The sequence below is a fragment of the Cynocephalus volans genome, chromosome 2 (assembly GCF_027409185.1).
Source record: "Cynocephalus volans isolate mCynVol1 chromosome 2, mCynVol1.pri, whole genome shotgun sequence".
Lineage (NCBI taxonomy): Eukaryota > Metazoa > Chordata > Mammalia > Dermoptera > Cynocephalidae > Cynocephalus > Cynocephalus volans.
The window spans coordinates 123,727,269-123,979,615 of NC_084461.1; the positions used below are offsets into that span (position 1 = coordinate 123,727,269).

A 252,347-nucleotide genomic window follows, 5' to 3' on the forward strand; every position below is an offset into this window, starting at 1 on the left:
TCTGAGGTAGAAATAAGCTCGGAGCACTCAAGGAAAAGCAAGAAGTCCAGAAAAGGAGGGATATGAGATGACAGCGGAACATTAAAAGGCCAGATATAGATAACCCTAAGTAGACACTGTTTTATTCACCATCTTAGTGAGAATCAAATGAGATGTCAATGGGAAAGCACAGTTATGCAGGATGTGTCCATATCCTCCCCTCCTGCCCAGGTCTCCTCCACCTGCTCTCTGGCTGTCAAAATGCCAGGGACATAAATCTAAAGAAGCAGAGTTCAAATGAGCAAGTCTACTTCCTTGACTGTCTACTGACCATGAGCAAACTGAGGCTTGGAGACTGACTGGCCTTAAGCCACCAGTGGGTCAGAAGGAGGCAAATTCAGAGCACACTCTGGTATCCTGCTTCCCAGCTTATGCTGGGTTACCAAGCTTCTGGAAAGGCAGGCTCCATGGGACCCTGTGTGCCACTGACTCACTTCTAGGCCACATGGTCCTTGCTTTGGGGAGAGCACTAGCAAGCCAGTGGGGAGGGCCTGGGAGAAAGGGGTGCTGGTGGTGACAAGAAAGGAACTTGGAGAGGATCCAGAGTTCCTTCCCTGCTGTGGCTGAGACATCTATCCTAGTAGATTGGTTTCCGCAAACCTAGCTGTGCATCAGAATTACCTGGGAATTTACTTAAGATAAAATGCCCAGGCTGTACCCCAGTCCTCCTAAATAAAAATCTCCTGGGGTGGAGCCTGATTATGTGTGTTTTAGGCAGGTAATTCTGACATCAGCCAGGTTCAGAAGTACTAGCCTACATAATTAATCAGGATAACATGTCAAACATCCAAACAAAATCTGAACCTCTTAGGCAGAGGCAGAGGAGCTTTAAGTAATGAAAGCTCTTATGTGCCCAGCAGTTCACCTGCATTATCTTGCTTGATCTTCACAACATTCCTAAGACTGGACATTGTTATTATTGTCAACCCCATTTTAAAAGACTGAAGCTAAAATAGGTAAGTATCAGCCCAAGGTCAGCCAGCTAGTAGTATGTCAGCTTCAACTTGAATCCCTCACTTTTACCTGGACTTGTGTTCTTAAGTGCAACACTACCCTGAGCAAATGGATGAGACAATACCCACCCTCTTTACTTCTGTGGACGGTAACATCATCAGCTTTACTGAGATTCAGTCCTTCATCTATCCTGGGGGGTGATGGTAAGTATGTCTGCCTCACTAGGCTGGAGGGAGGATTAGGTGAGGTTAGCAGGCAGCTAGTGAAATGGGTAGTCAGACAGTTGGGGGTTCAAATTTTGGTTCTGCTATTTTTTTAGCTTTCTAACTTGGAACATGCTGTTTAATTTCTCTTACCTACAGTTTGCTCATCTGAAAAATGGAATAATAATAGTAGTTATTTTAAGTCTCTTGTGATGATTAAATCAGGTCATGTGTATAAAGCAGAATAATGTGAGGCACATAGTAGGTGCTCACTCAATGACAGCTGTTATTATGAACAAATGTTTTCCTTCTTTCTTCCTTTCAAGTTGGAACTTGAGTAAAATGCTGCTTTATCATAGGCTAGCTGACCTCAGAGATGAAGTGGTCCCTGCTGGGAGATGGCCAGGCATTATTGAGATGGTAGATCTGCAAGGCCAGAGTTTTGGAAACCTCAGCCCAAGAAAGCAACCCTGGATCAGAACTAAAAGAGAAGCCTGTGGTCCCGGGGGAGAGGATTCAGCTGCCTTCTCCTTCCTCTCTGACCAGGGGAAGTGAGTCCTAAGCAGCCCCAGAGCTCTGCTGGGTTGGGGAGAAATTTAAAGGAGGGAGCCTCCACTGAGGGTACTTCTAGCATCAGAATCAAGAGTCACCCAAACTTGGAAGGTCAGGATGAGGAGTCATTGCTCCTTACCCCAAGCTAGCTTCTCTCACCTGATTCAAGCCAGTTGATCAGGCAGTTTGGGGGCTGAGGCTGGATTAGAACTAGGGCCTGTCATTTGACGTCCCTTACACCTCATGCTGGCCGGGGGCACCTGGAGGTGGTGTGCTTCATGCACACACCCAACAGGCTCTGATGTCTGATTGTCTGGGGCCAGAGTCCATTTGAATAGGATGAAAAATAGGAATGGATAGAAATGGGAAAAGGATCTTTTTTTGCTGGGGGTGCTGGGGGAGAGGGTGGGTCAGGAACTCCTGTCATCCCCAGAGGATATCAAGGAAGGGATATTTATAATGTGCTGAATTCCAAGCCATTCGTCTCCATTTCTGGGCCCATTTCTGTAACTTTGAGTGATTAACATCTCCAGACCCAGGATTTGGCCCTTCAGTTATCCCCTAACAAGATGGCTGTCTGCCGGCAAGGAGAGGGCAAGTGATTCCTCCCTCCTCACGCAACTCATCTCCCTCTTCAGGCCTCAGATTCCTCATGTGAAAAATGAGGGGTTGAAACAATTGTCCTATATTCAAGGACTGGCCAGAGATGTCCATCATGAATTGTTTGCTGTTATGCTGCTGTCAAAAGGCTTGCTGAAACAATTCTATGACAATCGACAGTGCCTGATCTACAGGGCATGATAACTTTGCTCTCTACACTTCAGCTTCTTCATCTATAAGTGAGGAGAATAACAATCTACTTAGAAGGTTCTTGTGACAATTGAAGGAGATAGCATCTCTGAAGTGCTTGGCAAAATTAAACACTCTATATAAATAGATCAGTACCCTTGTTAACTTTTCTAGTGCTTAACCTTGGAATGAGGTCACTTCACAGTCTGTACCAGGAATGCATAAGTTTGGTTCTTCTTTGAAATGCGGTCACAGAGCTGCAATTGAACAATTTAACATTATCCATTTGCTCTTTTTTATAACGCAGGATTGGTCTAAGACAATGGTTTGCAAAGGGAGTGATACTGCCCCCTAGGGGATATTCTAGGAATTTTTGGAAGAGTTTTTGGTCGTCACTGGGGACTCTCCAGGCATTTGGGAAAAAAAGGAGCCAGGCCCACAAAATTATGAGTGTCCTCTAGGTACAGGGATCAAATTCTGGATCTTGATGTTATCAGCACCATGTTCTAACCAGCTGAGCTAACCGGCCAGCCCAATTATAATTACTTGGGCCTAGAACCATTTCTAATTTACACAAAAATATAAAAAGTTTTTGCACTGACTTTTCCAGGAAGGAAATTAGTGTGAATTGTTCATTTAGTTAGTATTTATGGCTGTCACATTCAAGGTAAATCTGTGTAAATGTAAGCAATGGGCTACTTCATTGAGATTTCTAGAGTAGTTGTGACTAAGCATTTGCATATTGAAATAATATTATTTTTTAAATCATTTTCTCTTTTATATTAATCAGGGTATTGAATTTTTAAATAGTAAATGTGCAAATAGGATATTATCTTGAACTTCATTTCAGGATAGTAAAGGGATGTTAACTACATATTTGTTACAGAAAAGAAATATTGATTCTGAAAAGGTTGAGAACAACTGACGTAAGAGATATATGAAAAGCCTTTCTGAATCCTTTGTGAAAGTGCTGCTCTAGATACTATTACATATAAGGTCCCACGTAACAAATTCCTCCTGTAGTGTGGTGTTGGCTGTCATTACTATCTCATATAGGTACTTCCTTTTATTAAATAATAACAGATGTGGAACTCATATGTTCCCTTTTCATCTCTATTGCCAGGAAGCTCACAGTTAAATTTTGGTGCTCAGTTGCAGTGGTTATCCCTAGCCCAGCATTTTGATAATTTCTTTCTTCTCCAATTTGATTTCATTATGATGCTCTTTAATCATTCTTTAGATACTTATTTGTGTCTATGTCTTTTGCTGTAAACCACCTTTAAATCTGTTACGGTTTAAGGGACAAGCCCATGGCTCACTTGGGAGAGTGTGATGCTGATAACACCAAGGTCATGGGTTTGGATCCCTATAAAGGGATGGCTGGTTAGCTCACTTAGGAGAGCGTGGTGCTGACAACACCAAGTCAAGGGTTAAGATCCCCTTACTGGTCATATTTTTTAAAAAAATAATAATAAAATAAATAAATAAATCTGTTACGGTTTGAATGTATCTCCCAAAAATCATGTGTTGGAAACTTAATCCCCGATGCAACAGTGTTGGGAAGTGGGGCTTAATGGGAGGTGTTTAGGACATTAGGACTCCACCCTCACGAATGGATTAATACTGATTATAAAAGGGCTTATGGCTGTGAGTTTGATATCTTACTCTTGCTTGCTCTTGTCCTCTCTTGCCCTTCCACCTTCCACCATGGGATGACACAGTAAGAAGGCCCTCAACAGATGCAAGCACCATGATATTGGACAGTCTCCAAAACTGGAGAAATAAATTTCTTTTCTTTATAAATTACCCAGTCTTTGGTATTCTGTTATAGCAACACAGACTAAGACATAATCTTTTCCAAAGGCAGAGGGAGCCTAAATAATGAATGTGAAACACATATCATGTACCTGCAATTTTCTTTCCAACATCTTTTGAATCTTGAAGTCTAGGTCACAGGGGCCTGGAAAGCCTGAGTTAGAGAAGTTTATGGTGGGCTCAGATGGTCTTGTTCTGCAGACTCTATCTCTCTGATACCCCGTCTTCTTTCCATTCAAAGGCCTTCGCCTTTGTGAAGGGGTGTGGGCATTGTGAGGAGCGGAAGCAAGTTCCAGCTATCAGAGTCCACTCTAAGTCTTGGCAGGATCTTGGTGGTCTAGGGTCAAGATGGGAAGGCATCCCAGCTCTGGGGTCAGGGAGTCCAAAGCTCAAAGTGGAAAGACTCTCCCTCCACACACACCTCCCTACCATGTTGTCTGCATCGCTCAGAGCAGAAGCTCTGAAGCTCAGGCTGAGGCATCAGACTGACCCCTTTTTGAATCCTGGGTCTACCAACTCCTAGCTCTGTTTTGGGCAAGATACCTTTCTGAGCTTCAATTTCTTCATTCAGAAGTGAGAATGATGCCTACCTAAAAGCGCTCAGTACCTGGCAGTTGCTGGTCATCCCAGTCTACCCTGGATTGGTATTACTCATGCACCTGTCTGCCTCCCCCAGTGTGAGCTCCTGCAGGCAAGAGTGTGCATTAAACTTCAGCTCCTTGCTCATAAGCTCAGTGGCTATGGCAAATTGTTTAACATTTCTGAGCCTCAATGTTCTTACTAGTAAAGTGAGGATATTGAAATCTATTTCAATTTTTTGGTGTGAGTAAAATTATTAACAGGTGGTTATTTTGGGGTAAGAGCATGAGTACATGGAAATAAACTGTTTTTGCTCTTTTCTCACACCTCAACAATCAACACAGAAGACTTCTGTAGCCAAAAGTGTGGTGGTTTTTCCCCACGCATCAAGCAAGAAATCAATTCTGCAGCAGACACGTAACTCAATTCAATTCTGACACTATCTACCTGGAGATAGCTTCAGATCCCACAGTTTGAGGGTTTGGTCAGACATCCCCCCACTTCCAAGGCCAATTAGAAGCCCCCAGATTGTTTTACCTGCACTTCTGAAGAAATGGTTATAAATTGGGGTTCCCATGATCCCCTTAATGGGTTCAATTAAATTGCTAGAGCAGCTCACAGAACTCAGGGAAACGCTTACTTACATTTACCTATTTATTATAAAGTATATTACAAAGAATGCAGATGAAGAGATGCATAGGGTTAGGTATGGAGGAAGTGCAAGGTGCTTCCATGTCCTACACAGGAGTGCTACCCTTCAGGAACCTCCATGTGTTCAGCTATCTGCTATCTGGAAACTTTCCGAACTCTGTCCTTTTGGGTTTTTATGGAAGCAGCATTTCATAGCCATGATTGATTAAATCACTGCCTATTGGTGAACAACCTAACCTTTAGTCCCTCTTCCCTCCTTGGAGGGTGGGGGTTAGGGCTGAAAGTCCCAACCCTCTAGTGCTTCCTTAGTCTTTCCAGTGACCAGCTGCCATGCAGAAGCTACCTGGGGCTGCCAGCCACCAGTCAACTCATTAGCATACAAAAAGACACATCACTTTGAAGATTACAAGGATTTCAGGAGGTAGATGCCAGGTAAAAGGGATAAAAACCAAATATATATTTCCCAATATCACAGGGCATTATTAAAATTTTTATTTTATTTTTACTCTCATGAGCATTTTCTGTTTTTCTCCCCTGTAACAAGCATGCTTTATTTATGTATTTTAAGTAACTTTTCAAAACATGCTTTTTTAAAAAAAAACACCTTAAATTTATTGAGCACTCACTACATTTTATGCATTGCTCTAAGCACTTTACATATAATATCTCTAATTCTCACAACAGTCCTCTGAGGAAAGTAGTATTATCACACCCATTTATAGATGAGAAAGCTCAGGTTTAAAGAGATTGAACTATTTGCCCAGCTTGTTGTAAGTAAATCTATACATGTGATAAATTTCATAAAACTATACACACACACACACACACACACACACACGCACACGCACACGCACACACACATGCATGTAGAAACTGGTGAAATCTGAGTAAGGTCTATAGTCCAATTAACAGTATTTTACCTATCTCATTTTTCTGGTTTTAATATTGTACTATTGGAATGAAAGATATTACCATTGGGGGAAGCTGGATGAAAGTTACCATCTGGAGACCTCACTGTATGTTTTCACAATTTCTTGTGAATCTATAATTAGACTCTCAAAATAGTTATATTAAAAAAAGTTAAATAAAAAGTTTTTTAAAATCTATGTTAAAAAAAAGTGTTGAAAGGATTACATGAGATAATGTGTCTAGCACAGTGATTAGATACAATTAGCATTTCAGTATCTGGTAGGTTCTCTCCTCCCCTCTCTGGGAGTGACTGTTTTCATAGTTATATAATAATAATAGCCTCCCTTTTTTGTGCTTACTAAGTACCAACCCTATTTTACATGCATTGTTTCATTTAATAAAGCCTATGAAGTAGGTACTTCTATTATTTCCCTTTTGCTCATAAGAAAACTCAGGTTCAGCAGAGATAAATCTCTTCTCCACTTGCTAGAAAGTGACCAAGCCAGGATTTATACCAGGCAGCCAGTTCCCGAGGCCACTCCTGCCCACTTAGGGTCTAGCTCACTGCACTGCATAAAGGTATGCTTTGAACCTTGGAAATCATCTACCCTAACTGTTTACACGTGAGAAAACTGAGTCTCAGAGAAGGGAAGGTCCTTGCTCCAGGTTACTCATTAAGTCTGTGACTGAGCCAGGAGGAAAACCCAGTCTTTGAACTCCCGGGCCAGGGATTTTTCCAGTACCCACACCCACGTAGCACACCTTCATTGGGCCCTGTTTGGGGAGATCACTGGGGTCCACAGGCAGACCTGAAGTTCCTACTCATCCCTCACCAGCCTGCCCAGCTCAGGGAAGCCAGGCCCAGAGGTGGAAGTGGGCCTGGGGAGGGTGGAGCCATGTTGGCCCACCACAGCAAGCAGCACTGGGAGCCAGGGTAACTGTGGCCACTGAAGGAGTAAAGGACAGAACTTCTGAACTTTGGCAGGAAGTTGAGGTGGGACATGAGGGTGTGTGTATGTGTGTGTGTGTGTGTAGGGGGGGTTATTCATGCCAAGTCCATGCTCCCATCCCCCTCAGGCTCCCTTGAGTCACTTGCCCCCAAGGTAGGGTCACATTCTTGAAGGAAGTGGTCACAGGGGTTCCCGGGCCCTTTCAGGCCCTAGGCCAGTTTCTATTACTCCTGGGACTGAAACCAACTCTCCCCTCAGAGTCAGCACTCTTCCCCATCTGGTAATATAGTGACTCTCTCCTCTAATTCATGGCCTGGGACCTCATTGGACCATACCTGAGGTTGGTGGGGAGGGCTGACCTGGGTCCCATTTCTCAGGGGATGGGTCCCCCGGTATCCAGTGTGGAAATCTGACCCACATTCAGATGAGCCTGACTGGCTCTCTCTTCCCCATCCTGTTGCTCTCCCCCAACACCCCATCCCTCCAGGCCAATCCGCGGTGGACCAGGACAAGGTTGAGGATCAGCACCGCCCCGCCGTTTCTCCATCTCGGAGGTCCGCTGGGGAAACAAACACAGCCACTTAGAGCTGTAAGGGCCCTATTAGGGAGCGGCCCTAGCGGTCAGGTTTGTGGAGAGCAGCGTCCTCGTGTGGCCCCCAGGAGAAGCGCGGCTTCTTCCTCAGCCCCTTTCTTTCTGTGCGCTCATTGAACAAGTATTTATTGAGAGCCACTACGTGCCAGGAGCTGCTCTAGTCGGTACGTTTCAGAGAGAGAGAAAGAGAGAGGGGGTGGGGGTGGGGGCTGGAGGGTGGTAGGGGCAGGCAATAAACGATAAACAGGTAAACAAACAAGGCAGTTGCTAGTAGTGATAACTGCCAGGAAGAAAATAAAAGAGAAATGTGATGGAGAGTGACCAAAGAGAGAAACTTAGGACAGGATGGAAAAGGAAGGTTTGCTTAATTTAAGTAGGTAACTTCTGAGATTGAGACCTGGATGACAGGGATCCAGTCATATGAGGATCTCGGGGAAAAGCTTTTTTTGTAGAGAAAACAGCTACTGCAAAGACCCACAGGCAAGAACAAGCATTGCATAACAGACTTAAAGCCAGTGTAGCCAGAAAGGAATGAGCAAAGGGGAAATAGTATGAGATATGGTCAGAGAGGTGTGCTGGAGCCAGACTATGGATCCTACAGGCCATGAAAGAAGTGCGATTTTTCTTCCATGAGTAATGGGAATGTATTGGGTGAGTACTGAGCAGAAGAGTAATGTGGCTCAATTACCTTTTTAAAAAACCTCTATGGGGCCGGCCCGTGGCTCACTTGGGAGAGTGTGGTGCTGATAACACCAAGGCCATGGGTTAGGATCCCATATAGGGATGGCTGGTTAGCTCACTGGGTGAGCGTGGTGCTGACAACACGAAGTCAAGAGTTAAGATCTCCTTGCCAGTCATCTTTAAAAATTAAAAATAAAAACCTCTATGGCTGCTGTGTGAAGGATGAACTTTGGGCAAGGAAAGAAGAGTAGAAGCAGGGGGATTATTGCAAGGGACTAGAAGGCTATTGAAGTAATTCAGGTGAGAAATGATGGTGGATCAGGATAGTAATGCTGGAGGTGGGGAGATGTGTTTGGATTCGGGGTATATTTTGAAGGTAGAATCAACAGAACTTGCTAAAGGATTATATTCTCCTTTGCCCATTTAGCTCCTTCACACACACACCTTAGTTGGCCATCCTCATTGTGGGCTGAGTTAGACTCCAGGGACACAGCTAAATTGAGAAGTTTCCAGGTGTTGTTAGGCAAAAGAATTTAAGACTCGGGTTTTGTGTTCTTCATGAACTGCCTCCGCTTTCCATCATTAGCCCATTTAACAGGCAGGGCCCCTACTTGCTGTCTCCCTTACCTGTCTAGCTTCCATCCACCCAGTTATTTATTAGGTCCCTGTTTGTCCAAATGGCTGTCTGTGGCTCCAGGGTGTGTTGGTGACACCTAAAACAGTCCTAGGTGTTTGGTGTTTGTATTTGATACATGCTAGGGGGCAGCATAATCTGGGGGTGTCAGCCCTCAGACCTAGGCCAGCCATTTATTCCTGCTCATTTACACAAAACACAGTGGGATCAGACTTGATCCCATAGCAAATACACACATACACTTTAGCTCCAGGTTGGGCATTTCTGAAGAAACCTTACAAACATTCTCAGGAAAGTGGGGGGTGGGAGAAGCAAGTAGAGGGGGAGGTGACCTAGTAGGCTCCAGAGTCAGCAGGCCTTGCTCTGTTTGTGTTGTGCTTGGGGTAGGGGTGGGGGGGTGGAGGGGGCACGTCTGGTGTACATTATAAATGCAGCCAGCCAGAGGCCCCTGGCTTCAGAACTTAGGGCTGCACTGGTCTTGAGATTCTGTGCAAGCCTAATAAGATGAAGCCACCAGGCCAGGAGGAGTTCGAAGCCTCCAGTGCTCATGAAAATGTTCCTGAAGGGGAGCTGGACAATGGCCCTGGCCCTGGCCCCAGCCCTGATGACCCCTCAGACATAGACTGCAGGGAACTGGGGGTACCTAAGGACCCTCTGCTCTTCATTCAGCTCAATGAGCTGCTGGGCTGGCCCCAGGCACTGGAGTGGAGAGAGACAGGCAGGTGAGTGGACCCAGGCCAGTTCTATGGTGCTCTTCCCTTTCCCCAGCTGGGGCCTCCTCCATGTCCCCAGCTCCTCCTGTGGGGCACCTTTCCACCCCAAATCAGGATTTTCCTTTCTGAGTTCTCTTATTTCAGGGCCTTACCCTACATTCTGCTCAATCTCCTCTGCAGTCTGGTTTTGAGTTCCCTAAGACTTATGAGGGGTGGCTGCCTGGGGAGGGGCATACTCTGCACCACAGGGCCCAGAACACCACCATTGCCCTACCTTCCCTGTGTCCCTGCTTCTGGATGTGGAAGAGATGCCCCCCATAACATTGTCTACTCCCCTCCACCACAGGTGGGTGCTGTTTGAGGAGAAGCTGGAGGTGGGTGCAGGCCGGTGGAGTGCCCCCCATGTGCCCACGCTGGCACTGCCTAGCCTCAAGAAGCTCCGCAGCCTGCTGGCCGAGGGCCTTGTATTGCTGGACTGTCCAGCTCAGAGCCTCCTGGAGCTTGTGGGTAGGCTGGCAGCCTTTACAGGGAGAGCCTGGGTAGCCATGCCATTTCCTCAGGATTCCCCCCAAAGACTTGGATTATTCCAGAGCTCACCCCACCCCACCCTAGAGATTGTCTATCCCTGTCACAGGGTGAAGATGTAAAAACAGAGTGGAGGAGCAAGTTCATTAGCCCCTACCTTCCCTGAGACTCCCAGAAGGGAAAGGGGCCTAAGCCGAGGGAGAAGGGGAAGAGTATGGGAGCAGGGGCTCTCAGGGAGGGGTTTAAGCCCCACATCTGTTGTCCAGAGCAGGTGACCAGAGTGGAGTCTCTGAGCCCCGAGCTGAGAGGGCAGCTGCAGGCCTTGCTCCTGCAGAGACCCCAGCACCACATCCAGACCACAGGCAACAGGCCCTGTTGGGGTAAGAGGCCTCTCTCTGGGACCAGGACCAAGACCCTGGGGCGGGAGGGTCCCAGATCTTCTCTGTACCTTCCTGGGCCAGAAGTCACCTGGACTCGACTCAGACCTCAACCCAGGACTCATGGGCAAGAGGAAGCTGGTGGAAATGGTGGGGACAGAAGGTGGGCTGGTCCTAGAATCATAATAGTTAGAGGTCCGTGAAGGGATGTACTTGGTAGGCACTGTGCCAGTGCCAAGAGCTTTACACGCAGTATCTCATTTAATCTTCACAATCACCAAGTAAGTAGTACCACAATTATCCCCACTTTAGTGCTGAGGCTCAGAAGGGGGTGTTCCAGTTCCCACAGCTTGTCAGTGGTAAAGCTGCTCAAGGAGTCCTGGTGGATCCCCCCACAAAGCCTGTGCCTTTAATCACTGCATAATCCTGTTTTGTAGGATCTCCCCATTCAAGAAAGGCTTCTCATAGTGAGGAAGCCCTCCTGAAGGAACAGGTTTGTGGCCCTTCCTTGGGCAGGGCTGGCAGAGGCCTCAGGAATCAACATGGGCCCACCCTCCACTGGACCACCCATCAGTTGAGATCCTGCCCTCCCCAAATAACTTCTTATACTCTGTGTCTCTTTGAATCTCCACCCAGCATCAAAACCCCCTGAGACAGAAGCTGCCCCCAGGGGCCGAGGCAGGGGTTGTACTGGTGGGAGAGCTGGGCTTCCTGGCACAGCCACTGGGGGCCTTTGTGCAACTGCAGGATCCAGTGGTGCTGGGGCCCCTTACTGAGGTGCCCCTCCCCAGCAGGTGAATCAGGGGTGCTGGAGCCCAGAAGAAGGGCCTTTACTGGGGAGCGTATTGGGGGGTCTCTGGGTCCAGTTCTCTGAGGGTGTTGTGGGATGGTACTCAGAGGTCTGGGGAGGGAGTAGTGGTCAGGACTGCAGACTAGATGTGCACATGAGTATGTGTATGGGGGCTGATAGGGAGGTCAGAGCTGAGTGTCAGAGGCCACGGCTGCCCTATGGGAAAGCAGCCTCTGACCCTCTCAGAGGCCTGGTTCCTTCCTTAGGTTTTTCTGCCTCCTCCTGGGCCCCCCTACGCTGGGAAGGGGCTACCATGAGATGGGCCGGGCAGCAGCTGTCCTCCTCAGTGACCCGGTGAGCTGGGCACATGTGTGTCTGTGTGGACTCTGTGTGTAACTAAGTATAGCAGTGAGGCAGAGTGTAGCTTTGTGTCCATAACCCTGGGGACTGAAGTTTCTTTGTCTTCCAGCGTAGCCCCATTATTGGTCCAGTGCTGGCACATAGTAGGCACTCAATAGATGTGCACTGAATAAATGAATGAATGAATGAATACATGCATGCATGAGTGAATGCGTGAATGACTTGTCTGCCTGTGTGACTTGAGTGTGTCTAGTTTGGAAACTGTGAAAATGCATGTAAGAGTCCAGATTTACATTTACTGCCCATTCTGTGCCGCATTCCCAGCGATTCCAGTGGTCAGTCCGTCGGGCCAGCAACCTTCATGACCTTCTGGCAGCCCTGGATGCCTTCCTAGAGGAGGCAACAGTGCTCCCCCCAGGCAGGTGGGACCCAACAACCCGGATTCCCCCGCCCAAATGTATATCTTCTCAGCACAAAAGGTACTTGGGGGCTATCATCTCATATACATCCTTTCCCACAGGCCGTGGGGCGGGGCTTCAGGAAAAAGATAGGGACCTATGTTGGGTTTGGAGTCAGGCAGACTTAACTCTTAGTTCTGCTCCACCACTCTCTCGCTATGAGACCTGAACAAGTACCTTCTTCTGCCCGAGTCTGGCTTTCACAGGTCGCGATACGACCTGGATCTTCTTGATGCCCATCTCTCCGCGGTCAGAGCCGGGCCCCTAGCCGGCACAGACGTGAGCATTCGCCAGGGGGCAGATCACCACGCGCACCAAGCCAAGTCGCGGACTGGTTGGAGATCCTCAGCCAACCTGAGTTCCCCTTCTCCTTAGACTCTCCTCGCAACTGCGGGAGGCCAAGGGTCTCTCTGCCCCGCACCCGGCCCCAGCTGAGGACAGGCACCGCCATGGGCCGCGCGTGTCCAGCCCGGAGCTGCAGCGGACCGGCAGGTGAGGCGACCTGGGCGGGAGCAAAAGTTGAAAACCGGGTGGAGGGAGGAGTGACGGGCACAGAGGTGTGTGCTCACTGTGGAAGGGGCTCACCCGGTCACAGGGAAAGTAGCGGGGATGCGGGCGTGGAGGTGGGAACCTGGATCACTGACGACCCACGGGCGGGAGGCTGTTTGGGGGCTTTGTCCAGGACGTGCGTCGGAAGGCTTCGTGGTATCCTAGCGATTTCTCGGACGCCATGCACCCCCAGTGCTTCTCAGCCGTGCTCTACATTTATCTGGCCACCGTCACGAACGCCATCACTTTCGGGGGTCTGCTGGGAGACGCCACCGACGGTGCCCAGGTGGGTGGGGCTGTGTGAGACGGTCAGGCACAAGCTTTGCTGTCCCGCCAGTGGTGCCCTTCCCCTGGTACTATGGGTGGGCTGAGGAGATTCCCCGGAAGCTTGAGCTGTGGTGCTATGGACTCCAGGGTCCTGTGCTGAGCCCCTATCTGCTTTCAGGGAGTGCTGGAAAGTTTCCTGGGCACTGCGGTGGCTGGAGCTGCCTTCTGCCTGATGGCAGGTCAGCCCCTCACCATCCTTAGCAGCACCGGGCCTGTGCTGGTCTTTGAACGCCTGCTCTTCTCTTTCAGCAGGTAGGAGAACTCCCCTACATCCTCAGCCTGCTACTGGCTGGGTCAGTAGGAAGGGGTGGAACCTGTCTGTTTGGCTGGAGGTGCACCTGACCTGGGTTAGATGGGGAGCAGACAGACCTGTCAAGCTCTGCCTGTCTCTCACTCCTACAGAGACCACAGGCTGGATTACCTACCCTTCCGTCTATGGGTAGGCATCTGGGTGGCCACCTTCTGCCTGGTGCTGGTGGCCACAGAGGCCAGTGTGCTGGTGCGCTACTTCACCCGCTTCACTGAGGAAGGCTTCTGTGCTCTCATCAGCCTCATCTTCATCTACGATGCTGTGGGCAAAATGCTGAATGTGACCCGTGCCTATCCCATCCAGAGGCCTGGGTCACCTGCCTATGGCTGCCTCTGCCAATACCCAGGTCCAGGAGGTGGGTGAGAGAAATAGGGACCTTGGCCAGATGAGGAATGATGCAGGATGGGGAAGAGTTGTACCCTTACTGGCCCCCCTAGTTAAGTTCAGCAAAATGCTGAGTATTTACTCACCCAATAACCAGCAGTACTCTTCCCCACTCTGGTTCTAAATCAACTGAGAAATCAGACAACAGACGTCCTAATATCATCTTTTTTGCTGACAACACTGACTGAAGAACATGGGTTATATCTATATGTGAATGGACTTCCTAACAATGAAGCCAAAATTAGACTAACCCACCCAGTCATGGCAGCACTGGACAGGGACTATCTCGCCCCAGAGGAGCAGAGCTAAATACAGGCACCAAGCAGGCAGCTTACTCCCAAGAGAAGGGAGAGGAAGGAGCAGGGCCAGGCATGCCCAGCTTCATCTCCCAAACTCACCAATCAAATAAACCACTGCTCTTTCCTTGGGTGAGAGTGATCATCTGGGTAGAGAGAGGCTTGGAGTATTACACTTGCATATATCCCTCCACGTGGAAGACAGCACCAGGGTTGGGGAAGAAGTGTCCCCTCTAACGTGTGCCATACTCTGTGCTGGCCCTGGTGGAAACACACAGATTTATGTGCTCATCCATTTAGCCAGCGTTTGCTGAGCATCTGCCATGGCCAGGCCCTGTGCTCAGCATCAGGGTACAGATGGGTAGAGAATTTGAAGGGATGACGGCATGAAGCCATGTCCTGAGGAGTACATGCTTGGTAGCTATGGAGTCAGCAGACACATGAGTCAGAACTAAGGACTCTCTGGTTCAGCTGGACCCATTAAATTAGAATCCTGTGGGGCTGGAGATACACCAAAATTCTTCTCTGCTTCCTAGGAAATGAATCTCAATGGACAAGGACAAGACCAAAAGACAGAGATGACATCTTAAGCATGGTGAGGGCCTGCTCCTAGGAGGACCTGGGACAAAAAGGGTGGAGGCCAAAGTAGTCAGTGGTTCTAGCTCTTCCCAACCCATAAGCTAGGGAAACACTCATAGATCACTGAGGCTCGGCCATTTCCTACAGCTAGAGACCTCCCATCCTGTGCCCTTGGTGTCTCTTTGGGTCTCTGTTCCCTTGAGGTGGGTCTAGGAAAGCAGGATGTTTACTCTGATGCCCATAACCCCATCTCTGACCATCTGTCCATACAGGACCTAGGCCTAGTCAATGTATCCTTGCTGCCTCCACCTGAGTGTGCCCAGCGGGGAGGTCACCCTCGTGGCCCTGGCTGTCATACAGTCCCAGATATCGCCTTCTTCTCCCTCCTCCTTTTCCTTACTTCCTTCCTCTTTGCCATGGCCCTAAAGCATGTAAAGACCAGCCACTTCTTTCCCTCTGTGGTGAGTGTCAGTTTTCTTTCTTTGAGAGAGGTCTGGTTCTTGGCCTTGGGTTCTACCTGCAAATGGGAAAGGGTGTGGAAGGAGGGGGATGGCAAGCCCCAACCTTACTGATTGTCCACTGTGTGGCCAGGTGCGCAAAGTGCTCAGCGACTTCTCCTCAGTCCTGGCCATCCTGCTGGGCTGTGGCCTCGATGCCTTCCTGGGTCTAGCCACACCAAAGCTCATGGTGCCCAGAGAGTTCAAGGTGAGAGCTGGAGGATTGCAGGGGTGGGGCAGAGGGCAGAGGGGAAAGCAGGGCCAGTAGACCCTGGAGGAGGAAGACACCACACTTCTACTCCTCTAAGCGTCTATCCTCACTCATAAAATAGAAATAGTAATAATAATAGCCTCACAGAGTTGCCATGAGGATTAATAGTTGCCTCACAGAGTTGCCATGGGGTATTGGAGCAGACACATCAGTGAGTGCAGAATACATGGTAGCTATTATTATAGGGTAGGGGTTAAGAGGATGGGTCTGGTCAGCCAGCCCTAGGTTTGATTTCCAGTTTTACCACTTCCCTGCTGTGTATTAGGCAAGTTAATGCACATTTCTGAGTCTCAATTTCTTCATCTATAAAATAGAAATAATGAATAACAATAGTTCCTACCCTGTACATTGTTTTGATGTTTACAGAAGATCATAGTGTAAAGCACTTAAAACAAGTGCCTGTCACATACTAAGTTCTCAATAAATGTTAGCCATTGTTGTCATGGGTTCTCTCTACCCTTGCCATGGTGCTGCCCACTCCATTACCTCCCACTCTCTTCTTTGCACCCCTTATTGCCTGCTCTGATTCCATAAAGCTGGAACTCCCTCCCCAGGGCATGACAGTATGCAGGACAAGGCTTAGCACTGACTCCTAAACTTTTCCTGTGCATTTGGAGACCTCCCCTCCAGCTTCCCCCAGAACAGAAGAGCGGAGGGGGCTCCAACTGGGGCAACCTTAGGGGCTTAGAACCCAAGGCTGAAACTGGGGCCCCCTCCCCTACACAGATGCTTATAATCAGAGCAGACACAGACACACCCAGCCCTGCCCCTGCCTCAAATCAAGGCAGATCTGAGTCTGAGTTGCCCCACCCTGGATGTGAGGAGGGGGGTGCCTAGGAAGGAGGGCTCTGTATACCAAGAGGTGTGGGTAGTCCTCATCCACCACCTCCTCCTCTTCCAGGGAGGCAGGGACCCTGAGAACCAAAGTCCAGAATGCCTGGCTCCAGCCCAACCCCAGGCTGGTCCCCCTCCTGCCCCCTTTTAAGGCACTGGGATGCTTTAAACCAGCTGTGTGCACACACACACACAGACACACACATACAGAGCTCCCTAGCATCCAGTGTCTTGGGAGAGGTGAGTTGTGGAAGAATGCCAAAGCTGGGATGTGCAAGTGAGATACCCTTGAGAGACCCTCTCCAACCTGTCCATGAATGTCCTCCTAGCCTACACTCCCTGGGCGTGGCTGGCTGGTGTCACCTTTTGGAGCCAACCCCTGGTGGTTGAGTGTAGCAGCTGCCCTGCCTGCTCTGTTGCTGTCTATCCTCATCTTCATGGACCAGCAGATCACAGCAGTCATCCTCAACCGTGCAGAATATAGACTGCGGGTAAGGCCTACTGGATAAGGCCCTGAGCCAAAAAACAGAAGCTCCAGGGTGGGGTCCATGTTCTCCCTCTCCCACCTGAGAATACAGAGGGCCCAGGCCTGGGCTACCTTTAACCTCATTGCCCCTACCACTACCTGCAGAAGGGAGCTGGCTTCCACCTGGACCTCTTCTGTGTGGCTGTGCTGATGCTGCTCACATCAGTGCTTGGGCTGCCCTGGTATGTCTCAGCCACTGTTATCTCCCTGGCCCATATGGACAGTCTTCGTAGAGAGAGCAGAGCCTGTGCCCCTGGGCAGCCACCCAGCTTCCTAGGCATCAGGTGAGGCCAGTATTCAGGAGGCTGGAGTGAGAGGTGGGCAGCAATGTGGGATAGTGGGATGCACAGCAGAGTTATTTGGGGAGCTTAAATTCTATGAGCACTGAAGTGGGATGAATGGGTGAGTTCTGGGCTCTGAGACAGTTGAGTCGGATCTTTCCCTCTCCTCCTTCAGCTCTGGGACTGGGAGGGGCCTCAAGAGGAGCATTATCAATGCAAGGATGGAGGTGGCCTGGGCTGAAGTGGAAGGTGATGTGCCACCTAATAATCCCCACTCGGTGTAGAAGCACATCACTGATGTCACAGAAGAATCTATTACAAAAACAATTGTGTAACAGTTGGAGACACAATCTAACTGTCTAAAGTATATGAAATCAACCTGGTAAATTGTGAAATGTAAGTCTTTATGGCAGGGTAAAAATTGCTAATTTTTCATCAAAATAAAAAATAAAAACAAAGAGCAACTATAAACTTGAACCGACGAAGAGGTCTGGGACTCTCATGTTGAAGTGCTCTGCCCCTTCCTCTTCACCGATTTTTCAAACTAAGCTAAGGGACCCTCCCTCCAGGTAACCTGTGGGTTGGGGGATTTCTCTAGTTTCCTCCTGCTACTAGGGTATGTAATGGTATCTGGCCAGGGTCTTCAGCCTGGGCACCCCTGGGGCTCTCCCAGACCCGAGCTAACTTCTCCCACAGGGAGCAGAGGCTGACGGGCCTGGTGGTGTTCATCCTTACAGGAGTCTCCGTCTTCCTGGCACCTGTGCTGAAGGTACCTTCATTAGATGGACCAAGGTCAGGGTCAGTGCAGAAATAATAATGAGTATACCAAGAACTGGCACTGGTTGAAAACTTACTTTGTGCCAGGTGCTGTGTTAGTTTTCTCAATACATGGTCTCATTTAATCCTCACATTAACCCTGAGAGACATATGCATTTTACAAATAAGGAAACTGAAGGTTAAAGAGATGAAGTAATTTGCAAGAGCCCCACAAGACAGCCAATTTCTCAGATCTGTCTGAGAACCCAAACTCTTATCCAGTGGGCTTTCTACCCCGTGGAGTAGGGTGTGGGCATACCACCACCATCCCCTAGCATCCGTCCTCTACCCTTGTTCCAGCTTTCCAACAAGTCTGAGAGTAAGAGTATGATCATCACAGCCCAGAAAAACTTGGAGGCAAGAAACCATCACTTCTCCCTCACCAGAGGTTTATAGAACATGTGCTGTGTGCAAAACTCTGCTAGGCACCCAGGAGAAGTGCAGGAAAGGGAGTATTGAAAAAGAAGATGGAATAAAGCCCCTACCAGCAACACACACATGAACAAAATTTAAGTAAAAAGTAATAGCAGAAAGGTTCAACGAGCTGAGAAAGCAAAGCAGTCAAGGGGGGTGTGGAGAATGTCAGAGGAGAGTCACTGGCAAGATGACAAGAGATTAGGAGAGGGCAAGGTCATGGAGACTAGGTGAGAGTTGTAGAAAGAGCCAGATAGACCGGATCAGCCACTGACTGACTAGGCGACTCTCATTCAGCAGATATTTACAGAGCATTGACTATATGCCAAACATTGTTCCAGTACTGGGGATATAGTGGTGCCAAAAAAGATCATGTCTCTGTCCTTGCAGTCTGGTGAGAGAAGACAGATTTTTAAAAATTTAAACAAGAAAATATGATCGTTTCAGATAGTGAAAATAAGTTTTCTGTGAAAAACAAAAAAAGGTAAGGTGACTAGGAGTGGTGGGGGCTACTTTAGATTGAGTGGCCTTTCTGGGGTGTCATGAGATGAGGCATGAGTAGTGAGAAGAAACTGGCTATGTGAAAGTCTGGGGAAAGAGCATTTTGGGTGAAGGTAATAGGAAAGCAAAAGGCCTTGAAGTGGGCCAGGAACAAACTTAGGTATATTGAGGGAAGGAAAGGAGGCCAGTATACTAGGAGCATAAGAGAACAGGCAGAAATGTGTTAGATAAGATTGGAGAGGCAGGCCAGGTAATGGGCAAGGTACACAGTCTCTCTGAAGTTCAATTTCCCCATCTGTAAAATGGAGATGATAATAAATTTACCTCATCTGACTGATGTGATGATTCTATGAGATCAAGCATCTAAAATGTGAAAGGAAAGGACATGCCTAGGTAGGGTTGGATGCTAGACACTAGAAGCTGGGGTTAGAGCACAAAGGGGGGCATCTGGGCAGCTGGCAGAGGTAAACTCCTTTGCCAGATCTTCACTTCTTTCTACCAGTTCATCCCAATGCCTGTGCTCTACGGCATCTTCCTGTACATGGGGGTGGCCGCACTTAGCAGCATCCAGGTGAGACCATTAAAATCACTTAGCAAACCCACTCCTCTTTTTTTTTTTTTTCTGCTGGCACCTCTTTCTTACACTTGCCAATTCCCCTCCAATCCTATTTTTCTGCTTCTTCTGGGCACAGGGACTGTGCTGCCATGCTCTGGATAGGGAGGGGGCCAAGGGAGCTTTCTGCTGCTCCCCCATGCTGGCTAGGTGACACTCTCCAGGATACCTGAGTGCCCTGCTTTCCCTTCCTTTTGTTCCCTCAGTTCATGAACAGAGTGCAGCTATTGTTGATGCCCCCCAAATACCAGCCAGATCTGCTGCTCTTGAGGCATGTACCTCTGAGCAGGGTCCACCTCTTCACAGCCATCCAGCTTGTCTGCCTGGGTCTGCTTTGGATAATCAAGTCTACCCCTGCAGCCATCATCTTCCCCCTCATGGTGACTTGGGGCAGGGTTGGGCAGTGTCCGGGGGGGGGTCCTGTGAGACTTTGAGCCTGGGAGGGTTGCCAAGGTCCCCACAAGAGGAAGAATCTCTCCTCTCTCACTTGCCCTGACTCTGCTTGGCTGGGAATCCTATGACAAAGAAAGAATTCCAGAGGGATATCTACAGATGGGCTAGTCCTGGGATACCTGATTCATCTCCTTTCCCAACCTCTGTGGGCTGATCAACCACAGGTAGGAACATAAAACCCAGAAGAAAACTGAGGTCCTGGGAGAAGTAATGCTGACACTTTTGTTACTCAGTGAGTTGATAACACAGGTGGCTTCTAGCCTTGTTCTTACTCACTGAGGAATTTAAGAGCCATGGGCTTTGCAATAGGACCAATCTGGTTACATCTCAGTTGTGTGACCTCTGAAAAGTAATCTCTCACAGCCTCAGTTTTCTTCTCTGTACAATGGGAATAATTATCTTATCTATCTCATAAGAATGTGTTGCCATTCGGTGAAATGATCCACAATGCCTAGCACATAGGAAGTGCTCAATACGTGTTACTATTGTTAATGTTCCTGCTGCTGTTGCTGACAGCTCTGGGCTGTTTCTATTCCTGCAGTTGCTGGGCCTGGTGGGGGTCCGAAAGGCACTGGAGTGGGTCTTCTCACCACAAGAACTCCTCTGGCTGGATGAACAGATGCCAGAGAAGGAGAGGAGCATCCCTGAGAAGGGGCTGGAGCCAGAGTACTCATTCACTGGAAGTGACAGGGAAGATGTGAGTTCCAGGCTGAGTCCTCTCAGGGGAATGGGGCAAGGGTTGGGAGAGTGCTCTTGTCCAGGAGTTGTCCCTAAAGCCTCATATCTCTGTTAAGCCTGAAGATCTGATTAACAATCACTCCCCTTAACCCTGTATTTACATAGGCATACTGAAGGGGTTAAGAAAATCTTTCTTCACAGGATGGGGGCCCTGGCTTATGAGCCTGGGAGGGGGTAGGGGAGGTGGTGGAAAGTACTGGAGATACAGCTCCAGTAAGCTGTATTTCTCAACCTTGATCTTTGTTTTGTCTCACAGTGAGTTTATATCCTGTCACTGGGTCCCTTCTTCTATGCTTGTCTGTCTCTTTCTTGATTCCCACTCATCTTGGAATCTCTCTTCCACAGTCAGAGCCGATGTATCAGCCAAAGGCTCCGGAAATCAACATCTCTGTGAATTAGCTGGGAGTAGAGACCCCAAGAAACTGAGCATGAGGTGAGGGTGTGAGGGAAGTGCTCCTGGTACTGAGCATGGGGAGGTGTGGGCTCAGATCTTGGAAACCTCCAGTGTGCTGACCAACCCTGTTTTCGATTCATACTTTGGTCCCTCATGAACCCTAGAGTAGGGGAGAGGGTAAAAGTTCCCTCCATGGGAAAGAATGAACCTGGCAAGTGCATCTGGATTTGGATCCCTGCGGTTCTAAAGCCTGGTCAGTAGAGGGAGCTCAAGCTCACATCAAACAGGATGTGGAGATGGGTGTGAGAGGGTAGGGAAGAGGGAGAGGTGAGATGACAAAAGAATGGGAAGGAGGAACAAGGAGAGTAAGGGATGATAAATCCTTGTGCTCCTTTCCCTTGCTGGGGAAGTCCTTCACCTAGGTTGCTGAGAACCATACTCAGACAAACAGAGGGAGTCTCTATTACTTGCCCTTTCTGTCATTTCTTCATTTTATTCATCCATATATCAACATTTTCTGAGTACCTGTCACAGAGTGTCTAGGTACTAGAGATACATTAGTAAGACAATCATAGTCCCTGACCTCAGGAAGCTTAAATCCCAGTGGGAGTCAGACAGAAAAATAGGCAACTGTTAGAGTGGGATAGTGCTGGAAAAGGGAAGCATAGGCTGTGGTAGCAGAGGCCTCTGACACCTTCTTGGAGGGTAGTGAAGGTGGAATAGTGGGAGTTGGATGGTGGGAGTTCCACTTCTAAGTGGAAGTGGTCCATAATTTGAAATCTGAAGAATGAATAGGGGCTAGCCAGGACAAGATGGAGGGGAAACATTCAAGGCAGAGGACACTGCATGGGCAGAAGCCTGGAACTGTTTGCCCTTGGTAAGCTGCATTCTCTTTTGGGCCACAAAACACCCTACTCTACATACTTCCCCAAGCCCAAGAGCCTAAGAGCCTCCACCGCTTCTAACAGACAATTTGAGGGGCTAGAGGAAGAAAGGGCAATTTACTGCCTTGCCCAGAACAAGATTTCCTAGGTTTTCCTTATCCCCTATCACTCCTTTTGCTCTGTTCTTTGCCCTAGCATGTCCCTGAGCACTTGTTCTGGACTCACCATGTCTTCTTTCAGTTCACAGGTGTTTACTCAGGAAATCAGGACATTATGGGCCTTTGGCTTAACTGCCAGATGCTCAGTCAGCTGGGGACCTGGAACACTGGGCAGGACTGAAGGGCAGCTGGCCAACACCTTGGTTACCTCCTGAGCTGGGGGTGGAGAGTGGCAGGGAGCAAGTAGGTTTGCTGTGTGCTTAGGAAAGGCTGGTGAGCCAGGGGGACTGACCAACCCTCATTCACTCTCTATCCATTAAAGTGACTTGAACCCAGAAGCCCTTTCCATTTTGAACTTTCTATCCTCACAAATTCTCTTTTACAGAATCTGGGGTCATCAGGGAACTCTTTTCTGCATGCAAAAGGAAGAAGTAACTCTTTCCAGAATAAGTGTTCCTCTATTTGAATCCATTTTTTACATAGATAAAAATAATCTTTATTATTATGATTTTTTAACCACAAAAATAAATGAGGCTACTGAAAAATATTGAAACACTACAGAAATGTATAATTTTGAAATGGAAACCATCCCAGAAATAATGAGTGTTCACATTTTACTGTATATTGTTCAGATTTCAATGGACACATTAGTATTTTTATTAAAATGGGATTATACTGTAGAATTCTACAATATACTTGTCACTTAATATGCATTGGATATTTTCCCTATGTCAGTACACATGTATATACCTCATTCCTTTTGTCATCCGCATAGAAGGAATAATCTTATCAACTGAAAAAGATATCATACACAAGAGTATATAAAATATCTTCTGTAAGTGCAAGAATTTCTCCAGAGTATACACTTAGGAGTGGAATTAAAGAAAAACAATAAAAAGATCACCTATGTATCCAACACTCAAGTTTAGAAGTAGGATATTTCTAGCCCCTCTCTATGTCCTTCCCAGATTGTATTCCTTTCCTAGGTAAATACTATCCTAAATTTTATGGTAATTATTCTCTTGCTTTTCTTTATTGTTTTATGTATCCTTATGCATTTATTATTTTGCTTATTTTTGAATGTTATATAAATGGAATCATAGTGTATGAATTCTTCTGTGACTGCTTCTTTCACTCAACATTATTTTGAAAATTAGTCACATTGATGCGCGCAGTTGTAGCTCATTTGTTTTCATTGCTGTGTAGTGTTCCATTATATGACAACCACAATTCAATTATCCCTTTTTCTAGTGACTCAATTCACTGGTGAAGACATCAGGACCTGGAGCTAGCTTTGTGGAAAGTTTAAGTTGATTCAAATTCTTTAATTTTCACACTCTTTATTTCTTCTTCAGCTAGTTTTGGTGAATTGTATTTTTCTAGGAATCTACAAATTTTATCTAAGTTTTTATATTTATCCACATAAAGTTATTATAACCTTTATCTGTTTAATCTCTGTAGTATATTTAGCTATAGTTCCCTTATTAGTTCTAATATTATCTGTGCATTCTTTTTGTTCTTGGTTACTCTTGCCAGAAGTTAGTCTATTTTATCAGTCTTTTCAATTAACTAACTTTTGACTTTGTTATTCTCTATCGAATGTTTTCTACTTTATTAATTTCTGCTTTTTTATTTCTTTCCTTCCTTCTATTTTCTTTAGGCTTATTCTGTTGTTTTTCTAACTTCTTAGCTCTTTATTTTGAGCCTTAGTTATTTCTTAATGTAAGCACTACTGCTATTAATTTCTTCCTAAGTACCACTTTAGTTGCATCTCACAGGTTTTGATACATAATATTCTCATTACACTTTATTTCTAAATATTTTCTAATTTCTACTGTGATTTCTTCTTTGGCCCATAAGTTGTTGAAAAGTGCATTTAAAAAAAATTCCAAAGATATGTTTTTTCCCTTATCTTTTTGAAACTGATTTCTAACTTAATTGCATTTAGACATCTGTGAGGCTAACTTTATGGCCTGGCATGTGGTCAATTTTTGTAAATGTTCCATGTGTGTTTGGAAAGAATGTTTATTCTCTACTTGTTGGGAGTAATTTTCTATCTATTTCTATTAGGCCAACCTATTAATTGTGCTCTCCAAAATGTTCTATATATTTCATGACTTTTTTTGGGTCTGTTTGAACTACCAAATACCAGAGGAGTTATGTCAATATATCTACTATGATAATGAATTTGTCACTATCTCTCTGAAGATTTGTCAATGTTTGCTTTTATATATTTTTAAAAGCTGTGTTATTGAATGCTTTTTAGTTTAGAGTTGCGATATCTTCCTGGTTAATTCATCCCTTTACTATTTTGTAATGATCTTATTTTGTAGTGACCAGTAATTCTTTCTGCTTAAAAGTTATTTTGTCTGCTAGAAATATAGTTAAATCAGCTTTCTTGTGGTTAGAATTTAACTATATATTTACATGCTTTGAATTTTAGTCCTTATGTGTTCCTATATTGTATAGGTGTATCTTTTGTAACCAGCAGATAGCCAGATTTAATTTTAATTTAGTTTTGTTTTTAAATCAAGTTTGACAATCTATCTTTTAGCTAGAGAATTTAGTACATTTACATTTAGAGTAATTACTAATATATTTTATTTTATTTTGTTTGGTTTCTACTGTCCTGTGTTTCTTTGCTTCTTTTCTCTTTTCTCACCTTATTTTAGATTGATTGAGCTATTTTTATCTTGTCTTTTTCTTTTCCATTTTCCTCCCCCTACTCATTTGGGATATGAGCAAATGAGAAGTCACAGATGACTCCAGTGTTTTTGGCCTAAGCAACAGGATGAATGGAATTGCCATTGACTGAGTTCATATTTTGGGCATTTTAAATATGATACCTTTTAGACAATCAAGTAGATCTGTCAAATAGGCAGCTGGACATGCAAATTTGAAGTTTGAGGATGGGGGAAGATCTGAGTCAGAGATAAAAATGTGTAAGTTTATTAGAGTATAAGTAATATTTAAAACACGGACTAGATAAGATTGCCAAGGGAGTAGATGCAGTTAGAGAAAAGATCCAAGGATTGAGTCTTGGAACACTCACATGTTAAGAGGTAGGAGGTTGAGGAGTAACCAGAAAAGGAGGAGACTGAGGAGTGTACAGTGACATGGAAGCAAAACCAGGAGAACATGGTGTCATTCTTGAAGTAAAGAAAATATTTTAAGGAGAAGTGTTTCTGGACAGTTTGTTCTGGGATCATTCCAACTCCTTACTTTTGTGCCATCTCATTAGGAATTTTAAAGTTAAAAAAATTATATATAACTTAGGATTTCAGTTGTTTTATTTGGGAAGATTGCTCAGAGACTCTAATCCATACAATTCCAGAAGTGGGAATTCTGTTGGCCATTTTTTTTCAGTGTTGTAAAGAAAAACCCTAACATGATAGTCTAAATATCTATTGATTGAGAGAAATACATATCAAAAGTGTCATTTAGGGCCAGCCTGTGGCTCGCGTGGGAGAGTGTGGTGCTGATAGCACCGGGGCTGTGGGTTCAGATCCCTATATAGGGAATGGCTGGTTCACTCACTTGGCAGAGCATGGTGCTGACAACACCAGGTCAGGGGTTAAGATCCCCTTGCCGGTCATCTTTAAAAAAAAAAAGAAGTGTCATTTAAATTTAGACTTTAAAAATAAATGTATATTTTATTCACTGAACAGCATCTGCATATGAGTATCATTGAAAACATCTTTAGACTTATTTATTTAAACATTCAATAAATATTTATTGAGCATCAACAGTGTACTGTCAGATAAGGTTTCTGACTTCATGTAGTTTATATTATAGTGAAGGAGAGACAAACAAAAAATAAGATAATCTCAGATCATGGCAAGTTCTTGGAAGAAAATAAAACAGAAATATTATAGGGACTAGGAGAAGACATTACTTAAGATGGGTGTTCAGAGAAGGCCTCTCTGAGGAGGTGACCTTTAAGCCAAGACCCGAGAGACAAGAAACCAGCCAAATTATCATCTTCCTACAGTTAAGGTGTGGTAAACATAGACATAAATTTAAGTGCTCTACAGTTACCACATTAAGAACTACTGTCATAGGGGGAAAGATTTTGAGGTCATTGTTGCTTCAAACTTAGCCTTTAGCTTGTTCAGTCCAGGCCATATAGCCTGAGATATTCCTTTCCTGGCTCTAACCCATAGCCTTCAGTTTTCTATTAGTAAAATGGGGCCAAGAACCTGAGTTTCAGTTTAGGGTGGTAAAAGGTTAATCAATGTCTGTAACATTCTTTAAGATTTTTAGATAAAAGACCCGGGGTTGTATATAGGGTTATTAGAGCCTCCTAAGCCCTAGTGAAAATCCTTCCATATCAGTAACCTAGGCCTCTCCTTTCTGTAGCTGTGGGACAATGGCTCTCAAACATTTGAAGGCATTAGAATCAAAGGTTGTTATCATGTGAATTCTTGTGCTCTCCCTGAGGTCTTGAGTTCTTATCTTCTTAGTTATGTTTTTCTGTAGCCTTGTCCGGTGCCTCATTCTTCCCAACACTCTAGATTTTGTCTTTGCAAGTGGACCTGTGTGCTTGTCCATATATACTATGGTCAGGGACATCTTTGGTCCTTTGTTTCCTGAGAGCAATCCAGAGCAGAGATTGGGAAAGGCAGGAGTATATCTGTATATACTTCTGAAATGTAGGTAGACATTAGGAGGAGAGTTCAGGGTAAACCTCTGAATGAAAGGAGGGAGAAATTGCTGACTGGTGCAAAATGAGAGAAAAAAGTGAATACAAGGAAAGCAATCCCATCTGAAGGCCAGTTTACTGTCTCTTACCTCTTCCTACTAAAGGGCTGTCCAGGGATTGATCATTCATTCATTCATTCATTCAACAAATACGTATAAATACCTATTATATGCCGGGCAGTGTTCTATGTGTAGGAATTCAGTGTTAAGTAAGACATGATCTCTGCTCTCCTAGATTTTCCATTCCAGTAGGGGAGACAGAAAGTAAATAAACTTAACAACGCATATGTACACAAGATAATTTCAGACAGTGATAAGTGCAATAATACAGGCTAACGTGATAAAGAGGGAGGGTTTGGTGGCTGACTACTTTAGATTGGGGGTTAGTGAAGGCCTCTCTGAGAAGTTAACATCTGAGCAGAGACCTGAATGATAAAAAGAAGTTAGCCTTGGTAATAGGAGGGAGGGAGTGGAGGGGAAGCATTCTTGGCAAAGGCAATATGAGTTCAAAGGCACTCAGGCAGGAAAGACTTTGGAATGTTTGAGAAACTGAAAGAAGGCCCATGTAACTAGAGTGGAGGAGTGAGGGAGAGAATATTGCAAGATGAGGTTGGAAAGGGTAAGGATTAGGGTTGTAGGCTTCCATAATGAATATCTTAGAAAACGCAGTGTGGGTGAAGTCTTGTCACTTTGGGTAAGAATAGTAGGGGCCAATCCAGAATAGTCAAAACAATCGTGAAAATGAAGAGCCAATTGGAGAACTCATACTTTCTGATTTGAAAACTTACTACAAAGCAATAATAATCAAGACAGTGTGTGGTAACAGCATAGGATAGACATACAGATTAATAAAATTGACAGTCCAGAAACAAACCCTCATATTTATGGTTGGTTAATTTTTGACTAGATTGCCAAGATAATCCAATGGTGAGAGAATAGTCTTTTCAAGACATGGTGTTGGGAAAACTGGATATCCACATGCAGAAGAATGAAATTGAACTCCTACTTAACACCATATGCAAAAATTCACTCCAAATGGATCAATGACCTAAATGTGAGAGCTAAAACACTTCTTAGAGGAAAACACAGGTGTAAATTTTTATGACTTTGGATTTGGCAATGGTTTCTTAGATATGATACCAAAAGCACAATCAACAAAAGAAAAGAGATAAATTGGACATCATCAAAATTAAAAACTTCTGTGTTCCAAATGACACTATCTAGAAAGTGAAAAGACAACCCACAGAATGGGATAAATAATTTGCAAACATATATCTGATGAAGGATTCTTGTACCTAGAATAAAGAACTCTTACAACTCAATAATAAAAGGACAAATAACCCAATTAAAAAATAGGCAAGGGGCCCAAATAGACATTTATTTAAAGAAGATATATAAATGACCAATAAGCAAATGCAAAGATGCTCAACATCATTAGCCATCTGGGAAACAAAAATGAAAACCGCAGTGAGGTACCATTCACACCCACTAGGATAGTTATAATAAAAAAGACAGATAATAACAGGTATTGGCAAGGATGTAGAGAAATTAGAACCCTTCATACACTGCTGCTGGAAATGTAAAATGTTGCAGCTGCTTTGGAAAATAGTCTGGCAGTTCCTTAAAAGGCTAGACAAGGAGTTACCATATCATTCAGCAATTCTACTCTTAGGTATATACCCAAGAGAATTGAAAACTTATGTCTACACAAAACCTTGTACACAAATGTTCATAGCAGCATTATTTGCAATAGCCAAAAAATTAAAATGACCCAAATGACTCAACAACCCAAAATGATGAATGGATAAATAAGTTATATACATGAAGCAGAATATTATTCAGCCATAAAACAGAATGAAGCACTGATACAGGCTACAACAAGGATGGACCTTGAAAACACTGTAAGTGAATTAAGCCAGTCACAAAGGACCACATATTGTATGATTCTACTTATATGAAATATCCAAAATAGGCAAATCTATAAAGACAGAAGTTAGACTAGTGATTGCCTAGGGCTGGAGGACTGAGGATAGTGGCAAAGGGGAGGAGGATTTCTTCTGAGGGATGAAAATGTTCTAAAATAGATGTGATGGTTGCACAACTCTGAATATAATAACAGCCATTGAATTGTACACTTTGAGTGAATTGTGTGATATATGAATTATATTTTAATAAAGATGTTAAAAATTAAAAAGAATGGTAGGGGCCTCAACCTATTAGCAGCATCAGAACAGGGAGGCTGAAAACCTCTAGGACCTCCAAGACCAAAGGAATTACCACTGCTGGGCAAGAACTGGGGAATTCTCCAATTCCAACTCCAGGGACCTACTAGCTAAGTGAACCCAAGGGAAGAACCATGGCCTTGGGAGGTTTCTCCAGGTTGTTTTCAGAAACTTCATGTTTGTCCATCTCCCAGGAATATATCCATGTCCAAAGGGGATAATGTGCAGTGATGCAAATTAGAGCTGTGCTCCTTCTCAAGATCCTTTGCTCTTTTCAATAATACATTAATTTCAGAGTCCTTAGCTCCAACCTGGACATATCTCCTGTTTATTGATAATCTTAGGGTCACAAAGCCAGAAGGTAATCTCATTTTAAAGATGCAGAAACTGAGGGTCCAGATAAGGAGGGTTACTTTCTCAAGATCATACAGCCAGTAAATGGCATAGAGAGGACTTAAATCATGGTGAAACACCTTACTCCTAAATTCTTCATCCAAGTGACAACACCCCTAATGAACTGTAAGAGCCTATGAAAAGACAGGGTTCAGGCCAGGGAGAGAGGATGGATGACAGGAAGGAAAGGGAGAGGGGTAAGTGGATGTGGAAGTATAGGGGAGGTATGTGGTAAAGCATTAGTTGTTGTTTTACATTATTTTTCTCTTTAAGCTTGATTTCTTTCCATGTTGCCCTATTCTAATTAACCATGTTGCACTGTGGCCTAGAAGATTTGTTGGTTTTTAAGGGTCATTGAAAGGTTTAGGTCATTTTAATAAATGGGCCAGAGCAAAAGGAAGGGAAGAAATTAGCAGGTTTAGGGACTAAATCTGGTCCTCCCAGTTCCTGATACTGAGCTGGAGTGGGCCAGCTGTGGCCTCTGATAGCTTGTCCTGTCTAACTTCAGGGTTTCTGAATAAACTCCTTAATGGTTGGGAAGGCCCCTCATTCCCACCTGCCCTTTCCTAGTTTTTCTTTCTTCACTCAGTACATATTTGTACTTCACACAAGTACAAGTCTTGCCTAGAGACTTAGAGAAGGAAGGAGGAAGGAAAGGAATGCATTTTCTCTTTCATAGATTCACACCAGAAACACTCAGAGCACAGTTCATAGCTCTTGCTTCCGCACTTTGCTAGGCTAAAAGATGGGAGTTGGCTTAGTGGAAAAAGATCGAAAACCCAACTGAGTCTCCATAGGTCATCTCCATTCTTCTGCCTCCAATGGAACTGCTATATAGTACTGCAGCAGTTCTGAAACTTTTTGGTCTCATACCCCTCTACACTTGTAAAAATTATTAAAGACCCAAACAGCTCTCGTTTGTGTATGTGGGTATTTATCAATATTTATTTACTGTATCAGAAATTAAAACTGGGAATTTAAAAAATATTAATTCATTTAATAAATGTGAATATAGGTAACATATTTTTATGAAAAATATATTTTTTAAAACAAATTTAATGAGAAGAGTGGCATCTTTAATGTCTGGCTTAATAAAAGACGGTGGATTCTCATATTTGCTTCTGTATTCAGTCAATTGCAATAGTGTTTTGATTGAAGAATATGAAGAAAATCTGGACTCAACTCACACAGCTGCATATTTGGAAAAGGAAGGAATATTTTAATAGATTTTTTTTTCAGATAATTGTGGATATTCCCTTCAATAGCACACCAAATTTTAATAACTGTTATTTTCTTAAAGGATGAAACCATAACTATAAAATTTTCAAACTCTGTTACATTAAAATCCATTGGTCTATCTTGTGCTTTGAATGGATCTTTCACTCAAATATGATTTTGTGACATCATGCATTGGTCATTTGGAAAATATTGGTTCACTGAGATGCAGATCTTCCAACTATTAACACATTTTAATTATATAATATAAAACACACGTTTGTTAATATCACTACCTAGTTCCTCAAAAAAGTCTTTAAGTTTTGGGAAACTGTCAACCAATGATAGTGAATACAATTTTCCAAAATCCTCATTTTTTCTCAAAAGCTTGAATTTTATAATTGGAAACAAATATTGTCAGCTGTTCTCCTTCAAGTGGCAGGCTCCAGAAAATGTCTGCCAAAATCCACATGTGAATTACCAAAAGTTGTCTGTCGGTCATACTTTTACTTAAAAATGGTGTTCCATAAAAAACGTGGGTAGTTCAAACTGGCAAACAAAATAGTTATGCAAGTGCTTTTCCTTGAGACAACCAATGTACTTTGATATACAGCAGAAGTGCTCTGTGTATACTTCTCATTTTCTGACATAGAATGTTGAAAAGACATATACTCTGGGCTGGCCAGTTAGCTCAGTTGGTTAGAGTGTGTTGATGATAACACCAAGGTCAAGGGTTCGGATCCCTGTGCTGGCCAGCCGCCCCCCCCCCCCAAAAGACATGTACTCAAAGACTGAAATGTTAATAAAATTAATTTTTACTGATTCATCAAGGATATTCTTGACTTTTTTGGGGGGGCACGGCTGGCAGGCACAGGGATCTGAACCCTTGACCTTGGTGTTATCAGCAACACACTCTAACCAACTGAGCTAACCAGCAAGCACCCAAGGATGTTCTTAATAAAACCGGCCTTTTTTCCTCCCTTTGAGAGCTTGGTGGGGAAGAATACATTAATTGCTAATACAGTGTGATACCATTGCCTTAAATTGGGCTAATGTGCTAGCAATATTTATCCCCCATTGCTTTCGTGCTCAGTGCAAAAGTCAATATAGTGAAAAGTAATAACAGTTTTGACTTCATAGACTCCTTAAAAACATCTTGAAGCCTCCAGGCTGTGAGAATTGTGGCAATATACTTGTGTGTGTATGTTGAAGTATATATAAAATATGTCTCCCTTAAGTTCACATTTCCCTGAGTTAAACATAATTCCCTAGATTTGACCTAAAAAAATGCATTCTAAATTTTAATTGATTTTCTTTTTCCTCCCAATTTTAATTTATTGGATAAGCAACATTAATAACAACAATAAAGATTTTTTCAAATAAAAAAAATTACCTACCAACTCTCTAAAGTTTGGTTTTAAAATAGTGACTTGAGTGCTTTTGGAAAGAATTCTTTATCACAAATGTTATATACTCATTGTAAATAAATTCAAACAATACAAATACAAATAAAATTATATATCTTTACCCCAAAATGGAAATAATTGCATTATTTTTCCACTCAGCAGGGCACATTCTACAGATTTCCTTCATTCTTTTTAACAAGTGCGTAGTAGGTAATTTTAAGTTGTACCACAACTTATTTAACCACCTCCCCATTGATGTACAAGGTTTTTTTTTTTAAAAAAAAAAAAAGATGACCAGTAAGGGGATCTTAACCCTAGACTTGGTGTTGTAAGCACCACTCTCTTCCAAGTGAGCTAACTGGCCATCCCTATATAGGATCTGAACCCGCGGCCTCGGTGTTATTAGCATCACACTCTCCCAAGTGAGCCATGGGCTGGCCCTGATGGAAAAGGTTTTAATGACTATCCTTGTACACATATTTTTGAGTTCATGTGTTAGCGTTCTGTGCCAGTTTCCCCCCAGAATTGGAAATGGATTTGCTAGATCAAAGGGTATGTGCATTCAAAGAATTTGAAGCCACCTCCAAACTGATTTCCCTGAAGATTATATCAATTTACACTACTGCTAAAGGTATATGAGAGTGCAACAGGGAACTTGTGAGAGTAATTTTTGGGCATGAGATTACCAAACTCTGAATAATGGTCTAACCAGTGTTCTAGAGGGTTTTTATTTTTTGTTTTGGCTGGCTGGTACAGGGATCTAACCCTGGATATTGATGCACCATGCTCTAACCAACTGAACTAACCAGCAAGCCCTTCTAGAGTATTTTTAAATACTTCTGAGTCTTTTGGTCACTCCAGGAATCCTGATATTCATCTGAAATCTCTGGTACCTAGAATGGTATTGCTGTTTTCTTTGGACTCTCTACTATGGCTCAATCTTGGTAAAAAGAACCTTGCCAATTTATGTGCCGAGGCACTGGGACTGTCTACGGCTTTAACCAAACTCCAGAGGTCAGAAAGGCCTGCTCACTTTTCAGAAGTGTGTCCTTCATAACTTTGTAGTGGTGAAGCAATTCTCTTCAACTGACAAACCTTTTATGTCAACTAAATCTCTGCTGGAGAAGTCCAACCCTCGCTGTTTTTTGTTTCTGTTTTATCCTTGCCACCAACGGTGCCAATCCCAGGATCTAAAAAAGACTTCTAGGTGAAAAGTTTCAGGTTAGAATCCTGACTGTAATTTTTCTTATAGCTTCTACGAGCTAGTACTAGATTCATGTCTTAACTAGACTTTCTGTAGGTGTCCTTTTGGGGCCATAATAGACACCATGCCACTTCCTTGGTGGAAAACACGAGGTAGGTGGCACTGTTACCTGCCCTGCAGGTGAATGCCATGCTGCGTCCCCTGATTTATGGGTTTGCCTTGATGAGCAAGGGGTGTGGCAAACTGAATTGAGTTCAAACACTCCACAAGAGTCTCCAAGATCAGTCTTCAGAGTGACTCAGTCCTCACTTATAAGCCTGAGTTGCTTCCTGAATTGGAGTCCTGGGCCTGCTCCCTTCTCGCTTTGGTAAGCAATGATGTACTTCTGATTCTCACAGGAAACATCAGAGGGTGTTGGATGGGGTCTTGTAGGTCACCTCAGAGATTTACTCCTCTGTTAAAAAGGGTAGTATGAAAACTAGAGGACTCCTTAAGGGTCCTTCTTGACTCAAAAGTGCTGATTCACTAAATGCCACTCCACCATAACCTATAAAATAAGCTGATTCTTGCTTTTGGGGTTGCTATCTAACTGTTTTCTTATCAGGAAAGTGCTCAGACCAAGAGATTCCAAACTTTCACCAGTCCTGGGAGCTTCTAAACTCTGTGGCAGAAGGACATGAGGTACCAGCCAAGGAGAGTTTCAAGAGAAGGTGGGTGTGGCTGACTAAGTTACAGTGTGTAAGAGGACACATAAAAGAGGATGCTTGGAAATATTTGGAGTGGTTAGTCTCGGGGTTTTCAGGTGTATGATAGTGATGCATATGGTATGGTTCTGGATTTCTCCAAGGGATCTATTGATTGCAGGCTCTGAGGACCCTATTCTTGTGAAAGAGCTTGTATAACTGTGGACTGGGGCATCTGGGCTGAACTATACACTTGCTGGTACGTATCCCTCAGTGTGATTCTTGGCCTTCCCTTTCAATTAGTACTGAGGAAGCAAAAGCTCATAAAATTGCTCCTAGCACCCATATTTTCATTAGGCATCTGCCAGTGGAGACAATACACAAAATATATTCACCAAGGACTCACCTGGGGGAAAAGTGCCTTAATCTTCATTGCCAGCCAATATGATCTTTCTGCAGAGAGATGTTTACCTTTTGAAGAAAGCAAGACTACAACTTGACATCTTTTAAAAACTTGTTTCCATATGTGTGTTTGTGTGTGTGTGTGTATATATATATATATATATTTTGCAGCTAGCCTGCACAGGGATCTGAACCCTTGACCTTGTTGTTATAACACCATACTCTAACCAACTCCAACTGAGCTAACCAGCCAGCCTGTTACAGTAAAGATATTTATCTGTGTTTCTGTTCAGTATATTTCTCTTGAGGGTTTCTGGCTGACTTAGCAAGTGATGTTCTACATAGGCTAAGTTCTTCCCATTGCTGTCTGAAACTAAACACATAGATGAAGATGGTGAACCCATCATTGTCTTCTTCACCTGAAAAGGAATTGCTCCTGCTCAATTTTCCTAACACTGCCGATAAATATTCCATTTGATCAGCTCCCTGATTTTATACCTATAGTGATTTTTTTCTTACAACTTTCACTGAATTTTTTTCTGATCATCAGAGTAATATAAGTATATTACTTATAGAAAAGTTGAAAACACAAATAAATAAATAAATAATCACCTATCATCCCACCATCCATAGATAATCTGTGTCTGGTGTATGTAACTTTGATGTATGGTAATATTCTATTCATTTTAGTGTACTGGGAATATTGTATACCTTTTTAAAAATTTTTTTACTTAAAAAAATTTTTTCTTAAAGATGACCGGTAAGGGGATCTTAACCCTTGACTTAGTGTTTTCAGCACCATGCTCAGCCAGTGAGCTAACCAGCCATCCCCATATGGGATCCGAACCTGTGGCCTTAGTGTTATCAGCACCGCACTCTCCCGAGTGAGCCATGGGCCAGCCCTACCTTTTGTTTTACAATTTGATTCTTTATTTAATATAAGGTGAACTTCATTTTTAATGACTCTATAGAATCAAATTGTATACCACAACTGAGTTAACCATTTCCTCTTAGATATTTAGGTAGTATTGATTTTTTCTATACAATGTTACAAACAGCTTTTAGATATTTTTGTCTAGTAACTTTTACAGATAAATTCCTAGAAGTCTAAAGGAATAAACAATTTTAAAAAATAAACTTTTAATTTCAGAATAGTTTTAGATTTAAAGAAAAGTTGCAAAGATAGTCCAGAGTTCTCATATACCCCATTCTCAGTTTCTTCTATTAATATCTTACATTAGTATGGTACATTTGTTGCAATTAATGAATCAACACTGACACATTATTATTAGCTAATTGAAACATTATTAACTAAAATCCATACTTTATTCAAATTTCCTTAGTATTTACTTCATGTCCTTTTTTTGTTCCAGGATCTCATCCAGGATACATTACATTTAGTCATCATGACTCCTCAGGCTCCTCGTGGCTGTGACAGTTCCTCAGACTTTCCTTCTTTCTGATAACCTTTACGATTTTGAGAAGTACTGGTCAGGTATTGTACAATGTCTTTCAACTGGGTTTTGTCTAATGTTTTCTCATGATTAGGCTGGGTTATGGGTTTTGGGGAAGAAGGCCGCAGAAGTAAAATGCCATTCTTATCACATAATGTCAAGGGTACATACTATTAATGTGACTTATCACTGCTGCTGTTAATACTGATCACCTGGCTGAGGTAGTTAATCTTGATCACCTGTCAGTTTTCTCCGCTATAAAGTAACTCTTTCCTTTCACCACCTTTCCATAGTGTACTCTTTGGAAGGATGTCATTACGCACAGCCCACACTTAAAGGAGAGAGGGGTTAGTGCTCTACCTCCTTGAGGGCAAAATATCTTCACAAATTATTTGGAATTCTTTTGCATGGAAGATTTATCTATTCTCCCTATTTATTCAATCATTTATATCTACATGGACTCGTGGATATTTATTTTACACTTTGCAATACTGTTTATTTTGTTGCTCACATTGTTCCACCTTCAGCCACTGGGACCTCTTTCAGTTAGTTCCTGTGTCTTTCTCTTTGACATGCCCACGTATGTGCGTGTGCACATGTTATGCTTAGTACATTCTTAAATTCCGGGACTAAAAGATGCTACAGGCTCATCTTGTATATAACCTGCCCTAGTCCTAGAATCAGCCATTTCTCCAAGAATCCCTTAGTTCCTTTTATTGGAGAATGATATTAAAAACCAAGATCTGGGTGCTAGGTGTGTGTGTGTTGCTACTGGGGTGTCATTGTTTCCTGGCCCTCACAGATGACAGAGCAAGGAAATATATGCGTGCATACTAACTTTTGTATATACACATATCTATACATATTTCTACATGTATGCACTTGTATCTACATTAAGCTAAACACAAGTTCATACTAATGTCTCCATCTCTAATCCATTATCACATGGATCAGTCTAGCCTCCTCCCCTTGCTTATCTGTGATCTCCCCCTCCAAAAGTGAGAAACTAGGCTTCCACCATCTGCCATCCATTTATACAACTGTTCAGTTCCAGTATGCATATATTGTGGCTTCAGAATTATTGCATATCCCCATGGGAAAAAATTTTATCAACTAGAGTACAGTGCCTATATGCTGTTCCTTTAGCCTTTAGCCTTATAGCCATTACTCATTTCCAAAGTTACATAGGTCAGTGGCCTGTTTCCCCCACCCCGCTTAGTGAGGTGGTTTCACACACTTGTGACACAATTAGATTCTTTTGTCAGAGTCTGCATTCCATTTTGGAATCCCCTGACCTACTAAATGATTTTTTAAAGTTTTCATACCTTAAGTCCACCCTTTGTACCGTAAAGTTCTATAGGTTTTGACAAATGCATAAATGTCATGTATCCACCATTACAGTATCATACAGAGTCGTTTTACCACCCTAAAAATCCCCTGTGCTTCACCTACTTAACCCTTCTCCCACTCCAAACTCCTGACAATAATTGATCTGTTTACCATCCCTATAGTTTTGCCTTTCCCAGAATGTCATATAAATAGAATCATACAGTATGCAGCCTTTTAAGACTGGCTTCTTTCACTTAGCAACATGTATTTAAGATTCGTCTATGTCTTTGTATAGCTTGATAGCTCATTCCTTTTTATTGCTTAATAACTATTTTGTTTATCCACTGACCTGCTGAAGGACATCTTGGTTGCTTCCAGTTTTTGGTGATTATGAATAAAGCTGCTACAAACATTTGCATGTAGGATTTGATATGGACATAAGTTTTCAAATCAGTGGGTAACTATCTAGGAGTGCAATTGCTGGATTGTATGGTAAGACTATGTTGTGCTGTGTAAGAAACGTCCAAACAGGCTATGCCATTTTGCACTCTCATTGAATGAGCATGCCTACTGTTTTGCATCCTTGCCAGCAATTGGTATTATAAATTATTTGGATTTTAGCCATTCTAATAAGTGGAAATAAAATTTTAAAGAAAGGATCTTGATACATAATGCCACATTTCTTTTCAGAAAGTTTGTATTGATTTATCTGGAGTAACTTTTGTTCCTGCATTCCTGTTTCCCATGTCTAATCAGTCACCAACTCATGTTGATTCTTCATGCTTACTGAAAGTTTCTTTTTCTCCATTCTGATAGCCATTCCCTTAAACCTGGACTAATCAAGCACAACTGTTTTATTCCTAGACTCCAATATCTCCTTGTTTCAACCCAGTTGATACAATGCAGCTAAAATTTTGTAAAATTCCTTCAACAATTTTTCTCTTGTTAATTTTGCTTTTCAAGAACTATGGTGGGTAGTGAATTGAACCAAATTTATTTATTTATTTATTTATTTTTTTAAAAGATGACCGGTAAGGGGATCTTAACCCTTGACTTGGTGTTGTGAGCACCACGCTCAGCCAGTGAGCGAACCGGCCATCCGTATATGGGATCCGAACCCGGGGCCTTGGTGTTCTCAGCACCACACTCTCCCGAGTGAGCCACGGGCCGGCCCTTTTCTTTTTTTTTTTTTTTTTTTTAAAAGATGACCGGTAAGGGGATCTTAACCCTTGACTTGGTGTTGTGAGCACCACGCTCAGCCAGTGAGCGAACCGGCCATCCGTATATGGGATCCGAACCCGGGGCCTTGGTGTTCTCAGCACCACACTCTCCCGAGTGAGCCACGGGCCGGCCCTTTTTTTTTTTTTTTTTTTTTTTTTTTTAAAAGATGACCGGTAAGGGGATCTTAACCCTTGACTTGGTGTTGTGAGCACCACGCTCAGCCAGTGAGCGAACCGGCCATCCGTATATGGGATCCGAACCCGGGGCCTTGGTGTTCTCAGCACCACACTCTCCCGAGTGAGCCACGGGCCGGCCCTGAATTGAACCAAATTTAAAGTGTTAATTCCAGTATCCAACATTTCTTTAATTTCTCTTTAATCCCCTTTCTGATTTCTCTGTACTGACCAAGTCAAGTCTTTTTACCATCCCGACATACTACTTGAAGACTTTAAATTCTTTGTCATTATTCCTGTTATTCCTTTCCATTTGGAATGCTTTACATCTTCTCTTTTCCTCAGTGTCCTAGCTCAAAATGCTCATAATCCAAATTTCTTACTAAATAAATTCACTTCCCTTTGATTTCTCTTTTACTTCATATCTATTCAATACTTCTGTAAAATGTTGTCCTGCCTTGAATTTGTCTCTCAGTTGTTAAAGACTGTTCTCTATTATTCCATGTACATTTTGTCTACCTAATTAGCAATTAGTATGTGCATCAGGGTAATTGGAAGGAAATGCATTAAGTATTTTACTTCTTTTATGTTTTCTCTAAAGCACTTGGTGTAGTGCCATGCACTTAGCAGGCACTGGATAAATGTTGGTTGAATAAACAGATGAAAAAATGGCGACACAGTAGAAATGATATTTTATTCAATTTCTTTTATTATACAAAAAGTATATGACCAGATCTCCATACTGGCCAGCCACCAAAAAAAAAATAAATAAATAAATAGATAGATAGATAGATAGATAAATATGTTCGTTGTAGGAAAACTAAAAAAGAAAAGCTCAGAAAATACAAATATTCAAAAAGGGAAAAAGAATTTTAAAATGTCTGCATAATTCCATTACCCAGAGATAATTACTATTAACATCTTGGTTTTACATGTGACCAACTATAATTTTTATATGCATGTATGGTATTTAATTTGAAGTGACGACTATGTTTTGCGAAATTATATGCCTTTAAAGTGTACCTTTAAAGGTCAAATGGACACACAAACTTCCTAGTTCTAAGAGCACAGTGTCACACATATAGAGGGACACCAGTCATCTACAGTAGAGTTGATATTTCTCATTCTCAAATCAGAGACCTTTCCACCAAATCCTCCTTCCTCTCAGTAACCCTAATGCATATTGTCCTTGATATGCTATTCTTTATCCAACAATTCAAGGATTAAGAAATCCTGACAGAGCCCCAAGGAAGAAGGTATATATTAGTTGTTCCCTCCTGTCTCCTTTGTTGAGAATCTGAGTAATTCCACAAGAGGTATTTATGTACTCAGTTTCAGAAGTTTGAAAAAAAAAAACAACCACCACCCTATTCCTGGCACTAAAGGTGTATAATCAAAAGGAGCAACATTATTTGCTTGCCTCATTCTTGTTGGGCAGACAGCAAGGATAGAACTTCTAGTGTGCAAGCAGGCATTTTGTGTGTATATGATATTTTGCCCTTTTTTTAGGAGGGTGGGTTCAGTAGCAGACTAAACTCTAGGTAACTTTCTGAATAATTTGGCAGAAGTTTCTTAGGCTGCATGGTGGGGATAGTCCAGATGCAGACAAAGCTTTATGTTTTCTTGTATGCCCACTTCCTACATGTTGCTAGACATCTTGCAGGTGTATTCGACTATAGTCCAAAAAAGTGGCAGCCCTAGTCTAGTTGTAATTTTATAGCTTTTCAATTAACTAACATGTCCCCTTCACTTCCTAGAGGATAGACACTGGGTTAGAAAGTTAGACATTGTAGCACTGTTTGTTAATACTAAAAATAAAAAAAAGTTCAACATTATAGAACTGGATAAATAAAATAAATTATGGTACATTTGATCAATAGAATATTATGAAGTAGTAAACAAGAAATGACAAAGCTTTTTATATATGACATGAAACATCTCCAGATTAAGTGAAAAAAGCAAGGTGCAAAATTGTGTATGGTATGCTGGTATTTGTGTTCAAAAGGAAAAAATAAATCAACATGTATGAAATTGTTCATATATGTATAATAATCTCTAGCAAGATATTTAAAAACCTAATAACATGATTTACTTATGAGAGGGGATCTGGGTATTTAGTGGGCAAAGTAAAAGAACTCTTTTCCTCATACTTTTCTTTAATTCTTTTTGAAATTTGAACAATGTGAATGTATTAACTATTAGATTTTTTAGTGTGAAATTACATGACCTAAAAAACTAACAACATAGTTGGAGAAACCAGGAGGCAAGTTTTAAATTAAATGTTTTCAACTGTTATAAAAGAGGAAGATATGTTTGGTAGTAATCAGGGATAACTCCAACTAGAGTGCTAATTAGCAGGTTTATGAGAAGGATATAATAGCTGGAATACATTTACCTGATCAATAAAGTTCCTCTGCATTTGCGGGTACCATGGCATCAGTGTGATATAGTGGGAAGAGCATGGGTTTTGTCATCGGGCAGAAATAAATTCAAATCCCTTTCCATATAATGGCCTTATAACCCTGGGCAAGTTATTTAACCTTTTTGAAGGTGGGTGAAATCTGAATAGAATTATTATAAACGTTAAATGACAAAACACACAAGTGCAATAAATTGTTGGTTTACTTTCCTTATATATCAGGCTGAACTGAGAAGGACTGGCACATAGAAATTAAATGTCTTGGGGCTGGCCTGTGGCTCACTCGGGAGAGTGTGGTGCTGATAACACCAAGGCTACGGTTCAGATCCCATATAGGGATGGCTGGTTAGCTCACTGGTTGACCCTTTACCGGTCATCTTTTTAGGAAAAAAAAAAAAAAGAAATTAAATGTCTTAAGGAAATGCACATTGCATGTGAAAGAACTACATGTAGCTAAAGTCCCTGTATCTATGACTTAGTTTGTCAGTCTCATATTATGAGGAATGAAGCCTTTTACTACCTCAGAAGTTTTAACAATCCTTGGACTATACAGTTTCCCTTTTTTTTCCTATACAGTTTTCCTTCCCTGTCTGAAAGATGTTCAAAAGGAAGAGAGTGCTATTAAACACTTTACAAATACACCCTAATAACTATTCCAACAGGTTTTCTGTGGGAATACATTTTACCCTAATATTCACTTTAAAAATATATATTTTTATGAAAGATTTTGCTGTAGTCAGTAACTCAGCCTTTGGAAAATTAGCGTATTACTTTTTGTTTAGTAGCAAGTACCATCTTAAGATATAATATAACAAAACCAAGGTTACTCATTAAATCACATGAATAACTTATTGATATTTTGAATGACTGAGTGTTTTTATATATTCACCAAATATATTACTTGATATGGTGATGACTTCTCAATTAGTTATGACCTTTGTAAAACCATAGGATTGTTGTATATATACATGGAAATATTAAGTCACATTTAATACAGACTCTATATAGCAGTCACCCAAATCTAGGAGACTGGGAGTTCCTCTTTCCACATTGACTGTCAAACTACTGACAACTGTCTTAGGTAAAGGTTCAGGTGAAACAAAGATTATTGCTCAATCATATTTCTCTGGCTATACTCAGGGTTGGCTGCTAAGGCACTGGGTAGAGAGTGCATTTTCCACGCTGAAATATACTGGGAAAAGTGTATATACCCAGATTTCCTTTCCCTCTCGTCCTTGAGATTCATTACATTTTTTAAAAGAATTTAATGAGTTTGTTCAGGGAGTTGCGTCAGAAATTATTTTTGTATTAGTGGTAGGAATGACAAGTAGTTCCTTTGTAATGTTGCACTAGTCAATACCTGTTTTTGCCTAAGGATGTATCCATACCAATTCTGGATAATCCAGCTTTGAAGTGGGTTGGGTAGCGCTAGGTTTCTTTTGTTGGTGCTATTAGTTTGGGTTGCGACCTAGTCACACATGCCTTGAAAATTTAAACAGCACTCAGGATATAGGCTAATTAAGTTCCACAAATGGTAACTAAAGCCTGTGTGCATGGCATTTACATCAAAATAGTTCTGTAGAATAGGTATAAGACTTTGTCCCATTTTCTACAACTTATTATTTAGAAAGAACGTTTACCTAACATGTTCTGCTCATAGAAAACGCTGTCCTTTGCATGTGAAATGTCAAAGTGGCAAATTACCAAGCCAAAGAAATGTTCACAATCTTAAACTGTTCTTTAAATAAATGTTTGGCAGAATCAACTTTTAGTGTCATTTAAAAAAAGTCATGATATTCTTTATAGAATTCTCAGATCCAAGTTTAAGGGAGACGAAATATTAAATATTGCACAATCAAGACACATAAAGACCTTTGTTAAAGTTATGAGAGAGGAGAATAACAAGTCTTTTGTTTTTAACCAACCTCTGTTATCATATGGACATTCTCTGGGTCAAAGGACATTTACCATACAAACCACCAAACTCTTTTCTTGTGATCTTTGATCACTGACTGGATTAGTTGGAACCTGAACATTTTTAACCCTTCTTATTGACAAAGGAGATAAAGATAGATAGATAGGTAGATTAGAGATAGACAGAGATAGAGATAGAGATGAGGGTGGGGGGGAGAGAGAGAGGGGAGAGAGAGAGAAGAGAAGAGAGAGATCCTTAGAGGATGGAACCTTGTTTTGCATCACAGATCTGAGTAGAATTAGTTTGGCTGGCAGGAACCAAGGGCGGGTGGAGAACTGAAGCAGTAACTAACAAGAATGAGTCTCCTATGAGTTTGGCCCTTTGCTAAGCGTTGTATGTTGTCATGTAATTTATTAACAACCACCACCCAATGAGGAAGGTACTAATATTACTCCCATTTTTCAGAAGAGTGAACTGAAAGTCACAGAGGTGAAACAAACGCGCTGAGGTCAGCCAGCAAATAAGTGTTGGCTCCAGAACTCGAGATGGCCCCAGAGCACGCACTCTTCTTCCTGTGCTCAGCCCTGTGGTAGAATTCCGCGCGCTGCTCGCAGCCATCCCACCTTTCTTCGTGGGACAGTTCCCGGTACTGAGGGATGGCGCTGTCCAGCCCTCAGGCCCGCCGCCTTTCACAAGCAAGAGAACGCGGCCCCGCGGGGCGCTCCCGCCCGAAGGCTGTGGCACCGCCGCGCCCAGCCACGTCCCGGCACGCGGGCGGGCCGAGTCGCCTCAGAGTGGCCATCCCAAGCAGCTCCCCCGATCCCCTCAGTTCCGCGCGCAGGGCTCAACTCGCAAAGGCGGGAGGCGCGAAGCAGGATCGGCCCGACTCCTCGCCGCTCCCTGCCCCCTACTCCCGCCCCAATCGCCAGAAGCAGAGATGTCACAGTCTCACCTGTCCCAGAGGTTGCGAGCGCTCCAGTGACTGACGCTACGCTCCTCCAACCAGGCAGTGGCAGGAAGGAGGGGCCTCGCTGAGACTGATTGCTTCTTTCCTCCAATCCCCGTGCAGCTACCCTCCGGCCATAGTCTGGGCGCTCGGCGGAGAGCGACAGGTGGGATCCACGTTACCTCAGAGCCGAAGTATCTTTGATGTATATGCTTCACCAAACGCAGGGTGAAGTCTGTTCCAAAATTTACCAATTCTTTCGGGTCATCACTTCAGCCGTCATTTTACTCAGAAGTGGAAATTCCCCAGCCCTTTCCCGTCACCTCAGATGAGGGCGGGATGAATGGTACCTTCACCGGCCAATTGTACCACGCGACGTTCTGTGACAACGTGACCGACACTTTATATTGCCAATGAAGTCTCCCATTGTCAGGGGTCACTATGATTGAAAACAAGGCCAACTAATCCATTTTAAGATCGTAACGCGATAGTCAGAGAAGTTGGCCAATAGACATAGAAAAGGACCGGAAGTCGATTCATGGGGCGTAGGAGGCGGGTGTTCGCAACCGCCTAGGCCTGCACGGGTCAACGCAGCTTGGGGGCCGCGAGCCAGAGAGAGGCGCGTGACGAAGAGCTTGAGCGACAGGTCACCTTGGCCAATGATCTGCAGCCTTCGGGGAACTGCAGCCAGTGGCGAGTCGAGGGGGCGGGAGACAGCAGGTTAGGCAGTGAGAAGTTAGTGGCGCTGCTGGGACGGGGGGGAAGGAGACGCTTCTTCCTTCTGCTGCTCCTCTCCTTCCCAGGATCAGCGGCGGCGGTGGCCGCGAGTGACTCGGCAGCGTCTCCGGCTCCGCGTGCGAACCATGCTGACCGACGGCGGAGGCGGCGGCACCTCCTTTGAGGAGGACCTGGACTCTGTGGCTCCGCGATCCGTCCCAGCCGGGGCCTCGGAGCCGCCTCCACCGGGAGGGGTCGGTCTGGGGATCCGCACTGTGAGGCTCTTTGGGGAGGCCGGCCCAGCGCCGGTAGTCGGTGGCGGAGGCAACGGTGCGGGCGGAGGGGACGCGGCGCTGGATTTCAAGTTGGCGGCTGCCGTGCTGAGGACCGGGGGTGGAGGTGGTGTCTCCGGCAGCGATGAGGACGAGGTGTCTGAGGTAAGGCTCCAGGACCCCCGCCTCCCACACAGCGTGAGGCGTGAATTCTCTGGGCCGGCACGGAGCCGGGGCCACCCTCCCGCTTCCCGGGCGGAGTCCTTCTCTGACAGCGGCCGGCTCCATGGCGGCCGTGGCGGCAGTGCGGGCCTACTGAGCCTTCGGCTTACTCTTCAGCCCGCGGCTGAAGCGGGACGGGTTCCCGTCACCATCCGTAGACCCACAATAGGGAGTTCTTTGGTCTCTGAGCTTCGCGCGGGAACAAGGACTCCTCAGGCTACCTCCCGCCCACCCCGCTTTGGAGATGGGGGGGCGGGGTCTTGCCAGAGTCCCTGCCCTTGGTACTGAGAGAGAGAGAGACAGAGACAGAGAGATAGAGACAGAGTTAGCTAACTCAAAGATCGTTTCTCTAACAGTATATGCTTATCCCTAAAGTTGAGGAGTACATTTATTTGCTTTATGCCTTGCTTGTGTATTTAAGGAGGGTTCTTATTTTTCCTCTTCAGTTTGAAACAGGTGAGTATTAAGGGCCTCTCAGCTTTTATCCTGAGAAATCACGTGACTGCTGCTCCCGGGAGCTTTTGTGAAGTTAGGAAAAGGAAGTTCCAATGCATCTCTGAGCTTCGGAATGGCTATATAGCTGAACTCTGAGGTTTTTAGGCTTGGCGATGGGGCGCCCTATAGGCACCTTGTCTTTTGCAGTGAGGGAAATTAGTTATCAGGTCTTTCTTTTCTTTTAACTCTTATGCATTCAGTCTTATGTGTACACATTGTCAGGTCTGAGCAACCTAGGGCAGTAGGCAGCATCATCTTTTGGGCTTAGGGAAAAAAGGGATATTTTATATGTACTTTCCCCCCTTGACTATGGCTTGGTTATACGAGGGTATTTAAAAAGTTCTTGGAAAAATAGAATTAAAAGATAATACGAATCTTTTCATGAACTTTTTGAAGAACCCTTGTAGTACAGTCCCGTGATGATTATTGTTTTAAGTGCTTAGAGTATTTCTTCTATTTTGGTTCTAAGGTGCCTGGTTCATCCCCCGTGACCAATTATTTTAACCTCTGGTCTAGGTGTTAAAGTACAGGAATTTCTTTGTATGTGCAAACGATTCTGGCTCTTGTATTTGAGAGGAAAAAGGAGAGATTAGTTGTGGGTGGTAGACTACAGTTACTTCAGTGTCTTATTCTAGGTCTGAATAGTGTTTCTTTAGATTTAAAATCTTAGTATATTCCGACCCCAGCATTTTGCTCTGGAAAAACTGTGTGTTGGTTATAAGGTGAGATAGTCTCCAGAATGTTTGTGTCTTTGAATCTCACTATAAGGGAAATAACTTCTAAGAATGGGACAAGAATTTTATTTGAGGAGGCAGTTATGGGGAGAGTCTGTGGAGCACCCCCACTCTTTGTCTTGTGGAAGGCTTTCTTTTATACTTTCAGTGAAACTTGATGAGAGATGAACCTAGATCACATGTCCTTTTTAGCTGTGAAACAAAGTGGGGGGATATCTTTAGACTCTAAGGGTCAGAGTTTATTTTTCTTTGACATTTTTAACAGAGAATCTGAAAAGGTTTGCTTTGATCAAAATGTGATGGAAAGAGGGTGTCCTTGATTTTCTTGGCCATTTTTACATAATTGTCATGGGTGAGATGAGAGATCACTCATTTGTTTTTATACAAATAGTATTCTTAAATTTCTGCAAAGATAGAGTGCTAGTGAGTATCCAAAGTCATAAATCAATCTCTCTCTCTCCGTGCACACACACACGTGTACACACACACACCCACAAGGGTACTTCAAAAAGTTCAGGGGAAAATAGAATTAAAAGATAATACAAATCTTTTCATGAACTTTTTGAAGTACACTCGTGTATAGTATCGTTTGGAATCTCCAGACTATGTGGTTAAAGCTATGAGCAGAATTCATACCTTTTGTGTTTTTTGACATTTATTGTAGAAATCATGTACTGTATTCATGATTCCTATACCCATTTAATAGCAGCTAATGGTAGAAGAACCCCTTGTTCTCCTGTTTACTTGTTTTTTCTGTGCCTAAAAAGGATTTAGGTATTAGGTGTATATGTAGACCTCATTTTTGGAATGGAGGTTTCTAGAATACCCACAGACTTTAGCCTAATCTTAATGATGCTAAATGTGCATATAGATTTTTTTCTTAACCTGTGGAGAAAGGAAATTTTGTTTTCGTGTCCCTTTTTCCTACGTCACATAGAGAAGAAATTCCTGGAGTATCTAGTCTTTGCTATGTAGTATGTGGGGTAGGGCACAGTCTATGCCTTTGTGAATGAAATGACCTATTTTGCCCAAGCAAATTCCTTGACTCTTCTGTTTTCTCTCTGATAAGATAAGCTGTATTCTCCCATATTATTGCCTTTGAATTTCCAGTGTGAAGAGATCATAATGTTCTTTAAAAAATTCTCACTTAACTGGCATATGATGAGTAATACAAAAATCCTCATTTTAATTTTCCCTAAATATTTTAGAACCAAATACCTAGACATACGGAAAGATGATGAGTTGATGTGTAGTTTGGGAGTGAAGTTTGTCTTGTTACCCAAATGGGACAGGACTAGGTGAGAAATGAGTAAGAAATGTGGAGACCTAGTGTATTTGCTCATTAGTTGAAGTCCTATACATTTTGTGTACAGGGGAGTAGATACTCTAAGGAATTCTTTTCTATTTATTATCAGAGCCAAGAGCTGAGAAAAAACAAGCTACTTTCCCTTGCTGGCCAGGTCAAAAGACGTTTTAGTTTGAGGAAGGGGCTTAGGTCTTTCAGTACATTTTTTATATTAGAATTGCGCTGAGGGGATGCTACTACTTGGGATCTATGGTTCTTCTTTTAGGTATTTTAAAAATACCTGTCTTATATTTCTTCAGGCATACTGAACATGTTCATCTTAGCTGTCTAAGGCCTTGAATAGAAGAGTCAGAATTGCATTGAATCCTATTGCAATGTACCCATTGTTCAGAATAGAGGTCAGGTTAAAATTTTTTTTAAAAGTTTTAAAATTTTTATTTTTATTTTTATTGAAGCATAAATTGATTGTACATATCTATGGAGTACCACATTGAATATCAATACCTTTATGCAATATGTGATGCTCAAATCAGGATAATTAGAATATTCAACATTGTACAATGTAATCATTTTTTGTGGCCCTTTACCAATTTCTTGCTACCCGTCCACCCTTACTCTGGTGGCCTTAGTTCTGTTCTCGTTTTGAAAGGTGAACGAATTATTGTGATTGTTGTATCTTTCTTTATTTTTTATTTGTTTATTTATGTTTTTTAGCTCCCACTTATGAGTGAGAACATGAAGTATTTCTCTTTCTGTGTCTGACTTATTTCATTTAACGTAATTTTCTCTAAGTTCATCCATGTTGCTGCGAATGGCAGAATTTCATTCTTTTTTTATGGCAGAGTGGTTATTCCATGGTGTATATATACCACATTTTCCTTATCCACTTGTCCATTGATGGACATTTAGGTTGGTTCCAACTCTTGGCTATTTTAAAGAGAGCTGCAATAAAAACCAATTTTTAAATGCTAATTTTAGAATTGTAGTCTTTTTTTTTTTTTTTTTTTAAGCAAGTTGAAAGAAAAACAAAATTCCTAAAGGAAGGTCTTTAGTGAGATTTATGATTTTTAATTTTTCTGTCATAGAATGTATGCATATATGGTATGTATATATGTGTGACATCCTACTTTTAAAATTATTACAGAAGTAATACAGTCTCATGGTGAAAAATTCAACAGTATAGATAGTAGATATAAGGTGAAAAGAAGTCCTTTTTCCCACCCACACTGACCCTTCAAATCCCACCCTTCAAGGTAACCAATATTAAAATTTTTCTTCAGTAAGTTTTCTAGGCCTGTATGTCTATGTATGTATGTATGTGTGTGTACATGTTCAAAGACAGATATCAAATTAGAAATCATAGCTTTATATCATATTGAGGTTTTTTCTTGAGGCAGGTGCCATATTTACAATTATGTGAAAGTGCACAGAAATTGTATGCAGCTCTGAAATTATAGCAAAAGGTTTGTAGGGCCTTTTTTTCCCCCCTGAAGATTAGTTTTAAAGTCAAAAAGTACAGGCCATATAGAAATCCTATCCTGATTTTCTCCAGTAAGAAAGGAGCTGGGTCATTTTCTTTAGGGTTACTGGTGATCTATAATCTAGAACAGGGTTTCTCAACAGCAACATATTGACATTTTGGGCCAGATAATTCTTTGTTGTGAAGAGCTTTCCTGTGCATTAGCAGCATCCCTGGCCTCTACCCATTAGATGTCAGTAGAACCCACCCAATTGTGACAGCCAGAAATTCTTCAGACATTGCTAAAAGTCTCTTCTGGGAGCAGAATCACTCCTGGTTGAGAACCACTGGTCTAGAGGCCACTCTTGTCATCAGGGATAACAATTTGTCATGAATACTCTGTATTCAAACTTCAGGTAAACAAGGTGAGTCACTGCTTTTAATAGCATCTCAGGGCTTACACATAACCTGAACAAGGGAGAAAAAGAAGGTGCTGAAAGGTATAATGTAAAACTAGCAAGTACTGCTGTAAATTTTCTGTGTTAAATTTATCATTTTGGGGAACTTTCACTTTAAATATTATTTTAACTTAAATGTTATTTTCCTTAAAATATTATAGTATTGTCAAAACTTCATTTGTCCATGAAAATGAATTCTTAAAAAACCTTTATGGAGACTTTCAGTTCAATGGAGAAAGAACTTTATTCCATAAATTATCGTAAGTAGAGATAAAATAGGAAATATAACTTTGTACTCTAGTGGGCAAATTTTGGAGGCATTGGATATGTTTATTGAAAAAGTTACATGTTATTACTGTAACAATTTGTTGTATACTGCATTAATATCAACCTTCCACAAGCTTCATTCTGTAAAGCCTTAAGATTTTACATATAAAATGATGTGTTGATGAGTATAATTATATGAATGGTGGATCAATACAGAGTTGGTTAGTATGGGTGGAGAAAACTTTACTGTGAAACTTGACGTATGAGAGGGTTTTTATTATTATTATTATTTAGTACATTTTCAATAAGTGATTACATTCATACAGTTCATAAGTCAAACTAATATAAGGGCAGATACAGTGCTCCCATGTATCCTGCCCTTCATACTTTTAATGTTGTATATCCTTTCAGAATTTCTTTATGAAAGTACAAATATGTATTTTTATTTTTCCCTGTTATGCAAGAGGTAATATAGTATTTATGTGAGATTTTTAAATGGGTGAATTTGAGAGGGATTTAGACTTTTAAAAAAATTCAAGTGATAAATCATGTTATTAATGAAGCATGGAGAACAGTTTAAGCACATTTCTTTCTGAGCCTGTCTGATAGAGTGATGATGGACTAGATGATCTTGAGAATCAATTTTGGCCTTCTGATTTGATGATAGATAAATAAAATATGTTGCTTTAAAGAAAAGCAAAAGAGTTTTAAAAAGCATTAGTCTTGAGTTGGCAAGTAAAAAGAAAAGAAATGACAGGTCTACTAATTGTGGTTTTTTAAAAAATTCATCTTTGTTTTTCATTTTTTTTTTTTTTTTGGCGGCTGGTTGGTTTGGGTATCTGAACCTGTGACGTTGGTATTACAAGGCTGTGCTCTAACCAACTGAGCTAACTGGCCTGCCTGTGTATTTATCTTCTTTTGGAACCAAAGTTGTGAGAAACAAAATCAATTCTTTTTTTTTTCTTTACCCACTATAAAGCAACTGTTTTAATAGATCTGTCTTATCGGACCTTTGTTGATCACATTTCCCTCTCCTGTTGCTTGTCTGTGGAGTCACAGAATCTTGGTGATAATCCTATCTTATCTCATTTTAGGTAACTGCTACGATTTATTGAATGCTTATTATGTGCCAGTATCGTACTAGATACTTTTGTTGCTTTATTTACTTGTTTCAACACCCCTTTGAGATAGGTATTATCCCCATTTTTATAGATGAATAAATATAGGCTCAGAGAAATGAAGTAATAAATCCAAAAAAAACCCAAAAAATAAAAAAATTGTTAAAATGTTATACAATTAGTAAGCGGTAATGCTAGGATTTGAATCCGCTATTGAATCCAGAGCCCATGCTACTATTTTGCTTCTTCAGATTAAGAAATAGGCAGATTTTGGTTACCAAATGCTGTTTCTCCAATAAATCGTTGCTTAGTCCCTGTTGAAGTTTTCATAGATCTAAAGTGAAATGAGGAAAATAAAGGCAATGCAGTGAATTTCTCATATAGCCTTTCCCCCCCCACTTTTTTCTATTTTGAGATAATGCCTTTCCTACTTTTACAAAATGAATTTTACAAATATCTGTACTTGACAGAATGTCAAATTGGAAACTTTACGTCAGGAAAACGGGTAAAGCCTCAAAAGTCTGGGAACTATCGGGCTAAGTGACCTGCCCAGGATTACACAGCTAATGTGTAGCAGTCAGGGCTAGAAAATAGGTCATCTAATTCCCACTCTAGTTATCTTACCTGCTAGATTGTCTTGCTGTCTCTCTTCTGATGCATTGTCCCAGTGAATTTAATTAGTTGCTTAAGAAATGCCTATATCAAACTAGCATATCATACATAGTTGGCCTTGTTGAAAAAGTTTTATATCATTTAATGAAATTGGTGACAGCCATGTAGATCAGCATATTAAGGTGTACCACTGAGTACCATTAAGTATAGAAGGAGCAATATTGTAAGGTCATTTAGAAATGAACTTAATTGAAAAGTTCAGTCCTTTCATTATTCATTTTAAAGGGATTAAGAAATAATTACAACCACTGATATAGAAAGGCATATGCCCAACTTTGTACCTTTGTCAATGTGGGAAACACTGGTTTTGCAATATTAATACTGTAATTATTTTGTAAAAATTAAAATCTATGTGCTGTGCTATTGATAGTGCATGGTTCCTATGAATGAAGATCAGATGCCTGATGATGACTGACTAGTTTACCTTTCTTCCTGCCAAATTTACCTAAACCAGGAAGTGAAGTTGTATATAAGGCTCTTTAAAATTTTTTTTTATTTGAAATTTAGCAACTATTTGTCAAAGAGCACATTTTGCTCTCTCCCAGTACACATACTGTTCTCAAAGAAAGGGTATTTTTTTAAAATGTAGATATCCCATTGTATCCTATGATTTGATTCATCTGCATTAGTATGCAATTTGGAAAGGAGAAAGGCAAGTATACTCATCGGGGTTAGCCTTAAAAACCAAAGAATTGAACAAGAGAACTGTTCATAAAGTTGCCAAGTAAGTTTGATGTGTTTAATAGTTTGTAATGAGGACAGTTAGACTAAGAATTAGTTTTTTTTTTTTTTTAATTGTGGTAAAATATCCACGATGTAAAATTTAGCATTTCAACCATTTTTTTGTTTTTGTTTTTAAATTGTGGCAGAATATATATAACATAAAATATACCATTTTAACCACATTTAAGTGTACAGTTCAGTGGCATTAAGTACATTCACATTATTATACAACTGTCAGAACAGCCATCTCCAGAACTTTTTCATGTTCTGTACCCATTAAACAGTAACTCCCTATTCCCTCCTCCCCCCAGTCCCCTGGCAACCACCATTCTACTTTCTGTCTCTATGAATTTTACTACTCTGTGTACCTCATTTAATTGGAATCATGCAGTATTTATCCTGTGACTGGCTTTATTCACTTAGCATAATGCCTTCAAGGTTTATCCAGTTGTAGCATGTGTCAGAATTTCATTCCTTTTTAAGATTAAATAATATTCCATTGTGTATAATGTGCCATATTTTGTTTATCTGTTAATCTGTTGATGGACACTTGGATTGCTTTCACCTTTTGACTATTGTGAGTAATGCTATGTTCATAATTAATAATAATAATTATTATTATAATATAATTACTACTAATAATAGTTATGAACATAGGTGTACAGGTATCTCTTTGAGACACTCTGTTCAATTCTTTTGGGTGTATACCCAGAATTGGAATTGCTGGATCATATGGTAATTCTATTTTTAATTTTCAAGGAACTTCCATATTGTTTTCTGTGGCAGCTATATCATTTTATGTTCCTAGCAGCAATGTACAAGGGTTCCAGTTTCTCCACATTTTAGCCAACACTTATATTCTATTTTTTGTTTGTTTTTTGATAATAGCCATTTTAATGGGTATGAAGTGATTTCTCATTGTGGTTTTGATTTGCATTTCCCTAATGATTAGTGGTCTTGAGCATCTTTTCATATGCTTATTGACCATTTGTGTATCTTCTTTGGAGAAATGTCTATTTAAATCCTTTGCATGTTTTTAAATTGGATTGTTTGTTTTTTCTTGTTTAGTTGTAGGAGTTCATTATATATTCTGGATATTAATTCCCTATCAGATATATAATTTGCAAATATTTGCTCTCATTCTGTGGGTTCACTCTGTTGCTAGTACCCTATTATCTGCAAGTTTTTGATTTTGATGAAATCTAATTTATCTTTTTTTACTGTTCTTGTTGTCTGTGATTTTGATGTCATATCCAGGAAGTTGTTCCCAAATCCATCATCATGAAGATTTTCTCCAATGTTTTCTTCTAAGAGTTTTATAGTTTTAGCTGGTAAATTTATGCCTTTGATCCATTTTGAGTTAATTTGTGCATATGGCATAAGGTAGCAGTCTAATTTCCTGTTTTTGCATGTGGATGTCAAGTTTTTCTAGCACCATTTGTTGAAAGCTGTCATTTCCCCATTGAATGGTTTTGGCACCCTTGTCGAAAATCAATTGGACATATATAGGAGGGTTTATTTCTGGACTCTCTGTTCTATTCCATTTGTTTATATGTATGTCCTTGTGCCAGTACCACACTGTTTTGTTAACTGCAGTTTTGTAGTAAGTTTTGAAATTACTTGACATTGAAGGAAGTGTTAGTCCTTCAACTTTGTTACTCTTTTTCAAGATTGTTTTGGCTATTCAGGGTCTCTTAAGATTCTGTATGAATTTTAGCATAGGTTTAACTACTTAACAGGTCTATTTTTGCAAAAAAAATGCCATTGGAGTTTGATAGGGATTGCATTGAATCTGTAGATTGCTTTGGGTAAAAATAAATTTTAATATAAATCCTATATAATCATTACATCACATTAGATATTAGCAAATCAAAGGGCTTGAGCTTGACAACATATTAAAAAGCATCTATAGGTCATGGGTTTGGATCCCCTTACTGGCCAGCTGCCAAAGAACCCCACAAAAATTAAAAAAAAGCATCTATCAAGGAGAGACTGCCTGAGCACTCACTGATGTTCTCCCATGTTAACTTTGAGTAGATGTTTTTGGAATATAATCTTCATTTTTTCCTGATTTGTTCTTATATTGGCTAATTTGTGATTGGTCAGAATGCTTCATCTATTGATTAAATACTAGGAAGAATACTTTTTATCCTTTATATGATTAGAGATTAATTCAGTTTTGGAAAAACTATTTCAATATGGTATTAAATCTAGATAAATGAACTTGTAGTATGTAGTGATGCAGAATTGAGAAAGTTTTGACATAGGTATTTTACAAAATCGCATGTCAATGTTATACTCTGAAAGGACTTTCAGCTCTTATCAGCCTCTAATTGTGTTTTTTCCCCTAAGTGTTTTCTTATTCTGCTAAATCTATTTTTATTTTTGCCTTTTAAAATTGTACAATTGCTATATTCGGTAACATATGTGAAACAAACTATCATTATCAAAGAGCAAATCCCAAAAGAGACAGAAGTTCAATTATATTGGATACATTCTCTTTTTTGTTACTTTTTATTTTGATATAATTTCACATTTACTAGAAGTTTGCAAGAATAGCACAAGAAACTTCTCCCATATATTCTTTACTCAGATTCACCAATTGTATTCATTTTGTCCCATTCTCTCTTTCTGTTTTCATAAACAAATAATTTTCTGAACCATTTGAAAGTATGTTGCAGACATCACACCTTTACTCCTAAATACTTTAGTATACATCCCCTAAGAACAAAGATATTCTTTTACATAAACATAGTGCATTTATCAAATGTGAAATTTAACAAATAATCTGAAGTATTTTTCAAATTCTCAGTTTTAAAAATTGAAATATAATTCACATATCATAGAATTCACTCTTTAAAACGTGCAATATATTGGTCTTTTAAATATATTCAAAAAGTTGTGTGATCATCACCACTGTCTATTCTAAAACATTTTCATCAGCCCCAAATGAAACCCTGTACCATTAGCTGTCACGTCTCATTCTCCCCTTCCCCTATCCCCTGGTATTCACTAATCTACTTTCTGTCTGTATGGGTTTGTCAAGTCTGGGCATCTCACATAAATAGAATCATACAATATGTGGTCTTTTGTGTTTGGTTTCTTTCACTTAGTGTAATGTTTTCAAGGCTTCTGCATATTGTAGCATGAGTCAGTACTTCAGTGGAATAATTCACTTTGTGGGTATGCCACATTTTTTTCATATGCTGATGATATTTGGGTTAATTCCACATTTGGCTATTATGAATAATAACACTATGAACCTTTGTGTACTAGCTTTTGTGTGAGCATATCTTTTCAGTTCCCTTGGGTATATATCTAGAAGTGGAATTGCTATGTCATGTGGTAATTCTGTGTTTAACTTCCTAAGGAATTGCCGAGCTGTTTTCTACAGCAGCTGCACCATTTTACATTCCCACCAGCAATGCACAAGAGTTCCAATTTTTCTACATCCTAACATTTTTTATTTTTTGTTTTTTTTATTATAGCCATCTTAGTGGGTGTGAAGTGGTATTTCACTGTGATTTTGATTTGTATTTCCCTAGTGATTAATGATGTTGAGCATCTTTTCATGTGCCTCTTGGCCATTTCCATATCTTTGGAGAAGGATCTATTCAAATATTTTTTTCTGTCTAATTGAGTTATTTGTCTTTTTATTGTTGAGGTTTTTTTTTTTTTTAAATAAAAAAATGCTAGTCCCTTAGTAGATACATGATTTGCAAATATTTTCTCCCATTCTATGAGTTGTCTTCACTTTCTTGATTGTGTCATTTAAAGTTTTAAAATTTTTTGGTGAAGCTCAATTTTTACCTTTTTTTTTTTTTTGCTTCTGCTTTTGGTGTCTTGTTTAAGAAACCATCGTGTAATCCAAGGTCATGAAGATTTATGCCTCTTCTAATAGTTTTATAGTTTTAGCTCCCTACATTTAGGTCCTTGATTCATTTTGAGTTAATTTTATATAAGGTGTGAGACAGAGGTCCAACTTCATTCTTTTGAATGTAGGTATCTGTCTAATCATTCCAGTACCTTTTGTTGAATAGACTTTTTCTTTCCCCATTGAATAGTCTTGGCACCCTTGTCAAATCAATTGATTGTTGGGCCGACCCCGTGGCTCACTCGGGAGAGTGCAGGGCTGGGAGCACAGTGGCGCTGAGAGCGCAGTGGCACTGGGAGTGCCGAGGCCGCAGGTTCGGATCCTATATAGGGATGGCCGGTGCGCTCACTGGCTGAGTGCGGTGCAGACGACACCAAGCCAAGGGTTGCGATCCCCTTACCAGTCACAAAACCAAAAAATAAAAAATAAAAAAAATAAAAATCAATTGATTGTAAATGTAAGGGTTTATTTCTGAATTGTCCGTTCTAGTCCATTGATCTATATGTCTCCTTATGCCAGTTCCATAATGTCTTGTTTACTGTAACATTTTATAGTAAGTTTTGAAACTGTGAAGTATAAATCCTCTTTGTACTTTTTCAAGATTGTTTTGGCTATTATGGGTTATTGGATATGTTTTTGTTCTCTTGATATGGTCTTCAAGAAATGTGTAATGGGGGTATTTAATACGATGCAGAATTTTGTGTTCATATACAAAAATCCCACCCCTCCCCCCATAACATTCTAGCTCTTGAAATTTCTGCCCTGCCGTATATGCTGAAGGTGAATGGGGGAAATTCATGTGATTTAAACTTGTGGTTTGCCAGACTGCCAGGACAGCAAGTTGTCATAGTATGAGTGGTTTTTTTCTGTGCATCCCCTCACTGGCAAAGTCTGGATATACACGGGTACTTCAAAAAGATTGTGGAAAAATAGAACTAAAAGATAATACAAGTCTTTCCATAAACTTTTTGAAGACCCTTGTATGTTTGAGAGGAAATACAACCAAAGAGGGAGGAGATTCTTGGTTTGGGTAGCTGTAGCCTGAGTGGATCATAGCCTCCAAGAAGCATATGGACAGAATTACTTTTTCCAGGATAATAAAAAATGGATAAATGGAATAAAATATAAAACATAGTAATTAGAGTTTTTGCATCTGGTATCTTCTAATTTTAGAAGATTTTTGATTTTAGTTAATCTGGTAACTGCTTTAAGAGGTGTAAATTCAATATTTAAGTAACAAACAATTTGCTTAACCCAAGCTAGTGTTAATTGGGTTAAACAATTTGCTTAATCCAAGGCAGTGTTAATTGGGTTAATTTGCTTAACCCAAGCCAGTGTTAAAATAGTTAATTTAATCACTTGTGTGATTAAATTACAAAAATAAATCTTGGATGTCACTGCTTAAATGGTTTCAATTATGTTAGATTATTAGTTATTTTGCTTCTATGAACAATGAGAGTCTGTACTATATTTTAGTATGTGTTTTACTTGGTACTTAACTGACAGGTTAACAAAGAAAAGTTTACTTTCTTTTAGTTCGAAGAGACCATTATTTAAAACTATATTTAAATCAGTTGCATGGATTTGATCTATTAACCCTCCACCCAACAGAATTTAGAATAGTGTGATAACACAGTATCATAGGTACTTACTATTGTGTATTATCTACTTGGTGCTGATCTGTTGAAATCAGTCACTCATTCTGTACAGAAGAAAATCAGTTGAGTTTTGAGTAGGACCTTTTCATGAAGTTACATCTTGCATAACAGAATTATGTCTTTCAGAGGTTAGAGTTTTTGGTAGTCTGTTTAAGAATTTTGATTGGTATTTTAGAGTGAATTTATTTATTCACAATTATTTATTTAGAGCTTGCTATCTGTTAAGCATTGCTGTAGATTTTGGAATTACAAAGATTGAAAAAATGTCTTTTTGGGAATATGAACATTTCAGGGAATGAGAAAACAAGGTAAATTATTTATTCAAATCATGTTTGCCCTTCTAAATTCCTTTCAAATATTAATAAATTATATTTGAGTGTTCTAGGCATTGTGTACTTTAATTGCATCATCTCATTTAATTTTCTTATGGTTTTATGACAGTCCAAAATATCAAATTCAATGTATGGATCATTGCCCTGTGTTGGATGATCACTGTAAAGGTTGATGTTTGATTGTCTTAAGGAGATTGAAGGACTTTAAGCAGCAGGTTTAAAGGGGCAATGATTTAAAATGAAAGGATACATAGTCCATTAGCATAAGATTGGCATGTGCTCATATTTGAGCAAAAACTACAACTGCTCCTCTGTTATGTTCTGTAAGCTCTCCAAGCAAGTCATGCATCAGGGCCTTTGGCATTTGCAGTTCCCTCTGCCAAGAGCATTCATTCTCTTCTAAGATGTCTGAGGCTTCCCTCTTACTTTTTACTGTTTGTTAAGAGGGCTTCCAACTACCTACTGTATGTATATTCCGTAAATATCTCAGGCTCACCCATTCTAAAACTGAACTCATCATTTCTCCCTCCACTCTTGCTATGATATGAATATGTCTCCCAAAGTTCATGTGTTGGAAATTTGGTCCCCAGTACAACAGTGTTGGGAGGTGGGGCCCAATTAGAAGTGATTAGGTCACGAGGGTTCTGTTCTCATGAATGGATTAATGTTATCACGGGAATGGGTTAGTTATCGAGAGAGTGACTGTATAAAAGTGAGTTTTGCCCCTTCTTGGGTCTGCACTCTCATGTGCTCTCTTGTCCTTCTTGCCTTCCACCATGGGATGATGCAGTGCAAAGCCCCTCACCAGGTGTGGGTCTTTTGATCTTGGACTTCCCAGCCTGTAGAACTGTAAGAAATAAATCTCTGTTCTTTATAAATTCTCCAGTCTCATGTATTCTGTAATAGCAGCACAAAATGAGTTGACAGCCCCTATCCTTTTTTTCCTTACTTTAAATGGTATTGTCCTACAGCTTGTCACTCTAGTCAGAAACCTTGGAGCTTGAGCTCACATCTACTGCTGCTTCTCACTATATACATCTAAGCAGTCCCTTTCTCTGTGTTCTTACTGCTTCTGTTATAAATCAAACCATCATTTTTCACCTGCACTATTTTTTCTTTCTTTTTTTCTTTTTTAAATTTTCTTTTTTTTTTTTTCAGGATAACTGGTATATTCAATATTACACAATGTAATCATTTTTTTGGCCCTTTACCAATTTCTCACTAACATCCATTCCCTTCCCCCTCCGCCTTTCCCACCTCTAGTAGCCTTAGTTCTGGTCTCTCCTTTTGAAAGTTCAATGAATATTTGTGATTGTTGTATCTTTCTTTTTTCTTCATTTATTTATTTTTTTAGCTCCCCTTATGAGTGAGGTCACATGGAATTTCTCTTTCTGTGCCTGGCTTATTTCATTTTCACCTGCACTGTTGCAATAATCCTTGGTGCTCTCTCTGTGTACCTCCAAGATTATACCTTTCTAATTCTTCCTCTACGCTACTATCAGAATATTTTTTTAATGCCAGTTCAGTTATGTCACTCCTTTAGCCAAAGTCCTTCCCATTTCTTAGGTAAAGGATCCAAATTTCTTGCTGTGGTATACAAGGTTATATAGGATTTTGCTTTTGTCTGGCTTTCCAACCATATCCTCATTGTGCCCTCCTTTATTTGCCTTTTAAAGTCCAGCCATACCAGATTGCTGTAGTTCCCTGAGCATTTCAAGCTGTTATATGCCCTGGTATATATACTTCCACTGCTTTGATTTCTAGAATCGTAATCATAGCTACTATATGTTGAGTCTTTATTGTCCACTGGGCTAAATGCTTACCTATATTCTCAAATAAACCTTACTACTACCATGTGAGAAAGGTGATGTTACTCCCAATTTACAGATGAGGAAACAGAAGCTTAGAGACATTATATAACATACACAAAGTTGTACATCTACTAATGGCAGAGCCAGGATTTGAATCCAATTTTCCTGGACCCTGAAGCCCATGTTTATAACCACTACTCTACATTGCTGCTTTCACTCTTGTCCCTCTTCCCCATCCTATATGATACCTTCATGTTCTGAGTCATCATCTCTGATTTCCTTTGTTACTGCTCCAATTGGAATTGACCATTCCCTCCTCTGTGTTCTCCTGTTGTTTATAGATTACTATCTTTTGTAGCATCTGTAATACTTTATTGCATTTATTTGGTTATCTTTCTTCTCTTAGTGAGCAGAAATCATGTCTTATTTATTTTTGCGTTCCCAGTACATAGTAGAGTGGTACATAGTTTGCCTTAATAAGTGTTGAATAAATGTATGTGTTGTGCTTAATATGCTCAGGTTAACTGTTAGCCTAAGACAATTGTAATAGGTTGTGTATTGTTTTTGGGGAGTGGAGAGTAAAAGAAGACGAGCTCCTTAGGCAAACTAATCTTAATAATAGTAGTTGTGGTAATATTAATAGTGATAGTAACTAATATTTGTTGAGCAATTAGGCCTGTTGTATAATTTTAGATGTATTATCTTGCTCAGTCATAAATAACCCTGTGAGGTAGCTACTGCTAGCTTTGTTTTACAGCTGAGGAAAATGAGGCTAGGAGAAGTAAAACAAGTTAACTAAGATCACACTGTGAGTGGTGGGCTCGTATTCTAATAGTCCTTGCTCTTAGTCATTACGCTTTCTTCCCCTTATTGGTATTTATTGGAAAATGTGGGGTGTTTGAGGCTCTTTTTAACTTATTGAAATTGAGTATTTCTTTGTTCAGTGCTCATTTTCTATTTAGGATAATGGGCAGAAATCAGGACTTCTTTCTAATCTCTACCTTACTCATTTGTTGTGATAGGCAAAATAACGTTTCTTCTTTCAACATTAAGATTTCCTTGGCCTTAATTGCTAGTTACTTCATTCCTTGTGACCTTTCTAATGAGTTTTTGAGCAATCTTCTTTTTTTAATACCTATTGTGGCGCAAGTGTTTTTGTTTTTGTTGTGTGTGCTGGTTAGAAATAATGTAGATGAAGCTGCCAGAAATGACTAAATGAAAGTATGATTTGTCTGTCCCTTTAAGACCCCTGGCAGATTGGAGTTAGTTGGCTTGATAATCCATTACATTTAATTTAGATTGAAAAGTTTTTTTCTGATATTGCTTTTGTTGCTAAACTGTGACCTTAGGATAGCTGTAGATTGTCTGCTTAATTCACTCGTTAGTATTTGTTATAGTTATACTCCATTGTTTAGAAGATTCTCTTGGTTTGGTGTGGTGGAAAGGGTATAAGCTTTGGAGTCTGAAACACCTGGCATCAGATTCCTGCATGGTTAACGTGATCTTGGTCAAGCCACTTAACTTTCTGAGTTTCAGTTACTTAAAGTGAAAATCAGTTAATATTAATATACCTCATGGAGTAGTTAAGATGATTGAATGGAATAATATATGGAAAATGTTGATACATATGAGGCATTTTATTAATGGTAGCCTATTTTTTTAAAAGAGTACTTAATTAATGGTAGCTATTATTTTAAAAAACTCATCTTTAATTAGAGACTTAAAAAGATAATAGATTGTGTATTCAACTATAGTTTAGAACTAGTTTTTGTGGTTGAACAAAGTGGAGCTAATTTTCTTCACTTCTAACTTAGCATAAGAAACCATCATGTTTTTCCTAATTCTATGTGAAGCTAACCAATTTCAGAAATCCCAAGGTACCATTTATGCATTTTGAGAAGAGAAGATTGTGTTTCTGAAATTGGGAGTACAGTTTTCCTTGTAGAAATAAGCTTGAAAAGCTTTTATGTTAGTGAATGTGGCCTTTTCATTCCAGTATTTCAAGATGTTGTTGCTGATTATATTAGGCCTTTTTGTATCAGCAAAACTCATTCCTAAATTTGTCATTATTTGGTTCTGAATTGCAACTGTATTACTTTCTTCCTTTGAGTGGATCTTGGGGCATGTCTGTGGTGGATGATACTGTTGAAACTTTGGAGTGTTGTGTTTTTGTGGAAAGGAATTGCTGTGTCCTTCAGTAATTACCTCTTGGAGTACTGGCCCATCCCTTTTTGCTGTTCTGAATTGAGATCAATAGTAAGCTACCAGCATTCTAAAATTGGTATAAATGCTGATTCTGACTTAAAGTAGACGGCTCATTTTGGGTGGGGGGTAAGACATGTTGGCCTATCCAAATATAAACTACATAAAAAAGGAAAAGAGAACTAGCAAGTACATTTTTAAAAGTGTGGATTTTGGATGTTCGAAATGTTTTATTTACCTTTCCATTTTTAATGATTATATCTGAATTTCTTAAGGGTGCTTCATATTTGAGGGTTTGTGAGGAGAGATAGCATGAAATAAAGATTTTGTCTTTCTTTGAACTTTCTTATAGTTCCAGTTGGAATTAATGGGAGTGATGATTATTTTTAAAAGCTACCAGAAATGAAATTTGTGGCTACTAATAATTGAATTCCTAATTCAAAATACAAATTTATTTAATATGTTAAAAATAAAAAATTCATAATTCATTTGTCTGTTAAGAAGGACTCTATGGAAAACAATGTATTTTTGACATATTTGAGAGCTTGGATGGTTTCTGTTTTTGCTCCCTGCTTGGTATGAAAACATGACTAGAGAATATTTAAACAAAAATATATAATGTATCTATTTTATGATAGAGTTCTTTTTTACTAACTTATTTTCTCTATTAGGTAACCATTGCTGTTTCTAGAAATATAGCCTGAGAGAAGGTAACAACTGGTTAATGATCAGTGTAATGTGAGATTTTATTATTTTACTATTACAGTATAAGACTTAAAGCATATTAGTATTTTTTTAAAAGTTTTAATTATAGCACTGCTTTTTTGATAGAAATTGTTTTCAAGTGGAAGCGAGTTTTGGTTAAATTAGAGTTGGATTAATAAATGATTTTTTAAACTAGACTTTGGCCAGAGTAATTGACTTATTAGTTCTTTTTGGTGATAATAGCTGTCTGTGGTTATTCTCCATTGGTAACTGTTGCCATCCAGTGGTTCATTTCTGAAATATAAAAATGAGATAAAATGCTTGTCCCCCTTCTCTCTCCCTCCCCTTTGTTAATTTTAGTTGAAGCTAAAAACCCCATTCATTTTTTTAAAAGGAAGGAAGGGAGAAAAAAGACTTTCTAGGAAGAAGACATAAAGGTTTTTGCCTTTAGCATTTCAGGAGAGGTTACCTATAAGGGAAAAACTTGTCATTTTTGGTGGGCTATTTTCCCACCCACTCTTTTGTTTTTTCCTTTTTCTACCTGGTAGGGCTCCTAGAGATCCTGCCTACTCTTCTTCCTCCACCTTTTATTCTTATACCTGATTAGAGGTAGAAAAAAGGATTCTATAATGTTTAGAACTTGAAGTAAACTTTCTTGCCATTGGCAAAAATAGTACTGCTATAGGTAGATGTGTTTATTTGCTGCTGAATGTAGCTGCTGTATAGAGATGAGCTATGTAACGGTACCATTTAGCCATAAGGAAATTGCTGTGATGGTAAGAAACTATGAAGCTTTTATATTCATTTACATGGTGAAGACTAATTTCATTAGACATGCAGTTATTTTGGGCTTATATGCATTATATATGGACATGTTTTTTGAACTGTATCACCAAGCCTTTTTATATTAAATATGCAGAATTGGTCACATTAAATATCTCCATGTGGCTATAAATGGTTTCTATCTTGGCTGGCCAGATATATTTTGAGGTAATGCTATTGTAATCTGAATTGCAAGAGTATGTTTCAGCAGATTTATATCTGGTAAGATATATGAACTGCCAAAAGCAATTCTCAAAATAATAGGCTTAATTGGATATTTTGTCCTTTTATTGATTCCACATTGACACAGGCTTACTTTAAGAATTTTAGAAAGGGTAGGACCAAAGAAATAGAATTGTTTGCTTTTTGGGACATCTAATTGACACAAATGTACCCAAGTCATTTATGTATATAGTTATACATAATAATTATAACTTGTTCTGGGGTTTTTCCCGTAAGTGTTTTGGATATTTAAAATTTGGTCTTGTGGGTCAGATCTTAAATATAAAATGACTAAAACCATACTTGAAAATTCAAGTGAGTATTGATAAAAATATGTCATGCTAGATTCTCAGTGAGCATGATTCTTCCAGTTTGAGAAAGTATAGAAAATAGACACTGTGGTGAGGGAAAGGACAAGAGTTGTAATTACACAGAATCATATTCTAAACATTATATTTGTATAGTATTTTATTATTTTTAAAATACTTTTACCTCATTTCATCATTTCAGTAGCACTGGCATGGGGGGAAGGGGTTGTCTTTATTGAGGAAGAAATTGAATGTCAGAAAGGTCAAGTGACATGTCTGAAGTTAAACACAGTGCTTAATGGAACTGGTACTTGAATCCAATTCGCCTGATCTCTTGTGCAGTATTCTTTCCATTTTGTCTCACTGCCTGATTGAAACTTGAATTTACATGCACTTTAAGACAAAGATTAATTAAACTCAGTAAATTGTCTTACGTATTGAATTTTTCAAAGACAAGTTATAGGTCCTCTGAAGACAAGGGGCACATCTCCATTTTGTTTTTCTTTTATCTTGATTCTTCCTAAGCACTTAGGAATGCGCTGTTTTATATATGTCATACTAACATTATTGACACCAAGTTGCTACTGGTTCTCTCTTTTCCTAGTGGTGGTGACCAGGCAGGCAATAAGCAGTCTGTCACCTTTTACATGGTCTTACTCAAATCTATCCCCAGTTATTCTTTCTGGCCTAACACCATAGTTGTATACTAGGTACATTATGTCTTTTTAAAATTGAAGTATAATTTACATACCATGAAAATTTAGCATTTTAAAGTCTACATTTCAGTGACTTTTAGTATATTCACAAGGCACAATGTTGTACAGCAATCAGTCACCCCATCTAATTCCAGAACATCTTCATCATTCCTAAAAGAAACTTCAGACCTGTTAGTAGTCACTCCCATTTTCCCCTCCCCCACTTCCAAGGCAACCACTAATCTACTGTCTGTCTTTATGGATTTGCTTGTGCTGGACATTTCATATGAATGAAATGCTGTGGATTGAATATCCCCCTGCCCCAAACTCATTGAAGCTTGAATTGTGCCCCCCAAGTTTTATGTATTAGAAACTTGGCCCCCACTGTCACTGTTAAGAGGGTGGGAAATACTATTATGGTAACTGAAAGGTGGGCCTTGAAGAGGTGATTAGGTTGTAGGACCATGCCATAGTGAATGGATTAATAATGGTGGATAGGGGTGTGGTTTTTTTCTCTCTCCTCCACTATTTCCTGCCATGTGAGACCCCTAGGTCACTGTCATCACCACCAGGGCCTTCATCAAATGTGTTCCCTGGACTTCCAGCCTCCGAAACTGTAAGCAATAAATTTCATTTTCTTAGAAAGTACCCAGTCCCAGGTATCTTGTTATAAGCAACAGAAATGGACTAATACAGAAAATCAGTACCAGAGAAGCAGAGTGTTGCCTATAACAAATACTTCAAAATGTGGAAATGGCTTTGGAACTGGGTGTTGAGGAGAGGCTGGAGGAATTTGGAGGAACAGGCTAGAAAAAGCCTAGATGCTGGTGAAAGTTTAGAAGACAAGAAAACCGAGGAAAATTTTAGATGGTTAAATGGTGGTGACCAGAATGCTTATGGAAACATGGACTGTAAAGAGCATTCTAAGGAGGTCTCAGAAATAAGAAAGAGTTTATTGGAAACTGGGGCAGAGATCACTCTTGCTATGAACTGGCAAGGAACTTGGCTGCATTGTGTCCATTGCCTAGGACTTTGTGCAAGTTGGAACTTAAGAGTTGTGAACCAGAGTATTTGGCAGAAGAAATTTCTAAGCAGCAAAACATTAAGGAAGCTGCATGGCTAACTTGCAACAGCCTCCACTGAGTTATGGCAGCAAAGGCAAGACATAAAGCCAGAATTTAAAAGGGAAACAGAGCGCAAAGATTTGGAAAATTTGCAGCCTGGCCATATGGTAGAGAAGCAGAGAGCATTTTCAGTAGAAAGATGGAATGGTGCTAAGAAGATTAGTACAAAAGAAAGAGATTATCAAGAGAAGGGGGAAAAGTCCCTGGAGGCATTACAGAAGCTTCTGGGGCCAACCCTTCCATTACAGGTCCAGTGGCCTAGGGAGACAGAATGGTCTCAAGGAACAGGCCTGAGGCACCCTCCTCAGGCTTGCTGCCCAAGGCCACCTCAGGAAGCTGCTTCCAGCACCAGCTCTCCACCTGCTCTGGCAGCTCCAGCTGTGGCTAAATTATCTCCACGTGTGGCTGGACCTGCAGCTTTGGAAAGTAGAAGCTGGAAGCTTTGGTGGCATCCATGTGGTGTTAGGTCTGCAGGCTCACAGAATGCTAGAGCTGTGAAGGCTTGGGAGCCTCCACCCCAATTTCAAAGGATGTACGTATGGAAGAGCTTGGGGGCCCATGAAGAGATCAGTCACAGGGGCAAAGTCACCATGTAGAGTCTTCGCTAGAGCAATGCTGAGCAGAAACGTGGGGTCAGAGTTGCAGCAGAGAAACCCCATCAGAGCCATGTCTAGTGGAGCTGTGAGAGCAAGACTGCCACGGAGACCCTAGAATTGTAGAGCTACCAGTGTACAACACCAGCGTGCGATAGAAGTGGGGCTGTCTGAGGACTTGGGGACCTAACATCCACACCAGCATTCAGAAGACGTCAAACAGAGTCAAGGTACATAATTTATGAGCTTTGGGATTTCATGCCTGCCCTGCTGGGTTTTGAACTTGTTTGGGACCTGTTACTCCTTTCTTTTGGCCTACTTTTTTCCTTTCTGAATGGAAATATGTGCTCTATGCTTATCCCACCATTGTATCTTGGTAGTAGGTAACTTGTTTTGAATTCACAGATGGGACTTTGAACTTTGGACTTTTGAGTTGAAACAGGTTAAGACTTTGGGAACAAAATGATTATATTTGTGTGTGAAAAGGACATGAGTTTTGGGGGGCCAGGAGTGGAATGCTGTGGATTGCATGTTCCCCCAAACTCAGTGAAGCTTGAATTGTGCCCCTCAAGTTTTGTGTATTAGAAACTTGGCCCCCACTGTGACTGTTGAGAGGGTGGGATATTTTATTATGGTAACTGAAAGGTGGGGCCTTGAAGGGGTGATTAGATTGTAGGATCATGCTGTAGTGAATGGATTAATAATGGTGGACAGGGGTGTGGTTCTGAGGGCTTTAAAAGGAGAGCACATGAGAGTGTTTCTCTCTGCTCCTCCATTTCCTGCCATGTGAGACCCCTAGGTCACTGTCAAACCACCACCAAGGCCTTCACCAAATGTGTTCCCAGGACTTTGGACTTCCCAGCCTCCAAAACTGTAAGCAATAAATTTCATTTTCTTACAAATTACCCAGTTCTGTGTATTTTATAAGCAGCAGAAACGGACTAATACATGGATGAAATCATGCAATATGTGACCTTTTATGTCTGGATGCTTTCACTAAATTTAATGTTTTCAAGGTTCATTTATGTTATAGCATGTATCAGTACTTATTTCTTTTATAGCTGAATAATATTCCATGGTATGGATATACTTCATTTTGTTTATCCATTCATCAGTTGATTGATATTAGGGTTGTTTCCACTTTTTGGCTATTATGAATAATGCAGCTATGAACATTTGTGTAAAAGTTTTCATATGAACATGTATGTTTTTAATTCTCCTAGTTATAAACCTAAGAATGGAGTTAGTGGGCCATATGGTAATTCTGTGTTTCACATTTGAAGAACTGTCAAACTTTTCCACAGTGGCTGCACCATCTATATTTCCACAAGCAATGCATGAGAGATCTTACATTTTTTGAGAGTAGGGCATTCATCACTTCTCAAATGCATCTCAAGCCCATTTTTTATTTCATTTCCTTTCTCTACCTGAAATACTCATTCTTCTGCCTATCTCCATCCCTATGTCTGACCATCTATTGAAATTCTATGCATCCTTCAAAGCCTAGTTCAAATGCTGCTTCTTGTGCAAAGTCTTCACAGATTGCTAGGCCTAGAAGTGATTTCTCCTTCATTATTATTATTTTTTTTTGGTGGCTGACCAGTACGATGATCTGAACCTTTGACCTTTGCGTTATAACACCATGCTCTAACCAACTGGGCTAAATAGCCAGCCCCTGATTTCTCCTTCATTAATGTATATAGTTGTACCATTTATTTCTCTTTTGAAGCCTTTTGTAATAGTTGTTGGATTTTTTCTTATTTCTTCTACAACATTTTTGTATTCTCATGGTACTTTGTATATAATAGGCCTTTAGTAAATATTAGGAAATGAATGGGATAGGTCTGGAAATCCTTAACTTGGATTTTTAAAATGTTACATGAGATATAATATTTATAAAATAGGAATGTTAACATCTAAATACCATCTTTAATAAAAATTTCTAGGTGGCTAACTGGTTAGCTCAGTTAGTTAGAGCATAGTGCTGATAACACCAAGGTCCAGGGTTTGATCCCTGTATCGGCTAGCCACCAAAAAAATAAAATAAAATTCTTGAATTTTTCCCACTGCAGTGGGTGTTTTATCTATCCTCCCAACTGACAGGTATATATATCAGCAAATATCTCATAATTTCCTGGCCTTGCAACAAGCTCTTTGTTGTAGAAGCAGTTATTTCAAGGTGATTTGACAACTGGTTGCCTATATTTATCTATTGGCATGGATCTAGAATGGCATCTTTGTCTGTAAATTGCATGTTATAGAACCTATGTTGCAGTATATATAGTATGTCGTTCAAAGTTATTAAGTCTGAAGTTAAAGATTTATTTTGTAAAATTATAGTACATCACTAGATAATAAAATACATTTAAAGCATTTTAATTTTACTGTTGTTATTAGGATATCTTCATTTGGTGTCCAGTGTGAAAACTGCTGACCAGCTAGCTAAATATGCCAAATAACATAGCCCAGATACTGTGGTCATTTGTTTATATATGTGTGATGTGGTATGTCATAGTGGTTAAGAGCACGGACTCTGTAGCTATACAGCCTGGTTTTGAAACCTGATTTTGCTGTTGATTAGCTGTATGACCTCAAAGAAGTACTTAATCTTTTCGTTTTTGTTTTATTTTAATCTGTCTACAAATATGCTAACTTCCCTATCTGTACATATTTACATATTACTATATACCTATACAAGGGTACTTCAAAAAGTTCATGGAAAGATTTAGATTATCTTTTAATTCTATTCTTCCATGAACTTTTTAAAGTACCCTCATGTAGGTGTATAAATATGTACTCATGAATATACACACATGTTCATATTTACATATATACACATATAGGCTTTTAGCAAAATAAGGATCATATGGTTTTGAATTCTATAGATTTCATTTAATTTTGTGAATATTTTCTCATCCTATTAAATATGCTTTAAAAACATTGTTTTAAATTACTGCATAAATAGTCCATCGTGTGAATGTACAAAATATATTTACCAAATTCCCTGTTGTAGTTATTTTCCCTCATTATTGGAATCTTAATTAACGCTACTATGAACGTCCTTGCACATTAGTTTTCGTCTGGCTTTCAGATAACTTTTTTTTTTTCCCCCAAAAGATGACCAGTAAGGGGATCTTAACCCTTGACTAGGTGTTGTCAGCACCACACTCTCCAGGTGAGCTAACCGGCCATCCCTTTATACTGGGATCCGAACCCGTGGCCTTGGTGTTATCAGCACCACACTCTCCCAAGTGAGCTATGGACCGGCACTTCAGATAAATTTTTAAGGATAGATTCCTTAAAATGGAATTACTGGGTCAAAGGTTATGGGCTTTTTAAAGTATTTTGGTACACATTTCCAAATTGCTTACCAGAAAAGTTATGCATATTTTATTTGTTAAGAAAATTTATTTAGAATTATTTTGATTTGAAGTTGGAGAGTTACATGTTTATTTTTATAAGTCGACTTTTGCTTATACCAGTCATTCATTTTGACAAGATTGTATTTAATGCCTACTATATACCAAGTGCTTTTAGGCCCAGAGGATACTAGGCCCAGAGAATAAAGCAGTAAACAAATAGGTATGATTTCTAACCTCATGGGATTCTCCTGTCTGTAGGACTCCAGATACTGGGCAGTGTGTTAAATCTTATTTTATTTCAGAGTCAGCATTGAATAAATTATTTGGAAAAGAGGAAAACTGTGCCTTAATGACCTATCTATACTATCAAGTTTTTTTTTACTGTCCTGGGAGTTTACGTCTTTCTAGGAGTTATGTTCAATGCACTTGTTTCATTAAAAAAAATATTGCTTTTCATGCTCTGCTAGGCACAGAAGATATAGTGCTCTTTAGGAAACTTTAGTGTATCTGGGTTAAAATTGTAGTCATGTCTGAAGATAAACAGATTGTTGTAATGCTGCCTCACAGTCCCTTCTCATAGCCCTATGTTTCTACAATAATTTATCTTGTTATATTTAAATTCCAAATAAGAAGTCATATTACCTTAAATTGTAGCTGTTCTAATCATATTGATATCAGTTTCATGGATATTGCCTCTTTAATTCATAAACAGGTTGAATCATTTATTTTGGACCAAGAAGATCTAGATAACCCAGTGCTTAAAACATCGGAGATATTCTTATCAAGTACTGCAGATGGAGCAGACTTACGCACTGTGGATCCGGAGACACAGGCACGACTAGAAGCATTGCTGGAAGCAGCAGGTACTTTATTTTTTGTTTTTTCTTTTTCATCTCTTTAAAATTCTAGCTCTCTTTACAAAGTTATATAAGATTATCCCCAAATTATATAGCATTAACTAAGATTTGAAATCTCTGTAAAGTTTATTTTACTTTTATTTTATATTTTACTTATAAATATATTTTTATGTTATTTAATATAAAATGTTTACATTTTATATTTTAAAAATTACTGGTTGAAAGTTATCAATGAATGATTTCTGGTTCAACTCTAATTTTTTTAAGGTATTACGATAATCAGCTAGTTAATCAAGGAAAACTTAACCTATTACCAATTACATTATAAAATAAAAATGTGGGGGATAAATTTAATTCATCAAATTATGATTTCTTTATCTTAACTGGTTTGGGGAATTCTGCATGTTGATTACTTGCTTATTCACTTTAATCTATGTTTAACTTAACTATAAATAGCTATTTTTTACTTAGTAGATATTTAAATAAAAATTGAACACAAACTTGGAATAAAATATATCAAGCTCTGTCAATTACTTGTTCTGAAGTAGCAGAACAGAAAAATCTGTGATAAGCATGTTTTCTGAAAATAATATGTACATATTATTTTATATTGTACAACCTGGTCATTATTTGCTATACAAAGTTTCCATTACACTGTAATGAAAGCCTTTTATCTCCCCTAAAATAGTTAAAGAAGGAAGTTAACTTTTCTAGTCCTTATGTATGATGTTTGAGATTTATTCACTTTATATGACATTCCCTGTATTTTTTTTTTTTTTTTTTTTTTTTAAAGATGACCGGTAAGGGGATCTTAATCCTTGACTTGGTGTTGTCAGCACCACGCTCAGCCAGTGAGCAAACCGGCCATCCCTATATGGGATCCGAACCCGGGGCCTTGGTGTTATCAGCACCGCACTCTCCCGAGTGAGCCACGGGGCCGGTCCTGACATTCCCTGTATTTAATTGTTTAATATAAATATATATGCATATAACACACACATTAGAATTTAATTTAGATGAAGAATTTATAGCTTATTTTAAAAAATAGTGCCTAGAAACTTGTCAGAGTGCCATATTTTTACCTTATCCTTTATAAAATCTATTAAAATGCAGAAAACTCAAAAAGTTTTTAAAAGAACAGAAAATTTCGTTCAGTTTCTGAGTACTTTAATAAACATAATAGTATTAAAAGATAGTTATTCAGAAAAATCACAGTAGCCTTTTAACATGTTTCACATTGAAGAAAGAAAACCCATTTCACCAAATAATGACAAGGGGAAAAGTAAGAGATAAAGGCAATTGAACATTTTTATATTGTTCTTGGAAAGATGTAGATAATATGTTAGGAATGTGTTTACTTGATAACATCTTGTAAATCCTTTAACTTTGTCCTGTTATGGAAAAACATAGGTACAATTTATAGCAGATTGACTTTTAGTCCATCTAATGTGTCTTTTGGGAACTGACAGAAATTTAAAATTAGTTTGAACAAAATTTTTAAGTATCCAGCAGAAGACTGATTAATTTAGGGCAGGACTAGTAACTTTTAAAAAAGTGTGAAGATGAATTACATTGGGTGTTCCTCCCTTCTAGTCTAGATTTCCTGTGAATCTCCTAGTTGTGATTTATGCATATACTGTATAAGATCTGAAATGGCTGTGCTATGCCACCTTCTAATTTTTTTTTGTTTTGCTTAGAGCAGAGAAAAATGTGGAGAAAGTTGCTTCTCTTCTCCAAGTGTTCTCTGGATTAATTTTTTTTCCTTCCTAAGCCCAAGTTTCTTTAACTAGTGGTAGTACATCTTTACTCTCTGGTTGAGACTGGAACTTCACTCATGTTGTGAGTACTACTTCATGACCCTCTGATTAAAGGCTTTAAACTCATTTCTCTTTTTTCTGGGTGCCTCATAATTCTTATTCAGAGCTGGCTCTTTTCTGGTGCATTAGCATTTTTCCTGTTTTTTTCTTTTGGTTCATAGTAAATTTGGTGTAAGCAGGTATTTACTTTAGAGTTGCTTGGGTTTTTTTGTTTTTTGTTTTTGCCTCTATCGCTAGAAAACAAACTTTGAAAACAATGACTTTCTGTCTTCAAGGAGGTGTCACAAACTACTGAATTTAAAATTTTTGTATATTTCGACAGTTTAAACTCCAGTCATTGTTGTATATGATATTGTGTCCAAAGAAATTATCATGTATACTTAAAAATAATGTTCCTCTTTCTAAGACCTATGCAAGTCAATTGTTTAATGAATGCTTTGTTTGTGCTTCAGTATTTTCATTTGCTTTTTGGATATTATATTGAGTCTATAACATTTTAGATGAAATTTTAGACTTATGTTTGTGTTTTTAATTATGAGATTGTGCTAGACATTACTAGCCCTTCTTAAGGAAGATAAAATTCTTGACACTCTTTTAACTTAAACAAAATGAAGTAGAAAATATTTTTTTCTTTAAGATTCTTTGAGATTTTTAGAGAAAATTAAGTATTAAGGCCATATTAGGAAGAACTTAAAAATTTTTTTTTCTAAATTATAAGTGTAATACATATTATAAAATAAGCTAAAGCAATATAAAATATAAATAATAATAAATAAATGATAATAAATAATAAAGCCTTCCCATTGTCTGTCAAGGTTTACATATACTTCCAGACTTTTCCCCTTGTGGTAACATAAATACATGTATATGTTTGAACATACATAATTTTTAAAAAATGAAGTAGGATCATACTATACAAAACGTATTATGACTTTCTTTTTCTTTCCCACTTAATTTATTGTGAGCATCTTTCCATTATAGTTTATGTTGATCTTTCTCCTCCTTTTAAAGGTTAAGATAATATTCTTTTGCTTAGATGGACCATAATTAATCTGACCACTTCCTTAAGTGAGGGATATTTAGCTTATATCCAATTTCAGTATCACAAATAATGCTATAGTTGATAGCCTTATATATCTGTGACTTTTCTTACATGTGCAAGTATCTCTACTGGACAGATTTTTAGAAAGTGGTATCACTGAGTCAAAGGATATTTGCATTTAAAATTTTGCTAACTATTTCGCTAACTATTGTCGAATTAGTCCCCCAAGTTTGCACCTTCCTACAGTTTTGGGAAGGCGTCATACTTCAGACAACCTTTTTTGTCAATTTCATAGATGAAAAATAATATCTTACCATTTTAATTTGCATTCACTTTATATTATTAGTAAATTATGTAGTAGCTCTTTATAAATGATGATATACATTCACTGGATGTGGCATATATGATTTTTCCATTTTTATTTTGCCTTAACTTTATGATGTCTGTTAAGAATGAACTTAATTTAAAATGTTGCTCCAGAAGATGGTTCTAAGTGGATATTTGACCAAAGGAAGAAACTGTTGGATTATTTATTATAATATTATAGAATATTCCTTTCATTACTACTGAAGTAGTATGGACAAATATCCCATAGTAGAGATCTTATGGAATGACTATGTACTTTGAAATAAATCTCTTTCATTTGGTACAGTAAGCACCATACTAAGTTACATTTGGAGTTAGGTAGAGGACAAATTAATATTATGTGCATCATAAAGATGGAAAGACTAGGGCCAGCCCCGTGGCTCACTCGGGAGAGTGTGGTGCTGGTAGCGCAGAGGCCACGGTTTTGGATCTTATATAGGGATGGCCGGTGTGCTCCCTGGCTGAGCGTGGTGCAGACCACACCCTGCTGAGGGTTGCGATCCCCTTACCGGTCAGGAAAAAAAAAAAAAAAAAAAGATGGGAAGAGTAAAACGTGGGTGGTTATGTCATGGCCTTTTGACATTAGTGGCAGAATTGAAATCATCAACCTTATATTTTGATTGTCAGCCTTATCTGTGGAGACTATGCCATTTCTTTGCCCTAGATTATATTGTTTAGAAACATAATTACAATTTGCACTTCTATTCTTTTTCTTTCCCTGCACTTCCTGATTGATTGACGCAAACTGAAGGAATTGGCAAATTGTCAACTGCTGATGGTAAAGCTTTTGCAGATCCTGAGGTTCTCCGGAGACTGACATCCTCAGTTAGTTGTGCACTGGATGAAGCTGCTGCTGCACTGACACGGATGAAAGCAGAAAACAGCCACAATGCAGCACAAGTGGACACGTATGTGTTTAATGAATTCTAATGAATATTAGATATTTTCTTGAGTGGATTTGGGGGAAGTAGCCAATTTTGGTTAACTGTATTTTTTGAAGGAGTTTATAAACTTTAGCCAAATTAATATCATAATAGATGTTATATTTTAAGTGGATATATAAATGTGTATGTATTATATAGATAGAAAAATGGATATTTTTATTCTTGTGTTCACTCTTATTCATTGAGCATACTTGTGGAATGTACTATACTAGAGTCTATGCAAAATCTAAATTGAATAAGACTTGGTTTCTACTTCTAAGGAAATTATTTATTTTGAAGGTTGTATTAGTAAACTTTAAACTGACAGTTTGAGTAGTAATAAGTGAGATGAGTTAACTAATGTAATAATCTAATTGTTTGCTACTCAGATGTGGTCAATGGACTAGAATTATCAACATCATTTCAGAGCTTGTTAGAAATGCAGAATCTCAGACCCCACCACAGATCTACTAAATCAGAATCTGTGTTTTAAGAAGAAATGTGTGTGATTTCTTTGTACATTAACATTTGAGACTCACTGCTCCAGTCATTCTGCAGTAAAATTGTTTTCTTAGATTTTCACCTCCCTCTTACCAAATAAAATGTTAAGCCATAGGGTTATATCCAAAAATGTCTTTGGGAAGCATTACATTAGTAGAGCTTAAAAACTTATGCAACTAATGCTTTAAAATTTTTTTTAACTTAAAATTTGTTACAAGGTGTTAAAAGATTTTGAAAGAAAAAACAATAGCTATTATCAAATTCATGTACTGGTTTCTGGCTTGTTGACATACGTAATTAATTAGAATTACAAACAAGATGCTCAGCAAATAAAATGTTCATACAATTTTTTTTCTCCTACTGTATTAGCATTTTTCTGTGTATGAGTAACTCTTTAGTGTAATTTATCACAGGACTGAGGATAGTACGGACAAATATTGTATAGTAGAGATCATATGGGATGAATCTTTCTATATGAGTTAATTGTTGAAAGGTTTTGTTTTTCAGTCGCAGTCTGGCAGAAGCTTGTTCAGATGGAGATGTGAATGCTGTTCGTAAATTGCTAGATGAAGGCAGAAGTGTAAATGAACATACAGAAGAAGGAGAAAGCCTGCTGTGTTTGGCTTGTTCAGCAGGCTATTATGAATTAGCACAAGTAAGCAGAAATAATCTTTAGTGATTAAAATTATGGAACAGTTTTAATATTTTATTTATTTTTATTACTCATAATTAGAGGCCAGAGTCTTCCTCCCTCTTTACTTTTTGACAGTAGGTGAAATAGCAACAGATATCAATGCATTTTGTTGCCCGTACATGCACCTCGGCATGGTTCGTTTTTCTGCCACCTACTCAAAGCTAATCCTAATGAATAAGAAACAGATAAAAATATTAATCATATTTTAAACTTGTCTTTAGAAATAATACACAGCTATAATGGAAAGTGGTAATTTATTTTCATGGCATTCAGATTACCCCAATTCTTTTAAAGTTTTTCCTTCTATCTTAGAGCAATAATGGGAAATAGCCATGTTTTTACCAGTTTCTGCTCTGTAATTATAGTTTTGCTCCTCTCTTGCTAGATAACCTAAAGCATAGCACTAAACCTAAAGCATGGCACAAATTTTTTGACAGGAACAGTCACATTTTATAATAGGATAGCTAAAGTGATCACCTATGTTATTTAAAGGTTAATAGGTAGTGATGTTGTAAAATGAAGCATCTAACCTGGCCTTCTGAGCAGTGAAAATTAGCATATTTTTTCAAAATGTGATTACTTTTCATTTTTCCTCACAACTACTCTAAAAAAATATCTTCTCAGATTCAGTGTATTCTCTAGAAGTACTGTTAATAGTAAGAATTGACCATTTCTCTGTATATCTATGTATTTTAAAGGTATTGCTTGCTATGCATGCTAATGTTGAAGATCGAGGAAATAAAGGAGACATAACTCCCCTGATGGCAGCTTCCAGTGGAGGTTATTTAGATATTGTGAAATTATTACTTCTTCATGATGCAGATGTCAACTCCCAGTCTGCAACAGGTATGTAGAGAATGATATGTTAATTGTGGGAAAATAAATTGTCCTAATTAATTCTAACCTGAGAAAGAAAGTTTTGATTCCTGGGGAAAACCAGTGTAAACCTATAGAAAAATCTTAGCCCTTGTGTAGAATCTCTGAGTAAAATACAAACTGATTTTATATCTTCAAAAGTCTTTAAAACATACTTAGGTTCTATTTGTTTAAGATTGATGGTGTATGTGGTATATATACTTATATAATGGAATATTATTCAGCCTTAAAAAAGGAGGAAATCTTGCCATTTGCCACAACATAGATGGACCTGGAGGACATTATGTTTGGTGAAATAAGCCAGACACGGAAAGAAAAATATTCCATAACCTCACTTATGTGTAGAATCTAAAAAAAAAGTCAAATATAGAGAATAAAACATTGGTTACTAGGGTTGGGAGGGGAGGAGAAAATGAGGAGATGTAGGTGAAAGGATACAAAGCAGAAAATATGTAGGATGAACAAGTCAAAAGATCTAATGTACAGAATGGGTAATATAGTTAATAGTAGTGTATTGTCTTTAGGATTTTTTCTAAATGTGATTATAGCTGCTCTTGCCATAGGGGGAAAAACTGGGTAACTATGTGAGATGATGAGTATGTTCATTGGTTCCTCTATAGTAACCATTTTATTATATATATGTGTATTTTATAATATCATGTTGTATACTTTAAATATACATAATAAAATTTATTTTTTTAAAAAAGATAGTTTTTCTGTTGAAGACAATTTCTTTTACCACGTATGTAATGTATAAAGAGGCAAAATTATGAACTGTGTCTCCTGTAATTCTTTATCTCATTTAAATACAATTCCCTTGACTTTAGGTTTTAGATTAACCTGAGAATGTTTCCGCTGCAGGGTTTTTCTTTCTTTCTTTTTTTTTTCTTCCCTACAGGGTTTTTGATGTGGAGTGTGCTGAGTACATTTACTAATAAGATATTCTTGTGTAGCATAAAAGCTACCCTAGTAAGGACTACTCTTTTTAATTGTTTTAAGTACTCATTACTACCTATTTTAGTTATTTATACTTTGCAGAGTTATAGATAGAGCAGTCTTGAGTTATAGGTGTAGATTTGGTGGAGAATTTCTTTGGATTTAATTCATGCCCTAGTGGGGCAAGCACATGGTTTAAAAAAATTTAAATAATGAAAGCATATCAGTTTTCCATACCACTAGGTAAATGTTAAATGTAGCCTAATTTTTTTTTTTAGCTGTAAAACAAGTCTTAATTCATTTAAAAAGAAAGACTAAGATCATAGAAAATATGTTCTCTGACCATAATAACAGAAGGAAATTTAGAAAATTCACAAATGTGTGGAAATTAATTACTAATTAATTACTCTCCTAAATAAACAATGGGTAAAAATAAAAATCACAGGGAAATTAGAGAGTACTTTGAGATGAAAATCAAAGTGCAACATACCAAAATTTATAGACTGCGGGGCTTCTGCAGTGCTTAGAGGAAAATTTATACTTGTAAACACTTATATTAAAAATAAGAAAAATCTCAAATCAGTAATATAAACTTCTACCTTAAGAAAATAGAAAAAGAAGAGCAAACTAAACCCAAAGCAAATATAAGTAGGAAATAACAAAGACTACAACAGAAATACATGAAATAGGGAATTAATTAGAAGGCAATAGAGAAAATCAACAAAACCAAAAGTTGATTCTTGAAAAAGATCAACACAATTTGCAAACCTTATCTAGACTGACCAAGAAAAAAAGAGAGAAGACTGAAATTACTAAAATCAGAAATAAAGCAGGGACATTATTACATTGTCATTAAGGTTTTTTGTGGTGATAAGGTTTAGTTTCTTTCTCTTTCTTGTTTGCATTTTTATTCTACCAGTGGGCTTTTTTCTACTAGTGGATTTTGTTCTTTCTTGTGTATTTGTGGTAGTGATTATCATTTTTTGGATTCGCGATACAGAACTTCCTTGAAGATTTCTTGTAGGGCCGGTAGTGTGGGGATGAACTTGTGCAGTTTGGTTTGTCTGGAAAATACACAATTTTTCCCTCATTTCTGAAGGACAGCCTTGCTGGGTATAGTATTCTTGGCTGGCAGTTTTTTTCTTTTAGTATTTTGAATATATCATCCTATTTTCTTCTGGCCTGAAGAGTTTCTGTTGAGAAATCTGCTGATAGTCTGATAAGGAGCTCTCTTATAGGTGACTTGATGCTTTTCTCTTGCTTCTTTTAAGATTCTCTCTTTGTCTTTGAGCTTTGCCAATTTGACTATAACGTGTCTTGGAAAAGATATTTTTGGGTTGAATCTGTTTGGGGATTTTTGAGCATCCTGGATCCGAAGATCCCTGTCTCTCCCCATGCCTGGGAAGCTTTCCATTATTATTTTGTTGAATAGGTTTTCCATGCCTTTTCCTTTCACCTCTCCTTCTGTAGTATCCATTATTCGAATGTTTGAGCACTTAAGGTTGTCTGCTGGCTCTGGTAGATTTTCTTCATTTTTTTAAAATTCTCTTTTCTTTTTTTTTTGTCCACATGAGTTATTTTGAAAAGACTGTCTTCAAGATCAGAAATTCTTCTGCTTATTCTAGCCTGCTGCTTAAGCTATTGGTTGTGTTTTATATTTTGTTGAGCGAATCTTTCAGTTCTATTAGTGCTGCTACATTCTTTTTTAAGGTATTAATCTCTTTGTAAATTTCCCCCTTCATGTCCTGGATTTTTTTTCTTGTTTCATTATGATGTCTAACTGAGTATTCTTGTATCTCAGTGAGTTTCCTTAAGATCGTTGCTTAGATTTCCTTCTCAGTCATTTCAAGGGTTTCTTCTTTATAGGGCCTGGTATTTGAGAATGACTGTATTCTTTTGGTGGTGTCATATTTTCTTGGGTTTTCATATTTTTAGTGTCTCTATCTTGATGTCTGGTCATCTAGTAGAGCAGTTGCTTCTTCTGTTACTCTGGTGTGGGCTTTGAAGAAAGAGATGTCTTCTTTTCTGGTCTCCACTGGTGACTCTCCTTGTGTCAGTGCAGTCAAGTGTCTGGCAGGCCACCTGCATGGTAGCCATGGGTACTGCTGTGGCATTGAACCACTTTTGCGGTGCCCATGGCAGTGGTGGTGGCTGTGGTGGGCCACCCGTGTAGAAGTGGTGTTTTTGCTGTGCTCCTTGCCTGCTTCCTGGCAGGGGATGCTGCCCTTGGCTCTTGCCTAGGACCCCAGGCATGCTCTGTTTCTTGCTTGCTTCTGGGAGGAGGGGGCTGCCCATGGCTCCTGCCTCTAATTTATTTTTAAAATGAGCAAGACTCCCTAGAAGAGATTGCTGGCCATTTTGCTGACCATTGTGTCTTTGTTATAGTAGTATTAAGTAGTAATAAACTCACAAAAAAAAGGTCAGGAAAGAAATAAGTGGCAGACCAAGGGGTAATGATCTTTTAAAGAGGTGTTTCGTCTGAAAGAGTTATGCTAGGGTGATATATACTTGTCTTGCTGGCTTATATTGTAAATATAGGTTAAAGATATGTGTTAGGAGGAAATGTACCTAAAACAATGAATTGTCTTTTGAATAAATTTGTAAATATAAAGGAGAGATAAAAGAAAATTAAGAAATGAATATACATAGAAAATGTTAAGTGTTCTAAGTTGTACAGTATTGGATGAAAAAGGAGTAATTTTGAACGATACATTAGAATATTTTAGATAAAAAATGTAAGTGATTTTCCAAGATGACACTTAATCTTGTTTAATAAGCTAAGGACACATGAAACTAGGTAAAATGTGCTGTTTATAATAACCCTTCCCAGAATATGTTTTTGCTCTTCAGTAAGTATTTAATATATTGAGGAAAGTATTAAAAAGTTCGTAGTATTAGAGGGCATATATGTGGTACTGAAGAATAATATAGATTCATTTAAAGCTTGCCAGTTTTTTTTAGGTATTTGACTTAATTTGGTCAAAATATATTTGTTGTTTATTTTTATTTCCTGCTCTGTGTTTGGCCAGTTGGAGATAAATTATGTATAATTTCTATCTTCAAGTAGGTTACCGAGTTAGTCAAAGAGACAATACTAAGTAACATGGAAAACAACACAGATATTCAGCAGTATGCTAAGTACTTAAGTGCTATGGCAATACTGCAAATGGCTGAAAAGGCATTACTACCATTACTGCTGCTGCTGCTACTGCCACCATCACTACTGCTACCACCTACCAAGCTAGTCCTGATGTTTCTCTATTTTTTTTCTTTTCTTTATGTTTTTATATGAAGTTTAAGAATAGAATAAGAACACTAGTCTCAGAAGGGGGAACCATGCTGACTATCATTTATTTCAACCAAGAAGCTTTGTGCATACTACAGTTGGAACCCTTGAATGTGGCTCCTTGTATTAATTAAATAAAGAAAATATCTCTTATATTTACATAATAGAAAACAATGCATTTTAGACAGTGTTGGTGAACCACCGGATTTGTTTACTTCATCATTTGTCTGATTACAAAAGTAATATATGCTCACTGTGGAAACATTTGAAAAATGCAGAGAAGTAGAAAGGATAATGGATTACTCTCTTGTAATCTCTGTGGTACAGAACTCACCACTATAACCATGTTAATTTAGTTTCTTCCAATACTTTTTTGATGTATAAAGTTAAACAGTTAAAATCCTAACTTATGTGTAATTTTGTTTTGACTTCACTTATTTTCTATTTTATTAACTATTTTCTACAATCATTTTTTAAAGGTTGCATAATATTTCATTGCACGGCTATATCACAATTTAGAAGGGGGCATCGATTGTTTGCTGAACCACAGCAAAAGATTTAAAATTAAGATGGTAGAAAATAAGTCTCAACATACCAATTACCTTGTCCAACCACAATGGAATAAAACTAGAAAAAAACAATAAAAGGGATACTAGGGACTTCCAGTCAAGATGGTGGAATAGATGGTCCCCGGCGTCACTCTCTCCCACAAATCAACTAATTTACAACTATTAAAAAGCAACAACAGCCAACCTGGGGCCACCAGAGCTCAGGGGAAGAGGAGGAGAGACCTACAGAGTGCATGAAGGCCAAGAAGCCATGATGAGAAAAAGAAAAAACCTCTCTGAGTGTTTCAAGCCCCAGCTACTTCCAGGCTGGAGCTGCTGAGTGCATGGACCAGGACCCGCAAAAGCCACAGCTGTGCCCTTCTGATGAAGTTGCATGGAGGTGGCAGGGGAGAAGAGGGCCTTGGTGGCCCCCAGGCCAGCAAGACCACTAATAGGGTTCCCGTGGACCCAAATAGGAGTGAGGAGCCACAACAACTGAAAAAAAAAAAGCCACTTAGAGGCCAGTGAGTCATCGCAAGGGACCAGCGTACAGCCCATCCCATGGGAAGTGTTTGTAGCATGGGCAGTGGGGGAGACGGGCCCACCGAGAGAACACTGGGACACAGCAAGGACAGCTGATCTGCCCCCCAATCAGCATAGGACCACTCAGAGGAGACTGGTCAGGAATATAGAATTGCATGGGGTGCAATTTGATGAAAAGATTCAGGCCCAGACCAGTGTTTCTACACAGCCCAGGTGCATTGGATTTCACTAAACCTGGAAGTCCTATGAAGTCCTATAAAATCCTACAAAAAACTGTTGTATATGTGTACAATGGAATACTACTTAGGTATAAAAAGAAATTATAGGGCCAAGCCTGTGGCGCACTCGGGAGAATGCGGAGCTGGGAGCGCAGCGACGCTCCCACCGCGGGTTCGGATCCTATATAGGAATGGCCGGTGCACTCACTGGCTGAGTGCCGGTCACAAAAAAAAAAAAAGAAAAAGAAATTATATTCTGTTATTTGCAGCATCATGGATGGAACTGGAAACCATCATGTTAAGTGAAATAAGCCAGGCATAGAAAGACAAATACTGCATGATCTCACTCATGTGGGATTAAAAAACAAACTGGTTCTCATAGAAGTAGACAATAGAATAATGGTTACCAGAGGGTGGGTGGAGAGCAGAAGGGAGGGAAAGTATTGGACTAATGGGTACAAAGCTATGCTATCTATCCTAAGTGAATCATCATGCAGTATATGCATATATTGAAATGACACATTATACCCAACAAATATGTAGAAGTGAATGTTAAAAAGTAAATAAATCAATAAAAATAAAAATAAGAAAATAAAATAAATTACTTGCTTCTGGTTAACAGCATCATGCTATATACACTCCTTTTAGGAAGACTCAACAAAGAGGTTGCTGGTATTAAGGAAATTTTTAATTTCTCCTTGAGGATTCTTAGGGATCATCAAATTCAGTGGGTTTTAAAGTTGTTTTCAACCAAAGAACCCTAACTTTAAACAAAATAATATATGCAAGCACAGATATGATAGTACAAAGATAAAAGCAGAGTTCATCTAAAGTAGGTGGTGGCTTAGATTTCTGGTCTCTAGGCCTCCCCATCTCCTTCTGCAGTTTCTGAGGAACTTCTGATGGGGGAAGGGAGTGTGGTTATGAAGTTCTCTGGAATACAGTTTGAAAACCACCAGATTGCTCCAGCAGCTTTATTTTTAAAGAGGTGGTGGGACATTTTGAGAGAGGAAGAGGTTTGCCTGAGGTTAAGTTGTTGTTTTGTTTTGTTTTTTAGCTGAAGTGGGTATACTACATAGAAGGGTTATTATGTACCAGGCAGCAAGCATACACTCCTTGATGGGCTTCTCACTACATTATCCAGATGACAATTTCAAACACTGTCATCCCCACATCTACCTACCACTCTTTACATCCACTGATGGCCTTAATTCATACTTCATTGGGAAAACAGAAATTTTTAGAAGGAAATTGCCTCATCTTCACACCAATAAGTTCCTAGTCAGGTTCATTTTTTAACTAATTAATTTTTTTCAACAATCTACATCTACTGCCTGCATGTCAGCATCACTTAGAGAGCTTGTTAAAAATGTAAGTTCCCAGGAGTCTTCCTTCCATACTCCAAAGCAATCAGTCTAGGGAGAGACCAGGACTGAAAACCATAGCTTTACACTGCAGCTGTGTGGGCAAGATGTGCTCACCATTCTAGTCACCTGCTTTTTTTTTTTTTTTAATATTATTATTATTATTATTATTACATTCTAAGATGTTGTGGAGTAGAGGGAGGGAGAGGGGCTGGGAGTAGGAGGGTGGGAAAATGGAGGTGGGGTGGTGAGTCGGGCATGGCTGAGGTGGGTCGGGAGCCTGGGGGGTTTCTGGCTGTGGCAAGGTTGTTGCTGGGCTAGATGCGAACAATGGATGGCCGGGGGCCCTGGCTGAGGCCCTTGGCCCCTCCCCACCTTAGTCACCTGCTTTTACTTATGCTTTCTATTTGATTCCAAATACTCTTCCCCCACCTATAAGAATCCTACTCACCTTTTGAGGCTCAGTCCAAATATAGCTGCTTCCTCTTTTTTACCCAAACAAAAAATCCTAACTCTGTTGAGATGTAATTCACATACCATAAAATTCACTTGTTTTAAGTGTACAAGAATGATTTCTAGTAAATTTATAGTTATGCAGTCGTCAACACAATCTAATTGTAGAACATTTCCATCACCACAAAAATATCCCTTTGCCCATTTGCAGTTACCTCAGTCTCAGACAACAACTGCTCTACTTTCTGTCTCTATAGATTTGCCTTTTGTGACCATTTTATATTGTTCAGACATTTGTAATATGTAGTGGTTTATTTAAGGGAATTGAAGAGATATAACTAGAGCAATAGAATAATCATAAATGTATCTGTGTGTCATAATTTTGTGGAGTCTTTTTGTTCTTTATTAGGAAACACTGCACTAACTTATGCCTGTGCTGGAGGATTTGTTGACATTGTGAAAGTGCTACTTAATGAAGGTGCAAATATAGAAGATCATAATGAAAATGGACATACCCCCTTAATGGAAGCAGCCAGTGCAGGTCATGTGGAAGTTGCAAGGGTTCTTCTAGATCATGGTGCAGGCATCAACACTCATTCTAATGAATTCAAAGAAAGTGCTCTTACACTTGCATGCTACAAAGGTACTCTATATATGTATGAATACAATTTTTTACATAACCTTGAATGTTTGAATATTTGAGTATTGAGTTTTTGAGTTAAATTTGTATTGCTTATATTTTCCCTGTGGTATAAAATTATCCAGTTATAGGAGATTATGTAGAAAGTCTAGTTTACCCTGTATTTCTTATAGTATAGTTTCCTAATGTATGTTTCTTTTTTATTTTATCTCAAATTTATTCAGTTAACTATGAAGTCAACCAAACCACTTAGCACAGATTAAGAGGGTTTTTATTATTTAATAACTTTTATTTTATACGATTTTTTCAACATTTATTTAAAAAATAATACACACCCAAACAATAGTAATGATACATACTTGATACAAAAACTTGAAAAACACAGAATAGCACAGAAGAGAAATTTAAAAATAATAGGTAATACTACCATGTAAAGATAAAACGTATGTAAACAGTATTTTAGCGTATGTACTTCCAGTGTGTCTTAAAGTATGTTTATAAACAAACATATATATATATATATTTTAAACAAAACAATCATACTCTAACACTGATTTATGGTGTACTTATTTTATTTAGCAGTGTGTCATCAACATCTCAGTAAATATTCTTGCAACACAACTTTGATGATCACATAGTATTTCACGATTTCAGTTAGGATTAGATTTGGCTAAATAAGTTACAAAACCTAAATGAGTAATGATTCAAACCAAAGAGAAGTCCAAGGGTAGGCTTTTTAGGCTAGATCGGCAGTTCCATTGTCGCCAAGATCTCAGAATTCTCTTTTTCTATTCTACCATCCTAATATGTTTTTCAGAGTTACCTATAAGAGGAGAGAGAGAGTAGCTAGGGCCCCAGCATTCCATATTCTAGGAAGGATGAAGAAGTTAAGGGTAAAATAGGGAGTGCCTTCCCATTTAGTGAGCTCCTTTTAAGAAGTCTTTCTAGAAGTTCTGTCTTATAACTCCCACTTACATCTCATTTGCTATACATAGCTGCAAGAGAGTCTGGGAAATGTAGTCTTTTAGTCTGGCATGTTACCACTCAGATAAAATCAGAGTTCTGTTATTAAGGGAGAATAAGAGAGCGGATAGGGAATTATCAATTTCTGCCAAATACATGAAATAGAAGCACCCATAATTGCCTATTTTTGGACACTTGAATTGTTCCCAGTTTTTCACTATTATTAAAAACACTGTGATAACATCCTTGTGTAGACATTTTTGCCTAATCTCTGATTATTTCCTTAGGATAAATTCCTGGAAGTGGAATTGCTTGGTCAAAGGGTATGGACAATTTTAAGGCTTTTGATACATATTGCCAAATTGCCTTCTAGAAAGGTTGAACCAATTTATACTCCCACCACCAGCAGTGTTTGAGAATGCCCTTAACCCCACCCTACACCCTCACCAACACTGGGTATTATCATTCTTTTTAATCTTTGCCATTTTGATAGTAAAAAAAATGGTGTTGCATTTTAATTTGCATTTCTTTAATAGGAAGGTTTAATATACTTTTCATTAGTTTAATAATATTCATTTGCATTTCTTTTTTGAATTACCATTCCATATCCTTCACCCATTTTTCTACAGAAGTGTTTGTCTTTTTTTAATTGACAGTTAAGGCTTTTTACATATTAGATTTATCAGGAGGATTGGAATTACTTTAAATGGAGTTTTTGTGCCTGCTCATTGCCATAGTGAGTTTGAGAATATTTTAAAGCTGTTTTTCTGGAAAATATGATCCAAAGATACTTTACTTGGCTTTCTATTTGATTTCAGTGTTTTGACTTGATAAATAATTTTATAGATTAAATCGAAGAAAAAGTATTATTGCTTTACTTGCTTTGGACAAACTCAGTCTTTAAAACCTAAATAATAAGACTTTGATGAGAGCCTGCTTATTATTTTTAATTGGCTTTTTAAAACTGTCATTAATTTATTTATTGAATGCAAACTTTCTCATGAATTTTTATATAGACATCTGAAAGAAAAGTATTTCCTATATTAGAGTATTAAATTGATACTCAATTCTTTTAAAAATTTTGTTCTTTTATTTAAGGCCATTTGGATATGGTTCGCTTTCTACTTGAAGCTGGTGCAGATCAAGAGCACAAAACAGATGAGATGCACACTGCCTTAATGGAGGCTTGCATGGTAATTTTAAATTGTACTCACTTGAGATTTTATGGGAAGAAAAGGTCATATGTATTTATGCCTTTGAGAATTATTAATTGGTGTTTGATTTGCGTAATTTCTTAACCCAACTCTAAATTAAACACAGTTAATACTTGAGTATCTGTGCTTTTGTAAGACGACAGTAACATGTAATCCTAAAGTAATGTGTTCGGCTGTAGGGATATTGTTGATAAAACTCTAATTTTGGAGATAGTAGACATATTTCTAATGTTTTCATAGCTTTGTATTGAAATCTTATGTAGCAAATTGACATAGAAATATATTGACTTATATACGCTATGGATAACCTATAAAGCATTTAATTATTTCTTTTGAGGATAATCTAGAATTGTATTTTCAGTCCAAACATTTTGTATCAGAGAGAATAATCACCTTCAGTGCTGTCATTCCAGAAATCATTTTTCTTTGTTGTCTGTAAGCACATACATATCATTCATGAATGCATATTTATAAAAGAGTACATCAAATAAAAACTACTGTCTCAAACTCCTAGAAATGATGGATAAAATATACTTTTAAATTGGGTATAACTTACATAGAGTAAACTGCCAAATATTAAGTGTATAGCTTGAAATTTTATATGTGTATACATCCATATAACAACAGATCTACATATAGCACCCCAGAAGGCTCATTTATGCCCCCTCCCAGTTAGTACCTCCCTTCAAGAATAACCACCATTCTAACTTCTGTCATCATAAATTAGTTTTTCTATTTTTGATATTCTTATCAATAGACAATACAGTAAGTACTCTATTATGTCTGACTTCTTTCACTCAACATTATGCTTGTGAGATTACCCATGTTGTTCCTTTTTACAGTAGTTCGCTCATTTTCATTTTTGTGTAGAATTCCATTGCATAAATACACCTTTATTTCTTTATCCAGTCTACTGTGATGGACATTTGTGTTGTTTCCAAACTCTGGCTGTTAAGAATAAAGTTGCCATAACGGTGACATAAGTGATTGTTTCTGTTGGGTATCTATCTAGGGTAAAATTGCTGGGTGGGAAGATTTTGATTACTAATTCTCTTTTTATAAGTATTTCAGATTTTCATTTTTTTTCTTGAGTCAGTTTGCTAGTTTATGTCTTTATAGGAATTTGTCCATTTCATCTAGGTTATCTAATTTGTTGGCATATAGTCTTCCATAATATTCTTTTATAATCCTTTTTATAAAATTTGTTTATTAATGTCCCCTCCTTCATTTTTGATTTTAGTAATTTGAGTCTTCTCTCTTTTTTTCTTGGTCAGTCTAACTGAAGTTTTGTCAAGTTTTGGGTTTTAAAGAATCAACATTTAGTTTTAAATTTTTTCTCTATTTCATTTAATTCCAGTCTATTTATTATATCCTTCTTTCTGCTTTCTTTGGGTTTATTTTGCTCTTCTTTTTGTAGCTTTTGAAATAGGATCTTATATTACTGATTTGAGACATTTCCTCTTTTCTAATTGTGTACATTTAGTGCTATAAATTTTCCTTTCAGCAGTGCTTTAGCTGTGTCCTTCAAATTTTGATATCTTGTGTTGTATTTTCATTTTCATTCAGTTCAATGCATTTTTTTATTCCACTCAAGACTTCCTTTTTGACCCATGGATTATTTTTATTAATTTTAATTTCTAAATGTTTGAAGATTTTTCTGATCTTTCTGTTAATGATTTCTAGTTTGATTCCATTGTGACCAGAGAACTTTGAGGTTTGTTTTATGGCCAGGATATAGAAATATATTCTGTGGGGACTTGAAAAGAATGTATATTCTGCAGTTGTTGCGTGGAGTGTTCTTTAAATGTCAAATAGAGCCTATCGATTGATGGTATAATACTTCTACATCCTTTCTTTTCTGTCTAGTTGTTCCAATATTTGTCAAGAGAGGGGTGTTGAAATCTCAAACTGTAATTGTGGATTTTTCTGTTTCTTCTTCAGTTGCTTTACAGTTTTATTTTCACATTTTGGAGCTCTGTTGTTTGATGCATACACATTTTTAGAAGTGCTACATCTTTTTGGTGGATTAACCTTTTTATTATATAATGTCTCTGTCTCTGGTGATATTCTTTGCTCTGAGGTCTCCTTTATTTGATATTGGTGTAGATACTCTTGCTTCCCTTTGGTTAATGTTTGCCTGATATATGTTTTTATCCTTTTCTTACAACCTACCTATATCATTATATTGAAGTGTGAGTTTCTTATAAATAGTATATATTTGCTTCATGTTTTGTAGCCTACTCCATCAATCTGTCTTTTCATTGGTTTGTTTGGATCATTTAACATACTTGTTGATATGGTGTTTTTATATTCTGAGTCTTTGTTGAAATTTATTTTTTCATTCATTTTCATTTTTTCCTTTTTTTTTTTAACATACAATAGTTATTTTGAGGTTCTTTTCTGCAAACACCTGTATTTGATTCACTCCTAGGGTTGGTTTTATTGTCACCTGACTTGATTATGTCACTTTTTCCTGCCTTATAATAGGTGTAGTAATATTTTATTGCAAGCCATACATTGTGGATGATACATTTTACAGGCTGTGAATGATACTGTCCTCCTTTTAAGACAGTTAAATTTTGTTCCAGCATGCAGTTGCATTACCAGTGGATCACTTTGATCCTGTTGAGGCTTGATTTCAGCTTTGCCCTTACCCCTATAGTGTGGTTCTTAGTACCTGCGGATAGCCTAACATCTCAACTGAAAGTCTGGAATATTTATCAAGGTTTGTCCATTCTTGCTGAGCCTGAACTCCTGAGGTCTGTAGCCTTCCAGTAACTATTCTCTGCTAGGCATCCTGGAGTCTTGTCCTTGGTATTCTTAACTCAGGAGTTGTCCAAGTATCTGAAGAGAATTTTATATAGATTTTTGGGACTCTTTTGTCTAACTTTTCTCTTTTTGTGGGACCCCCCTGCCCCCAAAGTCTTAACTATCTTGGCTGGCTCATATTCTGATTTTTGTTTCCTTTTTCCAGTGAAATGTTCACTCTCCGTTTAGGCTCTGTAGGAAGGGAAATAGGTTTGGAAGATGCCCATGGAGAGAAAGCTAGAGTGAATGTAGGGTTTATCACATGTGCTCTTTTCTTTCAATGATCATAGCCCTAGCTTAGTTGCTGTCCAATGCTTGCAACAGTTGCTTTATATATATATATATATATATATATATATATATATCCTCCACTCCCGCAATTTATATTTGTTTATGATAGGAGAGTAAGTCCAATTTCAGCTATATCTACATGGCTAAGACCAAAGTCTTAGAATTAAAAAAAAAAAAAAATTCAAATGATGATATTAGACCTGAAAGGTTGGGTTATTCTTTGTCTTATTTCTTAATTTTTTAATTCTTTTTTTTCTTTTGGCAAAAATAATATTGTTCAGAAGTATATTAGAGGTTACCACAAACAGGGGGAAGGAATAATGAGAAGCTATTGCTTAATGGGTAGAGTTTATGTTTTGGATGATGAGAAAGTTTTGGAAATAGATAGAAGTAGTGGTTGCACAGCATTGTGAATGTAATTAATCCCACATAATTGTATGTTTAAAAATGCTTAAAATGGCAATTCTTATGTTATATATGTTTTACCACAATAAATTTAAAAAATACTGAAAAAAAATTGTTCATTAGTATCAGAAAGTGCCTAATATAGTTCTTCTCTTAATGTATGTACTCAAGATATGTTAGCAGAATCTATAAAGAATCCTCAAAAATTCAAGTAAATTCAAGTAAAACAATTTATCGAGAGCCTAGAGGGATAGGTATAATAGCAGTTTCCTGATTTGTAGACACTTACAAATCGTTACTTTATTTTCTGTTAGAAATGTATTTCAAATACCAGATTAACACAGTCAGTAGTTTGATTAAAATGTATTTTATTTTACATATATTTGAAGTATTAAGAAAACTAAAATTTTAATGTGAAGTCATCTGTTTTTGGCATTGTGTCAAAAGTGATTAAAGCTCAGCTCGCCGTTAAATATAATGAAATTCTTTTTTTTTTTTTTTTTTTTTTTTTGTCGTTTTTTCGTGACCGGCACTCAGCCAGTGAGTACACCGGTCAGTCCTATATAGGATCCGAACCCGCGGCGGGAGCGTCGCCGCGCTGCCAGCGCAGCACTCTACCAAGTGTGCCACGGGCTCGGCCCTAATATAATGAAATTCTTGATGGATACTGAAATTTAACATTTAATTAAGCTTTCTTTAATTAATTCTTTAAGAGTCGCCCAACATTATAAAGCCTTATTTTTGTACTCAGTATTTACTTTTCATTAGCAACATTTTGTTCATTTTTGAAATATAGAACAACATAGCCTCTGACTTTATATGCTACAACAAACTTTAAGGCCTACATCAATTTTGAAGTCAAGAATTTGAAATTAATACTGGCCAGCTGCCAGAAAAAAAAAGAATTTGAAACTAAAGAAGGATATTTATGGTGATGGAGGGATAGCATGAGAATGTTTTATTGTGTTTTTTTGGCCAGTACAGGGATCCAAACCGGTAACCTTGATGTTACGATATGATGTTGAGTGGGGGGGGGGGGTAGAAGATGGGGGGAAAGAGGAATTGGTAAAGGGACACAAAAATCAACTACATTGTATATTGATACATTAAAATAAATTTTAAAAAATAATAATAGTAAGGCTGTTCTCTAACCAACTGAACTAACTAGCCAGCCTGAGAATGTTTTATTGTTATTTGTATTACTAGCTGTGCAGGTGGGCTCATGGTAAAATTATTTGCAAATGAATAAGATCTTTATTTTCACATCTTTGTAAAATCCTTTGCCTCATTGCAACAAGCTGTTGTCATGAGGAAAAATATAGGGTAATATAATATCAATCCACAGGGGTTTATCTTGGTGACATAATCCCAAGTGGCAATGACTTCACAGAATTTGTTGAGTTATTTTTTGCCAAGCCTTTGTTTCTAAAATAGATCTAATGCAGTATCTACGTTTGACCATGACACCTGAGCTTGAGGGTATGGCTGTGTTTGACTAGCAGAATTATAAACAGTAATTATTTTGAGATATTACTGACTATGGATTTAACAGTTTTCTGAACTTCAAAGAATGTGGAAATTCAAAATTATTTGGAATGTGACTGCATGTCACCAAGTCTGATTCTTTTGGAAAATTTTGGGTTTGCTCAAAAGTAAGGTAAAATAATATAAAAATTATTTTAGAGTTTTAACAGACTTTTGATATGGCTCAGATGGGCGTGATAATATACATACTATGTAAGCTAAATCTAATCTTCCTTTCCCTTTTCTTTCTTCCTTTCTGTTTTTTCCAATCTGTTGCTTCTCTTTTCTGATTTAAAAAAAATTTCAAAACAAAAAAATTTCTCTCCTTCTTGCTTTTCTTCTGGAAATCTGCAGGATGGACATGTAGAGGTGGCCCGTTTGCTTTTGGATAGTGGTGCTCAAGTGAACATGCCTGCAGATTCATTTGAATCTCCATTGACACTAGCTGCCTGTGGAGGACATGTGGAATTGGCAGCTCTACTTATTGAAAGGGGAGCAAATCTTGAAGAAGTTAATGATGAAGGATACACTCCCTTGATGGAAGCTGCTCGGGAAGGACACGAAGAAATGGTAGCACTACTCTTAGCCCAAGGTAAAACAGTTTCACTTCTTCGAAAAAAATCAGGTTCCTTTGGATGTTTGTGTCAGTATCAGTGAAGTTTACTACAACTAGCATATTTTTTTGTGTGTTGATGAAAAGCAGAGAAAATGGAGATGATTATGACAATTCAGAAAAATAATATCTTTATCGTAAGTCTCTTGCAGCTAGTTTTATCTATTTTTCTGCTTTCCTAGGAGCAAATATAAATGCCCAGACAGAAGAAACCCAAGAAACTGCTCTTACCTTGGCTTGCTGTGGAGGATTTTCTGAAGTTGCAGACTTCCTGATTAAGGCGGGGGCTGATATAGAACTTGGCTGCTCTACACCTCTGATGGAGGCTTCTCAGGAGGGTCACCTGGAGTTGGTTAAATATTTGCTGGCTGCTGGTATGTGGCTTAAAAACTAACTGCCTTATATCTCAGAAAGATGAATACAAATAATACTTCACTTATATGTGGAATTGAAAAAGTTGAACTCACAGAAATAGAGAGTAGAATAGTATAGGGGGAAGAATGGATGGGGAAAGGGGAGATGTTGATAAAAGAATACCAGAGTTTCAGTTAGACAGGAGGAATAAGTTTTAGTGATCTTTGCATAGCATGGTGACTATGGTTAACTATATACTGTATTGTGCATTTAAATATTGCTAAAAGAGTTGATTTTAAATGTTCTCACCACAAAGAAATAACTATGTGAGGTGTAATGGATATGTTAATTAGCTTGATTTAATCATTCCGCAGTATATATGTATATCATAACATCACATTGTACCCCATAATATTTATAATTATTATTTGTCAGTTAAAAATAAAACAAATCAGCCACAATGTATATCGACAAAATGAAAAAAAAAAATTAAATAAAAATTTAAAAATTAAGCATGCCTTTTAGAAAAAAGGCATGGCTTTTATATTGCTTTCTCAACTTAACAATTAGCCTTAACTTTTTCATTTCTATAAAAGTTGAAAAATAGCTTCACAATTTAACTGCTTTTCTTAAACTTAGGAGTCTTTTAAAATCTCATTTTAAAAAAGATTTCTTTTTAGTATTTTCTTAGTGACCATAAGGCTTCTCATTCATCTTCTCTATCCATTGAATTGATTGTGGCTCTGGAAGAGAGTAGTTCCTCCTAGTCTCTGTTAGTAAGAGGAAGTGAGGATGACATTATAGAGGTTGTAATTTGGTACTTTTAAGCCTGTTCATTTCTTGGCATTTCTAGGTCATCTCAAAAAAAAAAGAAAAGAAAAGAAAAAAGGGACAAGTGGGAATATATATTTTTTGGCAGAGTATTTAGTTTTACAATATTTGTGGGCTGGCTGGCTAGCTCAGTTGATTAGAGTGCAGACTAACACCAAGGTCATGAGTTCAGATCCCCATATTGGCCAGCCAACAAAAAAATAAAATATTTGTGCTTTATTCAATATTAAGCACAGTAGTAAGCAATAAGAATTTTTGTGTAGAATATGTGTAGTTTTATAGAACAATAGTAAGCAATAAGTATTTTTACATAGAATATTTGTAGTTTTATAAGATATAGCAGAAAAAAATTGATCTAGATAGATGTAAACCTCTGTATGTACTTTGGAAGTAATATAGAATTTTTGTTTTTATACAGATCTGATATGTTGTTTAAAACTTGATGTATAAAGAAACTAATATGTAAAAGAAAATGAGATATTTACCAAAACTTTATTCATCCTTAGGAGCTTTCAGTGTTAACAATTTTTTTATAGTCCAGCCTCAGTTTTTCCTTTGAGTTATTGAAATAATTTCTTAACCCAGATTATTAATAGTTTGGATGATTTATGGTTTGGACCAACCAACCATAAAAGCTGACCTCTTTCATGACTCAAATATTATTAATCACTCTAGTTAGTGTATACATTATTCAGTCATTGTTTAAACCCCATCATTTTCAGTAACTGTGTCCTATTCGAGAGTCTTTCTCTACTGATGGTTACCTTTCTACATTCTTTCTCCATCCCTCTCCTAAGCTAAAGTCATGTTGCTGTAAGACGTTTTTAAAAGAAGGAATAAATGTTTATTAAGAAATTATAGGACAGCGGCTGGCCCGTGGCTCACTTGGGAGAGTGTGGTGCCAACAACACCAAGTCAAGGGTTAAGATCCCCTTACTGGTCATCTTTAAAAAAATTTTTAAAAAAAAGAAATTATAGGACAGCGTTTTATCTCATGAATATTCATAACCAATAAAAAAAATTATTGGGTACCAGAATACATTCTGCTCAGCTGTTGTGTTATTTCTGTTAATTGTTACTGATCCCTGTGAAGTAAGAAATATTAAACCCATTCTTATAGATATGGAAACTGATGCACAGTGATGTTGCATAACTTCTATAAGGTAACCAAGCTAATAGTGACAGAGTCAACATTCAAACAGAACTCCTGACATTGTTTTTCTACGGCATCACTACTGATTCTCACATTTAGTTCCTTTTGCTAACTTGAAGTATGTATTCCTAGAACTACCCTGGGGCTAAAAAGAGAATCACTTTTTAACTTGATCACTAACTAAAAATTTTTTGCTCCAGGTTTGAGATTTACATGAAATTCTCTAAAGGAAAATCCAATGGGGCTTTTACGATTAAAAAAAAAAAAAATTAAAAACCTTTTTGTTATGGCATTTTTTCAAACATATAGAGAATATAGTATAATGAAACCTAACAACTCATCACCCAGTTTTAACTGGATGGATGTTTAATTCATGGCCAATCTTATTTCATCTGTATTCCCTCCAGACCCCCCATTTACTTTTATAAAATTATTTTTATTTAAAATAAACATTTTTAGCTTTTCATTTTTTTAATTTAAAAATAAATTATTTTTAAGAAATTATACTTTCATAAAATTATAAATATTTCAGTATGTATTGGTAAAAGATAATTTAAAAAAATAACCACAATACAATTTTTCTACCTAAAATTTTTCAATAATTGTAGTTCCTTAACAAATATCCAGGCAGTTTTCTTATTTATCTGATAATCATGTTTAAGTTAGAACTCAAGTAAGATTTATATAATCACTGTTGATCAATATGTCTCTTAAATCTCTTAATCTATGGGCATCCTTTCATTTTTTTTTTTCTTTTTTCATACAATTTTTGATTGAAAAAATGGAATGTTTATTCTTTAGGCTTCCCAGAGTGTGGATTTTGCTGATTGTGTCTCAGTGATTTTGTTTAACTTGTTTTTCTGTTCCTTGGATTTTTCCATAAATTAGTAATTAGACTTAGAGACTTGACTGTATTCAGGTTTGATTTTTTTTTTTTTTCTTTTTTCAAAAAGATGACCAGTAAGAGGATCTTAACCCTTGACTTGGTGTTGTCAGCACCATGCTCTCCAAAGTGAGCAATTGGCCATCCCTATATAGGGATCCAAACCCTTGCCCTTGGTGTTATCAGCACCACACTCTCTCAAGTGAGCCACAGGCTGGCCCTTTCTTTTTTTTTTTTTTTAATGGGACTACTTTATAGGTGGTATCTGTGTACTTTCTTCAGGAGGTAATGAATGTTTGGGTTGTCTGTCTTTTTGTGATATTATTAACCACTGATGATCATTGCTTAGATCCATTAATTCATTAGGGATTACAAAATGGTGATATTCTAAGTTCTATTATTCCTTCCTTATTAGCTGGAAAATGTCTATAAATAGAAAATTCCCCTCAGCGACTATTTGGTTGCCCTTAAGTACAGATCATATAGGAATGGCAGGATAAATGTTTGATTTTTTTTTTTCCCCTTTATTTACCAGTTTCCAAAATAATGAGGTGGTCTTCTAGCATTCTTAAGAGATGACCAATGAAGTGGGGTTTTTTTGTTGTTTTTGATTTGAATGTCATTTTGAACTTTTTATTTACACATATATGATGTGTTTTATTTCATCACAATCATTTTTCTTGATGCAGAAATTGTCAGAAGATGGGACAATTTGAGTATCTTTGCTCAGTAAGTTTAGCTCCTAGATCCTTTTGATATGACATCTTTATAGTCTCTGACAGTGTCCTTGCTTTCTGATAAGACAAGGTGTTCCAGGCTCATCTTGTACAGTTCCTGCTCCAGTCTTGGAATCAATTATTTCTCTAAGAAGTCCTTTAATTCTATTTAGTAGGAAAGGGATAGAGACTGCAATCTAAGCTACAGGTGCTATTTCCTATCTCTAGGCCTTTTTAGTTGGTCAGGATTAGGAAATATGTTTTTCTTGCAGATAAAATATATCATGAGTTCATGTCAATACTTCCAATTCAGAACCACAGGGGTTTTACTTAAGCTCAACTATCTTATATCTGTGCTTTCTCTTAAACATGCCAAAAATTTCAGTTCTCACGAAATAATTATTCATTTGACTTATGCCACAATATCCATAGAACTGTCTCAGGATACAAACACACACTACTACCAATGTGATTTCTGAAAACTGTTTAATGTTTTTTGTTTTTGGCAACTCTTTGATTCTTTAGGGTGTATCTTACTAGTGATGTATAGGCAAATTACTGTGTTTTAAAGTTGTTTGGTTTAGTTCTTTTCTGTGTGGCCAAAAGTATTTTTATAAAGCGTATTTGAAGGAAAATTAGGATACTTAAAATGCATACTGATATTTTTACATTTCGAATTTTTCAGTTTCACCAGATTGCAAAATTGGACTATTTAATATAATTTTACAGTTCACAAAGTAAATATGATTTTTTTGTTTGCTAGGTGCTAATGTGCATGCTACAACAGCAACAGGAGACACAGCCTTAACCTATGCTTGTGAAAATGGACATACAGATGTTGCAGATGTTTTACTTCAAGCAGGGGCCGATTTAGTAAGTTATTTTTTAATTTCAAATATTTTGGGATGAATGGTAATATTTATTTATATTTAAACATTTAGAAAATACTAGTAAAGATCAATTGTTTGTGTATTTTGTATAAAATTGCTTTTTTAAAAAAGCTTAGCTACTCGTTCTAGCTGTTGCATATATTAAATGTACTTGAAAATACTTAGTGTTGAATAGGGCATGTTGTTTTCTTTTCCTAGGTAAAGCTATCACTTTGTTTCTTCCTCTCACCCCACCTCCATTTGACATTCCTGTACTTTTTAAGCTGCCCTTTGTTAGACATATCACAAATTCAATAACATGTTCACAGAGTAGAATAATATGTCATATCACTTGGAGTGATTTCTGTTATTTCTCTGATTAAACATTTAAAAACAAAGCTACTATTGTTAATTATCCTCCTATTGACATTATTACAACATTCTATTCTTTTAGTATTTTCTGTGTAGGATTTTCAAAATTTCAAATATGTGTAATAATCCTTAAAACTATGGAAAATTATAAATAATATTTGATTTAAAGGTTCATGTTTCTGGGCTGGCCCATGGCTCACTTGGGAGAGTGTGGTGCTGATAACACCAAGGCCACGGGTTCGGATCCCTATATAGGGATGGCTGGTTGCTCACTTGGGAGAGCGTAGTGCTGACAACACCAAGTCAAGGGTTAAGATCCCCTTGCTAGTCATCTTTAAAAAATAAATAAATAAATAAATAAAGGTTCATGCTTCTTTCTGAAATGTGTGCTTTGACTAATAAAAATTTTGTGAGGGTCCTGCTTTCTAGAGTTTCTCCAAGAATTCCTTATGTATTTCTTAAAAATCTATGTGAGACATACATACACAGCTATAAACGTAGAGAATTAGCTTTACTAGTTTCAGTTACTTAGGAAAAAACTGCGAGTATTGCCTTTTAAAATCATTTCCAATAACAGATGTTCCCAAATACATACCTGAGAACATTGTTAGAAAATACTTATTGACTAAAATAAATATATAGTGATTGTGCTATTTATTATCATTTTTACTAATACTAAATACTGTAATGATAACACTATCATTCATTCTTATTTATCAGTATCTGCCCTGTCAGTTAAAATTTCTAAGAGGTGCATTTTTTTTTTCTCTGAGAATTATGGCAGAGAGATATGTTAAATAGGTCTCAGTCTTCCAACTGCTTTCTATATGTTTTTCCTTTTTTAGAGTTGTTTTGGGTCATCTATAAAAATTAGGAATGAAAGTATTTCATCACTTGAAGAAATAGGATAGAGCATAAAAGCTTAGATACTATGAACAAAGTTTAATTATCTTATCCTCTGAATTTTTAGCTGGATTCTCTTCCTTTTTCCATTTTTCTACAACAAAGTCACTCTCTTACCTTGTTTGTTGAGAGTTCTTCTGAAAATATTGAAAAGGAGAAAAAGGAACTATCTGTTAAGTATGCTCTAATGTACAGCAAAACCATATGATTTTAATTGAGTGAAAAATCTGTTATGAAATATTTTTAAATGTTTTATTTTTAGTCTACTAGTCTTATTGAATTAGATAAATAGAGTGTTTATGATTCAGTTCCTTAGAAGAATTGCATTAAAGGAACAGAACTGTTTGAATTATCATATTTATTTACATTCAAAATATAGGATTCAAAAATGGCTCAGATAAATACATATCTTAATTATTAACTGTAAAGGTAATTAATGCTTTTATTCTAATGTAATTGTTTATTTTTCTATTTTGCAATCTATTTTTGCATTCATATTTACACATAATTATAGTCATAGTATAATACATTTTTCTATTTTTTCCACTGTGTCCTCTGTCATTATCTTTTTCATACTGCTACATAGTCTCTATATTTATGACTTGCATAAATTACATCAAGTTGATGAACCATAATCATTCACTTAATTATTGAATGTTTGACTTGCTTTTCATTTTTCACTATAATGAATGCTATTAGATTTAATTACTTCATGTGCATAGCTTTTTTCTTTTTCTTTTCTTGAACTATTTCATATTGATTTTAACTTTAAAAATACATTGCCTACTCCGTGCTTTTGCTATCTGTGGAGACATATTTCAGTTTTAATATTAGTTCTTTTCCTGATATAAAAGCAATACTGTTCTTCATAGAAAATGTAGAAAGTATGGGAAAGTATAATAATTTTGATATTTAAAGCATAGAAATAAATTTTATAATTTCATTCTTTACTATAGGCCAGAGGAAAGAAAAAGTCCTGTTTCAAAACAGGAAGAGTCAGAGAATAAAGCTGTTAGATCAGTCTCTGAGTCCTGAGAAAAAGTGACTGATAATTTTTACTAGCTTTACCTACAAAGCATTACCATCTTACTCATCCTCCATTCTTTGCTGCTGCCTCCTAGTATCTGGGGCTATGGTAATTTCCTCCAGTGGTTTGCCGATCTTTGGAACACAGTGTGGACCAACTTCTATACTTTGTTAGATTTAAGAACTTAACTTTTGCCACACCTTCAAGGTTTTGATAGTATATTTTTCTTTTTAAAGGAGATTAAAAACTGTCGTTTCTCATTCTTTAAAATATTTGGCACCAGAATCACTTAATATATTAATTATGACTTAAAAATATTTCCATGCAACAATTTGGTTGTCTTTCTTGAGGTGAAAGTAAGAACTTTTAGGACTTTTTTATTCTAAATGTGGACTGGGCATAATTTAGAACTTAGTTTTAAAGGACATCTAGAAATTTTCTTATTTATTGCTTTTAAAAATTTGTAACCAGAACTGATGGCATACTTGAGCATTTTCAGGTAGATCTTCAAAATTTTTGAATGTTTTAGTTGCATTTTTGAAAGTTATTTGAAACTTCATTTTCTCTAGTTTAAAAATATTTTAGGGCTGGCTGGTTAGCTGAGTTGTTTAGTGTATGGTGCTGAATAAATCCAAAGTCCAAGGTTCAATCTCTTACTGGCCAACAGCCCCCCCCTCCCCCAAATATATATATGTATGTATGTATTTTAAATTAAAAATATTTATAGATATTTGTAGTTAGAAGCACATTAAATATCCATTATATTTAGAGAATATGGATTGTATTTTGGCTCACTGATAGCTTGCATAAATTTCAATAATAATTCCATTATTTAAAACTTTTGGACTAGTTTATTATTCTTAAATCGGCCATGTGAAATGTTCTTTTTGAAAAAAGAAATTAAATGAAATAAAATTGTTCATTAATTCTAGAATTTTTTGAAAGTTCTCCCTCTTTAACATGCAAAACATTTTAATTACTTTATAAGCATAGAGCCTTCTGTACATGTAGAGAGCCTTGAACAAATGGCCAAATCCATATCTTCTTGCTGTGTTTCTCATTATTACTATAATAGGAATCATTTTATATTGAAATAAAGATTATTCCTGCATCTTTGTTTATTGGGCCCGGCTTTGTTTTCAGCATTTAGTGTGATTACAGGTATAATATGATATAAACCCATTGTAAGAAAATTTTTATTAAAACATGTTAGCATTCTGTAGTACACAGAATCTAAAAGAAATATTTTTTAAAAAGCCTTTGGGAACCACTTAATCTTGTTTCTCTGAAAAGGATTTTTCACATTATCAGTGTTCTTACAAAATTATTACTGACCTGCTTGACCAAAAATAACCAGTAAACACTATTTAAAAGCTGAAGTTGACCAACTTCTTTAGTCTTTGGGCCACTGCTCTGGTGTCTTACATTACTCTTGGCTATTTTGCTCAATTACTGGTCTTTGGACCAGGAAACAGAGCTTTAATATTTCATACTTGTTCTCATCTCTATAGCTTACTTCAGCCAAAGCACTTAGGGTTTGACTTCTTTTACCACAGTCCTCAAGCACACTGTCGCTTTTTTTTGGGGGGGGGGCAACTGGCTGGTACAGGGATCCAAACCCTTGACCTTGTAGAGAATAAATGTCCCTTTCAAAGTCTTTTTTTTTTTTTTTTTTTTCGTTTTGTCAGCTTTCTTGTAAGGGGATCTGAACCCTTAACCTTGGTGTTACAACTCCACACTCTAACCAACTGAGCTAACTGGCCAGCCCTCACCTTCACTATTAATTCTCAAGATCAGGATGGTAGTTAACTGTTCAACAGTATAGTTTGGGTTATAAGACACTATTCTGCTGTTTTATTTTTCTTGCTTTCTGTTAATTTTGGTCTATTTTGATGTCCATGATTTCCTGACTTCCACGCCCAACCGTTTTATTATTACAGATATGTTTCTTGTCAGTGAAGGATGACTGCACCAGGTCAGAGTTTCTAAAGGCCCTAATGATAGTATGGACAGTTATTTATATTTAGGTGGGAACGTTGTGTTGGCTAACATGTTAGAGGTGTTTTGATTTGGTGAGTGTTTGTGTTTTTCAAATCATTTGTGGAAATGGTATAATCTTTCTCTTTTCATCATGGCATGTTAATTTCAGCATTAAATCTTTGATACATTTGTTAAGATAGAAGAAACATTTGTCATCTATAAAATGTCCTTCACATATTTTTGCCAACAAAGATAAAGTTAGAATAGGAGAAAGAGCAATATATAAATCAGATAAATAAGTATTCCTTCCTTGTCCCCAGTTCCTTAGCCTGTCTTTCATTTCTAGAAGAGGTATACCATAGTATAACTGATCAGCATGTTCTGACCTCAAGGAGTGTTTCCTATAATAAACAACTAACATAGATATTAGAGAAAGCAAAGACATTCTAGTTATGTTCTTATAATGAGATTTTGTGATCCAATTTATCATTTTGTAGGCCTGCATTACTATTCAGAGTAGATCTACTGGGCTGGCTAGTTAGCTCAGTTGGTTAGAGCACAGCCTTGTAACACCAGGGTCAAGGGAACAGTGGACAAGTGCTTATCAGAGTAGATCTACTAAAGGAAAGAAATGCCCATGGAAGGCATTATATAGTCCTATATCTGAATGGAAGTCTAATGAATGATAAAGGCTACACATAGTTGTTTAGAAAGCACTGATGCTACTGAACATTAGAAAAGGCACCTAAGTTTTCATCAGAGCTACCAAATTATTGATCTTTAAGCAGACACTTGCCTCGCTATTCTTGTTTATAAAATGGAATTTAGTATTATCTTCTGGACTGTTTTACCAAGGTCATGTAAGTATTAGTAATTTAGGATCTGGACAGAAGACAACACAGCATAGTAGAAAGTGCCTTTTCCTGTGCTGGGAGATATGAAACTTGGATTCCTACTTTGGCTCTTCTGGGTGTCCTTGGGCAAATCACTTAAATTCTCTAGGCTTCTTTTGTTGTTGTTCTTCCTCCTCCTCATCTTCCTTTTTTTATGAGGGACCAGATGATCTTTACTGATCTGGCTGAAGAAATATTACAGTTTCTAGTGAGCAAGTTAACCCAACTACCCGACTGGAGGTATTAGATGGATTAGATGATCTTGAGTGCTTTGTTAGTCCAAAGATGTGAAAAGTACTATGAAATTCTTGAAGAAACTGAATTTTTAAGATGTAATTAATCATCACTAATAACGGTGATAGTGCTGTATAAATTATTCTATCTCTTAAAATCTTTGCAAATACAAGATCATAAATTACCCCAAACATTATTTTGGGGGGTTATTTAAAATGAACAATTAGCAGATTTAGTTTATTATAAAATATTTTACCGGTTGTTTTAATAGTAAAAGTTATTAATCCCTAAAATGCACATTAATTTGCCAAGGCTACTCCAATGAAGAATTATCTGGCATTATAATGCTAAATCATTATCTTTTCCATTCTATCTTTTTTCCTCTTAGTATTTTATCCTACTTAAATATTGTCAAAAAAGTGGAAAGATTTTTCTTGACATTGATTTTTGTTTTAAATAAACAATTTTCTCTTCTCTTATGTAATACTAAAGTTAGTTAAAAATATATTCTCTCAGGGGGCTGGTTGGTTAGCTCACTTGGGAGAGTGTGGTGCTGGGTTCGGATCTTCTTACTGTAGTTAAAATTTATTACAATAAGCAGAATAAATGTGTTGTATCCTGTTCTCATCTTATGTACCTTCAAACATTTTGAAGTTTCCTTTGTTAAGGATTTTTTAAAAATTAATTAATTAATTATTTTTTTATTTTTTATTTTTTTTAAAAGATGACCGGTAAGGGGATCTTAACCCTTGACTTGGTGTTCTCAGCACCACGCTCTCCCAAGTGAGCTGACTGGCCATCACCTATGTAGGGATCTGAATCCGTGGCCTTGGTGTTATCAGCACCACACTCTCCCAAGTGAGCCACGGGCCAGCCCCTTTTCTTTTCTCTTTTTCTTTTCTTTTCTTTTTCTTTTTTTTTTTTTTACAGTTTTGACTACCTAGTGTACATAAGCAATGTTCAGCTAGAGACAAGGAATTTAGAATACCACTTTACTTTAAGATGTTTGCCACCTTGGAAGTAGGAGTAGAAGAGGGAGAGGATATCCAAGGCCATGGAGTAGAATTTAGGTTTCTCTCTCTATGCTCATAAAGAATCTGTTTTAGATGAAGTGAATCAGAGAAAATAAATAGAACCAACCTTAAGAAATATGCTGGACATTATACCTATCACACAGAACACTAATTGTGGGGTCTTTGCCATATTACTCAATAGTTGGTCCTATGCCAATTAGTTATTTTAATCAGTTATTATTGTGGCTAAATTTTTGTCTGGAATAAAAGTTTATAATTAATTGAAAGAAATATTTTTTTCTTATTTTTAAATTGCTTATTTATGTGGTTCAAAGTCACATTTACATGGTTCAAAAGGCACAAAGTATAAAAGTGTGTCTCCTTGGCACCCAGTTTCCCTCCTCGCTTGTAATGAATGTTGTTCATTTGTTGTATCCTTCCAGAGATAATTTATGTATGTATGATGAAAAGTCACATATATTGAAAGAAACATTGCTATCATGTTAATTGTTTGTATCATTCCTTACTGAAATGGAGTTTTTGTTTTTACTACGGTGGTTTTCTCTTTAGTGTTCACTGTGGCTTTTAAAAGTTTATTATTATTTTATTTTATTTTATTTTTATTTTTATTTATTTATTTTTTTGTCGTTTTTTCGTGACCGGCACTCAGCCAGTGAGTGCACTGGTCAGTCCTATATAGGATCCGAACCCGCGGCGGGAGCGTTGCCGCGCTCCCAGCGCAGCACTCTACCAAGTGCGCCACGGGCTCGGCCCATTATTTTATTTTATTTTAAAATTGACACCTCATGTACATATTTATGGGGTATAAATTTTTATTATCTTTAGCTTTTTAATAAAAGTTGAAGCACTTTTTGCACTGATGAGGAAATTTGTTCCTTTGAATATGTAATAGTAGTCTATCACTGACTTTCATCCCTAACCATAAAGTAAGCTCTCTGACCTTGGTTGCTTTGCTTGGACTGTATTCTGCTGGCTGAATGAACTACATTGGACATTTTCCTAGAATAGCTGAGCAATTGGAAACTAGGTGATTTGGACATGGATACATTAGCACTCTCTGGTTCTTATTCTTGGAATTTATTTCCTTTTAAATGAGATTTGATATGGACTTTCCTTAGAAAGAAAAAATTTTCAAGAATCAGTTTATTATCTGTAAAAATCTTATAAAAGAGAACATGTAGACCAGTCCCTTTTTTATAATTTTTTTAAAAAATTTAAGCAATATCTTGTGTGTCTTTACAGACATTTCTGTATACCCAAATATACATATACTTGTGTGTGTAAGTACATACACACAAATATATATATTTTATATATGTGGCTCTATGTCTTTTTCTTATGTGAATGCATTTGTTACCACATAACTGTTCTGCAACTTTTTTTCTTATTAATATGACATCTTTCTTTGTCAGTTCCTATATATAGGATTTTTCACAGGTACCCAGTATTCTATATAATTTATTAATGATTTATCTACTCATAAATATCTGGGTTGTTACAGTTTTTAAATATTACAAATGGTGCTACTGTAAATATTAAGCACATTTGTATGTCTTTTCTATTTTCATGAATATATCTATAGGGATAAATGCCTAGAAGTGAAATTGCTGATTATCAGGGGTCCATCTCTGAAATTTTGATACCTGTTGTCAAACTGTTCAAAAATGGTGAACCAGTCCATACTTCTGTTAACAATTGAAATCTCCTGATTCCCCACGTTCTCATAAACATGAACAGATTTCTTCTTTCTCTCTTTCATTCCTTCCTTCTCTCTTTTTAGAAATGATTTGATTTTCTAATCTCTGATCATAGTCCCTATGTTTGCTTTATCTAAAAAATTCTCTTACACTGTTCCAAGTAACCCTATTTAGTTGCTCCCAAAGATTCGGTGAACTGTAGAAAACACAGGGATAAAGTTACTTTGTGGAAGAGTGTTCAGACATCATTTAAAAATGCAGACTTTGAAATATTTTGTTAATTTCTTTAAAAATCAAATTTATTTTTTAAAATCAAATATTCAGACAGTATCTATTGATTCCATTCTGAAAGACAAGGAAATTAATACATCTTCTACCATAGGATTTTTATGAGTTTTTGAACATTGTCATGGTTATAACATTTACATTTTTTTGGCTAGATGGCACTGGTATTTGATTTGAATTTATTCTCCCCTCAAAAAAGGAGTTCATGGGGCCAGCCTGTGTCTCACTTGGGAGAGTGCGATGCTGATAACACCAGGGCCACGGGTTCGGATCCCATATAGGGATGGCCGGTTAGTTCACTGGGTGAGTGTGGTGCTGACAACACCAAGTCAAGGGTTAAGATCCCCTTACCGTTGTCTTTAAAAAAAAAAAAAAAAAAAAAGTTCACAAGTGCTTGCATTTTTGAGTACTGTATGTTGTATTTATAAGTGAATGTAACCATATATTAAATTATTGAATTACATGTTTTTTCCCATCAAAATTTTTAAACCCTCTGTGCTACTGTCTTCTGGTACTGAATATTGCCAAAGCCTGCTGGAATATTCCCCATTATGTGTAAGTGACTCCTTTTTCTGCCTGGATTATAATAAGATTCTTTCATTATACTTAAAACATCTATGATTTCACCAGGATATGTCTGTGCTGATTATTCTACATTAGTTTTACTTGGAAAATAGCGAATGATGTCTCTCTGAAGATTTTAGGTCATCGTCATCTTTTTCTTTTTTAAAAAGAAAGTTTCCTTCTATTGTAACTTTGCTCTGTTTCTATTCTGTTGTCTTCCTTTGGTATATTTACTATACATATCTTGGATCTCCCTTATTTGTATTATCTTTGTGTCTAATTATTATCTTTCTTTTCCTTTTCCTCTGTATTGTTTCTTTCTTAAGACTGTCATCGAGGTTACTATTTTTTTCTGTATACATGTTGCTGCTTCTAATGTGGTTTTCATGGTTTCATTATTATTTAGTTTATTCTACTTTCCCAATTCACTTTTAAATCTCCTTATTGTTATCTCACTTTAGCTATTTTTAAGAGTCCATGTTCTCTTTAATTTATTTGAAAGTATAGGGGAGTATTTGACTAAAATTTTATTCTGTTTCTGTTTTTGTAGAAACTTCTTGATACATTCTATGTTAAATACTTTGTGCATATTATTCATATTTGAATGTGGCTTGCTATTTGTGGAAAATAATATTTTTGGGGGGGCGTGCAGAGAGAGGAAGTAAACCTTGACAGTGGTCTTCTTTGAATCATGTAGTTGTCTCAGGATACTTTCTTACTAAATCTGTACCATAGGAGCATGTGTCCCCTTAGGGTAAGCACTTTAGAATATTGTAATGACTTAGAGTGAAGCCTTCTCTAGACCATGTTTCTTTTATTTAGAGACTTAGTTGACTCTGGTCAGTGACTGAAAAGCTTATTACTGTTTCCTCAATTGTATCTCTGTCTCACCTTCAAGTAGTTTCTCTCTGTCAGGAGTCTAGATCTTGAGAAAATACATATTCCATCTCTCAGGTTCTTTGAAGATTCTTGTTTTAGTTGAAAAGTGTGAGCTCTAAGTACATTTATAATGAGGCAAAAGGCTATGTAACTATTTAATTATCTCACAATATTTTCCTTACCCCCCCCCCAATTTCTGATATTCCCAGATCTCTTGATTTCATTATTTTCCTTGGTTAGATATTTTTAAATCTTGCTCTTATTTTTATGGCTTTAGTTGTATTTTAAGTCAAAGGCATGAGTTCAAATAATTCAGCAGAATTAATTCTGCATATACCAATGTTTATATTGAAGTTTTACTGGTAGAAAACCACATTAATCATACCCTTAAAAAATTCATACTCTGCTCATGAGATTACGGTCTTTACAGATGAGAATCTTTTTAGTTGGAGACCCTGAGTTAACAAAGCCCAGCATCTGAAGTACCAGTCACAAGGTCTTCATGGCCAAATGTGATTTTTGTTTTTGGAATAAGATCCGTGAGTTCTTCTTTTTCCTTTCGCAGGACAAGCAGGAGGACATGAAGACTATTTTGGAGGGCATAGATCCGGCCAAGCATCAGGTGAGGGTGGCCTTTGATGCTTGTAAGCTACTACATAAAGAATAGATGTTGTAGGTAACAAAAACTCTGGATATCTGAATTCCAGCCAAGAAGTTCCAAGACCCTGTGACAAAAGAAGTCCTCTTCAATTGAAAAAAGATTATGAAGTCCCAATAAAAAGAGATATGCATTATATAGTTTGTTTCCTTAGTATTCTCTCCATATGGTATTTCTAAAAAAATATCTTAGGTGAAAATAGATTTTCTTCTTCAGATAGTTACTTTGCATTCTCTTTTATTGGGAGAATTAGTATGCCCCAGAGAGAAAGTCTCAGTTATAAAATCCTTTGCATTCAACATTGTTTATCAGAAATCTGAAATTTAGATTTAGGGTAATATATTGGATTATTTTTATATAGTCCTCAAATAAACAAAAAATTAGTGAAACATTTATTATATTGTTCACACCGTAATTTCTATAAACCAAAAGTTAAAAATATTCTTAAAATTGTCTATTATCTCATTCTGAAATTGGTTTTAAGAAGGTCATTATTTGTTCTTAAGAAGCATTTTTTTTTTGTTTTGGAAAAATCTGTAAAATTTGTGCTTGATGGTTTTAAAAGTCAAACAAATTTAATATCCATTGTAATCCAGAGAGATTTGTTTAAACTCAGGAACAGTTTTTATTTTTTAAATTAGGGATAAATTGTGATTGGATCATACATAACCTAGGTCATCTGAAATAAATTGTTCAGAACCAAGCCACTCTTAATCATGATGCTTATTAAGTATCTTCATAATTGGCTTGTTGAATGAGAAACTGTTATATTCATTCTATCTTCAACTACGTAAGTAAATTCATTTCACCAAATATTATGTAAAAATTTGAACTTTTACTCAGTTTGTGTAATATTGCAGGCTCCTATCAAGAATAGAAAGCTGAGTGTTATTTCAGATATAGTACTTCTTTCTCCCTGGATTTGTTAGTGAAAATGTGATTATCAGTCTGTCTCTCTAGCTGTTAAGTCTCAAAACTCGGGATGTTTTTAAAAATGTGGTTTGCAGCCCCACTTTTGGAGGTTTGGACTCAGTAGACCTGAAATGGGGAGTCTGCATTTTAACTGATATCCCAGGAGATTCTGAATATAAGTTCTCCATATTCCACACCTTGGGACATTGCTAGAGTCCATTAAAATTATTCCACATCATTGTTGAGTTCTGTTCTTTTTCCATCTTTGCTTTATAATGGTTCATTCTTCCTCAATCCAAACTGAATAAACATTTTTTTTCTTTGTTACTTGTGATTTTTAGAAACTGTGGTAAACACAAGCCCTAGAACAGAGCCTCTTAATCTTTTTGCTATCTCATTTCTCCTGAGGGATATGAATGTGATCAGTTAACAGTAGATCACTAAGGTAATGATTTATAGACACCGGTGGTTTGGAAGAACATACACCCCACACCTCCGCCAGTGGGAGAGTATCAGAATCCTGTAGTGCATACATAGTATGAAAGTCTCCCTCCCTGTCCCTGTGATTCTGGCCATTCTCTCTAGAGAATGTCCTCCCTCCAACTCCAAGAAACACTGCCTCAGTGTTATAGTTGCAATTCTTGCATATATGTCTTGGGTGCCCTGTGGCTGTGATTTTAAGGGAAATCAAATTATTTTAAATAAAATAAACAATTTAAAATTAAATGTTGTTATCTAAAGTGAAATAGAGAAATATTCCACCTTTTTTTCATAGTGCTCATTCAGCAGAACCAGAACTTTGTAGTCTATTTTTCATGGATAAGCTTTTAGGGAACTTATGACCTGCAGTTATCTACTTATCAATATATTTCAAACTGTTAGTAATTAGCTTACTTTAATAAACTTTAAATATGACCTCCCACTTTTGATGTTAATTTTTATTAAGAAATAACATGTACATATTTTTAAATTTTACTACTCAAAACTAGGAAACTTGCGAATATTTTCTTGATCTAAAACTGTCTATGAAGTATACAAAACTCATAACACATTAAAAAAAAAAGTCTAAGTTCTCTCTTTCTAGGTTATTGTATATTGAATGAGTCCTTTTCAGCTATCTCAAGGTTGTTTAAATATAAGTACCAACGACTACCAGTCAAGAAGGTAAGGTCAGTGTTAGTATATTTGGAAATTTGGAAGCCTCTCTGTTCTCCATATCATTTCAAGTACATAGAAAGGATAAACAAAATATGGTGGAAAACAAATCTAAAAATATGTAGCTGTGTCCAGAAACAATATTAAAGATCTTTGTGGACTAGAAATGAAGCATTGATACACAACTGAAGCTATAGTCCAGGGAGAATTAAGGCATGGACAATGGGGGCTGGAATTTCAACTTCTATAAAGGAATAGGGACTGAATGTATTATACATGTAGCAGGCCAGTAGATCTCATCTGCTTGAATGAAGCAAGGAACTGGGACCTTATTGCCCTATCTGTGAACCAAGATGGGAAAAAAGCTCTGAGCAATTGTCTAGGATTATGGTTAGAAATTTGCTAATTTAGGGGCCAGCCCGTAGCTCACTTGGGAGAGTGTGGTGCTGATAACACCAAGGCCACAGGTCCCTATCCCTAAATAGGGATGGCCAGTTAGCTCACTTGGGAGAGCATGGTGCTGAGAATACCAAGTCAAGGGTTAAGATCCCCTTACTGGTCATCTTTAAAAAAAAAAAAAAGAAAACAAGAAATTTGCTAATTGTTGTTAATAGAGAGAGGAAGCAAAGACAACAGTAGCTAAAAACTTGGAAGATGCCATTCTTTGACTTAGAGAACAGAACTGAAATATCTCCATGGAACAAGAACTTTTAAGTTGCCAGCGAAAGATCTACTTCTGAAATGGACTTTGAGCCAGACTGAGGCCACTTCCAAATCATCTGAGAACAGATATGTTTTTGGATGGAAAAAATAAAACAAAACACCTCTCATGCAAAATGAGCTTTCTCAAATAAAAAAATTATAAAGCTCAAGAGCAAACCTATGTCAAGAGAGGTAGTCAAAATGCAGGCAAACAAAAAGCAGCAAAACAGGAGAATACACACCTAAAGAAATTGAAATAAAAGATTTTAATTTTGAGAATTTTAAACATGCTTATTTTAAACTATGATCAATAGCCATAAAACAATGTGAGATAATAAAACAAAAGCCGATAATTATGTGTTAAGAACAGGTGGATATGAAATAAAGCAAAGTTAAAGTTTGGGGGGGACTCAATTAGATAAAAGAGTATATTAGACACAGTTGAATAAATTCTTGATGAATTAGTGAATCAGATGATAAAACAAAAAATAACATGATATAGCACAAAAATAAAGAGATGGAAAATATGAAAGAAAAATTGAATAAAAGAGAATAGATTGGAGAAGGTCCACCATATATCTATTAGAAGTTCCCACAGGAGAGGATAGAAATGTAAGGCAGAAGCAATGTTTGAAGAGATAACGGTGGAGAATTTTATAGAATTGAAGCCAGGCATGGATCCTTGATTTAAAAATCATTTTAATCACTAAGCAGAACCAATGAAACTGTATAATTATCAGGATAAAGAAAAATATAAAAACAACCAGAGGGAAAAAAGTATTACCTACAAAAGAACAACCATCAAATTTTTGACATTTTCATCAAGAATAATAAATCACAGAAGACAATGGAAAGTAATAGCCTCAGAATACCAAAAGAAAATAACATAATGTAGAATTCTGTACTCAACTGCCATTCTAGAGAAGGAAAATAAGCATATTTTCAGATCTACAAAGAATAAAAGAACTTAGCACCGTCAGATCCTTGCCAAAAGAACTACTAAAAGATACATACATCAATAAGAAGAAAACAACCCTGGAGGAAGGCGTGGGATGCAAGAGGCTACGGTAAGCAAAGACATTGATAAAACATATAAATATAAATTTTTGAGTTTAAAAACCTAAATTTTTATGTTTAAAATCAAAGTAGTACTAAAATTCTAGCCAACAGTAGCATGAAATTGAGAAGAATGTGTTAGAAGGTTAAAAAGCCATGCTAGAATCCTTTTGTTGTTCAGGAGGAGAAGAAGGTTCTGAATAACTGTAAAGATTTTTATAGAAAAGCATATCAGTAATGATAACAAATATAAAGCTGTTGAACTCCATTGTTTAAGGGCAGAGACTTTTGAAAGAGATTCAAAATCAAAATCTAGCAAATGCTGTTTGCAAGAAACAAACCTAAAGCAAAATGACAGGGAAAGGTTAACAAAGTAATGAAAAAAGTTAGGCAAGGCAATATTAATATCCGACAAAATAGAATTTTAAGCCAAAAGCATTTTAAAAGATAAATACTCCTCCAGTGGATGTAATAGTCAGTCAGTAACCAGCACTCTACTCTTCAAATAAAATAGAATACTGCAAAATTATAAGGAAAATGGTCAGATCTGTATTTGTAGTGATAGGATTTTTTCATACACTGCTCCATGAAACTGATAGGTCAAACAGATAAAACAATTATTGTTGTGTGTTTTTTTTTTGACCCGTAAGGGGATCGCAACCTTTGACTTGGTGTTGTCTGCACCACACTCAGCCAGTGAGCGCACCGGCCATCCCTACATAGGATCCGAACCCACGGCCTCCGCGCTACCAGCGCCACACTCTTCCGAGTGAGCCACGGGGCCGGTCCTAAAACAATTATTAAAAATAGAAAAATTAAGTTTGCTCTTATTAGAGAACTAGCATTCTGCTTCTAATAAATATACTATATATTCTTTTCCAGTACATGGGACATTTATAAAAATTGTCTGTTTTAGGCCACAAAAAAGCCCGAAGAAATCCCCAAACTCCTTATCATATAGACTATGTTCTCTGATCTCTATTCATTTAAAATTACAAATCAACAATAAAATCTTCTCTTTTAATCCCATACATTTAGAAATTGAAGAAATATACTTCTACATAATTCATGGGATTAAGAAGCATTCTCTGTAACAATTACAAAGTAGAAAGTGAATTACCACAAAAACACTACACATCAAAATGCTGGGGGGAGAATACAGCTAAAGTGGTCCTTAGAAAGAAAATTATAGCTTTACACATATATATTAAATATGAAAAAATGAAAGTAAATGAAACTAACAAAAGAACACAGTATAAAGAAGAAAAGAAAGATAAAAGCTTAAGTTAATACAACAGAAAACAACAAAAAGAGGGATAAAAAAGGAAAAAATAGGGATGAAGAACAAAATTAAAAGGTGATTTTTTAAAAAAACTTCCAAAATAGGTATAACAAGCCAGACTGATTTTTTTTTTTTAAAGGGTTGGAAAGGCACAGGTAAGCAATAGAGACTTAAAGTGAGTTATAAGTATTTGAGTTATAAGTATTTAACTGAGTTATAAGCTCTTTTAAAATTTGTAAGTCATTTGTATGATCAATAAATTTGAATAACCAGATGAAATAAATACTGATTTTTGCTATAAATATATAAATGATTAAAACTGACTCTAGAATAGGAATCCTCAATAGAACAATAACCATATTACAATTGAATCAGTAGTTTAAAATTACGTATCCAATGAAGGTAAGAGGCTGAGATGGATTTATAGGTCCGAATGTGGATTTATTTACTGAATGTTGAAGGAATAGGTAATTCCTGTATTATTGTAGCTATTCCCAAGAACAGAAAAAGAAATGTTAGGCTGCATAATATCTAAGTTTGTAGCTTGAAAAATAATTTTCTGTGTTTACAAAGGAGAAAAAAAACATAAATAATTTATATTCTAAAATTTTGTTGGTCTTGAACAAATATTGTCTGTACAAATAAACCTAGCATTCATAAATAAGTAGTATATGCAAATTTGGTTTCTATTTTAAATGAAGGATTTAGTGATCAGATATTTGGGGGCAAATGTTATGTGTTGTGGGATATACATTATTAATTTTAGGACATAAAATATTGTAAATACATTAGAAAGTTGTGACATTGTTTTATCAGCCATTTTCTGAAGCAATTATATTGTTCAAAACCAAAGGAATGAATATATATTTATAGGGAGGAAAACAAAATAGGTAGCCTTTCACACCTTTTATTTCAGGAATTTTATTAGTATGTTGAGTTTTGAAATGACTTGGGGTGAGCATCTTAGAACTATACTTTCTGACATCTTATGTTTAACAGCTATGGTAATAATATTTTAAATATACAAAATTAACAGTTACTTCTAAAAGTTTGTTCTAAAGCAGGGCTTTCAAAATTTTTTGTCTTTGCTATTATTCATGGGACCTAGCTATGTTGTCTGGGTGTCACTGCCAGGCAGATAAGAAAAAGGGAAAGAAAGGGCAAGTGACATTAATATTGCCCACCCATGTTCTAGTAATAATGTATTATCAAATGCAGAAAATCAATGTCTTAACTCTCAAGTTTAGCTACTACTCTTAATAGAACATAAAAACTTCAAACCTCAGTACTATGAGAGGGAAGATTTGAAAGGTCAGCTATGCTTAGGTTCCTGTTTGGTAAACAGTGTTCAATCACTTCATTATTTTAGGCATTAGGTGTACAATGGTGAGCAAAAATGGACATGATTGCTGCTCTCTTGGAGCTTACTGTTTAGTGGAGGAGACATGTTAGCTAAATACTTATATAAACGAATATGATTACAATTTATAAAGGAGAATTTCATAGAGCTGTAATTCAATAACAGGAAGAGTGATCTAGGTAGAAAGTTCAGGGAGGTCTTCCTTGAGGTTATGACACTTGACTTGAGATGTGAAGAATGAAAAGGAGTTAGGGGAGGGCCGAGCCTGTGGCGCACTCGGGAGGGTGCGGCGCTGGGAGCGCGGCGACGCTCCCAGCGGCCGCGGGTTCGGATCCTGTATAGGAATGGCCGGTGCACTCACTGGCTGAGTGCCGGTCACGAAAAAGAAAAAAAAAAAAAAAGAAAAAAAAAATAAAGCAGTTAGGGGAGAAGTGTTAAAAAGGAGACCAGAATGCGCAAAAAGACCCTGAGGCAGGAGGGGAAATAAATTGCTAAAGGCGCAGTATATTTCCAAGATGTGATTGATCGTAGTGATAGTTCAGAAATAAGTTGGATGGAAAAACTGGACAAACAACTTTTTAGGTCTTTCTTTCATGGTGTATATTCCATTTTGTTTGAAGTAAGTTGCTAGAATGTTAGATTTACCTACATTTGAATTAAGTTCAAAATCCATTCTAAAGCCAAATTATTTTGGCATTATCTATAGTTATTCATTTTTACATAACTTAGAGTTAATAATGATTGTTTAATCAACATGTATAACAATTAAAAGTCAAGGCATAAACTAATTTAACAGGAGGTTGAGTGATACTACACTCTCAAGATTTTTAAAAATCTCTCTTACAGTGGAATTCCTGTCACTGCAATTCATTTTAATGTTTCTGTCAGGCTGAATCTATTCTTATTTCTTATTGTTATTTTGCGTGAGATGTAAATCAGATATAGTTATATAAATAGACTAAACTGTATCTTATTGGCACAGCACCTATTTTTTAAGTTGATTATGTGGTAGCTAAAGGATTTTCTGCGTTGATTAGAAGAATAGAGCTGAAGTAAAGCTTTAACTTAATCATGATTCTTTTTCAAGTTTTTCTTAGTAACAAAAGAAAACCAGAACAACAGAAATTCATGTATGCATAATAGAGGAGGGGATAGATAAGAGAACTTTTCATAGAAGTAATGTATTAGCTGCATTTTAATACTTAGATGAATGTAATGAGAGTTTGCAGTTCTCCCAACAGACAGTACTACTCATCATAAAAGCACAATCCTTTTAGTTGCGTTTGATATGAAGTATAGCTATAAGCTGGTTTATCATTCATTCCTCTTGCTGGCAAACTTCCTAGAAAGAATAACAATCTTTCTGCTGTTTTGAGACTGCATCTTTTGCCTTTGACTATTCAAGTATGTAGTTTCTGCTCTTTAAAAAACTCTGCCCATTGGTATATTTTTCTTTTTTCTTTTCTCTTTACTCCTAAAATACCATAGTGTTTTTCTTCAGGGATTTGTTTCCATCCTTTCGTCAAGCTCATAATGACTTCTGATATAAGATCAAGATCCTTCTCATCGCCTCACAGCACTGAGGTTCCTTTTTCACAGTTCAGATGAATAGTTAGGAAAACATCTTTTAAAACCTTAGAATTAGAAAAATGCAATTATTTCCCTTTGGTATTATCTTTAATTAGTATTATCTTTAATGGTTATTGTTTGGTATGTAAAATTTAACTTACCCTTAAAAAGTTACATTATCTAATGTGGACTGAAATTAATCCTGTATATTGGAGGAATTGAGGTAGGTAGTATAAAGGCTACATTGAGTAAGCATTAAATCCTCATTATTTCTCATATCATTAATATTAAGTGTTTAAAATAAATGGTTAATCAATTGGCGCTGATGGATTATTTTTTCTGTTTCTGTAACAGGAGCATGAATCTGAAGGTGGAAGAACACCTTTGATGAAAGCTGCAAGAGCTGGTCATTTGTGCACTGTGCAGTTTCTTATTAGCAAAGGTAAAGAAAATACAAGTGATGGTTTCCAAGAGACTATAATTTCTGAAAAAAATTCCTAAATGGTTGCAATTTATGTTAAGGCTACTTTACCTATAGTATAAGTATTGTATTCTAGTCTTTTGTTGGTGTATTTTATTTAGCAAGCATAGAGTTTGTGAGGTGCTTGCTGGGAATTCTCTTTATTAGTTTTGAGTTTTAGGTTTTCATCAACCAAACAGCATATGGTTGCTCCCAATAGTTGGAAAAGCCTATTGTAAAATGTTTAGCTATACACAGGTAGATGTTTAACACTTAATGATAAGGCAGTTCTGCTGGAGATAGGGGTGGAAGGCTGAGAGAAAGGCTGCTACTGTGGCATTTGTTTGTGGTACAGTTGAATTAACTGAGTATATATGAAGGTCTTATTATTTTTATAGTCATCTAAAAATTTTATTATTAGGAGAATGTACTTTTTAGGCAAAGAAGTTCAACTGATGAATGAAGAATTAGTTCAAGACTGTTTACTATAGAAAAGTAAAATGCTGCTGAACCCATGTTAGGTTGAACCATTGTAAAATTGTCATTTTAAAGATCAAAAATGGTAATGTTAACAATTTCATTTGATTCAGCCTGACACATTTATAGTGTCAGTGGTACTCTGGCATCTGATGAAAGATCCTAGGATAGGCTGGTAAAATGCAAGGAAGATCCACTCAGATGGTATCATGTTATTAAAATAAAAGTAAAAATTTTGTATCTATATTCCAACAAAATTCTGATGTTTTGTGACATTAAAAATGCAGTGTAAGATTTTATTTTAAATATACTTGTTTTCTTCTTTAATTGGATAAAAGTAGGTTTATTTTATTCATATCACATTTTTCCTGCCAAGTAAGGGATATTTTTACATAACGTTCTGTTACATAGTCTGTAAAAGCTATTTACCTCAACTACGCAGCAGTAGTAAATAGATGGATAACCGTTGGAGTTCTTTCATGCTTCTTTACTAAAGAGATGATATCTAATCATACCCAGCAACAACCCTGCTGTGAATGTAATCAGGCTTGTCAGGAACAGGAACACATTATGATTTCTAGGCTATAGTAACTGCTAAACAATCCCACCATCTAAATTTATTATTAAGAACTTCAAAAATAATCTCATGTTGCCGATGAAAAGGTGTTCATTGCTGTGTCTTACGTTTCCTGAAAGGTACTTGTATGTAGGTTAATTTATATGAAAATTAAATAAATTAATAATAGTAGTTTTATCCATAGGCTTATTTTTCTCATACATAAAATAATCTGGAATTAAAGAAGAAGGAAGAATGAATATTTCTATAGTCTTAACTTTCTAGTTGAGACCCTTTGGGATTTTTAAAGATAGCTGAACTAAAAACTAGTTCCTTTTTCCAGGGGTCAAAAATAATATGGATAATTTTCTGTCTTCTCTCCATATCCAGGTCCCCCTGACTCTTAAAATACACAATATGAAGAATTATATTTCTCTTAAATATTGCTTGAAAAAATCTGCTTTCTCTGTTTTGAGATCTGGCTATATTGCCATTTTCTGAAAGTAGATCAAAAATGTCTTTGAAACATTTTGGGAGTTACATAAAATGGTATTATTTGATGCTTATGTTAACCTGTATATATTTATTAATCTTAGTCTTCTAGATTTTCCATTTTAAAAGTGATATTGAATGAACGAACTACAACTGCGCGCAACCATGTGGATGAATCTCACAAATATAATTTTGAGCGAAAGAAGCCAGACAGACACAAAAGAGTACATTGTATGATTTCATTCATATAAAGTTCAAAAAGTAAAACCAGATTGGAAGTCAGGGTAGTTGTTACTGTTGGGGGGGGTGAGTAGTGACTGAAAGAGGGGGCACAAGATGGGCTTCTGGTATGTGGATAATGTTCTGTTTCTTGATCTCGGTGCTGGTTACTACACAGGTGTGTTCACTTTGTGGAATATTTTCCAACTATACACTTCTGATTTGTGCACTTTTTTGTATCTATGTTATACTTTAAAAAAATCTTTTAAATTATATTGTCCGTGAACTGGCTTGACTTCAACCTTCACTGATTGCTGCTTATTTTTCTTCAAAGGTGCCAATGTGAATAGGGCTACAGCCAATAATGATCATACGGTAGTGTCACTGGCATGTGCAGGAGGCCACCTAGCAGTTGTTGAGCTACTCTTGGCTCATGGGGCTGATCCTACTCATCGACTCAAGGTATTCTACTTAAAAATAAGTAAATAAATAACATATATGATTATAAAAATATATGTTAGATCTCTTAGTGCTTAATATTTATTACTGCTTAAATGAGTTTTGATTTTATAGGAGCTGCTGAGAAACTAAATGTGTATATGAATCAGATAGACACTAAATGTGTATATGAATCAGAAGAAATATGCAAAGAATTATGGTGTCAATTCTTTCTCAGGATGGCTCAACAATGCTCATTGAAGCTGCAAAGGGTGGCCATACTAATGTTGTTTCTTATCTATTGGATTATCCAAATAATGTTCTGTCAGTTCCTACCACAGATGTGTCTCAGCTCACCCCACCTTCTCAAGATCAATCTCAGGTAAAGTAAAGTGGAGCTTATTTGTTAATATAAATATTCAAAAGTGATTAGAAGTTTTTGTTTAAAATTAGCTTTGAGCAAAATGGATTTGTTTCTGTTTTCTGTTACATCCTGAGATAATCATGATTCTAGATTCTTTAAGATTTATTTTCTGCAAAGGTTACATGGATTTTTAAAATTATCTTATTTTCTAAAAATAGTGGGGGGTTTTTTGTTTTCTTTTTTTGCGGGCAGTTGGCCAGTTTGGGTATCTGAACCCTTGACCTTGGTGTTACAACACCACATTCTAACCAACTGAGCTAATCAGCCAGCCCTTGGAAATAGTGGTTTTTAAAAACCACTAATATCAAATATAAAGATAAGTATTCCAAGTTGTTATCTTACCACAACTAGGTCTTTAGGGTTTTTTGTTTGTTTTTTAATGAATACTTTGAGCATAATCTTTAACTAAGAGAAAGCTTTTCTTGTAATACCTCCCAAGGCAGTATTAATTATCTTAGAGATAGTGACTTTTGTCAACCAGGACAGAATAGTTAACAAGGATATATGCACCAAAAATTCAGTAGAGTTACTTTTAAGCCTACCTAAAATTATGGCGACAATGTAGAGAGTATACTAAGTATATTAAGTTCAGTGAAATCCTAAATTCTTTTCTACAAAGTTATCCTGAGAACTGCTACCATACTCCAATTCAGCAAGTATATTAGATTTTTTTTTTCTTTTGACCCATGTAGAATTTGAAGAAGGGTAAATTGCCAGTAAATAGTGAATATATAACTTGTACTCCTAGCTAGAACCAGCAAGGCTTTCTCTTCAGCAAGAGAGTAATATATATATATATATATATATATATATATATTTTTTTTTTTTTTTTTTTAAAGATGACCGGTAAGGGGATCTTAATCCTTGACTTAGTGTTGTCAGCACCACGCTCACCCAGTGAGCGAACCGGCCATCCGTATATGGGATCCGAACCCGGGGCCTTGGTATTATCAGCACCGCACTCTCCCGAGTGAGCCACGGGCCGGCCCCGCAAGAGAGTAATATTAATTCCACTTAAGTTAAATCATTGACTGCTCATAGATTGCCTGAGTCTGCCTGATCAGTAGTCTCAGAAATTATTCCTTGATGAAGGCTTTTTTTCCCCTAAGCTTTAAGAAATAAAGTGATTTGATGGTATATGAAGAAAATGTAAAACAGAATCTCTTTTTCATTTATGGGCTTTTTTATTTTTTGGTCTGAGATGATTTTTTTCTGAGTTGACTTTTTAGGTTCCACGTGTACCAACGCATACACTTGCCATGGTTGTACCTCCCCAGGAACCTGACAGAACTTCCCAGGAGAACTCTCCTACCCTTTTAGGGGTACAAAAAGGTTAGTTATTGAATTATTTTCCTTAAAAAAAATAGGTGTTTTTCACGTAATTAATAATCCAAAAATATACTTTAAGTTTAATGGTACACAGTTACTGTGTACCTGTGATCAGTTGAGGTAGGTAATTCTGATAAATGCAAATAGTCTTATATACTATTTAAAACAGAGAAGACATAACTGCTAGGGAAAATACTGTTTTCCTGTTAACATACTGCTAGATGTATTTTCATCTGACACAGATGAAAATACTTATGAAGCAAGCCAAGTTCTTGATTATATTAAAGTAGCAAAAATTGATCAGACATTCATTTTCCATTTGACAGTTCTTTAGCTAATTAATAGCATGTGAGGAACGGAAATGTGTTTGCTATCTAGTTAAGTCTTTGTAGCGTTGATTCTATTAAATGAATGAGGAGTTTAAGAATTATATTCAGTTTCATTCATGTGATATAGTGGGTTAACATCTGTCAGTATGTGAACCTGGACAAATAACTATCAAAAGGTATATAAGTAATATCCAAATGACTATTAAGAGAAAGTATACACTTTTTAAAGGACTCGAGTTTATGAGCTCTGATATTTTTCTACTGTCTTTTCATTTGTAGATATAAACTACTTTTGTTTGATAATCATGTATATTTGTAATATCTGCGTTCTCTGAAATAAAGTAGGTAATATGTAGGATTTTTTTAACTACATAATCAAATTTATGAACATAGTTCATTTAGTGAATGATAATCAAGTCCTAGATTATTGAAATCACAGTGAGACGTGTAAGTATCTTTAATATCATGATTTAAGAAAAATTGGTTAGAAGTGACTGTTATAGCAGCAAACCAAAGCTTCTTTCAAATTACACCAGTTTTAGTAATTTAAAGTATTGAAGGTCTTCACCAAGGATTACTTAATTGCTAAAACATTAATTTCAGAGATGAAATATCTGTAATCTCTCTGACTTAAGCTAAATCTAGCAGTTTTCCATTGGACACCAAGTTATCCACACTTTTCCTTCTATTTTTAATCTTAACAATTAAAAAGCAAATTAAACATGTACTTGTTCAGGGTTGTGAGTATTATAATCGGCTGACAGCCATTAGTAAAATATGAGGGTACTTCAAAAAGTTCATGGAAAGATTCATATTATCTTTTAACTCCACTTTTCCACAGACTTTTTGAAGTACCCTCATGTTTAAAGCTGAATGTCTCTGTTCTTGTTGTTTTTTTGTTTGGCTAAACCCTATAGAGGACTGTAAATAACATTGGCTTGGGAGATGCATTATTAATTAAGAAATCATTTTTTAAAAATGCTAACATAGAGCCAAAAATAAAACAAGAAATAAGTTAGAGAGGAAATAAAACATTTAAAATTTAGACTTAATATGTAAGTAAACAAATGTTTGGGTAGGGGTTTTTAAAGTTGGTAAGCAAGTAAGTAATCATATTTTTGCTTACTGAAATACACCATCTGCTTATTTTATCCACTTTGATGTTTTATTACTTACTGAATACTATAAAAATGAACTAGACTTCTAAGGAATCTCTCATTTTACTAAATTAATAGGGGAAGAAAAGATTAACACTTGTATCTAGACACTTGGGCACTTGGTGTTGCTAGCAACCAGTGAATGACATCACCAACCTAACAGTCGTTTATGCAGGATCAAACTGAAAATGCATTTTGTTAAGATATCATGTTAGTATAAACCATCAACATCATAGAATATTATCTTTCTATGAATTAGGAAAAATCAGTCGATGATTACACGTTTCTCTTGGTCCTGGGGGTCTCAGGAGGCAGGACTACATGTAGCCTCTGCCAGGAGTACTCCAGGGAGCAGGGCCACGTGTAGCCCTGTCAAGAGAGTGCAGCGAGGTGAGTTGCTCAGAGCACGCCTTGAGCTAGGGGCTGCCACCTAGGGATGTAGGCAACCAGAAACCAGACACAAAGTTCTGGGACTTAGTGCATGCACTAAGCAACTTTATTGTCTACAGGCATGTATTATATATGTTTTAGCCAGCTGTGAGCCCCTCCCATACCTCCCTGTCTCCTAGGCAACTCAATAGGAAGTCTGTGGTTTGTGCTTAAGCCTTGCAAATTCTTGCTGACCCAGTCTTTTTGCATTTCTGCTGACACGGTCTGAGTCCTGGAGAGCAAGGGTGCCTCCATCTTTAATAGGTGTTCTTGTTCATTTTCCTCCAGATGTTTTTACACACTGAATTACCAGGACAGAAAAACCCCTCTTAAATAATTAAAGATATATTATTACTTTATTCTTCTTAAAGCTGGTTTTTCTCCTTAATGTTTCTCTTTTATATCTCTAGAAAAGCTCCTTAGAGTGATGAAACTGCTGTTTGACACTTTTGTTTTTGTTTCCTCTAAATCCATATACTAGGTGTCTTCAAAGAGTTCATGAAAAGATTCATCTATTATCTTTTAATTCCATTTTTCCATTTTGAAATACCCTCATATCACTTCTGTGTATGTAGTCTGTGATTAGGCGTGGATGAAGGGTTCTTATCCTCTAGGACCGTCTTCTGTTCCTATTCATGCAATCATCTTTTCAAGTTCTTACAACATTTTACTCCTGTTTTTAATAATCTTTTTTATTATTCATACCTCCATCCTTTTAAAATGTATTCATGTTGAGTGGCCACCACCTTGTAACACCAAGGTCAAGGGTTCAGATCCTCTTACTGGTCAGCTGCCAAAAACAAACAAAAAAATAAATAAAATGTATTCATGCCCTTAAATCTTTCCCAGGTGTTGGATATTTATTCTACTCAGATATTCTTTGCTTTCATGCCCCATGTGTACCATTTGTACAGGCTCCATCCATCTTGATCCATATCCTCCTGATTTATGCAACTAATTTCACTTGTCTGTTGTTGGTTTTCAAGGATTCAACATACTAGGTGGCATCCAACAGAGGTCTCAGAATCACCCCTATAAATAACATATGAAACTAAGTGAGAGTGATATGGTCAGTTTTCTAGCATTATTTAACTTTATTACCTGTAGTTATAAATATGCAGATAGGAAAGGATACATAAGTAATATAAACCCAAAATCAATTTTGTAAATAAATTTGTTGATTATGGCCACTTTTTGCATCTGACTTATTTGTTGTAATGTGTTCTACAGAGATTTTGAAAGAGAAGACTCCTTTTGATCTTTTACAATTTGTATAACTTGAAACTAATCCATTGCAAAGCATTTAAAATGACGTCAGAATAAACAAAATAAATCTTTTGTATGTGCCTGAAGCCCTCATTTTTTTTTTTTGGCAGGGTTGGAGGTGGGTGGCAGCTAGTGGCTGGCACATAGGGGGATCTAAACCCTTGACTTTGGTATTACCAACAGCATGCTCTAACCAACTGAGATAACTAGCCAGTCCTCAAGTCCTCTTGAGGAGTGATTTATTTTCTCTGAACTTTTACAATACTTTTTTGGATCTTTCTTCTGGCCCTTGTCGCTCTTGCTTGTTCTCCTCCTCTTTGGACCTCAGTTAAAGAGGGTTGAGTTAATCACACGCTAGTGCCTGCTGTGCTTTGTCATCATGGTTTTTCTCTTGTTTTATTTATTCCCTTTTATTCCTCTTCCCATCTGCCTATTTCCCCCATAAGCAATCATTCTGATGTGTTTGATGTGCATATTTTTTTGTTCTTATACGTTTTTATAAAACATTTATTAATTTGTGTGTATTTTTAATTTACCTAAATGATATTGTGCTATAGCTCCCATTTTGTTTTTTACTTTTTCACTCAACAGTGTTTTTAAAATCTATCCAAGCTAGAGGTGTATACCTCTAGCTTGTTTCTACCTGTAGCATAGTGCTTCACCTTGTATATTCTCCATGTTTTACCTGTCCTTTCTCCTATTGGTGGGTACCACATTGCCTCTAATTCTTCACTACCACAGACAATGCTGGGACGAAAATCGTTGTTCAGTCTCCTTATGGATCTGTGTAAGGATTTCTATGGGATATTATCTCCCCTCTTAGAATGTAAGCTCCTTGTGGGCAGGGTTTATGTTGCTCATTTTTATGTGGTCCACCATGCCTTGCTTGTACTAGATGTTCAAGTATTTGTTGAATAAGTTAATGAATGCCAGGCTAAGAATATAGATTATTCTGACGGCAGAAGAAAATTATTAAGACTTTTTAAGAAAAGAGATACTGTGATTAAAGAGGATGTTTTAAAAAATTGTTCAAGAAGTAGTGTTCCAAAATGGTGGGAAAGAGATTGAAAACAGAAATATGTAAAGTAAGAATTAAATGCTGCCTTATATCCTAGAGTTGTTTATTGGAGTAGGTAATGTGAAAAGTTTTCACGTTTTTATATATAATCATTAAGATTATATAGAAAAATTATATATACAGTGAATGTTGAGTGTTCCTCTGGAAGTTTTACTACTAATATTCCCTAGTGTAGTCAGTTTCCATGAGGTAATCATGCTTATGTGGATTTACATATGCCCAAATTTAATAGTGTCTTTTAACATATAACTGCTTATAGTAAAAAGAGAAAGGTCTAAATCTGTTAGGTTATAACAGAGAATCTCTATCTTTGGACACCCTTGGTTAAGAGATTGCTCTGTTAAAGATATGTAATGTACCCTGTTATTTTGGGAAATTTTGATACAAATATTTAGACATAAAGAAAAAATGAGTCAATTCTAGGCCAATGGCTTTCATTTTTGACTATGACCCAATAAGAAATATTTTATATTGAAACTTAGGATACAACATACATCTATTTATCAAAACACAAATTCCATTAGATAATATATACTGCATTTGATGTTTTACGTTATTTTCAATTCTGCTTCCATCAACCTTATTTTGTGTTTAAGGCTCAGTTGGGAATGTTGTTTAAAATCATTCTGGTAAGGTGCTGTGTGATGTAAGAAAGCAAAGATATTGCTGAATAAGGTTTAAGTTTGATTAGACAAAATCAAGTAAGGAAATATGAAACCAAGTTTAGTTCATGTGTACATGTATATCATGTATTTTTTCCATTGGCCATTGCTTTTTCTGTTGCACAGTACACTAATTATTTTAGACACAAAAATGATTGATTGAATTAAGCTCATTGCAATAGTAAACTAAATATTTGGCAAGTATATGCCTACCTTATTCCCTCACTGCCCTCCAAAAATAAAGCTTATGCTGTCCCTGTATCATAATTTCTGCTACAAACTTTTTCTAGTTCTGTTAATAGAGGAAAAGTGAGAGGCAAAGGAAGTAGGATAGAAACTAAACCAAAAAGATGAGATGGTGACTTTACCGATATTTCTGAATAGTACTTTATGGTATCATTCAGTGATACCAATGAATAGATTTATTTGTTTGTATTTGACAGTGGGAGATATTTAAAGGAGAAAGAACCCTTTTATTTTCTGGTGTCTTATAATACTACCTACTACCTATTGAAAATTTTGTTGCTAAAAGAACACTTGTCACAATTTCTACTTTACCCCAAAATTGAAAGTGCTGCTTCAGCTCCTAGGTGTTTTACCAACCTGGTTTATTCTTGATGTTATAGCTTGTGTTAGTGTTTTGATGTATATCTAGGCAATTCCACTGACTACGTGGTTACAGACACTTAGCCATTGGCTATTTTGGGAAGAACTGCTTTTTGCACATTACTGTCACCTTCTTCCATGGTTAAGGCTACATACATTGTGGCTTATAGTTTCTCTATTCAGTTGCTTACTCTTACTCTTAGTAATATTGTGCTCCAAGCTTCTTGTATATTATTTGCTAACAAGACAGACAAGGCCATTCCTCAAAATTCTTGTCCTCAAAATTCTAGTCTTATTTTGGATCATCTTACTATTTACGAAGATTTTAAATCTGTGAATGTCCAACATGGTCATAATATAATTGCCAGTCTGGTTGTTGAACTCTTACCTAGTTTTCCTTCATCTTAAATACAAATTACATAGCAACTATATAAGGGTGTTTTGAAATTAATGAATATTTAAAGGAGCATTCAGTCTTTGCAGAACTTCTAAATTTACTCTGCTGATGCCATTGAATTTATTACATGACTAAAAATTTCCTTGCTGTGCTAGTGGATTTATACATTGCTGTTTGTGAGTTTACCTCCTTTTTCTTACCTGGTGATTGTCTTAAGCAACTTTAAACAATTTTCAGCCTGAAGAATCTGGGAAATAAAATAATAAAAGAAAAATAAATAATTAAAACATGGACTCCTATATGGTCATATGGAAGTAGTGATAAAATTATCTCACAAATCTAATGGCTTTTGCTCCAAAAGAATAGTCTTTCCTCACCACTTTACTCAGATAGAAATATAAATTGAAATTGAATATAGACAATACACTTTGCTAAAGTTTACTTTTGAGGAATAATTAAGCCTCTGAAAGTGATTGCAGTGATATTGAACTGTGGTCTTCAGACCTTGTTAAAGACAGTGTCTTTCATTCCCTGTACCGGCCAGCCACCAAAAAAAAGAAAAAAAAAGATAATAGGGGAAAAACTTAGATTTTTTTCAGTAAGAACTCATGTTATATATGTTTGGGCTTCCTGCAGTTGTGAGTGAGATATCCTAATCTAGCAAATAAGCAAATGAGTCTGATTTTTTTTTCCTTCAGTGGTTTTGTAACCCTCTTGCAATTCAGACCATTTTAATATCTCATAGGTGACTTTTTTCCTTTGGATTTGAGAATCATTTTTAATACATTGGATGATTTTATTTTAAAAATTCCTAAATTACCTATGTCATTCTTATATGTTGGCTACAGTCCAAAAGAATAGATAAATTTTTTTTTACCCAGTTTTCTTTTTTGTGAACAGCTTTATTGTTGTTTAATTTATATACCATAAACTTCACTCATTTTAAATGTACAAAGCAGTTAGTTTTAGTAAATTTACTGAGTTGTGTAACCATCACCACCATCTATTTTTAGAAGATTTTTATCACCCCAAAAAGATTTCTCATGCCTGTTTGCGATTGATCCTCATTCTCACATTATAAGCCCAGGCAACTGCTACTCTCCTTTCTATCTCTGTAGATTAGCCTTTTATCCATGGATTTGATATAAATGGAATTGCACAATACGTATTCTTTTGTGTCTAGCTTCTTTCACTTAGTATAATGTTTTTGAGTTCCATCCATGTTGTAGCATGTATCAGTAGTTTGTTACTTTTTGATGCTGAATAGTCCTAGTTCTTCCTAAAAAGATTAAGACTAGAATTTGCCTCAGAGTAGTTATTGTACATCAAAAAGTGTATTTCCTCCAATTTATGTCCAAATGTTAGGGCTACTGATATTGGTAATTATTTTTCACATGCCTGGTGATGAGAGGAGTAACTTAAGTGCAATTTAAAACCTTAAAATTATAAACATATTTTTCATTTGTATCATACACTGTCAATATGAATAATTCTATATGAGAAGTCTGATTTTCTCGTAGGAACATTCATTGTTTCTTCATAGACAAACTTTTCTTGAAGGGTTTATTTAAGCTTAGGATAATTGTCCTTTGTCATATGATTAATATAGTGTTCAGATACAAAAGTGTAAAAGACTTATTTATTGAAGAATTTTAGAAAGCTATGTCTTGAAAAAACTGATTTCACATTTTATTTTAATTCAAGAAGAGAAATATTTTAACAACTTGAAAAAAACTTTTTTTTTTCTACTTTCATCTATAAATTTTGGTCTCTTATAGTAATCTTTACCTGCACAGTTAATATTGCACAGTTAATATTGCACAGTTAATATTGCTAAAGAACTGTTCATTCTAAATGAACAGTTAAATTAACATTAGTGGTATTCTCAACACTATTTTGATACTGCTTTAGATTTGATGTTCTTTAAAAAGTCAGATGTAATCAGCGAAATTTTGAGATTCTTTCCTCTTTGTTTTCCTTTTCTTCCTGACTGTCTTGGCTTCCAAAATCCTCCATTCTAATGAGTAGATTTTTAAAAATTCACATTTTTTGAATTGGCAACATCCCAGTTTGTGCTGTGTGAAATACATGAGTATAGGCTTTAAACTACCTAACACTGGTGTGACTCTGTGAACATTCATTCTACGGCATTAGTTGTAAGGGTTTTGGGAGGGAGGTCCATGTGTGTGTGGGAGGGGGGCTGATTTTTTTTTTTTTTTTTTTTTTTTTTTTTAGCATGGCACTTTTTCAAACATTTTTCATGTGCTTAGGTACATCCAAGCAGAAGTCCAGTTCCCTGCAGGTAGCAGATCAGGACCTACTGCCACCTTTTCACCCATACCAGCCTTTGGAGTGCATAGTAGAGGAGACTGAAGGCAAGCTGAATGAACTGGGACAAAGAATTAGTGCTATTGAAAAAGCACAGCTTAAGTCATTGGAGTTAATTCAAGGTGAACCTCTGAACAAAGATAAGATAGAAGAACTTAAAAAGAACAGAGAAGAGCAAGTCCAGAAGAAGAAGAAAATATTGAAAGAACTGCAGAAAGTGGAAAGGCAGTTGCAGATGAAAACACAGCAGCAGTTTACCAAAGAATACTTGGAAACCAAAGGTCAGAAAGACACAGTGTCTCTCCACCAGCAATGCTCTCATAGAGGAGTCTTCCCAGAAGGGGAAGGAGATGGTAGTCTCCCAGAGGATCACTTTTCAGAGTTACCTCAGGTTGACACAATCTTATTTAAAGATAATGATGTTGATGATGAGCAACAGTCTCCACCATCGTCAGAACAAGTTGATTTTGTCCCAGTCCAGCCTTTATCATCTCCACAGTATAACTTTTCCAGTGACTTAGGTTTTAATGGGACAAATTCTCTTGAACTTCAGAAAGTATCAGGTAATCAGCAGATTGTAGGACAGCCTCAGATTCCTATTACTGGACATGATCAGGGGCTGTTAGTTCAAGAACCAGATGGACTAATGGTTGCAACTCCAGCCCAGACGCTTACCGACACTCTTGATGACCTGATAGCAGGTGGGTTAAGAAATATATCTGTAATAATTTCTCTTTAATCTTTGTGCTCAACTTCTCTACATGCCCCTCCAAAAGCACAGACTTTGTACTTTTCCATTTTAGAACTATCTTTGTAAAATTACTCATTTCTTGAGGTGTTTTGGAAGTGTATTTAACTAAGCTCATCAGCACTAACACGAAACTGTTTCCCCCTCTTCTTTTTTGTCACATTGCAAAGGCAAAGAAATAAAATTGCCATAGTCCTCTATTTTAGACCTTTGGTATATCAAAACTACCCTGTGTTGTGTCTTGAGTAGGAGTCTCAAAGTAGAATTTTTTTGTAGGCTTTAGAGGTATTCACATAAGATTATACATTAAAATCTCCTGCTGGTGGTTTTCATGTTTGGAAATCATAATTTTAAATCATATTGCTTTTTCTTTATAATTTTATTAGATTAATTTAAATATTTTTAATTAAATGGGATATTTAGAGAAAACTAAGCATTTCATGTTATAATATTTGTGGGCAGAAGATTAAAATACATTAAAATTATCATCACTTGATGATTTGGAGATAGGGATTTTTGCATTTTATTTTCTTGATGAAAGCACATCGAATACACACACGCGCGTGCGTGCGCGCACACACACACACACACACACACACACACACACACACACACACAGGAAAAGAGCAAAGTAGAAAGGCCTGATAACCTTAAAGTATATGTTTCTGTTTATTGTTAATGTGGAAAATTACAACTAGATATGAAATGAGGTGCACAAGTTTACTTTCCCTTTCATTGTCCTTGCAGCAGTGGGAAAACAGTGCAATTAATCATTTACCTTCCTAAAGATGGCTGGTGAATGTATCACCTCCATGAGAGCGCAGTTCAGAAATGCAGCCAGAATGGCTGTTGACAGTGGATGAAGACCAAGAACTAAGATGTAGCTGGAGTGATATTCAAAGGCAGGCCAGTCCTCTGTCTCTTGATTGCAACATTTTTTTCCTTACTGTTGTCTGTTTCCTCTTGTCATATTCTCTTCCCCTCCTCCCATCCCAATTATGCTATCCCAGTTTCCTTTCTTCTTTTGTGAGCCTTTAGTCTTCCTAATCTTTATTGAATCTTTAAAAATGTGGAATAAGATTACTTAAATCAGGAATTTTATTGGGCATGTGTATGACTTTCAATGGTTATAGAATTATGATATTGCCCTTGAGGCTCCTCTGATATGTAATGGGCGCTGTGCAGAGGAGGAATGTCTTAGTTTCCTTAAAGAAAATTAAAATGCTAGGAAATGTTTTACAAAGTTAGGCTCTTTTGTCTTTAATTGGGTTTTTATATCTCCGCTGGTAGCCACATAACTCAAGTTAACTTTGTATCATTAACATTGAAAGTTGTTATAAATTATGAATAAACTCTTATAGTTCATTTATAGTTCTAATTTCTAATCTGGGTAAAAACAGATATTGGAGTGTGAAGTATGATTATGAATAACAATGAAACTGGTGAACTGAGAATAATCTTTAAGGCTTAGGGTTCTGTAACTAGCATTATAATGTTCCTAATTATCAGTTTGTAGCTGTGAAACCTATATTACTACTGATCAATCCAGTTATGTTATTACTTATAACTTTTATTTGTTTTTTGGTTTTTTAAAAAGAATATAGAAGCAGCTCTAAAGGGAAATTGTAAGTGTTGACTTTATGGCAGTATGTGGCTACTTCAAAAAGTTTGTGGATAAATGGAATTAAAAGATAGTACAAATGCTTCTGTAAACTTTTTGAAGACCTTCATATTTACAGATGGTTCTTTTAGGGAAAGTCAAATTTTGTTTGTTTCACTGAAGTATTTGTTCAGTTGAATTGGACTTTTATATAGTTCACATGAAATTTAAAAAATTTGGCTTAGAAGACATCTTTTAATTATATTAATGTTATACGTTTTAACTTTTAAATCAGCCAATAAATACAAAAAGTATTTTCATATAAAAGTTTCCATTTTTATGATGGTTATCTGTTTTTAAATATGTGGCAATACATGTTTTCTTTATTCAAGATGATGACCTGTCTCACTTAAAATTTTAAAATTTTATGTTTTTCCAAGTCTAAATTCTCTTAATATTCTTAATTGAAGGTGAAAGAAATTAGACAGGGTGAATAATTTTAAATTTGTGAAATATATCAGTAGGATTATAGAGCAGGCCAAAGATAAAATTGATATTACCTAAATTAAATCTAGTTCTCATCCCTCATATTTAATAGAGAATACTGTACATCTTAAAATTTTACTTTCGGGCTGGCCAGTTTAGCCCAGTTGGTTAGAGTGTGGTGCTCAGAACATCAAGGTCCAGGATTCAATCAATCTCTGTACCGGCCAGCCAGCAAAACCAAACAAAATAAGTAAATAAGTAAAATTTTACTTTAGAGAATATCTATATAACAGCAATAAAGTTTATTCTTTACATATAAGAGTATTTTTTTCTTTATTGCTGTTGTACTCAAAATATTTGTCATGATAATGTGTTGGTTATATACATAATTTATCAATGTCATGACTTGATTAGCCTTTTAGTATGTAGTCTTATATGTGCCATACAGTCCTAGACAAGAATACAAGTATATATAAACTCTTGATTGGGAATATGATTCCTCACATCCATTTCTTCTGAAAGTAAGTGTTGGGCTTTTAGCAGTTACCATAATAGCAAGTGATTCTCAATGTTGAAATATCTAGAAATTGAAAGCAATTTAAAGAAATTCAAAATAGTTTTGACCATTGAGTAGTTCTAGGAACATTTAGTAAATTTTATGCCAAATGTATATATAAGATTGGTTAAAAATCAATTAATAACAATTTTTTTACATTTATTGAGCACTTACTATGCACCAACCTCTGTACTAAATGCTTTATATACATTACCTCATGGGCTATTATAGTAATCCTATAAAATAGGTCCTTTTCCCACCTCTGTTTTTCGGTTGAAAGACTGAAGCTTAGGGAAATTAAGTTTCTAGTAAGTCTCAAGATTCAAACTCCATTCAGCCAGGTTGAAGAAACTTAGATGTAATATGCATGAATCTGATTTAACTTAAAATTCTAAATTTATCTTAAAGATGTTGTTACTTCCCTAGACTTCTAAATTCTATTAAATAACAATTTCTCTTATTATTTTTATATTAAGATTTGATATACATGTAAGTTTTAATTGTTCTGTGACTTCTTAGTGCACTATTACTGCTGTTGGCACCTTTAATAGGCTCTCTTAAAACAAATTGCAATTTTAAAATACTTGCTTTAAGTAACCCTGTGGTAGTCAATGTAGGTTTAAGAATAAAAAAGTAGTTAGGAAATCCTCTTCTTGTTTTGAAGGGATTTAAATAAAATGTCTTTAAATAATTTCCTTTAGGGCTGGCTGGTTAGCTCAGTTGCTTAGAGAGTAGACGTGTAACACAAAGGCCACTGGTTTGAATTCCCATACCAGCCAGCTGCCATAAACAAACAAACAAACAAATAAATAAATTCCTCTAGTCAATGTTAATATTTTATTTATAGGTTTTTATTTACATGGAACTATTTAATAAAGTTACAATTACGTACAACAAATTATAGCAATTAAATTTCTTAAAGCCAGACAGAGCCACCCCCAAAATAAATAAATAATTTCTTAAAGCCATACAACATATTTTGTGCATACCTAGTATCAGTGAGATTTTTTTAATAGTAAGATTTATTATTATCTTCCATATTGCCTACAAAACTTTCTTCAGCTTCATAAAGTATCAAGTCGAATATTGCACCTAGTTCTTCTATCACCCCATTTTAGAATAATGTATAAATTTAATTTGCATTATATATTGACCTTTGTGGTAGCATTCTTAGTCATTTTCAGAGACATTTTGTTCAGTGATAGGAAACATTTTAGGATTTATGGAAATGTCATAGTCCTGATATAATTGTCCCTTAATACAAGCTTTACTCCACATGTACTTTTTAAATCTCTTGCTACTTTCTAGCTTTATTTTTATAACTTTTCATTTGTAATCAATCCTATTAAAGTCACTTTCTATGGGATGTTTCTGATTGTCATTATTATAGGAGGAAAAAATGCTTCTAAGATAATGTAGTGCAAAAGTGTACAATAATCGATGTAATAACATTTTTGGTAATAGAGCTGTTAAATGCACAAAAGTATTTTTTAAAAGCCAACTCTGTAAGGAAATTTTTTATAGTATCTGGCATAGCACTCTAATCAATTATTTAAATTTTTAAAAATATCTTTTTAATAAAAAAGAAATAAGATGAATAAACAAAATAATGATAGAAAAGTAGTTCTTTACTAAGGTATATGTTAATAATTATGGTACCACTGTTAAGTTCTATTAGAAAGGTGATATATATCAATCTTTAATGTCTTGTTTTTTTTAGTTGTTAGTGTATCTTGCTTTAAGTAACCCTGTAGTAGTCAATGTGGTTTTAAGAATAAAGAGTAATTAGGAAATCCTCTTAATTTCAGGGGATTTAAATAAAATGTCTTTAAATAATAATTTCCTCTAATCAATGTTAATATTTTATTTATAGGTTCAGCTATTTTGAGGAGTGTAACAATACTATCAGCTTTTAATACATCGAATGATAAAAATATTTAAAGCTTATTTCCTTTTCACATGTTCTTATAGGCAAAACAAACATATATAATAATCATTCCTATTTATAACTGGGTAGTTAAATTATGTTATTTACATGGTGACAGAAGCTGCAGAAATTTATATTGCCAAGATGGTGGGGAGCGATAGTTCATGTAGAAACATATTCAGGCATCTTAAACTTTGCTAAGTTATTTAAACTGATAACATACTAAACTGAGTCAGTCACACTTGTTGTGAACAGTGTCCTTGATTAGGATCCAGTCATATCAACATTTTAGGAACACTTAAAATTTTCCAACACTTAAAATGCTTACATTTAGTATTGTGTGTTTTTGACTGACTTTTAGTCTGGGTGCAAATAGAAGGTTATTGCCATCTCTGAAGCTTTGTCGTTTTTTTCTCTATTATTAATGATTATATTTTTTTCTGAGTTTTTTCTTTCTTGAATGAGTAGTAATGTTTTTATTTTTTAATACAGTGAATAATAGTACTGGAAGTCCTGTAAAATATGTAATAATTACATTTACTGAGCACTTGCCGTGTGCCAAACACTGCGTTAAATGCTTTATATACATTATCTCACAGACTACTCACAACATCCATTTGAGATAGATCTTATTTCCCCCTCTCTGGGTCAAACTCCATCTCTTATGAAATATAAGAAATACTCAGAGACATAAAAGATATAATTTCAATTAATTCAGTTTTCAAACATCAAATTTTGAGATTCCAAATATAAAGTTCGAGTGTTAATTTTAAAAATGGTTTGACTTTTAGACATTGATTTATTTCAGCAAATTTTCAAAGTAAATATTGAATTTTGAAAACACACACTCTCTGCTGTTTATGTGAGAAATATTCTAATTTGTTCTCCTCCCCCTCTTTCTGCCCACCATTTTTTTCCCTCATTGTCCATAGAATATTTTTGTCTAATTGGCTTTTACAAACTAAAATATAAAACTCTTATTTTTTTATTGGAAATTTTTTTCTCCCCATTGACAACGTAAAAAGTTATCATTTATTGTATTTGCACTAAATGTCAAACACTGTGTTAAGTATTTTACCTGCATTATCTCAAGTGGTCTTACCACCAACTTCCCAAAGCAGGTACTATTATTATTCCCCTTCTACATATAAGGAAAATTGAGGTTCAGAGGAGTTAAATTATCTACCCAATATTAGAATGCCAGTGGTGGAACTGGGATTCAGATGTAGGTCCATCTGCTTCCAAAGCTTGTGATTTAACTACATTATATTACTGCTATGGAAATTTCTGTTTTCTGTGTTTTTCTATGTACAAATGACCTTGCTCTTTTAAATGAAATTTAGCAATATGAATATTGTTTTTCAGCTGTGAGTAGCAGAGTCCCCACTGGTTCAAACAGTTCCTCTCAGACCGCAGAATGTCTTACACCTGAGTCCTGTTCACAGACTCCAAGCATTGTGGCTTCCCAGTCTATGCCCCCCGTGTATCCTTCAGTTGACATTGATGCACATGTAAGTAGATTGCTTTATTTAAACTTATTTTGCACACTTATCTTCTTTGGAAAGGAAAATTATCATTGTATATGAAAAGAAATACTATTTGCTCTTCAATTGATAACCCTTTTGTAAAAAAAATCTAACTTTTTTTTTCTCCTAGACTGAAAGTAATCACGACACAGCATTAACACTAGCTTGTGCAGGTGGTCATGAAGAACTTGTATCTGTACTCATCGCACGAGATGCTAAAATTGAGCACAGAGACAAAAAAGGTAAGAAATGTTGATCAGAAATAAAATCTGAGTGTAGTTACATCAGAAAACAATTGTAGCTTTTTCAGTGTTGGTAAGTAGTTCCTAAACTCTCTCAGTGCTAAATAAGTGTATTTCAATTAGAAATACCTAGATTCGTTAATCTACGGAGCTAAAATTATCCAAAAATTTTCAAGTTAGACTATAGATTATTAATGAAGTAGAGCAAGTTGTGGTTGCCTTTCTCCTTATCCAAAGGTAGTCTGCACAGAGGAATCAAAGTCCATTATGAGTATAAACTTTAATAGTTTTTGTTGACTTAGCATTTCTTTTTATTAGTTGTTTAAGACTTTTTGTATCTGCCCTGAAGCCTTTTTAAAACTAAAAGAGTATTGAAAACAGTGGCTCTAAAATAAATAAAAAAAAATTTGTTTGAGATTTTTATTTTCTGATTTAGGTTTCACACCGCTGATCCTGGCAGCAACAGCAGGACATGTTGGAGTTGTCGAAATTCTCTTGGATAAAGGTGGAGATATAGAAGCACAATCTGAAAGAACTAAAGATACTCCACTTTCACTGGCATGTTCTGGTGGGCGTCAGGAGGTGTGTTAATGTTAATTTTTGTTTTGTAAACACTTTGTATTTTTAAATATGCATATGATTTGTATTTTAGCTACCTGAATAAAACTTCCTTATGTTTGACATTTTCCATATGCTTTCTCAGGAATGGGATACTTCTGTTAAGTTTAATGAGAATAGTAAATGCCCTTTTAAGGAATCTGTTTCTTACCCTTTAGAATGAATAAAATTCTCTTTATCCTCACATTTATTGGGGTCAAGTGAACCACAGTTCTAACACATATGAAATGCAAATTCATTGCTCAATAATTAATAAATAAAAAGGGTAACATTTTGTTATTTCACTATAATTGGGATTTCAAAACTCGGAGTTCCTTGATATGAAATTAAATCCATTTCTCTAGTGCTTAGTTTTTAATATATAGAGCTTAATGAAATGTAATTAAAATGTCAGGTATTAAGACAAGGAGTTGTAGGTCCTAGTTCTTTGTGCTTTCTTCATTATTAACTGAGCTCTTGGTGTAAACTGGATTTCTCTGTTCATATTTTACTTTTTAGGTGGTAGACTTGCTGCTGGCTCGCGGTGCAAATAAAGAACATAGGAACGTGTCTGATTATACACCACTGAGTCTAGCTGCATCTGGAGGATATGTTAATATCATTAAGATTCTGCTTAATGCTGGGGCAGAAATTAATTCAAGGTATCACCTGTTTATTCATTTTATTACTCATGATTAGGAAGTTACTACCTTGGAGTTAAGTGTCTTCCCCTAAATGTTTGGACAGATACCATTTTAAATTAAGATAGTACTAAAGTTGCAAAGCCAACAGTTATTCCTCTGTAATGTGCTTATAAGTAATCCCAGCTTATTTCAGTAATGTAGCTGCTTTTAAAGAGGTCTCATTTTAAGAAGTTCTTTGTTTTGTATAGTTGGAAATTTATAGGGATTATGTTTTAAATTGTGAGATTGTCCTATTATTTTTGGTCTAAATTAATAAAATCTATTCATCAGTGTTAGATACCTTTCTTTTTACTGACACATTTTCATCTTTAATGTTTTTTAAAAATAACAGGCAACATATTATTTTAATTTTCTAAGCACATTTCCCTCCTTAGGACTGGGAGTAAACTAGGTATTTCTCCTCTGATGTTGGCTGCGATGAATGGACACGTTCCTGCAGTGAAACTGCTACTTGATATGGGTTCAGACATTAATGCCCAGATAGAGACCAATCGGAACACAGCTCTCACCCTGGCCTGCTTCCAAGGCCGAGCAGAAGTAGTGAGTTTGCTTCTGGACCGAAAAGCCAATGTTGAACATAGGGCAAAGGTAAGCATTTTATAATTTGTCAACTATTTCAGACATATTTCTAGCAGAAAGATCATGGCATTTCAACTCAAATTGAATGTAATATTTTAAATTGTTATAAGTTAGAACTGATGCCCCAATGCAGGATTGGGGAATTATGCTATGTAGTGGTCAATGACACACTATCATCATTTGTGACTTTCGTTAAGGACAGTGAAGAAAACAATCAGTATTTTTCCCAACCTCAGCCTTGAGTGGCTCTCTGTTCTGTAGTTTGCAACTTTTGAATGTAGTAAGATTATTTTGTATTGTCTTCTAATGTAGATTTTTAAAGAACTCCTTTAATGAGGCATGTGCTTATTATTGGTAAATATCCCAAGCAAAAAATTTGTTCATAGTGGCTAGCCAGTTAGCTTAGTTAGTTAGAACATGGTATTTTAATACCAAGGTCAAGGGTTCAAATCTCTGTCCTGGCCAGCTGCCAAAAAAAAAATTAGTTCATAGATTATAAAATGAAGACAGCTAAAATCTAATCTGACCGTGACAGATTCTGACAGTTTCATGACTACTTGGCATTTGGAAAATAGGAGCTGGTATGTCAGTGGTTTGAATTTCTTTGTTTGAAACTGTTAAGTACTAAATAAAAATAAAAGATTAAAAAGAAATAAAAGCTGTTAGGTACTTAGAATCCTAGAAATATGTAGCTTAGGGGGATTTTTTTCTAATCAGACAACAATCTGGTAGTCATTTCAAATTGGAAAGGTTTGAATGAAAATCTCATATTTTTCCATGAACTTCATTAGTTGTATTTCTTCAAATGTAATGCAACATTTACATTCTTTTAAAAGAAATGAGGTGGTATAGTTTTGCCTCAGACTTTGCATCACAGAGAAATAGATGAGCCTTTCCTGCCATCCAATTTGTCTTTTTCTATTACAAGTATTTATGTGTGGTCCACTTATCTATTAAAAATCCTGGAGAAATCCATATTATTTTGGGAATGGTACCTGTAGGAAATGTCCTTTGACAAAAATATTGGAGACTAATGTACAAAAGGCACATATACAAAAAATTTATGAAGTGATATTTTAATCAGTTTATTTTTTAATATCTCTACTCATTGTGTAAAAGAGTAATTATCTAGTGGATAATTGTATAATGGTATAGAAGTTACAAATTGTTTCTTTAACTTAAGATAATATAAGTGAATTCATTCCAGCATGTCTAACTGAATCTAACAATTTTCACTTGCAGTTAAGTAAAATTTAACACTGAATATTACCTAGCTCTTTTATGAGGAAATATGAGAAATAGAATCCTTTTAAAAGTCAATTGCTGGGCCGAGCCCGTGGCGCACTCGGTAGAGTGCGGTGCTGGGAGCACGGCGACGCTCCCGACGCGGGTTCGGATCCTATATAGGAATGACCAGTGCACTCACTGGCTGATGTGCCCTTCACTAAAACGACAAAAAAAAAAAAAAAAAAGTCAATTGCTTTGGTCTTTTTAAGAAATTATATAATTTAGTCACACAATTTATTGGTTTAAACAGACTGGTCTTACCCCCTTGATGGAAGCTGCTTCTGGAGGATACGCGGAGGTTGGAAGAGTTCTTCTTGATAAAGGAGCAGATGTCAATGCCCCTCCTGTGCCTTCCTCAAGAGATACTGCTTTAACAATAGCAGCAGACAAAGGTCACTACAAATTTTGTGAGCTCCTGATTAACAGGTGGGTAATTTTCTATTACCCTATATAGAACTTCTTATAGTCCATTTTACTTTTCAGAACTTTTAAAGTTAATAAAATTGTTTTACTTTTTGACATTTTTAAGAACAGATTATTTGTGAAAGATAACCAAAGATGATAGAGAAAACTAAAAAAAGTCAGCCTCTTCTTATAGGAAACAAGCTATATTAACATTCTTCGTTCATAGGGGAGCCCATATTGATGTTCGTAACAAGAAGGGAAATACACCACTTTGGCTGGCTTCCAATGGTGGTCATTTTGATGTAGTGCAATTGCTAGTGCAAGCAAGTGCTGATGTGGATGCAGCAGATAACCGGAAAATCACACCCCTTATGTCAGCATTTCGCAAGGTAATTTGATCTGGGGGGATAAGAGGTAAAATTTATAATTTTAAGCCTATTCTAAGGTGAAATTATGTGAGAAAGATATGTTGATCTTAGAGAATTAAGTATATTTCTGTACAAAAATCACTGCTATCTTTCTATTCTTTTGTGGCCAAATCTAATATCTATGTGGTGGTTCCCTGTAAGCAACTTTGTTCCTAAATCACTTGGTGTCTTGACTGTTTTTGTTATGTTGTTGTACATAAACCATGAGATTTAAAGAAAGCTATATGCAAATGAATGTTTTCTCTACTTAAGAAGGAACAAAAAGGAGTGGACTTTTTATACCTCCTATATATATTAAGACTCACTTGTCTGCTATTTTTTAAAAGCCTCCCCATTGCAGTTATGATAAACTATAAACTACTTAACATGACCTACAAAGCCCTGCATAATATGGTTTATGTCAACCTTCCCAAACCAATCATCCATGTTACCTTCCCCATTTGCTTACTAAGCTCTATAGTCACTGACCAATAATGCACTAAATTTTTAACTGCCTGAGGACCTTTGCTCACTAGTTTTCTTTTCCCAAAATGTTTTTCCTTTGCTCACCTCTTTACTCATCCTTTAGCTCCCATTTTAAATGTCACTTCTCAGAGAGTCTTTCCCTAACACCCAATCTGAAAAAGGTCCCTCTGTTTCTCTTTCATAGTTAAATTTTGATTTTCCTTATCCCAACTTGTAATTATATATTCAAACATGTATTTACCTTTTTAATGCCTCTCTCACTAACTAGACTGGAAGGTCATTAGGACCGCGAGTCATGACTGTCTTTTTCACCACTGTTTATTACCAGCTGTTTAGCACAGGGCCTTGATACATATTAGGTGTTCCCTAAAGAGCTCTTGAATGACAGCAGTACAAGTTATACATCTTAAAAGAAAATCTTAAACTATTTTCTATACTTAATTCTTTTGAAAAAATTGTTTTCTCTCAATTAAAGTATAATTGACATATAGTGACATGTTTGAATCTTAAGATATGTAGTTTAGTGAGTTTTGATAAATGCAAACATGCATGTAACCCACACCCGATAAAGATATAAAATACTTCCATAGCGCTAGAAGATTCCCTCATGCCCATTCTCAATCAATTCCCTGCCCTAGAGGCAACCACTTTTCTGATTTTTGTCTCCATCAAACTAATTCTTGAGGATGTTTTAGAACCTTAGTAGGAGGGGAAATTATGCAAGCTTGGTTATATTAAAATAGATGTGCTTAGAATTGATTACAGATCATTCAGCCCCTGATAATGGCATTTAAAAATGTTTATCTGCACCAATGTCAAGGGTTTGGTGGCCCTTAGTGGCCAGCTGCCAAAACAAACAAAAAATAAAAGAGAAAAAAAGAAAGTGTTTTATTTAATTTGAAGTCCTAAGGCTCAGAAAAATGTGATAGTACATCTTGTTTAGTTTAGTGTAGATAGAATCAAAATAATGCTTTGAAATCTAGCAAACCCTCTTAGGTTTAGGACTAATTTCCCATTTTTATTTCACATCACCAATTTTTATTTTATTAATAGATTTATTCTAGGAGATACAATTTTTCTACAAAAGTTTTTCTATTTTCGGTGGGAAGTAGGCTTATTAAAATCAGGAGAAATGTCTTTTGGTCCACCACGTGTTCTCGAACATGTTTTACTTATCTTTTTCTGTTTATAAACTGAATACTGTTCTTATTTTTATAATTGTAATTTTAAATTTGGTCAGCTATCTGGAAATATTAATCTACCTTTTTACTCTTAAGTTGTTAAGCATATGGGCAAAGTTTCAAGGGATTCTTTTGTGTCTTATTGTACTCTTTAGGGTCATGTAAAAGTTGTTCAATATTTGGTGAAGCAAGTAAATCAGTTCCCTTCTGATATTGAATGCATGAGATACATAGCAACAATTACAGATAAGGTAAGTTTAATATGCTGTTGAACCACATTTTTGTTCTTTGTGGAATTATATGCCAATGTGTGCAATTAGCAACCTGTTCTTTTTGTCCTTTAAGAGGTCAATCACCTGATCTTTCTTTGCTTTACTTTCTCCATTTATAAAATAGATGGGTATATTACTTTTCATAAACTATTTTGAGATTTCCTTCCTACTGTGGACCAGAATCACAATGAATATAGCTAAGGTTTATTACAAAACCATTAGCCTGATTAGAAGGTTTTCTAAGAATACACAGATTTTTTAGGAGATGGTGCTTTATTTTGATAAATGATTGATGCATGACTGGGTTCAAAGGATAGCTTAATTTGGTTTACTGGATTTTTCAGTTGTTTGAGCTGTAACCCCTGTACTTTGATGTGCTCATCAGCTCAAGTTTTATTTGGCCTCTTTATGTTATGTGTTCCTATATTTACATAGTTCTATTTTCCACTACAGGAACTGTTGAAAAAATGTCACCAATGTGTTGAGACGATTGTGAAGGCTAAAGACCAGCAGGCTGCAGAAGCAAATAAGAATGCAAGTATTCTTTTAAAGGAACTTGATCTAGAAAAGGTGAGTGGGAAAAATAATTTTCCTTATTAGAAATCATTGAAAATCTGCTACAATAAGTTTTTCACCTGGATGGCCAATAATCTTAACAAAATATGATTCAAAGGCAATGGTTAATAGATTCTCAAACCACCATCAGTTTTTGATTCTGACTTATTCATTAAAAATATTTTGAGTCCATATAAGTAAGGGACTAGATTTTGAGCAAGATCCCAATTTATCAAATGACGTTATTGCTTTAGTGGTTTTGACACTAGCCTGAGAAGAATTTAGTAAAGTGTTGGAAATCATTTGTTTACTGTAAGATCTGGGTTATAGGTGGCTTATTAGATTTCCAGTTAAAGAGTAAGTGTCTAGTATCCTAGGATGTGTGGCAAGATGGAAAAAGTTTTAAAAAAGCAACATTGCCTCTCTGAGGCTCAATCTGCTTACCTGGAAAGTGATGGTGTTGACATTGAATACAGAAATTATATTAAAAGAACAGACACCATGATGTAGTAGAGTTATTCTAGGAGTGTAAGAGATAGCTTAATATGAAGATATTTTGTTGATAATTAAAGGAAGAAAAAAAGCATGATCATTTTGAGAGATGCTAAAATTTTGATACCACTTTTTGGTTTGAAAAAAACACACTTAGTGAGCTAAAAACAGAAGAAAAGTTTGCTTACAAATCAATCAGGAAAAAAAAAGAGATAACTTACCCAGAATGAAAAATGATCACATAAACAGGCAATTCACAGTAAAAGAAATACAAATGTCCCATAAATAGATGGAGAATACTCAACTTCATCAATAAAGAACTGCACAGTAAAAGAGTGTTTTAAAATTTTTTGATCAGATTAGTAAAGCTTACAGTTTAAAGGTTTATAATATCTATTAATGGGAATGGTATAGAGAAATTAGCACTCTAATATGATTTTTGAGGGATGGTATAAATTAGTATAACTATTAATGGAGGTGTTTGACAAATGAATCAATAAGAAAGGGTGCATACTCTTACTCTAGCTATTCCATTATTAGAAATTTAAGGTAAATAATTAAACTAATGCTCAAAGATGTAAATGTATAAGGACATTTGCTTTTGTATTGCTTATAATAGGGGAAAAAGTGTAAGCCTTAAAGTCTTATTAGGAAATTAAATAAATATTAGTACTTCCATGATAAACTGGATTACAGTTAAAATTAGAAAGGAAAAAAGTTATATTCATTTTAAAATAAAGCAGAGTTTAAAGTTAGATAACTATTAAGTTGCCTTCCTTGCCTAATTTTTATTTTTGTGTAACTACCCAGGGTTATATATGGTCAGCAATTCCCAACATAGCCAGTTTGCTCTTATGCCAACAAATTCAAATGACTTTTAGGTAAACAGGCAGTCTCTTCATTTTGTCCTCAACATCTTTCTCATTTACATCAGAGGACAGAAAACTTTTTCTATAAAATGCCAAATAGTAAATATTTTAGGCTGTGCAAGCCATGTGGTCTCTGTTATAACTACCCAGCTCTGCTGTTGTAACATTAAAATAACCATAAACAGTAGGTAAATGAATGAGCATGGCTGTGTCCCAATAAAACTTTAGCTATGGACAGTGAAATTAGAATTGCATATAATTTTCACATCATGAAATATTCTTTTCTTCTTTTTATTGTTTTCTCCCATTTAAAATGTAAAAACCAATCGTGGCTTTCAGGCCATACAAAAACAGGTAGCAGACTGGCACTCAGAACATAGTTTGCTGACCCTGATTTAGATAATTAAAAATTTCAAAGAATAATCAATGTGTGTCTCAGAATGGGAAATTATAGTTTTGAGGACAGTGCTTTACTTAATTACCAGGAGAAGAACTGGGATCTATGGACAAATTCTTCTGGTGAGCCTTTTTGGATAATTTCCATAGAAATATGAGTAACTTGTATTTTCCACTTGTTTTAGACTTTCATTATGGTGCTAGGGAACTAACTACTACCGTGTGCCCCATCTGAAGAAAAATTATATTTTCCAGTGCTAACCAAAGTAGATGTTAATAAAACCTAAATGTGGTGAGAATTCTAAATGTGGCTTTAAAAATTCTATAAAACAGGAAAATAACATTTCTGTCATAGTCTCTTGTCAGTACTTTTACAGTGAAATTTGTCAGTCTGTAAAGATCATGATAGCTGCATTTTAGGCAAATAGATGCCACATAAATGTATTTTCTAACAGCTTTACTGAGATTTAATTCACATACCACACAAATTACCCATTTAAAGTTATACAATTGAGTGGCTTTTAGTGTATTCACAGAATTGTGTATTCATCCCCACAATTATAGAACATTTTCTTTATCCTTAAAGGCAACCCTGCATCCCTTAGTTATCTTCTCCGCCCGCTACCCTGCAGTCCCTCCATTCTAGGTTACCACTAATCTACTTTCTACCTATATAGATTTGCCTATTCTGGACATTTCACAGAAATGAAATCATACAATATTTGGTCTTTTGTGACTGGCTTCTTTCACTTAGCAAAATGTTTTCAAAGTTCATCCATGTTATAGCATGAATCAGTACTTCGTTTCTTTTTATTGATAAATAAGAAAGTATTTTGTATAAATTGTATAGGTATACCACATTTTATTTATCTGTTCATCAGTTGATGGACATTGAGTTATTGGCTATTGTGAATACTGCTGCTATGAACGATTGTTTACCAGTTGCTGTGTAGATATATGTCTTCTCTTGGGTATATATCGAGGAGTGGAATTGCTGGATCGTATGGTAATTCTTTGTTTACCATTTGACTGCTAGCTATACCATTTACTTTCCTGTATAAAGGTTTCAATTTCTCCACATGCTTACCAACACTTATTATCTGTCTTTTTGATTATAGTCATCCTAGTGGATGCAGAGTGGGTATTTCATTGTGATTTTAATTTGCTTTTTCCTGATGGGTAATGATATTAAACATCTATCTTTTTATGTGCTTATTAGCCATTTGTGTATTTTCTTTGGAGAAATGTCTATTCAGATCCTTTTTTCATGTTTCTTTTTTTTTTTTTTTTGGTGGCTGGCCAGTACAGGGATCTGAACCCTTGACCTTGGTGTTATCACCACGCTCTACCAACTGGACTGAGGTAGAGGCCAGCCCTTTTTCCTTTTTTTTCAAAACAGCTTTTTAAAGGTATAACTGGCAGAAATTGCATATATTTATGGTTTATGACTTGATATTTTTTGATGGTCTGTTTTTTAAATTGGGTTGTCTTTTCATTGTTGAGTTGTAAGATGTCTTTATATAGTCTATATACAAAAGTCCATTACTAGACTTATAATTTGCAAAAATATTTTTTTTCCCATTCTGTAGGCTGTCTTTTTACTTTCTTCATGGTTCCCTTGAAGCACAAGAGTTTTTAATTCCAATAATGTCAAATTTATTTTTTGTTGTTGCTCTTTTAAATGTATTTTGAGACTGACATCCACAGGGAAGCCCTGTGTTTATAAACAAAATATCAGTTCATTCTTTATTTTAATTTATTGCATTATTGGTAAAATTATATACTTACTTTATTTGCAGTCAAGAGAAGAGAGCAGAAAGCAGGCTCTTGCAGCTAAAAGAGAGAAAAGGAAAGAAAAGAGAAAAAAGAAAAAAGAGGAGCAGAAAAGAAAACAAGAAGAAGATGAGGAAAACAAACCTAAGGAGAATTCAGAACTACCAGAGGATGAAGATGAAGAGGAAAATGATGAAGATGGTGAGAAATAACCCATCTGAATTAGTAAAAAAATTCTCCTTTGTTTATCAACTTCATTATGAATGCTTTTTGCTCTAGTTAACTCTAGCTAAATATTTGATTACTTTAATCTGAAATTGACAACTGACTGTCATAGTAAATATTTCTAAATGTTTTACATTATAAATTGATATAGAGACAGAAGGGGAAAGGCAAGCACATAATTTGGAGAAATTCAGTTGTAATTTAAGTCACCTTATAAAACATGTTATATATACTAAAAATGGTAATGTAAGAGGTTTTCCAGCTTTTCTTCAGGTTCTTCTCTATCCCTTCCTCTCCTGATTTGAAACTAGGGAGAGGTACAGTTCCTCAATCCATTTTTAGCTAAGGTTCAGGCTCGAAGCTGTAGAAGGCTGAAATGTCAGTAGAAACTGGGGTTTATTAATCTCAAAGAATTGTGTATTATGCCATCTGACAATGCTTATAGTAGGCAAATAATTGTGCTCTACTTGAATTCTAATTCTAAAATACTATTTGAAAAATTTCCTAAATTCAAACTAGATTGTGGTGTATATGTTGTATACCAACTTAGACATCAAAAAATAATATTGTACGTTTTTTTCTAACAATAGCAAAGATTTCTTTTTTAGTGAATACTTTTGAAAGGAAAATATGACCTAAAGAACTGAATTATTATGAATTAGGTATATTGTTATAACTTGTTTTGAAGTCTGAGGCTCTCAGTGTGATTTTTCTCCTTTTTGATAATTTCAGCAGAGCAAGAAGTTCCCATAGAACCTCCTAGTGCAACCACCACCACCACAATTGGAATCTCTGCGACATCTACAACATTCACAAATGTGTTTGGGAAAAAAAGGGCCAATGTGGTGACAACCCCCAGCACCAATCGGAAAAATAAGAAGAACAAAACAAAAGAGACCCCTCCCACAACACATTTAATTTTACCAGAACAACATATATCTTTAGCACAGCAAAAGGCAGATAAAAACAAAATAAATGGAGAACTTCGAGGTGGTGGTACAGGTGGGAATAGTGATTCCGATAACTTAGACAGCACAGACTGCAACAGTGAGAGTAGTAGTGGTGGTAAAAGCCAAGAGTTAAATTTCACTATGGATGTGAATTCCTCTAGTGATAGGAGATACCCCTCACTGCTCCTCCATACTCAAGAGGAAAAGACCAGTACCTCCACTTCCAAAATTCAGACACGGTAAAATTTTCTGGTTCATTAACTCCATTCACCTTTCCTTTTTCATGCCTGGCACAAGAAGTACATTGTACAAGCATAACTTGTGTTAGACAATTTAAGTCTACCACATTATCTGTCTTGAATATTCAAAACTGAAGTTCACCTATATCCTCTTAATTGTGTGCTAGTTAGGAAATGAGATTATTAGAAATTATTATAAGATTTATAGTTTATTAGCATGCCTTGATTTTATTTAGCAATGTCATTTTTATTGATTATGGTCTAACTTTTGGCTTCTGAATTAATTTTGTAATACTAAATACATGATGGACTCTTTATTTTATTTCTGTTTTTCTGACTTGGTATTTGATGTGCCAAACTTTAATTCAGATACTTCAGTATAACTTTGTCTACTATAAAAGAATAGTCTCTTAAGTTTCTATCTTAAAATTTATCTTTTATTGGACTTGATATTTCTCTCTTCTCAGACTTGAAGGTGAAGTAAATCCTAATTCCTTGTCAACAAGCTATAAGCCAGTGTCATTGCCATTAAGCTCTCCAAACATAAAGCTGAATCTCACTAGCCCTAAAAGGGGTCAAAAAAGAGAAGAGGGGTGGAAAGAAGTCGTACGAAGGTAAGTAGAATTAGTCCCATCCTTTTAACTTCATAAATTATATAGCTTCTCTACTCTTATAAGATGCTTACCTTAATTAATGAATAATTTGAATGTGGCTATTATTTTAAATTGCAGTACCATACTAAATCCAGAATATGCTAAAGCAAAATTAGAAGCAATATATAAATTTCATATGAATATTTTATATGATACAAGAAATGTTGAATTTTTTTTTTTGGATAGCCTATGTATTGCTTTATATTAATTTAAGATAGATGATGGACTGTTTATTTTACTTCTGTTTTTCTGACTTGATCCAAATCTGAGTAGTTCAAATCTGAGGCTTTATTTTTCATTGCTAAGTATGAGCTGTTGACATTGGTTTAAAATGAGTAAGCTAGCATAGATTGTTCAGAATAGAGTTTAACAAATATGGCATGCATTATTTTAAAGAGTCAATACATATGGTCATTGCAGTTCAGTTGACATGATATTTTGGGCAAATTTAAATGCTTAGATTATGAGTGATTTAAATATAATTTTTGTTTTAAATGGCAATGTAATTTTTAACTTTACTAAACTGAATTCAATATAATACGAACTGGCTAGCTGCCCAAAAATAAAAAAAATAAATTCAATATAATAAGACATGTCAGTTTCTAAAATAAAAGCTTTAAATAATTTTCTCTTTAAGGTTTGAGAAATATTATTCTACAAATGTCCACAAACATACTTACGGCGACATCTTTTTTAATAAAGACATTTACTATACAAAGACATTTGATTTCACAAGCTCATGTGTAGTCTTCATTTTATAGGTCAAAGAAATTATCTGTTCCAGCTTCAGTGGTGTCCAGGATAATGGGAAGAGGAGGATGCAATATCACTGCAATACAAGATGTTACTGGTGCCCATATTGATGTGGATAAACAGAAAGATAAGAATGGTGAAAGAATGATCACAATAAGGTAATTATGAAAAATGTATATAGCTAGTTCTGAGTCAAAATTATATTTTATAAGAAGCATACTTTTGTTAAGTATGGTACAATTAAAAATTTTGTTTGATGGTTAAGATTACCTGGGTTTTGGGGTTTTTTTTGTTTTCAGTCTTGTTTTTGTTTGTCTGTATTCCCCCAGGGGTGGAACAGAATCAACAAGATATGCAGTTCAGCTTATCAATGCACTTATTCAGGATCCTGCTAAGGAACTGGAAGACTTGATTCCTAAAAATCATATCAGAACGCCTACCAGCACCAAATCCATTCACGCAAACTTCTCATCTGGAGTAGGCACCACAGCAGTTTCCAGTAAAAATGCATTTCCCTTGGGTGCTCCAACTCTTGTAACTTCACAGGCAACAACATTATCTACGTTCCAGCCCACTAATAAACTTAATAAGAACGTTGCAACAAATGTACGTTCTTCTTTCCCAGTTTCTCTACCCTTAGCTTATCCCCACCCTCATTTCGCTCTGCTGGCTGCTCAAACTATGCAACAGATTCGGCATCCTCGCTTACCCATGGCCCAATTTGGAGGAACATTCTCACCTTCGCCTAACACTTGGGGACCATTCCCAGTGAGACCTGTGAATCCTGGCAACACAAATAGCTCTCCAAAGCATAATAATACAAGCCGTCTACCTAACCAGAATGGGACTGTTTTATCCTCAGAGTCCGCTGCCAGTTGTCCTATCACTGTCTCTTCTGTCGTTGCTGCCAGTCAGCAACTGTGTGTGACTAATACCCGGACTCCTTCATCAGTCAGAAAGCAGCTATTTGCCTGTGTGCCTAAGACGAGTCCTCCAGCAACAGTGATTTCTTCTGTGACAAGCACTTGTAGTTCCCTGCCTTCTGTCTCCTCTGTATCTATCACTAGTGGGCAAGTTCCCACCACATTTCTGCCTGTAAGTACTCCTCAAGCACAGCTTTCTTCACAAAAGATGGAGTCTTTCTCTGCTGTGCCACCCCCCAAAGAGAAAATGTCCACACAGGACCAGCACATGACAAACCTATGTACCCCGTCTTCAACTGCAAATAGTTGTAGTAGCTCTGCCAGCAACACCCTAGGAGCTCCAGAAACTCACCCATCCAGTAGTCCCACTCTTCCCTCCAGTAACACACAAGAGGAGGCACAGCCATCCAATATATCTGATTTAAGTCCTATGTCAATGCCTTTTGCATCTAACTCAGAACCTGCTCCATTGACTTTGGCATCACCCAGATTGGTTGCTGCTGATAATCAGGACACCAGTAATTTACCTCAGTTAGCTGTACCAGCACCTCGAGTTTCTCATCGAATGCAGCCCAGAGGTTCTTTTTACTCAGTGGTACCAAATGCAACTATACACCAGGATCCCCAATCTATTTTTGTTACAAATCCAGTTCCTTTAACACCACCTCAAGGCCCACCAACTGCAGTGCAGCTTTCTTCAGCCGTGAACATTATGAATGGTTCTCAGATGCACATAAACCCAGCAAATAAATCTTTGCCACCTACGTTTGGCCCAGCCACAATTTTCAATCACTTTAGTAGTCTTTTCGATAGCAGTCAGGTGCCAGCTAACCAGGGTTGGGGAGATGGTCCACTGTCCTCACGAGTGGCTGCAGATGCCTCTTTCACTGTTCAGTCAGCGTTCCTTGGTAACTCTGTACTTGGACACCTGGAAAACGTGCACCCTGACAACTCCAAGGCACCTGGCTTCAGACCACCTTCCCAACGAGTTTCTACTAGTCCAGTTGGTAAGTTATTATAAACTATTTCTGCAGCTCATTTTGGGGCTTCTCACATCCTAATCTCATCTTCCAGGATAATAATAAAGCATTTATTTTGTACCTAATATTGCATGATCTTAAAGTAATGAGAGTGTGTCATAAATAGTAGAGACTCTTTAATTGCTGATTGAGTGGTCAAAAAAAGTAGCTGCAGATAAATCACTCACATATAATGCGTGGCTTTATAGTCTCTCTGTGATCTTTCTGTGCCTTATAGTAAGGAGGTTATACCTTATGTCAGTCCATTTTCTTGAAAGTGGTGTCAGATGGTATTATTAAAAAGGACTCATGGGATGCTTCAAGGATTCCAAATACAGACTTTTTTTTCAATTATAGTGATTGTTTGCGTTTCTCAGATTTTAAAAATTGGAGACGCAAAGGTGTTTAGGCATAATTTATGTTGTTTAATAGCATGCTATATTATTTATATTACTTGCTGCTATGTGAAGAGATCTAGTCATTTATGGGCTATTATTTTAAAAAGAACAACTTAGATTCCACTATAATTCCTCAAAATTAGCTGCTGAGGCATTATAAGAAAGATATAAATAGATTTGAGGCCAGTGTTGGCTTGGAGATATTTGGAAAACCAGAATCTTTCCAGAGTTTAAGAGCTAAAGTTTAATCCAATCTGTACTGTTCTGAAAAACAAATTTGAAATGTGGCTGACCCATAATGGGATTAAGAAGCTTTACTGCCACTTAGCATTTCTCTTCCAGTTGGAAAACTGCCCTATAGCCCGTGCTACATTTTTGCTCATTATAGTCATGCACCACATAACGACATTTTGCTGAAAAAAGGACCACATATATAACAGTGGTCCCATGAGATAGGTGTGTAGTAGGCTAAACCATCTAGGTTTGTATACTCTAATGTTTGCACAGTGATTCTTGGAATGTATCCCTGTTGTTAAGTATCATACAGCTGTATAAATGGATCTGTCTTGTTTGAAATTATTTGTGAGTTATGGATGTGGTTTGGTCTTAGCTTTCATGCCAGATACATTTCCATTTACTTGTCTTTTCAGGAAAACATGGTTGTTATATTGTCTTTCTAATAGAAATATAAGCTGCGTAAGACTATCTGTGGTTCAAAATATTCTCTAGGATTTTTTTCTTCTTTTCTATAAATAGTTACAATAGTTATCTATTGTAACTTTTCATTTTGGGAAGCTAGTAGAGACTTTTAGAAGCCCCAGGGTGAAAGAAGAGCTCATTGCCAGTGTTCAGGCTGTTATAGAAAGCATTCATCCTTGACTTTCTTTCTGAGGCCCAGGATTAATAAGCTTGGCCTCATTCCTTTTTTTTTTTTTTTTTTCTTAATTTTATTTTGTCAGTATACAATGTGGTTGATTATTGGTGGCCCATTACCGAGACCCCACTCCCGCATCCCTCTCCCCCCTCCCACCCAACAATGTCCTTTCTGTTTGCTTGTCATATCAACTTCAAGGAATTGTAGTTGTTATGTCTTCTTCCCCCCTCCGGCCCGGTTTTTTTTGTGTGTCTGTGTGTGAATTTATTTTTATTTTTATTTTTTATTTTATTTTTTGTCTTTTTGTGACCGGTAAGGGGATCGCAACCCTTGGCTTGGTGTCATCCGCACCGTACTCAGCCAGTGAGTGCACCAGCCATTCCTATATAGGATCCGAACCCGCGGTGGGAGCACCGCCGCGCCCCCAAGCGCTGCACTCTCCCAAGTGCACCACAGGGCCGGCCCTGTGTGTGAATTTATTTATTTATTTTTAGCTCCCACCAATAAGTGAGAACATGTGGTATTTCTCTTTCTGTGCCTGACTTGTTTCACTTAATATAATTCTCTCAAGGTCCATCCATGTTATTGCAAATGGCAGTATTTCATTCGTTTTTATAGCTGAGTAGTATTCCATTGTGTAGATGTACCACATTTTCCGTATCCACTCATCTGATGATGGGCATTTGGGCTGGTTCCAACTCTTGGCTATTGTAAAGAGTGCTGCGATGAACATCGGGGAACAGGTATACCTTCGACTTGATGATTTCCATTCCTCTGGGTATATTCCCAGCAGTGGGATAGCTGGGTCATATGGCAGATCTATCTGCAATTGTTTGAGGAACCTCCATACCATTTTCCATAGAGGCTGCACCATTTTGCAGTCCCACCAACAATGTATGAGAGTTCCTTTTTCTCGGCAACCTCTCCAGCATTTATCGTTCAGAGTCTTTTGGATTTTAGCCATCCTAACTGGGGTGAGATGGTATATCAGTGTAGTTTTGATTTGCATTTCCTGAATGCTGAGTGATGTTGAGCATTTTTTCATATGTCTGTTGGCCATTTATATATCTTCCTTAGAGAAATGCCTACTTAGCTCTTTTGCCCAATTTTAATTGGGTTGCTTGTTTTTTTCTTGTAAAGTTGTTTGAGTTCCTTGTATATTCTGGATATTAATCCTTTGTCAGATGTATATTTTGCAAATATGTTTCTCCCACTCTGTTGGTTGTCTTTTAACTCTGTTGTTTCTTTTGCTGTGCAGAAGCTCTTTAGTTTGATATAATCCCATTTGTTTATTTTTCCTTTGGTTGCCTGTGCTTTGGGATCGTATTCATGAAGTCTGTGTCCAGTCCTATTTCCTGAAGTGTCTCTCCTATGTTTTCTTTAAGAAGTTTTATTGTTTCAGGGTGTATATTTAATTCTTTAATCCATTTTGAGTTGACTTTAGTGTATGGTGAAACACATGGGTCTAGTTTCATTCTCCTGCATATTGATATCCAGTTCTGCCAGCACCATTTGTTAAAGAGGCAGTCTCTTCCCAAGTGTATAGGCTTGGTGCCTTTGTCAAAGATCAGATGGCTGTAGGTGTGTGGGTTGATTTCTGGATTCTCTATTCTATTCCATTGATCAGTTTGTCTGTTTTTATGCCAGTACCATACTGTTTTGGTTATTATAGCTTTGTAGTATAGCTTAAAGTCAGGTAGTGTTATGCCTCCAGCTTTATTTTTTTTGCTTAGCATTGCTTTGGCTATGCGTGGTCTTTTATTATTCCATATAAATGTCTGGATAGTTCTTTCCATTTCTGAGAAAAATGTCTTTGGAATTTTGATGGGGATTGCATTGAATTTGTATATCACTTTGGGTAGTATGGACATTTTCACTATGTTGATTCTTCCAATCCAAGAGCATGGGATATCTTTCCATCTTCTTGTATCCTCTCTAATTTCTCTCAGCAGTGGTTTGTAGTTCTCATTATAGAGATTTTTCACATCCTTGGTTAACTCAATTCCTAAATGTTTAATTTTTTTGGTGGCTATTGTAAATGGACAGGCTTTTTTGATTTCTCTTTCTGCGTGTTCACTATTGGAGAATAGAAATGCTACTGATTTTTGTGTGTTGATTTTGTATCCTGCTACTGTGCTGAAATGATTTATCAACTCCAAGAGTTTTTTTGTAGAGGCTTTAGGCTGTTCGATATATAGGATCATGTCATCTGCAAACAGGGAGAGTTTGACTTCATCTTTTCCAATCTGGATGGCCTTTATTTCATTCTCTTCTCTGATTGCTCTGGCTAGTACTTCCAACACTATGTTGAATAGGAGTGGTGAGAGTGGGCATCCTTGTCTAGTTCCTGTTCTTAAAGGAAAAGCTTTCAGCTTTTCCCCATTCAGGATGATATTGGCAGTGGGTTTATCGTATATGGCTTTGATTATGTTGAGATACTTTCCGTCTGTACCTAACTTAAAGAGTGTCTTTGTCATGAATGAGTGTTGAATTTTGTCATATGCTTTTTCAGCATCTATAGAGATGATCATATGGTCCTTGTGTTTGGTTTTATTAATATGGTGTATCACATTTATTGATTTGCGTATGTTGAACCAACCTTGCATCCCTGGGATGAATCCCACTTGATCGTGGTGAATAATTTTACGTTTGTGTTGCTGTATTCTGTTTGCTAGTATTTTATTGAGGATTTTTGCATCTATATTCATCAAGGATATCGGCCTGTAGTTTTCTTTTTTGGTTATATCTTTACCTGGTTTTGGTATCAGGATGATGTTTGCTTCATAGAATGAGTTTGGGAGATTTGCGTCTGTTTCAATATTTTGTAATAGTTTGTAAAGAATCGGTGTCAATTCCTCTTTGAATGTTTGGTAAAATTCTGCTGTGAATCCATCTGGTCCTGGGCTTCTCTTTGTTGGGAGCTTTCTGATAACAGCTTCAATCTCCTTTATTGTTATTGGTCTGTTCAGATTTTCTACATCTTCAAGGCTCAGTTTTGGGAGCTTGTGTGTGTCCAGAAATTTATCCATTTCCTCCAGATTTTCAAATTTGTTGGCTTATAGTTGTTTATAGTAGTCTCGAATGATTCCTTGTATTTCAGATGAATCAGTTGTAATATCACCTTTTTCATTTCTAATTTTTGTTATTTGAATCTTCTCTCTTCTTTTTTTGTTAGCCATGCTAATGGTTTGTCAATTTTATTTATCTTTTTAAAAAACCAACTTTTTGATTCATTGATCTTTTGTATTGTTTTTTGGGTTTCAGTTTCATTAAGTTTTGCTCTGATCTTAATGATTTCTTCCCATCTGCTTACTTTAGGTTTGGATTGTTCTTGTTTTTCTAGATCTTTAAGGTGAAGTGTTAGGTTGTTCACTTGCCATCTTTCCATTCTTCTGAGGTGAGCATTTAATGCAATAAATTTCCCCCTTAATACTGCTTTTGCAGTATCCCACAGGTTTTGGTGTGATGTATCATTATTTTCATTAGTTTCAATAAATTTTTTGATTTCCTGCTTGATTTCTTCTTGTACCCGTATGTCATTAAGTAGAATGCTGTTTAATTTCCATGTGTTTGTATAGTTTCAAGAATTACATTTGTTATTGATTTCTAGTTTTAATCCATTATGGTCTGAGAAAATACATGGGATAATTCTAATTTTTTTGAATTTGTTGAGACTTGATTTGTGACCTAATATGTGATCTATCTTGGAGAATGATCCATTGCTGATGAGAAGAATGAATATTCTGAGGTTGTTGGATGGAATGTTCTGTAGATATCTGCCAAGTCTACTAGAGTATTGTTTAGATCTTGTGTTTCTCTGCTGATTCGTTGCCTAGATGATCTGTCCAATATTGACAGTGGAGTGTTCAGGTCCCCTGCTATTATGGTATTAGTGTCTATTTCCTTCTTTAGGTCTAATAGAGTTTGTTTTATAAATCTGGCTGCTCCAACATTGGGTGCGTACATATTTATGATTGTTATGTCTTCTTCATGGATCAGTCCTTTTATCATTATGTAGTGTCTCTCATTGTCTCTTTTTATGGTTTTTAGTTTAAAGTCTACTTTGTCAGATATAAGAATAGCTACTCCAGCTCGTTTTTCTTTTCTGTTTGCATGGTAAATCTTTTTCCATCCTTTCACTCTTAGTCTGTGAGAATCTTTATGGGTGAGATGGGTCTCTTGAAGGCAGCATATAGTTGGGTCCTCCTTTTTAATCCAGTCAGCCAGTCTGTGTCTTTTGATTGGGGAATTTAAGCCTTTTACATTAAGAGTTGTTATTGAATAGTGTTGATTTATTCCTAGCATTTTATTGATTGTTGTTTGGTTGTCTTAGGTGTCTTTTGTTCCTTGCTTTCTGATTTACTGTTTGTTTTCTGTGTTTGTTGGTTCCTTTGGTTGTAGATAGCCTTTTTGTTTGTTTGTTTTCTCTTCATGAATGCCATTTTTATTATACTAGTGGGTTTAGATTTTTCTTGGGTTTTTATTGGCAGTGGTAGTTATTTTTCAGGAACCAAACCCAGTACTCCCTTGAAAATTTCTTGTAAGGGTGGTCGTGTGGTGGTGAACTCCCGCGGTTTTTGTTTGTCTGAGAAATATACTATTTGCCCTTCATTTCGGAAGGATAGCCTTGCAGTGTAGTGTATTCTTGGCTGACAATCTCTGTCTTTTAGTATTTTGAATATATCATCCCATTCCTTTCTGGCTTTTAGGGTTTGTGATGAAAAGTCTGATGTTAGCCTGATTGGGGTCCCCTCATAGGTGATTTGACGCTTCTCTCTTGCAGCTTTTAAGATTCTCTCTTTGTCTTTGAGTTTTGCCATTTTGTCTATAACATGTCTTGGAGAAGACCTTTTTGGGTTGAATGCGTTTAGAGATCGTTGAGCTTCCTGGATCTGAAGATCTGTGATTTTTCCTACACCTGGGAAGTTTTCTGCCACTATTTTGTTGATTATGTTTTCAATGCAATCTCCTTTTTCCTCCCCTTCTGGAATACCCATGACTTGGATATTTGAGTGCTTAAGGTTGCCTGATATCTCTCTCAGATTTTCTTCAATGCATTTGATTCTTTTTTCTTTTTTTTTGTCTGCCTTTGCCCATCTTCAAGTTCAGAGGTTCTCTCTTCAACTTCCACAAGCCTGCTGGTTAAACTCTCTGTTGTGTTTTTATTTCGCTGAATAACTTCTTCAGTTCAGCAAGTTCTGCTACATTGTTTTTCAGGGCATTGATTTCTTTGTACATTTCCTCTTTCAGGTCCTGTATACTTTTCCTCGTTTCATCATGATGTCTAGCTGAGTTTTCTTGTTTCTCGTTCAGTTTCCTTAGAATTATCACTCGGAATTCCTTGTCAGTCATTTCAAGGGCTTCTTCTTCTATAGGATATAGAGCTTGTGATTTATTATCTTTTGGTGTTGTACTTTCTTGATTTTTCATATTTCTGATATCTTTTCTTTGATGTTTATTCATTGTAGCAGGGGGTTTCACAATCCCAGGGTTTGACACTATTGACTAAGATGTTGCTGTGGTTGCCAATTTGGTATGGCTACCTCAGTACTCCCTGTTCCATGCGCTCTGGCCCAGGCTGCTGGGATGCACCGAGGCACCGCATAGCGTGTGGTCTCTGCAGAGCTTCCCGTCCCCCTGCAGGATGTCTCCCCGCTCTGTGCGCACTGGGCTGGGCTGGGAATGAAGCCGGGTGGCAGCGGTGAATCCTACCTGCTGGATCACACAGTGGCGGCCCCACAGGATGTGTGCTCTCCGCGGAGCTTCTGCCTCTCCCGCTAGATGTCTCCCTGTCTCGGCCTGTGGGTTGATTCGCTTCCAGCTCCAGGGACGGGCAGGTGGGGGCGGGGGGTCATGCCGCGGTCCGCACTGCAGCCCGGGGTGACACGCGCCGGCGGGCTCAGGCCTCCATGCTTCCACATCTGCGGCTGCGGCTGTGACATGGGCCAAGGCGCACCGGCCAGTCACGGGCATGAGTTGGGGGAAGATTCCCGGTTCTCAGCAGGGTAAAGACACCCTTTCGAAGCCATTCCTTTGCGCCAATTCTGCTACAGTTGCATTTGGTGCGGGCCTCAGGCTGCTTCTACTCGTGGCGGAAAAGTGGCAGGCAGCTCTCCTCTTCCACCATCTTGACTTCCTTCCGGCAAAGGACTTTAAAAAGGAAACTCCATTATGTTGGGGCGCCTGGGTCTGGAGGGCCCTGTTGTTCGGGTGAGGAGGGGCCGCCGCTGCTGCCGCCGCTGGATGAGGAGGCGGTACCGCTGCTGCTGCTGCCGCCGCCGCCGCTGCCGCTGCCGCCGCCGCCGCTTGGCCTCATTTCTTAACTGCGTGTATGGTTTCTTTTGTTGCTGCTCTACTTTCATGGATATAGTTTACTCTCCTAGTTTTCAGGTAAGGAGTAGTTATAGTTAAGAAGATGGGGACGGGGCTGGCCTGTGGCTCACTTGGGAGAGTGTGGTGTTGACAACACCAAGTCAAGGGTTAAGATCCCTTTACTGGTCATCTTTTTAAAAAAATTAAAAAAGAAGAAGATGGGGAAGGATGTGGAAAAACTGAAACCATCATATGCTACTGGTAGGAATGTAAAATGGTACAGCCACTTTGGAAAAAGTTTCACAATTCCTCAACCAGTTAAACGTAGGCCTTCTCCCAGTTCTTTCTGGAGTCAGGAAAAGCTGGGTTGAGAGGGTGGGGAAAAAAAGTTAAACATAGAGTTACTATATGATCCAGTAATTCCACTCCTGGGTATACATACCAAGAGAAGACATATGATTATACAAAAGCTGGCAAACAAACTGTCACAGCAGCAGTATTTATAAAAGTCAAAAAGTGGAAATAACCCAGTGTCCATCAACTGATAAACAGATAAAATGTGGTATACCTATATAACAGAATTTTTTTTTATTTGTCAACAAAAAGAAATGAAGTACTGATTCATGCTATGACATGGATGAACTTTGAAAATATTTTGCTAAGTGAAAGAAGCCAGTCACAAAAGACCAAATGTAGTATGATTCCATTTCTATGAAATGTCCAGAATAGGCAAATCCATAGAGACAGAAAGGAGATTAGTGATTAATTGGAAGTGGAGATATGAGGGTGAGAGGGGATAGTGAGTGACAGGTAATGGGTATGGAGTTTCTTTTAGGGGGACAGAAATATTCTAAAATTGATTGTGGTGATGGGTATACAACCCTGTGAATATACTAAAACCCACTGAATTGTGTACTTGAAATGGGTGAATTATATGGTATATAAATTACATTTCAAAGCTGTTTTTTAAAAAATGATTGGGAAATCAAATTGACAAGACCTGCTTGAGAGAAGTTTTGACAATTTTTATGTTGATATTATTTTTTTCCTGAAGTAAGCACCTTTAATCCTTTTCCAGACCCTTGTCCCCTTTCCCTAACACATTCTTCAGAGAAAGCAATGCAGTTTGGGTTGTCTGCTAAGTTCAGGTTTACACAAACTAGATGGAAACTTTGGTATAGTTTGCAACTGTTGGTTTAAAAAAAAAATCAGAATATTGAAATTGTCTTTAGTTTGACAGTATGCTTTTCCTCCTTGTGAGGAAGGAAATATTGGTAGATACTATTATTCACCTTCCATAGGCAATGCCTATAGTTATGAAGATGATAAGCTGTACTTTGAGATTTTCCACAAAAGGGAATGCAGAAGTTATTGATGGACATCACTTAGTTACAACACACTTTCATTTCATGTCCCTTCTAAGTTAAAAACTGAGATTTATCCAGAACATTATTCCAGGTGTAACTGCCATTCTTAAACATTGGTTTCACTTCTGCATATCTAGTACTGTTTGGTGATAGTTTTCTGGACTGTAAGGAAAAAAAACAGGTTTGGCCAAACAGTATCACATAAATGGAGTCTTCTTGCTCTGATATACAAAAATAAACCACCATGCTTTTCTTCTTTTTTTAAAAGGAATTAAGTAAATCTTGGACTTTCCATTTTAAAGCCTTGCTAATTGGATGTCTTTGACCTGTTTTATTTTAGGGTTACCATCCATTGACCCATCAGGCAGCTCCCCATCTTCCTCTTCTGCTCCTCTGACAAGTTTTTCCGGCATACCAGGAACAAGGGTTTTTCTGCAAGGGCCAGCTCCTGTTGGAACTCCTAGTTTCAACAGACAACATTTTTCTCCCCATCCTTGGACAAGCGCCTCAAACTCATGTAGGAATCCTGGAGGAACTTTTCCCAAAGAGTCTTGAATAAGTTATTAACCCATTTGTTCAGGGAAAACTAGCTTGTAACTTTAGTAAACTTAAATGGTATGTAGACACCCAAGGTTTGTATTGCAGTCATGTCAAAAATTGTCAGTCATTTGTAGGATGGAAAACTTGAGAAGGGTCAAGCTATTCTTCCAAGCTAGAAATGTTTATATTGGGACTTGGATCATGAAAAGAGGTACCACAAGTAGTTTTACAAAAGGACCCTTTGGGGGCAGTGTTGTGAAGTAATTTCTCACATCTGAAAAGAAGTCGAATTTATGTATATGGTCAGTTTGGTATGATTTCTCATTTATCTTTACATTTTATGAAACTTTATCATTGCCATTTATAAGTAAAAGTATTCCTTTGTTCTAACTTATTTCATATTTAGAACAGATGAAATATTTGGAATTGAACAGGATTTACTTTTTTTTTTTTTTTTTTTTAAGTGAGCATCATGAAGTAGTCAGTGAGTACTGGCTTTTTTGTCAAGGAAAACTACCCAAATTACCTATGCATCCCATTAAGAAACAAAGCTGTGAATTGAATACTACAATGCTGTGCTAACTTTTGACCTTCCTTCATTATGGAAAAAAGGGGCTGTAGAAAGGGAAAAAAGAAAAGAACTAACAAAGAGGGCCACCAGCTGTTTTCCAGATAATATGCTCAGAACTGTGCAAACATTGCCACATTTTAGTTAATTTAAATTGTGACAATATATGTTTTGAGAAGATTATTTAGAACTAGAGTAAGAGTAAATGTGACCTGCTTCCTTTCTAGCCTTGTTCAATTCAACTGGGAAAAAAATTTTTAAACTATTTGTTTTATACTTATTATAGACAGAAGTAGTCTAGGATAATATTGATAGAAATTATATATTCTCATTATAATAATGATCTTATAAAATGAAAATTTTCTTTACAGAACCTATTTTGTGGAATAGATCTTTCCAACAAGGTTTCTCATATTCTCATAGTTTTTATATGTAATAAAACAATAGAGAAATATTTTGCCACCAGGTGACTCTCCTATTCCATCTGTTTCTTCGGGATCATCTTCACCTCTTTCAGCCACTTCTTCCCAACCGACATTGGGCCAACCAAAAGGAGGCAGTGCCAGTCAAGATCGAAAGATACCTCCCCCAATTGGAACAGAGAGACTGGCTCGGATTCGGCAAGGAGGGTCTGTTGCACAAGCCCCTGTGGGGACCAGTTTTGTCGCTCCTGTTGGACACAGTGGAATCTGGTCATTTGGTGTTAATGCTGTGTCAGGTACAGTTACCATGCCCTCTCTCTGGAGTAAATTGTTGGAGTTTGCCATTAAAACTTAGTTCCTTAAAAAAACAAACAAAAGGGCTGGCTGGTTGGCTCATTTGGTTAGAGCACGGTGTTGGTAACACCAAAGTTAATGGTTTGGATCCCCATACCAGCCAGCTGCCAAAAAAACACACAGACAAAAAACCTTAGTTCTAATGCTTAATATTCCAGTCAGGAGAGGGTGTTTATTTCAGAGTCTGGAATGTTAGTTTGGGTAATATATAGAGTTGACCAGAAATAAAAGATTCAAAGCCTGCTTCCTATCCCTCTTAAAAGTGTAAAAGGGGACAATCATTTGAATTTTTTCAGAGAGCACTTAATCTTTTGAAAGACAAGGTAGAGTGAGTGGGCTTTTCAGAGGACTGCACTCAGTTTTCCAGGAACTTGGGGTGTTTTTGGCTTGTAAGATTGTGATGAATGTACCCTGAGCTCTTCAGAGGAATGGTTTTGATAAAATGTGGCATGGAAAAAAAATAAAGTGGTAATGTTTTATTGTTTTACCCAAATAAATATCAAACCCTGTTTTTAATTCTTCTTTCCAGAAGGCTTATCAGGTTGGTCACAGTCTGTGATAGGGAATCATCCAATGCATCAACAATTATCAGACCCAAGCACATTCTCCCAGCATCAACCAATGGAAAGAGATGATTCTGGAATGGTAGCCCCCTCTAACATTTTTCATCAGCCTATGGCAAGCGGTTTTGTGGATTTTTCTAAAGTGAGTTGACAAACATTGTAACTTGTTTGACACTTTGCCAGCCAATGTAGTCACTTTAAGGAATAGTTTGTATTGAAATAATTCACCGTTTTGTTTACATGCCTTTGCCAGAACTTTTGCTCAATGTCAGAGTGGGTAGTGTTGTCTACCGTAGTTTGTCCTCAAACCATCCTGAAGATGTTTCCATTTCCCTAAAACACCTGAGGGATTTGGGTTTTGCTGCTTTGTGTTCTGTTGCCACACCTTTGAGGTATGCCTCTGCCCCTTTAAAAAGCTGGCAATGAGCTCTCTGATGCCTTCTTGTCTACTCTAACAGCCTCCTGGCTGCCATAAAGCCAAATTATGGCTGTAAGCAATCATGCAGAGTTCCCCTTTTCTTCTTAGCACAAGCTATTAATGAACCTAAAACATGAGAAAGTTGAGGGTATTACATGTTTTTCATCTAATATGGGAAATTTCTTGATGATTTCATATTGGGTTTAGTTTTTTTCCTTCTCACTCTCTTCATCTTGAAAAACATTGCAGATAAAGATAAATACGTTTGGCTTCTCAACACTGTACCATGCTGTATTCACAGGATCCTCTGGAGTTTTTTGAATGAAGAGAAATTAGAGAGGTCTAAGTTGATATTATAGAATCGTTATTTATAGTCACTTCATGATTAAACCTTTTTTTCCTGCTTTTCTAGGGCCTGCCTATTTCCATGTATGGAGGCACCATAATACCCTCTCATCCTCAGCTTGCTGATGTTCCAGGAGGCCCTCTGTTTAATGGACTTCACAACCCAGATCCTGGTTGGAACCCTATGATAAAAGTTATCCAAAATTCAACTGAATGCACTGATGCCCAACAGGTAAAATGGGCTTAATGCTCTTTTGTTGTTCAGATTTGTCACGCCATTCTTTAAATTCTGTGGATAGTGAAAGTTCTGAATATCAGAAGTCATGACTGACTACAGTGATCTGAATTTTTTCAATATCAAGATGATGCTACTAAACATTTTATTTCATGTATATGTATTCTTCCTAGGCAGAAACAGTGAATTGCCATTGCATTTATATATTCATTTTGTAAATGTCTAAAGATTCCTAATTAGAAATTCCAATTTTTCCTCCCCCTTTTCAGATTTGGCCTGGCACGTGGGCACCTCATATTGGAAACATGCATCTCAAATATGTCAACTAAGTTAGAAGGTCTTTACTTTTTAGCCTTGTTTGAGAAACCTATGACCTTGGAAGAACCCTGGGGATTTTTTGTTTTAAATGTGCCTAACAAATTTTCTCTGAAGCTTTAGCAATGGAAATTTGATTATCCATTGTATAAGAACAGATTGATTTCCTATCCACCTGATTATGCTCTCTGGTTAGTTTAGCCATTTTGAACTTAAGATCAGATTTAGTACTTTTGGCTAAACATACTAAATGATACTTGTATGCAGAAAAGAATTAGATGATTACATGTTTCAACCTTTTACGGTGGTAAATACATGTAAAATTGTTTACATACTTAAAAGGAAAAAGTTGAGTAAATTTCTTGTCATATAGTGGCTCTACTTAATGTAGCCTGTATTAATGTGAAATATTTACCAGAATATTCAATAAAATGATGAACAGTGTTTAGAAGTGGGGTGTGATCCTTTCAGTGGTTATGCAGGTACCACCCAATCCACAATCATATTGCGTGAGATTGTTAATACTGTATTTGTAACAGGCTCTCTCACATTTTACACTTTAGAGTCCATTTTTAGATTGCCTTGAAAAAGCCCTTTTAAGACTAGTTACCTATTAATTCTGTGTTAGACATTCCTTGTTCCCTTGTTGTCTTTCATATCATTTTATATGTGAGAAAGTTTCAAGCCCTGGCAGTGTGTCTTATCTGACTTAAGAAAATAGGCCACTGATAGGTTTTACTCTCTATGGATCATGAGTATGTTAATAAGAACAGTTGGATTTAAATCAGATGTCACTGAAGAAACTTAGGGACACCTAAATCATCAACTTCAGGTTCTTTATGTGCTTCCTAACTTTTTTGTTTAAAAAATTTGGTTATAGGTGTTTTAAATTTTATTTGAGTTGGGACATAAGAGGGGGGTGGCTCCTGTCATTCTGATATATTGTTGATTTAGCTGAGTAGTGTTTATAAATGTTACTAATTCTGGGCTTAGTCCCATGACCGCAAGTATGAAGAGCCAGTATGTTTAACAAGCTAAACACAGGAACAATGGAATGGCCAAAACCGTAGGCTATGCCAAGAATCTGATGCAATAGAGAAGGAAAAATTATCCCACTGAAGTGTACAGTCATCAACTTGTTCATGTTTTAATATAGTTGAATTTCCTGGTCTTCTGTATATACAGTATAAAAAAGAAAACAAGAAAATGTTTGGGGCTGATAGAGAAGCCAAAACTCATATCAAGGCAAACGAGGATGCACAGAAAAAGAGTAGTAACTACAGGCCGAACCATACAAGCAGCACTTTTCTACTCTCATACCAACAGGAATTCTTAATTTTCTCTGCTCAGGTCCTGAAGCACCAGATCAGACACACCATGTTTGTTTTATGTTAGACATAACCTGATTCTTTTGTCTTCCATATTATCTTACATACAAAAAGCTTCTTTCAGTTCATTTCTTATTTTCTATCTTGAATGGATTTGGAAAGTATCACTTAGTGTTGAAGCTGCTGCCTTTGTAGTGGTAGAAAACAACATCACGTATTTTCAAGAGACCCCCCTGACCTTGTTGGGGGCAAAAGACCCCTTGGATCACCTACATATCTTGTTTCCACTTACCACTAACAAAAAACAAAATCACCTAAAATCAGTGAAATCAATGAAACTATTCTTGATAAAATATACACTAGTGAGATATAATGTTAAGTAAGTTATTCAGTGGGACAAAAAGGTGAGTTTTGTTCTGTTTTAACTATCTACAATACATTTTAATTGTCTGGAGGAGCCCTTAAATTCTGCACCTTGAAGATAGTGGAATGAGAAATTTTATCTCAGGTCAGGATCTAGAAGAACCCAAGAAGAGAAAGGAGTCAATTATGAGAAATCCCTAGGAAAATTAGCAAGAAACAGAAGTTCTGCAGTTGGGAGTAGTTCTTTAGGATACCCTCCTCCCTTCCCTCTTTACCAGCACTGCCTTTCTTTCTATTTGGATCCTGGTAGCCTACTCCCAACCCAGTTTCAACTGCTATAATCTCTTCTTCTGCCTTCCTCTTTCTGGCATTACTTTACTGCTATTTTACCTACCTGAACATTGGATAAAACCTAGCTCAGGTAAGAACTTAATTACTTTCAAAATATGTAAGGGATACGGGGAGAGGCAGCATGGGTACAGTAGAACAAGAGAAGCCTAAATTCTATTTTCATTTCTGCCACTTAAAGCTATATGATCTTAGGCAAGTCATTTCACCTTTCTGGGCTTCACTTTCCTCTTCTGAAGATGAAATTGGAGTTAAATGAACTCAAAAAATCCATCTAGTTCTAACACAGATTTTCTTTTTCTTATGAATGAGAAATATAAGGTATGGAAAACTAGAAGCCATTAGAATGTTTACAGTGCTGAAGTTTGAGAGCGCCTAGCATTAGTTCTCATGGAATCAAAAGCCTTCTGTTGTGGGGGCCTGTATTGATTTTGAGATTCTAATGGCGGCAAAAGAAAGCCTTGCACATCCATAGTGAGCCCTCAAGTCATTAAGAAACATCCTGCTAAGGCACAGACCAAATCCCATAAGAGTAATTGCTCTTTCAAGGAATAAAACTATATCATCAAGGTTTCTGGACCCATCTATTTCAAGTATTGTTCAATGTAATAAAATTCCACCACCAATAAAATTACTGATGTTTTAAGACCCTTTAATCTTATTGTGGCTACAGTGTGCTGACTTGCCCTTTTATAGGCCAGTCTGCTTCCTTCAGTCTGTGCTCTCAAAGGGGAAATCCCATCACCTCAGCTAACCAGACCGAAGAAGAGAGTTGGACAGCCAATGGTGGTCTCTCCTAACCAGAGGTAAGAAATCTCAGGACTTGGAACCATGGGTTCCATCTGTTTGTGTAGATTCTGGCCAAATCTTCCTCCCAACCTCAAAATTGGTATATGAGGGGACCAGCTTTAGTCTGGGTTAGCTTTTAGAAGAGGAAAGGCTGAGGGCCAGCCCGTGGCTCACTTGGGAGAGTGTGGTGCTGATAACACCAAGGTCACGGGTTAAGATCCCCTTACGTGTCATCTTTTAAAAAAAAAAAAAAAAAGAGGAGGAAAGGCTGGTTGTACTATAATTTCAAGCCAAACAGAGAGAAGTACTTAAATGTGGTTCTCTCTCACTGTTTAAGACCTTTGGACCACATTGTAAACCCAGGAAGAGGCAAACAAGCCTGTAGGAAAACAGCTTCTGCACATCTTGTTCCCTGAGTAGAAACCAAGTGTGGGTGGTTGTGACGTCTTCCCAGTGGACCCTGTCCTGGGGTGAGGGGCTCTGATAATGCTGCCTTTTCTATTTATCCTCAATGATTTGTCCTTTGCCAACAGGCAGGTTCCTTCAACCTTTACTCTCTTCCTGTAGGAAATGGGTGAGAGAAAGGTGGTTTTAAGTATCAAAAACTTGTATGATATGATTACCTCCAATAAAGAGCATGAGTCTGGCCTTCAAGACCTAATTTGGAATAGAAAATCCCAAATCAAATAATCTGATTGCAAACCTATTTTGCAATTACTTTTCACTTCCTGTTTTATTGTGATGGCATTAGTGTGAGCCCAAAGCAATTTGCCTGGTAGCAGAGACCTGGCATTTCCTTATAGGTTTAATCAGATCTCTGGGGGTGGGGCCTGGGCCTAGGTATTTTTTTAAAGCTTCCATATTCTGAGTAATTAGTATTGACCCTCTGATTTAAATTCTTGTTCCTTCTTCAAGGTTGCATACATAATGAATCTGGCTTTCTCTCTTAACACCAGCAACCTATTCTCCTGTTCCCCAGACCTTATAACACACAATATTTCCAGAAAAGTTAGCTGCAAGCAGTAGTCATTATATTAGTAGTATCTGCTGCTTTTGTTTTGTAGTAGAGATTAGTAGAAGGAAGACCTCACTTCATACTGATGCTTCTTGAAAACCTTTGACACTTCTCTCCTAGTTCTATTTCCTGCTGGTCTTTCTTGGTCTCTTTTGTTGAATCCCTTTCCTTCACTACCCAGTAAATAAATATTGTTGTGCCCAGGCCTCCTCTTACATTGTATCTTGTCCCTTGGTGATCCTATATCACACTCTTGGATTTCACTCCACCCAAATCTGAATCACTATCCCAGAGTTCTCCTCCTGAACTTCAGACCAACATATCTAGCTCTTTACTGAGCTCCATCTGGGCCTTCCACACACATTATTCATTTCCTAATATAAGGTATGCCCCCTTCTTGTTTTCCCTATTATATTAGTTGGTACTAGTAACTACAAACTCTCAAGCCAGAAAATTGGAAATTATCCTAGTTTATCTCACTTTCCCTCACCCCACCCTTAATCAATCACTTTATCCTTCCTCTGTGTATCTGAATCTCATCCACTACTCTTCATCCCCACAGCCACTGCCCTTTTGTCCACCTGGTTTCACTAGGCTGGACTCCCCACCTTCAGTCTCACTGTCCTCTACCCCATCCTCCCGCCTCCTATCAGACTCTTTCCTCAGCTTGCTTAAAAGCTGAGTTGTCATAGATGGCTCTCCACAATCTGCTCCCAAGCCTTACCCTCCAGCACTGCTAAGACACTTCATTTAAGCATGCACACTTTGTAGAAGGCTCAAAAACCTTTTCTGGAACAATAAAATACACATACCCTTGTTCCCTGAAGTATGATTCTGAGGACCTGCAGCATGTGCGTTACCTGGAATTGTATTAAAAATCCACATTCTCACCTCAGACCTACTATGTGAGAATTCTCATTTTAACAAAATCTCCAGGTGATTAATATGCACAGAGTTTGAAAAGCACTGATTTATAAAATACAAAAAAATTTTTTTAATTGAGTGAAGAAATTAGAGCTAAGGGAAATTCTGATGAAGCCAGAGGTGAAGTAATATTGATAAATGCATGCAGTCAGATGGTCTATAATTTTGGAGGGAGAGGGTGCAGTACTGATTTTGAGGAAGCCAAACAAGAGGACAACTTAGACAATATCGAGATTTTTAGTCTTTATAGGTACTAGTTTTAGTACTGAACTCTCCCAGCACTCTCTCAGGGCTATCATCACTGGGACTACATCAAAAAATCTTATCTCCAAGGCTAGACTCTTTCTGATCTTCTTTTGCAGAGAGCTAAAGACCAAGCCCTCCTCACCAGCCTCCCTGCCCTTTCTTAGTTAGCTGTGGCAGAGAGATCAAAGGGCAGGGCTCCTCACTGATGATGTCTTGGCTGTAATCTCCCCTACTTCCCAACTTTTACTCATCCTTTAATTAGTCCAGTTATCGCTTCTTCAAAAAGCCCACCTTGGGGCTGAGCCCGTGGTGCACTCGGGAGAGTGCTGCGCTGGGAGCGTGGCGACGCTCCCGCTGCGGGTGCGGATCCTATATAGGAATGGCCAGTGCACTCACTGGTTGAGTGCCGGTCACGAAAAAGACAAAAAAAAAAAAAAAAAAAAAAACCCACCTTGTGTCCTCCCTGGCCTTCCGCTTCCTGCTGTACTCCGGGTCTTCAAGGCACTTTTCATCCTGTACTGATTGTTTATGGGCGTTAGTACGCAGATGTGCTGAAGGGCCCCGGCCCTAGAATCAGATACACTCAGGTCTGAATCCCAGCTTCCCCTCGTACAAGATGTGTGACTTTGAGCCAGTGACTTACCTCCCTGCTTATTTTCCTGTTCGTAAAATGTGGCTAATAGTAGTGCTTTACTGTCCAAAACTGTTGAGAGAAATGAGTGTATTAATACAGGGCAGCAAGGCGTGCAGTATCCCACCTGCCCCCAACGCACATCTGTAAACAGTAAATAGCTGAGGGGCAGCCACATTCAGAGGCAGGTTGGCCAATACTGGGCCAGGGGGAACTCGGGGAACTGGAGGCGGGTGCGGGGGGTGGGGACTCGGAACCCCTTTCCAGCTTTCGCCAATCCTGGGGCTTGCTCCCAAGGGAGTAGGGCGGGACTATCAGGTTGAGCGATGGCGGGTGGCCCGCCCCGGGCGTGACGTTGCCCTAGTGGTGTTGCCAGCCACCGCACGTGGTCGGCTGAGTACGCTTTAGACTCTGTGCTACGCTGCGCGTCCTCAGCACCAGTCAATCGCCTTCCTGCTTCTCCCGGTCGCTATGTACACGTCCACGAGCTTCCGGATCCCCGGGGGCTGGGACCGGCTACCCGACTACTACAGCACCACGCCGGGGGGCACGCTATATGCCACTACCCCGGGAGGTCAGCGGGCCGGGCCAGGGGTCCGCAAGCCGGGAGCAAACCAGCGCGTGCGTGCTGTCGCTGGGTCGGGGTGGGGAGGTGTGGGCCTTGGACTCGTCCGCAGGCCCCTTTGCAGGATGTATCTTGGGAGGATGTTTGGAGTTGAGGCTCAGTACCCAACAACCTCGAAGTGATGCAACAAGGCCTTGATCCTAGCTTCCGGGTGGTTCTGGATTGAAATTCCTCTCTGTGGTCTGGGTTCTGGGACCCTTCTCACGCTCCCGCCCCTCGCGATTTTACCTCCTGGGAGTAGGAGCCGTGGCCTCAACAAGAAGCATCAGATCTTGCGGAGCGGCTACAGCAGTTGTAGGCAGGGGCTTTGGGTAACGTGCAGCTGTCTGGCGGCTGTTTGGGTGAGCAGCCTGGGATCACGAGCTGCTGGACTACCGACCCTGGGGTTCCTGCCACCTGGAGGCGGAGGGGAAGGTCAAGAATAAGGCGGGGCCCTTTAAGGACGCTATGCGACCAAGTTCTTCTTGGCTAGGCTGTGCTGCGTAGTTGGGAGGGGTTATTAAGAACAGTACGTCCCTGTGTTTCATGGTGTTGGGAGAACCTGTAGGAGAGGAGAGCCTCAGTGGTAGCACTAGGTGAAACCCTTCACAACAACTGCTATTTTGCTTCTTGATCCAGTTGAGGCTGGAGGGCTTCGCTCCCATCCCCGCTTTGTGAACCAAGGAAGTTCTAGAGCAGTAGAGGGGCATCCTGAAGTACCTGAGCTCCAAGTTTGGTGCTCCTCTTAGAGCCAAGACCTGAAGCTCCCCTAGACCTAAAGCCCCTGCCTGGACCAGCTGGGATGCTCCACTTGCTTTAGGGGCTTAGCCACATCTTGGGGTAGGCATGGAAGTCTTTTAAGTGATATGAAGGCTTGTCAGCTGAGATTCTAGCTGGGCTGCAGAGCAGATGCTCTTTGATACACAGGGAAATGTGATGCACCTGTCTCCAAAAACCCAGTGTCTGGGGCTCCAGTCACCTCTGTACCCAAGCCCCTCTTACCTCAGCCCCTAACCCTTGACAGGCACCAGGATCATCTACGACCGAAAGTTCCTGCTGGAGTGCAAAAACTCACCCATTGCCCGGACACCCCCCTGCTGCCTTCCTCAGATTCCCGGAGTCACAACTCATCCAACAGCCCCACCCTCCAAGCTGGAGGAGCTGAAGGAGCAGAAGGAGACAGTGGAAGAGATACCCGGTAAGGAAAGCAGGACCTAAAATTAAGAAATGCCCAATCCCTTGAGTTCAAATGCCACTGTAAAGTAGTGGGGGTTCAATTCCAAGAGGGGTTTCTGCACTCACACTGAGCCTGCATACTCTCAGACCAGCAACCAGTCCTCCTGCCTTTTCTCTCTCCAGATGACGCACAATTTGAAATGGACATCTAATCCAGTGCAGATGACCTCCATGTGTGGAGTTACAAGTATAGAGCGATCCCTCATGCTGCTGCTGCCACCACCTCTTCCTGGGGTATCCAAAGGCCAGCTTGACCTCATCTAATCTGGAAGGGAGTGACTTGCTGGTTCTGGGCCTCCTTTAGTTCTGAGGCAGCTAAATTACCAGGGACAGGAGTGGGCAACTTGCCAGGCCCTTAGCTCTATTTTCTCTTTGGTCTGTAGGCACTCCTCCCAACCCACAGCCCTCTATGCTCAGGGGCTGGGACTGGGGGATGGAGTATGTCACCTTCTGGCTGCTTAGTAAACATTTAAAGAAATGCCTTGGCTCCAGTGTTCTCCTCAATGCTGATCTTCCATCTCAGCCACACAGCTGAGAGCCTTGCAGGCCTAATTAAGTAAGGTCTGAGGGCCCAGGTCCTTTTCCAGCTTCCACCCGGCCCACCTCCAGCAGCAATTAGAGCCTGAGGCAGGATATGGGGGCAGGGTCCAGTAGCTGCCAAACCATAAACAGCAATAGCCTGGTCCTTGCCTAGGGCTGTTCCTGTCTTTCCAGGAAGCAGCCTTCCTGGAACTGGGCCTCCCCAATCCATTCTAAAGCAGGGCTCTTGGAAAAGAGGTGCTGTCCCAGCCTACAGCCATCACCAGTCTCACCCCATGCCTTTTCTGCCTCCCACTTTGTAAGTACCAATACCCGTTTCCAACATTAAAAACCTTGTACCCTCCCTTCTCACAGCATGGTATCTGCCTGCTCCACCCACCTCTGTTGTTCTCAAAGGGTTAAAAGGGGTCTTAGGGAAGCCCAAAACTGAGGCAGCAGCTTATTTAGTGAGTCAGATTGAGACATGTCCCCAAATTTCAGTAATTTGGTCTTTTTCTCCTTCAATTTATACAGCAGAAAGCCCACTCACTGTGGTTTTAATCTCTATAGCACCTATATACGTCAAGGGTGATACAGTGCAAACAGAAGAGTCTTTCCTTTTGAGGGAAAAATCTCCCCTTGCCATTTGAGTCTGTTCTCATGCTGAAACAAAACCATCCAGAGAAGGACTGCTCCACCCGGCAAGAGATGAGCTTTTTGGTAATTTTGGGGAAGGTGGCAGGCAGCAATTCGGTCATGCCCAGCAAAGCCCTTCATGATGAGTGGAGAAAGGAGAGCAGAGGTTTGCAGGGAGCAGGACAGTTGACACCAGAGGGGACTAGTTTGGCAGAGGAAGGGCTCATCTCCTACCCAGGGCCTACCACTGAGATGTTTTTATTGAAATGCATATGTTATGGGTAACAGGTATCCTCCTGTGGCCCAGGTGGGACCTCTTCCCAGAGAGATGGGTCAGGCCCAATAGGACAGACACTCTTCCTGGTGGTAAGAGGGAACTGAGTGAGAGAAGACCTCCATTCCAATGCATAGGAGATGATGTGAGATGAGTCTTGGGAACCCACAGGATTATGGAGTCTGTGGGAAGCCTGGTATGGTCTGGTTCTCCTCAGCTGTGGCTGCAGATTTCTCTTCACTGGCCTCTGTCTCTGAAGACAGACTCTTCTTTTCCGCAATTAATCTTTTAACTCCCACCATCCACTGACTGACTTCAGTCACGTGGTCAACCATGAGTGAGCGGTGGATGTCATCTGCTGCATCCCACTGGTGGCTTGAGAGCTCTGAGGAGAGACAGGGTTGAGCAAGCAGCCTTGTGTAAGAGACAGCTTCCATGCCTCCCCTCCCAATCAATCAAAATCTCGGCACCTACTGCAGCTCAGCCAATCATGGCAAGATGAGGGACTTAGGCTGTACCAAGGAACCCACCCATACCTTGCACCAGCAGAACCATCCTCTTCTTTACAGGCATTGACAACTTCCCTCCACCCCACTGTTCCTGCAGCAGTGCCAGGCGTCGGCTGATGTCATCACATACCTGTTTCTAAGAGACAGAAGCCCCCTCCAAATAAGTGCTGCCAGCCCAATGTGAGGGAGGGGGAAGGCAGCACCACATAGGAAGCATCTCCTTTTTCTGGCCCAGAAACTTTATACTTAATCTTTAGGAGTTCTGTTTTTTTACGCAAAGGTCAGAAGCCCCACTGAGAACCTGATGAAACCTACGGATCTCCTCCCAAGAAAAATGCATGTATGGCTAGAATATTAAAATTTCAGGGGCTTCTCAGACTCTCAAAGCTTATCCTATAGTGTTACTTTACAAATAAGGAAATTAAGACTCAAGTGAAATTACCATGCTGCTTCCCCTTTCTTTTAAGACATTCCTGAGATTGCTTGGCTTCAGAGAACTTAGAAAACACTAGAGATAGAAGGGGGTTTCTCTCTCTGACTGAGCACAATATAAAATTCCCTGTTATCAGTTCACTGATGGAAACTGAATTCAACTCTTTTTCCCACAAGCCTCTTCTACGACTGGCCTTCAGAAGTCCTGTGTACCCTCCTGAAATAATCTTCTGTTCATTTTTCTGGGAAGGCCTCAGCAGATTCTGAAGGGGTCCATACCTCTAAAAGGATTAAGAGCCATTGCCCAGAAGGTCAAAGGGTCTACCTTTGGGAGCCATACCCACATCTGGCTGTGGACGGGAGCCCTCTCCACCCCATTCCCACCCTCACCCCCTGGCGTGCCAGGGCTTACTATCGTGTGGCCACGGCATTCCTCCAGTGCTTGTTCCAAAGGTCTCAGCACATCCTCCATTAGAGCCTCAGACTCGATGACTGGGAAAGTTGTGAGTTCCACACTGGAAACAGGACAACTCCCCACAGTTGGGGGCCTGGGAGCCTTACTCAAAGGAGGTGGGTGCCTAGGAGAAGTCTCTGAAGTGGGGACTGGAAAGGTAAAGTAGGATCAAGCAGCATGGCATAAACAGATAAGCTCAATTCTAAATTCACCCCTTCTCAGGAGGCCTGCTCTCTGGGACAACTCATTCATTCAAAACTATATTTATGAAGTCCCTACTATGTGCCTGACAAGTGCTAGGCACTAAAGATAGAAAAGTAAACCAGACAAGTTAGGTTCCTGACCTCAGAGAGCTTAAATTCTAGAGGGAGGGGGGAAAGAAAACAAGAAAATTACCAAATTATGTTACATACTACAAAGAAAATGTATTATGTGATAAAGAGAATTATGTGATGGGGGACCTACTGAGACTAAGTGTTCTAGGAAAGGCCTCCTGAGGTGACATCTAAGTTTATCCCAGCTCACCCACTATGTGGCCTTCAGCAAATTACTTTTTAAATTTAATTTTATTTATTTATTTATTAAAAATGACCGGTAGGGCCGACCCCGTGGCTCACTCGGGAGAGTGCGGCACTGGGAGCACTGAGGCCGCGGGTTCGGATCCTATATAGGGATGGCCGGTGCGCTCACTGGCTGAGCGTGGTGCGGACTACACCATACCGAGGGTTGCAATCCCCTTACCGGTCAGAAAAAAAAAAAAAAAACCAGTAAGGGGATCTTAACCCTTGACTTGGTGTTGTCAGCACCACACTCTCCCATGAGAGCTAACCGACCATCCCTACATAGGGATTCAAACCCGTGGCCTTGGTGTTATCAGCACCGCACTCTCCCGAGTGAGCCACGGGCTGGCCCTAGCAAATTACTTTTAACCTCTGAGCTTGGTTTCCTCTTCTGTAAAATGGGAATATTATAGTAATGGCACTTATTTCACAGAATTACAATAAGAATTAAGACTATAAGTACGGTTGCTAGATTACTGTGTAGCAAAGAGTACTCACAAAGCTGTTTTTATTATTCAGTTGAGAATTAGTGGATGAGACAGGTGCAGCTATGAAGAACTGAAGGGACACGTAATAGCCAGAGGTAAGGGCAATGCCCAAGAGTCAGGAAATGTCTTAATTTGTTCAAGTGAGAGAAACGAAGCCTATGTGGCTGGAAATTATTGACACTGAAAAAAGTAGTATGAGCTTTTACTAGGTAGGCAGAGGTCCCAACCCTGGCCTTGGAGGAGTTTGGTCTTGAGCCTGATGCTACTGGGAAACCACTGGAGGTTTATAAAAGCAGGGGTGACCAAACTTATTTTTTTAAGATGTATGCTCTCTGAAAAACTGATGAGAACAAGTCAAGAATGGAGGTAGGGACACCAGCTGGGAGGCTGAGTAGTCCAGGAAAGAGAGAATGCTGACATAGACTAGGGTAAAGAGTAGATGAGAAATGAAGTGGTCTGTGAATTATTTAGGAGGTAGCAACACGACTTGGTGGACTGGGGATGACAGAGAAGTCAAGATGACTCTTGGTTTCTGACTTTAGTAAGGGGAACCACTAACTGAGAAAGAAAACCAGAGGAGAAAAGTCAAGAATTTACTTTTAGGCATCAATGTCCACAAGGATTATTAATTCATTTAATAATTTGGCCTCACAGTTACTTGACCTCATCTCCGATGATCAGTTTTACCCAGTCTACCTCAGCCTCTCCTTCCCCTCTGCCTCATTCACAACAACACTATCCAAAATCTGGTCACCTACCCCTTCTACCCTTCCAGCTCAGTTACTCAAATTTTGTGGTGCACTAAAATCAATTCTTTATTATAAACACTCTTAAATCCTTTATCTCTTCCCACTGTCTCACTTTCCTGGTTAAACCCAACTTATCTGCACTTGGGAGAAAAAACAGAACCATATTGATGGTTTTACACTTTAAATTTGTATTTAAAAGTTGCATTGCCTGGACACTATGCCTTATTTTTTCCATTCTTCAGAACAACTATTTTCACATCTCCTCTAAACTTTTCCACCTTCTCCCCCTTCCTTTTCCTGCTGTCTACTTCTGACTCTGCCTCATATGAGAAAACAGGAACTCTCTAGTCTTCCTATCACTAGTTCTAACCCATCTGCATCTGTTGCCACTTTTCCTCCAGTAATAGATGAAAGGTTCCTGCTTCTATCAAAAACCATCTCTCCAGCTGTACTCTGCATCCCAGTGTCTCTAAGCTTCCCTCCTGCAATTATCCCTTCTCTCCTGCATCATCAGTTCTCCCTCTCTACTGAACCATCCCATCAGCATGCAAACAGGTTGTAGTATATACTGTGAAAAACAACCCTCCTTTACTTCACATTCCATCTTCAGATACTGCCCAATTTCTCATTGCACCTTCACAGCAGAATTTCTTGAATGAGCTGTCTATAGTCACTCCCTCCACTTTTCACATTCTCTCCTCAGCCCATTCCATCTGAGTTTCTGTTCTCACCATTCCCCAGAGACTGCTCTTGTTAAGGTTGCCAGTAATTGCTATTTGTCAAATATAGTGGTCCCTTGTCTACCTTACTTGACCTCTCAGCAACATTCATCACTGTTTATTCATGATTTTACTCTCTCCTGTGTTGTTCTTTGGTCATTTCTCAGTTTCCTTTGCTGATTCCTTCTCACCTCAACTTTGAAATACTAGAGGGTCTTAGGGCTCTGTCTTAAGCCTCTTTAGGCCTCTATCCACATCCTCTCCTTAGATAATTTTATTCAAGCCCATGACATCTAATACCATCCAGATTACGGTGACTCATTTCTATAATTCTGGTCTAGACCTCTCCCCAAAAGAGCAGCCCAAACTTAACATGGCCAAAACAGAAAGCTTGGTTTTCCCCTCCCCCCAAAATCTTTATCCTGCAGTCTTCCAGTATCATGCAAAAAATTTTGGTTATATTGATTCCTCCTACATCTACGCATTCCTACTTTCTCCATAACATATCCCAAATACATCCAATTCCTACTGCCCTCACTACTCCCACCCTTGTCCAAATCATTAAATTGTGCCTGTATTACCATAATATTCTCTTAATTTGTCTTTCCATGTCTTCTCTAAAACCTTGTGCTCCACACAGCAGACACAGTGATCTTTTTAAGATGTAAATCAGTTGGTGGTTCTCAAGCTGGGGAGATTGTGCCCATAGGGCAAATGTCTGGAGACACTTTTGGCAATTACAACTGGGTGGGTGCTACTGGCATCTATTGGGTAGATTTCAGGGATGTTGCTAAACATCCTACAATGCACAGGACAGACTCCCACAACAAAGAGTGATGTGGCCCCACATATCGATAGTGCTGAGGTTAAGAAACCTTGCCTTTTATCATTCCTCTACAGTGCAAAGTGTGTGGAGAATGGAGGGATGCAGAAAGAACCAAACCTAAGCCCCTTTCTAGGGCCACAGCCAACTTACTGGCCTAGGAAGTTCTAAGGGAGAAAGACCACCCTCCTCTACTTAAACTTTTCAATGGCTTCTGACTTTACATAGATTAAAATACAAGTATATTCTGATAACAAGGTCGAAGGTTTGATCCCTGTACTGGCCAGCTGCCAAAAAAAAAAAAAAAAACCCGAATATAAACTCCTTATCTATTTCTAGTTTACAAAACCCACTATGCTCTAGTCACTGTGTACTCTTTCAGTCTCTGAATTGGCAGAATTTGTTCTCATCTCAGGACCTAAGCACTAGCTGTAATGCTCTCTTGCCTGATCACTGCGTGGCTGACGTTTAATGATTCAGATTTCAACTTAAACGTCAGCCCCTCAGACACCTTAGTTACCCAGCCTATCACATCACCCTATTTTATTTCTCTGCAGGACCCTTACCACTATTTCATCTGTCAGTCTGTCATCTCCAATGCTAGAATGTGGACTCCAGCGACCTTCTGTCTGTTCACTGCTGTCTAGTTCACCTTCAGACAGTGTCTAGCTCATAGTAGGTGCTCAATATATAACAGTGACTGACTGAATGAATAGCATGTTAAATGCTTATTATATACGCAAGTGAAGAAGTAGAATAGTCAAATGGATATACCACTGTGGGTTTCTGGGAAGAGGTCCAGGTTGGAAATAAAATGTGAAAATAATTTGAGAATAAAAACTGTATTAAAAGCCACAGATCTGGAAAGGATCACCTAGAATGAAAGCATAGAGAGAGTTGTCTTAAATCAATGTACCATTTATTGACCAGAGCAGCAGAAAGGGGGCTCGGAAAAGTGACTCCTGCCCTGAGACCCTTACTGGGGGTCCAACCACACTCCTCAGGGAGTCCTCCAAGGAGAGTAAAAGGCTCTCGACAGGCTTATCCTGGCACCGCCCATTTTCTTTAAAACAAATTTTAATTGTACACATTTATGGGGTACAACATGGTATTTCGATACATGTACATGCACATTGTGAAATGATAAAATGTTAACTGGCATATCCATCATCTTAAACATTTACCATTAGAAACACCGCCCATTTTCCACCCGTCTCCGCGCACTGGGTCCCCCACGCACCTCTGGGGGATCCATCTTGGGGGGCGGCGACTCTCTTGGTGAGGGGCGTGCGCTTGGGTCCGCCAGCCTGGATCTGCAGCCCGTATGAGAACTGCGGCGGGTCGTTCCACCCGCGCTCCTTGTTGCCTGCGAAGGCGAGGGGACGTATGAAGCGAGAACAGGACTGCCCCCAGAGGATTGCATTGAGGCTGAGGAGAGAGAGGGTCCGCACCCCGCGCCGTAACTGCCCCCAGCTTACGCCAGGGCGAGGACCCAGCGCTGGGGCCCGCCGGCAGTGCTCACCCGGCTTCACATACAGCTCCGCCATCTCCACTTCCGCACGGCCAGCGTGGCAGCGCGTCATTTCCGGGGCAGCAGCTCACTCGAGCCGGTTGGGGTGCGTCCCGGGCCAGGCAGCTTCCCTTGGAGGCCTTGAAGTTGGAAAGTTGTTCACAACCGCCAGGAGCCGCTGTGAGACCCTGCGCCAACTACCTATGGGACTCGAAATCTTCAGCTAATGATCCACAGGGGCCGTGGTCACAAGGCACCAAACTGGGCTATTTTCTAGGAGCCGTCACCCTACGAGCCCTCATCTTCTCTGGTCCAATCTCTCCAGTCTCCCAGTTGCTCTCAGGAGCAAGGTCGAACCAACCAGAAGCTCTTGCCCCACAAATGACCCTCTGTGATCGGCCAGACTTTTAGAGCATCACCTCTGTCCACTGCCCTGTAGAATCTCCACATGCACATTCTTTAGCCTTGCTAACTAGTAATCATCTTTCAGTACTCAGATGTCACTTTTCTTTTTCTTTTTTTTTTTTTTTGCGGCTGGCCAGTACAGGTATTGAACCCTGGATCTTGGTGTTATCAGCACCACACTAACCAACTGAGCTAACTGGCAAGCCCCAGATGTCACCTCTTTAGGAAGCCTTCTGAAATGCCACAGGCCAGGTTAAGTGTTTTGCCTGAGTTCCCACAACCCTCTGAGATTTCCGAATTGTACATCCTATCTTCTGTCTTTGATTCTTGTTCATCTGTTTGTATGACAGTCTCAGAAGATGGGACCCTATTTTATTACATCGCCAGTGCCTAGCTTAGTGTATGGCACAGAGAAGACCTTAGAAAATGTTTGTTGAATGAATGAAGTCAAATTTCCATCAAACCAATTCCCTCATGTGACTACAGTCAGCCACTAAAACCAAGCTCAGACACAAAGACACTCACCTCACACAGGTTGTTGGCCCCCAACCCTGTCCCAGGCCCAGTATACTCACATCCAGTGAGGTCACTGAGGGATTTTTATTTGCACTGATTTTGCTATAAAGTGTAGCTGAGGTAGAGCCAAATGTTAGACAGGGGCAAGAAACACAAGGACCCAAGGAAAGGGGAATCAGGGGCCTATGTTGTTACACAGGGCCTCTCTGTCCTATCCATAGAAACAATAAATTGGGCAATAGAGGATGGGCAAGGATTGGAGGGACAGGCAGAGAAGGCTTCAAGAGGTGAGAGGCTATAGGTATAGGCCCCTGAGGAATGAAGGGTACAGAGTTGGGCATGGACCCAGAGCCTCCTTCCCTAGCCCTCCCAGATCAACTTAGGGCATATGGAGCAGAGAGGGTTTCAGCCGGAAGGCATCAAGAAAAGAGAAGACACTCCGCTTTCGAGGGGTTGCCCCTGGACCCCCAACCCCTCCTTTGAGCAGGGGGATGGGCAGGGGACCTCCTGGGGAATCCATGGAGCTGGTCCGCTTGAGCCGCAGGCGGGCACGGGCCTGAGCACCCCAGGCCTTGCCTCGAGCTGCAGAGGCCACAAGACATTTCTGGTACTGAACCTAGGGAGAAGGGGTAGGTGAGGATCCAGCTATTTTCTGCCCCTGGACTCCCTAAAAGATTCTGCAGGACAGTGAACTGGCCATGGCTTCTATCTGATATGAGGCTGGTAGGCCACATTTGGAGTCTCAACAGCATTCCCAGGTAGTTCAATAACAAAAACAAAACTTGACATTTACCAAGTACTTAAGGAGGGCTGGACACAGTGCTAAGTGCCTTGTATAATCCAACTTAATCCAGTTATTTGAGGTGTTGTTATCCCCATTTTGCAAATGAGGAAATTGAGAATCAGAGAAAGAAAATGACTTGCTCAAGGCCACGTAGCCAGATAATGGAACGATTAGCATTCAAACCTACTTCTGTCCAACTGCAGAGCCTGTACTCAACCACACCTACCACTATCCTGCCTCTCCTCCATCTTTCACTGGTGCAGACTGTTCCCTACAAAGTGGATTCCCTAGTCAAGGGGAGGGTCTACAACCCAAACTCTATTCCCAGTGCAACTGCCCCAATCATCTCTCATTTGAACTACTTAGAGAGGTCCTAATTGGCCTTCCTACCTCCTCTCTTGTCCTATAAATATTTTACCCATACTGTAGCTTAAGTGGTCATCCTAATTCACAAACCTGACTTCACTGTCCTGCTCAAAACCCTTCAATGGTTCCTAGTGCCTCGGGACAAAATTCACTCTTCACCCTAACCTATAAGGTCCTCCATGCCCTGGTTTCTGCCATTCTTTTTGCCTTCATCTCTTGCACACCAGATACAGATTCTTTCAGTTTCTCTAACCCACTAATGTCTCTCTCACCTTCATAGCTAAGGTTACCTGTGGTTGGCACACCTGCCCCACTCCTCTTTACATGGTTAACTTCCTCCTTGGACCTTTAACTCAGTTTTCTATCGCCTCTTACAAGTATCCTTCCTGACCCCTGAAGGAGCCATGTCCTCAATGATCCCGTGGTGTATAACTTCTTTCTGGTCTGTCTCTGCTCTATCCTAAGTGTACTATGAAGACAAGGGCTGTGCCCTCTATACCACTGAATTCCTAGTGTCAAGGATTGTGTCTAATACCCTGTAGGCAGTCACATTTATTGAATGAATGCGTGAACTAATGGAGTGTAAGTATCCCACATTCAAATGCCCACAGATGCCAAGAAATAACCTAAATAAGCCAAATAGGAAAGATGATGCCCACCCTATAGAATATAGTCACTACACAACTCCGGCTGCAGGTTGAAATTTATAAATGTGAACCCAGTGCCAGAGCTCCTGATATTAAAAAAAAAAACAGAAATAGCAATTATTATGTGAAATGTCCTGGCCTTTAAATACTGGCAACTAACTAAAACTTACAAAAAACAGCAAGAAGGCCAAATCACGAGTGAACCAAGTCAGCCCTGGGATTACTGGTTTATGATCTCTGGGGAGGCTGCCGATCCTGAGCCCCAGTTAACAGTACAGAGCAAATGCAGGGCAATCCCACAATCCCACCCACCCATTTCCACCCCTAACTCACCATACAGGCAGCCTGCACAGCTTCAGAGAGTCCCCCTGCATGGGGCTGGCACCAGAAAGCTGCACACTGGAAGCTCTGATGGCCCAGGTCAGCGATGAGGCCAAAGGTGTGTGGGTCACGACCAACACCAATAAAGGTCACAAGACGCACAGGGCACTGCCACAGTGGCTCCTCCTCTGCACCAGCATCTGCCTGCCATACCAGGCCTAGTCACTAGAGGACCAAGCACTGGCCATCAAAACCCACTGAGCAATTCCAACAGCAAGCAATGACCCCTCAGCATCCCTGCTCACCCCTCCACAGCCCCCAACTTCACCCTCTTCTGGTACCTGAATGGGATTTGCAGTCATGAGAGAGTCAGACACACTGAGCATGATGGGGACCCAGGCATTCCGGTCCCCCCGGGCGGTAAGGGTACCAATGGCCTCATTCAGCACGTCCATGCCTGGGGGGACATGCCCACGTGGTGTCTCCCAGTTGTAAAAGGGTCTGTGGGAAGTGTCTAGGCCCCTCTCACTGACTTGGGATTCAGAAAGATGGGAATAGAATAGCTGGGGCTGGGCTTAGAATTCTGAGTTGGGAAGGCTAGTACATCCCAGGCCATATGAGGCCATGGGAGGACTCTGAAAAATTGTGGTAGACCCTGCCTCACCCACCTTCCCCTTGCCTATGCAGTCCACCCCGTCCAGCCCTCTCAGTTCTCACCCATAGCTTTGGTGACTGGCAGGGTCCCCATGTACAGTGCCTCATACTTCTGAGCAGACTGGCTCACTGCATCCAGCAGCTCCACTGAAATACACAGACTGAGTTGACCAGGGAGCTCTCTCAATCACCTCTTTCCCCACCCTTCTGAGTGGGCCAGGACGCAGGCCAGAGTTGCTGCTATAGAAGAAACGCCCATGGACGCTCCTCCAATTCAGAGATTGGGATCCCTGGGACCAGACATCTCCAAAATCCCAAATCTCCAGAGACGTACTAAATAACCAGGAGCTCTGCCCTGTCTTTCACCAAAGCAACTTGACACTGTAATGTAGCACCCCTTCCCATACCTTGCCGTGGCAGGTCTTCAGGGGAGATAGGGTCTAGGGAGCAGCAAGGGGCATCACCACTAACTCCTCCTCGCTCTGACAAGATCTAAAACATAATGCAACCAGCATAAGACACAGGGAGAGAGAGGAATTAGGGGTAAGAGGGCCAATACCACCTGCCCCAACTACCTTGGAAGCTTCAGACACAGCTCCATACCCACATTCCCTGCTCCACCCCTGGCCCTTACCTGGGCACAGAGCCCATGTAGGGCACTGGCAATGGCCTTGGCAGGGACGTCACAGCGAAACACATGGCACTTGAGCATACAGCTGTCTTTGTCACCCGCCACAAAAGCGAAGTCCCTGGTAGGAGCAGAGATGAGGCTAGGGTAGAGGCTAGTAAGGGGCAGGGGCCCGTAGTGCCTTCAGGAGGCTGGAAAGTCAGGCTAGGGGTGTGGCAGGGATGGAGTAAGGAGGTCAACGCTAAGGCTCAGAGAACCTTGTTGTCACTCACCTGTCACTGTTCCAGAAGCATGTGGGAGCACAGGAGAAAATCAGCCCAGCCTCTCAGGCTTTCCACCATTTGTCCCTGGCCCACCCTCCCCAACCAGGGTTGGAACAGGTAGGGGAGGCAGAGCTGGGTCCATGTCAGAGGATCTGTGTCCTGGGGATCAAGTACTAAGGATCAGCATCAGTAGGGATCACAGCCCGCAGCGGGGAGGGAGAAGCAGCTCTCTCTTGGGGGAATGTAGGAGTCCTCACCGGCCTTTGGAGCTCCCCACACCCCATACACGGATGTGCACCAGAGGCTGGCAGTGGATCAGACTGTGGTCCAAGGGATTCACCAGGCTCATGGCATCCTTCTTCAAGATCATCAGCATGTTTTGGCCCTGCCAAGGACAAAGATCAGTCCAGAGCTCAGATAAAGGTGGCTGCCATGGGGAACAGGCAATTCAGGTACAACTAACTCTGCTGGGCACTGGGCTGCACCTCTTGGGGGAGCCAGCCAGCTCACCTCGCCCCAGGCACCATCTGGGGGCTGGCTTCCACTGTGGGTCTGGGCCAGCTGCTGGATGCAGTTATTGACTGCGATACTGCTCTTCCCGGGAGCCAGGTCCTCTTCGGGTACCTCTACCCAGCCCAGAGAGTGGACTGCAAAGCACTGACGGGTTGGGGGAAGGGAGAGGAGTAAGTAGGGGTGAAGTAGGGTGGCAGGTGCCACAGTCTACACACATACAAACTCTCTAGTACCCCCCCCTTCACTCTTGATCACCTTTGCTCAGTCCAATCCCACCCTGATCTTTCCCCTGGGACTTCCCAATGCCCTGGGCTGGCCCTCAGACTCAAGTTACTACCTTAGCCCCTGGGTCCATGCTCTGGATGTAGGATTCCTCACCATACCAGGACAGGGAGTTACTGGAACAGAGCACAGCTGTTAACAGGACCATGTTTCCTACAGTAGGGACACTGGTCAGGCCCAGACTACTTGATGAACACAGGATGTGAGACAAGAATATGGCACCACGAATATAAAACCAGAGCCAGGTAGGGCCCAGGACATATTAAGTGAACTTAACATAAAGTGTGGCATAGAATTTGAGGGAAAATTCAAGACATAGGACTCAGACACAGGATACAGAATAAAAGTCATAATCATGAAGCAGAGTCCAATATGTGGATCAGAGCCCCAAACTGAGACAAGAGACCCTAGAACACAGGATAGGAACCCCCAAAGACAGAGCCTAAGACAATGACCAAGAACTAGAACATGAAAGCTCAAGACCCAGATACAGAAAAGAACACTTATCTAAAGACAAGAGCTTAGAACAAGGGATAAAAGCCAAAATACTGAGAGTCAAGAACACAGGACAGAGCCAAGAACACAGAATAGAGCCCAAAACATGGGACAGGGTTCAGAACCTGGGCTGAAAAGGAGACCCTGGTCCAGCTGCATTTTTGAGTGGCATGGAACCTCATTTTGCCTGGACCATCACTGTTACCTCCGATCCAGTGAGCTCTCCAGGCTGGAGAAGGATCTCCCCTTGGGAGGCCGCAGTCCCCAGATCCCCTCGGTCCCCTGTAGAGTAGGGGTTAGTCAGTGTAGCAGCAGGCCTAGGTCCACACACGGGCTCAGGCCCCCTCCTCACACTCCACGTACCGTGCCTGGATCTTCTGCATCTCCTAGCTCCCAGGTTGGGCGCTGCCACTGGGTGCTACCGCTGGGTACGTGCCAATAGTAAGTACCTGCAGCATCGCGAATCTTCCTCCAGCCAGGCGGCAAGCCTGGCTCCCCCTCCAGACTCTGGTCCCCCCACAAGTCATCTACAGGAACACGGATTGGAAAGGGGAGCATATTATTCGATCCCAAAGCGGACAGACAGCCCTTAGGCTGGAGGTCCAGACTCCCAATCTTGAAGACATCGCATGTAAAGTTCAGGGTTCGTTTGTCCCCTGGTCTTCGCAACGAGACGTACCCCCCACCCTGTCTTTGAGCCTCGTGGTAGCCTTACGGGCTCCCTCGTCCCCCCTCAGCTGCTGGTCCTCCCACCAGGCCCCTTCGTGCACACCATCGCAGTTGACCAGAATGATGGCCAGCATGTAATCCTTTCCCAGCATAGCCCCAGCTGCGTCCTGCCGGCCTCTGCCGGCCCGCACTCTCAGCCCAGGGCGATCTTCGGAGCTGCTGCGCCTACAAGCCCCAGCCTCTCTGAGCCGAAGACGGCAGGGCCAACTGGCGCCGCACAGGGGACAGGGGCCGGTCTCGAGGGCGGAAAGGGGTGGGCCAGGGCAGCGTCGACCGCCGAGAGGTGGCGAGTGTAAACTGGCGTCTCGGTTCGCGAGTGGGTACGTGTTTCTGTGCGTGGGTCCAGGGGAGGCGCAAGGACGCCAGCGGACCCGCTGACACTACCGCACAACTATGAGCTCATCGGGCAGCGGAAGACCCGCCAGGCGAACGTTCGCCGCGTGCACTGGCGCACGAATGAGATCATCGGGCCCAGGCCGTATGCGCGCTTATGCCTATGCGTGTGGACGCAGCCTGGGACTTGACCGGAGAGGTTACGTGGAAGTACCCGCGAGAAGCAGACAGCTAGGGTTCCGCCGCCAGGAAAGCTCCTCACCTCTTCCAAAAATGCCCCGGAAGTGTATCTGCCCTCAGTAAAGATGGCTGTAGCATTTGGAATGAGAGAGGCGGGGCTGCGCCTGCGCAACAAGTTCGTCAGGGAAGATGGCGGATGACAAGGTGAGTGAATGTGGGGGTGATTCGCAGTCGGGGATGGTCGTCACACTCCATTACCTTTTTATTTCTTGGAAGAGACGACACTGAAGCAGCTCAGGGGTAGGGGGGGTCCCTTGTTTTCCGTGGGGCTTCTGTCGACTGCCTCAACAGTGGGGAGGGGGGTGTAGGGGGAACATTAGGCTAGGCGGGCGGAGCCGGAGATCCCCCAGGTGTTCTTTTCCGGGTGCCGTCACGGTCCCCAGTTACTAGCACACACTCAAGCACATTCACCTTGAAACACTCTTTACTCTGCCCCATTCCCTAGCCCCCGAAGTTTTCCTCCCAGAGACATGGTGGGGGATTCTAGTTTAGACATGTGAGTGTTCTAGTTCAGACGGAAACTCACACCACCCTCATTTAGGCACTTCCTTAAGTACACTCTGAATTTCATACTTACATGTGACCGAAACCATTCACTTTATTTACTGTTACAGTCATTCTCCCTCTCATCCAGTCACTCACATTCGGTTTGGGATGGCCTTGGGACGTAAGGGATAAAGCCCAGGCGGAAATGAAGTTTACCTTAAATTGTCCAGGGAACTAACTGCCTCAGTCCATTACTCACCATTGGTTTGGGAGCTCAGTGTTACCGACACATTTACCAAGTGCTTGCCAGTTCCTGTGTCAGGCAGTGGGACACTGCCACTCTCAGAGAGCTCATAGTTGAGTCAGTAGTGCTTTACTGATAGACCTAATCGCAGTTCCCCTACCTGTCCCTCCTACCTCCCCTACACATTGCTTGCTCTGTGAAATTCTTGTAGGAGTTGTTATGTTACTGCTGCAGATCCCATTTGTCATCCCCTTCCTCACCCTCCACCATGTAAATTCTATGCTTTTCAATGCCTTTCTTCTTTTACCGCTGCCATCTTAGGAAAGTTTTACAGAAAGATATTTCTCTGGCACACCCCAACTCCCAGCCTCTCAAAGCATTGAGCAGGGGGTGGGGCTGGGTCAGACTGCTGGAGCCAGCCTCTCCCTTGTCCTAGGATTCTCTGCCCAAGCTTAAGGACCTGGCATTTCTCAAGAACCAGCTGGAGCAACTGCAGCAGCGTGTAGAAGAAGAAGTCAACAGTGGCATGGGCCAGGTAGGTGAGCCCTCTACCCTCCACACCACCCCATCCCTGGTTAGGCTTCATTGCTCAACATGCTCTTGAGAGTGTAGGATGGGTAGTAGAGATTTATTCAGCAAATGGTTTTTGAGGGCCTGTTCTCAGTCACCCTAAGGAAAGTTTCCCTGAGAAAATGGCACTTCAGCTGGGATCTTAAGTAGAGGTTAACTAGGTGAAGAGGAGAAGAAACAACACTCCAGGCAAGTGCAACAGCATATGTAAAGCCCTTGTGATGGGAAGTAGCATGATGATCATGAAGGGTAAAAGGAGGTTAATTTGGCTGCAGTAGTCAGGGAGCATGTTAGGAACTGAGGCGGCAGAAACAGGTAGGGGTCCCATTCCTCGGGCATCTCTGGCCTTGTGGCAGTAGAGTTCTGTGGTTGGGGCCTTCTGACCCCAGGGTTCTGTGATCAGGACTCCTAAGTTCTTTTTCTGGCTCCAGAACCTTGAGGAAAATCTTTGAAGGAAATACCACAGCTAAGAGTGAAGAAGAGCAGGTGGTAGAATGCTCTAAGGCCAGCTCCTGGGAGGAGAAGAGGAGAGCCTGGCTGAGTTTCCTTCTGTGTTTTTCTCCACAGGATGGCTCGCTCTTGTCCTCCCCGTTCCTCAAGGGATTCTTGGCTGGATATGTGGTGGCCAAACTGAGGGCATCAGCAGTATTGGGCTTTGCTGTGGGCACCTGCACTGGCATCTATGCTGCTCAGGCATATGCTGTGCCCAACGTGGAGAAGACATTGAGGGACTATTTGCGGTCACTGCGCAAGGGGCCCGACTAGCTCTAGATCCCATGCAGGAGGCAGGATGAGCCGCTGGGGCCTGCAGGTGGAGGCCTTTCAACCACAGTCACTCTATCTGGCTTCCCCAGCCGTCACCTATTTGCTGTCTCCAAATTTCCTGCTGCCTTCATCCTTCCTTCCCTTCCTGCAGAGGGTAGACAATGGGTTGTCATTCTGCACTCTGGACTCCTTCCCTCTCTAACTTCATGGGACTGGCCCCAAGAGTGTGGCTTGAAGGGCCACCCTTCCTCTTCCATCCCTGACTGGAGTTTGCAGCTGACTCTGATCCTCAGTATTCTCTCTGGTAATGTACCACAGCTCCTCCCTCCTAGGAGCTGGCTCCATAACTTGAGTTTCCCCAAAAGTGTCACAATCCTTGCTGCCTCTTGCTAGCTACACAGGCCACCCAGGGTCTGGTGTGGGCATGAGTGTAGAAGATGGTGGTGTGCGAGGCTTGGGCCGTCCCAAACAGGCCCGCTGGATCCTGATGCTCCTCCTGTCCACTGCTATGTATGGTGCCCATGCCCCGTTGCTGGCGCTGTGCCATGTGGATGGCCGAGTGCCCTTCCGGCCCTCCTCTGCTGTGCTGCTGACTGAGCTGACCAAGCTGCTGTTATGCGCCTTCTCCTTCCTGGTGGGCTGGCAAGTGTGGCCCCAAGGGGCTCCACCCTGGCGCCAGGCTGCTCCCTTCGCACTATCAGCCCTGCTCTATGGCGCTAACAACAACCTGGTGATCTATCTTCAGCGTTACATGGACCCCAGCACCTACCAGGTGCTGAGCAATCTTAAGATTGGAAGCACGGCCCTGTTATACTGCCTCTGCCTCCAGCACCGCCTCTCTGCACGCCAGGGGTTAGCACTGCTGCTGCTGATGGCCGCAGGGGCCTGCTATGCTGCAGGTGGCCTACAGGACCTCAGGAACACCCTTCCTGGTCTCCATCCAGCAGCTGCTGCCAGCCCCATGCCCCTGCGTATCACTCCGTTGGGACTGCTACTCCTCATCCTGTACTGCCTCATCTCAGGCTTGTCATCCGTGTACACAGAACTGCTCATGAAGAGACAGCAGCTGCCCCTAGCTCTTCAGAATCTCTTCCTCTACACTTTTGGTGTGCTCCTAAACCTGTGTCTGCATGCAGGTGCCGGCCCTGGGCCAGGCTTCCTGGAGGGTTTCTCAGGATGGGCAGCACTGGTGGTGCTGAGCCAGGCACTAAATGGACTACTCATGTCAGCTGTCATGAAGCACGGCAGCAGCATCACACGCCTTTTTGTTGTGTCCTGCTCACTGGTGGTCAATGCCGTGCTCTCAGCAGCCCTGCTGCGGCTACAACTCACAGCCACCTTCTTCTTGGCCACACTGCTCATTGGCCTGGCTGTGCACCTGTACTATGGCAGTCGCTAGCCCCTGACCACCCTGACTCCAGACCCTGTAGATTGGGCACAACCATTGAAGCCACCTCCCAGGCCTCGCCTCTCCTGTCAGTAGCCCTGTAACAAGTGCCTTGTGAGAAAAGCTGGGGAAGTGAGAGCAGCCAGGTTAGTCTCTGGAGGTGGGCAGATGAAGGATACCCCTAGGAGACATGAAGAATGGGTTTGGTTAGGGAAACTCTTAACCACCTCCTTCCCCCAGTTCTTTCAGACTAAGGAATTAAGGGAGCATCAATACTTAGGCCTGAGAAATGACCTCATCACTCATGGTGGAGGCTTCTGCCTATCCTGGAGAAACACAGTTGCACAAAGTGGGGTGTGGGTGGCAGGTGGCTTTTCTTGCCTACTGTGGTCACCCCAGTAAACTCACTGGCCCCAGGCCTGGTGCAGGCTGCTGCAGCCTAGCAGTGATGCATGACTCCCCCATAAGGGGTACTCACCCCCCACTGTCATGCAGGAAGACCCAATTGCCACAGATTATACCACCACCACCCAGGCCACTCTGCTAATCTCCCCCAGTTCCAGCAGTGCCTGGAGACCTTCCCCCTGCAACCACAGTGCTGCTCCCCAGATACAGCCTTTTTTCCTGGAAACTCCAGGGAGGGCTGGGGCTTGACTCATCTCAGGGAATGTTGCCCCTGGGCTCTGGCTTAAGCCTACACTCCTGACCTCTCTGCTTGCCCCAAGGGCCCTCTTGAAACTCACTGCCCCCTCTAAGGCTTCTTCCCACTCTGGGTCCTGCCCCTGCCTAGCAGTGTCCCAGCTCCCAACAGCCTGGGGAAGCTTTACAGAGTGACCTGGGACCAGGTACTTCTATAGCTCAATCAGTGTCTCTAACTGTAAGCAATAAGGTCTTAATAAAGTGTTCTAGCATGTAGGGTAGGTCCTACAACTGGCCATGATTGTCCTGTGTCTTCTATGTTGCACAGCTCCCTTCAAATGTAATTTTATTCCTCTGGTGTTCTGAGTATCTTAATTCTGGGGTAACTTCTAAACTAGGAGGAAAAATTTTCTCTCAGCTGCTGCCAGCAGCATTATTTTCTTTGGGAGCTCCATGCAACTGAAACTTCCCTGTCACAGAGCTTTTGAAATTTCTCTGAAGCACAAAACTTGGGTCCTGGGGAATGTGGAGGGAGTCTTGGGACTAGAAGGTACTGGGCCCAGCAGGGCAAACTAGACTCTAGGCTAGAAAACTCTTAATGCTGATGTGGTTTTCATTCTCATATCCTTTGGTTCCCTCACGTAATTCCTGCCTGTCGTCTGTTCTTTAAAATCATGGCCAGAGGAATGTCAGGCCCTGTTTCTGTGGTAGAAAGCCTGGTGAGCTTGTGAAAAATGAGTCCCAGGCCTATTCTGGACCTGTTGAAGCAGAATCTTACGGAGTGGGGTTTGGGAATCTTTTTTTTTTTTTTTCCTTTTCTTTACATTAAACAAGCTCCATAGGTGATTCTGATGCACACTGAAGTTTGTCAACCACTAACTATGGACAGACTTGAATTTGAATTCTGGCTCTGCCATTTATTGGCTGGCTGACCTTGGGCAGTTACTTATCCTCTCCTAGCTTCATTTGCCTTATCTCTGAAATGAGGATCAAATGGTACCTACTGTGTAAGGTAGCTGAAAAGGCTAAAATAAATAATGGATGTTAGGTGCTTGGCAGGGACTGGCACAGAGAGACATGGTTAGTGGTATTATTGATTATTCATAATAAGGGTCTGCTTGGTTGTTGTGTCCCACCTTCTCTCCCTCCTAGGACCCTCAGAATGAGAAGAGAAGAAACTGCTCGAGAAATCTGGTTCCTCATCACCAGATTTCTCCCCAGGACAGGGATCCAGCATGACTGCCTCCCAACTAGTCCGCACTCTGCTGCAGCTGCTGGTTCTGGGCTTGGAGCTCCTGGTTCTGTGTGGCCAGGTTGATGATATCTTGCAGGACACCAGCCAGCAGGCTGTGGTGGTGATGCTCTGTGATCATGGTCTATTCCTCCCACAGCCCCTGCCAGGCTTGAAATACCTGTGCCTAGATTCAGAGATGCCTGTCAGTCAGCCAGCCTTGGAGCCAGCTCAAGGCCTGCCCTCTGTCCCCACTGACCTGTAGCACATGGCATGTCCGAGCTCGGGTGACCTGCACATGCAGGTCATAGAAGGCTGCCAGGTCCTGCTCTGCAGTGTCCCACTCTGCCTAAAGGGCCTTCAGCTGGAATCTCCGCACTGTCTGTACCTGGTGCCATCTCTGCCTCTCCTCGCAGAACTCGGTGATAATACATGCCCCTTGTTGAGCACCACCTGTGCGCTAGACTCTGTGTTAAATACTTCATGTGTATTATCTCATTTTATCCAATAATGACTATATAGGAAGTTGTCAGTTTACAAATTTGGAAACAGTAGATCAGAGAAGTGACCTAACTTGCCCAAACTCACATGGCTAGTGAGGGTCAGAGCTGAGATGACACATGCCTTTCAAAGGTTCACAATCCTTGTGGTAAAATCCAAACCCACAGGTGTGGCACACACCTGTCTCTTTAGCCTTGCCTCTAACTCTGCACCTGCTAGGCTCCAGCCAGACTGGACAATTTGCAGTTCCCAGAACCCATTTTGCCATTGCTTCCCTCTGGACCTTGGCTCATACAGTTTTGTCCTCTCTGAGAACATGTGCCTACCCCACCCACCCTCCATCACGTACATGAGTTTTGTTTCTTAAATTTGTTCAAGTAAGTTATATCTGCTGAATGCCTCCATGTGATGAGCACTCACTGCCCTCGTGGAGCTCGGAGTCTAGTCAATGCCCCTGGCTGATTTGTTTGTCCTTTAAATCTCAGCTTAGATGTGATCTCTGATTCTCTCCAGGTTGAGTCAGTGTACCTCTTTGTTCCTACAAGCCCCTAGCTCCCCACAACATAGCACTTGGCACTGACAATTGCCTTATCTATCCGCCACAAGGCTGTGAGGGCCATGAGAGAGTGTATGGACCAGTTGGTTGTGATTGACACTGGATCTCAGCCCCTAGCACAGTACCTGGCCCAATTAGAAGGAGCCTTAAGCTCCCTACTTGACTCTCCTCACCTCCTGTTCGGCCATCAGGCCTTTGACCTAGTCACCTGCCACCTCCTCCTCCTGTTCCAAACACTTCAGCTCCTCTCGAATCCAAATTTCGTGCTGCTCTCGCAGTCTCTGCCTCCAGGCCTGGGCCAGGAAGAACTGCAGGGCCACATTGGGGACCTGCCAGGCCCAGGTGGCATCAGTCTAGGCTCAGCCAGAAGCCCATGTGTGCACACAGCTTTGGAACTCAGGACCCAACTTTTCCAACAGACCCTCTTTGTCAGGGCTGCTTCCAGAACCACATCCAGGACCTAACTGTCACCTGCTAAGAAGATATTAGGTATGGAAATTCCACACCTGTCCTCCTCCCAGGACAGTCATAAGTTAAGCTCAGGACTTTGAAATCAATTGGGGTCCCAACTCCTTTTCTTAGCTGTATGACTTCAGGCAGGTGACTAGCCTTTTAAGTATCCATGTTCTCCATGAAACAGAGCTGATAAAAATTGTAAACACCAAGGTCAAGAGTTCAGATCCCCTCACTGGCCAACCGCCAGAAAAAAAAAAATATTGTAGAGAGCATGAAATGAGGTCATACTAAAGCCCTGAGCAGTCAGGCACTTGCTCAATAAATGGGAGCTAACATGCCTAACTCTCAAGACCCAGGGTGATAAAAATGAGTTGTAAGTAATTATGAAAAGGGAAGTGAAGGACCAGGAGAGCCTGGACAGGGAAAGCAGAGATTCAACCCCCCTGAGACAAATCATGGAAGAAAGCACCTCCTTCTGCACAAGAAAAGCCATGTAGCCTAAGAGGATAAGAGAGCACCATGTTAGGAGTTGAAGAACTTGTGTGACTGTACCTCTGCTGCCTCTGATTGTGCCTGTGACCCTGGACTACTCACATCTCTGAGACTCAGTTTGCTCACCTGAGAAGTGGGAGCAATGTTGTCTTCCTGCTTAAAATACTTCTGTTCATGGTGTTGTAATTGTTTCTTCCCAGCAGGTTGTAAACTCCATGAGGACAGGAAATTCCCAGGACCTACATGGCACTGTGCCCAGCACATAGTGGGTGGTCAATATATGTTTGGGAATCAGTAAATTAATGAATGAATGGAGGACCTCCTCATAGTGCTCTGTAAACAGAGGAGAGGAAAGTCTCCCAAAAGGTTGGACGATAAGACATACCTGTGGTTCTGTGAGCCCCGTGACCCCAGTTCTGGCTCTTTTGAGCATCTGGCTTCTTGAGCACTGGCTCCAGGCTTTTATCACCTAAGGAGAGAGGGTTCAGGGTGGGCACTTGCCATTGCTGGCCCAGGTGCCCCCAAGCCTCACCTTGCTCACCTGTAGCTCCCACAGTGCCCTGCCCAGCCAGCTAAGCCCACCATCTGACAGGGTGTCCCCAAGGAGGCCTACATGCAGGATCCTCAGGCCAGCCTGGCGGGCCCAGGCTGCTTCTACTGCATCCCATAGTGTGGGCCTCACCTGTTTCACCTGCATTCTCCCTTCCGAGGCCCCCAACAGAGCAGCCTGGAGCAAACTCATGGACCTACCTAGTAAGGAGACACTCAGAGTGAATTACTCCTTCCTGTGGACTCCAAAGCACACTGCTATTTATAAAAATCTAACTCCTATTAGGCTTTTACATGTGTTTGATGGCACTGTGCTAAGGCTGTTCGTGGATTGCCTCTTTTTATTCACACAACATTCCAATGAGGCAGCAGTTCTACTCCCACATTTTCCTTCCCCCACATTTTCCATATGAGACAACTGAAGCTCAGTAAGGTCAAACAACTTCTTGGCGAGTGGCAGAGCTGAAACTCAAGCCCATTTCTCTCTGACACTAAAGCCTTAATCATGATACCATACTATGGCTGGTCGGTTATCTCAGATGATTAGAGCATCGCCTAATAACACCAAGGTCACGGGTTCAGATGCCCATACAGCCAGCTGCCAAAAGAACAGAAACAAAAAACTGGCCTATAGATAAACACATGCCTGCCCCTCCCTGCTTTGTCCTTGAGGGGTGAACCCCCCAGCTTATCTTCCCCATCCCATAGGGCCTGGCACAGGGGGAGGTCTGGGAATGTTAACCAAGCAGATATGTGCTTGTCGATTTTGGAGACAGAGGGCCAGACTTTTTTTTTACTGTTTTATTATAGAAAACTTTAAACATATACAGAGTATAGGAAATCCATCTACCTATCACCCAGTTTCAACAGTTAGCATTTTTGATTGACCCATAACCCCAGCTTGACCTCCCTCAAATCCCTGATGTCATATCATCTCTGAAGCTGATTTTTTTTTTGGGGGGGGGGTGGCTGGCCAGTACAGAGATCTGAACACTTGGCCTTGGTGTTGTTATACCACCACTCTCTAACAAACTGAGCTAATTGGCCAGCCCTGAGGCCTGATTTTTAACGGGTGTGTGAAAATGGAGAAGTCTTTTCCTCTCTCTGATCCTCCCTTTCCTCACCTATAAATTAGGTCTGCCTCCCTTTCCTTATTTGTAAATTAGATATTAGTGCAAAAATGCTTATTAAGCTGTTGAAGGCCTCTGAAGGGTGAGGGGTTCATTTTACTATTGAACTTTGCCTTTTCCTCTCCAGTCTTAGGCAGCCCAGTCACTGTGGGACCTTCCTAAATGCCAGTTTCCAGTGGGTCAGCCTCTCTCTTTGGGTTGGGGCTGGGGCTGGGGTCGGGGCTGGTTGTGACAGGGCGAGGCAGGCCTAAGACCAGATCCCAGAGCTTCCCGAAGGACCCCACACCCTTTCCCAGGCTACCTTGGGGGTCAAGGCAGAGAAGCAACCCACTGTAATTGTTTCCTTCCAGGAGCTATGAGACAATCCTGGGCAGAGAGCCCTCTACCTCCTCACCAACAACCTCACCAGCCAACATCCGCAGCAGGGGGCAGTCTCTGCCAGAGGGAGAGAGGAAGAAAGGAGATGTCTACTGGTGGGTGGGGAAAGAAACTGGACAGAATCGCCCTCTGATGGAAAGGTTGACTATTTCCAGCAACTTTTTTGTACAACCAGACAGATTTGTAACCTGGTATAAATCTTTATTTTATTTTATTATTAATTTTTTAAATTACAGAGGTAATATATTCTCATGGTAAGAAATTTTAATTGTATACCTGATAAGGGACTTGTATACAGAATATACAAAGAGCTCTTAGAACTCAATAATACAAAGACAAATAATCCAAATTAAAAATAGGCAAAGGAAGGTGACATCAGTGAAAGTGGCAAAGTAGGGAATTCTGTAGGTCCATCCATACCCAGAAACACCTGGCAAATATGGTCAGAATCAACCTTACTGGACCTCTGGGAGATAGTCAAAGGTTTACAGCAACTAAGTGAATGTTTAACCAGGAGAAAGACAATTTAATATAGTAAGAGATCTCTGTGGTGTTTTAACTTTCCCTAGCTCTGGCCCCCTCCCCAGTACAGAGGTAGTCTTGAAAACAGAAGCCCAAATTTCTGGTGGGGGTACCTGGTTCTGGAGGGAGCAGAACAAATCTTGTTCCCAAAGAACTGTGATTGTCTTTTTTGACTGTCTGGGGTTCCCCCAAAAGGACTAATGAAAGGGGGCTTCTCTTTGTTTCACTTTGAACTCTCTCAGGACAGAGTGGCTACACAGAGAATGTTCCCTGAAAACATTGAAGGACAGAAGATCAAGCCACTGCTGCCTAAAGCAAAAATAACAGTTGGGGCAAACAATGGACATACTGAAAGACTGGGAAGAAAAGTTGGGGAATGAGATTTGGAGGGAATAAGTGCTTTGAAAAGTTCTTATGTATACTGAGGAGCCTAGAAAGCACACCCAGTGCAGGACTCATTCTCAGAAAAGACCCAAGAAAACTGTAAGCTTTTTCCCTGTCTGATCTTTAATCTCAGCACAAGCAGGAAGTGAAGGCTAAGGCAGAGCTACAAATGGACTGGCTAAGCATAGAAGGAGTGACCCAATACAGAGCCAATCTGCAAGGACCTGGAACATTTTTATTTTCTTTTTCCTCCTCCTCCTCCTCCTTCTCCTCTTTCTTCTTCTTAATTTTTTTGGTCCCAAGCTTTCAAGAAATTGTATGTCTAGTCACTGGCTAACCACTGAGATAACAGAGTGAAGACTTCAGTGACCACAAAGAATACAATCTTTGCAAAAATTGTTTGCAAAAATGACTAAGCAAACAGATGGCTGCAGCCCACAACAAGCAACAACAGCAAACCCTGAAGAGGAGGGAAAATCTGATTTCCAGAGTTACCACATTGTAATACCCAAAATGGATATTGTAAAGGAACAGAGACTTAAGAGACCAACAGGACAAATACAGTCCTTACAAAAAATACTAAAAATGGTTAGTTTACATTAAAAAAAAGTAAGAGGCATGCAAAGAAACAAGAAAGTATGCCTCACTCACAGGGAGAAAAAAGAAATTAACAGAAACTGTTGCTAAGGATACACAGACATTGGATTTACCAGACGAAGACATTAATTAAACTATCTCAGAACACTAAAATAAATAAAGAAAATTATGTCTCAATGAATAGAGAATATCAATAGAAAGACAGAAATTATACAAAGGAACCAAGTAGAAATTCTGGAGGTGGAAAGTACAATAACTGGAATTAAAAATGTACTAGAGAGGTAAAATAGCAGATTTAAGCAGGCATAAGAAAGAATCTCAGTGAACTTGAAGACAGGTCAAATGAAATTATTCAGTCTGGGGAGCAGAAAGAAAAAAGATGAAGGAAAATTACTGGAGCCTACGTCTTGTGAGACACCATCAAGTGTACTTAGATATGTATAATGATAATACCAGAGGAATAAGACAGAGAATGGCATAAAAATAATATTTGAAGAAATGATGGTCAAATATTTTCCAAATTTTATGAAGTATGTGAGTCTACATATCCAAGAAGTTCAACAAACTCCAAGACACATTATAATGCAACTGCCAAAAGACAAAGAAAAAGGGAGAATCTTGAAAACAGCAAGAGAGAGCAACTTATTTTGTGCAAAGGACCTTCAATAAGATTAAAAACAGGTTTATCACCAGAAACCATGGAGGACAGAAGGCAGTGAGATGACATATTTAAAGTACTGAAAGAAAAAATTGCCAACAAAGATTTTTATATCTGACAAAACTATTCTTCAAAAATGAAGGAGAAATTAAGACATTTCAGATAAACATAAGCTGAGGGAATCCATTGCTAGTAGACCTGCCTTACAAGAAGTGCTAAAAGGAATCGTTCAGACTGAAATGAAAAGACACTAGACAGTAACTTGAGGCCGTATGAAGAAATAAGGGACACTAGTAAAAGCAACTACATATGTAGATATAAAAGCCAGTATTACTGAATTTTTGGTTTGTAACTCTTCTTTTTTATGTATGTGATTTAAAAGACAAATGCGTAAAATAATAATTATAAATCTATGATAATGGATACCCAGTGTTTAAAGATGTATTTTGTGAAAGTAGCAGCATAAGGGGAAGGAATGGAGTGAAATCTTTATACACTACTGAAGCTAAGTGGTATTAACTCAAACTCGATTGTTGTAAGTTTAAGATGTTAATTGTAATCTCCAAGGTAACCACTAAGAAAATAGCTTTAAAAAATATGGAAAAGATAATGAGAAAGAAATCAATATGGCACACTGAGAAAAATTAATTAAACACAAAAGAAAGGCAATATTAGAGGAATTAAGGAACAAAAAAAAGATAGAAGTCATATAGAAGACAAATAGCAAAATGGCAGAAGTAAGTTCTCGCTTATCAGTAATTACTTTAAAAGTAAATGAATTAGGGCTGGCTGGTTAGCCCACTTTGAGTGTGGTGCTAGTAACACCAAGGTCAAGGGTTCAGATCCCCATACTGGCCATATGCCTAAAAACAAACCAAAAACAAAAACAAAAAACAAAACAAAACAAACAAAAAACAAAAGAAAAAGTAAATGAATTAAACTCTTCAATTAAAAGGCAGAGTTTGGGTCAATCAGCTTCTTTAAAAATACCCATAATCCATCCATATGCTGTCTACAAGAGACTCACTTTAGATCTAAAGACACAAGTAGGTTAAAAGTAAAAAGTTATTCCATGCAAATAGCAACCAAAAGAGGCTGTGGTGGCTATATAAATATGGGACCAGATAGACTTTTTTTTTAAAAGATGACCAGTAAGGGGATCTTAACCCTTGACTTGGTGTTGTCAGCACCACACTGACTCAGTGAGCTAACCGGCCATCCTTATATAGAAATCTGAACCCTTGGCCCCAGTGTCATCAGCACCACGCTCTCCCAAGTGAGCCACGGGCCGACCCTGAGACCAGATAGACTTTAAGTCAAAAAATATACAAGATACACAGAAAGACATTATGTACTGATAAAAAGTTCAATATAACAATTTTAAACATGTACACACCTGGGGACCAGCCTGTGGCTCACTCGAGAGAGTGTGGTGCTGATAACACCAAGGCCACGGGTTCGGATCCCATATAGGGATGGCTGGTTAGCTCACTGGGAGAGCATGGTGCTGACAACACCAAGTCAAGGGTTAAGATCCCCTTACTGGTCATCTTAAAAACAAACAAACCAAAAAGACATGTACACACCTAACAACAGAGTAAAATATGTGAAGCAAAGGTTAACAGAATTGAAGGGAGAAATAGATCTACAATAATGGGTGGAGACTTTATACCCCAGTAATGGGTAGAACAATTAGACAAAAAATTAGTAAGGAAGTAGAGAATGTGAATAACACTCTAAACTAATTAGACCTAACAGGCATGTACAGAACACTCAACCCCCAAATAACAAAATATACATTCTTCTCAAGTGCACATGGAATATTCTCCAGGATAGATCATATGTTAGGCCACAAAACAACTGTCAGTACATTTTTTAAAATTGACATCATACAAAGTATCTTCTCTGACTACAATGGAATTAACTAAAACTAACTAACAGAACAGAAATTGGAAAATTCAAAAATATGTAGAAATTAAACCAAAGGGTCAGAAAAGTAATCACAGGGAGAATTAGAAAATACTTTCAGAAGAATGAAAATGAAAACACAACATAACAAAACTTATAGGATGCAGCAAAAACAGTGTTCACAGGGAAATTTATAGCTGTAAATGCCTATATTAAAAAGAAAGATCTCAGGGGTTGGCCCATGGCTCTAGGGTTGTGGGTTAGAAATTTGCTAATTTAGGGGCCGGCCCGTGGCTCACTCAGGAGAGTGTGGTGCTGATAACACCAAGGCCACAGGTTCGGATCCCTATATAGGGATGGCCGGTTAGCTTACTTGGGAGAGTGTGGTGCTGACAACACCAAGTCAAGGGTTAAGATCCCCTTACCGGTTATCTTTTTTAAAAAAGAAAAAAACATTTATTTTTATTTAATGGTTCTACTAATTCTCTATCCAGTTGCCTTTGACCACATCATCTGCTAACAAAGGGTCTGGGATCAGGGGTACCCTTACTGCCAGAATTGAGGAAAGGAGAGAATTTGATGCTTCCCTGGACTGGTACATCCGTATTTTAGCCCCCTACCTCACCCCCCAGTGCAGTCAGAAGGCCCACCCAGACTTATGGGGTTCCTGGGAGCTGCAGGATCCGCAAGGCCCCTTGCCACACACCCTGGGTCCCAGGCCGCTCAGGAAGGTCAGGCCCTCAGCAGGACATGGTGAGAGTAAGCAGAGAGCAGTACCTGTGGGGTAGAGAGTAGACTCAGGCCAAATGCCTATAGGGTAAGGGGAGACAAGTGCCCTCCTGTCCTCACCTGCCTTTACCCACTGCAGCCTGCAAGTACAGCTCTGAGGCAGCTCTTGCCTCAGACACCTCCACTTCACTGGCATCTTCCACCACCCTGGAAGAAAGGTAGGTTGAGCTCAGCTCCTAAGTACCAGGGTTCTGTCCACTCCCCCCTCTGCAGGGAGAGCCCATAGAGGTCCCGTTATACTATAAGAATCATTCCAACGGCTGTAGGCTCAGTATACTTCCCTAAAACTCTCTCACCTTCATGATCTTATTTTTCCTCCTGTGATCTGCCCAGTGGGGGAAACAGGGTAGTTGGAATTGCCCCCATTTTACAGATGGAGAAACTGAAGTCCTGTTCAATGAGATGCTCGAAATCACCAAGTATGATAATGACTGAGTCGGGACATGGGGTGTGGGGAGGAGAATTAAAAAGGTTTAAGTTGAAGAGGTATAAGTGGGGTGAGAGGAGTGAGAGGGATGGGTGTATGGGATGAAGGAGGAGGGTAGAAAAGGGTCCGGGGAGCAGACTCAGGCCCTGTAAGCATGACCTCAATCTCAGACCTTCCTTCCTCTGGGGTGGCAGTGGGTAGAAACCTTCAAGGGTTTAGCATGGGGGTGTCAGCCCTATCTTAAGACAAGCACTCTCAGATTCCATTGAGCCCTGAACACTCACAAGCCCAGAGGAGCCACATCCAGTACTGCCAGGTTCTCCACCCCTGGAGAGAGCAGGTCCCGGGTCCTCCTGCTGAGGCTGAGCTGGGATCATGCAATCACACCTATTACAAACTGAGACTTTCCCCTACTTCTGGCTCATATGATTCTCCTGTGGGCCAAGCAGGGTACTAAGAATTCAGCCATTTCATAGGCAGGGAAAAGGAGACCCCAGAGAGGCAAGCCCACACCTGTGAGCAGTAGAGTGGGGCTGGACCCAAGTTCTTCTGGCTCCTGACAAGCTTCAGGGTCTTTCTGCAGCATTGCCTTAGCCCTGGCTCCCCAGGTCCAACTCTCTCCCCTCCCCCAAGGGTCTCACCTGCACCAGACTAAGAATACTAAGCACATGATCAGAGCTGCTGAGAGGCAGAGATTCCTCAAACAGCACCTGCAGCAGCTAAAGTGGAGAAGCATGCAGTGAGGATTGAGAAAGCTTTACTCTTGTCTTTCAACAGCTCCTGAGGTTAAAGTCTGTGCCAGGCCCTGTGCTGGGTACTGGGGACATGGTGTCCAGGACAGAAATGGCACCAGCTCTCACATTCACAGTGAGCCAAAAAGTGAGCATTTTCAGTGGGACCTGCTGTTTGCTGGGCTGGGGCACATGACAAGGTTCTGAGGCAGCTATCTTGATTCGGGGGTCTTTTGTTGAAGCCTCAAAAACAAAACTTTCAAGTTTGTTATCATTATTAGTATTACCCAAAACTGTGAAAATTAGACCTGCCTGGATATTTTATCTTTGTGCACCACACCTCTCTAACCTTCACCCAGCCTCCCACCTTCCCGCACCTCCCAATAGCTGCATAAATTGACCCTGGCAATAGGGCTGGCCCGTGGCTAACTTGGGAGAGTGTGGTGCTGATAACACTAAGGCCACGGGTTCGGATCCCCATATAGGGATGGCTGGTTAGCTCACTTGGGAGAGTGTGGTGCTGACAACAGCAAGTCAAGGGTTAATATCCCCTTACCAGTCATCTTTTAGAAAAAATAAAAATAAATAAAATAAATAAATTGATCCTGGCAAAACATCCTGTCTGGACCACAGAGTACTATAGGAGCCTGATGGAGGGACGCCTTGTCCAGCTGGAATGTGGAGAAGATTCTTGAAAGTTTCCTGGGGGAGACAACATCTGAGCCCCATGAGACCTGTGCCCTGGTGGCTCTTCTGGGACTCACGTGAAGCACGAGTCGAGGTGCCTGTGTTTCCCGGCCCCAGAGCAGCAGGGCCACGCTGTACCCTTGGCTCACAGAGCCCTGTGTGAACTGGACACATGCCAGCAGCTCCTGCTCTGCCTCCTGCAGGGAGACACAGGCACATTCCTCTGTCTCAGGTGCCCTGTCCCAGCCTGCCCTGAGCAAAGAAGCTCAGGAAGCAATCAGCACCCCAGGGTCCAGGGACCTGAGGGCTCCCATCCTCCTCCTGTCGCCCTCTCAGACTCCCCTACCTGAGGAGCATCAGGGCCCAGGACTCTGTCAAAGGTGAAGCTTTGTTCCTGTGGGCAGAGCTGGGGTCAGCAGTGTCATCTTCATCTTCCCCTGCCCCCAGCTACCCCACACCTCTTTCCACCTGAGTCTCCAGAGTCCCTGGCTGAAGCAGATGGAGGTTCGTGGACCCCTCCAGAAGGAGTGTGGAGCTACAGTTCTCCTTGCGACCTGAGAAAGAACTCCATATCAACTCTCATGAGGGAAGCTGAGCTCCAGGATTCCTGAGTCCTGTCCACAACCTTTGCCTCAGTTTCCCAGCCTAAGCTGGTCTAGCCCCTCCACCACCACCAAGAGGCTCTCCTGGACCCACCCCATTTGAGTATGAATATGGGGGGCTTCTTACCTGATCCCCTCCCCAGCTCCACTTCTACCACCACGGTCAGCATGGCAAGTGGGTTGGAAGAGAAAGAAAGGGCCACCTTGAGGTGGTTGGGCTGTCTGGCCCAAACCAGATCCTGTGCTCACCACCTCTCCACACTTTATGGCTTCTGAGCCTCTCAGATTCCCCTTAATAATTCATGTCCCTCATCCGAGGGCTCAGCAGGGCTGGGGGATCTGGACAATAACCTATCAAGGGAAATAACATTCCCCTGTTTTCTGAGAGAACATTACATGGCGTTTTCTTTTTTTCTTTACTTTTATGAAAACTTTCAAACATCTATAATAGTGGAAAGAATAGAATAATGAACTTCCAAGTACCCAGCCTCAGCAATTACCAACTTCAAATAGTCTTATTTCTTCTGTTCCCCTCCCCTCCCCCAAGGGATTATTTTAAAGCAAATCCCAGACATCTGTTATTTCATCCACATCTATTTCAATACGTATTGGTAAAAGATAAGCACTCTTTATTGAGATATAATTCATATACCATACAACAATCATTTAAAGTGCATGATGCAGTGATTTTTGGTATGTTTGTAGATATGTGCAACCATTGCCATAGTCAATTTTATTTTATTTTATTTTATTATTATTTTTAATACCTACATCACTTTTATTTATTTGTTGAGTTTTGACCTTGATTTGAATCTCCCATAAAAAACTCTGTCAAAGAAAATGAATGATAGTTACATATTTAACAAGTTACACAATATACATAAAGGTTATGACACCCTAAAAGAATTATGTGAAGTTAATATTTGATTAAAATATTTATATCAATGGTTCTTTGTAGATGGCTTATTAGTCTTTTTTTTTTTTTTGATTCTTTAAAATATTCAACAAAATTTGTAAACCTTTATCTAGACCAAGAAAAAAAGAGAGAAGACAGAAATTACTGAAATCAGAAAAACAGCAGGGGCATGGTAGAGCAGTTGCTTCTTCTATTACTCTGGAGTGGGCGTTGATGACAGAGATGTCTTCTTTTTCCAGTCTCCACTGGTGACTCTTCTGGTGTCACGCAGCTGGGTGTCTGACGAGCTGCCTGCATGGTGTCTGTGGCTCCTGCTGTGGTGTTGAGCCACTTTTGTGGCAGCCATGGCTATGGCGGTGGCTGTTGTAGGTCAACCACAAGGAAGTGGTGTTTTTGGCGTGCTCCTTGCTTGCTTCTGGGTGAGCAGGCTGCTCTCGGGTCCTGCGTAGGACCCTGGGCTTGCTCTCCATAGTCGATTTTAGAATATTTCCAGCCCCTCATAAACAACTCCATACCCTTTAGCTATCAACCCTCGAAATTCCATCCTCCTCAACCTAAGCAATCACTAATATACTTTATATCTCTATGGATTTACTTCTTCTGGGTATTTCATAGAAATGGAATCATACAATAAATATGTGACCTTTTGTGTCCAGTTTTTTGCACTTAACATAATGTTTTCAAGGTTCACCCATGTTGTAAGATGAATCAGTATTTCATTCCTTCTTATGGTTTAACACTACTTCATTGTATGGGCATAGCACATTTTGTTTATCCATTACCAGTTGATAGGCAGTTGGGTTGTTTCCACTTACTGGCTGCTGTGAATGGTGTTGCTATAAACATTTGTGTACGAGTGTTCATTTGAATATCTCTTTTCAATTCTTTGGGGTATTTACCTAGGAATGGAATACCTGGGTCATATGGTAATTCTATGGTTAACTTTTTGAGGAAACAACATACTGTCGCCCATAGCACTACACAATTTTACAGTCCCAACAGCAATGTATTAGGGTTCCAATTTCTCTACATCCTTGCCAATACTTATTATTTTTCTTTCTTTCTTTTTTTCTAATGGATTCTAGCCATCCTAGTGATTGTGAAGTGGTTTCATAGTGGTTTTGATTTACATTTCCCTAATGATTAATAATGTTTAGTATCTTTTCAAATGCTTATTGGCTATTTGTCTGTCTTCCTTGGAGAAATGTCTGTTGAGTCCTTTGACCATTTTTTAGTTGGATTGTTTGTGTTTTTCTTGTAGAACTGAAAGAGTTCTTTATATATTCTGGATACTAGACTCTTACCAGATATATTATTTGCAAATATTTTCTCCCATTCTGTGGGTTGTCTTTTCATTTTCTTAATAGTGTCCTTTAATGCACTGAGGTTTTTAATTTTGACGATATCCAGTGTATTTTTTCTTTTGTTGCTCGAACTTTTAATGTCATATCTAAGAATCCATTGCCAAATCCGAGGTCATGAAGATTTACCACTATGTTTTCTTCCAAGAGTTTTATAATTACATTCTTACTTTTAGGTCTTTGTTCCTTTTATATTTAATTTTTGTATGTGGTGTGAGTTAAGTGTCCAGCTCCATTCTTTTGCATGTGACTGTTCAGTTGTTCCAGCACCATCTGTTAAAAAGACTGTCTTTCCTCACTGAATGGTATCGACACTCTAGTCAAAACTGTTTGTCCATAGATATACATAGGGTATACATAGGGTATACTCCTGGATTCCCAATTCCTAGTGATCTATTTATCTATCCCTGTACAAGTACCCAGCTGTCTTGATCACTGTTATTTCATAATAAGTTTTGAAATCAGAAAATGTAGGGCTGGTCAGTAGCTCAGTTGGTTAGAGTGTGGTGCTGATCCCTGTGCCAACCAGCCACCAAGAAAGAAAAAAAGAAAAAAAAAGTAGAAATCAGGAAGAGTGAGTCTTCCAAATTTGCTTTTCTTTTTCAAGTTTGTTTAGGCTATTCTGGGCCCTTGCAATTCTATATGAATTTTAGGACCAGGTGGTTGAAAGAAAGTGAGCCGAGATGCCAGGTACCATTCAAGCTCTAGTAAAGAAAGAAATCTGCCGGGCTGTACCCAAAATGGAGGACAGCCCCAGGCTGCCCTGAAAATGGGAGACAGCCGCAACAATGGGTTTGTGAGAGTTTATATTAGCTGTTGGGCACGAAATGTACCCGGGGGGGGGTCCATTGGGTTGATGTAACTGGTTGGAGAACTGCACCGACGCAGAAGCCAGAAAGTTGTTTCCAAGTCAGGAGGCTTCTGTAAAGGGAAGCAGGGAGGAGCTTGGTGCTGGAGTGCAAGATGAGGCCGGCGGCTATTTTGTGCTGTTGCTTATTGTGTGCACAATGGCATCGGTCACATCCAAAATCCATCAGTGGTCAATTTCTATAAAGAATCCAGATAAAATTCTGATAGGAATTGCATTGAATCTGTAGATCAATTTGAGGAGTATTGCCATCTTAAGGATATTAACATCCATGAACATGTGAGTTTTTTCCATTTTTTAGGTCTTTAAAAATTTCCTTCAGCAATGTTGCATAGCTTTCAGAGTATGTGTACTGGAAATACTTTAAATTTTTCTGTATATTACAATGTTTTTATACCTAAAAAAAAAATCTTTCTGGTTGGGGAGAGACTGTCCCATCCAGGCCTAGCCAATTCTTAAAAATAACAAAGGGTCCAGCAAGTAGCATGTCTTTGATATGCAAATGAACTATCCAGAGTCATACCTTCTCTATCTGGCCTGTACACCCAAGAGACAGTATTCCTCTGCCTTAATCATGCCAGGGCCAGGTATCAGGCAAGTACAAACCACCCTTTTAGCCCAAAGCCCACTGAAATTATTCAAACTAGCTAATTCTAAACCATTCATTCTATCTTGCCTTGACTTTCCTGTGGAAACCCCAGGAAAAACAGTGGTCTAAACCTTCCCCTTGCTCCTTCCTGTCTTCTACCTACTGACCACTCTGGTGTCTTTTTCATGTGACCCTGTGTGGCATGCCATGCCTCCTGTTTCTAGGACCTGTAAATATAATAAAGTTTATTTTCTTCTGAGCTTCTTTGTCTCCTCTGTGGCTGCACCTGACCAACATCTCATAAAATAATACAAAATATGGCTGGCTGGTTAGCTCAGTTGGTTAGAGTGTGGTGTTATAACACAAAGGTCAAGGGTTCAGATCCCCATACCACCCAGCGGCTAAAAAACAAAATCAAACAAACAAAAAACAACAACAAAATAAGTTTTGCACTTAGTTTTAAAAATTTATTCTTTTTTTTTTTTGGCAGCTGGCCAGTATGGGGATTTTAAAACATTATTCTGAAATAGCTTATTCTTTTTGCTGCTATCATAAGTGGATTTTTCCTTAGTTTTGTTTTTCCAATGTTCATTGCAAGTATATAGAAATATAGTTGATTTTTGTATACTGACCCTGTATCTTGCCACCTTGCTAAACTTGTTGATTAGCTCTAATAATATTTTAGCTAATCCATAAGATTTTAAATCTGCATGATCATATCACATGTAAATTGAGATAATTTTACTTCCTGCTTTCCAATCTGGATGCCATTTATTTCTTTTTCTTACCTAATTGCCCTGGCTAGAACCTTTAGTACAATGCTGCATAAAAGTGATGAGAGCATACATTTTTGTTTTGTTGATCTTAGGGCAAAAGCATCCAGTCTTTTACCATTAATATGATCTTAACTGATTGTTTTTTCGTAGATGTTCTTTATCATGTTGAGAAAGTTCCCTCTGTTCCTAGTCTGTTGAGTGTTTTCATCATGAAAATTGTTGGATATTGTGTCTATTGAGGTAATCATGTGGCTTTTATTTTGTATTCTATTCATCCAGTGTATTACATTAATTGATTTTCAGATGTCAAACCAACCTTGCATTCTCGGGAGAAATCACAGTTGGTCATGGTGTATAATTCTTTTTATATATTGCCGATTTTGGTTTGTAAGTATTTTGTTGAGGATTCTTGCATCCATATTCATAAGACATATATTGGTCTGTAGTTTTCTTTCCTTGTGATCTCTTTATTAAATACTCTTTCTTAAATATAACCACAATATCACACCTGTCATACACATACAATACCAACCATGTTTCAAAATCCTCAAAGATAGTGACAGTTTTCACATTTCTCCCATATATGTGATTCTAAGTGGCTACCAAGAGTCTCCCATGAACAGGAGAATGAAGGGTCTCAGCATAAGAAGAATTGGTAGAGGCTGCTTGTGATGGAGAATAGAAAACTCAGTGTGAGAGAACACAAAACTCCTCATTGTGTGAAAAGAGTTAGGGGGATAGGAAACTCACATCTGTTTGGCTCCAGATGACAGAATCAGGACAAGAGGAGAAGCTCCATACAGGAGTTAGCTCAGGAAAGGAAGTCCTCTGGCCACTAGTTTCTACTCTTTCAGCCTGAGATCTATCACAGAAGACATCTGATCTCATTGTCTCATGTGGAAGTGGATTCCCTGCTTCTTTCAGTCCTCCCCCTCATTGTCTCACTTCCTTCCCTGTCTAGGGCACATTCTTCAACCATGCCCATCTCATGACTATTTGCTAATCCTTGAGCCTCCCTTGGGCTGCCTGTGCCCCGGTTCCTAACCCCCAAACTTCGATGAATGAATCCTGCCCCCAGGCTGCTGGGCACTGTCAGAAAAAAAAATCACATACATTGAGACTGGAAACATGACACATAGTGAAACCAACAGTCAAACAGAGATAAGATTTGGTTTTAAAATTTAGTTTAAGTTTAGATTTTTTTTGCTTTATTATTTTATTTTATTTTAACTTCTCAATGTATATTGTAGTTGACTTTCGTGTCTCTTGACCCATTCCTCTTTCCCTCCTTCCTCTCTCCAAGTTTAGATATTGAGTTAGGTATAGGTCAAAAGTTTTTTGTTGCTGAGTTGCTTGTCATGTAGCCATGGTTAGTGATTAAGTAAGAGCCACTGAGTTAAGAATCACAGGATACTCTTCTTGCCTTTATATCCTAAAGATAACATCACTGATATATAGGTCACAAGCTATTTGTCTTAAGATATTTTGCAGACCCCTGGAATAAGCTCCATCCACCTCAAACTGGCCCAGAACTGGCAGAGCCCAAAGACCCCTTCACTGAGTTAGTGCAAGTGTCCGATAGGTGATCTACTAACACCAGAAGGCCTAGGGGCCGGCCCATGGCTCACTTGGGAGAGTGTGGTGCTGATAACACGAAGTCAAGGGTTAAGATCCCCTTACCAGTCATCTTTAAAAAAAAAAAAAAGGTTAAGATGGTAAATTTTGTTGTGTGTATTTTACCACAGCCAAAAATGAAAAGAGAGAAACCCTGTACCTCATTAGCAACTACTCTCCACACCCTATCCACCCCACTCCCACCTCACTCCTAAGCAACCAAAATCTATTTTCTATCCACCATTATTTCTTGGCTGGGTTATTACTGTAGCTTTCTTTTCTTTTCTTTCTTTCGTTTTTTTTTTTTTTTTTTTAGGAAAAAATAGACACAACAATTCCCTGAACTTATTAAGAGAAGTGAATAGAACTAAGCTGCTGTGGGTGGGAAATGGGGAGAGGGAGGGGGAAAAGGAAGGAGGAACTAGAAAAGGGCCACGAATATCAACCACATTGTATAATGACAAAAAAATAAAAAACAAATGGGGCTTGGTAAGGTATTTTATTAATTTTTAAATATAATAACACAAAGTATGAAATGATAGGAAAGATGGTTTGAATTTGTATGAAAACTACAAATAATTTTTCTTCCAATTTTTGTTTGTTTTTATTACTGTAGCTTTCTTTCTTTCTTTTTTTTTAGTTTTATTTTATTTTGTCGATATACAATGTGGTTGATTATTGTAGCCAGTTACCAAAACCTCCCTCCCTCCCGCACCTCCCTCCCAACAATGTCCTTTCTGTATCCTTGTCGTTATCAACTTCAAGGAATTGTAATTGTTGTGTCTTCTTCCCCGCCCCCCCCGTTGTGTACTTATTTATTTATTTTTAGCTCCCACAAATAAGTGAGAGCATGTGGTATTTCTCTTTCTGTGCCTGACTTGTTAAACTTAATATAGTTCTCTCTAGGTCCATCCATGTCGTTGCAATGGTAGTAGTTCATTCTTTTTTATAGCAAAGTAGTATTCCATTGTGTAGATAGATATACCACATTTTCCATATCCACTCATCCGATGATGGACATTTGGGCTGGTTCCAACTCTTGGCTATTGTAAAGAGTGCTGCAATGAACATTGGAGAACAGGTATACCTTTGACTTGATGATTTCCATTCCTCTGGGTATATTCCCAGCAGTGGGATAGCTGGGTCATATGGTAGATCTATCTGCAATTGTTTGAGGAACCTCCATACCATTTTCCATAGAGGCTGCACCATTTTGCAGTCCTGCCAACAATGTATGAGAGTTCCTTTTTCTCCACAACCTCACCAGCATTTATCGTTTAGAGTCTTTTGGATTTTAGCCATCCTAACTGGGGTTAGATGGTATCTCAGTGTGGTTCTGATTTGCATTTCCCGAATGCTGAGTGATGTTGAACATTTTTTCATATGTCTGTTGGCCATTTATATATCTTCCTTAGAGAAATGCCTGCTTAGCTCTTTTGCCCATTTTTTACTTGGGTTGCTTTTTTTTTCTTGTAAAGTTGTTTGAGTTCCTTGTATATTCTGGATATTAATCCTTTGTCAGATGTATATTTTGCAAATATTTTCTCCCACTCGGTTGGTTGTCTTTTAACTCTGTTAATTGTTTCTTTTGCTGTGCAGAAGCTTTTTAGTTTGATATAATCCCATTTGTTTATTTTTCCTTTGATTGCCCATGCTTTTGGGGTCATATTCATGAAGTCTGTGCCCAATCCTATTTCCTGAAGTGTTTCTCCTACATTTTCTTTAAGAAGTTTTATTGTTTCAGGGTGTATATTTAATTCTTTAATCCATTTTGAGTTGATTTTGGTATATGGTGAGAAGTATGGGTCTAGTTTCATTCTCCTGCAAGGGTGGTCGTGTGGTAGTGAACTCCCGCAGTTTTTATTTTTCTGAGAAATATACTATTTGCCTTTCATTTTGGAATAATAGCCATGCAGGGTAGAGTATTCTTGGCTGGCAATCTCTGTCTTTTAGTATTTTGAATATATCATCCCATTCTTTCTGGCTTTTAGGGTTTGTGACGAAAAGTCTGATGTTAGTCTGATTGGGGCTCCCTTATAGGTGATTTGATGCTTCTCTCTTGCAGCTTTTAAGTTTCTCTCTTTGTCTTTGAGTTTTGCCAATTTGACTATAACATGTCCTGGAGAAGATCTTTTTGGGTTGAATACATTTGGGGATCTATGAGCTTCCCGAATCTGAAGATATGTGTCTTTTCCTTTACCTGGGAAGCTTTCTGCCACTATTTTGTTGAATATGTTTTCAATGCAATCTCCTTTTTCCTCCCCTTCTGGAATACCCATGACTCAGATATTTGTGCACTTAAGGTTGTCTGATATCTCTCTCAGATTTTCTTCAATGCCTTTAATTCTTTTTTGTGTGTGTGCCTGTGTTATTTCAAACAGCCCATCTTCAAGGTCAGAAGTTCTCTCTTCTACTTCTGCAAGCCTGTTGGTAAAACTCTCTGTTGTGGTTTTTTTCTTTGTTTGTTTGTTTTTTGTTTTTGTTTTTTGAAAAAAGATGACCGGTAAGGGGATCTTAACCCTTGGCTTGGTGTTGTCAGCACTACGCTCAGCCACTGAGCGAACCGGCCATCCCTACATAGGATCCGAACCCATGGCCTTGGTGTTATCAGCACCACACTCTCCCGAGTGAGCCACGGGCCAGCCCTCTGTTGTGTTTTTTATTTGGTTGAATGAATTCTTCAGCTCAGCCAGCTCTACTACATTCTTTTTCAGGGCATTGATTTCCTCGTACATTTCTTCTTTTGGGTCCTGTATACTTTTCCTCGTTTCATCATGTTGTCTAGCTGAGTTTTCTTGTATCTCATTTAGTTTCCTTAGAATTATCACTCGAAATTCCTTGTCAGACATTTCAAGGGCTTCTTGTTCTATAGGATCTAGATCTTGAGAGTTATTACTCTTTGGTGGTGTACTTTCTTGATTTTTCATATTTCTGGTATCTTTCCTTTGCTGTTTAGTCATTGTGGCAGGGGATTTCATGGCCACTGATTTGACACTATTGTCTGGCGAGGATGCTGCTGGGGCTGCCAATTTGGTATGGCTGCCTCATTGTCTGCTCGGTTGCCCACTAGTGCCTCGGGTGCATGGTCGCCTCGGATCTTGGGCCTCTCAGGGGAGGCGCCTCTCTGATCAGCGGGCACTCGGCCGGGCTGGGGATGGAGTCGGGTGGCGACGGCGAGGCCTACCTACTGGGTCGTGTGCTGGCACCACAGGGCCTATTACTGTAGCTTTCTAACTGGGCTTTTAACTTGCACTCTATAGTCTATTTTCAACAAAGCAGTCAGAGTAATCTTTTAAAAACATAATCCAGTTTATGTTACATTCTGCTCAGTAGTGGCTCTCTATTTCACCCAGTAAAAGCCAAAGCTTTACAATGGCATATAAGCCTTCAACAATTGGGGCCACTCATTATCTTTCTGATCTCATCTCCAGCATCTTCCAGGGCCTTTGTATTGGAATGATCTTCCACCAGATAATGGCAAGGCTCACTCTTTCACCTCCTCCAAATCTTTACTCAGAAGTCACCTTCTCATGTGAGGTCTATTCTACTCACAGCTATGAACTTGCAATCTCTCATCCTCATCCCCAGCACTACTGATTGCTTTGGCCCTGCTCTATTTTTTTTTCCATAGAACTTACCATTTTCTAACACATTATATATCCTTTATTCTTCCCATGCAGTGCAAGCATTTTAACAGCAGAGACTTTTCCTGCTTTGTTCACTGTGAGTACTTTGTCCTCAACTCTTACAATAATGCTTGCCAGTTGGGGGGATCTCAATAAGTAATTGTTGAATTAGTGAATAAATGAATGACCAGAGCATTCCAGGGATGCAGAGAGAACAAGAGCCAAAGGAAAGAATGGCTAGAATATATTGGGGCTGGAGTGGTGTGTGGGGTGGAGATGAAGCTAGAGAAGGAGGCATAGGAGGCTGCAGGACACTTCTCCCTATGTACCCCACCTCAAGTTCTGAGTTCTCCTTCTATTTCTCCATCTCCTTTGAGGACCCTGCTTTCTTTATCCTGAAATATTGATTGATGTTTTCTAGGTTTCCTCCTTCAGTTCTTTATCCTTCTCACCTATGCTCTTCTGGGCTGGGTGAGCTTACTCATTTATGGCTTCCACAACCACTTCTACACTGACGGATCCCAAATTTGTGTATCCAGCCCAAGCCTGTCTCCCCAGATCTAGACCCCTCTGGCCAAATGCCTACTGGACTTCTCCACCTGGATTCCTGAGAAACTTCAATATCTTAAGTGCTGTTTCCAACGTCTTGTTTTCCTTTTGTGTTTCTATCTCCCTGAGTTCAGTTATCACCACCAACCCAGAAACTTGGAGCATCTCTGTCTTTGCTCCCTACATTTAGTCATTCTGGAATCTCTCAACCCTGATTCCTCCACAGCTCTTGGAGCCATCCTTCCTCCTCCTTTCTCCCCATCCCCAGAGCTACTGCTGTTCTGTTCAAGTCCTCATATTCGCTCCCTGGACACATTCAATATCTGCTCAGTGATACCTTGGCATGCTTTAATCCATCCTCCATATGGCCACCTGTGGGTTTTTTCAAACACACACCCAATTCTATTAATCATCTAATTAAAACCTATTATTTACTCCTCACTTTCTGCAGGATGGCTTCCAAGTTCCTTCATGACATTCCCATGCTTATATCTCTCTTCTTCCCAGAGATGTGGTTCTCAATCTCACTCAAAGCATAAGCTTACAGTGCTTCTCAGATTCTCTGTGACAAGGGACCAAGTTTCTTATTTATTTCTTATTTCTTATTTATTTGCTTTGGTGGCTGGCCAATATGGCGAGTTTCTTTTTTTTTTTTTTAAATTTTATTTTGTCGATATACATTGTAGCTGATTATTGCTCCCCATCACCAAAACCTCCCTCCCTTCTCCCTCCCCCCCTCCCCCCCAACAATGTCCTTTCTGTTTGCTTGTTGTATCAACTTCAAATAATTGTGGTTGTTATATCTTCTCCCCCCCCCCCCCGGTTTGTGTGTGTGTGTGTGTATGTGTGTGTGTGAATTTATATATTAATTTTTAGCTCCCTCCAATAAGTGAGAACATGTGGTATTTCTCTTTCTGTGCCTGACTTGTTTCACTTAATATAATTCTCTCAAGGTCCATCCATGTTGTTGCAAATGGCAGTATTTCATTCGTTTTTATAGCTGAGTAGTATTCCATTGTGTAGATGTACCACATTTTCCGTATCCACTCATCTGATGATGGGCATTTGGGCTGGTTCCAACTCTTGGCTATTGTAAAGAGTGCTGCGATGAACATTGGGGAACAAGTATACCTTCGACTTGATGATTTCCATTCCTCTGGGTATATTCCCAACAGTGGGATGGCTGGGTCGTATGGTAGATCTATTTGCAATTGTTTAAGGAACTTCCATACCATTTTCCATAGAGGCTGCACCATTTTGCAGTCCCACCAACAATGTATGAGAGTTCCTTTTTCTCCGCAGCCTCGCCAGCATTTATCGTTCATAGTCTTTTGGATTTTAGCCATCCTAACTGGGGTTAGATGGTATCTCAATGTGGTTTTGATTTGCATTTCCCGGATGCTGAGTGATGTTGAGCATTTTTTCATATGTCTGTTTGCCATTTGGATATCTTCCTTAGAGAAATGCCTACTTAGCTCTTTTGCCCATTTTTTAATTGGGTTGCTTGTTTTCTTCTTGTAAAGTTGTTTGAGTTCCTTATATATTCTGGATATTAATCCTTTGTCAGATGTATATTTTGCAAATATTTTCTCCCACTCTGTTGGTTGTCTTTTAACTCTTTTAATTGTTTCTTTTGCTGTGCAGAAGCTTTTTAGTTTGATATAATCCCATTTGTTTATTTTTCCTTTGGTTGCCCGTGCTTTTGGGGTCGTATTCATGAAGTCTGTGCCCAGTCCTATTTCCTGAAGTGTTTCTCCTATGTTTTCTTTAAGAAGTTTTATTGTCTCAGGGTGTATATTTAAATCCTTAATCCATTTTGAGTTGATTTTAGTATACGGTGAGAGGTATGGATCTAGTTTCCTTCTCCTGCATATCGATATCCAGTTATCCCAGCACCACTTGCTGAAGAGGCAGTCCCTTCCCCAGTGAATAGGCTTGGTGCCTTTGTCAAAGATCAGATGGCAGTAAGTGTGTGGGTTGATTTCTGGATTCTCTATTCCATTCCATTGGTCAGTGTGTCTGTTTTTATGCCAGTACCATACTGTTTTGGTTATTATAGCTTTGTAGTATAGCTTAAAGTCAGGTAGTGTTATGCCTCCAGCTTTATTTTTTTTGCTGAGCATTGCTTTGGCTATTCGTGGTCTTTTATTGTTCCATATAAATGTCTGAATAGTTTTTTCCATTTCTGAGAAAAATGTCTTTGGAATTTTGATGGGGATTGCATTGAATTTGTATATCACTTTGGGTAGTATGGACATTTTCACTATGTTGATTCTTCCAATCCAAGAGCATGGAATATCTTTCCATCTTCTTGTATCCTCTCTAATTTCTCTCAGCAGTGGTTTGTAGTTCTCATTATAGAGATTTTTCACCTCCTTGGTTAACTCAATTCCTAAGTATTTTATTTTTTTGGTGGCTATTGTAAATGGGCAGGCTTTCTTGATTTCTCCTTCTGCATGTTCACTATTGGAGAAAAGAAATGCTACTGATTTTTGTGTGTTGATTTTGTATCCTGCTACTGTGCTGAAAACATTTATCAATTCCAACAGTTTTTTTGTAGAGGTTTTAGGCTGTTCGATATATAGGATCATGTCATCTGCAAACAGGGACAGTTTGACTTCATCTTTTCCAATCTGGATGCCCTTTATTTCCTTCTCTTCTCTGATTGCTCTGGCTAGTACTTCCAACACTATGTTGAATAGGAGTGGTGAGAGTGGGCATCCTTGTCTAGTGCCTGTTCTTAAAGGAAAAGCTTTCAGCTTTTCCCCATTCAGGATGATATTGGCAGTGGGTTTGTCATATATGGCTTTAATTATGTTGAGATACTTTCCCTCTATACCTAACTTATAGAGGGTCTTTGTCATGAATGAGTGCTGAACTTTATCAAATGCTTTTTCAGCATCTATAGAGATGATCATATGGTCCTTGTGTTTGAGTTTATTAATATGGTGTATCACATTTATTGATTTGCGTATGTTGAACCAACCTTGCATCCCTGGGATGAATCCCACTTGATCGTGATGAATAATTTTTCGTATGTGTTGCTGTATTCTGTTTGCTAGTATTTTAGTGAGGATTTTTGCATCTATATTCATCAGTGATATTGGCCTGTAGTTTTCTTTTTTGGTTATATCTTTACCTGGTTTTGGTATTAGGATGATGTTTGCTTCATAGAATGAGTTTGGGAGATTTGCGTCCATTTCAATCTTTTGGAATAGTTTGTAAAGAATCGGTGTCAATTCCTCTTTGAATGTTTGGTAAAATTCTGCTGTGAATCCATCTGGTCCTGGGCTTTTCTTTGTTGGGAGCCTTCTGATAACAGCTTCAATCTCCTTTATTGTTATTGGTCTGTTCAAATTTTCTACGTCTTCACGGTTCAGTTTTGGGAGCTTGTGTGTGTCCAGAAATTTATCCATTTCCTCCAGATTTTCAAATTTGTTGGCGTATACTTGTTTATAGTAGTCTCGAATGATTCCTTGTATTTCAGATGAATCAGTTGTAATATCGCCTTTTTCATTTCTAATTTTTGTTATTTGAGTCTTCTCTCTTCTTTTTTTTGTTAGCCATGCTAATGGTTTGTCAATTTTATTTATCTTTTCAAAAAACCAACTTTTTGATTCGTTGATCTTTTGAATTGTTTTTTGGTTTTCAATTTCATTCAGTTCTGCTCTGATCTTAATGATTTCTTTCCGTCTGCTAACTTTAGGATTGGATTGTTCTTGTTTTTCTAGTTCTTTAAGGTGAAGTGTTAGGTTGTTCACTTGCCATCTTTCCATTCTTCTGAAGTGAGCATTTAATGCAATAAATTTCCCCCTTAATACTGCTTTTGCAGTATCCCACAGGTTTTGGTATGATGTATCATTGTTTTCATTAGTTTCAATAAACTTTTTGATTTCCTGCTTGATTTCTTCTTGGACCCATATGTCATTAAGTAGAATGCTGTTTAATTTCCATGTGTTTGTATAGTTTCCAGAGTTTTGTTTGTTATTAATTTCTAGTTTTAATCCATTGTGGTCTGAGAAGATACATGGGATAATTCCAATTGTTTTGAATTTATTGAGACTTGATTTGTGACCTAATATGTGATCTATCCTGGAGAATGATCCATGTGCTGATGAGAAGAATGAATATTCTGAGGTTGTTGGGTGGAATGTTCTGTAGATATCTGCCAATTCCAATTGGTCTAGAGTCTTGTTTAGATCTTGTGTTTCTCTACTGATTCTTTGCCTAGATGATCTGTCTAATATTGACAGTGGAGTGTTCAGGTCCCCTGCTATTATGGTATTAGTGTCTATTTCCTTCTTTAGGTCTAATAGAGTTTGTTTTATAAATCTGGCTGCTCCAACATTGGGTGCGTACATATTTATGATTGTTATGTCTTCTTGATGGATCAGTCCTTTTATCATTAAGTAGTGTCCCTCATTGTCTCTTTTTATGGTTTTTAGTTTAAAGTCTATTTTGTCAGATATAAGAATAGCCACTCCAGCTCGTTTTTCTTTTCTGTTTGCATGGTAAATCTTTTTCCATCCTTTCACTCTTAGTCTATGTGAATCTTTATGGGTGAGGTGGGTCTCTTGTAGGCAGCATATAGTTGGGTCCTGCTTTTTGATCCAGTCAGCCAGTCTGTGTCTTTTAATTGGGGAATTTAAGCCTTTAACATTAAGAGTTGTTATTGAAAGGTGTTGATTTATTCCTAGCATTTTATTGGTTGTTTGGTTGTCTTAGGTGTCTTTTGTTCCTTGCTTTCTGGTTTACTGTTTGGTTTCTTTGTTTGTTGGTTCCTTAGGTTGTAGATAGTGTTTTTGTTAGCTTGTTTTCTCTTCATGAATGCCATTTTTATTGTACTAGCGGGTTTAGATTTTTCTTAGGTTTTTATGGCAGTGGTAGTTATTTTTCAGGAACCAAACCCAGTACTCCCTTGAGGATTTCTTGTAAGGGTGGTCTTGTGGTAGTGAACTCCTGCAGTTTTTGTTTGTCTGAGAAATATACTATTTGCCCCTCATTTCGGAAGGATAGCCTTGCAGGGTAGAGTATTCTTGGCTGGCAATCTTTGTCTTTTAGTATTTTGAAAATATCATCCCATTCCTTTCTAGCTTTTAGGGTTTGTGATGAAAAGTCTGATGTTAACCTGATTGGGGCTCCCTTATAGGTGATTTGACGCTTCTCTCTTGCAGCTTTTAAGATTCTCTCTTTGTCTCTGAGTTTTGCCAATTTGACTATGACATGTCTTGGAGAAGGCCTTTTTGGGTTGAATACGTTTGGAGATCGTTGAGCTTCCTGGATCTGAAGATCTGTGATTTTTCCTATACCTGGGAAGTTTTCTGCCACTATTTTGTTGAATATGTTTTCAAGGCAATCTCCATTTTCCTCCCCTTCTGGAATACCCATGACTCGGATATTTGAGCGCTTGAGGTTGTCTGATATCTCTCTCAGATTTTCTTCCATGTCCTTGATTCTTTTTTCTTTCTTTTTGTCTGCTTGTGTTATTTCAAACAGCCCATCTTCAAGTTCAGAGGTTCTCTCTTCAACTTCAACAAGCCTGCTGGTTAAACTCTCCGTTGTGTTTTTTATTTCGCTGAATAACTTCTTCAGTTCAGCAAGTTCTGCTACATTTTTTTTCAGGACATTGATTTCCTTGTATATTTCCTCTTTCAGATCCTGTATACTTTTCCTCATTTCATCATAATGTCTAGCTGAGTTTTCTTGTATCTCATTCAGTTTCCTTAGAATTATCACTCGAAATTCCTTGTCAGTTATTTCAAGGGCTTCTTGTTCTATAGGATCTAGAGTATGAGATTTATTAACTTTTGGTGGTGTACTTTCTTGATTTTTTTGTATTTCTGGTGTCTTTTTTTTGGTGTTTATTCATTGTGGCAGGGGTTTTCACAGTCCACCGGTTTGAGACTAATGACTAACTAGGATGTTGCTGTGGTTGCCAATTTGGTATGGCTCCCGCCGTGACTGCTCAGTTGGCCTCTAGTGTCTTGTGTGTGTGGTTGCCTCGGGTCTTGGGCTTCTCCGGGGATCCACCTTTCTGGTCAGCTTGTACTCTGCTGGGCTGGTGGATCACGTACCACAGGGTGTGTGATCTCTGTTGAGCTTTCACTTTCTGTACAGGACTTCTCCCCGTTCCGTGTGCTCTGGCCCAGGCTGTTAGATCGTGCAGTGGCGACCCCACCGGGTGTGTGGTTTCTGTCGAGTCTCCGCCTCCCTGGCCGCACGTCTCCCCCCTCTGTGCACACTGTGCTGGGCTGGGGCGTGTCTGCTGCACCCCTCCTCTATCAGCTGGGCCTTCAAGACCCTGCTCAGCACCGCCTCGCCCAGGAAGTCTACCAGGTTTCTGCTAGGCACAGACGACCGGTCTCTCTGGGTGCCTTTGTAGCATTGTGTAGATCTTTCTCGGGTCTTGTTCACCTTTGTATCCCCCCGGTATAAACCGAGTCTAGTGCCCGCCTGCAGCCTGGTCTCCGGCAGGTTCAAGCGGACCTGGGAACTCTCCTACCACACTATTCCCAACCAGAAATTCGTTAGGCTTTTTTCCAAACTGGTGGTCGTAGAGATGGTATCTGCCTCCCAGTAACAGGAAGTTTACCGGGGCGGAGTCCAGGGTGTGGTGGAGTGACAGTCGGCCCGCCCGTACTTCCTAGCCCTCCCAACACTGGTCGGGACGCCCCACACCCCCAGCCCCGCCAGAGAACCGCGGAGGGAGTGGGAGAGGAGGCCGGCCCGCAGGGTCCGGAAAGCCCCGCGCCAGGCCAAGCAAATGGGCTCAGTGATGGCCGAGCAGGGCGGAGCTGCCCGCACCTGGGAAAATGGAGGCAGCACCGGGGCAGTGAGTGGCCTGGTGGTGCAGGCGGGAGCCGCGTGGGCATCCAACCCCCGAACAGAGCTGTGCCAGGGATCACTCACAGTGCTGTGCCAGGTCGGGCGCTCGCTCTGTCTCTGGTTTGTTGCCTTCTGTGTTCTCGGCGCTGCCGCCTCGGGCTGTTCAGTCGCGGCGCCGCTCGGGCGCTCCCAGGAATCTTCTTTAATGCCGGCCTGAAACCTCGAATCCTGAATAGGGCAGCTGGCCGCCTTCAGTGCGGCCCCAGCCTCCGGGATCCTGGCCGCATCCACAGCAGCCCTGGCGCCGTGTTCCCTGTTTCAAGACTCGCTTTTGCAGCTAAGAATCAGTTCTTTTCCTGCTCCACACTTCAAAGCTGTTGCCTGTAAATGAGGCAGCCTCTCCTGCCGGGGGCAAAGTGGCGTTGAGCCCCCACGACCGGCCAGCAGCAGCAGTCCTCCCTTAAGAGATGGCCAGAGGAAGGTCCACAAGTTTCCCGGCTACCTGAGGCCCAGTGGCCACCTTTTCCACCTCAGCTACTCCACGCCAGCCGCTGCAGCCGCCGCCATCTTGAAACTCGAGTTTCTTTTTTTTTTTTTTTAAAGTTGTAATCTGTACCAGATGATACTTTGGATAGTAAAAATGTCATTGTTAATGTGAATTTGTTATAAAATTTCTAAACGCTTATTCTTGACTTTTGTACTTATCTCATAGTGCAGTAATAAGCAATTTGCAGACTGTCACTTGTCCTGGACCACACTTTGAGTGACATTGCTTTAAAGGCCCTAGATGATCTGGCTCTGCTACCTCTCTGACTTATCTCCTATCACTCTCTCCCCTTGCTTATTCTGCTGCAGCCATACTGGCCTCCTTCCTGTTTCCTCTGACATCCAAAAGACCTCAGGATCTATGCACTGACACACTTATACACATGTATCTTAAAGGAATCACAAGACCTTCGGTTCAGAGACAGATAATTCAATCATAAAGCATCTTGTATAGTTAGCCATGCCCCAGTTCCCTATGGTGTGACATGGTGAGAGCCAGTGGGCATGTGTGCAGAAGAGATTTACACCACAGGAAAGGAAATTTAGACTTTATATAGGATAGGTGGCACAGCAGCCCCTCACTCGCCTGAGGGTTGGGGAGAGAGTGTGTGCATGTAGATGGCTCTGGACATTATTACCTTTGAAAAGGAGCAGATGGTTCTGGAATGTGCACTGGAAAGGAAACATTCTGTATCTTCCAAGGCATGTTTAGCATTCAAACATTCTTTAACACACGTGCTAGTAATCCACTCAGAGTTCCTTAAGCAGATGCTCAAAAGCATTGTTTCTTCCATGCAACTCTAGCCAGATAAGGATCCTTCTACCCCTTCTGTTTCTGCAGTTCTGTCCTTGGGGAAGGCAGGTTTGGTTCCCAGAGTGTGAGGATGAAGAAAGGCTTGGGTCACACTGGAGCTAAGCAGGTCTTCATGGGGCATAGTGGTTTCAGGGTCTAAGAAGGAACTCCAGTCCAGTGTTAAGTTTCCCTCCCCACACATCTTGCCTCGCTGAGGTGCCTTGTTTGACCTGCTGCAGCTGAGTTTCAGCACACTAAGCTTGGCCAGCAGTACCTTAGGCACCTTGTCTCAGTCCATTCGGACTGATGTAACAGAATACCATAGACTGGGGGACTTTAAACAACAGATATTTATTTCTCACAGTTTTGGAGGGTGGGAAGTCAGCTGCTGGCAGATTCAGTATATGGTAAAGGCCATCATCTTGGTTCATAGAGGACAGTCTTCTTGCTGTGTCCTCATACGGCAGAAGGGGCAGGGGAGCTCTCTGGGGTCTCTTTTATACGGTGCTATCTCATTCGTGAGCGCTCTACCCTCCTGACTAATTACCTCCCAAAGGCTCCATCTCCTAATACTATCACATTGGGATGAGGATTGCAACATACGAATTTTGGGCGGACACAGTCTATAGCACAGCTGCTCGAGCTGAGCAAACAAGTTGAGAGAGGTCAGAGCCAGGCCCAGACCATTCGGGAGTCGCAGGGTATGTGACGGCCCACAGCAGCCCATTCTGGCTGAGGTCTAGGCGGTGGGGTTGCACCTGCCGCCCAGCGAGAAGCACGCGCCAGTAGGCGTCTCCATCCCCGGACGCTCGTCGTCGGATCCTGGGGAACCGAGCACGTGTGGGTACAGAGCCACGGCCACCCTGCGCCCACCCGGTCCAAGGTGATGAGACGAGTGCCAGGAACGGACGGCTGTTCGAAAGCAATGGCAAGCGAGTGCGCTTGAGCGGCGGCAGCGGCCAGGCTGGCGCTGCTGGGAAGAGACCCGACATCAGGGAGGCTCTGCCAGTGTGTGAGGTTCCTGGGCGGCCTCATTCGCCTCTCAGGAAGTCATGAAGTTTCTTCTAGCCTCTGCGCCCCCGGTGTTCTGTGGAGGGCTTCGGCTTCTTTCCTGCGCAGCTGCGCTCCTGGGCTTCCAGGTGTCACGGTGATGCGCCCCAACTCCTTAGGGGTAAGAGTTTATGTAATCCTGAGATGTCACCCTATGCCCTCCTCCAATGAACATTGGTACCCGCCCCCCCCCCCTCCAATTTCCTTTCTTGGCAATTCTGAGGGAAGGATGTTGAAGGCAGAGGGACCTTAACAGGATGGATCCTTTGAGGCATCCAGGGCGCTCCACCTGACACCTTCCCAGGATCACTCAGTCGCTCCAGGGTCCTCTGGTGGGTGTGGGGCGGGGAAGATCCGCTGTGTCTCAAGACAGGACTCTTGACTTGCCGGGCCTATTTCCAGAGACCTCAGCTGGGGTAGGGTCCCTTCCACTTTTCTCTAGTTTTGATTAGTAATAACCTCCCACCACCAAAGTCCAATACCCCGAATATCCTCAGCTATTGAACTGGCTGTTTTGTGGAAGAGATTGCAAACTTCAGGTATTGACACCAAGGAGTAGAATTAGATTCAAAAGAAAGAAATTGGTCTGAAGAACAACTCCTGATTTTGTTTTTCTTTTTTTGCTTACTTGTTCTTTTTTCTAAATAATAACTTTTTTTAAAAATGGAGGTGTTTAATACAAGTGGACAAGTCCCTGGACTCCTTATGGTCTCCATTTCCTGTCCTGATTTGGGGAAACAGGATATTTTCTAAACCTTTTTTCCCACTTGCACCTTGCTCCCCATGTCCCCTCAACCCTAGCACAATTCCTATCTTCTGGGGGAAAAATGGCTGGATCTGTGTTGAATGACAATATATTAGCAACTCAGCTATGTTGCCAAGAAAAAAAGCAAGTATCCCAGAGAGTGGGGGTATGGGCTACTCTTACAGCAGCCCTCACAAGTCCACACCCCTAGACTTCTAGGGAAAGAGCTACATGAAAATCTTTTAAATTCCCACTTTCCCTTTAATTGAGGGAGTAACTGTACATCTGCCCCACCCCAAACAAGCAGGCCTCGTCAGACCACATTGCCCCTCTGTGTCTCTTGAACTCACCCTAGTTTCAGACGCAATGTCCCACGGCCAGGCAGGTCACTGTGACATACCTGAGGACCAAGATGTACAGCTTGGTGTTAAATACACTGACACTGAAGTCAGACAGCCAGGCTTGGAATCCAAGCTCTGCCACTAAGGTTGTGAGACTTCAGATTTCTCGGGTCTCCCTTTGTAAAATGCAGATAATAGTAGTACTGTTTGTGAGTGAAGTCCCTAGCACAGACACAAATCTATTTTTTTTCTACATTTGTTGTGAGGTTATCAATGTCAAATAAAATATTAATTTTTATCATTTTATTCTGTTCATGTTTCCTTGACGAGTTCTTCATTTTTCCTCCAAAAACATTGCATGCCACACCTCATTACATGCAGTGGAGTTCCCAGTTTTTTCCTAGCCATCTTCTACTTCAAGTTTTTGGAAAACGTCTGTCATGACAACTTCCATACATTTCAAAACACACAGGTTTTGCTGCACAGTTTCTGAGGCCGGGAAGTCCAAAGCCCATCTGGTGATGGCAACAGTGACCCAGGCGTCTCACATTGCAAGATGGTGGAAGCAGAGAGAGTGACACAAATCTCCTGATGTACAATGGGGCTCACAATGCTGTTAGGATGCCAGGCTCCACAGGCCTGAGAGCTCCCATCTGCCTCCCATCACCCACTCAGACTCTCCTATCTGAGCAGCATCAGGCCCCAGGACTGTAGGGTCAGCAGTATCATCTTCATCTTCCCCTGCACCCAGCTACCGCACACCCTTTTCCAACTGAGTCTCCAGAGTCTCTAACAGAAGCGGGTAAAGGCACTTGGGCCCATCCAGAAGTGTCGGGCTACAGGTCTCCTCGGGGCCTGAGAAAGGTGGACTTCATTATCAGTTCTCATGAGGGAAACTGAGCTCCAGGATTCCTGAGTTCTTCCCTCAACCTTTGTCTTAGTTTCCCAACCAGAACTGGCCTAGCCCTCCCCTCTCCCAAGAGGCTCTCCTGAGCTGCACTCCCTCTGAGAATGAATGTAGGGAAGTGTGGTGGTTACTTTTATGAGTCAACTTGGCTGAGACATGGAGTGCCCAGATATTTGGTTAAACATTATTTTGGGTGTTTTCGTGAGGGTGTTTTATTATTATTATTATTATTATTTTTAAATTTTTATTTATTAAAAATGTTCATGAGATACAAAGCTAATTGTCACTCCTCCTGCCCATGATGTGAGGGCCAGATTCACACTGGGGGCACATCCACCACCAGACATTACCCGTGGACCCCCTGTCCCCACCCAAATATCCCCCAACCTCCCTCCCCATCCTTCTCTCCCCCCAACTCCACTTTGTAGCCCCAGGAATGTTCCCTCTCGTGATGGTGTTTTTTTTTTTTTTTTTATTAAAAGATGACCGGTAAGGGGATCTTAACCCTTGACTTGGTGTTGTCAGCACCACGCTCAGCCAGTGAGCGAACCGGCCATCCCTATATGGGATCCGAACCCGGGGCCTTGGTGTTATCAGTACCGCACTCTCCCGAGGGAGCCACGGGCCGGCCCCTCGTGATGGTGTTTTGAATGAGATTAATATTGCAATTGATGGACTTTGAGTAACGCAGATTACCTTCCAAATTGTGGGTGGGCTTCATCCAATCAGTTGAAGGCCTGAATAAAACAAAAAGATGACTTTCATGAGAGAGAGAGAATGTCTCCAGCTGACTGCTTTCAGACTGAGCTCTTCCTGCTTCTACAGCAGACGGCCTTCAGACTGGAACTGGAACTTTGGCTCTCCTGGGTCGCCAGCCTTCTGGCCCACCCTGCAAATTTTGGAATGAGCCAATTCCTATAATAAATTTCTTTCTCTATGTGTACACATCCCAGTTCTGTGTCCCTGGAGAACCCTGACAAATACAGGGGCTTTCCACTTGATTCCTCCCGAGCTCCACTTTTACCCCTACAGTCAGCATGGCCTGTGGGTTGGGAGAGACAGTGAAGATCAAGGGGGCTGAGCCACCTCACTGAAACCAGCCCTGCACTCACTGACTCTCCACACTCCATGGCTTTGTGCCTCTCAGAGTCCCCTCAATAATTCATGTCCCTCATCTGAAACATCTAGATGGGACTTCTGAATAATGACTTATTAAGGGAGGTGACAGTCCCCTCTTTTCTGAGTCAGAACTTTGCATGGGATTCTTTTTTTTTTTTTCCCCTTTTTTTGAAAAAATTCTAACATGTACAACAATGGAAAGAATAGTATAATGAATCTCCAGGTGCACAGCTTCAGCAATTTCCAAATTCTGATCAGCCTTATTTCTTCTGTTCCCCTCGCCTTCCCAATGAATTATTTGGAAGCAAATCCCAGACATCCTGTTATTTCATCCATAATTATTTCAATATGTATTTCTAAAAGATAACCATTCTTTTTTATTTAAAATATTTTAACATTTACTTGTACATAATTGTGGGGCACAGTATGTTGTTTCAGTAATGCATATACTGTACAATGATTCACTTAGGCTAAATAGCATAGTTTTGTACCCATTAGTCCACTACTCCTCCTTCTCTGCCTCCCCTCCCCCCAGCCTCTGGTAACCATTATTTTACTCTCTACATCTATGAGAACCAGTTTTATTTTTAGATTTCACATATGAGGGATATCATATGGTATTTGTCTTTCTGTGCCTGATTTACTTCACTTAACATTATGGTTTCCAGTTCCATCCATGTTGCTGCAAATGATTGGGTATCTTTTTATTTTTTATAACTGAGTAGTATTCCATTGTGTATACGTACCACAGTTTGTTTTATCTGTTCATCTGTTGATGAACATTTGGGTTGATTCCAATTGGGTTGATTCCAATGCGCTATTGTAAATAGTGCTTTGATGAACATGGGAGTGCAAGTGTCTTTTGATATATTAATTTCATTTTCTTTGGGTACATACTCCATAGTGAGATAGCTGGGTCATAGGGTAGATCTATTTTTTGTTCTCTGAGGAACCTCCATAATGTTTTCCACAGTGGCTGTACCAATTTATACTCCCACCATCAATGTAGAAGCGTTCCTTTTTCTACGCATCCTTGCCAGCATTTGTTGTTTTTTGTCTTGTTGATAATAGACATTCTAACTTGAGTGAGATGATATCTCATTGTGGTTTTAATTTGCATTTCCCTGATGATTAGTGATGTTGAGCATTTTTTCATCTGCCTGTTGGCCATTTGTATGTCTTCTTTTGAGAAATGTCTGTTCAAGTCCTTTGCCAATTTTTTAATTAGGTTATTTGTTTTTTTTGCTGTTGAGTTGTTTAAGTTCCTTATACGTTCTGGATATTAGCCTCTTATCTGATGTGTAGTTTGCAAACACTTTCTTCCATTCTATAGGTTGTCTCTTCACTTTGTTGATAGTGTCTCTTGCTGTGCAGAAGCGTTTCAGTTTGATGTAGTCTCATTTATGTATTTTTGCTTTAGTTACCTGTGCCTTTGTAGTCTTGTTCAAAAAAGCACTGCCCACTCCCATTTCATGTAGTGTTTCCCCTATGTTTTCTTCTAGTAGTTTCATAGTTTTGAGTCTTAAATTTAGGTGTTTGATACATTTTGAGTTGATTTTTGTATATGGTGAGAGATAGGAGTCTAGTTTTGATCTTCTGCATGTGGATATCCAGTTTTCCCAGCACCATTTGTTGAAGAGGCTATCCTTTCCCCATTGTATATTTTTGGCACCTTTGTTGAAAATCAATTGGCTATGAACATGTGGGTTTATTTTGGGGCTCTCTATTTTATTCTATTGGTCAATTTGTCTGTTTTTATGCCAGTATCATGCTGTTTTGGTTACTATAGCTTTATAATATATTTTGAAGTTGGGAAGTGTGATGTCTCCAACTTGTTCTTTTTGTTAAAGATTGCTTTAGCTATATGAGATCTTTTGTGGTTCCATACAAATTTTAAGATTTTTAAAAAAATTTCTTTGAAGAATGTCACTGGTATTTTGACAGGAATTGAGTTGAATGTGTAGATTGCTTTGGATAATATGGACATTTTTTTTTTTAAAAGATGACCGGTAAGGGGATCTTAACCCTTGACTTGGTGTTGTCAGCACCACGCTCACCCAGTGAGCAAACCGGCCATCCCTATATGGGATCCGAACCCGTGGCCTTGGTGTTATCAGCACCACACTCTCCCGAGTGAGCCACAGGCCAGCCCCATAATATGGACATTTTGATTATGATAATTCTTCCAACTCATGAACATGGGCTATCTTTCCATTTATTTGTGTCCTCTTAATTTCTTTCACCAATGTTTTATAGTTTTCATTTTAGAGGTCTTTCACCTTATTATTCCTAGGTATTTCATTTTTTTCAAATTTATTTGGAAGCTTGACTTCTTATTTGGCTATTTCATTACTAACATATAGGAAGGCTATTGATTTTTGTGTGTTAATTTTGTATCCTGCCACTCTACTGAATTCAGTTATTAGTTCTAGTAATTTTTTGGTGGAATCTTTATGGTTATCTATGTATAGGATCATGTCACCTACAAATAGGATGGTTTGACTCCTCCTTTCTGATTTGAATGCCCTTTATTGCTTTCTCCTGCCTTATTGCACTGGCTAGAACATCGAGTACTATGTTGAATAAGAGTAGGGAAAGTGATCATCCTTGTCTTCTTCCAGGTCCTAAAAGAAAAGCCTCCAATTTTTGTCCATTCAGTCTAATACTAGCTGTGGGTTGGTCATATATGGCCTTTGTTGTGTTGAGGTACATTCCTTCTATACCTAATTTGTTGAATGTTTTTATTGTGAAGAAGTGTTGGATTTTGTTGAATGCTTTTTATGCATCTATTGAAATGATTTTTTTCCCTTCATTCTGTTGATATGATGTATCACATTTATAGATTTACATATGTTGAACCATCTTTGCATCTCTGGCATAAGTCCCACTTGATATGGTGTATGATCTTTTTAATGTCTTGTTGGATTCTGTTTGCTAATATTTTGTTTAGGATCTTCTTGTCTGTGTACAATAGGGATATTGGTCTGTAGTTTTCTTTTTTTGTGTGTCTTTTTCTGGTTTTGGTATGAGGGTAACGGTGGCTTTGTAGAATGAGTTTGGAAGTATTCCCTCTTCTAATTTTTGGAAGAGTTTGAGAAGAATTAGTATTAGTTCTTCTTTAAATGTTTTGTAGAATTTGGCAGTGAAGCCATCTGGTTCTGGAATTTTCTTTGTTGGAAGACTTTTTATTATTGCTTCAGTCTCATTACTCATTATTGGTCTGTTTAGGTTTTCTAGCTCTTCATGATTTAACTTTGTTTAATTGTATACATCAGGAACTTATCCATTCATTCTAGGTTTTCCAGTTTGTTCACATGTAGTTGTTTGTAGTAGTCTCTTATGATCCTTTGTATTTCTGTGGTATCAATTATAATGTCTCCTTTTACTTCTGTTGGGCATCAACATGTCATACTTATATGCATCCTTCAAATTCCCATAGTGGTTTCCATAGGACATCCCTTTAATAGGCCATTTTTCCACTGCCGTTCTGCCTGACCATATGACCAGGCCATTGTCCATCACCCATTAGTTGGTAAGAACCCAAATGTAGGGGCGAACGGTGTACAATTCAGCCTACTGAGCTGATTTGTTCTTACCTTCTTAGATCAGAGTGGTGGACTTCCAAACAAATGCTGTACATTCACCTTGGAACTGCCATTATAAACCAAACAGCTCTTTGCTGGTCAATAATGAGCTGTTCATAGGACGCTGTTTAGGTGGTGATAGAATCTGGCAGCTCCTCAGGTGGTTCTAAAGTCAGTTCTAAAAGGAAAAAAATCTATCTGCTTGGGAATATTTTAAGTATCTCCTTGCATTCCCCTAGTAGCATGTTCCTGCACAAACCATTTTCATTTTGTTATGGAGCATTTCTGAGCACTTTCCTTCCCTATAGAGAGTTTCTCTGAAATCACCCAGAATGTTATGGATATTACATGTTTAAGATTATTTTATGCCTTTTGGTTAGAAAGGCAGTTTCAATTAATGTCTGATAGCAAGCTAGTAATTTTCCCTCAAATGGAAATTCTCTGGTCCGAAGTCCTAGCAGTCATCACTCGGTGGTGCTCACAGGCTTTTGCCATAAGCCCAGTCTATACTCCATACAGGACAATTGTACAGAGAATTTCTTCCTACTGGCACTTCAGCTTCTGTTTTGTACTGTTTGAAATTAACAACTTGTGTGGGCTTGGGCAGTCTTATTGGTTCCCATTTAGCATAACCAATTAATATTGCCTAAAGAGTGGATTTACATGCCTTCTGTTTTATAATACTGGGGAGGGAAAATGTTTCCCGGTCAAATACAACATCCTCATATGTTCAATAATAAAATATCCCCACAATACATTCATCTTAAAGAGATGCTTTCACACATAAAGTCTGTTCAAACATACCAGTTTTAATCCCAACTTTCACCTTAGTTTCATCAACCCTTGCATTCCTAACTGTAGTCTCCATTAGGACTCCACCAAGGTTTTGGTTTTACAAATACTAGGTGAGGGAAAAGTGTTCCCCATTCAGACATAATATTCATTCTCATAAAACATCCAGGGAAAGAGCTACAGCCTTCAGATCTCCATACTGGCCAGCCACCAAAAAAAAAAAAAAAAAAAAAAAGGAGCTACAATTACTCATAAATCCTGTTTAAACACTCCGTTTTCATCCCTTAATCCCATCAGTCCTTGCATTTCTATACACTCTTGATCTAATTGTGGTCTCAGGGATTCACTAACAGGGTGCTATAGTGCATGTGGCTCCTATGTCAAGGAGAAATTTCTCTTCTCCAGCCCCTGACAATTTTGTTTACTCATGCATAAGGCCTTGGGTCTGCAGTGGGGGCCAGGGAGAGGGTTTGAACAAAGGGACCCTGATCTTTTTGTCATTAATCCTTTTACTAATTCGGTTGTGGGACTATTGCCCCAGGTGATTCAAGGTCAAGTTTCTTGAATTCCTCCAAACAAGCATGAATTAATCATATTTGTTTAGGGCCCTCCATGTTGGGGGACCAGCAGAGGTTCCCACTGGTCCACCCAACCTCTCAGAGTGCTGCACTAAGACCTTTATTTTGACCTCATCACATTGGTGTTATTCATCCCATTTCTTTGTAACTGCTTAAAGATTTCCACCCTGATGGGATGTGTCCCTTGACTCTTCCCTCTCTCTGTCTTTCCCCATTCTCATGAGAATCAGTCTAGTGTTCTTTGTTATCTGTTGTTTCAGCATAACTTTTCCCTTTGGAAATGGCTCCAAGTACCAAGTACTGTACCTCTGGCAAGCTAGAATGTAAACAACCCCATATCAGGGTCTTCCCCAACACATTCCTTTGGTAGGACCCTGAGACTAGAGGCTGTAGCACAGACTGGCCAGAATATCAGCTTGGCTCTGCTCTTATTGTCATTTTAGAGAGATAACAATAATCAAGGTATTGTATATTTAGCTTTTTTCTTATTGGTTTACGATTCCATATGCATTCAGTGAGCCAACTCTCCAGGAACTTGATCAATCATTTCTACATTCCACTGGTAACTTTTACGTCTAGTAACTAATTGCAGCACAGCTGCTGTTCCATATCATGGGTAATCCTGTGGCTACACACCCAGGAACCACAGGTTCCTCATTCTCTGCTCTTTCATTCTTTTTCTTCATGAACTACGTATTTCCATGAGTCAATGTTGTTCTAGCAAATTTCACTTCTCCTGACACCAGCTGCAATGACTTCTGAAGTCAACTACCCAGAGCTGACCAAATTTAACAGGATAAGGGCACAGCCTTCTACAAGACTGCACTCACTTCAGACACTAGCCACAAACTTGGGGGTTCCCAGGCCACTCTCATTTCTGACCAGCAGGTACAAATTTGGAGGTTCTCACCACCCCTTCAAGTCAATTATTCACTAAAACAACTCACAGAACTCAGGAATGTGCTATATCTACTATTACAGTTTTATTATAGGAAAAGATACAAATCTTAACAAGCCAAAGGGAGAGACACAACCTTCCAGGAACCAGCAACGATGGCTGGCCAAATTCTTTGTTACACAGAAATGGATATACATTTTGTTTATCTAATCTTCATTTGATGGACATTGGGTTAACTCCACCTTTTGGCTCTTATGAATAATGCTGTTTTAAGCTTTGTGTACAAGTTTTTGTGTGGACATATGTTTTCATTTCTCTTGAACATAGGAGTGGAATTTCTGGGTCATACTGTTACTGAAACCCCAAAGGTCCATTTGCTCACTGCTCAGTAGCCAATAATTGAGAGACAAGGTGGGGTAAGGTAAGGTAGCCTTTAATCCGAAAGCTGGTAGCCTAGGGAAATGGTGGACTCATGTCTCAAAGACCATCTCCACTTCTCCCAGACTTGCCAAAGGGTTTTATAGGGACGGGTGGTGGGGGAGGCTGATTCATGATGATATAAGCAGGGATGTGCAGGCATAATCATAAAATTGCAGATAAACATCAAAGAACTTCTCAGGTGGGAGATGATTCATGGTGACCATCCTCCATGAAGTCAAGTCACAGATTCAGTTCCTGTTAACCTCAAAAAGAATGGTCATCTGTGTTAATAATTTCTTCTATAATTATTTTGTTTACAGTGTGAGCAAAAGCCATTATGTTCTAGCAATAATGTGAACAAGAATCATTGTATTTGTTTTTTTTTAAAGATGACCAGTAAGGGGATCTTAACCCTTCACTTGGTGGTGTTCGCACCACGCTCTCCCAAGTGAGCCACGGCTGGCCCAGAATCATTGTATTCTAATGTCCAGCTGCAAGCTATGCAACTTGGATTACAAGAGTAAGAAAAAAAAACCCTGTTTTAATTTAGAAGTTTAGCAAAATAGAGTCACTTCATATGGTAACTCTGTTTTTTACTTTATTTTTAAAGGAAGAAGTTGTTTATTGGAAGGAAACCAGGGAGATGCTACAAATTAGATCAAGATATGAAAAGTGAGCTGATTAATGAAAGAAGCCATTTTCTTTTCTTTTTTTTTTTGTCTTTCTTTTTTTTTTTTTTTTGTGACCGGCCGCACTGCCCTCAGCCAGTGAGCACACTGGCCATCTTTATATGGGATCCGCAGCGCACTCTCCCGAGTGCGCCACGGGGTCGGCCCAAAAGAAGCCATTTTCAAACAGCATGTGTAACAAGGTTGTCTTCTCTAGATACTGTTAATTTTCATAATTTACCAAAAAATTAAAAATAAATATTTAAAACAATAGATACTGTCTATGTATGATTCAATCTTGTCACCTTTTACTTAATGTAGTTTCCTTTACACACTTATTTGTCATTTTGTACATTGACATTTGTGTATTTTTAAATCCTGGTTTCATCCCAGTAGGACCAAAACAAAACTCTTGGAAGGGCCTAAAGAGTTCCATAAAACTTTCCCTTATCACCCTCTTGCTATCAGTTAATGTCTCTAATTCTTTTTATCTCAGATGTCAGTTATGGTCGAGAGAAAGAGAGAGAGAGAGAGAGAGAGCGTTGATTGCAAACAAGGATTGCATATGCCAGCCCTAAAGTCTGCTTGATTGCAGCCTTTGAATTAGGAGATATGCTGGTGTTACCTGGTATTTAATCCCAGCTCCACTGTTAAGAGCTGTATGGCCTTGGGCAAGTTGCTTAACCTTCTATTTGTTTGTTTCCAGGTTTGTAAAATGGGAATGATGGTGATAATAATGCTACCTTCCTTATAAGGTTGATTTAAAGCAGTGTTTCTCACAATGTGTTCCCTGTGCCAGCAGTTTTAGCAACTCCTGGGAACTGGATTAAAAAGCAGATGCAGGCCTCACCCCACACCTACTGAAACAGAAATTCTGGTTTCTGTGTTTTAAGACTTCCAGGTGATTCCAATGGAGCCTAGACATTGAGAACCATTGCTGATGAGAGGAAATGAGTTTATAATAAGCATTAAAACAGTACCTGGAACACGGTAAGTAGTACAATAATGAATATTTTTAAATGAGTGCATTAAGATATTTCCAAGATATAGAAAGTTTAATCAATGTAAGCCAAAAAGAAGATCTTTGTGCTATTCCTCCAAGAAATAAATCCTGCTTAATTCCTTGTCTAAAAGCATTAACACGGCCTGACAAACCCCTCATCATTTGGCCCCCACTTTTCTTTCCTGCTTTTTCTATTCTCATATACACCATGTCTCCAACTTACATAGTCGTCAGTATGAGAATTGCTTTCTCACACCTCCAAGACTTTGTCTATCTATACCCTCTGCATTGAAACGTCACTCACTTCTCCTTTTTCTCTCACTTCCTGCACTTGCAATCTCCTGACTTCATACTTATCTTTCAAAACCCAGCTCTGGTGCCACCTCCTCTTTGCTGACTCCACCCTTGTCCAGTCAGAGTCGGGCATTTGCTGAGACCCAACACCTCCCTACACATCCCACTTATAGCACCTATCATGGTAATTTGTAACTGTTTACAGTTTCCTTTCCTCCCTTTGGATTTTTTTTAATTGAGGTGAAATTTACATTACAAATAACTAACCATTTTAAAGTGTATAGTCCAGTGGCATTAGTGTATTCACACTGTTGTGCAATGATCACTTCTCTCTTGTTTCAAAACTTTTCCATCACCCCCAAAACACATGCCGTACTCATTAAGTAATCACTTCCCATTTCCCCCTCTCCCTTCCCTAGGTAACCACGAATCAGCTTTCTGTGTCTATGGATTTGCCTATTCTGGATATATTATATGAAGGAAATCAAACAATGTGTGGCCTTTAGTGCCTGGCTTCTTTCACTTAGCATTAGTTTTTGAGGTTCATCTAAGCTGTGGCATGTGTCAACGCTTTGTTCCTTTTCTTGCTGAATAATATTCCATTGTATGTGTATACCACAATTTATTTATCCATCATCTGTTGATGCCATTTGGATTGTTTTCACCTTTTGCTTATTATAAATAGTGCTGTTATAAACATTTCTGTATAGACATATATTTTCATTTCTCTTGCGTATATACCAAAGAGTGGAATTGATGGGCCATATAGTAATTATATGCTTTACTTTTTGAGGAACTGCCAAACTATTTGCAGAGTGGATATGCCATGTTACATTTTTACCAGCAAGCTATAAGGGTTCCTTTTTCTCCACAAACTCACCAGCACTTGTAATTATTCTTTCCTTTTTTTTTTTTTTTTTTTGATGGCTGGCTGGTGCAGGGATCCGAACCCTTGACTTTGGTGTAGTAACACTGTGCTCTAACCACCTGAGCTAACTGGCCAGCCTTAATTTTTCTTTTTAAAAAAATTATTATTATAGCTATCATGGTGAGTATAAAGTGATATCTCATTGTGGATTTTTTTGATTTGCATTTTCTCAATGGCAAATGATGCTGAGCATCTTTTCTCACTTGTTAGCCATTTGTATAGCTTCTTTGGAGAAATGTCCTTTCATGTTTTATGCCCTTTTTAAAACTGGATTTTTTGTCTTTTGTCATTGAGTTGTAAGACCTGTTTACATATACCGTATTCTAGACCCTTATCAGATATATAATTTTCATAATTTTTTCCTATCTTTAGGTTGTCTTTTTACTTTCTTGATAATGTCCTTTGATGCACCAAAGTTTTGAATTTTTATGAAATCCAATTTATCTATTTTTTCTTTGGTTGCTCATACTTTTAGTGTTATAGCTAAGAATCCATTGCCAAATCAGAGGTTGTGAAGATCTTCTAATAGTTTTATAGTTGTAGCTCTGATATTTAGGTTGTTGATCCATTTTGAGTTAATTTTTCTGTATGGAGAGAGGTAGGGGTTCAATGTCATTCTTTTGCATGTGGTTATCCAGTTGTTTCAGTGCTATTTGTTGCAGATATTTCTTTTTCCATTGAATGATCTTGTCTCTCTTGTTGAAGATCAATTAGCTATAGCTGTTTGGGTTATTTCTGAAGTCTAATGCTATGCAATCATTCTGTGTATTTATCCTTACTTGTACCACAGTCTTAAGACTACTGTAGCTTTATATAGTAAGTTTGGAAATCAGGAAGTGTGATTTCCCCAGCTTTGTTTTTCTTTTTCAGTACTGTTTTGGCTTTTCAGCCAAACCTTGTAATTCCATGTGAATTTGAGAACTGGCATTTCCATTTCTGCAAAAACGTTATTGGAATTTTGATAGAAATTACATTGAATTTGTAGATTGCTTTGAGGAGTATTGCCATCTTAACAATATTAAGTTTCTCAGTCTATGAACATGGGATGTCTTTCCATTTATTTAGGTCTTCTTTACTTTCATTCAGAGATATTTTCTAGTGTTCATTGCACAAGGCTTTTACCTCCTTGGTAATTTTATTCTAAGGTATTTTATTCTTTTGCATATCATTGTAAATGAAATTGTTTTCTTAATTTCCTTTCTGGGATTTTTATTGCTGGTTATAAACCAGCAAGAATTAGCCAGAAGCAACTAACTTCTGTGTGTTGATCTTGTACCTGAAACTTTGCTGAATTTGTTCATTATCTCTAATAGTTATTTTGTGGGTTCTATGAGATTTTATATATAGAGAATCATGTCATCTGCAAATATAGTTTTACTTTTTCTTTTCCAATTTTGGATGCCTTTTATTTCTTTTTCTTGCCTAATTGATCTGGCTAAAACATCTAGCACAATAGTGAATAGTAGTGGTGAAAGCAGCACCCTTGATTTGTTCCATATCTTAGGAAAAAAGCTTTCAATCTTCCACTAATAAATATGATGTTAGCTGTGCATTTTTCATGAATGTTCTTTATCATTAAGAAAGTTCACCTCCATTTCAATTTTGCTGTTTTTATTGTGAAAGGATGTTGAAATTTGTCAAGTGGTTTTTCTGCATCTATTGAGATAATTGTGTGTTTTCTCCCCTTTGTTCTGTGATGTGGTATATTATATTGATTTATTATCTTATTTTGAACCACACTTATATTTCTGGGATAAATCCCACTTGGTCATGGTGTATAATCTTTTTAATGTGCTTTTGTATTCAGTTTGCTAGTATTTTATTGAGAAATTTTACATTCATATTTAGAAGGGATATTGGTCTATAGTTTTCTTTGATGTATCTTTGTCTTTGGTATCAAGGCAATGTTGGCCTCATAGAATGTGATAGGAAGTGTTCCTTCTTCTGTTTCTTGAAAGAGTTTGAGTAGAATTGGTGTTAATTCTTCTTAATATTTGGCAGAATTCACCAATAAAGCTATCTGATATTGGACTTTTCTTTGTTGTGAGAGTTTTTGGTTACTGATTCTGTCTCTTGTATGTTGAGATTTTCTATTTATTTATTTATTTATTTATTTATTTTTTTGGGTGGTTGACTGGTATCTATTTCTTCTTGAGGCAATAATATGTGTGTTCTAGAAATGAGTTCATTTCACACACTCTCTCTCTCTCTCTTTGTGTGCCAACATTCCCTGCCATGTGAGATCCCTGTGTGGCTGTAAAGCCATCATCAAAGAAGACACTCATCAGATGTTTTCCCTGGACTTTTGACTTCCCAGCCTCCAAAACTGTTTTGAAGGTTTAACTACCTGAATTTGGTAACATCGCCAAATGCAACAAATTGCTCATGCCATCATATGTGAACCTGGAACATACGTAGCCTGTAAATACCGATTCCAGATTTCAAATACATCTCTGTTAGGATCTAAAAAAAAAAAAGAAATGAGTTCATTGCATCTAGATTATCTGATTTGTTGGCATACAATGTTTAAAGTATTTTCTTCAATCTTTTTAATTTTCGTGATGTCACACTTTCATTTGTAATTTTAGTTATTTGCATTTTCTTTCTTTTTTCTTAGTCTAGCTAAAGGCTTATCAATTTTGTTGATTTTTTCAAAAAACTAACTTTTGTTTTCATTGATTCCCTATTTTTTTCTGTTCCTTGTTTTGTTTATCTCTGCTATAATTTTTATTATTTCCTAGCTTCTGCTGGCTTTGGGTTTAGCTTGCTCTTCTTTTTCTAGGTCCTTAAGGTGTAAAGTAAGACAAAAGATCTCAAATCAATAATCTTACTTTTTATTCTGGTAAAAAATATATAACAATATTTGCCATGTTAGTAATTTTAAGTGTACAATACAGTGGCATTAATTACATTCACAGTGTTGTGCAACCGTCACCACTATTTACAGTGTTTTTCATCACCACAAACAGAAACTCTGTACCCATTAAGCAATAACTCCCCATCTCCCCTCCCCCTAGACCCTGGTAAACTTTAATCTACTCATTGTCTCAATAATGTGCCTATTCTAGATATTTAATATGTGTGAAATCATACAATATTTGTCCTTTTGTGTCTGGCTTATTTCACTTAGTATAATCTTTTCAAAGTTCATCTGTGTTGTAGCATGTATCAGTACTTCATTGCTCTCTATAGCTAAATAATATTCCATTGTATGTATATACAACATTTTGTTTATCCACTCATCAGTTCATAGACATTTGGGTTGTTTTCATGTTTTGGCTATTGTAAATAGTGCTGCTACGAACATTTTGGTACAAAATTTTGTTTGAATATCCCTTCTCAATTGTTTTGGTACATAACTAGGAGGTAGAATTGTTGTAGCATATGGTAATTTAATTATATATTTAACTTGATGAACCATCCAACTGTTTTCCACAATGGCTGTACCATGTTAGATTCTCACCAGCAATGTATGAGGGTTCCTGTTTTACCACGTTCTTGCCAACAGTCATTGTTTTATACTTTTTTTTGTTTGTTGATTAGAGCCATACTACTGGGTGTGTGATGGAAACTAGAGTTTTTTTTTTTTTAAAGATGACTCGGTAAGGGGATCTTAACCTTTGACTTGGTGTTGTCAGCACCACGCTCTCCCAAGTGAGCTAACCGGCCATCCCTATATAGGTATCCGAACCTGTGGCCTTGGTGTTATCAGCACCACACTCTCACAAGTGAGCCATGGGCTAGCCCTGAATCTTGTGCTTTTGATTTGCATTTCCTTAATGACCAATGATTTTAAGCATATTTTCACATGTTTGTTAGACTTTTGTATAGCTTCTTTGTAGCTATGTCTATTCAAGTTCTTTGTCCAGGTTTCTCTTCTCTTCTTTCTTTTTTTCTTGATGGCTAACCTATGCGGGGATCTGCACCACACTCTAACCAAGTGAGCTAAATGGCAAGCCTGGGATGCCCAGGTTTTGTAGTTTGGCTTTTGGCATTTCACTAATGAATAATGATGTTGAGCATCTTCTCATGTATTTGGTAGGCATTTGTATATCTTATTCCGAGAAATGACTGTTCAAGTCCTTTCTCCATTGTTTACTTGGGTTGTTTGCTTTTTGTTGCTGAGTTGTAAGAACTCTATGTATTCCGGATATTAGACCATTATCAGATTGTTTGCAAATACTTTCTTCCATTTTGTAGGTTGTCTTTTCACTTTATTTTATGTCTTTTGATGCACAAAAAAATTTTAATTTTGTTGAAGTCCATTTTATTATTTTTTCTTTTGTTGCTTGGGCTTTTGGTGTCATATCTAAGAATTCATTACCAAATCAGAAGTCACAAACATTAATACCTATGTTTTCTTCTAAGAGCTTTATAATTTTGGCTCTTACATTTAGGTTATCAATCCATTTTGAGTTAAATTGTGTATATAATCTGAGGTAGGGTCCAACTTCATGCATGTACATGTAGATATCCAGGTATTCCTGGGCCATTAGTTGAAAAGTCTAGTGTTTCCTCATTGAATATTCTTTACTCATTTGTCAAAATCAGTTCTCCATAGACACATGGGTTTATTTCTGGACTCTCATTTCTATTCCACTGATCTCCCTGTTTATATGCTAGTACCACACTGTCTACTTACCGTTACTTCAAAACATGGTTTGAAACCAGGAAATGTGAGTCCACTAAATTTGTTCTTCTTTTACAAGATTATTTTGTCTGTTCTGTGTCCACTGAAATCCATATGAAATTTAGAACCTTTTTTTTTCAATTAAAAAAAGAAACCAGCTTAGATTCTTATAAAAATTTTGTTGAAGCTTGGATCTCTATACCAGCCAGCCACACACACACACACACACACACACACACACACAAGAAAGGAAAGAAAAAAATTTCATTGAATTTGTAGATAAATTAGGGGAAAATTAATTGCCATCTTAACAATATTAAGATCCAGGAACATGGGATGCTATTATTCCATTTACTTAGATCTTCTTTAATTCCCATTTGTGGTTTTGTGGTTTAGTAGTGTTTTGCTTTTCTTTTGTTATATTTATTCCTAATTGTTTCATTCTTTTGCTGCTATTATAAATGTTAATTTAATTTTCAGAATGTTCATTACAAGTGTATTGACTTACAATATAATTTTGTATATTGATCTTGTATCTTGCAACCTTGCTGAATTTATTGATTAATTATACTGTATTTTAGTGAATCCACAGAATTTCTTATATACATGATTATATCATTTGTGAATTAAGATAATTTTATGTCCTGCTTTCCAGTCTGGATGCCATTTATTTCTTTTTCTTGATTAATTGTCATGGCCAGAACCTCTGGTACAATGTTAAATAGATGTGGTGAGAATATACATCTTTATTTTGTTGCTGATCTTAGGGGAAAAGCATCTAGTCTTTCACCAGTAAGTATGATCTCAACTGGTGTTTTTTGTACATGTAATTTATCACCCAAGGAAGTTCTCTTCTTTTCCTTTTATTGAGTGTTTCTTCATGAACGGTATTGGATTTTGTTGAATGCTTCCTATTTAGATAATCATGTTGTTTTTATTTTTCATTCTATTTATCTGATGTATTCCATTGATTTTCAGATCTTAAACCAGATTTGCACTCACGGGATAAATCCCAGTTAGTCATAGTGTATAATTCTTTTTCTATGTTGCTGAATTTGGTTTGCTAGAATTCTGTTGAGGATACTTCCATCCATATTTATAAGAGATATTGGTCTATAGTTTTCATTCCTTGTAATTTCTTTGTCAAGTACTCTTTCTTAAAGATAATCATAATATCATACATATCATACACAATACCATGCCTTAAAAAAAAAAATAAAAACTAGCAATTTTAAAGCTATTCTCAAAGATTCAAGTCAGTATTCAAATTTCTTCCATTGAGTGGCTCATGAAGAGCCTCCTATGATCTGGTGAATGAGGGGGCTCTGAGCATTAAAAGAAGTGGCAGGGGGTTTCTGTTGGAGAAGAGAAAGCTGGATGGGAGAGAGCAAAATTTCTTTTTTTGAGAGGAAAACCTATATTTTGTTGTTTTTGTTTTTTAAATTGAAACATAATTGATTATACATGTTTGTGGTGTACAGAGTTGAATATCAATACCTGTGTACAATATGTGATGATCAAATCAGGATAATTAGCATATTCATCATTGCAAAACATAAGCATTCTTTGTATCCATTAACCAATTTCTTGCTGGCCCCCATCCCACTCCTCCTTTCCTACCGCTAGTAGCTACAGTTCTGTTCTCTCTTTCTGAAAGTTCAGCCTGTTATTGTGATCTTTCTTTCTTCTCTCTCTCTCTTTTTCTTATTTATTATCTCCCACTTATGAGTGAGGACATGCAGTATTTCTCTTTCTATGTCTGGCTTATTTTACTTATCATAATTTTTGGAGAGCAATAAACTCTTGCTCAGTGTAGGAGGAAAAGAACTAATATTTGTTTGGTTCTAGATGACAGAACAGGAACAAAAGAGGAAGCTACAGGAAAACCTATTTTGGCTCAGAAAAGGAAGTCCTATGATCACAATATTTCACTCTTTCAGCATAAACTCTGTCAGACCACACCAGATACCTTACCATAAAGTGCATTTAGAAGTGGAGCCTTTGATTCACCCCCTCCTTGCCTCACTTCCTTCCTTGTTTAGGACACATTATTCAGCCTTGCTCTATTTGTACAACTTGCTCAGTCTTTGGCCCTCACTGGAGACGCCCTGTACTCCTACTCCCAATCTTGATTGAATGAATCCTGCCCCAGACTGCTGGGCACTGTCAGAAAAAAAGAATTATATGCCTTGAGACTGGAACCATGACACATAGCTATGAAGTAATCTCCAAACTCAGTTGGGCAAATCTTTTTATTTGACCTTAGTGAAGCAAAATGCTATTCAGTGTTGTCTTACTCTCCTCATGGCAACAATGCCAAGATCTCAGCCCACTCCACACACTCATTCAATCAATCATTCAATAAAGACTTATGGAGCATCTGCCACATGCCAGGTACTACATTAAGGCTGGAAATTCAGAATTGAACAAGAGTGACACAGTCTTATGCAGCTTTCAACCCAATGATAAGCAAATAAAGATATATATAAAGAAGACAATTTCTCATAAGAGATAAATGAAAATAATGAAAAGAGATAAAAAGAAAAAAACAGGATGTTGTGATAGACATGATGGCAGAAGGGGCTCCTTCAGATGAGTGACATTAAAGTTGAATCTTAAACAATGAAAAGGTGCCTGACATTTTAAAATCTGTGGTTTCAGCTTCAATTTTAAGCAAGTGCTACATACTCCTGCTACTACATCTACCCACCAGCATCTTTGCTCACATACTCTGCCTTCCAGCATGGGACTATAAACTGGCTGTTTCTGCTCTTACATTAAGGCCAGACCTTCCACTTGTGAGCTAGGTACCAGTCCCTTTTACCTACTCAAGGACATTGCTCCTACTGGACTCTCTTCTTTCTTTTGCATCACTAAGTTTCCCCCCTATGAGATCATTCCCATCTTCATGCAGTCATGCTGTTTCTCTCATCTTGAAAAAACAACAAACACCATACTCACTGGTAAAAGAAAGTTTTCCCTTTAAGATCAGAAACAAGACAAAGATGCCTACTTTCAACATTTCTATTTAACATAGTACTAGAAGTCATAGCCAGAGCAATTAGGCATGAAAAAGAAATAAAAGGCACCCAAATTGGAGAGGAAGAAGTAAGATGATCTCTGTTCATTGATTACATGATCTTATATGTAGAAATCCCTAAAAATTCCACAAAAAACTGTTATAACTAATAAACAAATTCAGCAAAGTTGTAGGATACAATATCAACACAGAAAGATCAGTGTTTTTCTATACATTAATCATGAACAATCTGAAAAGGAAATTATGGAACAATTCTATTTACGATAGCATTGAAAATAATAAAATACTTAGGAATAAACTTCACCCAGGAGGAGAAAGACTTGTACAATGAAAACTGCAAAATGTTGCTGAGAGAAGTTAAAGGAGGCACAAAAATAAATGGAAAATCAGTTTGTGTTCGCAGGTTTAAAGTCTTAATATCCTTTTGATACCAATACTCCCCAAAGTTTCATCTACAGATGAAAAGCAATCCCTATCAAAATCCACCGGTATGTTTTGCAGAAGTGGAAAAATTCTAAAATTCATATGGAATTTCAAGGGACTCCAAAAGACCAAAACAATCTGGAAAAAGAGGAGTAAAGTTGGAGGTCTCACACTTCCTGATTTCAAAACTTACTACAAGGACCAGCCCGTGGCTCACTTGGGAGAGCATGGTGCTGATAACACCAAGGCCAAGGGTTCAGATCCCTATATAGGGATGGCCAGTTAACTCACTTGGGAGAGGGTGGTGCTGACAATACCAAGTCAAGGGTTAAGATCCCCTTACCAGCCACCTTTTTTTAAAAAAAACTTACTACAAACCTATAGTAATCAAAATGGTGTGGTACTATCATAAAGACAGACATATAGACCAATGGAATAGAACAGAAATTCCAGAAATGAACCTTCACATATATGGTCAAATGATTTTTGACAAGGGTGTCAAGACCATTCCATTGGGAGAGGAAAGTCTTTTCAAACAATGGTCTTGGGAAAAATGGATATCTACATGCAAAAGAATGAAGCTGGATTTTTACTTTACACAATATACAAAAATTAAATAAAAATGGGTCAGAAATAAACATTCAAAAAAAAGAAAAAAGAAAAGAATGGATCAGATTTCTATAACAGCTGAAATTATAAAACTCTTAGAAGAAAACAGAGTGGAAAAGCTTCATGACATTGAATTTGGCAATGATTTCTTGGATATAACACCACAGTAAGGCTGGCTGGTTAGCTCAGTTGTTGTTGTTGTTTTGGCAGCTGGCTGGTTCAGATCCCCATACCAGCCTGCTTCCAAGACAACAACAACAACAACAACGACAATGACAACCTAGGCAACAAAAGTAAAATTGATGAATGGACTAAATCAAAATTTAAAACTTCTGTGCATCAAAGGACACAATCAACAGAGTGGAAAGGCAATGTATGGAATGGGAGAAAATATCTGCAAAACATATATCTCATAAGGGGTTAATATCCAAAATATATGAAGAGCTCCTACAATTCAACAACAACAAAAAAGCGACCCGATTAAAAATTGGGCAAAGGACATGAGTAAACACTTCTCCAAAGAAAGTGTACAAGTGGACAACAAGCACATGAAAGGATACTCAAGATCACTAACCTTTAGTAAAATACAAATCAAAATCACAGTGAGAGGGCCGACCCTGTGGCGCACTCAGGAGAGTGCAGCACTGGGAGCGCAGCGACACTCCTGCCACAGGTTCGGATCCTATATAGGAATGGCTGGTGTGCTCACTGGCTGAGTGCGGTGCGGTGACACCAAGCCAAGGGTTGCGATCCCCTTACCGGTCACGAAAAAGACAAAAAAATAAAAAAATAAAAATAATCACAGTGAGATACCACCTCACACTCTTTATTATAGCTACTATAAGAAATTTTCTGTATTAGTCCTTTTTGTATTGCTATAACAGAATACTTGAGACTTGGTGATTTATAAAGAAAAAAGAAACTTATTGCTTACAGTTTCTGAGGCTGGGAAGTCCAAAGTCCATCTGGTGGTGGCAACAGTGACCCAAGGGTCTCACATTGCTAGATGGTGGAAGCAGAGAGAACAGAGAGAGAGAAAGACTCTCCTCTTCTTTTAAAGCCCTTGGAACCATACCCGGACCACCATTTTTAATCCACTTACTATTGCATGGTCCTACAATCCAATCACCTCTTCAAGGCTCCACATTTCAATTACCATAACAGGATTTCCCACCCTCAACGGTCCACTGGCAGCTAAGTTTCTAATGCATAGAACTTGGGGGACACAATTCAAGTTTCAGTGAGTTTTGGGGGGACATAATTCAATCCACTACACCCAGAAAATAACAAGTGTTTGATATTGGAACCCTTGTGCACTGCTGGTGGGAATGTGAAATGGACAGCTGCTATTAAAAAATTTTATGGACAAAAGATCCAGAAGAGCCAACACAATATTAAAAGAGAAAAAGAAAGTTGGAGGACCGACACTACCTGATTTCAAGATGCTTTAAAGCTACAGTAAACAAGACAGCACAGTATTGCTGAAAAATAGAGAAATAGGTCAATGGAACAGAATAGAGAACCTAGAAACAGACCCACATAAATATAGTCAACGGATCTTTTGCAAAGGATCAAAGGCAATGCACTGGAGAACAGATAGTCTTTTGAACAAACAGTGCTGGAAAAACTCATATCCACATGCAAAAAAATGAATCTAGACACAGACTTTATACTCTTCATAAAAATTAACCCCAAATGGATCATACACCTAAATGTAAAACTCAAAACTATAAAACTCCTAGAAGACAACATGGGAGAAAATCTGGATGACCTAGGGTTTGGCAATGAATTTTTAGATATGACACCAAAGGCACAATCCATGAAAGAAAGAATTGATAAGCTGAACTTCATAAAAATAAAAAATTTCTGTAAAAGACACTGTCAAGAGAATGAAAAAGACAAACCACAGACTGGGAGAAAATTTTGTAAAAGACATATTTGATAAAGGTCCGTTACTCAAAATATACAAAGAACTCTTAAAACTCAACAATAAGGAAAAAAAAAACTTGATTCGATTAAAAAATAGGCCAAAGACCTTAACAGACACCTCACCAAAGAAGATATACAGATAGTAAATAAGCATATAAAAGATGCTTCACATCATATGTCACCAGGGAAATGCAAATTAAAACAACAATGTAATACTGCTATACACCTATTAGAATGATCAAAATCCAGAGCACTAACACCAAATACTAGTGAGGATGTGGAGCAACAGAAAAGGAAATGTAAGGACCGGCCTGTGGCTCACTTGGGAGAGTGTGGTGCTGACAAGACCAAATCAATTGTAGGACATAACACACGAAAGGTGCACGCAACCCACGTGCACCCACACAGACACACAAAACTAACCCTGATTAAATCCGCAAACTCCCCCTCCACCCTTCCCCAATCCTAATAGATAGACCATAGGTGTTCACTTCCTCCTGCCAAACCCCCCAAACAAGAGATACATCCCGTCCATCAGCTGGAGATACCCACAACAGCACCCCACGGCCGAGACCCTACCAAAACTAGAACTTAATAGACAAAACAGAGCCCTACACAACACCCATACAACACCTCGGCCCAATAGACATCAACCAAAACAAGCTCCTCAATTTAATTATAAACTCATCTAGAAGCGGGTTTCAGCCCAACCCTCTAGTAAAGCAACTTAATTTTTGCCCAAAATTTTGCCAAAATTTAGGCTTAGTGGGCTGAAACCCAACCCTTTTTCTTATCAGTGTTTTCAATCCCCCTCCCAATACTCACATAGCACCCAAATTCAAAAATTTAACGCCCAGCCGAAAATTAGTAGAGTTGATATAGCTTAAACTACCAAAGCAAGGTACTGAAAATACCAAGATGAGTCCCCAAAACTCCATAAACACCTAGGTTTGGTCCTAGCCTTTTTATTAGTTACTAGCGAAATTACACATGCAAGCATCTGCACCCCAGTGAAAATACCCTCTAAGTCACCAACAACCAAAAGGAGTAGACATCAAGCAGGCCAACGAGGCAGCTCACAATGCCTCACCTAGCCACGACCCCACGGGATACAGCAGTGATAAAAATTTAGCAATGAACAAAAGTTTGACTAAGTTATGCTAATCTAGGATTGATAAATTTCGTGCCAGCCACCATGGTCATACGATTAATTCAAAGAAATAAAGCTTGGCGTAAAGCGAGCGTAAGGGTACAAACAACAAATAAAGTTAAACCACATCCAAACTGTAAAAAGCCATAGCCAAGGACAAAATAAACCACGAAAGTAACTTTACAATGGCCCGAACACATGACAGCTGGGACCCAAACTGGGGTTAGACACCCCACTATGCTCAGCCATAAACCCAGGTGGCTAGCCAAACAAAGCCACTTGCCAGAGTACTACCAGCAACAGCCCAAAGCTCAAAGGACTTGGCGGTGCTTCACATCCCTCTAGAGGAGTCTGTTTTATAATCAATCGATAAACCCCGATATGCCTCACCATCTCTTGCCAACTCAGCCTGTATACCGCCATCTTCAGCAAACCCTTCAAGGCACAAAAAGTAAGCACAAGAATCCACATAAAAATGTTAGGTCAAGGTGCAGCCCATGAGATGGGAGAAATGGACTACATTTTCTAACTCAGAACAACCCACCCATGGCAGCCCCCATAAAAACTGGAGACCAAAGGAGGATTTAGCAGTAAACCAAGAATAGAGAGCTTGACTGAAAAAGGCCATGACACACGCACACACCACCCGTCACCCTCCTTGAATACCACTGCAGGCGAAATCTTTACCAAAGCTGCTACCAACAGACCTAGAGGAGACAAGTCGTAACAAGGTAAGTGTACTAGAAAGTGTACTTGGACACACCAAAGAGTAGCTTAACCCAAAGCATCTGGCCTACACCCAGAAGATTTCACACCAACTGACCACTTTGAACCAGCCCTAGCCCAGACAACCCAAACATGAAAAAAGAACTCAAGTCTAAACCAAACCATTTAAACACTTTTAAACGTATAGGAGATAGAAATTATCCACAGGCACTACAGAGACAGTACTGTAAGGGAAAGATGAAGGAACAAGCTTCAGTACCAAATAGCAAAGCTTCCCCCTTGTACCTTTCACATAATGGATTAACTAGAATAATCTCGACAAAGAGAACTTTAGCCAAAAACCCTGAAACCAGACGAGTTACTCATGGGCAGTCACAAGGACAAACTCATCTATGTAGCAAAATAGTGAGAAGACCTATGAGCAGAGGTGAAAAGCCAACTGACCCTGGTGATAGCTGGTTGTTCAGTGCAGAATTTCAGTTCAACTTTAAATTTACCCAAAGAACTCACTACTCCAAATGTAAATTTAAATGCTAGTCTAAAGAGGTATAGCCCTTTAGACATGGGACTCAACCCCCTTGTAGAGAGTAAACTGCCAACCATCCATTCTTGGCCTGAAAGCAGCCACCAATTAAGAAAGCGTTCAAGCTCAACAACCACAGAGACTTAATTCCTACCCCCTGCACCAAACTCCTAGCACCCAACTGGACCAATCTATATTTATATAGAAGAAATACTGTTAATGAGTGACAAGAACTCTGTTCTCTTTGCATAAGCCTATATCAGACCGGATGCCCACTGATAGTTAACAATCCAATAAAAACTGTCCAACCAAAATCCACTTATATCTTCAATTGGTAACCCAACACAGGCATGCACAAAGGAAAGATTAAAAGAAGCAAAAGGAACTCGGCAACTATAAGTCCTGCCTGTTTACCAAAAACATTACCTCTAGCATTACAAGTATTAGAAGCATTGCCTGCCCAGTGACACAGTTCAATGGCTATGGTATCCTGACTGTGCAAAGGCAGCATAATCACTTGTTCCTTAATTAGGGACTTCTATGAAAGGCCACACGAGGTTTTTACTGTCTCCTGCTTCTAATCAGTGAAATTGACCTCCCTGTGAAGAGGTGGGGATACAAAAATAAGATGAGAAGACCCTATGGAGCTTTAATTAACTAGCTCAAGCAAAACAATATAAACCTAAGCCAGGCATTAACAACAAAGCCCCATGAGCCAGAAATTTTGGTTGGGGTGACCTCGGAGTAAAAGAAAACCTTCGAATGACTATGGCCTAGACCAACCAGTCAAAGCCACACAATCACAAATTGACCCAAAACGACTTGATCAACGGAACAAGTTACCCTAGGGATAACAGCGCAATTCTATTCTAGAGTCCCTATAGACAACAGAGTTTATGACGTCGATGTTGGGTCAGTACATCCCAATGGTGCAGCTGCTATTAAAGGTTCATTTGTTCAACGATTAAAGTCCTATGTGATCTGAGTTCAGACTGGAGCAACCTAGGTCAGTTTCTATCTATTACTGCATTTCTCCCAGTACGAAAGGACGAGAGATATATGGCCCACTTCAAAAAGCGCCTTCAACCCCAATGAATGATATAATTTCAGTTTATCCCTTCCCCACACGGCCCGTCCAAGAGCCAGCTCATTAGGATGGCAGAGCCCGGCAACTGCATAAAACTTAAGACTTTACAACCAGAGGTTCAACTCCTCTTCCTAACAACATGTACTTCATTAATATGTTTCTACTCGTTATTCCCATCATACTTGCAATAGCGTTTCTCACTCTCATAGAACGAAAAACACTCCGCTACATACAACTTCGCAAAGGACCCAACGTTGTTGGCCCCTTCGGCCTTCTTCAACCCTTCACCGATGAGCTAAAACCATTCACCAAAGAACCATTCCAACCACTAACATCAGCTACCTTCCTAATCATCACTGCACCTGCACTAGCCCTCATCCTGGCACTCACCGTATGAGAACCACTACCAATACCCTACCCCCTGGCCAACCTAAACATAGGAATACTATTCATCCTGGCCACCTCAACCCTAGCCGTCTACTCAATCCTTTGATCAGGATGAGCCTTGAACTCAGAATACACCCTAATTGGAGCCCTAGGAGCAGTAGCCCAAACAATTTCATATGAAGTCACCTTGGTCATCATTCTCGTGGCAGTCCTACTTATAAACGGATCCTACAAACAGATCCATACTGGTCATCTTTAAAAAAAAAAAAAAAAAGAAATGGAAATGTATTTATTGCTGGTGGGAATGCAAAATGGTAAAGCCACTTTGGAAGATAGTGTGGTGGTTTTTTTACAAAACTAAACATACTCTTACCATAAGATCCAGCAATCTCGCTCTCTGGTATTTATCCAAAGAAGTTGAAAACTTAATGCCTCACAAAAACCTTCACAAAGATGTTTATAGCAGCTTTATTCATAATTGCCAAAACTTGGAGGCAACTGAAGTTCTCAGTAGGTGAATAGATAAGTAAACTGTGGTCCATCCAGACAGTGGAATATTATTCAATGCTAAAAAGAAATGAACTATCAAGCATGAAAAGACATGGAGGAAACTTAGATGCATATTACTACATGAAAGAAGCCAATCTGAAAAGGATATTCTATGATTCCAACAGTATGACATTCTGGAAAAGGTAAAACTGTGTAGACAATAAAAAGATCAGTGGTTGCCTGGAGTTGAAGGGATGGAAAGATGAATAGGCAGAGTACAGAGGCTTTTTAGGGCAGGGAAAATACTCTGTAGGATACTATAATGGTGAGTACATGCCATTATACATTTGTCCAAACCCATAGAACGTACAACACAAAGAATGAACCCTAAAAAAATAAAGACTTCAATAAAAAAACAAAATAATATGGCGGTTCTTTAAAAAAATAAAAACAATTAACATAAGATCCAACAATTCCACTTCAGGATATATGCTCAAAAGAATTGAAAGCAGGGATTTGAAGACATATTTGTACATCTGTGTTTATTCACAATAGCTGGAAGGTAGAAGCAACCCAGGAGTCCATTGATGGATGAATGGATAAACAAAATGTGGTATATACATACAATGGAATATTATTCAGTCTTAAAAAGGAAATTCTGACACATGCTACAACATGGATTAATCCTGAGGACATTATGCCAAGTGAAATAAGCCATAAAAAGACAAACACTCTCTGATTCCACTTATATGTAGTCTGATTTACAGAGACACAAAATGAAATGGTAGTTGCCAGGTGCTGGAGACAGAGGGAAAGAGAAGTTATTGCTTGATGGGTGTAGATTACAGTTTTATAAGATGACAAATATTCTGGAGATGAATGGTGGTGATGGTTGCACAACAATATGAATGTACTTCATATGACTGACCCGCACACTTAAAAATGGTTAAGATAGTAAATTTTATGTTATGTATAATTTACCGAAATTAAAAATTAAAACAAGCAAAAAATGCAAACAAATCTCTTGCTCCCACTTATTACCCTATTTTTTCTCCATTTTAAAGGAAAGCTCCTTTAACGAGGTATCCATACTTGCTTGCTACAATTCCTCTCCTCCCATTCTCTTCAAACACTCCAATTAGACTTTTGTCCTCACCACTTCATCTAAATTGTCCTTCTCATGGACACTCCTGGCTTTCACATTGTCAATCCCTGGTACATTCTCATTTTTCCTCTTCACCTATCAGCAGCCTTTTACCAGACACATCACTTCCTCCCTTGGAATCAATTTCTTCACTTGGCTTCCAGACATTTCTCTCTTCTTTCTCTTTCACAGGCCAATCCTTATTAGTCTCCTTTGCTGATTCCTCCCCATTTTTATGACCTCTAATGTACTGTCTCAGAGTTCAGTCCTTGATATTTAAAAAAATATATCTAGAAAATGAAGTAGCCCTACCTACATGCTCACGTTTATTCCTCCTGCCTCTTTTCCGGGTTAGGACAAGTGGGAGTGGAGATTTTAGGGGCTGGAAGTGGAATCCTTCACTGGCTGTGATGTTGATATTTTCAAGCTGCTGTTGTGTCTGCTGCTAAGGGAACTGTCTATGAAAGAATGATGTGCAAGAAATGTGAAAAGAAATTGGTAGTGTTATTCCAGATATATGGAAAACTGGTGCAAGGAATCCCACAGAAAGTGGTGGAAGAAAATTGAATGATAATAAAGCTTTGACTTCCAAAAAAACAAAATTTGGTCCATGTAGAAAGAATAAGTTCTTCACTTGCAGAATTTGTTTAGGTTCTGTGCACCAGGTCTCTGTTTAAATACAGCAGTCCCCCTTTATCCTTGGGGCATATGTTCCAAGATCCCCAGTGGTTGCCTCATACAGAACCCAATTACCATCAATTGGAACATGTTTTCGTTCCTGTCTTCCACTCACAAATTTAATGCCTTTACCGTCTTAACTTCGCACTTATCACGTACTGTGGCCCAAACTTTTGCAGTTTGAGGTGCAACAGGAAGTAGCATGAATTTCTTTTTCCCTCTTCACAATTTCATGGATAGAAGATTTGTTCTTACTGTAGATCTTAGAAACTTCAGCATATGATTTTTATTCTTATTAAGTCAAGAACGTTCACCTTTATACTTAAAGGAAGCACTTTATGTCTTTACTGTGGCCTATTCAAATCACCAGCATCACTGCTTTTGCACTTTGGAACTATTATTAAGTAAAATAAGGGCTACGTGAACATAGCACTGTGATACAATGACAGTTAATCTGACAACAAAGATGGCTAGTGATTAATGGGTGGGTAGCATACACAGCGTGGATGTGCTGGACAAAGGAATGATTCACATCCTGGGTGGGCCAGAGCCGGATGGCATGAGATTTTTTCACACTGCTCAGGAGGGTGTGCAATTTAGGACTTATAAATTGTTCATTTATGGGATTTTCCATTTAATATTTTCAGACTGGGTCTGAAACTGTGGGCAATTGAAACCATGGAAAGGAAAACTGCGGATAAGGGGGAACTACTGTATTCCTTATCAGAGAAGCCCTCCTTGACAATGCTATATAACATGTGAGAGCTTAGCAATATTCAAGGCATAACATCTGTGACTCCATCTTGGGCTGCTGACTCCATGTTGAACTGTTGAAGAAATTTGATACCCACAGAGTAACTATGAAAACCAAGTCCCTTCCCAAACATCTGCATTCCCAACAATGCACAATTCAAGAAAACTAATCCTAATATTTAAGGATACTATAGCTTTCCCCTGCATACTGACACAGGCATGCCCCATTTTACTCATGATTAAAGACATCTTTTTAACCAATGAAATACTCTGACAAAC

The 252,347-nt window shown here is 39.0% G+C and overlaps 8 protein-coding genes, 1 long non-coding RNA gene and 1 pseudogene across 15 annotated transcripts; 6 read left to right on the forward strand and 4 right to left on the reverse strand.

Annotated features, from left to right (window-relative positions):
• Positions 1–9,852: 9,852 nt before the first annotated feature.
• On the forward strand, positions 9,853–21,359 carry SLC4A9 (solute carrier family 4 member 9). 3 transcript variants are annotated; one of them, XM_063085848.1, is made up of 21 exons: positions 9,853–10,070; positions 10,408–10,568; positions 10,853–10,966; positions 11,401–11,456; positions 11,600–11,757; positions 12,020–12,107; positions 12,438–12,592; positions 12,947–13,063; positions 13,232–13,406; positions 13,566–13,699; positions 13,850–14,112; positions 14,974–15,032; positions 15,289–15,477; positions 15,608–15,721; positions 16,948–17,109; positions 17,250–17,428; positions 18,122–18,194; positions 19,659–19,727; positions 19,976–20,149; positions 20,764–20,919; positions 21,306–21,359. In XM_063085848.1, the coding sequence occupies exons 1-21, from the start codon at positions 9,853–9,855 to the stop codon at positions 21,357–21,359; spliced, it is 2,868 nt and encodes a 955-aa protein (XP_062941918.1). The 3 variants fall into 3 exon arrangements, with proteins under 3 accessions (XP_062941918.1, XP_062941919.1, XP_062941920.1); XM_063085849.1 differs by having other exon boundaries at positions 12,947–13,059; positions 13,261–13,406; XM_063085850.1 differs by lacking the exon at positions 15,289–15,477.
• A 9,442-nt stretch (positions 21,360–30,801) lies between these two features.
• Positions 30,802–44,180, reverse strand: LOC134368672 (uncharacterized). Its single transcript, XR_010022442.1, has 3 exons — positions 44,086–44,180; positions 34,627–34,691; positions 30,802–30,903 (listed from the first exon to the last, which is right to left on the reverse strand). It is a non-coding gene; the product is annotated as an uncharacterized LOC134368672 (long non-coding RNA).
• Positions 44,181–44,842: 662 nt separating this feature from the next.
• Positions 44,843–164,132, forward strand: ANKHD1 (ankyrin repeat and KH domain containing 1). Of its 4 annotated transcripts, XM_063088174.1 has the most exons (35): positions 44,843–45,233; positions 70,943–71,093; positions 75,064–75,220; positions 76,244–76,391; positions 77,129–77,276; positions 85,064–85,297; positions 87,356–87,450; positions 92,854–93,091; positions 93,295–93,486; positions 97,813–97,922; positions 108,352–108,408; positions 116,835–116,922; positions 119,019–119,146; positions 119,361–119,504; positions 120,776–120,878; positions 129,070–129,828; positions 135,810–135,955; positions 136,101–136,212; positions 136,649–136,794; positions 137,329–137,471; positions 137,888–138,101; positions 139,630–139,805; positions 140,011–140,173; positions 142,014–142,109; positions 142,584–142,700; positions 146,242–146,416; positions 147,173–147,629; positions 148,097–148,243; positions 149,044–149,193; positions 149,365–150,965; positions 160,269–160,445; positions 161,503–161,754; positions 162,342–162,517; positions 163,206–163,370; positions 163,643–164,132. In XM_063088174.1, the coding sequence occupies exons 1-35, from the start codon at positions 44,943–44,945 to the stop codon at positions 163,700–163,702; spliced, it is 7,716 nt and encodes a 2,571-aa protein (XP_062944244.1). In that variant the 5' UTR covers positions 44,843–44,942; the 3' UTR covers positions 163,703–164,132. The 4 variants fall into 4 exon arrangements, with proteins under 4 accessions (XP_062944244.1, XP_062944247.1, XP_062944246.1 ...); XM_063088177.1 differs by lacking the exon at positions 108,352–108,408; XM_063088176.1 differs by lacking the exon at positions 108,352–108,408 and having other exon boundaries at positions 161,554–161,754.
• Positions 164,133–169,720: 5,588 nt separating this feature from the next.
• Positions 169,721–171,650, forward strand: EIF4EBP3 (eukaryotic translation initiation factor 4E binding protein 3). The gene is made up of 3 exons (XM_063088179.1): positions 169,721–169,906; positions 170,961–171,134; positions 171,296–171,650. Exons 1-3 carry the CDS (start codon positions 169,804–169,806, stop codon positions 171,322–171,324), a joined length of 306 nt encoding a protein of 101 aa, XP_062944249.1. The 5' UTR covers positions 169,721–169,803; the 3' UTR covers positions 171,325–171,650.
• Positions 171,651–172,216: 566 nt separating this feature from the next.
• Positions 172,217–178,918, reverse strand: SRA1 (steroid receptor RNA activator 1). Its single transcript, XM_063087301.1, has 5 exons — positions 178,858–178,918; positions 178,576–178,701; positions 173,955–174,145; positions 173,138–173,246; positions 172,217–172,986 (listed from the first exon to the last, which is right to left on the reverse strand). Exons 1-5 carry the CDS (start codon positions 178,916–178,918, stop codon positions 172,775–172,777), a joined length of 699 nt encoding a protein of 232 aa, XP_062943371.1. The 3' UTR covers positions 172,217–172,774.
• Positions 178,919–179,842: 924 nt separating this feature from the next.
• APBB3 (amyloid beta precursor protein binding family B member 3) lies at positions 179,843–185,886 on the reverse strand. 2 transcript variants are annotated; one of them, XM_063086510.1, is made up of 12 exons: positions 185,492–185,886; positions 185,083–185,246; positions 184,925–185,001; positions 184,280–184,340; positions 183,940–184,086; positions 183,687–183,814; positions 183,173–183,287; positions 182,946–183,030; positions 182,602–182,685; positions 182,226–182,341; positions 181,897–182,088; positions 179,843–180,382 (listed from the first exon to the last, which is right to left on the reverse strand). In XM_063086510.1, the coding sequence occupies exons 1-12, from the start codon at positions 185,538–185,540 to the stop codon at positions 180,146–180,148; spliced, it is 1,455 nt and encodes a 484-aa protein (XP_062942580.1). In that variant the 5' UTR covers positions 185,541–185,886; the 3' UTR covers positions 179,843–180,145. The 2 variants fall into 2 exon arrangements, with proteins under 2 accessions (XP_062942580.1, XP_062942581.1); XM_063086511.1 differs by lacking the exon at positions 182,226–182,341 and having other exon boundaries at positions 181,897–182,084.
• Positions 185,887–186,147: 261 nt separating this feature from the next.
• Positions 186,148–188,095, forward strand: LOC134369299 (SLC35A4 upstream open reading frame protein). The gene is made up of 3 exons (XM_063085655.1): positions 186,148–186,165; positions 187,188–187,286; positions 187,889–188,095. The coding sequence occupies exons 1-3, from the start codon at positions 186,151–186,153 to the stop codon at positions 188,084–188,086; spliced, it is 312 nt and encodes a 103-aa protein (XP_062941725.1). The 5' UTR covers positions 186,148–186,150; the 3' UTR covers positions 188,087–188,095.
• Positions 188,096–188,510: 415 nt separating this feature from the next.
• SLC35A4 (solute carrier family 35 member A4) lies at positions 188,511–190,408 on the forward strand. Its single transcript, XM_063085654.1, has one exon. It carries the CDS (start codon positions 188,511–188,513, stop codon positions 189,483–189,485), a length of 975 nt encoding a protein of 324 aa, XP_062941724.1. The 3' UTR covers positions 189,486–190,408.
• Positions 190,409–191,362: 954 nt separating this feature from the next.
• On the reverse strand, positions 191,363–222,208 carry LOC134370591 (uncharacterized). The gene is given in 12 exon segments (XM_063087645.1): positions 191,363–191,524; positions 191,603–191,761; positions 192,574–192,729; positions 193,734–193,817; positions 193,890–194,098; positions 195,329–195,462; positions 200,324–200,410; positions 200,975–201,040; positions 201,306–201,409; positions 202,186–202,305; positions 202,455–202,502; positions 222,047–222,208. Coding segments are annotated over 12 exon segments (1,491 nt in total).
• A 26,548-nt stretch (positions 222,209–248,756) lies between these two features.
• Positions 248,757–249,263, forward strand: LOC134370592 (NADH-ubiquinone oxidoreductase chain 1-like; annotated as a pseudogene).
• The last annotated feature ends 3,084 nt before the right edge of the window (positions 249,264–252,347 follow it).

Bases quoted from the DNA above. Each gene is read 5' to 3' on its own strand.
- SLC4A9 (XM_063085848.1), top strand. From the start codon at position 9,853: ATGAAGCCACCAGGCCAGGAGGAGTTCGAAGCCTCCAGTGCTCATGAA. The intron at 12,593-12,946 runs GTACTTGGGGGC...CCTTCTCCTTAG, and splicing joins ATATCTTCTCAGCACAAAAG to ACTCTCCTCGCAACTGCGGG. The intron at 17,429-18,121 runs GTGAGGCCAGTA...CTTCTCCCACAG, and splicing joins CCCAGCTTCCTAGGCATCAG to GGAGCAGAGGCTGACGGGCC.
- ANKHD1 (XM_063088174.1), top strand. From the start codon at position 44,943: ATGCTGACCGACGGCGGAGGCGGCGGCACCTCCTTTGAGGAGGACCTG. The intron at 120,879-129,069 runs GTTAGTTATTGA...TCATGTGCTTAG, and splicing joins CCTTTTAGGGGTACAAAAAG to GTACATCCAAGCAGAAGTCC. The intron at 146,417-147,172 runs GTGAGAAATAAC...TGATAATTTCAG, and splicing joins AGAGGAAAATGATGAAGATG to CAGAGCAAGAAGTTCCCATA.
- EIF4EBP3 (XM_063088179.1), top strand. From the start codon at position 169,804: ATGTACACGTCCACGAGCTTCCGGATCCCCGGGGGCTGGGACCGGCTA. The intron at 169,907-170,960 runs GTCAGCGGGCCG...AACCCTTGACAG, and splicing joins ATATGCCACTACCCCGGGAG to GCACCAGGATCATCTACGAC. The intron at 171,135-171,295 runs GTAAGGAAAGCA...TTCTCTCTCCAG, and splicing joins GACAGTGGAAGAGATACCCG to ATGACGCACAATTTGAAATG.
- SRA1 (XM_063087301.1), bottom strand. From the start codon at position 178,918: ATGACGCGCTGCCACGCTGGCCGTGCGGAAGTGGAGATGGCGGAGCTG. The intron at 174,146-178,575 runs GTGCGTGGGGGA...TTACCTTTCCAG, and splicing joins CCAAGATGGATCCCCCAGAG to TCCCCACTTCAGAGACTTCT. The intron at 173,247-173,954 runs GTAAGCCCTGGC...TCTGTCTCTTAG, and splicing joins AATGCCGTGGCCACACGATA to AAACAGGTATGTGATGACAT.
- APBB3 (XM_063086510.1), bottom strand. From the start codon at position 185,540: ATGCTGGGAAAGGATTACATGCTGGCCATCATTCTGGTCAACTGCGAT. The intron at 183,288-183,686 runs GTGAGGACTCCT...TGCTCCTACCAG, and splicing joins GTGGGGAGCTCCAAAGGCCG to GGACTTCGCTTTTGTGGCGG. The intron at 180,383-181,896 runs GTGAGTTAGGGG...CCTTCTCCCTAG, and splicing joins CTGTGCAGGCTGCCTGTATG to GTTCAGTACCAGAAATGTCT.
- LOC134369299 (XM_063085655.1), top strand. The intron at 187,287-187,888 runs GTAGGTGAGCCC...TTTTCTCCACAG, and splicing joins TCAACAGTGGCATGGGCCAG to GATGGCTCGCTCTTGTCCTC.
- SLC35A4 (XM_063085654.1), top strand. From the start codon at position 188,511: ATGAGTGTAGAAGATGGTGGTGTGCGAGGCTTGGGCCGTCCCAAACAG.